This window comes from Sceloporus occidentalis, unplaced genomic scaffold (assembly GCF_023333645.1).
Source record: "Sceloporus occidentalis isolate IW3139 unplaced genomic scaffold, rSceOcc1.0.p SCAF_3, whole genome shotgun sequence".
In the NCBI taxonomy this organism is placed as follows: Eukaryota; Metazoa; Chordata; class Lepidosauria; order Squamata; family Phrynosomatidae; genus Sceloporus; species Sceloporus occidentalis.
The window spans coordinates 140,630,661-140,874,453 of record NW_028316983.1 but is presented as its reverse complement, the minus strand read 5'-3'; the positions used below and the strand labels follow the sequence as shown (position 1 = coordinate 140,874,453).

Genomic DNA, 243,793 nt, shown 5'->3' with positions numbered 1-243,793 from the left:
TGTATAGTTCTGGTCACCTTGAACATTATATTTTAGTGCTGTAGAAAGTACAGAAAAGGACAAAAGATCAAGGGGTTGGAGCAGCTGCCCTACCAGGAAAGCTTAGAACTGTTTAGCTTAAAACAAAAGTAACTAATGGGAAACATGAAAGAAGTGTATAACCTTATGTGCAGTGTGATAAAAGTAGATAGACCCTCTCAGTTCTCTATTTCTGACTGTGTTTCATTATACTAGAACCTGGGATCAGACAATCAAGCTCAAAAGTGGGTGATCAGGGGATGTGTAAAGAAGTACTTCTTCACATTGTATATAAGGTACAATGAAACTATTGAATTAACTACCACAAGATGTAGTCATGGTCACTAATTTGATTTCTTTTAAAAGGGGATTAGACAGATTAATTGTAGATAAAGTTATCAAACAGAGACTAGTAAACTTGGCCATAATTTGTCTCTTGGACCAGAGGTTGTATGCATCTGTTCATCAGTTGCTGGGGAATGAAAGGTGAAGGTTGCCAGATTTCATGGTCTAGCATGGACCCCGTTCTCCACAGGGCAAGAGGGAAGCAAAGTGTGTGTGTTTGCATATTCCTCATTTGTTAGTCTTGATTTTTTTTCTTTAGTTGAATGACATACACTTTACAACTGTGGTTCATATTTAATGTATCATGCTTGATGACATCAGCAGGGGGCTGCCCCCTTGTAATGCCACTCTTCTAATATCACTAAGGGTCACCTCCTATGCCATCAGCTTAAAACAAAGGTAACTACAGCGGACCCTTGTTATACGCTGGGGTTTGGTTCCAAGATCCCCCATGTATAACAAAATCCGTGTATGCTCAAGTCCTATTAAAAATAATGACATACCAAAATGGTGTCCCTTATGAAAAATGAATAATCAAGGTAAATTTATACTTTTTTGGAACATTTTCAAACCGTGTATGCTTGAATCCGTGTATAAAAAATCCATGTATAAGAAGGGCCGACTGTAATGGGAAATACAACAGAGGTGTAAAACACTGTATGTGGTAATCTCTAGGTTTTGGTCAAGGCCTTGGATGTCATGACTTGTCAACCCTATGGTGTATGGGGGATATAGTTGCAATAATGTCCTGCTGCTTGGTTACCCATAGACACCTGGATGATCATGGTAAGGACAAGTACAAATAGATGGGTCTGTGGTCTGATTTATCTGGGTTCTTCTTGGTTTCTTATATTTTTAAATTCTTCATTACTAATAGGTGCCAATGCAGAAATTTGTGTGAATTTTATAAACCAGAGATTGTAGGATAAACAGGAAGCAAAATAATGATAAAAATGTGGTGCAAACTAAGGACATAATATTTTTTTTTTAAAAACTTACTGCAATTTAGTATTGATCATATTCAAGATGCAATCCAACCCTTTTGTCTTTATCATATAATGAAATTTGCAGTGGAATCCATACCGTTGAACCTAAGTAGCATCTGCCTATAATTGTGGTATACAAATGGCTCCCAATGCAACCATCAGCACCAAATTGTAACTACAAGGCAAAAGCAAAACATTGTCTGCTTGGAGTCAGATATAAAACTTTGTGAAAAGGGACAAGATCTTGGGCAGACTGGAATATAAATACCACAGAAACCATTAGTAGATTCAAAATTAAAAGCCTGCTTTTGCATAATGATTAGAGCATTAGAACGAGAGCTGGGTTGAAATCTATACAGTGGTACCTCGGGATACGAATTACCCACGTTACGAAATTTTCAGGATACGAAAAAAATTAATTTAAAAAAACTGTTTCGGGTTAAGAAAGTTTTTTCGGGTTACGAAAAAACTTTTGGTGCTTTTCTGCGCGATTTTACACCAAATCGCGGCTTTTCCCCATTAGCGCCTATGGGGATTCGGCTTGCGAAAGCCTTTCGGGTTACGAAATTGACAGCGGAACGAATTAATTTCGTAACCCGAGGCACCACTGTACTCGTCCACAAAGTTCATTATGTGATCTTGGGCCAGTCAGTTGCTCCTGGTCCAGTTTTCTGCTCCTAGGTGTCACCCTTCTTGGGGAAAGAGATTTTAAAAATCTGTTTGTTACATAGGAAAGCAATTCACTCAGAAAGCTCAGACTGTATGTTGGTCAGAATCTAAGCTTCTGTTAATAGATTTTCTATAAATAAGGGAAGCTAGTTCTTTTTGTATAACTACCATCAGTTTTAAGTGGGACAATATTTCCAAATGAGGGATGTATGCATCTTATTTCTAGAGCTTGGAACAGTTACTTTTTAGGTGACAACTCCTAGAAACCCCTAGGACCAGTGGCTATGCTGGCTGAGGGAATCTGGGAGCTATGTTCCAAAACAGTAACATAGCAAAATCTTGCTTTTCTCTAGTACAGTGCTACCTCGGGTTACGAAATTAATTCGTTCCGCGGCGCCGTTCGTAACCCGATAAGGCGCTGGAAAGCCGCTAGCCGCGCTTCCGATTTGAATTTCGCGCCGAAATTAATTTCGTAACCCGAAAAATCTTTCGTTACCCGGAACAGTTTTTTAAAATCTAACTTTTTCGTACCCCGGAAATTTCGTAACGCGGTCAATTCGTATCCCGGGGTACCACTGTACTTTCCTCTGAAAAATATCCTATAGCACTTGTTATTAATTGGTATCCTCCCATCTGAGTACTAAGCAGACCTGACCCTGCTTGGTGTCCAAGATCAGATGGGATCTGGTGACTTTAGGTTATTTAAACTCCACTATAGTATAGTACCTGCTACTTGTTTATTTGCATCTATTGGCACAAACTTTTTTTTCTGACCATCTTGTTGATGCTCATGGAGATCTTTCATGTTAGCAATGAATATTAAATACATGATTTTAAAATGTCTGCAAAGAAGATTCTCCTCCTTCTTCCCTTACAAAATTGAATTTATTGGAGCACATTTTACAGTATTGGCCACTTGGGGGCACCACAGCACTACTTTTGACATATTGCATTGCAAGAAGAATTACTTCTTTTCAAGTGTCATATAGTGAGGCTTGTAGGCGGCATCCTCCGGGCTGTATGTTTTTAAAGCAAAAGCTAACTTTAATTTCTGTGAGCTGTTCATTCTGGCACAATATTATCACCCCACTGCACAGCATGAGCCAATTTAAATTTTTTTGCCTAAAACTTAAGGGCTATTGGTTCTTTCTTATCTATGTTTGCAAAGCAACCCTCTGAATACTGCAAATGCACAATTCTTAGCCAAACAAGTTTAGGATTAGTGCCCCCAGCACTGGTTGGCTGAGCTGGTGAGATGGCATAGAAAGCTTGTGAACATTTCAATCGCTGAGGGAGAACAAAACTGTAAATGTTTGCAATCCGTCTTCTGCAAGCAAGAAATTTTTCAGCTTCGTAGAGGATTTAACCTTGCACAGGCTCTAGGAACAAGAAGAGCTGTGTGAGAAAGGCTGGCGATTTAGAAGAATGTTTGGAAAATAGGAAAAGTAAGGGCCCGGGAGGCAGTTTGATAGAGACAAAGTGAATGCTATGAGGGGAAGCAACAAGGTGGATAATGGGAAGTTTTGAGAAGGGTCTTTTGAGGAAACTGGCAATGGAGACAGGGAACAATGAGGAAGGTAACAGGACAAAATTAAGAAGAATCTATAGAGAGAGCAGTTCCACAAGGTTGGCCAAGTAAGTGGGGGGAAATTGTATTGGCAAAAGAGAAACATAAGGAAACAAGGGTTGGCCTAAATACCCTAAAGGCACCAGATCCCGGATGATCTTAGAAACTAAGCAGGGTGAGTTCTGGTTAATACTTTGATGAGAGCCCTCTAATGAATACCAGGTGCTGTAGGGTATATTTCAGAAGAAGGAACCGGCAAAATCACCTCTGAGCATTCTTTGCCTAAGAAAGCCCTAGGAAATTCATTGGGTTGCCATGTCGATAGGCAACATGAAAGCACACAAACACGTACACAAGGAAATGAGGTATAATACTGCAGAGACAAGGAATTAAACAAAGCATATACTGAAAAGAAAGTATCAGAATTTTGAGCTAGCATGGCCATTAGTCATAGTGTTTGGAGGATTCTGGGAGTTTGGACCCAAAGCAACTTCTTTGAACTCCTTCCATCCTCATGGAACTGCATGTTAGATAAAAGGCTTTAATTCAACTGGTGTCAAGTTCAACACTTTTCTATAGCCCTTACACAATTTTGCTCGACACAGCAAAACAGTATTTGTTCAAGATCCAATGAACAAACAGTACTGAAGATGAAGCCTTCCTAAAAGGGTATGCTGACACATTGACGGCTAAGTCTGACATGCACATTTCTCATAGGAGTTTCATTAAGTCAACACTGCCATAACAACACCAAAGCTAGGTTGGGTTTGTTTCCATAGCTCAAACCGCTGAGTTCTGGAAGGGGAGCTGACTTCGTTTGCTGAGTTAGACTCTCTTTCAATCTATCATACTCCTGAGTTCACTAAGAAATCTAAACTGACTTCCACAGTACCTGACCTTGGCAAGAGATCCTTCTGCACCAGCATACTGACTGAGGATTCAGAATGTCCAGGTCAATACAGATCTCACTGGCTTAAAATTAAGTTTGTTCCAGATTTCAAACTTTAGCCAGTAAAATGTTCAGAACTGGAAAACGGCAACTCTGGAAACAAAGTGTTAGCAGAGTTTTAAAGGTAAGAGATAAAGTGATCAGATATGGGTGGTTGGGGAGGGTCTTAATGGAACCTACAGACTTTGTGCCCTGACTCCCTGTCCATATTAGCCAAAGAATGCCTCTTTATAGCCTTCTAAAACAAATAGCTATGTGGGCTATTATCTTAGCTACAGCACAGTTGTATTAGCTGCCTTCATATGCTAGTAGCTGTGATGATACAACAGATGGAGCAACTTCTGGTTGACTCTCAGGTGTAGCTCTGCTGCCCACAGCCATATGGCTGCCTCCATGTTTGCTCTATTCCTGGATATTTACACCAGAGGAAGGTTATCCTTCACTGGTGCTTATTTGGATTGCAGTTGTACAATTACCCATAGTTCAAAATCTGAGAATTCCCTTCAACTCCAAAAGGACACTGTGTTTGACTCACAAGCCATGACTGTGTTTATGCTGAAATAATAAAGGTAAGAATCAGCTGAACAAATAGAAAAAATGCTGGATTGTGTAAAACAACTCTCTGCGCCTTTGAAGACAAATACAGTTGGTTTTCTGTATCCACTGACTTTTTATCCATGGAGTCAACCATCCATGGCTTGAAAATATTAAAAAATAATATGAATTCCAAAAGCAAACTTTGATTTTGTCATTTTGTATAAGAGACACTATTTTAATATGCTATTGTATTTAATGGGACTTTAGCATCCATGGATGTTGGTATCCATGGAGGGACCTGGAACGAAGCCAGGGTCTACCAAGGTTCACTGTACTTGCATTTGAGTTACATTCAACTGTATACAGGACCAGACTGGTTTGTAAAATCTGGAAAATAAACCAACTATTGTTCCTCACAAACAACTTCTCTTCCCTTTTTTTATTTGGGAAAGTACTCTTCTTACTTTTTTTATTTGGGGAAGAGTGACAAATGATTATGACAGCATATTTCAATTATTCCTGAGCATACCTTCCCTCCATTATTGGCTGATGATTAATGTATTTGGAATGACAAAAATTGCCACTGCATATATAACTGCTTCTCATGTAAGATATTTAGATATAAAATGAAGGCTTACTTTTGAATATTTAATATGGATGATGAATTGAGCTGTATATATTGGAATCATTATTATATTATATATTTTGATTCATGATCTGATATCAATGTGTTATTTGTTACATGATGGATGACTCTTTGGCTCATTGCTTTCATTGGTGGGTGGCAGTCCCTGCCTGTGCATTTTTTTTACAGTTAAAATATTAGATCAATCCACTGAATGAAATCTATGGACATTTATTAGCTGCAGCAGGTAAATGAAAAAGATGTGGTGTACTTTGGAATCCAGTGGTTGGGAACAAAAGGACAAGTCCATCGCCTTCATACAAACTGCTGTGGGCTTCCTATTATTGTAGAGTTGGAGTGTGCCCTGCAGGTTCTGTAATCCTACATCATCCCAACTGAGGGCTGCCTCACTTTATATTGAAGAGCTCCTGCAAGGGACAAGCCATTACCTATCTAGGGCTGCCTCTATAATGCAGAATTAATAGTTTGACACCACTTTAACTGCCATGGCTCAATGCTATGGAATTGTGGGATATTTAGTCTTCTCTGTCAGAGAGCTCTGTTGCTACAGCAAACCGCAAATCCCAGGATTCCATAGGATGGAGCCTTGGCAATTAAAGTGCTGTCACTGCACTATTTCTGCAGTGCAGATTAGACCTAGATAATTGGATTCACTGTTTGACAGCTCTTGCTAACTACAATATACCCTCCTATAATGTAAGTCCATTTAGTCTTGGCTTACATAGCAGTTGCAGAGAAGATGTCTTTGTCCTTATCCATATGACATTCTTTGAGGTATTTGAAGAGGGAGACTGAAGGTGCCCTCGCTAAATCTCCAGACCATCAGGCAGAACACACCCTATTCCTTCTATTTTTTCCCTCTTTGAATTTGGTCTTAAATTCAAGGGGTAGTCTCAACTAGAGTAGGCCAACTGGGAATTGGGTAAGCCAATGTTTATGTACGTTCCATTGATTCAACGGTTCTACTTTAGCTGGGACTAACAATTGCATTGAGCTCTTGTTTTCAATACAACTGACTACCTTTATTGCCTCCCTACTCCCCCAACATGATTTCAGTCTTGTGTAGAGAAGTATTCAAGATTTCTACACAGCATTGAACAGTAGTGTCTGGTGAATAGCTCTGACCACCTGCTGTACTTTCAGACCACTGTCAGAGGAAGAGCTTCCCACCACTGCACACCTTCATGCCAGGTGGATGAGGCCTAATCTGTTGTGAGATGCTTAATTCTTTAATATCTGGCTGGATTGGTCTTTGGAGCTAAGGCATGATTAGAAAAGTGGTGGAAGAATGGTTTTTTTCCCTAAAGCGCACAGGACGTTTCCCAAATCACCTTCCGACAGTATTTTTGCTGCAAGTACTAGTCAAAATCAGCCTCTAAAGAACCAGGTGTCTCTCTTGGGAGGCATTAAGGAACCATAGCTGGGCTTTGCTGAGAGGCATGTGCTGAGCATCCTAGTACAATACCACCAGTACAGTCTTGACCACAGTACTGCAGATGAAATCCAACTAGTGGAGGTCAAAATGGGAAAACCTTAAAGGATGTTTGACCACTGTTAGACACAACATGCTAATTCTTAGTTTTTCTTCTCTTTCTCATTTTTTTAAATGTAAGAGGGAAGGACTCCTAATCTCCCTTGATAATTTTCTGAACATACGCTTTGGCCCCATCTGAAAATGATATCTTGAGTCCAGAAACTGGCACGCCCGTTCAGTTGTGTTTTGTTTCCAGCAGCTTGGGTAACCTGTTGCTTAGCAGCTTTGGCTGCTGCTTTTGTCAAACTGTTGAAAGGAATTTGCTGCCAGGGTGAAATGAGATCTTTCAATCTTTCGGGTTGCTTTCTCAAATCACCGGCTTTGTTTTCTAACCCCATGGTGAGAAGTCTTTGAAAAGCCAAACAATCCATCATTTGGGAATGAAGCTTTGAACCCAATTTATATGTCAGTTTGTTTGGGGATCATGAATTTTACAAGCTGTCAAGATTGAGTGTCAGAAATGTCCATACTGCTTTGTCATTCACCAAGAAAACACGGCTTGATGTTCTCCCTGGGGTGGAGAACATGTGGCCTTCTAGAAATTGTTGGACTGTAACTCCCACTGTCTCCACTGGCTATGGGAGTTGGAGTTTAACAGCCTCTGGAGAGCCATTTGTTCCTCATCCAAATCATCCCCACTGTGTACGCAGTGCAGAGTCCAAATGTTTATTCCACTTCCCCACTTTTAGATTCTCAGTTGGTATCTGCTCTGCCAAATACACAGCAATATGTCTGGCTGTTACATTGCATGGGAAGGTTTTCAAAGCCACATATGTAGTGACCGCCTGTTTTCCAGGCCTTCCCTGTGCAGGCTGCTTGTACAGTTGGCCCTCTGTCTCCATGAATTCAACCATCTACAACTTGAAAATATTCAGTCCCACCCCAATCAAACATTAGTTTTGCCATCTTATATAAGTGACACCATTTTACTACCCCATTGTATATAATGAGACTTAAGTATCCATGGATTTTTTTTCTCCACAGGGGATCTTGAAACCAAACCCCAATGGATACCAAGGGCCCACTGTATTCTTGGCAAAACCTGTTCAGATGGAGTTTGCAATTGCCTTCCTCTGAGGCTGAGAGAGTATAACTTGCACAAGGACACCCGGTGGGATTTCATGGCTGAATGAGGATTCAAACCATAGTTTCTCAGAGTTGTACTCAACACTCAAGCTACTATACCATCCTGGTTCTTGGGGGCTTGGTCCATAATGGAAAGAGTTTAAGAAATTTCCCATGAGAATCTCCTCCCATGTGCCCATGAAGGGGACAGATTCTGCCTGTAGATTCTGGTGTGGGATTCCATGATGAGAGAAGCTGCCTGGAATAATTGAACATATAATTTCAAAATTTGAGTAGAAAAATATCCCTCAATAATAGTATATTTTCCTGCCTCCGCCTTGAATGTTAGTGCCTTTTCCGGCACTGAATGTTTCTCTGGGTGTTTCCATATGGAGAAACACACTTTGTTCTGAAAATACATTCATCCTGCCATGTATGCTAGTGGCTCATAGGTTTAGCAAGACATAAGGCTAAAAGGAGGGAGGAACCTGATGCCAATCTTCTGGTGGTATATCACAATTAGACTTCGATTTTGAAAGGTTTTGAACACACATATTTTAATCATATGCTGAAAAATAATGTAGATATTTTCCCCAGAGGTTGGCAAAGTTACTTTTTTTTTTTTTACTGCACCTCCTAGGTTCCTCCAGCAAGATAGCCATTGCTGATTTTCAAAGTGATTTCCATCTGTGGAATTCCCACAACCTCCAGTCCATAAAACAAAGGCATGAGATAATGACACTTTTAACACATGTTTTAATGGAATGTACACATTCCCCTGGAAATTTTGATTCAATAAAACTACGAGAGCATCATACTGAAACTTTATTGAGGAATAGAGTTGTTCAGGGTTTCCGGAGGAGACAACAGATGGATTGTTGTTGTTGTTAACTGCCTTTAAGTTTATCTCAATTCATGGCAACCCTGTGAATGAGATGTCTCCAAGCCCTCCTCCTCTACCTTTCTGCTTTGATCCTGTAGGCTCAGGTCCATAGTCTCTCTGATTGAGTTTATCCATCTGGCATGCTATGTTCCTCTCTTTCTACTGTCCTCTACCTTCCCCAGCATCGTTGTTTTTTAAAATAGGTTTTGCCATCTTATGATGTGGCTGAAGTATGATAGCCTCAATTTAATAACCGTGGCTTCCAGGGAGAGTAGATTGATTTGTTCTAGGACCCAATTGTTTGTATTTTGGCCATCCATGGTATCCTCAGCACTCTTCTCCAGAACCACATCTCAAATGACTTAATTTTCTTATTATCTGCTCTCTTCACTGTTCAGCTCTCACATCTGTACATGGTAATGGGGAATACAGTGTGCCCTTCCCTTATGTGGGGGATCTGTTCTGGATATCCCCTCGTAAGGGAAATATTGCGTATGCTGGAACCCCATTGAAAACAATGGGGACTGTGCTTGTGGTGCGGTGCACATGCATTGCCTCTTCTGGTGCATGTTTGGTGTGCCTGCGTATGCACTGTACAATGATCTGGATGGTTCTGATTTTAGTGTTCAGCTGTATATCCTTGTACTACCAAAATTAATTACTAGGAAATATGAATGCATGGTTTGAAGCATGTGTAATACATTTCTTAAATTAAGAAAGCTTGAAAGCAATAAGTTAAGGAACTTCTAATATTATTGGATGCTATTATTATATTAAATTATTAAAATAATTTTTTTTATCTTGTTCTCTACTTCATATATTTTTTTCACAGCTTTACAGCTTTAGTCCATGCATAGTGATGTTGAGGTAAATCTTACCAAATGCTTTCAAGGGGACTAACTCCTAAATCGGTGTGTATAGGACTGCAGTCTTATTCTGTGAACATATAGATCTCTATATTGTTCCTCCTTTCTATAATATTTCATGAGGCTCAGCTCCTGATTTGATTTTAGGTCTTTGTAAGGATATGTGTCATATAGTTTTGAAGCTCCCTATAAGGTAATAATAGAGACTTTTCCTCTGCAGCAAAAGTTAAAGGAAGAGAAAGAAGCCAAACGGGCTCACCTGGATGGGAGACATGATTATATACTGTCCATTGTTGCTTCCTGTGTGGACCTAGAAAAAGCTGAAGTAGAAGATGCTATTCTTGAAGGAAATCAGGTATTTTGTGGATGCATGTCATTTCAGAAGCCAGAATTCTACTGGGTTCAAAAATGATTTATGCCACATGGATTTCTGGGATTGAAGGGTAGTCCCACCAATCAGGATTCACTCACAATGGCATCACAATACTACAAAACCAATCAGATAAAGGGATGGGATGAGATCAGTGAGGGGGAAATCACTCCAATTCAGTGTTTCTGAAACCAGTATCACTTGCATGGTGAGGGCATGAACACTTTCTGGAAATTTCCAATGCATGTTTTTCTGCCATAGAGATTGGAATGTGTGGCAAGTGAAATGCACCTCAGTTTCAGCAGACCAACTATATTGTCAGTGTATTGAGAACATGTACAGATTACTGAAGGGCCTTTTTTGGCTGCCTGCTTTGAAGTATTTAAAAATGATTCTGATTTTCTGTGCTTGACACTTGGTTGTATATACTCCAGGTAAGCTAAGCATGAGCATCAAAGTTCACTTTTAACACTTTAATGCTTCACTTTTAACAGATTGAGCGGATTGATAAATTCTTCACCATTGGAGGCTTTCGTCATGTTATGTTCTACTATCAAGACATGGAGGCATCTGAAACAGGTAGGCAAATGGCACCATTTTGGCAGGCTTGCTGGGGGGAAAAGCACTAAGTCCATTGTCTGTGGCAGGTAGTGGGAGGAGAAGATATCAGATCGAGGTACACCTTGGCACTCCTTTGTGGTGGAGGGTTGGAATCTGGAACAGTCTCCATGGGACATGGGACCAGGGGGCTTGTGAAAGAGTCTGCCCTTGAGGCTGATCTGGGGGCTTACTCTGTAAAAGAGTAAGTCACAGGGCTTGGGAGGGGTTTGTCTTCCAAAAAGACCATCTGAGGTAGAAACCAGTCTCTTTGGACTGCCCTCAGGATCTGGTGTTTAGCCCAAGGGTGGCTGGGGAGGTATCATTGCTGGATATCTATGCCTCAGTCAAACCCACATCGGGTTGCTCCCCACTTCATTTGCTCAGCCCCATACCTCAAATATGAATAGGTTCTAGGTCAATAAAATGGCCCTTGTTTAAACCCCAAACAGTATGTCTGGTCCCATTATTTCATGGTCAACAATCACCATGTTGGCAGCATCCTCACTGCAGAAATAATCTGGTTTGACACCACTTTGACTGACATGGTTCAATGCATGGAATTCTGGGATGCGTGACCAGAGGTGCCACAACAAACTACACCTCCCAGAATTCCATAGCATTGAGCCATGGCAGTTAAAGTGGTGTCAAGCCAGATTATTTCTGCAGTGCAGATACAATAGTTATGTTGTACTGTCGAGACATGGAGGCATCTGAAACAGATGGGCAAATGGCTTTAATTGGATGCATGTTATGATATACAGTTCTGGGGAACAATATCATGTGCATTATTCAGGGTCATAGTTATGGGTAGCATGAATTGCTGAAGGATTTCACACATCCATACTAGTCGCTGATGTCTGCAGAAATGTACCATTCCAAATTCTTGATATCAGAAAACTCTTTCATCTCTCTATCTCTCTGCCCATCCCAATATTACAGGACTTGGAAGCTCAGCAGGAGTTAACCTCCAGTCTACTAAGAACAAAAAACATAAATTATTTGTGACAGAAGGAAATGATGTTGCTTTAACTGGCATATGTGTGTTCTTCATTAGAACCAATTCTTCCAAAGCAATCACTGCAGAGAATATTCATCGTGTAAGTATTCTGCATGGTAAGGTATCTCCTGTCTCCTGGTCAAGTTGAACTTCAGTTGTACCTATCTGTCATCTGTTGCCTTGCTCAGCAAAATGATGAGCGGTCAACAACTTATAATTGCATACATAGTAAGTTTCTTGTCCATTTGTGTCCTTTCATCTTTCCAGTTTCTGGAGTGTATCAATTTGGGACTGCATGCTTAATCTCATGATTTGAAACTTCAATCCTAATCACACATTTATTCACAGGAAAATGTCCCAAGTGACAACCTGACTGCATTTTAATAGTTCTAAAATTAGTTGACATCAACAAAAATAACAAAGCAAAATGATATACATAAATACACTGTCAAAAATGACAAAAAGGATTGTATTAAAAATACCCAAAATATAATTTTCCTGTAGAATCTAAATATATTTTTCTCTTCCTCCTTGCCAGTAAACAAGCCTGAGCTTTCATTTTCCAAAATGTAATGTATTAAGGATTCCACAACAAATATTTCTGACATTTGTATGCTAAAATCTTGGTGGCCTTGTGATATCAACTGCTTTGTTTACGAAAGCAATGAATATCTGCCATATCTCAACAAACATGGCTGTTATACCTTTTCCCTCTGAGAACTTTACATTTAGCTGTTGGTTTTTCATTTAATGCCAGATCCCACAGCTTCCTCCTCTATGTGAGAAGATCAGCTTCCTCAGCTTATTTCCATTCCATAACTATGATCATTGTTGTCATAGACAGAATAGATACCAGATACTTACGATGCATATTTTGATTATTATTTGTTATAATAGATAATGATAATAGCCTGCCATTGTTGTTAATGTGCTGGAATGCAATGCTACATGTTGGGTTCAATATTGGTTCCCACCGACTACATGGCCAGAGTAACAACTAACAATGTTCCTTACAATTTTGTTTCAGGAAGTGGTTTTCAATATGATGGATACAACTCACGGTGGTTTACTGAACAGTGTACAGCACTTGTTGTCAGATATCTTCATTCCAGCACTGAAGACTATGAACTATGGCTGGGGAGAGTTGAGTGGCCCCCAGAAAGGGATGAATGTTAAACAGGATTTCCTTGCTTCTCTGGAGGGATTTGTTAGTGTCCTGTCAGGAGCTCAACAGAGTCTGATGGAGAAGGTAGGCCTTCATGCTCCTACATGTACAAGAATAAAATCTGTAGAGCACACTGGAACAGTACACTGGAAATAAAAAAAAAACTAATATAGGTGCGGTACATACCGCCTCAAAAAGGTGGTCTAGAGGTGTCCAGTTTTCCTCTGGAGGGACACCGCAGCAGCCAGACTGCGCGGCATCCCTCCGGACCAAAAAGAACCTGGAAAAACCAAGTTCTTCTTGGCGTGTATGGATGCCGTCATCAGTGCGCCATTGGTGCACTGTGATGCGTCCATGACAGAAGCGCAGCACCTGGAGGTGCGGACGCACTGCTGCGCTTGCGTCATGCATGCGTGCCCCATATGTTGGTATGCACCTATGGTGTGTGCGCGTCGCCGTGCCACCATGCCGTCGTGTGCACAAGCGCCATTTATTTATTTTCATCATCTATGCACATAGTTTATTAGTTGACTTTACTTTACATTTAAACATCTTACAGCATATTCCTTCAGTTGTAGAGGCATAATATATGTGTTAGGAATTGACCCTTTATGTCCCCTGCTTTCTTTCTAGCAGGCTTTTCTTAAGCTTAATTAATCAAAGAACTTAAACAATTGTTGATAAACACATAGACATTGCTATACGTATCAGCATCCAATATAAATGCATCAGACATTTGTCTATCTAGTTAAGAAGTATAGTTAATATAGCCCATATTATTAGAGAGGAGATTCTCTTATCCTTCTTACCAACATCCCATGGACATTTCCCATCGGGAAATTGCATTAACAGCATAAGAGCTACACCAGTCATTTGTTTACTTTCTCTCTCAGGCTATTTTCTTGCATCATTTTGTTTTTTAGTTGAATTGCTTCATGCCCAGAACTCGTCAGTGCACATGCACTCTTTAATACTATTCTGCTTAGCACAGACATCCTACTTTAAACTTTAAACAGTCATGCTTATTTATAGAAGTATAAAAGAAATGATTTTAGCATGTATAGTGTGCAAGAAAAACTAATGTTGCTGAAAATACCTCTTTATAACTATTGGCAATGCAGCAGCCCTAACTTCATTTGGGTCCGATCACTCCAATGGAAATAATTCTGGAAAATGTTTAAGACATTAAACCAGATTTTAATAATATGTTGTGGAACTGTATAGACAAATTGTATAGAGAATTACCTGGGAGTAATAATCAATTCATTACATTGAGTTTACTTCTTAGATATCTATAGCAATGTATGAGAAGCATATTAGTTGGTTCTGGAATTTCAATTAACATATCAAAAATTCTATTGAGATACTTGACAGTGAGTGCTATACACATTTTGCAAACCTACCAATTGCAATCATAGTAATATTAGGAAAATAGAAAAAGTATATTCATCCCATGGGTAGAAGAATAGAGAAGGAAAATATTGGCCATTGTGTAAATTTTCCCTAGATAGGTTTAGGAAGGTAAAGGTTTTAAAAAAAGAATGGTAGCCTTCTGCAGTGTTTTAGAGCCGAGCACAAGAAAAAGAGGAATCAAGTAAGCTTTCAAACACAACTGTATTGCTACAATGCATGATTGGGATAAACCATGAGCCACAGCCACAAGAAGAATTACAGGAAACCACTGGGTTCCAAAAGTACTAATTTTTGGGAGAAATCACTTTTAGTGCTCATTATCTTTGCAACACAGTTTTAAAGCTATATATTAAAATCTTAAGAAAAGCACCACAGGAATAGCCAAAAACTCTGTCCAGTCTAGCCTTCTCTCCAAAAGGGCCAACCAAATACCCATGAGAAGCTCACAGGCAAATCATGAAAGCAAGCTCTCTCCCTCAGTTATTTTCCAGGAAACTGTTATGGGTTTATTTAAGAGATGTCAGCATGAAATTCAGTGTCTTGTGCAGTCAACAGTCCTCAGCAAAGGGGTGGTTAACATGGTAACCGTCAGTGTTTGGATGATAATTCTAACAAGACATGGTGTGTTTTCTGAGATTTATGAGATTTGTAGTCTAGATAGTCTATATACAGCATGCTTTTTTAAGTGATTGGTCTAATAAAAGTATACTTGGAATAATAACTGCTTGAAACATTGCTCAGGTGAATCTGAAGGAGTGTGATACCTATGATTTGAAAACCCTGAAAGGACCGGCAGACTACTTGGTTGCAGCAAACAGTACAGAGACTCTGGAACGAATAGAAGCTTGCATGAAAGTGTGGATTAAGCAAATTGAACAGGTGATACTTAAATTAGGATTGTGATTGAAGGTGAAATTTATGGATTTGCAACTATTTGACATAATTCTCTGAAAGAAGAGAGTTCTCTCCTCCCCAGATAAAAAATACAGTGATTTTGATAAGAGGTAGTTTTTTTGTGGGTTTTTTGGGCTATGAGGCTGTGTTCTAGAAGAGTTTTTTCCTGATGTTTTTCCAGCAGCTGTGGTTGGCATCTTCAGAGAATGCTGTCATGGAAGAGAGTGGGGTATATATACTGTAGGTTGAAAGGAAGCGAAAAATCTGGAAAAACCCACAAAAAGCAAAACATACATTAATAAATCTCTCCTATTTAATCTCATTTTGATCTGTGTGACCTAGAAAGTATAAACCTTTGTTCCTGCTGTCTAGAATTATGACATATCTAGATCAATTATCATTTCAGTCAAATTTATATTAGAAATACATGTGTTCAGTTTTTCAGTTCATGCCCTTGCTAGTTATGATAATTGATGAATGGTCAAATCAGTGACCCTACTGGCTCTTGGAGGATACTCACAGTGAGACCATAGATGTTTGTAGCTCAATATTGCTCCCACAACCCACTGGAAACAGATATTTGATCCTCCTCTGAATGATTTGAGGAATGTCAGCCAATGTTAAGATTGTTCCTCTTGGCTGTTAGGGCAGCTTTTCCAGTTACAGTCTAATGATGCAGCAAACTTCTTCCTGTGGTTTGCTGCTCTGTCTGAAAATGTCATCTGGCAGTGGTTAACATAGTTAGAAGCTTGCAGAGAGGTGTGCATAATGTAAAATATTTCCAGCGTCTTTTTTTTTTTGGAAGGTGGGGGTTGTTCCGCAGCTCCATGCAACTTCTTTTTAGTGCTGCTTCAGTGTGTTCATCATCATGTTGTGATGCTTTCAAATATGGCTGTGGCTCCCTAAATTGTTTTTTCCTTAGTTTGTTAATAAGCTTTGCCTGTAATCTTGTTTTATCACTATTATTAAAGTAGAATGTAAGAGCTATACCACTGAACAACCACCTATTTTGGACAGTAGGAATATATGAGAGAAATGTGAAAAAATACAGATAATTTTAATATTAATAAGATTTAAGGTTTAATATTAGTCTAATCTTTAAGGAAGGCATTGCAGGTTGAGTATCTGAAATGCCTTGGATCAGAAGTGTTTTGGATTTAGGATAATTTTGGATTTTGGAATAGTTGCATATACACAATGAGATATCTTAGAGATGGGACCCAATCTAAATATGACATTATTTATTTTTCATATACACCTTATACTATTAACCTGAAGGTAATTTCATTCACAATATTTTAAACAATTTTGTGCATGAAACAAAGTTTGTGTACATAAAACCATTAGAAAACAAGGATGTCACTATCTCAGCCATCCATGATTAAAGTTTTGGATCTTGGAGCATTTTGGATTTTTGGATAAGAATATTTAAATTGTATCTTTAATTAAGACATTATAATGTAAATCCATCAAAAGAAACATTTATGTTAATTATTTTTCTAGGTTTTCATTCCTTTGTTTAGCATTAAAGACCTATGGTGTCCAACTAGTTAAAGGATATCAATACTGTAACCCAGCAACTCACATAGTACTATGTTTTTGTAATCCACTTAAGGCATAAGAAGAGTTTGGTCCTCTCATTGTTGGTGGGTTCTAATGTACATCAGCTCCAGATTGTGTAATTGATGATGAGGCATGATAGGAGTTGCAGTCTAAAAAGGTCTGGAGGGGCACATACTCATAATTGCTAGTCATTTAAAACATAGCAACCCTTTCTGTATTTGATGGATAGTAACCTCTGTATGAATGATAGGTCATTGCTGAAAATAACCAGTTGCGGAAAGAAGCAGATGATCTTGGACCACGAGCAGAGCTGGATCATTGGAAGAAGAGACTGTCCAAATTTAATTACTTGTTGGACCAGCTCAAGACTCCAGATGTGAAGGCTGTACTTGGAGTGCTGACAGTGGCTAAATCAAAACTTCTAAAGGTATGTCTGTTAGTATATAGGTATCAAGACAATACTTGTATATAGAAATACAGTACAGATAGCCCTATATATTTTTCATACAGGACATATAGCTTGTGTATAGGAATGCAGCACATATAACGCTGTATATTTTACATAGAGGTTTATCACACGGAGCTCCAACGCCGCACTTCCGTCACCCAAACATCATCAAAATGGGGTGGAAGCATCACCAGTGTGATCATGCTTGGCACTTCTAAAGTGAAACGGAAGAGTTATTGCCATGGAATCTTCAGCGGAGCAGCCCTTTTCTCATTATTAATGGATTAATCTGTTAATAAGAAAAGGGTTGCTTCCCTGATGATTCCCTGGTGATAATGCTTCCGTTCCACTTTAGAAGTGTCAGGCATGATCACATTGGTGATGCTTCTGCCCCATTTGATGACATTTGGGTGACAGAAGCACCATGTGTGATAAACTCCATACAATACATTTGCCACATTACCGCATTACACTTTTATAGTGCTGCTATTCAACTTTTATTGCACTGGCTGCCTCCTGTTGCATTCTGAGGTTTGTAGTTCAGTGAGGCCTAAGTGCCCTCTGGCTAAGAATTCTAAATGCCCCTCTCTAAACTTCAAATCCCAGAATGCAACAGGAGGCAGCTAGAGCAGTTAAAGTGGAATAGCAGCACTACAAGAGTATAGTACGGTAATCTATATAGTTTTTCAGCCTAATAGGGTCATAAAGCAGTTTACAATGAACTCTACAGAATTTTAGTAACTAGGACAAATGAAAAAAGGAAGTCAAGAAAATGGATAATTACTGTACATGTTATAATGATGGCTGTATTCATGCTGATGTAAAATAAATTGAGTGTGCCCGCGTTATACACAGGCGCGCTTTACGCGGTCTTGAGCATAGGTGCTCAAGCCGCGGGGCACGCACAGGGCCCAAGGGGTGGCACATCTCATTCAAATGAATGGGTGCGCCCGCCCATGGCGCCCCGTGCACCACCGCACCGCCGCACACAAGCCCCATGTTTCCAATGAGGTTCGAGCATAAGCAGAATTCACCTTACGCAGCAGGGTCCAGAACGGATCCCCCGCGTAAGGCGAGGGCTGACTGTAAATAAAAAAAATGGATTGCCATTGGGGCTTCTGGATCCACGGGGAGGATGAGATGGCACAACTGGCACCCAAATGGGCCAATAGTGCCAGCACTGTCTGCATACTCCCATCCTGACCCCAGACTTATTAAAACAAAGTATGTACAGTTGACCCTCCTTATACACAGATTTTTTATACACGAATTCAAGCATCCACGGCTTGAAAATATTCAAAAATGTATAAATTTCTAGTATCAAACGTTGATTTTTCCATTTTATATAAGGGACACCGTTTTGCTATGCCATTGTATTTAATGGGACTTGAGCATATTATTATTATTATTATTATTAACCTTTATTTATGAAGCGCTGTAAATTTACACAGCGCTGTACATGCAATCTTTTTAGTTAGACGGTTCCCTGCCCTCAGGCTTACAATCTAAAAAGACATGACACAGAAGGAGAAGGGAGTGGTGACGGGAAAGGGTAAGAGGTCCAGCAGTTCCTCTCTACCTCCGAGGCCTGGACCAAGGCAGATGGACTGGAGGGAGGGCTTGGCTCCAAAATGGAAGGTTAATCATTATCCAGGGAAAATACATACTCACAAGTAGGATAATACATATACAGTACATAGCAATACAGGAAATGGATCGATAAACAGCCAACAACAGAACATCAGATAGTAAGCGACAATTATGCGATGCCTGGGAAGGCTTCTCTGAATAGGATGGTTTTCAGCTCCGTTTTGAAGCTGGTTAAAGAAGTGATGGCTCTTGCTTGTGGAGGAAGAAGGTTCCAGGAGTGAGGGGCAGCAAGTGAAAAGGGGCGAATCCGGGATGGGGCAGAGGAAATCCTGGGCTGAGACAGGAACCCTTGACTACCAGAACGGAGGGCCCTGGTGGGAAGGTGAGGAGAAAGAAGGTCTGATAAGTAAGGAGGGGCCAGTCCATGGAGGGCTTTGAATGTCGACAGCAGGAGCTTATACTGAATGCGGAAAGGGAGAGGGAGCCAGTGAAGGGATGCCAACACAGGAGAGATGTGGTCAGAGCGGTGGGTGGAAGTGATAATGCGTGCAGCTGAATGCTGGACAGAGATTAAAGGCCGGAGGTGAGAAAAAGGAAGCCCAGCCAGGAGGACATTACAGTAATCGAGTCGTGAGACCACTAGGGCATGGACCAGGATCTTGGCAGTAGAGGCGGAGAGATATGGTCGGATTTTGGCAATATTGTACAAAAAGAATCTATATGGATTTTGTTATTCACGGTGGTTCCTGGAACCAAACCTCAGCGGATAACAAGGGTCAACTGCACCAGAAGAACTATGTAAACTTGAAAATGACAGTGCTGTGGTGAGAGCTGTAATTTCCAAATGGTAAAAGAGTAGCAGTTCACCTGGTCCACGGCAGATTCTTCTGACCTTTTCTGCTTACTTGCTGACACTGATCCCCACACCAGCAGTCCACATGCTCAGGGGATTCTCCAGAGTTTCTATCCTGATTTGCAGCAAATGGGGACTCTTTACTCAAGAGAATTGTCCTGGAGTGTGGATTGGATGCATGTTTCACTCACTTGGTCCCATGTATCATCTAAACAGATCAGTGTGGAAACAGGGTGCATGGACACGGCTGATGTCTGTCAAAAAAACTAAAAGACTAAACTAAGCAAACAACATAAAACATACCCTTTATTCTTGATATACATCTTGATATAGTATAATGTATGAGCCACTTTGGTATAGAGCTTTGAGTGTTGGACTAGTGTCAGGAGGCCAGGGTCTGAATCCCTGCTTGGTCATGGAATCCTACTGGGCAACTCTGAGTAAGTCACACTTTTCACCCTCAGAGGAAGGCAATGCCAAACCCCTCTTAATAAATTGTGCCAAGAAAACTCCATGACATCTTCACCTTAGAGTTGCCATAAGTCGGAAATGACTTGAAGGCATACAGCAAGAACAAATATGGCACATTCCTGACTGTATTAAACAATCCCTAAATACAAACAGATCTGAGTAATTGCCTGGAGAGAAGATACATTGATATTACCACTGAAAGAAGGAGTTACATACTCTGAAGTAACATTTTATTGTTTGTTTTATTACAGTAATTAGTCTAGTGTTTTTTTCACCTGAGTCAGAGAATCTTATTTATTATCTGTTACTGCTCTGGGCAAACCCTTTTCTGAAAAAGCCATTAAAAAGTTTCATAATGACATGTGATCTTAATTAAATGGTATCTATTCTGTTTTAATTTTCCCAGAGTTGGCGAGAGTTGGACACTCAGATCACTGATGCAGCAAATGAAGCCAAAGACAATGTGAAGTATCTGTATACCCTTGAGAAATGCTGTGACCCTCTGTATAACAGCGACCCTGTAAGGAAAAAAGTTTGCATGTTGTTTAGATATACTTTGTTATAGCCAAGAAGTTTCTGAGTCACACATTATTGGTAGTTAACATAGCTGAAATAATCAGATAAAAACAATACTGGCTAAATAGTTTCATGAGTTGTGATTTTAAAATTATATCTCATAATCCATGATGTGTAGTGTAAATCATCTGTCCTCAGACAGGCACCTGATATACATTTTGGACTGAAGCTCCATTGGCCTCAGCCAATAGAGCTATTGCTTGCTGGAAATAGTGGAAGATGTCGTTCAAACATCTAAAGAGTTATCAGATTGGTGGAGATGTGTGGAAATGATAGTGGGCATATCTAGACTAACAGGGTATACAGACCAGTGATAAAGGCTGGCATGGGGGTGGAGTGGGGGCATTGCATCTACACAACACATGCCTCGACTCCATCCCCATGTTGGCATGATGCCACGTGCTGCACCACATGGCAGGCAGTGTCACAGTACTCCTCTGGCGCTGTGTCCAGATGATGCAGCACCAAAGGAGCGCCAAAAGCGGCAGTGCCAGCAGTTACTGTGCTCTTTCCACGGTGCAAAAGGAGCCGCTTTTTGCGGCTTCTTTTTGCACTGTGGAAAGGCCAGCTTGGGGCCATGGCATGTAGTTGCCACAGCCCCGATCTGGCGCTAAAAGGGGTGGCTGCAGGCTGCCCTTAGAGGTGGTCTGTCAAGCCCCTAATTACAAAAACTTGAATGTCCTGTTCTGTTCCTGTTCTTTCCATTTTTATTTTGGAGATCTATACATATTTTGTTTATCTCAGAATATTTTCTGTCAGCTCCTGGTACAATTGGAGACTTTTTTTATCAACTCCCTGGGTGGATTTATTTTAACCCAGGCAAAGGAATTGGCAAAACTACCTCTGAGTATTCTTTGCCTAAGAAAATCCTATAGGTTGATAAGTAAATTGAAGGCGCATGCGCGCGCACACACACATGCTAAACCAGCAAGAACATAAACAAGACTGGGACTTTTCAATCAGTCTGGATGCATGCAGTGTTAAGTCAAAAAGCACTAGAGAATTTGTACTGATAATCATGCTGGCATTTTAGGTGACCATGGTAGATGCTATTCCAGGACTCATACATGCTATCAAAATGATCCACAATATCTCACGCTACTATAACACTTCAGAGAAGATAACTTCCCTGTTTGTGAAGGTATGTGCACTGATAACTCTTGTGAATTTCTCCTGTTTTAAAATTAAAAATTAGAGTTAGGCTATTTAAGAAATAATTATGGAACATATTATTATGAATGTCATCTGACTGGCTGAACAGGCTTTCTTTCAATATCAAACATTTCTGGAAAAAAATGATGCAGTGTATAAACCTAAGAAAGCAATTTCTTTGAGGCCATAGGATTCATTGGAAACCTCTACCCCCAAAAGCTCTTAGATGGCACCCCATCTTAGACAGAGATATATAATATTGGAAGTGACAGAGTTCTTCTCTGAGCTGTACTGAGCCACCATGGAGATATCTGCAGTCCTTCTACATGGATGGAATTGTGTCTTAATGCAGGGTGTGGGGAGAGGTGTGTTGGGGTTGAGGTAGTGGACATGGAGGTAGTTCTCATGGGAGAACACTTAAAACAAGGACTGGATTAAATGAATCCCCTCTCAGTGCTTGCACTAGGAGGAATTTTTCCCAAAACAAGGGGAATGTCAAATTGGAGGGTAAAACCACTCCTTTATTATAACAGTTCCATTGGCTACTGCTCTGTTTATGAGCACAATTCAGACTGTTTGTTATCACCTAAAAACCCATACAGTTCAGGCCCTGATAATCTGAAGAATTATATTCCCCCATATGAAACTGCTTGGGCTCTGAGATGTTTATGGGGAACTCTTATCTCTGGGGTTTATCAGACAAGGGAATTTGGATGTATAATCCAATAGCAATCCAAATGCAATCATGGGGTTTAACGTTATTGTGTGGTAGAATACCACATACAATTTCGGGTAATGGGAAGTCATTCCAAACACAATCATGGGGTTTCACGTTATTGCATGATAAACTACCACATGCAATTTTGGGCAATGGCAAGTGATTTTTGGGCAATGGCAAGTCATTTCGAATGCAATTTGAATTCATGTAAATTCGCTGAACTAGCAAATTCATGTGAATGCGTTCTGGCCCCACTTTTTTTTCATTCGAAATTAAGAGAAATTCCTCCCCTGTGATAACCTCCTTGGTCTCACCATTCACAATTTGTGGGAATAGAGGATAAGGCCTTTCCATTGCAGTCAGGCTCATTTGCTTTATACCTATTAGGTGTAATGAATAGTTATACCTATTGGGTGTAATGAATAGCCTGAAAAAATTAGAATCAATGTTTTTTAAAAAAATGTGACAACGGTTTACTAAAACAAAGCCTCTTGTTCTATTTTGCAGGTTACAAATCAAATGATAACTGCCTGCAAGGCTTATATTACCAATAACAATACTGCCACCATCTGGGACCAACCACAAGATGTAGTCGTGGAGAAAATACAAGCTGCTATAAGACTTAAGCAGGTAAACTTTATAAGATGCGATGTGATATGATAATATGCAAATGCAAATTCTAGAGTTCACAATTAAGAATCAAGAAGAGGGCTGGCCCTACCAAGAAGCAGTGCCTCAAGCACTGAATGTTGGCCCTCCTCCTATTTCTCCTAGGTACCCTTGGATATTCTTCTTTGTTATAGGACAGTGTTTTAAGTGTCACATAGTTTATCCCGAGTCTCCTAAAAGGGACCTACTGCCTCAACAATAAGGGATGTGACTGAAGATGTGACTGCCTGAGACAGCAAAATGACTTTGGTCAGCCATGTTGAAGAAATTATGAGAGCAAACTCCTGAATTATATACAAACGTGTACTGATACTTTAATGTACAGAGCATAGGGCACCACAAGTGTATTAAGTATGCATGCCATTACATCATGCCACCTTTTCCCATTTATTTATTTTATCTTGCTTCATGTTCTGAAGGAATATCAAAACTATTTTCACAAGACCAAACAAAAACTGGAACAAAGTCCAGCCGAACGACAGTTTGATTTTAGTGAGATGTATATCTTTGGAAAATTTGAAACCTTTCATCGCCGCTTGGTTAAGATTATGAAAATCTTTGATATCATCACAACCTATTCTGTTTTACAAGAGTCCAAGATGGAAGGACTAGAAGTGATGGCAACAAAATATCAGGTGAGCAGAATGTCTGCCTCAATTGATTTGATCATCAGTAGTTAAGTCATATCAATAATATACCTACAAAAATCTTGACCTAAGAGGGCATCTTGGAGGGTAGAATTTGAGAAGTGTATGTTTAAGGTAGCATCCTGTCCTGTTGGTAAGGCAGTCTGATTCTCCTTGTTAATGTTTGGGTTTTAAAATATCAAAGTCCAAGGCTCAGGTGGACAGAAAGTTGTGAGGTTATTTCTCTTTCCCACCAGTTCTCCCCTACCATCATGCTTCCATGTGCTGAAAGATGGCTAGTAGACCATATGGAAAAATATCTAAATGCCAGTGAACATACTGAGTCTTTAGTCTAAACTGCCATTGGTATCTTTAAAAAAGTCTTTAAAATAAAGGTTAGTTTTCAAGCTGTTTATTTTTGCTATGTATTAAGAAAGATGACTAGTTTACAGTCTATGTACCATTCTGATTATATAAACAAATCTGAGTATGTGAGTTAAAGTGAAAGAAAAATATATTGCAGAATGTTTTATCACTCGGGTTGCTATTCTTCCCATTTTACAGATAGTCTCACTAAGGCATGGTAGAGACCAGCAGGGAAATGCTGGCCCTTTGTACTGTGCAGCTACGCTGCAGCACCCAAACCACATGGCGCAGCTGCTCAGCAAAAAAGAAGCCACCTAGAGTGGCTTCTTTTTTGCGGTGTCATAAGGGCTGCTTCCTGTCAGAGATGTGTGGGTGCTCAGACGACCACACTTTATCCATACGGCCCCTGTGTGGGCGGTGCCACTCAGTAATGGTGCTGCCCGCATGTAGTAGGGCTCAGGAACGTGCGGTTGGTGCATGCTCCTGAGCCCTACTATCTCGACCAGGACATCACTTCCTGGTGGTGTGTACCGGGCCTGAGATTAACCTGCATATATATGTCAGACATATAACCTGCATATGTATGTCAGTAGCAGAGGTGGAAATCTTGTGGCATTCTAGCTGTTGTTGGATTGCAAGTCCCAGCAGTTCTAGATAGCATAGGCATTGGTGAAGAATGCTGGGAGTTACAGTCCAAAGCATGTGGAGGGAGTTGCATGAGTTCTATTGCTGCCCCACTGTCTTATGACTCAGCAGCTATTAGGCTGATCTCACTAGCTTAGATTGATTGCAAGAGAGTGACAAATGTATCCAGGACATAACTGAGACTGCAGTGCTATAGGGTACAGGGGGGTGGGTTTCGAACTCTGTTCATTGCTCTTGCTGCACATCTCTTGCCACAGGACCCGAGTGGGCAGGCAAACTCATCCAGATAGTGTCAACAATGGTAGCAGCATCATGCTGTGCTAAGATGCTCTAGCCCTGTGTGTTCAGACTCACTGAGACTATCATCTTAATGATGCCACTGACACATTGGGACATGTGGGCTCAGAGCCAAGTGCAGAACTGCCCCTAGGCTACCACCTTTCCCTTCCATCATCCTTACAGTCTTTTGCCATGGGCAGGTAGTAGTCTGGGAGCAGCAAGAACAAATTTATGTGGGAATAGATTTAACTTCTTTGTTTGAAGGCATATTCAGTCACATGGATTCTCCCTGAGGTCAGAAGTGGTACATGAAATCCAGTGGAAAAAAAGGATGAAATAAGTAGTCTATGTTGAGTCTTTCAGGCTTCTGTCTGTATGTTACAAACACACATTAGTCTTGGACTAGTTTAACAGGTCACCATTCCCAAAGAATAATGCGAACTGTAATTTGCTGAGGTTGCTAGACATTCCTGGCTCCTCATAGCTATTTATATTTAACACAGTAAGCTGTCTTGTACTTTCATTTGCACAGACTGCGGCGATGCAGGAACAATGGGAGGTAACTTGCGCCAGGGCTGTCAATGCTGTGCCTTGTGGTTATGAAAATGATGGCTTGCTTCTCCCTGGTTACCTTTTAATAAAGAGAAAATAATATTGTGATGTTGTGTTTATTTCTACAAACTTGTGTATATTTCTGCTTCTATATATCTTCCGCCCCACCCACTTCCCCAAAAGCCAGTGCACCAGAGTGTGTTGCACAAAGTGTTGCACATTTTTGCATGTTGGAAAACTTATTTTACTTGAATTTTTTTAAAAAAATGAAAACTCATTGAAAGACTTTTGTGTGAAAAAAGATTGTCTAGTTAATGGATGCTGTTCCAGTTTTTATGTTCAAGCTTGCCATAATGTAATATTAAGATGTGTCACTTTTCTTTTCTCTTTTTGAAGGATGCATTCAATGTCAGGGATGGGAGTAGAGGGAAAATTTTTTAGCCCTTTGTTGTGAGTTTTTCTTGAGAAGACTAGTGTCGCTATTATAACAGTACATACATTCCCAATTATATTTAGAGTATTGTTTCCACCATGAAGAAAAAGCAGTACAACTTCTTGGATCCGCGGAAAACTGATTTTGATCAAGACTATGAAGAGTTCTGCAAGCAAACCAATGATCTTCATGTAGGTTGGATCCTTGCCAATTGGATATGTTCATTTTTTATTGTTAATCATTAATCTCTAACCCCATTAGTATAGGTAACTGTCATTAGAAATGATGCTTGTTCCCCACAAAGACTGTGGTTTTAGCTGCAATGAATTTAAATGTTTTGGTAGATCAAGGATATAATTCACAGAGATCAGGATGTGCTGATTCCCAGTACAATAGAGCAGGTCCTCTCTTTTATAACTGCTGGGTAGAACTGTGTAATGGCAGAAAATACAATTCCTTTCCAAAGGCCAATCCATGTCCCTCATGTAGTCAAACCATGTGTTTCCAAGTGCAATGCTTTAGGTTTTAGATAGGATTTAAAAGCAGCCATTCATTTAAACAGAAGAAAGTAAAACAACATTAGGAATACCATTTGGGTTGAGGTTGAATACAATCTTTTCCTATTATGACTCTAACCACGGATGAAGAACCACTGGCCCATGCAGAATCAATAGCTGACCTACAGCCTCCCTTTGGCAGGATACAGACCACCCAAAAAGGGCGGTCTGTCCGCGCCTTGTTTTGGTGTGTGAGGGAACCGCAGCAGACAAACTGCACTGCTCCCTCACACAGCAAAAAGAACCCGCAAAAAGTGGGTTCTTTCTGCGGTGCCATAAGGATGTTGCAGTGCGCCAAACATCCTTATGTAGGTGTGACGTGCAGACACTAAGCGTCCATCGCGTCAAAATGTCGGCACCCATGTGTATAGGGTGCTGCCATTTTGACGCCCTCGTCACGTGCTAGGGGTGAGGCACGTATAGGCGGTGTGCCCTCGGCCAACCCCTAGCATGTGACGGGGGTGCCGCAAAGGCCCATCTGGAAAGGGCTTTTGTTACCCATCCTTTATGCAGCAGCAATTAGGCTTGGACAAAGCCTTCCAATCTAACTGCTGAGCAAGTGTGTCACAGATGGGTTTGAAAAGCTCATCCCCTCTCCCTATATACTACAGCTTCTCCCTGAGTTTTTTTCAGGAGGTAGAATTGAAAAAAGGCCTCTGGCTGACTTTAATGAGAGTTTTTTCAAGCCTCTTTTGTGAGGTGTGCCTTTTGTGTGAAAAACTCTCTGTGTGAACATGTGTGTATGTGTGTGTGTGTTCCTACCCTTCAACTGTCCAAATTTGGAGGAGACACTTTTGATTAATCCTCTGCCACTCCACTTTTTCATCTGTTTTTAAAATGCCCTAGTTTCTCTTTCCTCCTCCCACTTTCCCTGTTTGTCCCCAGTTTACTTCAGTTGCTGCAAACTGAATGCAAAGTGCAATAGTCGTTTGCACTTAGTTAACTCTGCAGTGAGAAGGGAGGGGAGGAGGGTTGGGACCTGTAAACTCAGGCAAAAGCAAAATGCTGTTGCTTCTACTAGCTTATCACTTATTCTTCATTAATAATGTTTGCAGTTTTGACCACAATGTGATGTTGCTTGTCCCAGTTTTCATCTGTGAAATGTTGGAGGGCATGGTGCTCCTATATGTATATGTATGAATACTCTCTCTCTCTCTGTGTGTGTGTGTGTGTGTGTGTGTGTGTGAGAGAGAGAGAGAGATATGCATATTTGTGTGTCTCTCTGTGTTTATGTGTGTGTTTGTGAGAAAAGGCATCCCTGCCCATTTACTTCTATCATGAGGAAGTAAGTATGATAGCCCCAAGATATCATATAACCCATTAGATGACACATGTGGCCCTCAGGTTGAAAAAGAATGCCACATCTACTCTAGTAATTTAGAATAAAGATGTCTCATCTATGGTACCTAGATCTTATTTGGCTACCTCTTCACATGAGAATATGGCCCAGTTTTTACAATATGCCTAACCTACATTGTCTTCATGGTTTCTGTCTGCAGCAACAATTACAGATGTTTATGGACATTACCTTTGAAAACATTACGAACACTGAAAGAGCTCTACATATGCTGAAGAAATTTGAAAGGTAAAAATAAAAAATAAAAGGAAATGACTCAGTTTCATTAGGTGTAATTTGGAATGTTTAAAATATGTTTTCAACTTTTAAAACAGTTTTAATCATGCTTTTAAAAATAATATTGTTATTTAGTTTTTTCTATTTTTTTGTTTTTTGTAAATTACTGTTTTAGCCTAATCTTTTTAAAAATGATTGTAAGTCACCTTGAATCCCTTCTTGGGAGATAAATTCAATAAATAAATAAGATAAAAATAAATAGTGAAATATATCTGTAACTCTTCCCTCACCTGCTTTTGAACTGAATATTGTAACTGACTTTCAACTTCCATCCTATATAGTTTCATTGTCTTGCATTATTCCAGCAACAGTAAGGTCCTGTTATCTAACTTCATACACTAAGGATGTTTAAAGTTTATCTGAGGTTATCATGAATTATGCGATTCTTTGTTCACAGATAAACATATCTGGTATCAGATTCCTTTTCATATTTTAAACTGGTATAATTTAATGTTGGCCACTGTTCATTACTGTGACTTGAGGTGGGTCAAGCAAATGACAGCCCTATATTCAGTTTCTAGTCCCAACTAGTATTCCCATTCAGTCAAATTAATATCCAGTACATCTACACTTCTGTAAATCTCATTGGTTCAATGGGTCTACTTTAGCTAGCACTAGCAATTATATTCAGATCACAATGTTTAATAGCATTATATGCAAGCTTGTTTTTGTCTTTTGGAGCATCCATCAGTTAGACTATTATTATATAGTCACATGGTAGAATCAGCATCAATGATACTTTAATGTTTCATATTTTGAGGTTGGATTAGATATCTTTTTAGGCCCCTTTAAACTGCATTATTCTATGACAAGAAACTACTGCAATGAACACCAAAATCTTCTTCTTTCTCTATATTAGGCTAGGAATCCCCAACCTTGGCATTGATGAGAAATACCAGATAATCCTTCACAACTATGGCCATGACATTGACATGGTCTCTAAACTATACTCCAAACAAAAGAATGATCCCCCTCTGGCTCGTAACCTTCCTCCCATGGCCGGTAAGATCTTGTGGGCACGGCAGCTGTTCCACAGAATCCAGGAGCCCATAGATCTTTTCCAAAAGCACTCCACAGTTCTGCAGACACCAGGAGCCAAGTCCATTATCCGCAACTACAACAGGGTGGCTAAAGTCCTTCTAGAATTTGAGGTTGTCTACTATAGGGGATGGCTTCAACAGGTAAGACAGCATACTGAATATTTTCAATGTAGAATTCATATGACATATCTTGCTCTCAATGCCAATCAGATCTAAAACCCTTGAGTTTAATTTTCTTATATTTCTTCTTGGCACAGTGGTTAGTTATACACTTTTTTCATTTTCTCAGTTGCTTGAAAAATGGTGAGCATTTCACAAGCATGTTTGTAGGTTTTAATAAATTACTGTTTTTAATGTTTGCTTGATAGATTTTCTTGCTGCTCTTATAAAATATTAAATAAGCTTATTTAAAATAACAACTGCTGCCACCCTTGGTTTGATTTTCATGTTGTAGAGTTTGCTTTCAGATGACTGGGGTATAAATCCAATTATGATTCCCATACTTTACAAGGTATATCCATTGAACCAATGAGATCTACAGAAATGTAGAGTTATCATTCGTCATTTGATTCAGTTGCTCTATGATAGTTGGGACTAATTGTTGGATTTAAGCTTCACATTGCAGATCCTCAAATATTACTACAAATACAAGCTGAGTTTCTCTAATCTGGAATGTCTGCCAATGCAGAATTCTGCATTCATCACCGCTGCCATGGGTTGCTCATTCTGAGGTCAGAATGAGGCATCCACACATATGATCATCACTGGGTGCTTCATTCTGATGTTAGAAGCGAGCAACCCAAAGTGGCCGATGCTCCTGGCAGCTTGGTGGGATGCCCTTGTAGACTGCTGCTATGGCACAGAAATGGATGGTGAGCTAATGGGGACAGGTCAGGGTAGCTGTGAGTTCAGGTTACTGGTCTGTACAGACAAGGCCTATGTTACTAGTTAAATCTGTTCCATAAAATTCTACTTAAGCAAGCTTATAGCTGCTTTGTAGTGAGGTTAATTAAAGATGAGTGCCATAGCTCAGTCTGCTGATATATAGAAGACTGATTTGGCATACAGAAGCCAGAATCCCTTGGATCCCCAATTAAAAAAAGATTTTGGATAGTCAGACAGAGGGAGAGCCCTGATTGAGGCCCTGACAAAGCCTCAGTGGTCTAGATCCTCTTTCCCTATTCTGGTGCTCTCCAAATGTTTGGGGTTATGGCTTCTTTCATCCCTGACCATGGGCAGTATTGGCTGAGATTCTTGGGAAGTGAATTCCAAAGCATATGGAGGCCATCTGGCTGTGGAAGCCTGGTAAAGATAACCTAGAGAAAGGAGAACAAACAAACAAACAACCCCCCCCCAAGGCATCAAATTTTAATAAAGGATGATTATGATGGTGGTGGTGGTGATGATAATGATGGTGAGAGGAGGCAAATCCTAGGGTTACTCCAAGAAATAGTTCATCAATCAGTGTTAAATCTATTGTCGTAGTAAGTAGGTCTCAATTTTCTGATGCCACAAGCTCTGCCAGGAGACTACGAATATCCAGGTTGAAAAGAGTTTCCATGAAAAGGCATGGGAAATTTAAAAAAAATCAGTGAAAAACAGCTTTCAGAATCATTCCAGCTAATTTGCAGAATAGGATTTTGACGCAAGTTTGTTTCATAGTTTGTCAGATGCTTACATCTGTTTGCATCTCTGTTTAGCAATGGTTTGCAAAGGGCCAATCTAAGCAAGTCTTGCATTGCTTGAGATCTCATGTGCATTCCTTGTGTACAGGTGCAGCTAACTAAAGCAGGACTTCAGGCAACATTACTAGTAAAAGCTCCAGAGACTGGAGAAATCTTTGTGAATTTTGACCCAGAGATTCTCACCCTAATAAAGGAGACACGGTGCATGGCTCGCCTGGGGCTAGAAATCCCACCATTTGCCATTGCTCTTCAGCAAAAAAGTGATTCTTACAAACAGAACTTGAATAAACTGCAGGTATTTTTTTGGCTTAAAACATATTTGTTGGATTTATGGGCAACTCCAGCACTTTGCATGCAATTTTGTTAGCAATTCCAAAAGAAATGTGCAGGATAGCTTTCCATCTTGCTAGCATAAAGGGAAACCTGTTTCCTTCAGGGGAAAAAAAGGCCTTTATACACAATCATTTTAGCTTGCTTTAGAGCACAGTTATGAAAAAGCAGTGTCATAAGAGCAATGTTGCTTAGGAATCTCTCATACTTTTGATTTGATCAAGTGGTTTCCTATCTTGTTTAAATAGCTGTATAGTATTTGCTGCTGAAAATATCCATATATTGTTGTTTGCCCCAAATCCTCTTGTTCCCTTAGGCTGGTATAATGCTTTGTTATGCCAGAGAATGCACTTTTGAGTGCACAGTGGTTGCACAGGGTTGAAATAGATGGTTGAAACAACAACATCTTAGTTGCCAGGCAAAAGTGCCCTGCCAGCTCTTGAGCAGCACAGAAGCCATCAAGTCGAGGGATCCTAGATCTCAGGGCTTGGCTCCTCTTCCCTAGTCCTCAGGGCAAGAGCAAAGAATCTCAGGGTGAGAGTACTGTCTTGAAAAATGAATGATAAAAAACTAAATGATTTTGGTTTAGTCTTAGGTTTCCAGATAACTAAAGAGAAAACCAAGATCTTGTCTATGAACCTTACAAAGGGAGGAGATGATGAACTAGCTAAAATTGCAAATTTTAAGTTAGAGAAAAAAGTTCTCTATGATGAATTGTGACATCACAATTACCACTAAGAATATCAAGCTTTTCAAAAATAATTATTCCAAACTATGGCAAGAAATCAGGTTTGATTTGAGTAAGTAGAAGAAATTGAAGCTGTCATTAATGGGGAGGATCGCGACAATAAAGATGTCAGTCCTGCCAAAGATGCTTTTCCTTTTTCAGAACATTCCAGTACTTGCAAATGAAAAACCATTTGACTTGTGGCAAAAAGATATTACTGGTTTCATTTGGGCTGGTCATAAACTTAGAATAAAATTGAAATTATTGCAAGATGAGATCTCCAGGGGCAGGCTTGAACTCCCTCATTTGAAAATACACTATGATGCATGCTGCTTGGAGTGGCTGAGAGAATGGATATTGCTGAAAAGCAAAAGGCTATTACAATTGGAGGCTACAGGCAACTGCTTCAGCTGGAATGCATATTTAATTTATAATAAAGTAAAGGCGAACTGAGAATTTAAAAACACTTTTTAAGCAAAGCACTTCTCAGAGTTTGGAATAAATACAAAAGATATATAATCCAAAAGATACCCCTCTGGACATCTGCAATAGAGGCATTTCATCATACAGAAAAAATATCATAAGGTATCTGGCTAAAATATGCAGATATTTTGACAGTTGATGAGGAGCACAGATTTAATTTGAGGACAAGAGAAGAATTAAATGAAGAAGGATGTGACATGAATTGGTTTCTTAACAGGCAAACTGAGGAAAGATACAAAATAGATTGCAATACAGAAGGATTTACAAAAAACCAAACAGAATTGGAAAATTAATGCTTGAAGAAAATGACACACTTATCTCCAAATTATACAAAGTAATACTCAAGATGGAAATGGAAAATAAGTTAGTCAAAGATTGCATGATCAAATGGGCTCAAGAAATTGGCGAAAACTTGCAGCTAAAGGATTGGGAAATGAATTGGCAAAGAAGAATAAAACATACCTTATCAGCAGATTTGAAAGAGAACTATTACAAGATCCAACTCAGATGGTACTTGACCTCTGAGAAACTCAGTAAAATTCATAACAATGTTGATAACAGACATTGGAAGTGCAGAAAAGAAAAAGGAACCATGCTTCACATGTGGTGGTTATGTGAAAAAACAAATAAGTACTGGACAATAATTCACAAAGATGTAATGGAAATCCTACAGATTATATTGAAGAAGGATCCAATTTTTTTATTAGGCATGATAGATGATAAATATGAAAATAAATTTGGGAAAATTATGTTCTATATGATTTCGGCAGCTAAGATACAAGAAGATGGAAAGAGACTGAGATTCCTGATCTTTCAGAATGGAAGTTGAAGATGTCTGACAACATTGCTACTTAGAGATGCCCTGGTAGAAAAATGTGATAAAGATTGGGTAGGATGTATAAATATTTGAATTCCTTACAATTAAGATATATAAAATGCAGAAAAATAATATTCAGATGAATAAACAATAGATAGAAAATGTTTGGAATATGATGCCTCAGATTATGTTATCATTTGTAACATGTTTTGCAAAAATAAGAATTCAGAATGAGAAATTAACTTCTGAATTCAACAGTCTTTACCGAATTGGTCCAAAAATAAGATAGAGGTACTAAGGATAACAATTAGAGTGAATGAAGAAAAAGGTACAACTTTCTCTGTAAATTAGACTATGGAAATCAGAAAGGGAGTACTATATGTTTGCAGAATAGTGATGGTTGGTTTTGTGATAATGTTTGTATGGTTTGCTTTGTGTTTCTTATTTTATATTGAGTGTTATGCTTTATAATTTGTTTGTAAATAAATTTATTTTTTAAAAAAGAAAAGAAAATGAGTGTGTATATATACAGTTGTCCCTCCAGATTTGTGAGGGATCCGTTCTGGGACTCCCCGTGAATTTGAAATTTCATGAATATTCAAATCTCTCCCCTCTTTTCTTACCTCCTTCTTTTCTGCCCCAGCACCACCCTAGCCTGACCTTAGGGGCCAGAAGGGGACCTTCCATCAGTCCTGAGGGAGTGAGGCAGGGTGTGGGGGCCGCTAGGGCCTCTAATCTATGCCGGCCGCCATGGGGACTAGCTTCCTGGTCATGCCCTGGGCCCAGCATGTGCACACTCTCCCTCCCCCTCAGCCAATGGGTGTCCCCTGCTTTCATCTCACCCCTGTTACCCTGGGATTGGCTCAGCTGAGATGGATCCAGAGCAACATGGATGAAATGGGGGGGGGGGGGGAGGGAATAGAGGATCTTCCTCCCTTTGACAGCCTCATCGTCCCCAGGACAGCCGAGGGAATGATGAGGCAGTAGGGAGGAGATGTTTAGAAGTGTACCCATTGGCTGCAGTGAAGGAGGACGTGGCGTGTACATGCTGGGCCCAGGGTGCCACCGGGAAGCTAGTCCCCATGGCGGCCAGCATGGATTAGAGGTCCTGGTGGCCCCCACACCCTGCCTCACTCCCTCCGGACTGAGGGAAGGGAAAGAAGTAGGGAAGAAATGTAGAGGAGTGTGTGGGAGGGAGGAGGGGGACATGGCAGCAACCTTGTGAATAATCAAAACTACGAGTTCCAAAGCTGCAAATCCAAAGGGATGGCTGTATTCTCTCTCTCTCTTTCTTAGAATGGCACAGTTAATACAGTTGTGGTTGATAATTTAAATATCATGCTTAATAGCATCACTAGGGGCTGTCTGTTGCTTGTAACATCATCAAGGCCTCTCTTGCCTTCCTAGGTCGTTAGGGTTTTGGCCCTAAAATTCCAAGAACTGGACTAGTCCTGACTTGGCAACGTGAATCAGGGCAGTTTTCTGTTTTAAGAGAGATGGCTTCTGATTCAAATCTTTTCACACTGTTATGACCATTATGCCTCTAAAACTACTTTCTGCACTGCAACTTAGGCTGGTATAGTTATGCCACACAACAGGATTGCAGCCTTTGATTAGGTTCTCTGTCTAGTTAAACCTGAGAAGATACAAAGAGGGATGATGTGATACAATACTGCTAATTGTTATCTTATGTACTTTGAAAAATTATGAATTATGTTACTGGTAATCTGGTGACCTTTAAAGCAGCAGTGGGAAGCATGCATACATCCACAAATGAGTCTGCTATTCCAATAACCCTCCCAATGAGTGTGCTGGCTAGGGCTGACTGACATCACTTTGGGGACTGATATACATTGCCACTTAAAATGGGCTTGAGAAACCTGGTTTTGCTGCCTGCCTGAGACTGCAGTAGCTATATGCTTGCCAAGACCAGCCAAGTTGCAATATATAGTAAATCTTACTGGATCCACTCATTATGCGGGTATGCCTTCAAGTCAATTGAGCAAAGCTCCGCACATTAAGTGAATAAGGCCTTCCACCTGTTCATACTTTGTTGGTCCTCATTTCAGATGATGCTGGCAGAATATAAGAGAGTAAAGTCCAAAATACAAACTCCCCTGGATATGCTAATGGCTCCTCATGTGGCTAAAGTAGATGAGGCAATGCAGCCTGGAATGACTTCACTGACCTGGACATCCCTGAATATTGAGAAGTACTTGCAGAATATTTTGGATAAACTTGGTAAGTTTATCAACAGGATAATGTCTGACACATTCCCTATAAAGCTATAAACACACAAATTAAGGCTCTGTGGCTCTGTGTATGATCTGTTCAGTTCACATAGTTCTGGTAATACTGACTTTAATAAGATGCATTAAGTGACAGCAGGAAGATGGTCAGCTAAGCCGTTCATAGAATCATCCAGTCCAATCCCCTGCCGTGGCGGAATACACAATCAAAGCACTTCCAACAGATGGCCATCCAGCCTGTGTTTCAAAACCTCCAAAGAAGGAGACTCCAGCACACTCCAAGGGAGCATGTTCCACTGTCAAACAGCTCTTGTTTTCAGGATGTTCTTGCTAATGTTTAGGTGGAGTCTCTTTTCCTGTAGACCTCTGGGTCCTATTCTCTGGAACTGCAGAACACAAATTTGCTCCATCTTCAGTAGGACATCTTTTCACATACTGATGGTGTCAATTACATACAGAGATATTGACAAACTAAATATGTAGACATGAGGCTCATGGCTCTAGTTGCTGACCAAACCATAGCAAAGCAAATGGAAAGGATATGCTGTATAAGGGAGATTTTGGTGGTAGTAGTGATGATGATGGTAGTGATATGTCATACCTTCCTAATGCAGCCTGCCTTCTGTATCCATGGTTTCTGCATCCATAGATTCAACCATCCACAGCTTGAAAATATTAATCTCCCCCAAGCAATCCCAAGAAAACCCAAATTTTGCGATTTTATATAATGGATGCCATTTTACTACAGCACCATATATAATGGAACTTGAGCATCCACAGATTTTGGTATCTATGGGGGATTGGTGGGTCCTGGAATCAAACCCTAGTGGATACTAAGGACCCACGTACTGTTATATTGGTGTTTAGTAGCAACCAAGATTCCAAAAGGTGTATCAGCCATCAAACTTCCTCAGCCCTTTGTGGGCTGTATCAAAACACCATGCACAGTTTTGTTTGACTTCTGAGCTTCTTATAAAGAACAGTTGTATTTGATATTTTTTCTGACGACCTCTTGTTTTGGAGCTGAAAAACAGGCTAGCTGCTATGAAAGAAGTATGTCTTTAAATGATGGTTTAAAAAGTTTCCATATTTCCCTAAAACATTAAAAAGTTCCTGCTCAAAAGTAAAAAAGGTCATTTCTAAAAGTCACAGACTTGTGAACTATATTCATTCTCCTCTTTATCTTTCAAGCTGACCTTGAACTGCTGCTAGATCGAATAAATGACTTGATAGAATTTCGTATTAATGCTGTTCTTCAAGAAATGAGCAGTGTGCCCCTCTGCAACCTTCCTGAAGATGATACGCTGACCTGTGAGCAGTTCCTTCACATGACAAAGGTACTGTTATATAGGTCTAGTTCTCATAGGGGATGAGGGGTAATCCTGTGTCTCACCTGTGCTATCGCCTTAATACAGATGGAAGCAGTATGAATGCTTCTAGGAGTGTATGTTCTTCTGTCCATCCAAAATTTCTCGCACTTAGGGACCTCATGTAAAGAGAAGGCTAGTTAGAATTCTTCTTCCTGCTGTCTAGTTTTTTGAGTGGCAGGAAATTTATATATGGAAGAACTGTACATCTCAGGCTCAACCCAGAGTGGAACAATTTAGACACAGACTTGGGAACTCACAGAGGCAGGTTTATTATTACTGGAGGTGTGTTCTGGATTCGTAAAGGCTACTCTAGTAATGAAATGAAGAAGAATGATAAACCAGCCATTGTGCCAAAATATAACCTGAAGAACATCCCCATAGAATTTAAAGCTAATGTAAAAATTAGATTTGTATTGTTAAGTCTAATTGACTAGGAGCCAGAAAAACTCTGAAGCCAGTGACATTGTCAGAGAAGAATGCAAAAAATACATTATCTGCAGCCAAAAAGAAAGTGAAGCTTCAATGGATGATAGATGGAACTCTTCACACAGTTAAGGGTAGATAAGAAGCAAAAGTAAAAGGTGACAAAAATAGAGTCAGAAGCCTGAATGCAATCAGCAACGTGTGCACAGACAAGAGGAACTACTATAATAGAGAGAAATGGAACTGAAGAGGGCTGTTGATGACAAGAAGGCTCGGAGGTCTCTTATTCATTGGGTTGCCATAGGTCAAAGTTGACTTGACAGCAGTATTTGACAAAGTGAGTTGTTTGTTTGAATTGGTTAATTGATTACAACAGGGTGGGCATCAGGAGAGAAGAGCTAAAATAAAGGACCCAAATTAGAGTGATTTCAGCAGTCTCCAACAAGGACATCTGTTTAATAACAGTCTGCCCTATTCCTGATGTAATAGACTGATGACTGGCTGGAAATGTTGCCCTAAAATCCTGATTTATGCTGATATTGGTAAGGCTTTACTAGGAACAGACATATGTTTTAATAGTACTCACTGGATGGTGGTGGTGGTGGTGGTGATGAGGCTGGATAAGAGGTTATGTTAGATGCTTTTGAAGGACAATTTTTCTTACAAGTGTTAATTATCTGTTAAGGCTCTGAATAGAGAGTCCCTTATGAAACTACAACACCATGATGGCCGTATGATATGATATGATATGATATGATAATGGAAAATGCCTAGGGAATGGGAAAGTATCAGAAAAGCAAAACTGAGAAAGGTTATGGTTATTCTCACACAGACTGATTCATAACTAAAGCTTGTATAGTCTTATTTTTATTATCTTTTGAAAGCCAGTTTGAGAAAAAATAATTTTAATATGATGATGATGATGATAATGATGATACAAAATTAAAAGAACTAAGACAAACTCAAAACAAAACTAAGGTGATGCCTTGAGTATGTCTCTACACAGATTCCACTTTTAAAATAAATTTTGAGAGTCAATACTGCACATGGGTCAAGCAAAATGACAGGTGATTACTCGCAACATAAAATTCAATCATTACTATAAATGCAGAAATCTGTTATTATCTCCATTGAAACAGGCATGGTCCCCCACTCCTATCTCTTAGACTGAGAGATTAAGTGTGCTTGCCACTTGTCAGCTAATTCTGGATTCTGTCTGGGGATCACTTCCATCACCTTCTGGACATCTGAATACCCATTGTGTGATGATGGATAAACTACATAGTCAGAATCACTTCACTTAAGCATTAAGTACTGGAATTTCAGGATGTGTATATGAGAAATGAACAGACTATGTCAGGCTATTTATCATAAGCATTCATGGATATATACACATAACATTCCCTTTCAAGTAAATACAAACATGGCAATGTCTGGGCACTCAACTACGTTATATTACATTACACAGAAGGCATTAGTGGCCAACTCTTCAGTGGCTGCTACCTATTAGAAAAATAACTGGCACACAGCAAGAAGATGTATCTTAGAGGGATCTTATCAGTGGCAATTAGCTGGAATAGGAGGGAATAACAAAGTAAATTAAGAGATGCCTGTCTGGAATGTAAAAAGCAGTTTTCTCACAAGCACTTTCTCATGAAGGTGATAGACAATATGTAGACACCTCTCTTTCTTTCAGCCAAGTATTGTTCATGTGAAATAACAATTTTTAGTTTCTCCCCTTCGGGCAGAGGACATCAACACAAGGTTACAATAGGCAATCTCTTCTCTTTAGGCAGGCTCCACCAGCATGAGAGAGCCAGCATGATGTAGTTGTGGTTTAAGTATTGGATAAATACAATAGGCTAAAATCCCCACTTGGCCATGGAAATCCACTAGGTGACCTTAGGCAAGTCACACTCTCTCTGGAGATTATCGCACTGCGTTCTGAGACCGTTCTCATCACGTGATGAGAACGGAACGCATTTGAGTATACCGCACGTATGTGTTCCAATCGGGTTCTCAGAACGCTTAAATGTGTTCCAAATGTGTTCCAGGAGGGTACAGATATGAATGTGTTCCCAGAGAGCTGAAACGTGATGAGAACGTTCCAACAGAAGTGTGTGCGATATTCTTATCTGTTCTCAAATCCGTTCTCTCATTCCTCCGTCTCCTGATTGGCTGAAAGAATGACAGGCAGGGAGGGAGGCAGGCAGGCGAGCGACTGCAGTGAGGGAAGGTGTGTGTGTGTGAGGGGGGAAAGAAGGAGGGAGGGAAGGGAGGAAAGTTGGGACAAGTGAGAGAAGAGGAAAGAAGGGAAAGAGAGAGAAAGAGAGAGGGAAACAGGGGGGCCAGAGCAGAGAGCAAGAGGGAGAGGGTCTGGCTGCTTCTGCGGGGGCCTCTAGTGTCATGTCCAGCGGGGCTCCTGTGCTGGCAGCCTGCAGGAGGCAAGGATGGCAGGGATGCCCAGGACCTTCTCCTCCTTCCCTCCAGGAAGGAACCCACAAAAGCTCCTCTGTTTGGAGCAACACACAAAAGCAAGCAAACAACTCCCAGAATTCCATAGCAAAGAGCCAGACAAGAATTAAAGCGGGGAGGGAAGCTCACAGGCCCCACCTGGAATATTGTGTCCAGTTCTGGGCACCACAATTCAAAAAGGAGCGTGTCCAAAGGAGGGCGACTAAAATGGTGAAAGGTCTGGAAACCATGCCCTACAAGGAACGACTTAAGGAGCTGGGGATGTTTAGCCTGGAGAAGAGAAGATTAAGAGGTGATATGATAGCCCTGTTTAAATATTTGAAGGGATGTCACATTGATGAGGGAGCAAGCTTGTTTTCTGCTGCTCCAGAGACTAGGACCCGGAGCAATGGATGCAAGCTCCAGGAAAAGAGATCCCACTTCAATATTAGGAGGAACTTCCTGAGAGTAAGGGCTGTTTGACAGTGGAACACACTCTTTCCTCAGAGTGTAGTGGAGTCTCCTTCCTTGGAGGTCTTTAAGCAGAGGCTGGATGGCCATCTGTTGGGGATGCTTTGATTGTGAGTTCCTGCATGGCAGAATGGGGTTGGACTGGATGGCCCTTGTGGTCTCTTCCAACTCTATGATTCTATGATTCTATGAAGGCACACATTACATGCGCACACACACAGGAGGCAAAAGGCTGACAAGCAGCCAAAATGGGGAATTGGGATGACAGCAGAGGACTCTTCTTTTCTAACCGGTTTAAAGAGCTGCTATGGCTGCCGGGGCTCTGCCATTGGCCCAGTCCCTCCCTGGCAACTTGCTTTCCTTCGGCTTGAAGAGACCTGCATGGAGCTCCTCCTTCTTCCCAGCCTTGCAAAGGAGGTTTGGGATGTAACTTGCAAGGCTCAGCTCTCCTCATTTCTCTTTCTCCCTGCCTTCCTCCCGATCCCTCCTTCTTCCCTCCCTTCCCTCCCTCCTCATTTCCCCCCTCTCTCTCTCACACACACCCCTTCCCTCACTGCAGTCGCTCGCCTGCCTGCTTCAATGCCTCCCTGCCTGTCATTCTTTCAGCCAATCAGGAGACGGAGGCGGCCTTGGTGGAATATGTTCTCGGAACAGTTTCAGGAATCGCTGTGCGGTAAAATGCAGTTCTGATCACGTTCTGATCACGTTCTAGTTTACTAATGCAGTAATATCTGTTCCAGGAACGTTCTCATCACGTGATGATAGGAACGTTCTCAGAACACAGTGTGGTAATCTCCTCTGTCTCAGAGGGAAGACAAAGGCAAACCCTTCTAAACAAATCTTGCAAAGAAACCACTGTGACAGAATTGCCTTAGGGTTGCCATGAGTCAGAAATGACTTGAAAGCACACAACAAACCAGCACAAAGCTACATGGACAGTCTTTCCTCTTCAGATAGGCAGCATCAACACAAGATCACCATGGCCAGTCTCTCTCTCTCCAGTCAGCATCTTCTGTTTACAGTAACTCCTGTGTGCCATGTTGAGGCAGTCAGGATACACAGTTCTTAAAGTGACATATACTTGTGTCAGATTATGTGAGTTGTTTGAGTTGTGCAGTAGTATTCATTGAAACGAGTATCATAGTCACAATCATCATCTCCACACCGGTTAAACAAACAGCAAAAAAGTAGCAGAACACTGACAGACTAGATAACAGGCAAGGAGAAGAGTTGGGAAATAAGCATCTTTCTCACATAACAGAGAGCTTTTAAGAACAACAAGTACTAGAGGTAAAGGTAGAAATTACAGAGACAAGGAAAGGAATGTAGGCAGCATAGGATGACAAGTGCTGAATTATTAGCAGGCAGCACAGAAGGCACTGGCCTGAGGTTTCAGGTACAATGGGGCTTCAGTTCAGCATGTGCACCATATGAGGCAGACAAGGTATGGGGAAAGAGAGTAGAGACAGGATGGGAAAGCACTGTTGGCACCTCAGATATTATGGTGAAGCTTCAGCTTTCAGCAGCTGCTTTGTGGAAGCAAATTAGGAAAGAGAGCGAGAGCACAGATCAGAACTTGGAAAAGTTACCTTTTGGATTACAATTCCCTAAATCCCAGCTGAGGGACTCTGGGACTGGCAGTCCAAAAATATTTTTTCCAGATTCTGGTCCACACTGTGAACTGTGAGTATGGGAACAGTAGAAATGTAAGGAAGGAGATAGTGGATGAGGATGAGGCTGCTAGCATTTAGGCAAGATGAGCTGGAAGAGCAGAGCAAGAGGAGTGCTTGGAGCATCGAAGGAATGAGATGTGCACTGGAATAAAAATTAGTCACGGGGCAGCTCAGAGAAATGTAGCCATGGAAGGATAACCTTCAAGAACACTAGCTGCAAAGAAAAGAGAGGCTTAAGAATGAACAAATGCTGGGCAAATCCACATAGACAAACCAACCAAAATGGTGGTGGTGGTGAGAATAGAGGAAAGATTAAAAAGAAATTCTGAAAAGAGAATTAGAAGCAAAGCATCACTTAGATAAAACTAAAAAGGAATGAATGAAACACAGTAATAAAACAGAATAAAATGTATGGGCTTGGAAGAGGGTGAAGATTTGGGAAGCAAACAGAAGAGAAAGATGGTTTGCCAAACATGCTGCACACAAGGTAAGTGGCAGACTGGTACTGAAAGCAAGAGTACCCGGCAGTGATAAATTCCATTGTGCCCATCCTCTTGAATGGGTACTACTAAGTTGTGGCACAGTTGAACACAAATCCTTTGGCACAATTTCTCTCTGTGCACATTACAGTTCTGCCTGATGGGCAACAATGGAACACAATCCATATTTCTTAAAATTGTGTGAGGTGGTCTTTTCCTCTGTATACATAGCACATGGAGATTCAGATGTATCCTGAGCTCTAGCATTGCTAAACCAGACTTAAACTAGTATTGGAATTCTATATTTTGTTTGCAGGAACTGTGTATTAAGGGAACATACACACTACACTTGAAAAGTTCTTTAGTAGAAGAAGCAACTAATGAGCTTATCAACATGTTATTAGACATGGATTTACAAAACAAAAGTGATACTGATGAGAAGCTTCTGACTGGAAGCAGAAGTGAGGAAAATAATGGAGGTAAGTAGTAAACTAGTAGTTTATCACCTGGCTGGTATGCTTCATTTAAAATATCATTGGCTTTTGCTTAGGATGGGTAAGTTTATGTGTATCAGTGTTAAAGGAATGACTGTGTATAGAGTCAATTCAAAAATGTACCAATTCTGAGATTTATATTAATCTAACATTTTAAAAAGGGAAATAAAAGTTTTTTTCCTTACACGAAAGCTTTGTCTTATTTTTCTGAGTCAATTTGTATCTAGCATAGTGTACAGTATGTATGTATGTATGTATGTATGTATTTATTATCCCACCTTTCTCCCAAAAAGGGACCCAAGGCACCTCACAATATAAAAACACATTAAAACAACATTAAAAACCCCCCAATTAAAATAGCATAATTAGATAGTAAAAAGTTTTTTTAAAATTAAACATACAAAAGTTAAAACACGCAAAAGTTAAAAATAATCTCTCCCCCCCCCCCCCCCAAATAAATAAAACAAGGCCTGCATGATTTTAAAAAACTTGCTGGAATAAAAATGTTTTTGCTTGCCTGTGAAAGGCCAGCAGGGAGGGGGCCAGGAAGCAGCTACCGAGAAGGCTCTCTCTAGTGTCCTCACTAAATGAGCCCAGGATGGTGGTGGGATCAAAAAAAGCCTTCTCCAGATGATTTTAGGGCTCTGGGTAGTTTGTATGGGGAGACTATTTGATCTCTTAAATAGTCTGAACCTAAGCCATGTAAGGCTTTATAGGTTATGACCAGCACTTTGAATTATGCTCTGAAATGAACTGGTAGACACTATGATTTCTATATGATATAATGTGCTTTTATTCCTCTGTCTGAAATTACAAAAGCAGTTCCTGTAGCTATCTTTAGCTCCGAGCTGATGGAAAGTTTGGAGTAGATAGCGGTAAGTTTCATGAGATCTTGGTCACTGAGAACCATGAAGACATATGGATGGTATAGAGCTACACACATAAGGCAAGAGATCTACAACTAACACTAAGATTTTGCTTAAAGCCTGGACAGAATTCTAACTCAATTGATTGTTTCTCCCAGCAGCAGAAGATGAAGGACCACCAAGCACCTTGGCATCCTCACACACTCCTAGCCAGATTTCAACAGGATTATCTTCCCCTTTAACTAAGAAAAAAAAGAAGGAAATGGAAATGCTAGAGGAAGAAGCCCAAGAGCTGTTGTCACACTTCAACCACCGCAATGTGGATGCTCTTCTGAAGGTGACTCGCAACACCCTGGAGTCCATAAGGAAGCGCATTCAAGCCTCTTCCATGATCAGCTTCTTAGGTACTAAAGCATTTCCTCTGCTGCTGGGCACAATGTTCTGGTTTTTTGGTGTTGTTGCAAAACTATATTTAATAGGTTAAATATTCCCTTTTCTAGCAAGCTATTATGATGGAGCTGATAGTTGTAGTGATGGTAAATGAGTTATGTAAAATTTAGCTTTTAAAATATAATAATGAAACATCCAGAATATTTGCCTCCTGCTGAAAATTATTATTCGATCTCAGCTAACTGAGAAATATATTTGTTGCCTCGAAAAATATCTGTAGCATCAGCGATGACACAGAAGACAGGACTGGCAGAGCTAATTGATTTCCCCATTGCCATCTATATTATTAGGTGATAGTGATGATAAAGCCTTGTGCAAATATAGCATGGATCAAGGAAGAAGTGGACAAGTAATATTGCTGATTATACCATTCTCTACTGTACTTCTGTGGACATGACTGTATTTCTCAGCTACATCTTATGCTCCAAGCAGGCTCTAGTGATCAAACATAGAATCATAGAATCATAGAATTGGAAGATACCACAAGGGCCATCCAGTCTAACCCCCTGCCATGCAGGAACTGAGCAGCTAAGATTTCCTAGTTTACAATTTCTTCTTGATATGGTTTTGTAATTCACACTGGTGTTACTGGATAGGGTATGTGTGCATTTTTTAACCCTTTTAATGGAAATCTAAGAATCACAATTCTGGACGTGCAAACAGATGACAATGGAAATGCAAAAACCTTGGAAATGCATTTTTAACTCTTTTTCCCTTATTAACTCATTAACATGAGTTTTATTATTATAGGCCCGAAAAAGATGGGCCAAATAAGACTGCTTCTGTCCACTTCTGGATCAGGGCGTGTAGTCAGTACATCTCCTCAAAGCGGATGGAAGCCACGCCGAGGGTACACTGAGCAGGAAAAAGCAGGCACAAAAAGGAGTGGCAATAATCAGCTCCTGCCAGCACCCACACTTTCAGAGAGGGCTGCCTAGTCACCATGGTCTCACACCAATTGGACGCTCACTGGGGTTGGAAAGGCCGGAGGCTGCTCCAAGCTGCAGGTCTGCTTCACCCCATAGATTATGATAAAATCATCCTTCATTGATGGTGCCATATCAGTTGTGTTCTTTAAACAGCTTGTGTTCTTTAAACAGAAACGATAAGGCTCAAAGTGATCTCACAGCATGACACCATACCTAAACATGTGTTTCTGGTAGGAAGAGACACTGTGTGGGGTCCAGTGCACATGCTGGAAGTCTGCTACCCCTATGTGTTCATAGTGAAGACACATTTTGTCTCTGCAGACCTTATGCCATGTCATGTCCTCAAAGCATGCTTATTCTATACTTTTAATGATTACATGGCAAACATGGGCCATAAGGTGGCTGTGACATAATAGGCTGCATCCATCCAAGTGTCTTCCTTTGCTCTATCATATCAAGCTTGAGTAGAGAGCCTTCTTTTAATTTTAACACTACAAACCAAACCAGGAGAGTGGGTACCTGTAGCTCACTTTCTTTGTGTCACAGAGGCAGGCAAATTTTATTTTTTCCAACTGTATCCTGAGCACAAGCTGTGTTCAAATCTAATAAAATGAGCTACTGGGTTTGCTTGGAAGACGTGGGTCATATTTTTCTCAGCAGTTTAACAAGTATTGCATTTCCATTTAGATAATGAGAATGCCTTCAAGCAGAAGCAGAGTGTTCAGCCCATATTTAAGGCAAATGTTATCCTTTCCATTCCAAATTTTGCTATGATGCCAGCCCTTGAGGAAGTACAACAAACACTCAGCAAAGCTGTAGATAGTATTGTAAGTGTCATGAAAGGAGTTGGCCAATGGAGTAAGGAGAGACTATCAAAGGTATGTACTTGTGCACTTTTGAGAGCTTTGCGAATCACATACATTTGGTTTTGCCATCACCAAATCTTTTTCTTTTTGTCTTCTTTTTCCCACAGAAAAGGATGCTGGAAAGAAACATGGCTGCTTTACAAAATGGTGATGACAGTGATTCTGAGAATGAAATGAGACAAACGGAAGCTGAAAACATCCATGGTAATGCTTTTACTCTTAAAAAAAATTTTTTTTGTTAGGTTTTATCAAATAAATTTATTATCAATAGAAATAACAGACCTTGGGAATGAGCAAAAAGAATTTCCACCCAATAATACATTCTTTCATAGTCATAAAAAGATCCAGAAAGGTAAATCATAGATCATTTTGTCACTGTCCAAGATGTCCTTTCAAAAACAAGCTTGGTGTGAAGGTGGAGCAAAATGAGATATATTGTTATTTACATAATCAATAAAAACAGACCAATCCTCAATTAATGTGTGTACCTTTATTTTTGTCCTGGATCTGTTCTTGAAGGAATAGAAAAGTTTTCTGACAACCATGTGTCCCAGACCTTTTCCCACCAGTTTTCAAGTAACAAATTCCCCATATTCCAGTATGTCGCAATTTAGTTTCTAGCTGCAGAAATTAGGAATATGATAATTCTCTGGTGTTTTAGATTACTATTGGCTTTGCTGGAGATCGATAAGAATATAAGGCTGGACAGAAGTTCACTGGTTGCTTTATAATGTCAGATATCTGCAAATGCATTGGACTTTCACCATTCCTAATGCAACTACATTTAGAACATGTGGAAAATAATTTCTCATGCCATCAGGGACCTGATATACAAGGTGCAGAGCCAGATTAGCTCAGATTTGTGTATTGAGCCAGAGTACAGAGTAAGAAAGGCACAAGTAAGATGAAATGCACAAGTATAATGAAAGAGATGGTGATTATGATGATTTTATTCATTTATTTCCAATCTTTCTCTCAATAATGAGACTCAGGTAGCTAATAGCACATTTAAAAACAAGACAGATTAAAACTATACTAAACCTCCAAATGTATAAATATGAAAATCTAAAAATCAAACAATCGATAGTTAAGAACATTCAAGATTAAAAACCTTAAAAATCATTAAAAGAGTACACACACACACACACACTTTAAAAACAGCAGCACACCACATTAAATGCCTGTCCCAGCCATTTTCTAAAAGCCTGACAGCATAAAAATAGTTTACCTTCTCGATGGAAAGAGAGCAAGGGAGTGGCCATCCTGACCTTCTTAAGGAGCAAGTTTCAAATCTGGACAGCCACCAAGAAAATCCTCTCCCTTTTCCCCACTAAAGAAACATGAGAAGGTAGTGGGATGGTGAGAAGAAGGACCTCTCCAGATGACTTCAGAGCAATAATGGGCTCATAAATTGCAGTGCAATTGATCTGTCAATTAAAGCTTTTGTTAGAACCTCTCAACTCTGGAAACCGAATGAACTGCCAACATGGATTATATAAAGTGATATGGAAGATGTGCCTCCCAGAGGATAGAGCCCATTCTCCCCTTAAACAGAGAATATGTTTGAGTCTTTCTTTGCTTTAGCAGCCTCCTGAAGCTAGGGATGTACTTTGTTGATAAGTTTGCTCTTGAAGGAAGCAAAGCCTAACTTAAAAAAAAAAGTCTTCCCATTCCAAAAAAGCATTTGAAAACTGCACTTTTTGAAGACTATTATCAGTTCAGGACTTACTTTGCTCAAATTTCCCATGTGGGTTGTTGTTGTTATTGTTGTTGTTTTGCACAGAAAACAGCATTTTCTGGGCAGTAAGCAGAATTTTCTGCATTCTGCAAATACTGAAATATTGGTTTCCATACAGAAAACTGCTTTTTGCACAAAAAGTGTGAAATTTGCTCAGAATAATTCTTGAGCTGCAACAGTTCTTGACAGTTTAGGCTTCTTCTTGTCAGGGTTTCCTGACATTTGGAACACATGCTTTTTTAAAAAAACTATTTTCAAACTATTTTTGAATACTCTTTTCTTTCTTACTGCAAGTTTTTGGAAGTGTATAGCAAAGGTTGAGTTTGATGTTAAAATGTGTAGTGAAGGCAGATGAGTGTAGTGAGGGCAGATGACAAATGTCTTCCTTTCTTGCTATAATATGTGAATTTAGTCAAAGCCTGCTGTGAGTCGTAGCAAACCATCACCTGCACAACCGTGAAAAAGACACTCTCAGGAAAATCCTAGCTCTAGCCCTAATGTCAATAGGTTGCACAACTGAGTTTATTCATAGTTCAGTGGTAAAACACATGCTTCAAATGTAGAAAATTACCCTTGGTATCTGTAGGTAGTGCTGGAAAAACTCCTTCTGGAAACCCTGGAGGACTGGTGCCAGTCAGAGTTGACAATACTGGGCCATACCAATGGCAGATCTAACTTGACATAAGACAATTCCCTGTGTTCTTATGTAACTGTTATCATAGAATTTTAGGATGTGCTTGAGTTTTTCATGTGGACCCATCAGAACACAATCTATAACAAAATTATTTTAGAGATGCTCTATTTCTTTATACCTCTGTAGCCTATGGCATAAATGTGAAATGCTATATCATTTAAAATTCTTTCTTTCTGTGGTTTTTAGATACTGCTTCAGATTCAGCTTCTTTGAACTTGCCTTCAACTATCCAAAACAAGAACTACTACAAAATTGTTTCAGAGAATAAAGAAATAATAAAGCTGATGTCTGTTCTGAGTACAGCTATTACTTCCACTAAAAGAGTAAGCAATATGTTAAGCGGGCACTTTCCCTTAATATGGCAAAACTGGATTTCAGGAATTACCCAAATAAAGAAGAGAGAGGAGTACAGGAAGAGGGTGCAAGGTTACACAGCAGGGGATAAAGAGGAAAGAACAAAGGAAAGGAGGAGGAGGAGGAGAAAGGCTGCAGGAACTGGCAGAGCCTGTAGCCTGTAAAGCATGGTTGCAGAAAAGGGGGACAATGCTATTGCAAGGTTAATCCTGAGTTTGGCAGCAATCTGTACTAGGTTTTTTTTTATTACAACTTCCATAGTCTCTGAATCAGCATGGCCAGGGCCAAACTCTGCATTGACTGTCTGTCAAACATGACAAACTTCCTTGGCAGAGAAAAATAAATCTTCTGGGCCACTAGAATGTTTCATTCCTTTTTGCTTTTGTTACTTTCCTTCATGTATGAAGGAGGAAAAATAAGCCAATCAACCATTCCCTCCCCACTTCAAATGAATACAATAATCTCTTCTGAAGGACTGTGACATTTAGATAATAATAATAATAATAATAATAATAATAATAATAATAATAATAATTCTGGGTCCTACTGGTTCCAGTGAACCAAATCCACACTGTAATCCAAGAAATGATGGTGTCACATTCCAGCTGCATCTAAACCGTGAAATTAATGCAGTTTGACACTGTTTTAACTGTTTCTGTGCTTTTTATTTTTATTTTCAGTTGCATGATTTGTCTATGTGGGCTTCCTCTTTTGAAATGCATAGGAGTCAGTACATAGAACTGTTGGGACAGCTTTCTTAACTGACAGTGCTGGTCTCTTGGGACATAGGCTTAACTAGCTCTCACATAACATGCTCATTTGACTTTTTATGGAAACGACTTTTGTTCAGCTTTCAAGTTATGCTAACTTACTTAAGAATCGCAACTTGGCCATCATATGTCAGTGCTTTTCAGTGAATGCTTTCTACATCACCTATGAATGCCTTCTAGGATATATTCAGGGAAGTTCACTTGGTTCATTGCTGATTTTTGCAAAGGGCAGTTGGACTTTAACTTTGCTTCTTGTGAATGACGCCATAGAACATACCAAGTGCTCCCTTGTAGCATATATTGCAGGGGAAGATCAGTAGTAGACCAGCTTTGTTTCACCATTATCTTTTGGCTGTTGTAGCTCAGTAAGCTCAGTAACTCTTAAAGTTCTTCCAGTCTGGAAATCTCTGATTTAAGTGCTCAGAATAACTGTGAATTGGTTCTCATTTTCAAAAATTGCCTTGGTTAAGAATTCATAGGTAATAGCTTAAGTTGCTCATAGGGCAATTTTTGGCTATCACAGTTAATGTGCTGCATGACTTGAGGCAGCTTTATCTTAATTATTCCTGAACATTCTTTCTTAGTTTGAGGCAAAACATTGCAATGGAACTGGCTGTCTACAGTCATTTTACTTCTCTGCTTTGTTGATGTTTCCAGGAGGTCCTTGCAGCCCTGGAGCGTTTCAAATGTTACCATCACATCTGGCAACAGGACAAAGAGGAGACTATTGAAGATTTTGTTAAAGGCAGCCCTTTGCTCTCTGAATTTGAATCCCAAATCCTTTATTACAGAGACTTGGATCTAGAAATTAATTCAGAGCCTGAATACATCTGTGTGGGAACTATCGCACTATACACTGGTACAGTCATTTAATATTCAGTTGTCAGCAAGTTCTCTAGCTATTCCCAATCTAATAATGCTGCTTCAAGCAACATGAGGGCTATAATGCTATGTTCATTTTCCTGGGAGCAAGTCCCATTGTTGTGATTTATTTCTGGGTAGATTTGTTTTATATCAAGGTTGGTTTCAGGGTGCAAAACTGAACAGAAAAGAGGCCCCAGCTGAGTTTGGTGGCACAGTGGTCACAGAGTGCACTTTTTACAATGAACAAGGATGAAAAAGCAGCATTTTTAACCACTTCCCCAGGGATAGGTACTAACACAACTATTAGGTTAGCTTGAATACTATTAAAAATTACATCCTTTGAATTCACTTCTTAAGAATGTCTCATCTTCAATTTTCTCTTTCTTGCTTAATTTCATTTGTTGTAGATATAAATTGGCAGAAAAAGGCAGTTTTCCTTTGGTAGGCTCTGCCACCCTGCACACTCTACACAACTCATGAATAATCTTTAATCACCTAGGATATTTCTTGCCCAGAATTTCTACCTTAAGGTTGTCCCAATCTTGCTTTAAAATGCTCTTCTTTTACTCTGCTTGTGGGTATATTGTATGTTATAATGTGTTATAAGGCCATTTTTTGTCTCTTGCCATTAAACTCTTGAAATGGGGAAGAAAGGGGAGAGATGAGTTTGGGAAGAAATGTGGCACTACTTCTTTAAGAAGCCATTGATAATTGAATATGTATTCCCCAGTGGATTTAAAGCTGGCCCTAACAACAGAAACCAAAGCTTGGATGGTTGCATTTGGACGTTACTGTAACAAAACCTACAGGACAGAGATGGAGAACATCTTCACATTTGTGGAGGAAATCAGCAAGAAACTAAACCGTCAGATTAAAGACTTGGATGATATAAGAATAGCTATGGCTGCCTTGAAAGAAATCCGGGAGCAGCAGATCCCTATTGACTTCCAAGTGGGACCAATTGAGGTAAGTGGAAAGGGATTCTATGTTCATGTGTTTCCCTGTACTCTGGCACTGAAGTGTATATATTTTGCCCATCCTAGTTTTCACCTGGGATACCATCACAGTTAGTTCTGCTCTTCACTTTATAATTTATTCATCCCCTTTACATCCTTCCTTTCTGTCCTAGGGGGAATTCAGGCAGATAACAGCATCAAAACAACAATAAAAATTTCATATTAAAAACAATTGGATCCTACTGGCACAGCTATCCTCCCTGTTGCCATTTTCCATTAGAAAATAGAAACAATGCCAAGGAAAGGCTGCCTCTTTTACTCAGATCCTAGAAAAGTAAAACTTTAAAGTTCTGCCTACACTTTTGCAAGCTGATCTCTTCCCTCACTTCCTTTGGCCTGTAATAAAATATCCTGCTCATTACGCACAAGAGGCTCCTAAGAAGGATTTGTGTGTGTCAGGTATTACTTCTGACTTTCTGGAGGTTTTTTTTTTTTTTTTTTGGAAGGGGGGTGAGTTTAATTCTGGGAATCAAATCTAATTGCTTGCTCTGATTAGATAAACTCATAAAATCAATGGCACTTACACAGAAGTTGAGTTATCAAGTTCCTATTGATTTAATGGCTCTAGTCAAATTAAGATTAACTACTGGATTTAATCATGGAACTCGAGCTTGTTAGAATTCTGACTTTGGTATGGGTTTTGACACATTGTCCTCATTGTTAGAGGTTAGTATTATTTTAGCTCATGAAACTATGAAATGGATCCTGCCATCTGTTTCCTGTCTTCATAAGCATTCTTCTCTCTTTTTGGGACAATACCTTTGCTAATTGGAGACTTTGTTTTCAGCAACTGGAATCACATCTTGTTGGAAGACTCTCAATGCCAGTATATTTTTACCTTACCACAATTGTAGTAGCAATGGAGAGTTTCTATTGACATTGACACCAATTCATGGACTCATTAATAGTGTGAAAAACAAATATGATTCTTATTCTTTAATTCCTTTCTTTGGACTTTTGGCAAACATTCACATATAGATGATATTTTTATTTATTGCCCAATAGTTCATCTTATATATGTGCACTGCAGTGGCATCATAGGTGTGTGTGTGTACCACACCAGCAAACACCCCAGGAGGGGGTGACACCTGGTCAGTCCCCTGCACCATCCCCCATGCTCCATCCCCCTGGCAAGTGGCACTGCCCCTCCACATGCTCCATCACCCATGTGTGCATGCTACTCCATCCCCCACACGGACAGTTCCATCACCTGCATGTGTGTGCATACTGTTTTGTCCCCCCGGTGTATGTGCTGCTCCACACCCCCCCCCCATGCACGTTCTGTTCCCCCCATGCCATCCTGTCCTTTTCCTCATCAGGAAAAAGATGGGCTGGCTCACGGAGAGGGAGCTTGTGCTGTCCCTGGAAGCCCCATCCCCAGAGACCCTGGCTCCAGAAGCCCCACCATAAGCTCTGCCCCTGGAACCTCCCCACACCAGGTGAAACCCTGTGCATGAATGCTGCTGGTGCAGTGATAAAAAAAGACTTAGAAGTATCCATTGGGTCAAAGTGAAATAGTCACAAAGTCCATTCTGCTTAGCTGTGCTGAAATCTTTAAGCTTCATATCAGGTCTTAGAAATGTCAAAAAGAAGTTGGAATCAGTTAAACATATAAATAATATAAATTATTATTATTATTATTATTATTATTATTATTATTATTATTATTATTTTCCCACCTCTCCCAGATGGATCGAGGCAGGATTACTAAACCATAGGGAATCTTTTTGCCTATGCATACAAATAGTAACTGCAGAGAGACTCCAGTTTCAATTAATATAAAGATTTAGAAGTGTAGAAAGATGCATGCAAACACACAAAACCAATGCAACCTTAAGAACCATATAAGGCTAACAGAAAGAAAGGTGTGGAAGGTTGGATAGAGAGAAATCAGGAATTTAAATTAGATTGATAATTGCCATTCTTGAAGAAAGAGGTCCATGGAAGATGTAGAGTGGTTCAGAGAGCATCTGAGGGCAAACTCAGTTAATAAGAAGGATCCTCTGTGCACACATGAGGCTAAAGCTGGAGCTGATTTTATATCCTATTTCATAGCCTCAAGGGGTACTTGCTGCTGCCAAATGGTTTAAGAAAGATTTGATGGGTTTCCCATGGAACTGACAAAAGGACTCTGCAGCAGCGGATGGCTTTAACTTCAAAGTGACAAATAACATTTGGGACAACCTCAAGATATTTGAAGTATGACTAGGATGACTAGGAACACAGCATGGGATGAGGTGGAGACATGGTTCTTAACTACTTTGCAATGGGGGGGGGGGGGGAGGTCACTTAAGAGATTATCACACAAGACTTTTAAACTGCAATTCCCAGGGGTGGAAGTGGTATTGGCAATGCTGAATGCATGATGCTGCCTTTGACCCATAACTGCCTTATCCTCCTCCTGTTCCTTTTCATTCACAGGGAAAACCAGTGAATGAAATGACAATCATGCAATGCCACAGGTGCGAAAAGCCATTCCTGGGGCACTTGCATGATTGGCAGTCACGTGGTCTTGCTGAACCCCCTTCCCCCTTTCCACTATTTTTATTTTATTTCTTTGTTTTTCATGCAGTTCCAGAGCTCTGCAGCCTCTGAAGTTTTAGATTTTTTAAAAAAGTTAAATTGGGGGTGCAGAGCTCTGGAACTGCATGAAAAAAGTTACCCCGCAACCTTAAGGCATGCTGGGTAAGGCACAAGGGAGGGAGGGTGGAGTTAAGGATAGTAAGAGAGAATGAAGGGGGCAGTAGCCCAGTTGTACAAATGAATGAAAATGCCATAATGGCTATTCTAAAAGCTGCATATTGACATTTTATTTTTGTAGCATAGGGCCCGAACAGACATGCCAAAATAAACCTGCTTCGGGTCACTTTGGAGGTGTGCTGTTTAAATGTTGCATGCATCCTAAGAGGCCGGAAGCTGCGCCAAAGCCATGCTCCAGTCCAGCAACATTTAAACAGCATACCTCCAAAGTGACCCGAAGCAGCTTTATTTTGGTCTGTCTGTTCGGGCCCATAACTGTAACAAGACAGGGGCTGATGTGATAATCTCCCCAGTCTCCATTGCAAGAGGAAGTGCAAAAAGCCTGGGGCAGGGTTTGGAGTGGATCAGCACACTCATTTAGCATTAATATTTTAGTACTATCTAGGTCTTCCACATGTCCTTAGGTCAGTGTGATCCCTTACCTAGTTACCAAATGTCATTGTGACCTCTCAAAAACATGCCTGATGTTAGATATCAAATGTGAAATCCCATATCCACCTAGAGGGGTATGCTAACATTTGCCCACTCTGATTTATAAGTATAGTAAGTTAATTTAAAAGAAGTACATATGTGCACATCCTTCACCTTGTAAAATAAAATACCATTCCTGATTGGAGCAGAAGGAGTTTAATTATGCATACTGAAATATTAGCTAGTGATGCACTAGCTTTCTGTTGCTCATTCAGTTTTACTTTATTTATTCATGAAAAGCATTTGTACTCTTTCCTTTAACCCAAAAAGCTCCCAGACTGCTTTACCATGATTAATAGCCCAGCTGTTTCTGTGTTCAGGCTTACAATCTAAATTTAAGACATGACACTCATAAAGGATGGAGAGGGAGGAGGAGAAAAAACAGTTTACAGTTCTTATAATGTTCAGCTGGAGAATTACGCCATTTACTAAGCTTACTATTGCTTTGCTGAGGGGGAAGTGGATGTTGTCAACTGTTGCTCTGTTTGTTGTTGTTAACTGCCCTCAAGTCAGCCTCAAGTAATGGTGACCCTATGAATGAGACATCTCCATTCTCAAACATGCTGCTGAGGTCCTGGAGGCTCAGGCCTGTAGCCTCCCTAATTCAGTCTACTTATCTGACATATGGTCTTCCTCTCTTTCTGCTTCCCCCTACTTTGCAAAGCATTAAAGCCTTTTCTGAGTCTTCTCATGATATGGCCAAAATACAGTAGCCTCACTTCTGTCATCCTTGCTTCTAGGGAGAGTTCAGATTTGATCTGTTCTAGGATCTATTTCTTTTTCTTTTTGGCCATCCATGGTATTCTCAGCACTTTTCTCCAGCACCATGTCTCAAATGAATTTACTGTGCGCCTGCTTTATACGTTAAATGCGGGCGCACCTTACACGGTTACCAGCATATGTTGGAAGCCTGCACTGGAAGAAGCCTCGGCACACCAGGAAGAAGTTATGGGGTGCACCCCCATGATGTTTGCCCTGTGCCGTGTGTCCTGTGCTGTGTGTGCCACACCGCACCATATGCACCACACCACACCGTGCGTCCCACACCGTGCCGTGGGCACCACACCGCGCCATGGGCACAAGCCCCATTACTTCTAATGGGTCTCAAGCATACATGTTTTTTTCCTTATGCGGGGGGTGGGTGGGTCTGGAATTGATCCCCGCATAAGGGAAGGGTGCGCTGTATTTTATTTCGGTCAGGTTTCTTCACTGTCCAGCTCTCATATCTGTACCTGGTGATGGGGAATACTATGGACTGGACAGTTCTAACTTTAGTGCTCAATTGTATATATTTTCACTTTAGGATCTGGTTTAAAGCCTTCATGGCTACCCTTTCCATTCTTAGTGAATTTATTTCTTGACTGCAGTCTCCAGTCTGATCAATGTTTGATCCTAGGTATGGAAAGTCTTCAACTATTTCAATTTCCTTATTACCTAGGGTGAATTTATGTAATCCTGTTTGTGCGCTTTCTTCCTTGACCTCCTTAGTAATTGTTCCAAATCTATTATGTTTTCCACTATTGTTCAGTAGCCCAGGCTTAATTGTGTTCCATCTTGGAGAAGAAAACATCACTTTATTTTTGCAAATTAGCCATAACTTTTGGGATGTTTGTGCATTTGGAGTAAGTAATCTACCATTATAAATATGTTTGCTTTCAAACAAAATGTCTAACTGTTGCATTGTACCCCTTGTGGTAGACAGATGAATGAAGAATGTAGGCTGGATCTGGTAGAAGAACATAAACTAATTGGTTTAAACTTCCATTTTGTTATTGATTTTTAGGTTACCTTTTGCACTAGACAAGTTACCCTGGATCTTTAGAAGGACAACCTAGTGGTGTTTTGATTCTGAGTTCCAAGTGGGATGCTTCATTTTATGCATACTTATGTGTACACTTTATAATGATCATAGATAACAACTTTTTTTCCTTTGCAGGAGTCCTATGCAATGTTAAACAAGTATGAGTTACTGGTGGCAAAAGAAGAGATGGAAAAAGTAGACACACTACGCTATACTTGGGAGAAACTGTTGGTTCGGGCAAATGAAGTGCAGAATGAATTGGTAGCATTACAACCTAAATTTAGAGGAGAGCTAATAAGTACAGTGGAGATATTTGTTGAAGACTCTGATCAGTTTTACTTGGATTATGACACGGTACAGTTATACAGTTCATTGGATATATATATATATATATATATATATATATATATATATAAATTTTCATCTTTGTATACATCATTTGGAAGCAGTGGTATGGGGAGTTTGGAAGATATCTATGTGAAATGATAAACCCCAAAAATGGATTTAAATTTTCTGAACGTGCATGTTAAATAAATACATTTATTAATTAATTAAACTATTTTAATCCTACCTGATATGTGAGGGTGCCAAGGATATGTACAATAAAATAAGTTTTAACAGTTCAAAAACAAGTGAGAAGAATAACAATTATGTAAACAGGCTAAAAATACATTATGCGATCTGACAAATGCAAAACAAAACGTTTTAATACTAGTTAGTACATAAATTTAAGTTGGATCAAATAAACTGGCTGCAAAGGCTCTCGGAAAAAGCAATTCATTCACTTGCTACCATGACACTAGCTTTGGTGCCAATCAGGCCTCTAAGGGGAGAGTATTCTATAAATAGGAAGCCCTTCTGATTCCTCCTACAGAGCATTGCCTTCACTGGTGAGATGCAGAGGAGGGCCTCTGCAGGATACCTAAATTCTTAGGCAAGTGTATATAGTTTTTTAAAAAAAGACAAGGAGATAATGGATGAAAGTTCACTGAGGGATTTGGATCGTGAAATGCCAAAAGCTTTATTGCAGGGGAAAGATGTTCAGGGATCATGGCCAGGGCCCTTGTTTCTAGAGATATTTTCCTTTTAATAGCTTTCAGAGAAAAAGGTGGCATGATAAATGAATATGTTTATTTAACATGCACAATCCTCAGAAGGTTGGGTCATAAAAGCAGAAACCTCTCAGCTTAACTTAAAAAGACAGAATATACCCAGTCTGGTAAATCTTAATAATTACTATCATATGAAGAGACCGGCATCCATGGACAAATACCTACTCATCAAAATATTTTCATCTAGATTTTAATCTATTATTGAAATGTCCCCTAAATTTCATAGTTATAGTTAAAAGTGACAACTGTACTTAAACATTTGTGAAAGATAAGTGGAGAAAAAACTGACTGGGGAAAAAGAAAAGACCGAACCCATTTGAAACATGGTGCTGGGGAAGAATTATGCCATGGACCACCCAGAAAACAAATATATGGCAAATCAAGCTTGAACACTGTCTGGAAATTAAAAGGACTTTACCTACTGAAGGCAGTAGGTAAAGAAGAAGCTTACATTACAGATGGATTGACTCAAGAAAGCCACAGCTCTGAATTTGCAAAACCTGAGCAGAGCTGTAGATGACCCAGGGTTCTTTATTCATAAAACTGCTGTACGGTAAAAATGATTTGATGGCCCATAACAAGGACAACAACGGTAGCAGCATCCACGTTTGGACCATCTAAACTGACCAAATATGACAGATACAGTTGAAATTTTAACATGTAAGAAAGTGAACATCTGGGCCTACAATAATTTGATAGACTAAAAGTGAAGCTTTCTTATGAACAAGGTGGCATTACCTTGCCCTATTGCAGAGTTTTCACTTATGTAAACCTCTCTAATCCATGGTATCACAAAGTCTATGTTTCTCGCCAATCAAAAAATGAATATCCTACAATAATACAAACAAAACAAAAGTTTCTTAAACTTACTTAACAAGAACCTGCTTTCTCTTATGAAGGCTTCTCAAGTCTCCATGTACTATGTACCATGTGTTAATATTTAAAGATACATTAAATCATATAAAAGATCCTTAGCAAAGAGAAAAAGGCAACCTGCCCAAGAACATATTTAACCAAAATAGCTTGCATTGAAAAAAGGAGAATAATTTACCTTCAACAAGGGTAAAACCATTTCTTGGTGGGGATTATAATTCACTGAGATTTCCAGAACCGTGGTGTTACATCCAGTAAGATTCTTACGAACAGTGATATCTAACCCTTGGGAAGTATCAGATATCTCTTAAAATAAGGGTTGGTTCACATATGTGTATACATTACCGAGAACCTAGTTACTGTAATTTTGATGAGCTGCATATTGGCAGCTTGTGCCAGTCAGAGCGGTGAGGGACAGGGCAAGGTAACTGTAGGTAAAAGCAGGAGGATGACTATATCTTGTATTCTACCCACTCCTTTCCTTCAAAGACTTTAAGGACACTTAATCAACGAATCTGCATTTCTCTGCACAGCAGTAGGAACTAATTGCACTGAAAAGGCAAATGATAAGGAAATGTACATTTGCAAAAGTCCTGGACCTTAATCATTCCCTAATCTGCTGCTTTAAAATATGTAAAGATGTAAAAGATGAACAACATACTTGTTCTCTGTTGCTTGGACACTCTAGCTGTTGAGGCTCTCTGTCTCTTCCATTCAGTAACTCTCTTCCCCCCCTCCATCTCTTTTCTCATTTGTTATCTTTCTCCCTCCTTCCCTGATATTGCAAGCATCAGGTGCAAAGATGCATGTGTGAATTATCTATTTGTGATTAGATGTGTCACTATGAATAAGCTCAGTTGTTGAAGTACGTAAACATTGCAAATTGCATTGTTGTATTATTGCATTATGTCATCCCCATAGCATAAACTGTATTTCTATTTTTGGATCTTTATAGTCAATGCAGCTGGGTGTCACAGGGCAAAAGACATTGACAGTTGCTGGGGTACTCAAAATGTATATTCTTGATTGTCTATTCTACTGTTAAATCTGGATGCTCCTGAAACTGAGATCTGCTTAGGGCATGGTAACCAGAGCTTGTACAATTTCTACTAATATTGTTAAAATAATATTATAATCCCCTAATGAGGCAGCCATGTTAGCGATGGCAGAATGGAAATCCTTAAAACCTAGGATTGTATATTTTTTTCCTGAAAGATTTTTCCAGCTTATGTGTGACATTTATTAAAGTGAAGTTTCAACCTTCTCTTCCAGAATGGTCCCATGGTGGCTGGTCTTGAACCCCAGGAAGCTAGTGACAGGCTGATCATGTTCCAGGTATATCAGTCATTGGATCAATAACATCCTGCATCACCATCAGTCCTGATGTAAACATACAGCATTGGTTCTGAAGGTGTCCTACTTTAAGGGCAAATCTCTTGTACTTGTGGGTGGATTTTCTCCTCATTGGGCACTGTGTAGGTAAATCTAACTGATTCAGTGGGCTTGTAGTAACAATAGAACCTAGGCCTCATTGTGACTGGTATTGCTGCCATTTCACATTACTGCAATTTAGAGATGAAGGAGAAATTAAGTAGGAAAGTTTAAGGTGAGAGTACCTAAGGTGTAGGTATTGAGCACAGGGAAGGAATACAAGCTATTGCTAGCTGAAAAAAAGCACTCCCCTGCAACCTTCCCTCATCTATTTAGTTTATATCTCCCTGTTCTCCTGCCATAGAACTCAAGGGGAGGAATATCTGTCCAGTGACTTATCAACAACTGGAGAGATGGTTTAGCTGTTCCATTGTGTTAAAAAGCCTGGAGAAAATAGCTGAATGAGAAAAAACATGTTGTTACCAACTGAGTTCAAAGTGCCAAAGGAGTTTGAACTCAGGGGTGAAACAGATGGCAGTTAAGGAGTGGCTTGCCGCTGCCCCTTTTCTTGCTGGGTTGGGGCCACGGCAATGGCACACCACGCGCCCAACCCAGCCTTTTCCCGGCACAAAAAGGAGTGACAGAAAGCTGCTCCTTTTTGCTCTAGGGAAAGGATGCAGGCACGGTGGTGTTTTTGCAGCGTTTCTTCAGTGCAGAGTGTGTAAACACTGCTCCACCGAAACACCATTGATCTGCCACATGTGTGCTTGTTTGTACGGCTTTCTGGCTTACTGGGAGTATGCTGCTGTCTAAATGTCATGTCTCCAGACTGCTGGGAAGCTGGCTTTTTTTCACCATCTGTTTCACCCCTCAGTTAATTCAGCAGATGAAAGAGTATGAAAGTGAATGAGGAGACAAAAGGGAGGAATCTTGCCTTCACATTAAGTTCAGACAAAACCCAATTACTGCAGCATCTCCTAGATTGTCTGTCCCTCCTCATTGATAACTTTTTGCCATTTTGACCATACTCTAATGTTGCTTGACCACATGTGTGCTGTTTTTCATCTATGAAACATTGGAGTGTGTGTTATTTACCTTGGCTATTGATTGATCCTGTTTTAGATGAGTGCCTCCCTGAGTGATATCCATTTTATTTATTGTGATTTTAAGTATCATGAGTATCCTTACACTTTCATTTTTAAACTCTAGAATCGGTTTGACAATCTTTATCGGAAATACATCACATATACTGGGGGTGAAGAGCTGTTTGGCTTACCTGTGACTCAGTACCCGCAGCTCCTTGAGATAAAGAAGCAGCTCAACTTGTTACAGAAGCTTTACGGTCTCTACAATAATGTCATTGAAACTGTAAATGGCTACTATGATATCCTCTGGTCCGAAGTGAACATTGAGAAGATTAATAATGAACTTCTTGAGTTTCAAAACAGGTGGGAAAACATGGAGGTATTAAATCTGTGTTTAGCACAAGTTGCTGTGACCTCTTATCTGAAGTGGGCTGGTGGGAGCATGTATTTACTCCTACAAATTTGGTGTTAATCTTTAGCTGCTTAAAGCAGATCTCTCAAAGTGCAATGGAAAGAAGATTTAGCTTTAATTAATTGTTTTTTTTTAATGTAATCCTCTTTAGAATCTGTATTGCTGGGGTGGAATGCTTCACTGATTTCATTTTCATCCTTTATGTTGTTGCTTCCAGATTAAGTTTTCACATTTCTCATAATTGGGAAAGTGTGATGATTCTTGCTTTACTGAGATGCAGATGTGTCTTGCATATCAATGGGGAAATTCTGTATGAGGCCTCCTTTTATTGAGCACAGACTGGCCTTTTCTTTCGTTAGATCAGGCTAAGGAATGCATGACTGTCTATGTACTTGAACAGCTGGGCTTATTACCTCTCACCATTGCCTTTGCTGCATAGGGCAGATGGGAGTTGCAGTCCAACAACATTTGGAGGACCACAGATTTCTCACACCTGCTATAGACAGATGGTCCCTGTAAACAACAAAGACACTTGTGTTCATTTTGTAAATCAAAATTAAACCATGATGATGGATAAGATATCCAAGTATCAAAGATAGTTTCCTTTGTAGATATACTTTTTTGCTCCTCTGTTAGTTTAGTACTATATGCTTCTTTTTCCCATCTAAAATGTTTCAATAAATACTAGTTCACTTCTAACTGGATTTTCAACACTCCATTCAGGGAAAAAAAAATAAAGAATTGAGTATAGTCTTGGATAGGTTACAAATAATGTTACATTCATCCTTTAAAATGTGTATGTATTAAGCTATTCTCTGATTTACTTTGACCAGCCAGGTCTTAGTTGAATTGCTATTATGACCTTTGTGCTCACAGGGTTGTGAGGAGAGATAAGATTATATGCTCATATATATATATATATGTGTGTGTGCGTGCGTGCGTGCGTGCGTGCTTATTAAAGTAATTACACTTGCAATCTTATGCATACTTTTTCAGAATGAAATTCTGTTGAACTTATTGGGACTTACATCTGAATAGTTATGTGGAAGATCATGATTCCCCTGTGAAATCTTTTGCATTTAATGTTAATTTAATTTCAGAGGCTGTTATTATTGGATGTGTGTTTGTGTGTACCTAGGTGCCGTAAACTGCCCCGAGCTCTGAAGGAATGGCAAGCCTTTCTGGATCTTAAGAAAACAATCGATGACTTCAATGAATGTTGCCCTTTGTTTGAGCTCATGTCCAATAAAGCCATGATGGCCCGTCACTGGAAGCGAATTACTGATCTTACTGGTCACAATTTCAATGTTGAAAATGAGACTTTCAAACTGAGAAACATCATGGAAGCACCTTTGTTGAAATATAAAGAAGAGATAGAGGTACTAATACTCACATGTTTGAGATGGATTCTACAGTGAGTGGTATGACATCCCCAGTATTGAAATGTAGATCTATCTATTCTATATTGCACTCTACCTAGTCCCAATTAATATGTTAGCATCTCTGTCAGAGTATTCTGTCTTATTACCTTGTTCATATAGAGATTAAAATTAAGGTACTTCCATAAGATACGGAAAGCTGACCTTTCGTACACTAAGGCCCGTTACAGATGGGCCTTAAAGTACGTGCTGAGCACGTACTAGGGTTAGGAAGCGGTGGCGCTTCCACACTCCCCCAACCCTAGTACGTGCTCAGCACGTACAAAATGGCGGCAGCCTTTCCACATGGCTGCCGCCATGACTACGTCATGACTGCGCCACCTCCAAACGAGGCGGCGCGGTTGTTACGTAGTGGGGCCGCGTGAGGGTGCTTAGTGCGCCCTTTCCGCGGACCCGGAAGGAGCTCCTTTTCAGAGCTCATTCCAGGTTTGCGTTGCTGGGTGCAGCCTTTAGATGACTGCACCCAGCGACGCAGAGGAGAAAGGGGCCAAGCGGCCCCTTTCTCCTCCTCCCCGCCACTGCGGGGTGTCCTTGGGGCTTGAAGCCCCAAGGACACCCCTTTCCAGGCTGCGGGGAAGCGGCCTTTTGCCCCTTCCTCGCAGCCCGGAAAGCGGCGGATCGAGGCCTCAGCGGCTGCCGCTCTGGCCTCTGAGGCCCGATCTGGCGGGGAAAGGGGCGAGTGCAGGCCGCTGCTATTCGGCAGTCTGTAACGCACCTTAGAAAATTATTGCATCACAAAAAATGTGACTTATTCCCAACAGGATACAGTCACATTTCAGTTTGCAAGCAGGTTTTATCACACTAAAAAATGCCACCACTGCCGCTAAGCAACTGCAACCTGCATGCAGCCCAGGTCCAGCCGCTCTTAGCTGGCTGATTTTTAAAGACTGGAAGCTCCTGTGGGCATGGACCAAATAAATCATCCCCTCTAGTCTGGATGATGCACATCCCACACTCCTGTTCTGGAGCAAACAGTCCAGTCAGTGTCCAGCCCATTCAGCACTAAACTGAATATGCTCTCCTTATAATGAATTAAAATAACTCATATTTTACTCTGAATCTTCTCAGAAGATCAGGAGCCCTCCATTGTTGTGCTGGGCTGCTGTTTACAGTGTGTCCCACTGTGCCACCCAATACAGCCACTGCTGCCACAAGTTACTCACTCTGAGGGCAGAATGATATGCCCAGCCATGTGGTCTTCACAATGGGAGTGCCAGGCAATGGGGGTACGTTGGGGCACCTTTAAGGCCAGAATATTTTGGGCTGCCTCTGGAGTATTCTGGACAGGGCAGACAGGGCCCAAGTTGTGTAGGGGCTGCACAGATTGCACCGATAATTAAAAATGCTAAAAACCAAGCCCAACCTTGGCAGTCATGTTTCTCATTTTGATTCTTTTTTGTTAAACAATGTGTGTATGTGGGGTGGGTATGTGACCTTTTAAAAGGTGATTTGGTGCTCTTGGAAGCAAAAGGGGCAGTCCCAGGGAATTGATGGGGAAGTAGGGACACACACACACAGAGCTTTGGTTGGCTGCATGTAACTCCCAGGAATATATTTGCCCATCCTTTCGTCATAATTCTTCATAAAAACTTACGTATTCCTTCCTAAGCAGTGTACTAATCTGCTATCATTGCATTACAGAATGTTCCACACATTAGGCAGGAAGTTGTCAAATTCTCTGCATTAATTATGTCTTTGATTTGGTAGGATATCTGCATCAGTGCAGTGAAAGAGAAGGACATTGAACAGAAGCTGAAACAAGTGATTGCTGAGTGGGACAACAAAACATTTACTTTTGCCAACTTTAAAACTCGTGGGGAGTTGCTCTTGAGGGGAGACAGCACTTCTGAAACAATTGCAAGCATGGAGGACAGCCTGATGGTTTTGGGGTCCCTGATGAGTAACAGGTAATACAGAAAACCTTCCCACACCACCTTCTAATTATATATTTACTTAAAGTTTTTAATACCTAGGCTAAATATGTTATTTATTTCAGGTACAACACACCTTTCAAGGCTCAGATCCAGAAGTGGGTACAGTACCTGTCCAACACAACTGACATCATTGAGAACTGGATGACAGTACAGAATTTGTGGATATACTTAGAGGCAGTCTTTGTAGGTGGGGACATTGCCAAACAGCTTCCAAAGGTACAAAACTTTACTTGGTCCTGTTGAATCTGGGGATGTGTTCAGGCAATGCAAGCATTACAAATGATTACCCCCCCCCCCCATGGTGTAATAAACAGCTGAAGGTGTAACAGACAGCTGAAGGTAAAGAACATGTGGTTACTAAAGAATAGTGTGAGGAATGACTTTAATATTGAGTTAACTATATACTGAGTATAGATTTTATTGATATTGAGATGCCTCTTTCATTTGTATCTTTAAACAGGAAGCCAAGCGTTTCTCTAATATTGATAAATCATGGGTGAGGATTATGACCAGGGCCCATGAAATACCAAATGTAGTCCAGTGTTGTGTTGGAGATGAAACCATGGGACAGCTTCTCCCCCATCTGTTGGATCAACTGGAAATCTGTCAAAAGTCTCTTACAGGGTGAGTCTACCAGTGGAGAAATCCTTGAGTAGTGGGGATCTGATGATGAAAGTGTTCAGAAGCAGAATTTAGCAAAGTTACTTTTTGTAGTTTACAAATCCTAGAGCCACCAGACAGCATGGGTACTAAATCCTAGGTATAATTCTGAACTAGGTGTGGAAAAATTCCGTCTATAGGCTGCATGTAGTCCCTGTTTCCCCCACCAGCTTCCTACGGTACCCCAAGGCCCATAATGCACAATCAATCACAATAAATCAATCTAGGGTTATTTACATTCCCAAATGGCAAATGCTGCTTTCCCCACATGCTCCCATTACTCCATGCAAAATAACATTGCTACCAAAAACAGAGTGGGGCGTGAAGATGAAAACTGGCCCCTGGATCTGGCTCAATTGCCCATCCTGGTGCTAACCTGTGCTCTCTGGAGATGCATGTTGATCTAGTTATAAGAATATTTATTTTAACATAATGTGAACACTGAAATATTTTAAAATTGAATGACACTGGAGGTAGTTACAGGAATAAGAGGACTTCTGGCTCATTTAGTAGTCCTCGCCATGGCTCTAGCTTTTGCTTGCTAGCTTCTCATTTAAATTATGTATGTTTGGGAAATAAGCAACCTTCATTAGTTCATGCAACAAATGGCTTGCAATGCTAGGCAGTATCATCAAAGCATTTTAAGTCCCCTGGGAATAGGATTTGGCTCAACTTCTATGACTAATGATGCATTCTCATTTGAGAATTCTCATCTTTATTTGATCAGTGACAGGATATTATGAAGCTCAACTTACACAATTTACTCCATTTCTTGAGGTTTTATTTTTTGTTGGTTCAAATCCAGGTATCTGGAGAAAAAGCGGCTTTCGTTTCCTCGTTTCTTCTTTGTGTCAGACCCTGCTCTTTTGGAAATCCTGGGCCAGGCTTCAGATTCTCATACAATCCAGGCTCACTTGCTAAATGTATTTGATAACATCAAATCTGTGAAATTCCATGAAAAGGTTTGTGTGATTCTATCATCATCCTATAAAGGGACCAAAATTTGGCAATTCCCTACGTACAAGTACCAGAAAGTTATTTCCTATATAAAATGTACAGCCTAGTGAGGAATGAAAATACTGAGCCCTGCTCAGGCATTCTAAGCCAGTAGAGGTAAATATGTGGGGAGCAGGAAGATGCTGTAGACTTGCCCCCTCAATTTTCAGTCTGCATCTGTACTGCAGAAATAATGCAGTTTGACACCACTTTAACTGCCATTGCTCCATGCTATGCAATTCTGGGAAGTGTAGTTTGTTGTGGCATCAGAGCTCTCTGACAGAGAAGATTGAATGTCTCACAAAATACAATTCTCAGAATTTCATAGTACTGAGCCATGGCAGTTAAAGTGGTGTCAGACTGGATTATTTCTGCAGTGTGGATGCAGCCTCACTCTCCTTATATTCAGAGTGACATTCTGGAGAGTCTTCATTATACATAGAGGCTCTCTCTGAGGTGTTTATCACACTATACTCCTATAGTGCTACTATTCCACTTTAACTGCTCTAGCTGCCTCCTGTTGCATTCTGGGATTTGCAGTTTTAAGGAGGTGTATTTAGAATTCTCAGGCAGATCTCTGCCTGAGAATTCTAAATACCCCTCCTTAAAACTGCAAATCCCAGAATGCAACAGGAGGCAGCTAGAGCAGTTAAAGTGGAATAGTAGCACTATAGGAGTATAGTGTGATAAACACCTGAGATTCTACATGCTGAAAAAGCAGGGTTCTGGATCATGCATCTACACATAGTCCATAGGTGAGATCAGTGGTGTCACCTGGTGTGGGGGGCTGCTGGGGGGGCAGTGGCATGCCCCACCCACCCCTCCTGCTGCCTCACTCACTTGTCTCCCCCCTACAGGCCTGTATACCATGAGCCAAAAAGGGCTGCTTGGCAGTGGCAGACTCCTCTGCTTCCCCTCTCTTCCCACTGTCTCACTCAGTCACTCGCTCAAACTTGTAACCACTAGAAATGTAACAACATTTTTTCCACTAGAAACACAACAACCTTGTGAAAAATGCAAACCTCTGAAGTCTTTGGTAAAGGATTCTCGCTGATTACAGGTTTATGATCGGATACTTTCCATTTCCTCTCGGGAAGGTGAGACAATTGAATTGGAAAAGCCTGTAATGGCAGAAGGAAATGTGGAGGTTTGGCTGAATGCTCTTTTGAAGGAATCTCAGGCCTCATTACATCTGGTGATTCGACAGGCAGCGGCAAGCATTCAGGAATCAGACTTTCAGTTAATAGAATTTCTTTCTTCTTTCCCTGCTCAGGCAAGTTTCTTTTCCATTCTTTCCTTCAAATAGGAATATTATGATAGCCCAAATTTTTCAAGGTCTGCATTGATACACAAAGCAGTGCTTATTAAGTGACATATTAATACTTTTGCCAAGACTTTCTTGTATTACTTTAGCTCTTATCCCAGGGTTGGGTTCTTGTGAAACAACATTAATTTTATGTTATATGGGCTCCATACTTGTGAGGAAAATAAATGTACTTCTCAGGTTTTGTTAACTTGCCAGTCCATTTTTCTTCACTCATGGTTTACTAACTACCACAATTAGTTGCATGTAGTTGCATGTTCATCAGGTTTATCTACATTTTCAGCCATATTAAGTTTTGTTTTTGTTTTTGTTTAAAAAATACAAACCAAGAATGAGCAAAATTGATTTGGATTAGGAAAACAGCTTATGGGTAGAGATTTTAAAAGTAACTCCTATTGCTATTCTTTTATCACTTGTTTCAATGTAAGCTGTAATTTACTGTTACTCAATGTTTCTGAGATTAGCTTTATATCTTTATTAACTACAAAATATGGTTTGTATTAAGCATGGTTAAGTTTGGTGGCAAATTAAACCTTCAACCATGGCTAAGGTTGGACAGAGGAGAGGAGAGCAGTCAGCTGAAGGACTATCAGATGAACAGACTCGATAGACCGATGATAAAGAATGGCATCAGGGCAGAGTGGGGACATGGCATCTGCATGATGCATACCCCAACTCTGCCCCTATGCCAGTGTGATGCCACGTACCCCACCACATAGTGGGCAGCATCACAGCGCTCTTCTGGCACTGTGTACAGATGATGCAGTGCCAAAGAAACTCTGAAAAGCCATGGTGCCAGCAGCTTTTTGCAGCTCCTTTTTGTGCAATGGAAAGGTCAGATCAGGGCCATGGCGTGCAGCCCTGATCTGGCAAAGACAAGGTTGGTCTGTTCAGCCTGGAAGTCTTCTATTTGAAGGTATCCTTTCCAAATAGAGGCAATACACCCCAAAAGGGGAGAAACAAGGGCCTTGAGGCTTCCTGTAGGTGGTTAGCACCTGGACAGTAGACATATCAGGCACACAAGTAATCTGGACTCAGGTTTTCTCCCTCTGGTGAGGAGCATTTGTCTTTAAATCAGAGTAATAATTTCTATATTTGCATCTGTAAAGTTTTTATTGCTGCTTCTTACCCCGAGTAAGAAAGCCTCCCCCCCCCCCCCGACCCCACTTTAGAATCATAATTCCTACTTAATACATTTTCTATAGAAGTCCCCATCCACTTCCCTTCTGGAACACTCCACTGCAGCAGGTAAGCAAGATTATCTTCCTGAGAATACCCCATTCCATCTCCTCCCTCCCCTTTTCCCTGGGAGAAAAAGTAACTTGTTGCTGTTGTGTGCCTTCATCTTGTTTCCAACCTATGGTGACCCTAAGGTGAACCTGTCACAGGGTTTTCTTGGCAAGATTTGTTCAGAGAGGTGTTGCTTTTGCATTCCTCTGAGGCTGAGAAAGAATGACTTATCCAAGGTGATACAGGTTTTTTCCATAGCCAAGTGGGGGTGTCTAACCCTGATCCCCAAAGTCATAGCCCAGTGTTCAGTCCACTACACTATGCTGGCTCAAGGGAGTATCTAATCCCAGTAAATGGAATCAGCTTAGTTTTGGAACTCTTCTCTCCCTGATAGAGAAGAATTACATTCACCTTTGTCCAAGCAAGCAAAGCACAAATAACAGTTAAAGAAGTCAATGGAAACAAAGTTTTCTCCTAAATAAAGAGGTGAACATCAGACTGAGATCAGTATTGCACAGGATGGAGCTCTTCTGCCAGATATAAAGTATCCAGTCAGATCAAGCAATAGCACCCCTTTGTGCCAACAACAAACCATTGGAAACAGGCATAAAAAGTCTTTAATATATCTAAGGCCTGATACAGACAGACCAAAATAAAGCTGCTTTGAATCACTTTGGAGGTATGCTGTTTAAATGATACATGCGTCCTAAGAGTCCAGAAGCCGCACCAAAGCCACACTCTAGTCCTAAGGACTGGAGTGCTGCTTTGGTGCAGCTTCCAGACTCTTAGGATGCATGCATCATTGAAACACCATACCTCCAAAGTGACCTGAAGCAGCTTTATTTTGGCCTGTCTGTATAGGGCCTAAGCTAAATGGTCTCCATGTTACTTACACACATACTGAGCCTCCTACTGGCACTAAGCAAGGGACATTAGGCACTTATCAAGCCTCTCCCTCCCCTATGGCAAAAGCAACTATCTGAAAATATATTTCTTATTTTGTCTTATTTTTTAGTGATGTACTTCTTTTCAGGTGGTGAAGGTTGTGGTGGTGGTGGTGGTGGTGTGCGTGTGTGTAAGAGAGTGATGCTTTGTAGTTGGGAGCCAGAGTTGGAAGAACGAAGTCCTGCAACCCACTCTCAGTCCCAATTGTGGGAACTTTAAAGGCTCTGCAAATGAGAGACATCCTTGTTTTTAAAACATAGTAAGTTGTACTGCAGGATAATCAAATTGGACTTTTGAAAGGTACTGAATAATGTGTTTTTTTAAAAAATATATTTTTCAAGGTTGGCTTGCTGGGGATTCAAATGATCTGGACACGAGATGCTGAAGAAGCTTTGACAAATGCAAAATATGATAAGAAGATAATGCAGAAAACAAACCAGTTTTTCCTGGATCTTCTTAATACTTTGATAGACATGACTACAAAGGACCTCAGCCCTGTAGAGCGCATTAAATATGAGACACTAATCACAATTCATGTGCACCAACGGGACATATTTGATGACCTGGTAAAACATTTTCCTACTTGTTGTTAATAACAAGAAGAAAGATTTATGTTTCAAGTGCTGTGTGCATTTCCATATTGTCACTAATTCTAATCACGTAGCACCTGAAGATTGGATTGGGTGACCAGTCCTGGCAATGTTTTCATCATTGTTCTGTGAAATATAATGACCAATTTAACAAATTACTTAAAAATGTTTATAGTGCTAATTATGACAAATTATTCTTTTTTGGAGACAGGCTATTGTAATGACACATATAACAAATTTTCAAATGAACTTCAGGCTCTGTGTAAACTGCCCTGAGCTTACCTGTGTGAGGTACAAAAATGTATTAAATACTTAGGGGGGAAATGGTGGTCAAATTTCAGATTCCCTGGAGTTTTTCTAAACAGTATGGTTTTGGGGATAGGTGAGAAGTGTTGGCGGCTTAAGAGAACAGTTGTGTCTGTTCTCCGTAAATGTTTTATTTAAAATATTAAAATAATTATGGAAAAATCTTTCTTCTATGTTGATTTTTTTGTCTCTTTGATATTAGGCAGAATGGCTTTAGAAACAAGGCTATCTCTGACTTAAATCTTAATATTATGTTAGCAAAACAAGCCACCTTTGTAATAAGAATGTGAACTTGTGTTTATCTCATACTTGCATGGGAGAATGGAAAACATCAAAAGTTGCTCTCCCACTTAACATGATTGTAAGAGTTTTTGCTAAATTTCTGATGAATATTTTGTAAAGGTTTATCTATGCAAGGGAATCCTTGCTTTTGTGTAAAGTACATTTTTTTTACAAAATTTGGGAATTTTCCCATATAAAATACAAATTTTAACTTTTTTTGGTCACTGTTGGTGCTGACAAAGAAAAATGGTAGTCGTCTCACTCTCATATAAAGGTGAAAATTCTTGCAGTGGTGGACTTTGTGAATATTCTGTATATCTTTCATACCAAAGAGGAGAAAAATTGTGAATATTCTGTATATCTGTAATCTATAATTTCTCCCTGCCTGTTTATCCAATTTTATCTCACTGATAAAGAAATGCTAGTTTTGCTGCTGTTCACGGACATCTGAGTTGCATTTAATTGCCATTTTTCAGAATCTTTTTTTCCAGGTTCAAGATAGCAGTCCATTTGTGTTTATAAATTTATATTTTGAAGGAACCTACTGTGATACTTGCTAATTAGCTTACTTGCTGTTCACCACTATGATCTTTGGAATAGCGGTATATAAATAAAACAAATTATTATTATTATTATTATTATTATTATCAGTTTTATTAAGATATCTCAAAAATTAACTTAAAATTTTGGTTTTGTGTTGCTCCTCCTTTCCAAAGCACCTAAACAACTAAAGTGTTTCGAATCTCCAGTAATTTCTGTATTTTTTTACAAATTGCTGCTTCCAAATATGAAATGAATGCACATCCCTTCATTTAGTGGCATAAGCCTTTTTTTTGTCCCTAGTGTCGTATGCATATCAAGAGTCCTACAGATTTTGAATGGCTGAAGCAATGCAGGTTTTATTTCAGTGAAGATGCAGACAAAATGATGATAAACATCACAGATGTCACCTTCACATATCAAAATGAATTTTTGGGCTGTACAGACAGGCTTGTCATTACACCTCTAACAGATAGGTAAGGAATAATTGATGCCATTCAGTTTGCTTGAAGGATTATATACTCTGTATGCCAATATCATTCTGCAGCTTATTATCTGAGAGTCTTGTTCAGGTTTATTAGAGCAGAAGGGTGGAAGGTGGAAATCAAGGCAGAAAGAGGTAATCTTTTGTGCTCCAGTGTGGGAGAACATCTAGGATGTTGGAAAAGAAAGAAGCCATATTTCATCCTCTGGGATTCCAAGGTACCATTGCTGTGTTCAAGATTCTTGGCAGATTTTCTATGAATTTAGAAATAGGGAAGAGAGAATTTAAGAACTGCAGGCAATAAATGTCTACTAGGTGGATCTATTCCAGATGGAAAAGTAGATTATCCTACAACTCACAATGGTGCACTATGTTTTAGTGTTCCTTTGCCCTGTGGTCCTTCTTACTTAATGCAATGTACCAGAGGTGATGGGGCACATCAGGTAAAACACTAAAACATAGACAGGCCATGGTGCACCATTGTGAATTGTAGGATAATCTACTTTTCATCTGGAATAGATCCACCTAATAGACATTTGGTACCTGCAGTCCATAAATCATCTCTTCCCTATATTGTGGGATGTAATATTGATTTATAATGCTGCGCAATAGGGTTTAAGCATTCAATCTGCTACAGACTCTGAACCAGTTTTTCAGGTGTTCAGTGAATGTCCAGCAATCTGGTAACTCTGAATTATTACCAGAATTGATCTGGGTGCATCTGCCAATCATTAGCACGTTCTTAGTGCTTGACCAGAGTAACTTAAAAATTAGCATCGGCTGTGAAAAGCTTTATTGTTAAATTTTCTTCAAGCATCTCCAACAGAAGTGGAAAATGCAAAGAACTTCATTTTCTGAAAGCTACAACTTTGTAAAACGCAAAGGCCGAGATCTGTTTGTTATTGTCTGTCAGAGCTGATCTACTGAATCAATAGAAATTAGGTGGCTATTTTCTAAATTCCCATAGGTTCAATGGGTCTGTTATAGTCATGACAAAGAATTAAATTTAGGTTAAAGACCTAAAGACCTAAATAAAGAGCATGCTCTTTATTATTACAAATCTTTATTATGGTCAACTGATGATAAATAAATTATGGTCAGGTGATGATTTATTATGGTCAGCTGACTGCAAAAAATAAAATTTCAAGTCATACTGAAGAATATTAATAACAATTATATATCAGCCTTGTTACACTCCTAGGAAGTGTATGAAACATATTTTTATTGCTATTTATAGGCCCCATACAGACAGGCCAAAATAAAGTTGCTTGGGCCACTTTGAAGGTATGCTGTTTAAATGATGCGTGCGTCCTAAGAGTCCGGAAGCCATGTCAAAGCCACAATCCAGTTCTAAGGACTGGAGCGCAGCTTTGGCACAGCTTCTGGACTCTTAGGACGCACGCATCATTTAAACAGCATACCTCCAAAGTGGCCCGAAGCAGCTTTATTTTGGCCTGTCTGTATGGGGCCATAGTGATCATTGTATTAGTTTCAGCCTTTAGAGTCTGAAGAGCATTCTGATCTAATTATGGTTAATTAACCATTTTTAGTACTTTGGTACAGATGAAACTTAAAAAGAACATGGCTGACTATTAAATAGAACGTGGCTGCTGTTTGGTGATACATTGATGTTTATATAAGTTCGTTTCATCATAGGTGCTATATTACTTTGGCTCAAGCCTTAGGGATGAGCATGGGAGGAGCACCGGCTGGACCTGCAGGAACTGGCAAAACAGAAACAACAAAAGACATGGGAAGATGTCTTGGAAAATATGTTGTGGTCTTCAATTGTTCAGATCAGATGGATTTTCGAGGACTGGGGAGAATTTTTAAAGGTCAGGCTGCCTTCTGCCATGGAATCTATGTTCTTATAAAATTGAGTATTCAGTTTCAAGTTGTACCAAAGTGTGTGTTAACCATTCCTTTGTGTGTAAAAATGAGACAATTGAAACATTTTGAAAAAAATGGAATGGTTTTGTGTCACGGTTCAGTCCTTGTTTTGTGTGCTATATGATAGTTGTGCTGTTCCATTTAAAAATTGTATTTTCCATTAAAAAAAACCAACCCAGAACAATTTTCACATATATTGCCCAAAGAATCTTGATCACAGGGTGGCATGTAAATGTACTATAAATGAATGGGAGCCGAATGTCTGAAGAAACTTATTTTCCCAAATGGACTGTGCATGGTATTCTCAGTTGCTATTGCACAATACTGTATTTCTCACAAAATTTCTTTTGCTGAGCTGTGTTTAAAAATTAAGTTTTATTCCCATGGATTTTTCCAGTTCTTGTAGCTTATTCACATGGCTCATAGAAAATTCCTGTTTTGATTTGAATCACTTCTGGGTTAATTGTTGCTAGCAATCTTATTACATAAAAGCTGCAGGCCATAACATGATTCATTAGAAACAATTAGGTTCAGTAATAGATAAAGTGACTTTAGGTGATACCATGTGACTATGGCGTTGAAAGGAGCCTCTCCTCAAATCTTCCTGCTTTCTCTGGGAGTCTAGAATGATTGTATAAGCAAACTAAGGAAGGAGGAATGCGTGGCCTTGGGGGGATCTCCATGCAGCCTTCAGGCCTACAACACCCACTATTCCCAGATAGTCTCCCATCTAAGTACTAATCAGGCTTGACCCTGTTTAGCTTCCAGGATCAGATGAGATTGGGCATGTTCAGAGTGGTATAACCATGGGCTGCAGCCTCCAGGCTGTTTTTGCAGCTTTACCTTCTTCAGAACACACTTTTTTTTTCTGGCAGAAGCAGAGTAAATTATCTGTCTTGAAAGTCTCCAGGAGTGATGATTTACCCTCTAGATAGGTTTTATACTCCAGTTAACATTAAAAATAAAGAAAAGCCCAGGTTTTCAAAACCTGAACTGGACTGATATTTGGGGGTGACATTCTGGGCAATCTGAGCAATTCCCAGAGGGTTTTTGTGGCAAGAAATTGTCCCTCACTTCCTCTGAAGATGCTCATCTCTGCGCTAAAGCTGATTTTTATCAGATGTCAATCTCTTAAGAACTTGCAGTGTTGAGCCTGCTTTCATTAGACTTACTTCAAGTGAACTTTTTGATACTTGAAAGCACAATGATTTGTGGTGTCTTTGATATCTATTCATGTAAAAGGGATACAGAATTAGCCTCATTTAACCTCAGCCTTTTCCTCCCCCTGATCAAAGGTCTTGCTCAGTCTGGATCATGGGGCTGCTTTGATGAGTTCAACCGCATAGATTTGCCAGTGCTATCTGTGGCTGCACAGCAGATTGCAATTGTACTGACATGTAAGAAGGAAAGGAAGAAGAGTTTCATTTTTACCGATGGTGATAATGTGGAAATGAATCCTGAATTTGGGCTTTTTTTGACAATGGTAAGTAGGCTGAGGATGTTGGGAAGGAATATTTCAGTTCACCAAAACTTGGTTTCATTTGGTTTAATTCATAAAATAAATGTGTAATCTGTTCTAAAACCATGAGGACCTTTTGAGCTGGTGTTGAGAGAAAAATGCTTTGTATCACCTCAATTGTACTGTCATCAGCAGCCAGACTCAGCAGATCAAATATGCAGAGATTGTACATCACATAAGATCGTAAGTGTAAGATTCAAGATGCAAGATCATTTTATGGCACATGGGTTTATGTGCTACCCCATGTATTCCCCTATTTATTTATTTCAGTGTCATGCAGTCCTGTGCGCACTGTAGTGTTGCACTGTGAGAAGAGTTCTGCTAGCTGTCTTGCAAGAGACAACACTGTTGCCTATAGTGGGAGCTCATGGGAACAGAAGACTTTCAGCAGGAGCATGTGAGGGCTGAGGGAAAAAGAAAGACAATAATTGCACCAAAGTAGTTTCAAACATATTACATTTTTATTTGCTAAAGTTTATATAAGTAGGTTCTAATAGAGCAGGAGTACATGAGCTGGCAGCTTGAGCCTACCTTAAGGGACAACTGGATGGAGTGGCTGACACTGAATTCAAAAGAGTTCATATTAAATATTGAGCCTCTGAAAGTGTACCAGCATGGAAATCACATGGGCCACTAAACTGCCAACACTTTAAAGTGATCACATGAAAGCTGGTCCATGAGTCCTGTCCATCAAGAGGTCTAATTCCTTATTCTTCATGAATAGGTCCTTTCCTGACAACAAAGCATCTATCTAGTTGTGGAAAATGTGGTTTGTTTAGGAAACAGCAAGCAAGAAAAATATATTGCATTTTATGAGGAAGGCAAAAACCATCACAACTCCGTAGCGCTATGTGTGGAATAGGTGAAATTACTTCTCAGCCCCATTAATCAACAAATGGTAACAGCTAGAAGGAAAGGGCTTGAAGGAGGAAAACAACGAAGAGAAGGTCACAACACCACTGAGGCCCCTTTATATCGCATAGGGATAGACTAGAGGGAAGAGGCCTTTATGGCCATTTCCCCAAGCAACCCTTGCTCCTACAGCCATGCTTGGATTGTTGACCAAGTGGGTAGAACAAATAATGGGATCATAATCCAAGCCCACAAAACTCAAAACCAGAAGACTGAAGCCACATTGCTACTAACTCTGAATGTTCTACCTGTAGTGGGTATACAAGTCTCTTGCCTTCATCTTCCCATGGAATTTTGGCTCTAATGGGATGTGCTGCCTCTTGCGCCCTGCATGTTCCTGCGCAGCTTTGCAAATATGTGCAAAGCCTCATATAACGCAGGTGCACTGTATTGAACTCACAACCTTATGGTTTTGAGTGAGTGGCTGCAGTACAGCCATTTAACCACTGCGCCACCAGGGCTCTTCCAAGGTAGATCTCTTATAAACTATCAACAAAGAGACATATGTAGGAAATATGTGGGAAAGGTTTAGGGTCAGTTGTAGAACTTGCAAGGGAAATTGTATGAAATTTGCCTGTTAAGCAAATGTTGAACAGCAGCCCAACTGATAATTACCTGTTCATCAGAACCCTGGGTACGCGGGTCGTCAAGAGCTGCCTGAAAACCTGAAGATCAACTTCCGCTCAGTAGCAATGATGGTTCCTGATCGGCAGATCATCATCCGTGTAAAACTGGCTAGCTGTGGCTTCATTGATAACATTGTTCTTGCAAGGAAGTTCTTTACTCTGTACAAACTCTGTGAAGAGCAATTGTCTAAACAGGTAGAAATGCTTATATTATATCAAAAGTTTTATTCTACTGATAAATGGAACAATTAGCAGCAGTGTAGATGATGTTCATTGTTGGTAGTGCTAGAAAACTTTCAGGGGATGGCATATGCACAATACAATAGGTACAGAAACTGTGGTGGCTGATGGCTTCCATATCAGGTGGTGTGCTGAATTAATTCAGGATTTTCATTCAAACATCAAAAGAGCTATCCAAGGTACTAGACTTATAAATGAGTGCTTTGGGTAGCTCATATAATGTCTGTCATACTGATATGGAAGCCACCAGCTGCTACTGGATATAGAGATAGATATAGATGTATTTTTTGTTTTGAGAGCACACAAAAGACTCCATTTCCTACCTTAGAAAACTTCCAATAAACTAATATTAAAGTCTTAGACTCATGGACACAGTCTTTTCCCCCTCAATGTTTGTAAGATAGAATCAATAAATCCAAGAAATAACGCCCCAACCCTCTATTGTTTTGGTTTTTCTATGGCAGGTTACAGACCATCGAAAAGCGGCGGTCTGGCTCCACCTCCGCTTGCAGCGTCTGGGAGCCGCAGCCTTTAAACCACGTGGCTTCCGGACGCTGCAGAGAAGGAGCGCGGAAATCACAATCCTTCTCAGGCCCCGGAAGAGACGCTGCGAAGCGCTAGTCGTGCGCTAGTGGCGTCATTTCCGGGGCACAACGTGCGGACACAGCGCATCCGCTACGTCAAGATGGCAGCAGCTGTGTGGAATGGCCACCGCCATTTTGTGCATGCAGAGCGCGTACTAGGGTTAGGGGTGTGTGGAAGCACTGCCCCTTCCTAACCCTAGTACGCACTCGTCGTGTACTATATGGTGGTTTGTAACCCGCCTAAGTTTTCTTAGATTTAAGCAATAATATGTGATATTATTATGTCCTTCAGGTTCACTCAGACTTATGGAGAACTTATCATAGATAGTTCTTGGCAAGATGTATTCAGAGGAAGTTTGCCATTGCTTTCCTCTGAGTATAGCCTACAGCTGCTGGTATTCCCTGGAATCTCCCCTCCAAGTACTAAACAGGCCTAGCTTATTATTACTTATTACTGTACATATGCTTCCAGGTGAAGGGAGAACCAGACTCAATAAAGAATATATCCACATTGCAGAATTATAGTAGTTCGATAACACTAATGGCCTTGAATCCATCTCATTGAACCCTATGGTTTATAGTTTGTTGAGATACTTTGCTAGAGATCCCTAATACCCTTTACTGAACTATAGCACAAGATATTATCTAGCACTTAAAAATCCAAGGATTCTGTTAGCTGGAGCCATTGCAGTTAAAGTGGTATCAAACTCCTTTGTTTCTATAGTTTAGCTACACTAAAAGACTGCAGGAGTGCCACCGAAAATAACAACTCCATTTCAAGTTCTCCTTTGTAGGGAAGGCACTAAATTGAATAGAACTCTAAATCAGGTATTTTCCTGAAAAGATTAGCAAGACTTTTTCCATCGTTGATGCCAGTTTATGTTAAATTGTCTAAAATCTTTTGGCTTGTTTCTAGGTACATTATGACTTTGGCTTGAGAAATATATTATCAGTATTGAGGACCTTGGGAGCAGCCAAAAGATCAAATCCTGAAGATACAGAATCTACTATTGTAATGCGTGTCCTGAGAGATATGAATCTTTCTAAGCTGGTAAGCATAAAATGGCTGTACACTGATAATATCTGTGGAAGCCAATCTCTAGGTTCCTCTGCCATCAAGGGTGAAGTAGATGGTGATTTGGTGTTAGCAACCACTGTGTTTTTGCATGGCAATGACCTGCTTTCCTAGTTCTCTGGTGCCTTCCCAGGAAAGCCCAATTCCTCCAAAGTATGTTAGGTGTGGATGCCAAGTATCAGTAGCCTCATCCAGAGCTTGGATAGGGGCATCAGGATGGCATGGGAAGGGATGGAAATGTGGCTAACCAGATAGCTAAAGACATTGGAACACTTGTGAATACTGAATCAGGAAAGGAAGAAAGAGAAAGAAGAAAGTGAGAGAAGAAAGGAGAAGAACAAAAGTATGAAAAATGTTAGGAATGAGACTAGAGCAATAGTCTGAAGGAAAGTTGGGGGTATAAGAGACTAGTAATAGAAGAGACTAGCTAGGAGGACAAGAAAAAAGAAAAATGGCAATGATGCATACAGGAAGGAAGAGAGAAAACAGGAATGGAAGAAGGGAGGAAGGGTAGAGGCTAGAGGACAGCAGAATAACAAAAGACAAAAACAAAAACACCCTATAAGAGAAGGGGAAGAAAGTACTGAAATATCTGTTGGAGCCGTGTTCATGGCTACAGATCCAGGTTACTTCAGGTCTCCCTTCCTGGAAAACAAGCATGAAACTCCGGACATGGAAGCATCGTTGCTAGTGAGAGTTAGTGGAAAGGAGGATCTTTATGGGTTCATTTGGAGGTACAGAAAAGTAAGATTTTTCCCCCTTAAAAAGAATACTAGAAAGATGATTCAGTCTGATACAGGTTGAAAGAGAGAAAATACTTTAGTAATTCTGGAAATAAAAGGACATAAAGATCATAATTGTTTTCCTGTGGTTTGCTAGTTGGATAGAGGGTGCGAGCTTTAAATACTGTGTTTTCCAATTTCATCATGGTGCTATATCTTTATGCTTGTTAAAAAACTGCTTTGCTGTATTTTTCTGTCTATCATTGGTATAACACATTTTAGTTTTTACTGTTATTTGCATGTTAACAATAATGGAATAAGTCTTAAGAAAGGATTAGTGTTTGCTTTATGTAAATTCAGTATTCTTGTATAATGGGATGCTGAATGGGAAAGGAAATTAGAATAGTACATGTAGTAAGTATATTTTAAGAAGGGTGAAGAGACATTAGTGATTAATTATTGGAAGAAGAAATGGAAGAAATCATTTATTTTAGGATTCGTAGAATAGTAGAATGTAGATAGTTGTGTCCTCTAGAAATAACTATGATTGCTTTTAGAATTTACTTAATTTTAAAATATTTTAGAGAAGGAATAGAGAGAATAGATAATTATAATCACAAACTGGCAAGTTGGAAGTCACTTGTGAACAGCGTTGCCAATTTCCGGGGAATTCCATGGGATCCGGGGAATTTAATTAATTTCTTTCTGGGGATTTTGACTGAATATTCCTGTAAATATTGGGGAATTCTGGGGATTTTGGATTTTGGTAAAACATTCTGGGAAATATCGTCAAAGCTTGTTGGCAACACTGCTTGTGAACCCTTGTCTTTATAAGTTAGTTTATTAAGTAGTTGTTTGGACATTATAAGTGTAGATGTAGCAATGTATTTGTCTTGTTTGTAACCCTATATGTGGTTTTATATTATAAAATGTTTTTGTGCTTGAATAAAAATATTATATAAAAAAGAAGCACAATTCCTTTGTTTTAAAATCTTTCAAAGTAACTTTTTCAACAGATAGTTATATTCCTTTTCACTTGCTTTAAAAAGCTGGGAATGTCAAATCCCCATTCTGTTAACCAGCTAGTAACTATTTATTTTCCTGACTTCTTTAGAGCCCCCTTTTGGCACTACTTAATGTGTTCTTACCCTGATTCTCTCTAAGCCACTTTTGCATGCCATACTTTTGTTAGTTATCCTTTTGTCTTGCTTTCAGTGACAGCTGTTAGCCAAATGGTTCCTGAAATGGAGTGTTTCACTCCCAATATATTTAGAATCAAGGCCAGCCCTATCTTTTGGCAGTGTGAAGCAATAACCTCAGGTGACAGACGCTAGAACTCCCCTGCTATTCTCTTCCTGTCTTGTATTAAAATAGATTGTAGAGCAGGAACCAAACCCATTGAATATGCTCAAGTAAATTCCAAATACCAGTCCAGTTTGCTTCTGTATGTGGGATGTGGAGATGGCAACGTACTTTTCCAAAGATAGCAAAATATCCTGGTTTTGCTCCAGCTATCAATGAAAGTTGGTGGACTTTACTATGTATTTTTTGTTCTTCAAAAAACAAAAGCATTTCCTCAAACATTAGGGATGGACCAGGATTCCTTTACCACAAGTGTTCAGTTTCATTTTAAGTTATCTGTGTCTTTTCCTTTCTTGCCTTGGATATGCTCTGTTTTTTCTTGCATTATCCTTTCTCTTGCCTACAAACATCCCATCTTTCCTCTTCAGGCTATTGAAACTGGAATTTATTCATGAATGTTGTCAGTAGTGCCATGAAAATGTGTGCATACTGACACTCTTCTATGACGTATACAACTGTAACTTCAGAAGGTATCATTATTAGGCATCTTCATGTAAACAAGCATGATAGGAAAAGAAAACAGTAACCTTTCTTTTTCTTTTTCCTTTTCTTTTGGCATTGCTAGATTGATGAAGATGAACCCTTATTTTTAAGTCTAATTGAAGATCTTTTCCCAAGTATTCAGCTTGACAAAGCAGGCTATCCTGAGCTTGAAGCTGCCATTAGCAAACAGGTAATGCTAGCAAACATGTATATGCTGTTTCTTCAGTTTGATTGAATTAGTAACTGAATTAATTCCATGAGAAGTTCTACGAAATGTGAATTCCCAGTGCAAAAATAAAAATGTGTGGGTGCTTTATCAAAAAATTAATAACCATACCAGTTAGTGGATTCTTTACATCAGTTTTATAAGTATATTTGTCAGATAGGTTATATTTGGGCATAAAAACATCACACTCTGAAACCCAGAAAACTTATGCTAAAACAGGAAAGAAAAAAGAGCACATACAAATCCATGGATGCTCAATCTCCATTATATACAATAGCCTGGTAAAATGGTGTCCCTTATATAAAATGGCAAAATTAAGGTTTGCTTTCTGGAATTTTAAAAAATATTTAAAAACCACGGTTGATTAAAGCCTTGGATGCAGAATTGGTGGATAAAAAAGACTGACTATAATTAAAACTCCATTTTAAATGTTCACCAGAGCAGAAACGCTTGTGGAAAGGCTAAAACATGTGGTGAATTGTGAACAAGAGGAGCATAGCAAAGGGGAAATGTCTTAGATTACTTCACACATGACCACATCTGCAGTGAGAATGCATCTTTATGCCACTGGTTGGTCATGCCTTCAGTGGCCCTCTGGAGTCAACTCTATTATCTCACTGTTCAAACATCTCATATGATAGAAAAGATTGGAAGAGGGCTTCCTCACGCATTCACAACATTGTGAGTTGTAGCCTCAGCACAGTTGGAATCGCCTTATAAAGCAGGTGAAGTCTTGTATTTATACCTTCTCTTGAGCTTTCTCCTCAAAATCATAGTCTGGGTAGGTAAGCTATTCAGGATGGCATCTTGTATGTATGCTGTTCATAGAGAATGCCTCAACACAATTTCTGTGTAAAGGAAATAGTTAATGGTGTGATTCTTGGTGATCATGACAGGTTGAAGAGGCTGGCTTAATTAACCACCCCCCATGGAGGCTGAAAGTTATCCAGCTCTTTGAAACACAAAGAGTGAGACATGGCATGATGGCTTTGGGTCCTAGTGGGGCAGGGAAAACTACTTGCATCCACACACTGATGAGATCCATGACAGGTATGGTACATATTTGTGATTGTTCACAGCAGAAACAGCAAAAGAATCTTTTAATTATTTATTTGGCTTATATTCTTCCTTTCCCCCAGGACTGGGATTCAAACAAGCTTACAAAGATTAAAAGAAATATAGATAAAAACAGATAAAAATAGATGTTAAAGAAAAAAAGAACAAAAATTAATGAAGCTGAGACACATTTTTGAAAATTGTGTGAAGGTACTATTGATTTAGTAGAAGGGCCCCTTCTTTCTGTCCTTCCATTGGCAGATGAAGACTTTTTTTATTGAGACAGAGGCCCAATATAGACGGGCAGAAAGGAGCGCCAAGACATTGCCCCTTTCTGCCCCACACCGAGGCCGCAGCAACCAAATGCCGCAGCCTCCGGGAGCCTGAAAAAGAACCCGCTCCTGGAGGGTTCATTTTAGGGTGCATACGCAGTGCCATTGGCGTCCTCATGCGCACTGATGATGTCTCTGTGGCGCAGCACCATTTGGGCACTGCGCCACATGTATGTCATTATGGTGGCCCCCGTGTAGATGGGGGCACACCATTATGGCACAGTAGGGCTTGGGAGCATGTGGTTGCTCCGCACTCCTAAGCCCTACTTTCAGCCCCAGAACAGCACTTGTTGCTCATTTGTATTGGGCCAGAGTCTCAGAACTGAAGGCTTTTGAGGAAAGGGCTTGTACGAGGGTGTTCTTTTGTTTTAAATCATACTGTTTAAAATGTTTTTAAAATCCTTTTCAGGTGCATGTTTTAAATTGTTGTAATATTGTTAATAGTTTGTTTCAATGATTACGATTTGTACATTTTTAAAAATGTATGTAGTGGGTGCCTATTGGTTCAAGCCTACAATACCATCAAGCCTACAGTACCATTTGCAGTCTGTACCCTGGCTTTGTATTTGTTTTCATTTTTTAAAAATAAGGTGAAGAAAAAAAAATGAAGGAAAAAAAGACTTGGAACAATGCTAAGGAAGATCAAAGAAGAAAGTGCAAAGGCAGGCTTACTGCTGAACATAAAGAAAACAAAAATAATGACCACAGAAGTTTTACACAAATTCAAACTAGACAGTGAGGAAATTGATATAGTTAAAGAGTCCCCATTCCTTGGATCAAAGACTGATCAGAATAGGGACTGCAATCAAGAGATCAGAAGAAGACTAGGAATGGGGAGAGCAAGTATGAAAGAACTACAAAAGATCCCAAAAAGAAAAGATATACTACTGAGCAATTAGAATAGTACAAGCCATTGTATTCCCCATTAACATGTATGGATACGAGAGCTGGACAGTGAGGAAAGTGGGTAAGAGGAAAATCAGTTCATTTGAAATATGGTGCTGAGGAAGGGTGGTGAAGATACTGTGATCAAGCCAAAAGATGAACAAATGAGTCCTTGAATAGATCAGTCGGGAAGTCTCCCTGGAAGCCAAGATGACAAAGCTGAGGTTGTTGTACCTTGGCTGTGTCACAAGAAGGCATGACTCACTGGACAAGGCAATAATGCTAGGAAAGCTGGAAGGATGAAGAAATAGAGGAAAACTGCATGTTAGATGGATGGACTCTATTAAGGAGGCCACGAGTATGAATTTATAAGACCTAAGCAGAGCAATGAGGGATAGGGAGTCTTGGAGATATCTCATCGACAGGGTCGCCATAAGTCGGGACCAACCTGAAAATGGTTAACAACATCAAGAAGAAAATGTAAATCTGTAAAAGCATATATATGGACAAATATTTTAAACACACACACAAACATATGGCTCACTTGAAGAATGAAAGGAAGATCAAGTCTGAGAGCTGATTCAGCATGTAACCTAGAATTTCTGTGTAAGAAGCAGGTTGTTCATATCTTATTGGTAAAGTACTACAATACGAAAACTGATGTACAAACCAGCCTTTTCTAATCTTTGGTTCCCAGGTGATGATGGATGGCAAGTAGCTTAGAATCCAAGTGGGGATAGGCTGGTATACATATATTGATTTAAGTCTTCTTTGTAATTAATTTGCCATTTTGTCTCCAACTGATGCCTATGCTGGACAGGGATAATAAGAACTGTTGTCCAACATATCTGGAAAGCATTGGGCTGGGGAGGCTGCTGCATATTTATAAGTACTCTTAATATTTCCTAGAAATTCAACCCACTGAAATTAACTTGACTGCCAAATTCAATGGCTGATGATCAACCCATTAGTATGATGCTGTGCTATTCTACCTGAAATCATAATTGATTTATATTATAAATTGACTTTTACAGACTGTGGGCAGCCACACCGTGAAATGAGAATGAACCCTAAGGCCATCACGGCACCTCAGATGTTTGGACGTCTTGATGTTGCAACTAATGACTGGACAGATGGGATTTTCTCCACTCTTTGGAGGAAAACATTGAGAGCAAAAAAAGGTATTTAAAATCTGGGTGCAATGCTTTCATATATAAAGTGTTTATAACCATGTTTCCTAATTTAACAGAAATTCCTTTTGATTTGGAATGCTGCGAAGTGGTCCCTCCAATTGATACAATATGCATTTTAACAAGCATGCAGGTTGGATCCAAAGATGTCTTTAATGCCACTTCATTTTCTGTCCTGACAGAAGTTTTAGAAGTACTACTTTTGCTTTTGAGGCTGATACTCTGTTGGGTCTAGGTTTGTCTGCATGTTACTCAACTGCATAACCTATATGTCTACAAATAAATAGTTATCACAAAATAACACAGCTTTCAGTCTTTTCCTCACAGTGCAACTGATGCTGTAACAGTTGTCCTGTGGCAACATTGCTTTGAGACTCTATTGAGCCCATTATTAGATCAGCAGAAATTACTCAATGAGGTTGCTTTATTTCCTTTATTTCTTTATTAATTATTATTTTATTTACTTATATTCTGCCTTTCTTCCAGAATAGGGACTCAAGGGGGCAAATAGCAAATTTAAAAACATACAACTTAAAAACAGTAAAAAAGCATTAAAATGTATGAATATCACATTTCAGGAACTATGTATTAAAATACATTAAAAATGCTATATAAAATTTAAACTTAGAATTACACAGTATTTTAAGCAAAATGTTTGTCAGTCTGAAAAAGCCTGATGGCACAAGAATATTTTTATCTGCAGCTGAAAAAAGAGCAGGGACGGGCCTCTATAGAAGGGAGTGATAGAGCCTGGGAGCAGCCACTGAGAAGGCCCTCTCTCTTATCCCTCCAAATGAACCTGTGGGTGACGGAGCAGAGAGAAGGGCCTCTCTGGATGATCTCAACATGCTTTATGTCCAGAGCCTTACAAACTCTAAAAAACCTGACCAATAGCTTTTCAGTAATATATTGTTTACTTATAGGAACTGTACTGCCTCCATGAAGATGGAATGCCCATTTTGAGCTTGAGGATATTGTTGGAGAAAAGCCGAAATAAGGTGTTTGTGTAACTTGTGTTCAATGAGCTTTTTGTTTGTTTGCCTGGGGTTCTCCAAATAGGTCCACAGTAACGGTGGAGTAGTTCAGGCTGAACTTCATGTTTGTATGTGTGTTTGAACCTGAGTATCACATAATCATATACAGTGTTCACCATAATAATGTGTGTCCTGAAGCTCTTAGTCATATTTTCTTCTTTGCAAGGATGGCAGAATATTTTTGTTGATGAAGCATGTTTGATGATTTATAAAATGCTTTGTGCACATATATATATATTAAAAACAACCTTTTGGTTATAGGAGAGCACATTTGGATAGTTCTTGATGGTCCCGTTGATGCAATTTGGATTGAGAACCTGAATTCAGTGCTTGATGATAACAAAACACTGACTCTAGCTAATGGAGATCGGATCCCTATGGCACCAAACTGTAAAATTGTCTTTGAGCCTCATAATATTGACAATGCTTCACCTGCCACCGTGTCAAGAAATGGTATGGTGTTCATGAGCTCATCGGTTCTGAACTGGAGTCCCATCCTTGAGGTATAAATACTTTCATAAATTCAAATTCCTTATTTTGTTAATATCAGTAGATATGAAAGAGTCAGTTGCCCTCAGATAATTTAAAACTAGTTTTTGAAGTCCACTTTAAAATAGTTTGTAACATCCCATGATCATGCATTTATTTTGTTAATGTAAATGAGAGTTTGCTATCTGAGGGAAAGGGCAATGCATGGATGATTTATCCTGAATTCCTCCTGGGCTTGCTGTGTGTTGTTTACACAATGAAGGACCAAAACCCTGAATCAGGTCCAAAATGTCTTCACAAGGCCTGCACCAATTTTCGCTTCCTCCCCCTAATCAGCATTTAAATAACTCACCTGTTGCTGCAGGTTTTTGGCTCTTTTTGCAGCAAAGATGACAGGTGCCTTCACTTGCAGTTCCTGTGAGCCATCTGGCACTGCTGCTGTGGGTGCAAATCACTCTGAGGTCAGAATGAGGTGCCCAGTATCAATAACATGGCACTTTATTCTGACTCCAGCAGTAGCGCTGCGAAACAAACAGGGACTGTGTGGGAAGGCAGCCTCTTGTTGTTTGCTGTGAGAGCCAAAACTCCACAGCAAAAGAGAGCAGACAGGGAGGGAATTTGGGGCCAGAATACTCTGGGAAAACCCTGGAGCATTCTGGCAAGTGAAGATGGGGCCCTAGGTAGTATCTTCAGTGGTTTTGGTTTTCTTGGCTTGCCAAGCATTATCCCTATCATCTTAAGAAAAGAATGTGCTGAATTAAACTTCTTTATCCCTGGTCAATGGTAGAGACAAGCCATGTACTAGTAACTGTCACATTGGAGCACTGTAACTTGATGTGCATGGGACTGTTCTTGAAAATTCTTTGAAAGATTTAAAATCACAAATAATGTTTCTGAGGTGAAGGCAACAGGATGTGTCTATTATTATTTACTTGTGTCACTAGTTTCTCATTAGTCTTGGAAGCCAATTCAAGGTACTGTACTGGCAGTTATCTTTAAAATTTTAAGATGACTGGGTTCCATGTGGCTTTGGGATTGACTTCTCTCATATATCTTCTCCCACCTCATCCCAGTTTTTAGAGATCAGATAAATAGGTGTTGCTTTCCCAGTAGGAATGTTAAGATTTGTGAGCACTCAGGGTATGGACTTCTGAAGAATTCAAGTGTCATACAGTTTCTCAGCTCATTTTAGCCCTTACCGGATGCTGCCTCTCCATGTAAAAGACTATCACATACAAGGGGAACATGAACATGCCTCCTGCACCCATGTTACAAGCACCTGTCACTTTCTCCGATCTCAGCACATGGCATAAAATTCTGAAGCAGCCAGCCATGCTATGTAGACTTTTCAATACAATTAGGGACCCTGTGCAATGAGAGATCTGAGCATATGAAAGAGATTTCAAAAGTATAATGTGATGACCATGAGTGTGTAGCTAGTGGTGCAACTTTACTTCATCTCATGTTAGTTCTTTGTATATTTTTGGGTCATTTCATAAGTAAGACTATATTATAGCCACCTTGAGTCCCTGTACCAGGAGGAAGGTTGGGAATAAATAAATAAATAAATTTGACAGCAAGTGTGGTATAGTGGTTTGAGCACTGGACTAGAATTCTGAAGACTAGGGTTTGAATCCCTGCATAAGTAAGACTATATCATATTGGGAGCCAGTAGTGGTTTGAAGACTGGATTAGCACTCTGAAGATCAGGGGTTGAATCCCTGCTCAGCCATGAAAGCTCACTGGGTGATCTTAGGCAAGTCATCCTCTATGAACCTCAGAGGAAGCCAATGGCTAACCCTCTCTGAATAAATCTTGCCAAGGAAATCCAGTGATAGGCTTGCCTTAGGATTGCCATAAATTGGAAATAACTTGAAGGCATGCAACACACAAGACTATATTATCTGCTCACAATTGATGTGAGATGAGTTGTAAGACGATTTCAGAAAGACTACCAATGATATTAATTCCTAAGCTTGGATTTAGAATCAGTTTGCCCACATTTCAGGCCAACAAGCTGCAGGATAAATGTGCATCCAAATGTGGTGAGCTAAGTTCCGTTGACAGTAGATGTAGTTTTGGAGGTTTTTTTTTAAATACCTTGTAAAAGTTTTGAATTATTCACTTACGTTGACTCCCCTAACATTCATTTGTCTCTGATGATTCATACTCTACTCCGATCTGATTAGTAACACAATCTTGTAATATCACATTGGTTGTGTGAACCTTCATTAGCTGGTATTTTCCAGTGGAAAAAAATGGCACTAAATAAGGTTGAAAACTAGCCCTTTCTCTATTATGAAAAGTCACACTATTGATTTGTCTTGCTTGTAACAGGGTTTCCTGAAGAAGCGCTCTTCACAGGAAGCTGAGATTTTACGACAGCTGTATACAGCATCTTTTCCAGAACTATATCGATTTAGCATCCAGTCTCTGGAATACAAGATAGAGATGCTGGAGGCCTTTGTGATAATGCAGAGCATTAATATGCTGCAGGGCCTTATCCCTTGTAAGGTAATTGTGTATGCTTTTAAATTTTTGTTTTGCAACATTTTTTTGTTATAAGAAATACTATCTAATGCCAGTTTCTGGATGTGCAAGAGCAAAATGTGTAAATATGTCTTTAGAATAACTATTCAGGGATTCCAGATCAGAGCTAAAACACAAGTTTGCATGCAGAAAATTCCAGAGAATCCTTAGTCTCTCCTGTTTATCATCTAGGTCTAAATCCAATTGCCTAATAATCTAGTGAGCACCTGTGATGTAGTGATTTAAATGTTGGACTCTGGAGATCACGATTCAATTCCCTGCTCAGCCATGAAAACTCATGGGGGGACCTTTGGCAAATAACACTCTCTCGGCTGCCCCCCAAAAACTCCATGATAGGGTCACCTTAGGGTTTCCATAAATTGGAGATAACTAGAAGACACACCACAACAATCTAGTATTGTTTATTATTGCTGTATTGTCTAGTATTGTAGAAATACTAGTATTCTAGCACTCTAGCAATAAACCCTATTGCTAGTTCAAACTAGAGTAGACACATTGAATCAATTCCTCAGTTATAAGCATTTATATCATTTCCCTAATTATGTACACACTGAAAGCATAATGTAGAAAAATGACATTCTGTGCACATGTTTTTGATTGAAAAAGAAGAGAAATGCCATTTTATTCCACAGTTCCACAGAATTAGAATAACAGGGGCATCACTTGCTCTGGTTCAGTGCTCTAATAGCTGGAAGAGAAAGTTGCAAACATATGAAAAAGCACAATGCAATAATTTTTGTTAGTAAAGTGCACCAAAATTCTGGTTTTCCTACAGCAGACTTGCTCTGCTTCCTTTCTTGAAATATGCACTGGTTTAACTTAGAGATAAAGAGAGGTTTCATCAACTTTTGAAATCCAATGGATTTTCAAATTATAATTTTTTAGTTTTGACATTCAAGATTTGTGCCTGCTATTGAATTCTGCAATAAAGATTCAATCATAGTCAAAATTTCTCCATTTTATGTTGGTAGAATCAATTAAGATGATACAAAAATATTAATTCTGTTGCAAGTAAGCTGTTAATACTGTCCAGTATTGAAAGTTGCTGCATTTACTCTCAAATACTTATAAATGTTCATTGCTGTATTTCTTACACTGCTGACTTCTAATGCATAAGAACATGAAGGTAGAAGGCACAAATAATGAAAGACAAACTGAGCAGGCACTAGTTATAAGTGCCTGTGATATTTAATTAAGCTAAATAGATTAGAAAACTGGTCTAAAACTAATAAAATGAATTTCAGTGGGGAGAAATGTAAGCGACTACACTTAGGGAGAAAAAAAATGTAACACACAGTAGATGTCAAAGGGATCTAGGAGTCCTAATAGATCACAAGTTGGGTCAACAGTGTGATGCTGCAACTAAAAAGGCTAATGTCATTCTAGGCTGCATAAATAGAAGTATAGTGCCTAGACTGAGGGAAGTAATAGTACTACTCTATTCTGCTTTGGTCAGGCCTCACCTGGGGTACTGTGTCCAGTTCTGGCACCACAATTCAAAGAGGATGTTGTCAAACTGGAGCATTTCCAGAGAAGGGCAGCCAAAATGTGAAGGCTCTGGAAACCATGCCCTTTGAGGAGTTACTTAGGGAGCTGGGTATGTTTAGCCTGGAAAAGAGAAGGTTAAGAGGTGATATGATAGAGCTTATTTAAATATTTGAAGGGATGTCATATTGAGGATGGAGCAAGCTTGTTTTCTGCTGCTTCAGAGACTAGGACACAGATCAATGGATGCAAACTACAGAAAAAGAGATTCATTCTCAATTAGGAAGAACTTCCTGACAGTAAGACCTGTTAGACTGCAGATCACACTCCCTTGAAGTGTGGTAGAGTGGAGGTTTTTAAACAGAGGCTGGATGGCCATCTGTCAGGGTTGCTTTGATTGTATATTCCTGCATGGCAAGGTGGATGGCCCTTGTGGTCTCTTCCAACTCTGCGATTCTATGATTTCTTTTCCAGAGGCTTTTTGAAATAAAAGTGAAAAAGAAGTAAATGTATCTAATGCATATCACCTGTCAAATCATGACTTTTGTATAGCAGATATTCTCAAATTGCAATGGTCAGAAAGCACTACTGTTAAATCTTGTCTAATATTCAGTCTCCATTTCAGACACTGTCAAATAGTGAGTTGTCCTGCATGTCAATATACTATCAAATGTTGACTATGTCCACAAATTATCCCAAGAATATTTCAGTTCTTTACTAAGAACTCTACTGTTTATATATACTCTACAAAGACCTACTTTCACCATCTGTAGACCCATTCAGAAATGAATGGCCCAAACATACAGGCCAAAATAAAGCTGCTTTGGTTTACTTTGGAGGTATGCTATTTAAATGACACACTCATCTTAAGAGGCCAGAAACTGTGCCAAAGTTATGTTCCAGTCCTTAGGACTGGAGCATGGCTTTGGCACAGCTTCTGACCTCTTAGGATGAAGGCATCATTTAAACAGAATACCTTCAAAGTGACCCGAAGCAGCTTTATTTTGGCCTGTCTGTTCAGGCCCTCTGTCTTCAAAATGTTTCTGAGCTCTTAATAGTTAAATGACTACAAGTCATGATGTGTTGCTACTCAGGAGCAGGGAGGAGAAATGACAGCAGAATTCCTGGAAAGACTGTACATCTTCTCCCTGATGTGGAGTATTGGAGCACTGTTGGAATTGGAAGACCGTCGCAAGATGGAGCACTGGCTTCGTGGCCATGAAACAATAAGACTTGACCTTCCTAATATCCCCAAAACAAGTGAAGATACTATGTTTGACTACTATGTTACAAATGATGGTCAGTGAACTAAAGAGATGTTGCTGTGTGTAATTATATACCATCCTTGGAAAGATTAGCATGTGTAGAAGATAAGTCAAGCTGATTCTTCTCAACATCCTTGTTGTTTACTGACTGGCTATCCATATAATGTGGAAGTTCTTTTAAAAAAGCAAGGAATTCCTTGATGTTATATCATGAGGACAATCAATTGTTTGCATCTGAGAATTTGATTCCCCAACTAAACAATTTAAGGGGAAAAGTAGTTGCTTTGATGGACCAGGATATATAGGATGTCCTGGCTCTGTAGTTGCCTTAATCTCTCCCTGTCACCTGGTCCTTTGTTCCTGAGCCATGGCAGCAGTCTGCACAGGCATTTTCCTGAGCCACTTAGAGTATCTGCCACCGCAGGTTGCTTGCTTTGGAGGTCAGAATGAGGTGGCTAGCATCTGTTCTGCTTCATTCTGACCTGTGACAGAGACAGAGACAGACACACCAAAAAGATCAGTGGGGTGTCCTTGCATAAAGCCACTGAAGTGCAGCAATGGAACACTGGATATTCCAGGAAGATTAAGAGCAAAAGGTTTTTTAAAAAAAATCTGTTGTAAGGTTGTTATGCCCTAGTTCTGATGTGGAGCATGCAAGATATTGTCCAAACTGCTTGCACCTGAACTGGGGTATATGCATAATCTGAAAAGGATGTCACAAGAGTAGGGGGAGGGGGGAATGAGCTTTTTAGCATGTTCAGAGAGGGCTTCAGTTATGCCTAGGCAGGAGCCAGAGGAAGCTTTGCATTGGCTCTGCTGAAATTCTAGATTCCTGTGGTGTATTTCTGGAATTAAATTACAATGGCTTGCTCTTCTGGGCAGGGAAATGGATGCATTGGAACACTTGTGTTGAAGAATATGTCTATCCTAGCAGCAGCACTCCAGAGTATGGCTCTATCTTGGTGCCAAATGTTGACAATGTGAGAACTGACTTCCTTATCCAAACTATTGCAAAGCAAGGCAAGGTAATGTTCTATTGTTTTATGTCATGATACCATTGTTGGAGGGAAGGGGTCAAGAGTTCTAGGGAGGTCCATTTTGTTTATTGAATTGTATATTAGTCTGACATTTTTTATATCCTTACATTAGGTTTGTGAATTTGGTTAAGTTGAAAGATAGTTCTCTTTTTACTGTTGCAAAGTGTGATTTGTGACTAATTAGGGATTTAAAGTTGGGTCTTCTAAATGCAAATGTAGACCTATCTTACTTCCAATATGCTAACTCGAGCATATCCAGAGGAGGGTGACCAGAATGGTGAAGGGTCTTGAAACCATGCCCTATGAGGAGAGACTTGGGGAACTTGGAGAAGAGATGGTTAAGAGGTGATATGATAGTCCTGTTTAAGTATTTGAAGGGATATCATATTGAGGATGGTGAAAGATTGTTTTCTGCAACTCCAGAGAATAGGAACTGGAACAATGATGCAAGCTGCAGGAAAAGGGATTCCACTTAAACATTAGGAGGAACTTGCTGACAGCGTGAGCTGTTTGAAAATGGAACACACTCCCTCAGAGTATGGTGGAGTCTCGTTCTTTGGAGGTTTTTAAACAGAGGCTGGATGGCTATTGGTTGAGGATGCTTTGATTGTGAATTCCTGGATGTCAGGGAGTTGGACTGGATGGCCCTTGTGGTCTCTTCCAACTCTATGATTCTATGATTGCTCTTCAGAAATGATCAGTGACCTTTCCTTCTGTCAGGTTACCTTGCCTAGAACTGATTAAACTGAAGGCAGTAGTTCAGTTATCTTTTCTACTGGTCATACTGCATGTAGAATACAATAATTTGTTACTGTGTGTAGTTCTGGGCATCCCATTTAAAGAAGGACATTGCTAGCTTTAGGACTGCAGCATCTGGTTGCTGTGGTCCCAGGACGATCAGGAGCTGAAAGAGAGAGAGAGAGAGAGAGGGAGGGAGGGAGGGAGGGAGGGAGGGAGGGAGGGAGGGAGAGAAACAAAACTTATGTTTATTACATTACTTTTCAGTTCTTGCTTGGGGAAAATAAAATCTAAAAATTTAGGAAGATGACCTTTTTTTAAAAAAAACAAAAAACAAATCCCAACGATTCACTCTGGGCTAGTATTTTAAAAACCTTTTCCCAAAAGTAACCATGATTTAATGAGTAAACATGGCTTTTAACACAGAAAGAGTTACTTTTATGTGTGCAAAAGGAATGTTATTATCTGCCCTTGTTAAAAGTAATGCATTATCAAGGTGCTACTTTCAAGCTACAGCGAGAGAAAGAATGGATCAGAATGACAAGGGCTCTAGAAATCAGTTCCCATTAGGAATGGCTGGAAGATCAGAATATACTTAACTTGTGGAAGAAAAGATTGAGGGGAGGTCTGAACTGTCTACAGTCTTACAGAAGATGAAGTTGGGGATTCTCTGATGCTCCAGTGACCAGGACTTGAAAGCAGGTGGAAGTTTCAGAAAAACAAGTTTTGGCTAAATTTTAGGAAAAGGTTCCTTAAAGTAAAGGCTGTCAAACTAGCTCCATTTTGTTTGTGGAGGAGCACACAACCAAATTAAATCAGCAGTGTTGTAAGGGCTATTGTATTTTATGTGGAAATTGTACTTTTACTTCTCCATTATTCGAAATGAATAATTTTGAGAATTGAGGCTTTGCCAATATTTTTGGTGCTCACATCCCCAAACTTATTTGAATTCTCTTCTCATCTTCAGGCAGTGCTGCTAATTGGTGAACAAGGGACTGCTAAGACTGTCATCATCAAAGGGTACATGTCAAAATATAATCCTGAAAGCCACATGGCCAAGAGTCTCAACTTTTCATCAGCAACTACCCCTTTTATGTTTCAGGTACTACTTAGAATTATCTTTCTCTAAAATGAAAGTAAAGTTAGACTTTACTGACAATGCACTGGAAAGAGATAATCTTTTTTTCCTCTCGAACAGTGAAGATTATGCTATTTTATTCCTTTTGATTTTAATGGAAAAATTGGTATCCCCCCCCGATATTCTCCCATTCCCATGTTTGGTGAAGAACAACATAATTTTCTTGGAATGCATGTCAACCTTAACAGAATGAAATCACATTCAGTTCTCCTTAAGACTTTATGGAAGAAAAAGTTACGAAGTACATTAGATATAAGCCATTAAAATAAAACTAATTGTTGTGGGGTTAAAAGCTATTTTGTGATTTTTCTTCAAAAATATTGTTTTGCTCCAAACTGCCTTCTAGAGAGTGCGGCAGCATCTCCATCACATTTTGAGATTATTCTGAACAAATGTAGGCCCTGGAGAAGCCTTTTTTTTTTTTTAAGCAGAAAGTGAACAAGTTGTGACCTCTGCTCACTTCTCATTGTTAAAAAAGATTTCTCCTTGTCCTAAAATGCCCAGAGAGGCTCAGAAACATAGTGAAAATGCTCCACGTTTGAGGACAAAACAACTATTTTTGGCATAGGATGGTATGGGTGGGTTAAGTGTAGGCCTCCAAAGTCTTCTTGAGGAGCAATGAGGTCTCCTAGCCTTCCACAGTTGCCTACTCCCGAATTAGTGGAACCCGCACTATGAAAATTGTGCCAGTGGGAACACCTTGGGTATACTGATGGAACACTGTTGTTGTTGTTCCTGTGGTGAGTATTCACCAGCCAAACAGTCAAATGGGGTTACAGTCATGGGAGAGACAAGGCCTGGCAAAGGGAGTAGCACATTTACGCTATAACATATGCCCTCTCAGACAGAACCTATGATCCTCCATCAACATTGCAACTGTACAGCAGCCCAAGACCAAATACAAAATGTTTACCATCTGTTGTTTTCAGTGGTGGAAGTATTTGGCATCTCACCCCATCAACAGCGCTTCACCCATGTTACCTCTTTCTTCGCTGACCAGCTCCCACATCTGTAGGTGGTGAGGGGGAATACAATGGATTGGACGATTTTAACATTAAGACTCAGTTGTATGCTCTTTAGGATTTTGTCTAGTTCTTTCCTCTCTGCCCTTCCCATTCCTAGTCTTCTCATTTCTTGACTGCAGTCTTCATTCTGATTATTGCTTGATCCAAGGTACAGGAAATCATTAACTATTTCAATGTCTTCATTGTCTAGGCTGAATTTATGTACATCATCCATGGTCATTATTTTTATTTTCTTTATGTCCAGCAACAAACCTGCCTTTACACTTTCTTCTTTGACTTTCCTTAGCAATTGTTCCAAGCCCATTATGTTTTCTGCTAGTAGTATGGTGTCTTCTGTATATCTTAGATCATTGATGTTCCTTCCTCCTCCTCCTTCCAAGTCTAAACCTGTTCTTTGAATGACATTTTCTGTACATAAGTTGAACAAGCAGAGTGATAATATACAGCCTTACATGACCTCATTGCCTACTGGGTGCCCTTCTGTTTCCCCATATTTTCTTCTAACAGTTGCCTCTTGTCTTATGTACAGATTTGCTATCAGGGCTATCAGATGTATTGGCATTCCCATATCTTTAAGAACATTCCATAGCTTTTTGTGATCTATGAAGTCAAAGGCTTTGCTATAGTCTATAAAGCACAGTCTGATTTTCTTTTGGAATACTGTACTTGCTATATAGTGGAATTATTTAACCCCCCCACACCCATTGTGAATACTGTCTGTGCTTGACGATAGGTTTTTAATATCCTGTTTCAACAAACCCTGTGCAAAATGTGTAGCTCTCATTCTGAAGGCATGAGGACACTACAAGTATATCTCTAAACAAAAATATTTATCTCACAGCGCACAATAGAAAGTTATGTGGACAAGCGCATGGGCACAACATATGGCCCTCCTGCAGGAAAAAAAATGACAGTCTTCATTGATGATGTGAATATGCCTGTAATCAATGAATGGGGAGACCAGGTCAGCTAACTGCTTTGTGTTTTACAATATAATATCTTGGTTATTAAATTAGGATAGTTGTGAGATGATTATTTCAGTGAGATTTTTGTTTAAATTGGAAATGTTTCAAATAAATGTTTGTTCTCCGATTAAGCTAGAAAAGAAAGTTGTCTGATTTGATTTTGATAGCAAATATCCTAGATTGGATTTAACAGTTTTACAAAGACTAAGGAGATTATCGCACCCAGGAATCCTGGTGGGAGAGATGCGGGATCTAAAAGACTAAAATGTATGTTATCATATTTACCTGTGTCCAGTTTGTAGGCAGCCTGCATCCACTCAGGCAGCCCATCTACAACCCAGACCTCTCCTGCAGCTTTTTCAAGAATAGAAAATCTCGTTCTTGAAAAAGCTGCAGGAGAAATCCAGGTTGCAGACGGATTGCACAGGTAGATATGGGCTGCCCATAGCCTGGACATGGATAAATGTGATAATATCCATTTTCATCTTTTAGATTCTGCATCTCTCCTGCCAGGATTCCTGGGTGCAATACTCTCCTAAGAGAGGAAGATGGAATAGCATGATACACTAAAATATGAAGAAATTAAGGGATCATAGATTGTCTCAAAATGCTTTATTCTTATTTGAACATGCGATGCTATATACCTACCATGTCGTTGCAGAAGTAATAAATGTATGTGATCTATGCAAATATAATTTTCTCATGAAATTTGTAAACCTAATATAAACCAGAAAAAAATAATTTCATCTATCTATATCGGTGTTTACTTTCTTTGCAAATATAACTTCACCCACAATCTCTTTCAATTTGAAATTATAAAATACATTAGTATACTGACAGTGGTTGCATGGGATTTGATTAAATCAAAACAAAAATATATCTAGAAGAACAATGGAGGTTAAATACTGGTGATGAAATTTGTGGCTATGTAAATATTGAAACTATAAAAAGGATTTCTAACATTGTTATTAAGGGCAGAAAATACACTCTTTTAACCAAGTAAGAAAAAAGAACCCTGTCAAAGTAGTATTACAGTGGGCCCTTGGTATCTGCTGGGGTTTGGTTTCAGGACCCCCCATGGATATCAAAATCCATGGATGCTGAAGTCCCATTATATACAGTGGGATAGTAAAACGGTGTCTCTTATATAAAATGGCAAAATCAAGCTTTAATTTTTTGGAAATTAAAATATATATATATTTTCAAACTGCAGATGGTTGAATCTGTGAATAAAAAATCCATGAACACCAACTGTACTATATAATAACATCCCCTCCTCCCAATTTGTTTTTGGAACCCTTTTCCAAATTCTGTGGAAGGCCTTGGTACGGGAGGCAATTTCAAAATTCAGTGAGAAGAAAGTAAAAGGTTAATCCATGAAGGATGCCAAGAAAAGAAAGTACATACCACCAATCCCATTCAGTTACTCCCAATAGATAACCTAAAGAACTTATTTTACAGGTCACCAATGAGATAGTTAGACAGCTGATGGAGCAAAGTGGGTTTTATAACCTGGAGAAGCCTGGAGAATTCACCAGCATCGTTGATATCCAGTTCTTGGCTGCCATGATCCACCCTGGTGGTGGGCGCAATGACATCCCTCAGAGACTGAAGAGGCAATTCTCTGTATTTAATTGCACCCTGCCTTCTAATGCATCCATTGACAAGATTTTTGGTAATGTGTAACCCATTTCTAACAATGTTGCTCATGTGTGCTCTTCACATCTTTTTTACTTAGATGTGGAATCCTTTTCTAATTTGAACAAAGAATTTTAGAAAGATATTATTTCTTTTAATTTTGCCTGTGGCAGGTATCCAAAACTGGTATTAGGTTTGGGAAGCATTCGGTTTCCAGAGAATATTTTTTTTACAATGCATCCACATTCTGGCTGTGCGTTATACTATTATGTGGATTGCATACATTGATGGTGGGCATGAGGTTTTGAGGTACATTGATATTTCACACTATCAAACTTGGTTTTTCCAGGTGTGATTGGCATAGGACATTATTGTAGCCAGAGGGGCTTTGTGGAAGAAGTGAGAACAACTATTGCTAAGCTGGTACCACTGACACGGAGGCTGTGGCAAATGACCAAGAACAAGATGCTGCCAACCCCAGCCAAATTCCATTATGTGTTTAACCTCAGAGACCTTTCCAGGATTTGGCAAGGGATGCTTAACACTATCTCAGAAGTAATCAATGACTCAAACGTAAGTAGCACATGTTGAAACTTTATATATTAGCTCTTGTCATCACAACCTTTTTTCCATTTTGGATATTTTTGGGAGACAACCAGTGTGCAGTTCTGTACTTGAGGTTACAGAAATTTAGGCTGACCCATAAATAATTCATTTCTTTGGGTACAGTGCATAGGCCTGATGAGTGATTAAATAAAATCATAGGCCTGTATAGATGGAAACATTAGTCCAGAATACTAGTGGGGGGAAAACCAACTTGAGAAGGGTAAAAGATCAGTGTGAAAGCATTTAGCAGAGGAAGAGTTAAGCATCACCTCTTCCTGTTAAGAGGCAAGCAACATTACACTGAAAGTGTTCATACATGAACAGCTGATGAAACTTAATACAAGCACAGAAAACAAAAGGCACTTTTAGAATTATGAAGTGATACTTATGGTAAGAGCCAGTGTGACATAGTGGTTTGAGTGTTGGATTGCAACTCTGGAGGTTAGGGTTCAACCCACTCAGCCATGAAACCCACTAGATGAACTCGGGCAACTCACATGTTCTCAGCCTCAGGGGAAGGCAATGACATACCTCTTCTGAACAAGTCTTGCCAAGAAGATCGCTTGATAGCTTCACCTTAGGGTCGCTGTAAGTTGGAAACTACTTAAGGGCACAGATTATCAACAACATATGGTAAGCACATATTGTTATGTAGGTCTTTTAAGCTGTTCATAACAATTGTCGATCAGTCCATAGACCCAGGGAACTAATCAAATATATAGGAATTTCTCAGGCAAAATCATGTCTGAAATATGAAGTGATGAAGTGACCAGTGCCTGCAGCCACCTTAGTCTTTTCAATGATGCCCTTGGGATCATATCCCGTATTTTTTCACTTGTATGGAGTTCATCGACTCCTAGGAGGAATACACTTGCCACAACACCATACTGGAGCACATCCAACAGCTTTTCAGAGATGAATTCTAAGGAGAAATGATTTTGAAGCTAAAGATGCCTCATCTGTAGTGAAAAGCTACATTCAATTTTGCTTCTGTTTGCCTCTGACCAGGTGCTCATAAAACTATGGAAGCATGAATGTAAACGTGTTATTGCTGATCGTTTCACAACTCCAGATGATGTGGCTTGGTTTGATGTGGCACTGGCAAAACTGGTTGAAGAAGAATTTGGTGGTGATAAAAAGGCACTAATAGATCCCAACATTGATGCTTATTTTGTTGACTTCTTAAGAGATGCACCTGAAGCAACAGGTAGAAAGCTAAATTGAAAGCAATTTCTCTGATATAAGTGATAAAAGAATATAAATGGATATTGGATTGGGCAGTTTGATAAAATGATCAGTAGGTAATGGCTGGCTGGACTGGAGAAGTGAAAACAATCATGCTAGCTGGGGGATTCTTGGAGTTTTAGGGGAAAGGTTATTTTTCTGAGTTCTGTTCCAACCTAGACTACAAAAAGATAAAAAAGAGAAAAAGTTCAACGTGGCTGCTGATAACTGGAAAGAATTGCCATTCAGAATAGTGGAAGGACAAAATAAATAATGGCAATTATTTAAACCAGGGGTCGGCAACCTCTGGCCGGTGGGCCGGATGCGGCCTGCGGAGGCCTTTCAACTGGCCCCTGCACACTCCTGCTGCCACCGCCGCCGATTGTGGCTTTTCGCCGCTCCAGGCGCCACCATTTTGTTTTTCAATATGGTGGAGAAGTCTCGCGCGACCTTTCCCGTGGTCATGTGAAAAACAAAATGGCGGCGCCTAGAGGCGAAGTCTCATGTGACCACAGGGAAAGGTCACGCGAGACTTCGATGCCATTGGCGGCAGCCTCTAGGAGGCCTGTTGCCGTGGCTGGGGCCCTGTTACAGGGCTCCGACGGTGGCAGCGGGCCTGTAGGAGGCCTGTTGCGGTGGTCAGGGCCCTGCTACAGGGCTCCGGCGGTGGCAGCGGGTCTCTGGGAGGCCCATTGCTGTCGCTGGGGTGCTCCAACAGGGCTCCGGCAGTGGCAGCGGGCCCTCCAACAGGGCTCCGGCGGCAGCAGGAGGCCCGTTGCCGTCATTGGGGCCCTCCAACAGGGCTCTGGGGCCCGTTGCCATCGCTGGGACCCTCCAACAGGGCTCCTGCGGTGGCGGCGGGCCTCTGGGACCCCATTAGGGACCGGCAAAGAGGGGGAGGCCTCCAGCGCTGGTGGCCCCCGCTGGCTTTTTTGCCAGCCTCTGACGGGGCCTGGGGCCCCATCAGGGGCCAGCAAAGAGGAGGAGGCCTCCAGCACTGGCGGCCCCTGCCGGCTCTTTCCCGGCCTCTGACAGGGTCTGGGGCTCCGTCAGGGGCCGACAAAGAGGAAGAGGCCTGGCCCCCGGAGGGTGGAAGCTTCGCCCCCTGGCATGCTGCTCCGCCCCCGGAGGGTGGAAGCTCCACCCCCGGCATGCAGCCCCACCCCCGGAGGGTGGAAGCTCCACCCCCCGGCTTTGGCCCCCCAGTTGTCTGAGGGACAGCAACCCGGCCCCCGGCTCAAAAAGGTTGCCTACCTCTGATTTAAACATACATTTATATGAGCTTCTTGGGGCCCTTTGGTGACAACTTTCATCTACTGTTATATGTCATTTCTTTCTGTTTCTTTTCCCATTCGCTAAAGATGAACTTCTCTCACCACTAGCATATGAAAGATTAATCCCAGGAACAATTATTCAGAATAAAGTCCCACTAGATTCAATGAGACTGTGCTTAGAAATTAATTGATGTATGCTCACATGAAATCATCTACCCTTGAATTTAGTGGTACTGACTTCCAGATGAGCATGCATGGATTTGAACTCCAGACTTTCTAGGCCAACATGGTTAGTAACCTACAAAACATACAATATATAGGGGAATGAAAACAACTGGCTTACAGACCGGCCATAAAGTCCAGCATGGGGATGGAGTGTGTGTGTGTGGGGTGGTGGTGTCTGCACGATGCACGCGCTGACTCCACCCCCATGCTGCCGTGACACTGTGTGCCCCACCACATGGCAAGCAGCATCACAGCGCTCCTCAGGTGCTGCATCCAGATGACGCAGCACCAAAAGAGCACAGAAAAGCCAAGGTACCAGTGGCTATGGTGCCCTTTCCACAGCAGAGAAAGGAGCTGTTTTTTTGCAGCTCCTTTTTGTGCTGTGGAAAGGCCAGATTGGGGTACTGGCATGCGGTTGCCATGGCCCTGATCTGGCAAAGAAAGAGGTGGCAAAGAAAGAGGTGGCTCTTAAAGGCGGTCTGTACAACTCCCAAGTGTATGTCAGATACTGTCTTACAAGTTGCTTGATTTCATTAGCTCTATAACTAATTACATGGAAAAGTCAACAAATACCTGGAATGGAGAAAGAATGTGATTTCCCCTCCTCACTTTTCCTAAAAAGGAACACATTTTATTTCCAACTAGGTCTGGAGAAGGACAAATCTCTAAAAGGTAAGCTGTAGATGCCTGAGCCAGCCAGAATTTAATGATTTTCTATTTTTTAAAAAACAACGGGCTTGAGTTCTGCACTTGGCTGTGCATGTTTAGTTCCATAGAAATCAATGCATCTAAGCATGTCTCAATGTTCACAAGATCAAGACCTTTTTATTTTATTTTGTAAAACTGCAATGCTTTAAAACAGCTGTAGATAAACAGAAATTACTTAAGCACCTAGCATGCTCAGCGCTAATATTACTTTCTTCTTGACTAGTGATACCAAAGTCCAACAAAGCTGCAAATTAAGCATCAGTACACTGTGTAGCAAATGTAAATAATTTGGAAACAAATGTTCTTCACATAGGAAAAAATAAGTTAAAATATTTCTCATAAAGATATATTTTTTTACAAAACAGAAATCCTTGCGATCTTTGACGTAATTCCTGACTGGCATTGTAAAAGAGACTTTCCTATGTGAGAGAAAGTAAATAAGAATTCAGTAGTCTGTGTAATTTTGCAGTATCAAAAATTTATCAACATTTTTAAAAAATAGCATGAAATGCTTGATTCAGCTTGAGATGAACTTAAAGTGTACAACTAACTAGTGCTAGCATTTTTGGCATGTTTATAAAGCTACTAATTGTTTTCATTAATTGTCTCTTGGAAGAAACACTAGCAGCTTTTATGTAATATATATATGCTGAAAAAAGTGTGCTTTAACATTACATAATGAGATGACTAAGGACCCCATCACATGGGGTAAAAAACTGGCTTACCTTTCCCAAACTGAATTCTAATTTGGGAGGCAGCCGGGTCCTATCATACATAAATTGCTGCTGAAATCACTGCCCAGATCCAGCCCAGGTCAAAGCCATGCCCAGATGCCTTTTTGAAAATGGAAGCTTCCAGCTTTACAAAATGACCACCAAAGCATCTCCGTGGACCCAGGCTGTATCCAGGTGGTGATTTCAGTGGCGATTTACATATGATAGGACCTGGCTGCTTCTCAAATGAATTCAGGAAAGGTAAGCTGGGATTTTTACTGCATGTGATAGGTCTTGCAGAATTGTCCTGTCTTCTACTTATAAAGTAATCAAGAAAGAGCCTTTATTTTTCCTGCAGAAGCTATGTTGTTCCATGCTGCCCCAGTGTTCATTAGCTCATTGCAGAAATTCTGGAAAAATGAGGAACAAATAAAGTAAAAATGAACATACTAATTCTTTCATTTGGAAGGGAACTACAGGCACACAATGTGAACAGCTATAGAAAAGTTTCAGGTTGTTGGAAAAGTTCATTTTATTGTCTCTTGACCATGAAGGTAAAAAATTAACGTGGTAAATTGAGCTTAGTCTGTGGTATTGATTACCATTTTCTAAAAAGGAATGTATGTGAATAGGTGATAACACATTAACAAGTGTAAGTAGAAAGCAATTTTTTGAGTCAAGATGGGCAGAAGGATAAGTTTCATCTGATACAGTCAACAGAATGCCAAATCAGAAGAAGGAATAACTTCATTCACATTCCTGTTTAGTCAGATAACTCACTAGATGGAGGTTCAGAAAACAGCTTAATCTCAAACAAATTGTAGTGGAAGCATATTTCACATCAAAATGGTAAGACACAGTTCAGCACAGGGCCTCCAAGAATCTTCCTTTTCCCTTGAAGATCACTCACATCCTCTCTTATCCCCATCTTTCTTTTGGGGCTTGCTAAAGTGTAAAACCGCATCTTTTGAAAGAACTAAGACAAAAGAATTAATTAAAAAAGTATCAAAGAAAGCAAGTCTCAACCTTTATAGTTTATGAAATTGTGAACACCTGGGGAAAGATGGAAGAAAAAATGGTTCACCTTGTTCTCCTTCTTTCTGTTTCCCTTTCCCGCCTTATCTTGGGTCTCCATCTCTCTCTTTACATAACATGTGCAAAGAAATCTTGTAGCATCTTTGAGACTGTGTGAAAGATGTTGCATAAACTTTTGTAGTCTATGAAAGCTTATGCTACAATGTCTTTTCACACAGTCTCAAAGGTGCTACAATATGCCTTTGCATACTGATATTTTAGACTAACACAGCTATGGACTATCACACGGAGGCAAATTGGAGGCACACTGGTTAAATCTTGTGCAGAAACGGGATTTTAAAATCGGCTTTTGTGGGTTATTTTTAGACGTGTTGGTGTCAATGAGAAATAACGTGATATTCATCTGAACGCCAAGTCAACAAAGCACACTGTTGCAAATAGGGGTTGTTTTTTTGTGTGCAAACTGTATAAAACTGCACTAGCTGTTGCCTTGTTGCATGAATGTCTATAAATCCATATCATTATAATTAATGGTTTACCACTTATATCACCCAATCTAAATTCTCTGTTGCTGCATATGTATGCTTTGCTACAAGAAGAGGGAAAAATATTTGTAACAGAAACTTTCTCTGCAATCTCTCTGTCTGTATATAGTTATAGATATATCTGTATCTAAATAAATAAATCTTCCTTTTGGCTTCTTCTTGTACTAGAGCCAAAAGCTTTCACAGAAACTGGTGATTTCTCAGCAGACTGCTTCAATTTGAAGAGACAGCCTGTCTTGTTGAGAATGAGAAATGTTGGAAGCACTCCTCATAGGTCCACAGTATAATCAAACTCAGCGGACCAGTTAAACAAGTACTTAAAACTTGTTAAAATATCCTATGAATGTCACTGGGACTGCAACAATGCTTAGGATGCTAAAGCTAATATCTCCAATAAACCACAACGGAGCTAAATATAAGCATTTGAATATATTTGTCTCAAAATCAAGTCAATATTATTTAGTTTCAGTCATCTCTTTTTTTTTTTTTATTGTGCTCTGGCACAATAAGGCAACTTTTATCCATAGGACTGTAAGTAGCTTCAGCCTGGTTTCAAATTCAACCATGTCAGACCTCTGTTCTGGCAATCTATTGAGGCAGGCCAAAAACAGGCGGTGATAAGCAAGTAGAGTGAACGAAAGAGAGATGGGATGATCCTTCCCACTGCCAGTATGTGATTTCTGTGGTAGGTTACCCCCCAAAGAATTATGGCCCCTGATAGAAATATGGCCCTCAACAGAGAAAAAAAGGTCCCCTTTGCCAACTCTACAATTATAGTTGCTATCACTAGGTTTTTCTAGATTGGTCTAAAGAAGTGTGAGTTCTTATAGCTCCTTGGGCTTTGCCAACTGTTGTTCACTTTGTGTTTATTTATTTCTTGAGGTGGTTTGGATCTGCACTAATGCTCCCAAAAGGCTTCCCCCGAATGGAGGCGGGAGCATGGTTTGTTGATGTGGTCCTATGGTTTGAAGGGCAAAAGTGCCCTTTCACTGATTCACTATAAGAATGTTTTATCTTTATTTAATTTTAATTTTTATTTAATTTTTATAAGGAAGGAATAATGAAATAGCCCTTTTTTGATCCAATATGTCTCAGTTTTTTTTTTAAAAGCTAGTAAATATGTTGCAGCTGGTACTTGGAATTGCTAGAAAATAGGGACAGCAGAAGCATCATTTGGATGTATAGTTGGTTTTTTTTAAAAAAGGAATGAGAACTACTACAACAACAAAGTGCAACAAATACAGCAACTCTTCTACATTTGCTCCATCTGGAAATGCTCATGGTCAATTTTTATCAACATGACTGTTCAGTAATGAGATGCTTATTATTTCGATGACAGCTAACAGTGCCTTTCTCAGTTCCTCCAAGGAGGAGAAAACCTCACAGATATAAAGTGTAAAAGAGTAGAGCCATGAGTGAAGACTAACCCTTGTCTTTAATTTGAAGCATAAATTCTTTCGCTCTCATTTTTAACCCTAGGAGAGGAGCCAGAAGAAACAGAGGCTGACATGCCTAAAATATATGAACCCATTGAATCCTTCGCTCACTTGAAAGACCGTCTGAACATGTTCTTACAGATATATAATGAGAGTGTCCGAGGAGCAGGAATGGACTTGGTGTTTTTTGAAGATGCCATGGTCCATTTAGTCAAGGTACTTGGGAGTGCAATTAATTTAGTTTAGACATTTTGAAAAATTTGAGACAACTGGTATAGGCTTCCACCACCACCACCATTTAATTTCATATATGAAAACTCTGATGATAGATTAGACCTTTCTGGATGAAATCCTGACTGGGGTGTAATATTTAACATTTCCAGAAGATGCTGCTAGTGTGCCAGTTCTTTGTGACTTTATTTCTAGACTCTGAAATGGAGAATTTTACTGTTGAGAAGTAGATGTAGAAGGGAGTGTGATGGCAACAGCAGCCTGCCTGCATGGAGGAACCCATTAGCTCTCCTTGCCAGTGGTTCTCCTCTCTTCCCTGTCCCCAATGCAGCAGCATTAAATATCATGCACAGGAGAGATCCAGGGCTTCAAAATCTGGTGCAGAGTTCCTTGTGGGAGTTACTTGAATCAACCATGGGGAGGGGAAAGTGGCCCCTTTCTCTCTTTCTTCCCACCATCCTGCCACTGCAGCCTTCACTACTGCCCTGAAATTGCGTAAAGTGCCCCCCTCCCTGACATGCACATGTAGATCTAAAGGGTGCCTAGGACAAAAGACTGAGAACCATTGGAGTAAGGAATACTTGACCTATATCTCTCCCTAAACTGCAAATTCCTGGATGCCATGTCATGTTGCTGTGGCAGTTAAAGTGGAGCCATAGTGCTATCATTATGTAATTTAAAAGGCTTTCAGTTGCCAGTGTTAAGATTCAGGTGCCAGTCCTTAATCCTTATGAACGTAGCCACACTTGTCCTTTACTCCAGGTAGCCAAAGGCATTCAGCTACCCCTAGGTTAGGCTGAGTGATCCAATGAGTAGTCAAGGCAAGTTCTGTGTAACCAGTATGATACTGGCTGTCAAAGCCATATATAAGTGCCTGTTTACTCATCAAAATGCATACTTAACAACAAGACTAAAAATGCCTGTGTTCTGCAGATCTCTCGGGTAATCCGCACTCCACGAGGGAACGCCCTGCTTGTTGGAGTTGGTGGGTCTGGAAAGCAGAGTTTAACTAAATTGGCATCATTCATAGCTGGCTATGATATGTTCCAGATCACATTAACAAGGTAAGCACTTAACCCCCCCCCCCCCTTTTAAGCATTTGGAGAAAGATGTGTGCTGTTTATGCCGAATTATTCATAGTATAAATTTTACTTAGATCTTTTATTTCAGAAATGTTGCCAGTGAAGAAATAATGCAATGTTGTATTACAGGAGTGCACAAGGGGAAGCCCTAAAAGGTCTTCTTAGACTACACGTCCCATTTGCCCTAGGCATTATTTCCAGTGAGGAGGAATATTGAGAACTGCAGTCTAACTATATGTGGAATATCAGAATATCATGTATACTTTCCATATAAAAACTAGCAAATTTTAATAGGAGAAAGAAGCTTCCACATTCTTTCAGCTCTTACCACCATGATTGTTAGGGGCAAAGGGAGGTGTAGACAGTGATTGCTTGGCCTCAAACCCATGCTGAGTTTATTGCCAAGCACTCCCAAAATGTCACATAATGTAAGAAAATCCTTACAAATGTCTCTACAAAAGTTACTAGCTTGTGTTGTTTTTTTTACTATCTTCTCTGTCCATGGTGAATGCCAACACACTTTTTTCTTATGCACATAAATGAATAAATGAATATTTTCAAAGGTTTTCTCATTACTGGGTGTGATTATGAATTTTTCCGTTTTTTCTTATTGGGGACTTTGTGCAAAAAAAGGCACATAAACTCATTTTTTAAAAATAAATATTTCCCCAGAAAAGATTATGGTGCTTAGTGTATTTGGTGGAAAATGCTGTTTCCTTAATTAACCTCCCCCCGACACACAAGTGTAAGTTTTTACATTAAAAATAGTTGTGTACATGATCTCCTCCCCCCTCCAAAAAAAAAGCACAAACTTCACGGATTTGGCTATCACATGTGTATTAGACTCTTGCCTTTCTTGACTTATTAAAAATAGCCCGGGGAGGATTGGTTGATTGTTAGAGGGAATGGCCAATGCCTCACTAAAACAAGGCAGAGTTCCATCACACTTGAAGAAGGTCATTATAAGAACACTGTTGAAAAAGTCCTCTCTGAATCCCATCATATTTAACAACTACTGGCCAGTGAGCAACATTCCATTTTTGGATAGGATACTAGAATATGCAGTGGTCATCCAGGTCCAATGGTTTATAGATGATATGGACTTTCTCGATCCATTTCACTCTGGTTATGAGACAGAGAAGTTTTGATGGCAGTGCTGAATGCTGGGGCTCTCCTGTCTGAGCCCTTGGTTGTTAGTCTGTGGCTTTTTGTCCCCCATTATTGTTCAACATCTACATGAAACTGTTGGGTGATGTTGTGCAGAGTTTTGGGGTCTGGTGCCATGCATAGGTGAGTGATGCCCACCTCTATTATTTATTTCCATCCCAATCCAAGGAAGCTATCTTGGTGCTAAACCTGTGCCTATGATCAGTAATGGACTGAGTAAGGGTGAACAAACTAATACTTAATCTGGACAAGAAAAGGGAACTCCTGGTCAATCAGAAAGCAGGCCTAGGAATAGGGATTCTGCCTGTGCTGGATGTTGTTATACCCCCTCTCCTAATATGCAGATTTGTAGTTTGGGTGTATTCTTGGATTCAACCTTGAATATGGAGGCACAGGCTTCGCTGGTGACCAGGAGTTCATTTTCACAGCAGGGCCCATTGAACATACTTTCAGAACAGGTACATTTTGGTTTACTTTACAAGGCTTCCATTCTATATGCATTTTACCTGGAAGTAAATCTGTCTGAGTTTCATGAAGTTTACTTCTGAACAGAAATGGATGTGATGGTGCTATATAACTGAAAACAGTGACCAAGGAACACAACAAGAAAATGAACAAAATGGCCTGGGCAGGTAGAACTGTTTTTATTTGAGGCATATTTTTGGTGCACATTTTTTCCCCCAACTGTCTTGGGTCTATTTTTTATTCCTTTTCCAGGTCGTATAACACATCCAACCTGATGGAAGACCTGAAGCATCTCTATAGGACAGCTGGACAGCAAGGCAAAGGAATCAGTTTCATTTTTACAGACAATGAGATAAAAGATGAAGCTTTCTTGGAGTACATGAACAATGTTCTGTCATCAGGAGAAGTAGGATTATTTTTTTTAAAAACTCTTTCTGGCTTTTAATTTGTTTTCATTTCCCCCTTGGTGTCCAGACAGCAGACAGGTGGTAGTTTAGGAGTGAATGTTCTTAGATGATAATGTGATTAAGCATATTTAAAAATAGGGTAGTAAATGTTAAGTGTAGATTGATGTATTAAAGTTACATTCTCAAGTACAATCTAATCTAATGAACAGAACAGAATTTACTTCTGAGTAAATTCAGAAGAGTATGCTCTAATGCTTTGGCTGATTAATTGGTGGGATGGAATTGTAGTAACTGAGAATCAACTTTTAATTGGTGGGGATTCTTATTAGAAGCATATCCATTTATTTAGTGAACATATGTTGGTTGTAGTATGATAAAATAATGAGAAATGAAATTAAATATGATAGAATAATCAGCACATTATCTCCAAAGAATGTTTCTATTGAGTTTTTTTGGTAATATACAAATTAATTAACTGAATGCATTAATAAGTCTGGTGAGAATTAGACAATTATTGGATAATTCAATATTCTTTTAATAACTGGCTCTCCTGGAAATATTTTAACATTTTTAAAAAAAATATAAGTCTTCTCCCCCAGGTTTCCAATTTGTTTGCTCGTGATGAAATAGATGAAATCACCAGTGATCTCCTATCAGTTATGAAGAGGGAGCATCCACGGCGGCCTCCAACCAATGAAAATTTGTATGATTATTTCATGACTAGAGTGCGTCAGAACCTCCATGTTATCCTCTGCTTTTCACCTGTGGGTGAAAAATTCCGAAACCGAGCTTTGAAGTTTCCTGCCCTCATTTCTGGTTGCACTATAGATTGGTTCAGCCGTTGGCCCAAAGTTGCCCTGGTTGCAGGTGAATCTCCATGCCCTTTGCTCTTGCAACTTATTACATTAGATTGGGATGAGGAACAATTGTTCTCCAGATGCTTTGGACGACACCATTTTTGTTGTGGTAGATAAGGCGGATAGGATTCAAAATGTTTGAAAGACCCAAGGTCCCCAGTTGTGGCATATACAATAATTGTTCCAGTGGCTTCAATATGACAAGAATTTCATGGGTAAGAAATCAAGCTTGCATTAGATTAGATTGTTCTACTGAAAACCAGTAGAAAATTCAATAGATTGGATACTTATTACATTTTTTTTGAATAGGAGTAAGAAGTTTGCTGTATCCCTCTTACACGCCCTCCAAAAAACCATAAGAATAATGTTTTTAAAAGTGGTCATTTTTAAACCTCGCTAGGTTCTGGACTATTTGAATGATCCAAGATTTACTTCGGATTCATTTACTAGGATAGTAGAGCATTCACTGCATTTTGGAGATAACCTCTCAGTTATGGGGAATGCCATTTTAAATGCTACATATTTTTTTCAGGCCTTGTATTAAACGTTAGTGAAAGAGAGAGCATCCATAAAACCTATTTCACTATTGAATATTTTCCTTAAAACAGGTGCCTTAATGTGTGAATTGCAAACCCCAGAATTAAGCAATGTCCATTTACCTGGTCTCTCAGCAAAGGAATTCTTAATCCCATCAAGACAAGAATACTAGCATAACTATCCAATAATTACAAAAGGAGGATTACCCACCAGTGAAAAGAGATAACTGCTAAGCTGATTGCACTTTTGGGATGATTAGCGGAGCATCCTGTGACACACAGATTAAACATGTCCAGAAATAATAATGTGTAAAATGGGAGAAGGCATCCCAGCAGAGAACAACTTTACAAGTCCAGAAGTTTAAAAAAAGTAGTTAAAAAATCCAGATTCATTTTGCCCTGCAGTTGAGTTATTTAGAGTGTTTCAGGGTTATTTGGTAAAATAATAATAATCTGAGGTTCAAGTAAATTGGAGTGGGAGACTGTATGGGTGCATGGTGCCAATTTTTCCCCCAAGCACAGATACCTCCATTTTTAACTGCAGGTCCTCTCCTGTCATCAGATGCATTTGCAGGGGCTTTCATGCATTGGGGGGGGGGGAGGAGGAATTCAGGGCAAAAATTGAGGCATCGTGTCAGATCTCTGCCCTCAGTGGAATTAGCAAGGTCTGGGCATTTGTGGAATTAAATGATGGATGAAACAAGATTGGGTGGAAGGTGCCAGGAATTTATCTTTTGCATTAAAGATACAAAGTATATTGCTTAGATGTAGTTTAAATCTTAATCTTCTTCTTCTTCTTCTTCTTCTTCTTCTTCTTCTTCTTCTTCTTCAGTGTCTGAACATTTCTTGTCATCCTATGAAGTTGATTGCACAGAAGAAATAAAAACAGAGATGGTGCAGTGCATGGGTTCTTTCCAGGATGGAGTTGCAGAGAAGTGTGTTGATTATTTCCAGAGATATCGTCGATCTACACATGTGACTCCCAAGTCTTACCTCTCTTTTATTCAGGGATATAAAGCTATATACAAAGAAAAACATGCTGAGGTGCTGACTCTTGCCAACAGGTGAACTGTTTTCTTTGTCCTCCAAACCCTTCAGCTATTCTTCTCCAAATATCATAACAGTTCTCAGTGTTATGCTTTTGGTATACTCAAAGCTATTACCACTCGGGACAGACTAGAAAGATGTTTGCCCTATGAAGTAGTATTGAAAGATATGATTTGGAGAGGGGGGAAAAGGCAGGTGAGGGAAAGGTACTTAATTTTTTAAACAATTATTTGTATCTCAAAGCTCTCCTCCCCTTCCCTTGCTTCATGCTCACAGTAACCCTGGGAAGTAGGTTAGGCTGAGAAACAGTGACCAAAACTGTGAAATTTGATAGAGTCCTCTCCTAATCAGCTTTAGACCTTTGGGTCAACTTTGATCCTGTTGGAACTTCAAAAATTACATGACTCTCCATGTTAAATTGCAGAATGAATACTGGATTGGAGAAGCTAAAAGAGGCCTCTGAATCTGTGGCCTCTTTGAGTAAAGAGCTGGAAGCCAAGGAGAAAGAGCTCCAGGTTGCCAATGAAAAAGCTGATATGGTAAGGGTAGCTTTTAGTTCTCTCTCTCTCTCTCTCTCTTACTTTTTAAAAAGCTAATCAGGAAAGTCTTGAAGAAAAATAGCCTAGGGATTTCACACAGCTTGATTACTGAAGTAAGAAAAACCTTGATAATTCATGAATGAAAAACTATGGTAAATATTTTATACAGAACACTGTTCCTATAGTAATTACAAACATTTCTCCATTTGATTTTCTTCTTTTCCCATTGAATTTCCATTTAATTTTCTCATTTGTGTTTGGTTTCCTCAATAGGTTCTAAAAGAAGTCACAGTAAAAGCACAGGCTGCTGAAAAAGTGAAGGCTGAAGTACAGAAAGTAAAAGACAAAGCCCAGGCTATTGTAGACAGCATCTCTGCCGACAAGGCCATTGCAGAAGAAAAACTGGAGGCTGCCAAACCTGCTTTAGAGGAGGCTGAGGCTGCTTTGCAGGTTAAAGATGGATAAAATAGAATGCCATTCCCTCACTCCATTTTGATATTTATTTTCCTCTGCAGAATTGTACCCAAGAGAGATTGAGAGCAGGTCTGACTTATCCTTCCACTGTCTTTCCCATCAAGAGAGAGGGGGGAAAATGCTACATTTGTGTATCTCTGTGAAGGAATTTCCTGAATCTGCAAAGCAAAACACTATCATGAAATCTGTCAGGGAGACGTTTAAGTAACTGTAGGATTTCCAGGTTTAATCATTCAATTTTTTTGTAATATATCAGGTGAGGGTATGAAGAGCAATCTCCCAAATACACTCTCAAAGGAAAAACAACACACCTGTAAACCATTTGCCTATTTTATGACTAAACTAATTAGAATCAGGGTGTTCCCTTTAATTGTTGAACCATGTGGCTATATTTTTTATTTTTACAAAAAAATTCATCAAGTGACTTATGGGTTTGGAAATTAGAAATTTTAGGAAATGCACATAAACCCTGAAGGAAAACAGCTGTGCCAGCCTACTAGCAGGAAAACCTACATTAATTGCATTGTGGGATAATTTCCTACCTCATTAACAAAAATCATCCTTACTGTGGGAAATCTCTCCCAAATGAAGGGCCATTCATAATGCCAGCCACTCTGTAGACAACTAGTTCTGTGATTTGGATCCTGCAGCGATTGTTGGATATAATCAGCTTTGTGGTCCACTGTTGACTGGTTTTCTTATCTGCTACTGATAGCAAATGTATGGCTTGTTTTGCAAAACAGTGCCAACATATGGGTGCAACTACACTGCTGAAATAATACAACTTGATACCACTTTACCTGCCATGACTCCATCCTTCTGAAACCTGGGATTTGTAGTTTTGTGAGGCACCAGCACTCTTGGTAGACAAGGCTAAAGACCTTGTAAAACTACAATTTCCAGGATTCCATAGGATGAAGCTACAGAACTTACAGTGTTGTCAAACTGCATTATTGCAACAGTGTAGATGCACCATATATTAGGTCTTTGGTTAGCAGACCTTCTGCCACTTCTAATCAGCTGAAATACAATTTTCTTCCATCACACTTGGTCCAATGTAGAAATATAGCTCAACTTCTTTGTCACCATTGTGTAACTACGTTGAGCTTACTGTGATAGCATAGGATCCCTGATCAGCTGTAAGTTTGTCTTTAGAGTTCATGAGTTCTTAGCATTACACCACCACCATATTTTTATGCCATATTTTCCTGGTTTACTTGGCATATACTGATGGAATGGGCAGTTACATCTGAACTGAAGCAGCTGTTCACTAGTGTTTAGATCCATGTTTTGTATTATGCTCGAAGCTGTTCAAGAAAAACAGTGTGGATGTCCTAAAAAGTAGCAAGCTCTTTTTCCTGGTTTGTCTCTTTCTTTGGTCTCAGGTCTTCCTGAATGCTATCTCTGATTGCTGTGTGGTAAATTGTCAGTGACATTTTTCACCAGGTCTTTCCATCTCTATCTCTAAATATATCAAGTATCTCTGCTTCCTCGACAGGATCAAAGGAGCCTGCCCTTGCTACCTTCTCACCTTTAGGCAAAGAGGGAGGTTGTTTCTCATCCAGTCACTCTTGCTAGTTTATCTGCATCATGCTTCAACAATGAAATGGTTGAGGACATGTTTTAATCTCAATATATTGTACTACAAAGTACCTACATGGCAAAATGCAAAAGATTTGCTGGGACATTTTTTATAATTGTTTTTGAACATGGCACAAAAAAGATATGACCTGGCCAGTGGCTGAAACTTGGGCACATTTCTCCCTTGTTTCCTTGTTTCCATTGAAGTGAAAGTATTTTAGATACCTAAAATACAGTGTATTACCTAAATAAAATATCTAAATAATAGATAAAATACTAGATCAAATACCTACATACCTAAAAGACAGTGTAGAAATAAGTCTAGGTCTGTGTGATTTCTGCACCAAAACATACCTCAGGAGTGTTGAATCATTCTGACTGGTAGGGTGAGGATTAAATACTTTTGTCCAACCGCTGTGGAAGTTTTTGCCAGTGGTTTAGATATGCATAAATATAAAGTAGAGGATGTTTGCAGTTCTTCCTGATTCTGTTCTTTTTCAAAACCCAGACCATCAAGCCTGCAGATATTGCCACTGTCCGCACATTGGGTCGACCACCGCATCTTATCATGCGTATCATGGACTGTGTGCTACTGCTGTTCCAGAGGAGGGTAAACACTGTCAAAATGGACCTGGAGAAAAACTGCACTGTTCCATCATGGCAGGAATCGCTGAAACTGATGACGGCAGGAAACTTCTTACAGAACTTGCAGGTGTGTCAAAAGTAGGCATGAAGTAAAAAACAGGATGGCAAGAACAAAACATGAATGCATAGAATTAAGTGAATTGTTGGAGAATATGTAAGAAAAGGCAATTGTGTCTACATCAAGCCACCAAAGTTTTTTTTAATCTCATCTCAACCCAGTATCCGTCCCCTTATATACAAAAAGTATCATGTATCTCATCCACTTTTCCCTAAGTTTGAACATAGGCCATGGGCTTTTTAACTCTCTTCCCTCTCTTTGTTGTATGAGTTGCAAGAAACGGATTGATTGACACTTCCCCTTTCTTAATCAGTTTAACTTCTCACTTAGAGAGAGCAGCTGAGATGTCCAAAGGAGGCCTCTGTTGCTGTTCACAGTGTGGGAGATGAGGTTAAAGCCAGGGTGGGAACACCTCCAGATAATGTTGGACTTCAACTCCCAAAGCCTTAGACAGCATAGCCAATGGTGAGGAATGCTAGGAGGCTCCATTCAACAACCTTTGAAGCACCATGGCAAACTCCCTCTGAACAAATCATGCTAAGAAAACCTTTGTTGCCTGCTTTACTTCATTGAACCCTTTCCTGTATTGTTTTGTATTATTTATATGTATTATGCTATTATCTCTTAGATTGTATGCCATCGACAGGTTTACTTTATTTATTTTATTGTTTGTATGTATAGTGCTGTGTAAATCTACAGTGTTACATAAATAAAGCATAATAATAATAATAATAATAATAATAATAATAACAACAACCTTAGAGACACCTTAGGGTTTGCCTTAAGGTCACAATAAATAAGAAATAACTTAAAGCACACCGCCACAACAAATCTATATCTACATGTCCACACATATAGTCAAATGCATGATATTTGTGCTTTGAACTGTCTCACATGAGAAATACTGCTCTAACATGACCATAATGCAGGCAATAGAGAAGGTTCATCCCAAAATGGCATTTCTGGTACAGCAATTGCTGGTGATTCCCAGATCATGGGTATTATTGGACAAGGTTTAGACCACCAGATGTGTTTGAACTGAAACTCTCATCAGCCCTAGCCACTGTACTAGTGGAGAGGGGTAATGGAAAGTGTAGTTCAATAATACAGCATCTGCTCTAGGCTTGTTTATATAACCATTTAATATGAACTGATTTGGAACTGTCACTGATATATTCAGACATAGGGACATTTGCAAGCTTCCCCTTCTTCTTTGGATGTATGTTATCTTATATATGTGAGCATTAACTTTGGCCCTGAATAATTCCTATAGAAGTAGCTGTAAACCAGGGCCTACTTAAAATGCATAAGGATAAACAATCCACAGTCTGAGGTCCAGCTGCAGGTTATTAAATTGGAATACCAATGAGGTCTGTGGCTGTAGAAATTGAATGGCCACACTTTCATTATGCAAAAAAACAATATTACAAAATTAATAGTTTGCTTTGACATGAAAGCAAGTATAAAATGTACATTATAAAGCAAGATCTAAGACCGAACAGGTTTAAAATAACTTAGATGCTATATACAGCAGCACTGATTGTAATACAAGTGTGATAAAAGGGAGCAACTGTTGGGATGATTCAGGAAACCAATTAGACACTTGGCTCAAATTGAAAACAGCATTTATACCCTTCCAGGACAGGCTAGATATGCTAGAAGAAAGAAACAAAGAATAAATCTAGCCAGGGCAATTAACTGGATGTCAGCCAAGTGCAAATGGGGTCTTGGAACAACTAGAAATGTCTAACACCTTTGTGTTTTGGTATTTATATGGACATATTCAAATTACCATCTATATCACACTAGCATTGATTAAAGTGTAGGTAATGAATGGAGGATTTTTTCCTCCATAGTAATTGGGAAAGCATGAACATGCGGAAGACAGGTTGTTAATGGCTCTTAGAATCAAAACTAAGTCCATAGGAAGACAGCCAATTTATCAACATAGTTTCACAAGATGACAGCATGAGGAACAAAACAAATCTGATTAGATTAAGCTTTTAAAATAACTTTTAGTAAGACTCCCCTAGACCTGTATTAAATCACCTAAAGGTCTACCACTGTTGTTCATGTGAGTGCATGTGAGAGTTATTATAATGGTGAAAATCTGACTTTTTTTTTTGGTCTGTCAATGAAGCTAAATTATTCTTCTTTATTATCTTTCTAGCAATTTCCAAAAGATACCATTAATGAAGAGGTAGTAGAGCTTTTGAGCCCTTACTTTGAAATGGGGGACTATAATATTGAAACAGCTAAGAGGGTCTGTGGAAATGTGGCTGGTCTTTGTTCGTGGACAAAAGCAATGGCTGCCTTCTTTGCCATCAACAAGGAAGTCCTGCCTTTAAAGGTAAACCAAAATAAATAAGCCAAGACTGAAATCAGACTAGACGCAGATCAGCTGCTGCTTATGTTGTTGGGACATCTCATGCAAGAAGTTGACAATTTGTCACAGTGGTCTGAGAGATTCTTTATTTATTTGTACAAACATACATACAGTACATATATTTTTGCTGGATGCAGTAAAATGATTCAATGGATGGTAGAATCCATTCTGAGACTTCACTGTATTATGGTGGTGGTGGAGAAATAACATATATTAAAGTATTCCTCTATGGGCAGAGGAATGCTTTTTGTGCAAGTGTAAACACCTTTTTTACAGTGTAAATAGAAGTTTAGCAGCTTCATTTATATGGTCAGGCCCCACCTGGAATATTATGTCCAGTTCTGGGCACCACAATTTAAAAAGGATGTTGAGAAACTGGAGCGTGTCCAAAGGAGGACGACTAAAATGGTGTAGGGTCTGGAAACCATGTCTTATGAGGAACGACTGAGGGAGCTGGGGATGTTCAGCCTGGAGAAGAGAAGGTTAAGAGGTGATATGATACCCCGTTAGGGCTGTTTGACAGTGGAACACACTCCCTCAGAGTGTGGTGGAGTCTCCTTCCTTGGAGATCTTTAAGCAGAGGCTGGATGGCCATTTGTCAGGGATGCTTTGATTGGGATTTCCTGCATGGCAGGGGGTTGGACTGGATGGCCCTTGTGGTCTCTTCCAACTCTACGATTCTATGATTCTATATACCGCTTCATACTGCACTGAGCAGTCTCTAAGTGGTTTACAACTGTAAGCTAATTGCCCCCAACAAGCTAGGTAATCATTTTAGTGACCTTGGAAGGATGCAAGGCTGAGTCAACCCTGAGCCTTTGGCAGGGATTGAACTCACAACCTTGTGAGTGGCTGCAATACTGATATTTAACCACTGCACCACCAGGGCTTCAGCACTGTAAAATCAGCACTGTAAAAAAAGTGTTGGGCAAGAATCTTCCTATATGTAAGGAGAGTGTATTTTTAAAATTCTTTTTATTCATTTTAAAGTCATTCAAATAAAAAAGCAAAACTATAAAGAATTCATTTTCATTCACAAATCAAGGAGTTTTAAAAAGTTACTCATTTAAAAACAACAACACAGAAGTACCTTGAAATTTGTCCTCTGCAGTCTGCTGCAAAAATGGATCTGGTCTTAGAACAGGAAGTGTGATGTCTTGAAAACATTAGTGTTTAATTCAACCTTTAAGTTAAATCAATACAATGTTTAAAGACTGAGGGTTGGAAAATAGTTTAGATTTGAATCAGATGGAAATCCAGGAAGTCAAGGAAATATGCAAAATTATGTATTTACCTATTAACTCTTTGTCCTGTCAACCTATTATTTGTTATTGTCTATGTTACTTGTTATTTCTTATTTGTTATGTGTCCTTTTAATTCTAATAAACTTTATTAAAAACATTAGTATTTAATTACATGGAATTTATAATGACTGCATTAATTCTCCATTTGTCAATAGTTAAGTTTGTGAGTTGTCAGTTAAAGTCCTGTTCTTTTTATTTTTGTTCTTTCAAAAGTGGTTTGAAGAATGTTGCCTAATTTTCCCCAAACAAACAAACACCTTTTATGAACTTGTCATGTGTGAACTGATTATTTATAGGCTAACCTGGCAGTCCAGGAGAACCGTTTGACTACTGCCATGTTAGATCTACAGAAAGCTCAGGCTGAACTGGATGCCAAGCAAGCTGAGCTAGATATTGTGCAGGCAGAGTATGAGAAGGCCATGATGGAGAAGCAGGTAGGTTATTGTGCCAGAGAGGTATTCCATAACATCCATGTATGGAGAGATCCATTTAACAATTTTTTATTTACTATAGTGTGGATATGACCTTGTAGCAATGTCAGTTACCAGCATGGTCCTGCTAAGATCTGAGAAGCACCTTCTGCAAATGTTCAGAAATCCATCGATGCAAAGGAGGAATAAAAGTTTCCTCACAATTTGGCAGGACAATGCAATAGTTCACCAAGTAGTGAATTTTATTTATTAATGAAAATATTTATATCCTGCCCTACATCCAGTGATCTCAGGACAGTGTACAGTCAAACAAATCTGGCAAATTTAAAAGTGTAAATATTAGAAATGATTTGAAAAAGCTAAAAATATTAATTTAGGAAGAAAAAAATTAAACAATCAAAATAGTTATACTTGGATTTATCCCAGGTATCCTTGTATTGAGCTACTCTTTATTACACTATATGTAAACCAAAGAAATAAGGAAGAACTCTTCCTCATTATGTCCCCACTTCCTTCTCTGATAATTTTTTTAAATTCAGGTTTTTTGGGGAAGCAAGGTGGTTGACATAGAAGGTATCACTTCATTAAGATTGTTGGGGTAGTTGATGTGTAAGTTTTCAATAACTTTTCCTTAGTTAAGTTGCTGCTTCTTAGATTTATTTCTTTTCTTAAAAGTGTGGGTATGGCTTTTCACCAAGTAATTTTAACAATATTGAATGTGACATCTTATACCTTTTTTATTTGCCCATTTAATAAGCGGATATAAAAATAACCTTGAGAAGCAGAATATTTTTTATCTTCACTGCCTTGAGCCTCATACCACCTTAAATATATTACTAGGATTCCTAAAACACATGGCTCTAGGAAAGAAGTTTTACTGCTTTTTTTCTTTTTAAAAAAATCCCCAAGTGATATAAAAATGAATACAATATAAAGCTGAATGGTTTTAAAATGTTTCAGTTGAATCTGCACTGAGCAGTGCGCTATCTGGATTTAAGGAACCATGGCAGACATTTCTGACAAGTCTTTTGCCCCAACTCTGCCAGTAGAATCTATGACCCAAGTATATGCAGGGAATCAATTCTGGTACATCTTTTAAAAAAGATAATGAATGAGGAGTTCAACATTTATAACATACCACACAGGAGTACTAATATTTCATTCATGCATTTTTTAAACCTTTGGCAGACATTGCTTGAGGATGCAGAACGCTGCAGGCATAAAATGCAGACAGCCTCCAGTCTTATTAGTGGTCTGGGTGGTGAGAAAGAAAGGTGGACTGAACAAAGTAAAGAGTTTGCTTCACAAACAAAGAGGCTTGTGGGTAAGGCAAATGCTCTATTAAATCATCAGCTACATTGAGTATGTTTTAGCAACAGGGGACTGAATGAGTGAAGTCTACATTCTTGTTTTCTTCTCTTGTTAATTTTCTGATCTTTGTATTAAAACCAGCAATGAATCCTGTGAAAATTTGAAGGCAAGAGCTTTCATAGGCTACAGATTTGCTCTAATCAAAAAAAAAAAAAAAAAAAAAAAAAAAAAAAAAAAGTCCCATCACAATTGATGTAGTAAGTACTAATTAACTGAAGCACTTGAGGAACACACTGGCAATGCTGACCCAGAGGGGTAAACCTTCTCTAGACATCATTTTTTGTGGCACCCACTGTGTAGAATACTCTTGCCCTGATATTAGACAGGATCCAACAATTCTTATTTTGGGCCACATGTTGAAATCAAACCTATTTTTGCAAGTCCTGCTGGTGTTGTTTAGTCCACTATGCATTTTACTCTTATTGATAGTGCAAATATGTATGCATTGTTTTATGCTGCATATTGTATGATTGTTGTATGCTGCTTTAAAATCTTTAAACATAAAGAGGTTTATAAATACTTGCAATAAATACTTTTTATAAACACCCACAATAAATTGTGGAAACCCATACTAGAGAAGAGCCAGAGTTTGCCTCATACCTACCTCTCAGTTATAGAACAATATTTATTTTGGGGAAAATGGGTTGTGGTCCTGGGAACAATCTGAAGTCTCATGAAAGGGTTCTAGTGCATCTAGTCCTGAAGCTGCCTGATCACCTCCCTAAATAGCAAGTTGGAGCAGATGCTAGGATCCTGTCATTGAGAAGGTCTGAGATGTCTTTACAGACCCTTCAAGAGCACAACAGGGTCTATGACTTCCCCTTTACCTTGTCACCTATCCATTAATACCTTTTCTCACTAGGGTGACAAAAATATAATTTTTCTTTCCTGTATACACTCAATACATAAGTCTAGAGTGAATTGGTGTTTTGAGCTAACACAAAATATCAGAATGGAGAATGGAATCCTGGGATTTACAAAGTGCTTCAGCAAACATCAAGTTTGATTTCTCTGTGTTAATTCAGGAGATGTATTGCTGGCTACAGCCTTTCTGTCCTATTCTGGGCCTTTCAACCAAGAATTCCGCAATCTGTTGTTGAACAGTTGGCAAAAAGAAATGAAAACCAGGAAAATCCCATTTGGAAACAATCTAAACCTCACAGAGATGCTGATTGATACTCCAACTGTCAGTGAATGGAACCTTCAAGGGCTGCCGAACGATGATCTATCCATACAGAATGGCATCATTGTCACAAAGGCCGCTCGTTACCCTTTGCTGATTGATCCACAGACTCAGGGCAAGATTTGGATTAAAAACAAAGAAACCAGGAATGAACTGCAGGTAATCTATGTTCAAGTATGAGTATATTCATGCTTGGTATAAAGCAATGATGGAAAGAAAATCCACACTTTAGAGCAGACTTTACAAAACAACACATTAATAGGAAAGTGTTGGTTGGTAAAATGTATTTAGTTTCATTTGTAAACTAGAAATATTGAGATACAAGGCTGACTCCATGTCCACATGCAACAGCTATAACCTCACTGGAGAAATAATCCAGGTTGATAGCAGTAGTGTAACTGGGAGAGTGGAATGGTGCAGACTGCACTGGGTAACAACCCAGAAGGGGTGTCACTCTGTGGTGTAGTATCCTTAAACTTGTGATGCATGATGAATCCTATACCAGAAATAGCCAAGTGGGGCAAAGAAGATTTTCATTCCAGCCCTTACTGTGTCCAGCGCTTATCCCACATTAAGCGCTGGTATGAAAATCTTCAAAATGGTGTTAGACCAGATTCATATTATGGCATGCAGTGGGGAGCTATAACCCTTCCTCTTTTTATGGTCCCAGTCCAAATTATTCTTCAAATTGAAATGAAATGCCAGATGTGTAGGACATTTTTTTTTGGTCTTGGTTGTCCTGTTAGGATAATACATGGGTAAGATGATTTCTCTTTCCAGATAACCTCTCTAAATCACAAGTATTTCAGAAACCACTTGGAGGATAGTCTTTCTCTGGGAAGGCCACTGTTAATTGAAGATGTTGGTGAAGAGTTGGATCCAGCTTTGGATAATGTACTGGAAAAAAATTTCATCAAAACAGGTTCTACATACAAGGTGAGAGAAATATTAGTCTATACATCTCTTGTCATGGTAATTTCATTGAGGTTGGTGTAAGAAAATAACCTGTACTTTTATGCTTCCCACTCTAGAAACAGAAACTTTCTGTTTTCTCCCTTTTGTCATCCATTTATAGTGCGCCAGCATCATACGCGGCTTTCAGCATATGCTGAAAGCCACACAGGGAAGAAAGGGTGGCACGTCCCATAGGAACAAATGGGGCATGCGCTCATGGTGCATGTGCACCACCACACCGCTGCACCACCGCATGCACAAGCCCCATTCATTTAAATGGGGCTCGAACATAGGCATTTTTTTGTTTTACACGGGAGAGTCCAGAACAGATGTCCTGCATAAACAAAGGGCGCACTGTATTTGTCTTTGTTTCCTGTGCAACATGCCACAATGCATTGCAACAATGTAATGCTGAAGAATTTTAACATTTAGCTGAAGAAAGTATGTAGCCTCATCACAATGTAAATTAACTGAAACAGCCAGTTCTCAGGATATTTTAAAGAACTGTTGGCTTGCAAAAATGGGGTGGTGGCAGTTGCATAAGCTTGCTACTGTCTGGGGTTGATGTACTCACTGGCTCCATAAGAGAGTTATACACTAGAAACAATAAAACCAGCCTTTTCCTATTTTGAATTTTGAATATTGAGATTTGAACACTATGTAGAAATAAATTAGCTTTTGAAACAGGTTGTATACTATGTGATGCATGAAGGAAAACAGGCCATTACTTACTTGGATATTGTGCGAATATTATATACTCTATTATGTGAGAAAAAAACCACAGAACTTAAGTGCACAATAAATGACCAGTTGAAGCAGTAAAATAGATCACGAAGGCTTCTATTTCTGTTCTATCTTTGTTAATTAGGTAAAAGTTGGGGATAAAGAAGTGGATGTAATGAATGGCTTCAGACTTTATATTACCACTAAGCTTCCAAATCCAGCATATACTCCTGAAATCAGTGCTCGCACCTCCATTATTGATTTTACTGTCACTATGAAAGGTCTGGAAGATCAGCTTCTAGGAAGAGTCATTCTAACAGAAAAACAGGTAGGTAAAATTTGTTCTAGAGCAAGAAAGAATAATTTTAGAACTGTATGTACTGAAGTCCCTCTCCCATATTAGATGAATGAACTTTCTACTTCCCTGTCATGCAGTGGAGCCAACACAAAACTCTGGTAACACGAGTAAAACGCTAAAGCAAAATCAATACAACTCAGCTCACAGTCTCCTTTACCACCTGCCATTTATGTGCTCCTATTTTAAATATTTTGTATGTTACATACAAATGTATGAAATTATCCAAATTGAGTAAGGCCCATTGAGCATGCAAAGTGACATATGTGGATTTCCTTTTGCATGAAGAGACTTCCTCCACCTGTACTCCCCTCTGCACTTCCATGCAGACTTCAGAAGGTCTCCAAACCATACAAAACACATTTGGGGATTGTGCACAGGCCTGCAGCAGGAGCTATAATCTGTTCCATTGGCAGATGGACACAGTTGAATACAAGCCAGTGCTTACATTGACTGGGAGTGCCTTTCCAAATTCTTAAGCAAAGGTCTTCCCATCTCCGAAACTCAAGATTCCTTAATTGAAGATACCAGAAGTGGAACCTGGGACCTTCAGCTTGCAAAGCATGTTCTCTTCCACTGAGTTTGAAAAATCAGGAAGATCTCCCAACAGAGTTTTCTTGGTAAATCTTCACCCTCATCTCCATCATCCTACTTTCCCTTAGGTTTCCAACTTATTACTGCCAAAGTTTGACTAGCAATGGCTACCGGAACAATTTAGCTCATGTGTATTACTCTTAAAGTCTGCCTTTAATTATCTCTTTAATGGTATTTCTGAAAATCCAAGGGAAACTGGTGAGGGTGCTCAAATTTTAGAAAGGCGTAACAGTAGGCACTTTGTAGAACAGTATTTACCAGAGGCAAGGGAGAATGACACCTGTGTGAATGTGCCCAGAATTGAAACCTGAAATTACTTAGATTCTCTACTGGGTTTGACATACATCTGATATGGTTTGGCAGCTGGATCTAAGCCTCAGATTGTCACATTTTCCTTTCCCTCTCCTTTGTGACTTTCTGGGTCAAGCAACTTCTAGTGTTTAGTTGATTCTGAATCAACAAATTATGGTCATTGCTTGCTCCTTAAACCATAGTTGGAAATTATGGTTTTAAGTAGGTTTCTTATTTTGACTTAGAAGGCAAGAGAGAATTACATTTTGCTAATTTGCATGAGAAGGCAGTATGGTTTACTCTAACCTGGGGAGGGCAATTTGTAACCTCCAGATATTGTTGGAATGCAAGTCCTGAATGGTTATAGTTCACTGTTGAACCTATGGTTGATTTGAGTTGCAGTCCATCAGAAAGTGTGAAGGGCCACAAATCACACACTCTCATCTTCTGAAAAAAGTTTCAGTTTGATTCTAATGGTATTGTTACACATGTTAGGTCCAAAGAAGAAGATGGCATTAGATGCATCTTTGATTTAACAGACACATTTTTAAAAAAATGCAAATATCAACTTGGAGGTGGTGAATATCACTTAAGCCTGTCTTTTTCTGTGGTCCCGATAGAAACTGCTCCTCCATAGCTGCTGTTTTCATAGGAAGTGCCAATAGAATTTTGTTTGAAGAAGAAATGTTCAGAATGACCACTGCTGCAGAAGAAAGGACTATTGAGATCTTAAACTGTTGTTTCCATTTAAAAATGTTAGATGGTGGAGTTTATTGAATATCACATTTAGTGATCACATCAAATTACAAATCCCAAGATTCCATATGATGGAACCATGACAGTTAAAGTGGTATCAAACTGCATTATTACTGCAGTGTGTCAGTAGTCTGTGTTTGGCCTGTAGTTAATCTGTTGCAACTCTTTTCAGAAGCCAAACCATTTCAGTTTATTAATAAGCTTTTGAGTGAGTATAAGAAAAAGGTAATATATATCCAGACCACTCTAAATACCTCCATTAATGGAAACAGACTGCTGTGCTCATAGTTGATTGTCAGCATGCTCGTCCAGCTGGAGACAGTGCTTCACTGAGGCTTTACTAAAGAGCATATCACTTTTGGAAATTTATTTAAGATTTTGGACCCATGTTTCTAATTTTAACAACTTTCTGTAAGTATTGCAACTCAAGGGATATGTAATGCTTTAATGTCTAGCACTTCCACACTAAAATGGGAGCGTCATATAAATAATGTTTGGAATGTAGCAACAAAATGGTTTCCATACTAAATGTCAAAATTCTTCTATTATTCAAAATCAAGTGATAAGCGTAAGATCACATGGTACAACTCTACAATTACACCTGCTTGTATTCTGGAGACATCTTTGCCTCCCAGTCTTTTCATCTTGAAATGGAAACTAATTAAAACAAATGAAATGAGCAAATGTTCCTTCATTTCTTTCTGGATTACCTTTTCATCCATTTTGCTTCAAAGATATTTGCATTTTTAATGTTCAGATTTCCTATCATGGTGTGTCCAAAGAAAACTCATAATTCTCATAAATTACTTTCACAATCCCCAATTACGTTTTCCTTTGTTTCTACAGATTGTACATGCCATAGGTCTTTCTTTCATGCAAGGATTTTTTTTTAAAAAAAAAGCTCGTTATGGTCAAGTCACATTCTACAGAATGAGACGACTTTTGAATTAAATGCAAATTAACTTTTTGGTAGCATTAACAATGTGAAATTAATCATTCCTGTCTGTATAGCACTTGGATGTACTGGGGCATTTTAATCAACTATAAATAGAGCATAATACAGGTTGCTTGCACAAATGTTCATTTCATGGAAAATTCTAGATTTCTTGTCAGCTGGCAAGAACTCTTCTGCCATTATTGTCACTCCATATAGTTGACAGTGTTTTCCATAGGATCCACAGTGTTCAGGATGTGATAGAACTAGGAGTGTGTTGTACTGGTTTGAGTGTAGGACTCTTTGAGACCAGTGCTGAAATCCCTACTTGGCCATGGAAAGCCACTGTGTGATTTTGAAGAAGTCACCCTCTTTAAACCGGAGGGGGGGAGCAATGACAAATCCCCTCTGAACAAATCTTGCAAGGAAAACCCCATGAAAAGATTTGTCTTAGAGTTGCCATAAGTTGAAAATGCCCAGAAGTGGAAAGAAACGGTATTACCATCAAGTAATAACTGGTTATGAAAACTTATTGACCCTGCAGAAATGGACAGATGGACTATACTAATCAAAGACAATATGACAAATAATTTCAAGTAGGACTTGTCAAAAGCAGCTGAATTTTGGAAAGAGAAATGGGGTGTAACAGGTTTGAATTTTAAGGAAGATTAATAGATAAGAAAGAATGCACACACAAACACAAAATAATTCATTGATTTAAATTTATATTAAGAACCAGAACAACTAGAGAGTTTAACTGTTAAATGTGTAAAGTAACACAGAGAGATATAAACACAGTGAGCCTGCACCATACGTGGGCTTGTTACAGGCGGCTTCCAGCTTACATGGCAATCGCCAGGAGAATAGGCAAAAGGCGCTTGCGCATGGCTGTGCGACAAGCACGAGCCCCATTATATGTAATGGGGCTTGAGCATATGTGCTTTTTACCTTATGTGTGTATGTGTGTGTGGGGTCCAGAACGGATCCCCCACATAAGACAAGGGGGAACTGTACTAAGATATAAATGAACTTATGGCAGAAAATTAATATTTTGTTATATAAATAACAAAGCCATGAATAGAACAAATACCTAAGTAAAAGGTACATAGGGAGTAACAGATGGAGGGAGGAAAGGGGTAGAGAAACAATCAGACAACAAGAGGAGGGATTACAAAGAGAGACAAACAGCTACTAGGCAGCAGCAGTAGTGGTGGGTGGCACTGATGTTAAGAGAACAATAGTGACATCATGGCGCACAGAGAGGTAATGGTGACCTTCCTTACATAATCCCCTCATCTAGAATACCTTATGATGAAACATTCCAAGTGTGACACAGGCAGGAAAAGGAACAAACACAGGGATAGAAAAACAGAGGAAATCACACTTGTTAGAAAAGCCAAAGGCACAAAATCCCCAAAGATGATGACGCAAGCAGGAGATCCACTCAAAAGTCCAAAGCTTATCCAGAGTAGCAAAACACATATAATAGGAACATAGAATGTGAGAAGCATTAGCCAAGGGAAGCTGGACATAGTAAAAATGGAAATGGAACGCATTAACATATAATGCCAAATCAGACTGGATCATCTGAATAAGGCTCCATGGGAAACTTATGAATATTACCATAATTCAAGTATATGTACCAACTACAGATGCAAAAGAGGAAGAAATAGTGAGATTTTATGAAGGAGTCCAGAAAGAAATTGACAACACATCAACATGGGACATAAAGCTAATCATATAAAGAACAGATTTGAACTACTAAACACAATAGATCAGGAACCAGAAGAACTATGGTCAGAAATCAAGGACATAATTAGAGAAGAATGCAGACAGACACTTACAGTAGCCAAAAAGAAAGAGAAGAAACCATGGATGTCATATAAAACACTACAAGCAGTAAAAGAAAGAAGAGAAGCAAAACAAAGAGAAACTGGAACAAACTCAGAACCATGTATGCTGTAGTTCAACAAATGGTGCAAACAGATAATGACAATTACTACAACGATCAATGCAGAGAGATAGAGGACAACAACAAAAAGGATAGAACAAGAGACCTATTCTGAAAGATCCAGGAAATCAAAGGGAAATTTAAACCAAGGACTAGGATACTATATGACAATAAAAACAAAATAATTCAAGATCAGGAAGGAATACAAAGACACTGGAGGCAGTACACAGAAGAGCTATATAAAAGGGATAACAAAATGAAGGACATATGGATTGAAGAGTCATATGAAGATGGACCCCAAATTCCAAAAGCAGAGGTGGAAGCTGCAATTAAAGAAATGGGAAAAAAATAAATCAGCAGGAACAGATTATATTAAAATTGAATTGCTTCAATCCACTCTAACAGAATCGACACCAGTGCTAGCCAACATATGTTAACAGATATGGAAAACAAAGTGATGACCAAGAGATTGGAAATGATCAATATACATCCTCATCCACAAAAAAGGAGATACAAAAGACTGCAGTAAGTATAGGACCATAGCTCTAATCTCTCATGCAAGCAAAATCATGCTCAAAATTCTGCAACATAAACTCCAACCATACATGGAGAGAGAATTCCCAGAGGTGCAAGCAGGATTCAGGAAAAGAAGAGGTACTAGGTACTACATTGCAAACATATGGTGGCTAATGGACTGCACCAAGGAATTCCAAAAGAAAATCATCATGTGCTTTATAGACTATAGCAAGGCATTTGTCTGCATAGATCCCAAAAACTATGGAATGCCTTAAAGCCATGGGAGTGCCAACACATCTGATAGTTCTAATGAGGAATCTTTACTCAGGACAGGAGGCCACTATTGGACAGAATATGGAGAAACAGAATGGTTCCCAATTGGCAAAGGAGTCAGACAAGGCTGCATCCTCTCACCCTATCTGTTCAACTTTCATGCAGAACATATTATATGAAAAGCAGCCTTGGACACAGAAGAAGGAGGAGTGAAAATAGGAAGAAGGAATATCAACAATCTAAGATATTCTGACAGGACTTCCTCTTTCACACCTCCATCCTTTAATCTCTGTCCAGTATTCAGCTGCCCGTATTGTCACATCCGCTCGCTGCTTTGACCATGTTTCACCTCTTTTATCCTCCCTTCATTGGCTCCCCTTCCCCTTCCGCATCTGGTACAAGCTTTTATTATTGACTTTCAAAGCCCTCCATGGATTGGCCCCTCCTTACTTATCTGACCTTCTTTCTCCTTACATTCCTACTCGCACCCTCCACTCTTGTAGTCAAGGTCTCCTGTCACAGTGTAGGACTACCACTGCCCCCTCCCGAATTCGTCCCTTCTCGCTTGCTGCCCCTTACTCCTAGAACCTTCTTCCCCCACATGCACACCTCATCACTTCTCTACCCAGTTTCAAAACTGAATTAAAGACTATATTGTTTAGAGAAGCATTCCCAGAGGTGAGCCCCTCTCTGACCCAGGAAGCCTCCTTTTAACCATCCATTAAGAAGCCAAGCCCTTCCTCCAGTCGATCTGCCTTGGTCCAGGCCTCGGAGGTGGAGAAGAACTGCTGGACCTGATCCCATTCCCCACCACCACTCCCCTCTCCTTTTGTGTCGTGTCTTCTTAGATTGTAAGCCTGAGGGCAGGGAACCATCTAACTAAAGGATTGTATGTACAGCGCTATGTAAATTTACAGCGCTTTATAAATAAAAGTTAATAATAATAATAATAATAATAATAATAATAATAATATATGCAGACGACAGGAAGAGAATTAATTCATTTGAGATGTGGTGCTGGAGAAGAGTATCATGCACAGCCAAGAAGTCAAACAAATTGGTCCTAGAGCAGATCAACCAGAAATCTCTCTGGAAGCCAAGATGATTAGAGTGAGACTGTTGTACTTTGGCCACATCATGAATAGGTGTGACTAACTGGAAAAAACAATAATGCTAGGAAAGGCAGAGGGAAGCAGAAAGAGAGGAAGGCCGCATGATAGTCCATTGGGATGATCTCACTTTCATTTTTTTGCTTTGCTACATCCCCACACTTGCATCAGGGCATTTATATGCAGCCGTGTCCTAAACCTGAATATCCCAGCTTCTTTTTGCTCTGGCTTTTAGCCCTGGAGTGCAGCTTTGGTCCATTTCCAGCCACTTTTGAGGCATTTGTCATCTAAATGCCCCACCTTCAAAGTGTCTGGAAACCACTTTTTTTTTTTAGCCTGTCTGTTTCACCTCTTTGCTATGGACTATTGTGCATGCTACCCAAAAACCTTTGGGTAGCCTTTTCACCTATTTTGAGAATGGATGATTAGAACCTCCTGTGGATACCAAAACCTGTAGGAGCTCAATTCCCATTATATACAACAGCATAGTAAAATGGTGTTCCTTGTATAAAATGGTATAATCAAGGTTTGATGTTTGGATTCTTTTTTTAATTCATGAAGGCACAGGTGGTTGAATCCATGAATGTAGAATCCATGAATATGGAGGGCTGTATTCCCTTCAGAAATGCTGTTCAAGTAACAATTTATATCTGGAATATTCCAATTAGGTGGAATATCAGTGGTGTATTGGCTTCTCTGTTATACTGTGCATGCTACACTATGTATCATATGCATTACAGAGTCAGATTCTGATTCTGAGTCTTGTTGAAGTTTTGCTTTGTTTTGTGCTCCAACAGGAGTTGGAGAAAGAGCGAACTGATCTTATGGAAGATGTGACAGCTAACAAAAGAAAGATGAAAGAACTGGAAGATAACTTACTGTATCGACTGACAAGCACACAAGGTTCTCTGGTGGAAGATGAGAGTCTCATCATTGTACTTAGTAACACAAAGAAAACAGCAGAAGAGGTGACACAGAAATTGCAAATTTCAGCTGAGACCGAAGTACAGATTAATTCAGCCCGGGAGGAATATAGACCAGGTAAATTGATTGCCATGGAAGATGGGAATCTGAACATGTTAAACCAATGATGAAAAATTTGTCTGGAACAGAGAGATCAATATTAGCATATGAAAACATTAAGAAATGGGATTATACAGCTAATTCAAATATATGGTTTTCTTTTACTCTATAACTGATCTATAAACAGTGTTCAAAAGCTTAGGTACCAGAACTGAACAGAAACAGTGGCCATGTTGTCACATCCCCTTAAACCATGATTTGTTTTAACCATTATTCATTCCTTAAACCACAGATTATACAATATATGACCAAACAAACAATATCTTGCTTTCTCTATTTCTGTTTTGTTTCTGCTTTCTTTTTCTTCTGCTTTTGTCAGCTGCTGCTTCAGGGTGAGCTTCTGGGGAAAGGAGTCAGGGACAAACAATGACTGTGGATTCAGAAGTAACAAGAGGGAAAATGTAAACAAGCCAGAGTTTATAAACTAAAACAAACAAATAAATATGAGTTCAGGTTGCAGTTTTTGGCTTATTAACAAATCATGTTTTGTTAGCAGAGGTGAATTTTCGTATCACAGCAAGCTATATTTCAGCAAATTGCACCACGGCTTGTTGTGATGTGTGAGCACAAGCAATGTGTCTTGGCTCAGTTTCGCTTTGTCCGTGTGATCGATTAGCATCATTACAGCATTCTCTTCCCACCATGAGTACACATCTTTAATCTTTCAACTGGGCTTTCTTTTAAAAACATCTTTTGTGTTTTGTGCTGTATTTCTTTTCTCCTCTGCACTTCTACCGGTTTTCTTTTTAACTAATATTCCCATCTTGGAGTCTGTTTCTGGGCAAAATTCAAAAGGCTAACAATGATCTATAAAACCCATATGCAGCTTGTGTCCACATTATCCGAAGGACTGTATTCCCCTATATGAGCCTACTTGGGTGTTGAGATGTTTTAGGGAAGCCTTTCTCCCTTAACTTGTGTTATCTTCTTATTGACTACTTTTAGTTGCTATTATGCTGTTGGATTAAAAAAAAAATGCTTTCCTGTTTTTATTCCTTTCTAGTTCTCACCTCCAGAAGAGAGAAAATTATTGAAATTATTCATTCTGACTGGCAAGAAATAAATAAATGAAGATTGATATCTTCATTATTATTATTAATGATAAACTAATAAGAAGTCAAAATCTAACCAGAAATCAATCATAAAAACCAGTTTTCTGCTGAAAGTCCATTGGCCTTTCAGAAAGTAACTTGAACTCCAGATTGGTTCTGTAATACATTAGTTCTCTATGCTTTGGCATGCAACCGTGACTTTGCTACAGGCTAAAACCTGAGCTCCTTAATTGCCTTTTCTGTAATGCTCCTTTCCCAAATTAACTAATGAGGTAAAAGTGGCTCCGGGGAAACCGAAGTTGATTTCTCAAATTTGACAGGCTTTTTAATTTGATTTGTTTTTGTTTTTAAAAAAGATAGATCTGGGGTATGACATATTCTCTGACTGATCCAGTATGGGAGAAACAATCCCAATTACTCCTTTGTCACTCCTCCAGTTCCTCTTAAAATGTCCCATTTTCTCTCTTTTCCTCCAACTTCCTCCTTTTGTCTTCAGCTTATAAACTGAATTCAAAGTGCAAAATTATTTTGCACATGGCTCACTCAGCAGAGTAGAGTGGAGAAGAGAGATTGATTCTTGTCCTTTCCAGGAAGCTCAGGGAAAAGGCTGAAAACCTCTCCTAGTTTGTGTTTTCCTTTATTAATAATGTTTACCATCTCGATCACACTGTGATGTTGCTTGGCCACGTGTTTCTAGGTTTTCATCTGTGAAATGTTGGAGGATATGATGTGAGATGAAGTTTCTGGAGACAAGAGTTTTGTATCATTGCTGTGCTCCATAAACATTTGTATGACTCCCTGCCAAGATGGCAGTCTGGGCTTGCACTACAGTGTTTGAACAGATAGATGTCTGAATTGCAGCAAAACAAGAAAGGAAAACAAGTCTGTTTGTTTTAATTAAAATTTAAAAATTAAAATTAAATATGCTGAGAGGCTTTCTGCTGAAAATCAATTTTTGTCATGAGAATTATATTACTAATATTTGATATATTAGATATAGCTATATTATTGCTTTTGTTCTGCATTGATCAAATCAAATCCTCTTCTCTTCAGTTGCAACAAGAGGGAGCATCCTTTATTTCCTGATAACCGAGATGAGTATGGTTAATGTCATGTATCAAACTTCACTTCGACAGTTTTTGGGCCTGTTTGATCTTTCACTTGCCAGGTAACTATGGTTAAATGAAGTCTTTCACATTATGAACATTGGATTAGTCAAATAGACAGGTTTGAAGTAACTGGAGTAGAGGGAGAGAGCTATCCTTATAAGAGTCTCTAAACTCTGATCTCATTTGTCTTACAGTTCTCAGCTGTCAAAGGTTTCTCTGAATGCACATTTTCTTTTACTCTTTATAATCTTTGACACTGAGATGCATAAGATAATGCTTTCATTAAAATATGTTGTTTTTGTCATTCTTAAACACTTACACTGTTTCTCCAAATTTTGTAAATACTGTACAGTTATTGAAAGATAAGACATACTCCTTAAGCATCCCTTAAGCTCATGATTTAATAAACATAATGAAAAAGAAGAAAAAGAGGGATGAAGAAAGGAAGTGCTTTCTCCAACCTTTGCCCATCCTTCTGAGTCTAAACCTGCTCTTCATATGATATTTTCTGTATATAATGGTGATAGAATGAGCCTTGCCTGATACTCTTTCCGATTGGGAACCATTGTATTTCCCTGTATTCTGTTCTAACAGTATTCTTTTTATAAGTACAGGTTCCTTATTAGGACTATCAAATGTACTGGCACTCCCATTTCTTTAAGATCATTCCATAGCTTTTTGTAATCTATGCAGTCTAAGGCCCGAAACAGATGGGTCATGCAGATGATGTACACCCTTGGAGAAGCTGGAAGCTGCTTTGAGGCCATGTAAGGCAGCCCAAAACTGCTGGCAAAAGAAGTGCTAAAAAAACCCTCTCCTACTGACGGCTTGTTTTGGACTGTGGTGGTGGCCGGCTTTGAGAGAGGGCTGTCTGTTCACCATGGTCCCAGGCCAATGGGGGCCTGATCATTCATAGCTGCCCATCTGTTTCACTCCAAAGGCTTTGCGATAGTCTATAAAGCACATGCTGATCTTCTTCTGGTATCCTTTATTGCACCCCATTAACCACCATATGTTTGCAGTGTACTCCCTAGTGCCTCTACCTTTCCTGAACCCTGCTTGCATCTCTGGGATTTCTCTCTCCCTATATTTGCTGCAGAGGAAGGCAAAGACAAACCTCCTCTGAACAAATCTCGCCAATAAAACCCCATGATAGGTTTGAATTTGGGTGGTCATAAGTCAGAAATAACTTGAATGGACATAACAACAATTTATGCTAACATGGATTTTATTGTGGTTAATGTGGTCAGACAATTGCCTTCATAGTTTTTGTGAAGGCAAAAGAGTAGCATCCTTTTCCCTCAGGTTTTTCCCCAGTCTCTGTATTGATGTTATGTTCGTTTCCCAAGTTAGAATGGGCAAATTTGGCAGACCCAAGGGCCCATTTTCTGCTCTGCAACATGACAGGGGCTCCACAAATGTCTAAATCACAAAACAGAAATGCTGGAAGTCCACTTCTGGTTTTGAAAAACCTGGTTCTTTTGTGATGTTAAAGAGCTCTGCAATCTGTTTAAAAGGCAAAACACCACTCCTGAAGAGGCAACCTCTCCCTCATTCTTTTTGTGCCAAAAAAGGGCAGCATGGGGAAGCTGGCAGAGGGACAGTGATCGGGAGCTTCAAAAGCAGCCTTCAGAGGCTGCATTGTGATATGATGAGTGCTCTTTATTCACTGCCAAGTAAATCTTTGATTATTCCCAGTAAGATATCTTACCTAGCCCAGGGACTCTTTGGGAGAATGAAGAGATTGAGGAGCAACATAATGAAAGGAAGCAAAAATCCTCTTAGGCTCTGTACAGACATAATAAGCAAGGGCTTGAGCTTTCTGTCTGCATTCAGGGGCTCAAGCTTACATTCTGTAAGTTGGCAAAAATTCTTCAAAGCAAGCTGAATGTCTAAGGATAGCATCTAGAGGGATGGGAAGACACTGGTTAGCCAGAAACAGCATGCCCCAATGGGGGAAAAGATGCTGCTCTCCTCCTTTGGAGGTCTTTAACAGATGGGCATGTCTTAGATGTGCTTTAGTTTTATATTCCTGCATGGCAGGGGGCTGGACAAGATGGTCCCCTGGGTTCCTAGTGACTCTACAATTGTATTAAAAATTATATTAAAATCATATAGGAGATTTTTTTTTTATTATGGTGTGCATTTTCTCAAGATGTTGTTGGGTGTTGCTTTGATCCCTTTCTCGACTGCCATTCTCTTCTCCTTTTGTGTCATGTATTTTTAGATTGTAAACCAGAGGGCAGGGAACTATCAAATTAGCTATCTATAAGCTGCTTTGATAGCCTTTGTGGCTGAAAAGCAGAGTATTAATACTCTAAATAGTAAACAACAACAACAATAAACACAATATGATCCTATAATTCTTGCTTTTGAATAATTATGTATGTGTAGTAGGGAGCAATAACTGATTTTATCTTTATATATATATACACACAGAGAGAGATGTGTGTGTGCATATATGTGTGCATTTGCTTAGCCTGCTTTTGATGTGCTTGGTGCCATCTCACCTTAAGGAACATGCTTTTAATTTGATAGAACCAATGGATATATGGTACAGAATGATGTACCAATCATTTATGATTGTGGGGAGGGTTGGGGTCTTGGGGTTTTTAAATCGTAATTTTTAATTGTTTGATGTTTCATTTATACTGTTGGAATCCACTTTGATTCCTTTGGGAAAAAGCGGAATACAAATTATTATTATTATTATTATTATTATTATTATTATTATTATGTTCCAACTCACCTTATGTGAGAAAGGCCCTGTTTGGCTCAGTAGTGCCAAACAACTCCATAACAAATGAAAGGGTAAGAATAATGTATGGGATAGCCAGATTTGTAAGATTTGAGATATAAGTCCCTTTTATACCAACCATTTGATATACAAGTTAAGAATCCCTTATCAGAAATGCTTAGGACCAGAAGTGTTTTAGATTTCATTTTTTCCCAAAGATTCTGGAATGGTTGCATATACATAATGACAGGTGAGAGATGGGACCCAAGTCTAAACATGAAATTCCTTTATGGTTCATATACACATAGACTGAAGGTAATGAAACAAAGTTTGTGTACATTGAACCATCAAAAACAAAGGTGTCACTATTTCAGCCATCAATATGGACAATTTTGGATTTTGGAGTATTTCAGATTTTTGGAACAGGGATACTCAACCTGTAATTCTTAACACATTATACAGTCAGTTTCTGAATTGCCTAAGGTCATGTGTATACACACTGTTTTGTATGTTCCACCAATAGTCATACACATGAAGCTGTCACACTGAGCCAAGCTGAATTAGATTATTACTGATAGTTGCTCCAGGAAAACCTATAGTAGCTCCAAGAAAACCTCCAATTCTTTAACTGGGGATCCAAAGGACTAAACACAACCACTGAATTTTTGCTGCTGGCAGGTTCCACTTACCATGGAAAAATCGCCATTCAGCATGGTTTGCTCTTTTCAAGAGCCATTTTACATTAAGCTGTACTGATCTGTAATAGCCCTAAAACAAATAACTGACATTTTGGGCTTTTGCATTGTACATCTGTATTATTAATTGGAGTTCTGCTTTCAGCAGCTTCTCACCTGTTCAAAGGTTTTACAAAAGCACTGTGAGTTCAGACAAGCCAGGTAGGAATAATATATCAAAGAAATGAAATATATGAAGCCCCAAATACTGTGCTTTTCAGTCCCTTAATGAGGTGCTTTAAATCCCAGCAGATCAGATAGATCTAGCATAGTAAGAGCTCTGTTGGGTCATATCGACTGAACACCATTTAGTGTCATGTTGATTTGGTCTCTGCACCCCTGTTTGCCTCTCTGGTAGCTTGGGATTACAAAGTACAGCTTTCAGATTCTTGCTTCTTTTAAAACAGGGAGAGATGTCTAAAACCTTCACCCCAAAGGCACTCAATTACCCTTTCATTTTCCTCTCCTTTTCCTTTCTTCTTTTGAATAGGTCTGTCAAGAGTCCAATTACAAGCAAGAGGATAGCAAATATCATTGAGCATATGACCTATGAAGTGTATAAGTATGCAGCACGAGGGCTTTATGAGGAGCACAAGTTTTTGTTCACGTTACTACTTACCTTGAAGATTGACTTACAGCGGGGCAGAGTCAAGCATGAGGAGTTCCTGACACTGATTAAAGGTCATAGCCAGTATATAAAATGCACAGTTAGTTTGCTTAGTATTTGAGTTCTATGCAGGATTGACATTCTGCAGAGCACTTGTTAGTGGCATACGTGTGCATAAATACATCTTACATGTGTGCATATGTCTTTTGGAATGAGGTTCATGGAGCTATTCCTTAGCCTTTTACATTCCATTCATAACCTCCTCCCAAGAGCTGGGCTCCCAGGGGATGGAAAAAGAGAATGCATTTCATGTGTGAGAGCACTTTCATTTCTTTCCTCATCTGAGCTGTTTCTTTATCATCAGAATTAATTCACACTCCCTCCCTATCAATAAGCAACAGTAAGGACCCCTCTTAGGTTTGAAGTCTTCCTGAGGTGTTGGGAGAGCACATCACTGCTCAGGTGGAACATTAGACTCCATTGGTCCTATGTAGGTTCTTGGCTTCTGTATGCAGTGGAAGATATGGATCACACCAGCCTGCTCCAAACCTGCCTATGGTGTGCTCCCTCCAGCATGCTCCTTCCAAGTCCATCGGTTGCTGTACATATACAGAACCCTTTCTACACATAATTCTGTGGTAAAGAACACAATGCAAACATGAAGGTCAATGGAAGAATCATAGGTAGGGACAGTGGGGAGTCAGCTACATGGCCTCAAGCCCACCTTCCACCAATATAAATAAATGTTCTAATCATTAGCTAACAATCTATTTCCTGCCATTTTTTATCACCTCCTTTCTCTTCAGGAGGTGCTTCTTTGGATCTGAAAGCTTGTCCCCCCAAACCAGCAAAATGGATCCTGGATATGACTTGGTTGAACTTGGTGGAGCTCAGTAAGCTGAGACAATTCTCAGATGTTCTTGATCATGTAGGTAACTGATATGAGTCAGGATTAAGTAGCACGGAATAATTGAACTTCTAATGTGCTTCTGTAGGTACTTTAATCCCACATGGGTTTTGCAAGGTATTTGCTAATGTCAACTTGCCTCATTATGCTATCTATGGCCTGGAAGTCTATGTTCTATTTGAAGAACATAACATTTATTCTATTTTATTTTTTACTTTATTTGTATTTCCTTTTTTCTATTTTATTTTTAATTTCATTTTTATTTTATTTCATTTAAATTTTTATTTTATTCTCTTTGTTATTTTATTTTTTATTTTTATTTACTTAGTTTTAATTTTATTTAATTCATATCTTAATTAATTTAATTTTAATTTTCTTTTTATATATTGTTTTATTATTTTTAATTTATTCTTATTCTTATTTTATTTTTATTTTATTCTATTTTTAATTTTAATTTACTTAAATTTACAATTTATCTTAATTTTTAATTTTTAATTTTATATTATTTTTAATTTATTTTAAGTTTTAAGTTTCTAGTTTCTAATTTTATATTTTTAATTTTATTTTTATATTTCATTTCCTATTTTTATTTTATTTTATTTTATGAAATAAAATGAAATTATGATAAGCAAGAATTATCAGATGATGAATAACAGTAGCAAGTTCCTTCTTTTCTTTTTCGTTTTTTGTTTTTTGTTGTTGAAAGGGACAATGAACTGGAATAGGTAGCCCAGAAGGAGGGCCAGAGACCGTTCTGGCCCCGATTGCACTGGGATCACAGTAACTGCATGGCCTGCTCCTGAAGTGGGCTGCCACCGCAATCCTAAACAGTGCAGGCCAGGACTTGATCTAAATTTTTAGGTTGCCTTTTGCTAGACTGGTACTGGTGCAGCTTTGGTGCAGCTTCCGGCCACTTTGGGGGCATGCATCATTTAAACACTATGGCCTGTTACAGACTGCCAAAATAAAGCTGCTTCGGGTCACTTTGGAGGTATGCTATTTAAATGATGCATGCATCCTAAGAATCCAGAAGCTGCACCAAAGCTGCACTCCAGTGCTTAGGAATGGAGTGTGGCTTTGGCGCGACCTCCAGACTCTTAGGACCCATGCATCATTTAAATAGCATACCTCCAAAGAGACCTGAAGCAGCTTTATTTTGGCAGTCTGTAACAGGCCTATGTCTCCAAAGTGGCCTGAAGCCACATTATTTGGCTGCTGTGTTTCAGGCCACAGTGTGCAGTTTAATTATGTGAAACTAAAAACTCTATCGACAGAAAGTATTAAACATCTTCCCAATTTATTAATAGATCTCACGAACAGAGAAACAGTGGAAAATTTGGTTTGACAAGGAGAAACCAGAAGAAGAACCTGTTCCCAGTGGTTATGACCAAGTTCTGGATTGCTTCAGACGCCTCCTTCTTATAAGGTCTTGGTGTCCAGATAGAACTATAGCTCAGGTAAGCAAATATGTTTAATAAGGTTGTGAATAAATATCACCAGATGACAGAGCTAGTCTAAACTTTACAGTTCTCATCCAAAGTCCATTTTCTATTTGAAATCTTTTAATAGTGCTTCTCTGTCTTTCATGTTCATTAGGCTAGGAAGTACATTATGGATACCATGGGGGAAAAATATGTAGAAGGAGTCATCTTGGATTTAGAGAAGACTTGGGAAGAATCTGATCCACGTACACCTCTTATCTGCTTCCTCTCCATGGGCTCTGATCCTACTGATTCTATCATTGCTTTGGGCAAAAGACTGAAGATTGAGACTCGTTATGTTTCCATGGGTCAAGGCCAAGAGGTCCATGCCCGCAAACTCCTGCAGCAAACTATGGCACATGTAAGACAAAAGTCTAAATTATTTTCTAGTACAGGCCAAGGTTTGAATGTTTCAGGACATTGGCATCAGCATAGAGGGGACATGAACATGGCATACTTAGCTGCTGACCAGTTCCTACTTATAAAAAACAAAGAGAGAATTATTTCTAACCAATATAGGGTTAGAACAGTTGTTAGAACGTTTATGGCTCCTTCCTTAAAGTAACAAATTCCTCATCTAGTAATGTATATGAAGTGAAACATTGCACGACAAAGGAAAGCCAAGACACATCAAGAGAGAAGTGGTTTTCTCCTTGCCTCTCTGTCTGGCATTGAAGCACATCCATTCTCTTCCCAAGGGAGACAGTTGTAAAAGCATGTCTTTTGTCATGCTGGAAAAATCCATTTGACAAAAGGCATACTTTTACACCATCTCCCTCTGGAAGAAGACTGGAAGTCCTATGACAGCATGTGGAGAGCAAGGAGAAAGCCGCTTCTCTCTCACTGCTTCTTGGCTTTCTTTTGTCATGCAATAAGGCTCTAAATTTGAAGTTGAATAATATATCAGGGATATTTATTCAAATGCCCATCCCATTGCATTCTATGAGGTTCATGTACATAGTACGTAGTTTTAGAATTATGGCCTAAAAGGTGTGGCATGATAGTCATGCTGTACCTGTCTAATGACAGCCATTGAAATATAGCAGGGGAAGCTACGAATGTGTGCCACAGGAAAAGAGAAAAGAAATGACATAAAGATTCTTGGTTAAACCACATTTTTTCTGCAGTTCTTAGTTTCAACCTATGGCTGGATTCACAGCTTTTATTTACTGTCACTAATAAAAATGGAATTACAACTATATGTTTGTAGAACCATCTATGTAGAACTATCTAGATGAGAAAGAGATTTTACCAATTTTAGGAATGTGTAGAGATTTGAAAATTTACTTTTTGGATTATAGCTCCCTAAAACAGTAATCCCACTGGTCAGGATGACTGGGAGATTCTGGGAGTTGAAGTCTAATTTTGTATTCTGGGCAGTACTAATGCTGAGAAATACATACTGGGACTAAGATGTGTATTATCTTTACTATTGGTTGTGGTTTCATACATTAGTGTCGTGCATAAATTAGGTTGATTTCAACCAAATTCTGTTCCTTGACTTGAAACTAAACCTATTACCCCTTTTATGAATGAAGCCAACAGAGTATTTTTTCCCAATGCTAAATTCACTTTCTGAGTGTTTGAACACCTTCCAGAAGAAGGAGGAGCTCTGTACATGAGCCCTGTTAGGCCCATTGTAAATCTTTATGGGGATGGAGAAAAACAACACTTTCCATGTTGGCACAGTTCATGCTGTGCCAGCATTATGGGGATGTAAACATTAATGTCACTGGCAGATAACGACAGTGCAATCAATGTGTAGATTCCCAAAATGAAGATCAAATCTAGCCAAGTTGGTCCTGTCTTTCTCTTTCATAGGGTGGATGGGCACTACTACAGAACTGCCATCTAGGTCTTGACTTTATGGATGAGTTGATGGACACCATTGTCGAAACAGAGACTGTTCATGAAGCTTTTCGCTTATGGATGACTACAGAAGTTCACAAGCATTTTCCTATAACTCTTCTACAAATGTCTATTAAATTTACCAATGAGCCTCCCCAAGGACTCAAAGCAGGCTTAAAGAGAACCTATGGAGGTGAGTAATTTGTTCTTCTTTCAACTATTTACCATGTAAGTCTGGTTAATTTCAGTATGAAAAAAACATGCCCAAATTCCTCTAGAATTCCACTAGAATTTATCCATAACTTCTGGCACTCTTGAGTTGTCAAATTATTTTCTGATTTGGGCTCTTTAATGATGTGGTATAGGAAACAAATCTAAATGTGTAGTTTAAGATGACATCAATCAATGACTTTGTAACAGGTGTGAGTCAAGATCTCTTAGATATCAGCAACATGGCACAGTGGAAACCAATGCTATATGCTGTAGCCTTCCTACACTCCACAGTCCAAGAAAGGAGGAAATTTGGACCTCTTGGGTGGAACATTCCTTATGAGTTCAATCAAGCTGATTTCAACGCCACAGTACAGTTTGTTCAGAACCATTTGGATGACATGGACATGAAAAAGGTACTTGTCACTACTTTGCAGAGAACACATGTCTGGCAGATTATATGGTACTTGAAATAATTAGACTGGCCAAATTGTTTCAAAAATGTGATCTTCTTGTAGCTGCATTAGAAAATTGATATTTGAAGTTAAAAGCCCATCATGCTTGATAGGTTGGGTCCTTTTTACTGACTTCTTGGTTGACACCTGTGTGATGGACATTAGGCATATGTTGACTGGTGGAGGCAAGGCCAGATTAAGTCCCTGGAGTAGTTTCTGGGGAAAGGGGGCACTTAATGGAGTCCTAACTTCATGCTGCCCATGAAGAAATACTCCTGGGGCCAGGGCCAAACATTTTCAGGCTCAGATGAAGGTGTACATCTAGTCATTCCTACTTTGTTACTAGCTGGCATGACTGAGTTTGAAGCTTGAGTCTCAGAGGCAGTGAATCACGATGTAGCACCCATCTCTTTGCTCATTGCACAGCAAGAAAAGAGCACCAAGATGGGTAGTAAATGCTCCTAACCTTTAAGAAGGGCAAGGGAAGAGAGACCTGCAGTTCCAATATGGCTCAAATTGGTTCAGAATAAGTCCTGAGGTGGGTCTTCCCCCATCACAATATAGGTCTCAGAATTATTGGCTTTTCAAAACTAGCCTTCATAAAGCATGTAATGTAGGAGGATATATTTCCCCATATCCATAAAAATATGTCACATGCTTGATTTGTTCTCTGCTTTGTTTCAGGGTGTGTCTTGGAATACTGTTCGTTACATGATAGGGGAGATTCAGTATGGTGGGAGAGTCACTGATGACTATGACAAGAGGTTGCTTAACACATTTGCTAAAGTGTGGTTCAGTGAAAATATGTTCAGCCCAAACTTCTCTTTTTACAAAGGCTATAGTATACCCAAGTGCACTGCAGTGGATCAATATCTTCAGTACATACAGGTTTGTGTCATTATGAAAGATATAAATGGAAGGCTTTTGGTTTTCTGATGACTGAGCTGGAGTTGGCTAAACAAAAGCTTCCCTTTTGCACACAGTTACTTTTGTTGTTGTTAATTGCCATAAGTCAATTTCGACTTATGGCAACTCCATGATTAAAAAAATCTCCAAGTCATCAACATCCCTGATCAGGTCTTGCAGACCCAGGGCTGTGTTTTCTTTCATTGCACCTATCCATCGGGAACGTGGTCTTCCTCTTTTCCTATTGCCTTCTGCTTTACCAAATATTATTATTATTATTAACCTTTATTTATAAAGCGCTGTAAATTTACACAGCGCTGTACATACAATCTTTTTAATTGGACGGTTTCCTGCCCTCAGGCTTACAATCTAAAAAGACACGACACAAAGGGAGTGGTGGTGGGGAAGGGGCCTCTCTAGTAGGATAATACATATAAAATACATAGCAATACAGGAAATGATTCAATAAAAGCAAGCATTATTGTCTCTTCTTGTGAATCAAGTCTTTTCATGATATGGCCAAAGTACATCAGACTAAATTTCAAGGCTTCAAAACTTTGCTATAGGACCAACTGATTTCTCTTTTTAGCAGTTCAAGTATCTGTAGAACTCTTTTCCATCACCAAATTTCAAATGAACTTATTTTCTTCCTATCATCTTGCTTCAGTCTCCAGTTTTCACAACCATACACAGAAATGGGAAATATGATGGCATGGATAATCCTCACTTTAGTATATAATAATATATGCTGACACTTCAGGATTTTGTTTAATTCTTTCTTAGCTGCTCTTTCAAGTCCTACTCTTTTTCAAACTCTTGCCTGCAGTCTCCGTTCTGAATAATGACTGAGCCAAGGTATGGAAAATTTTGAACTATTTCAATGACTTCATTATTCACTTTAAAGTAATATAAATAATCTTTAGTCAATATGTTTGCTTTCTTAATGTTCAGTTGTAAACCTGTCTTAGCACTTTCTTCCTTGATTTTTGTCAGTAATCGCTCCAAGGCTTTGCTATTTTCTGCTATTAGTATGATGCTATCTGCAAATTTTACATTGTTCATATACTTTACTCTAATTTTCATGCCTCATTTCTATAAGTACAACCCTCCTTTACATAGGCTATGTTCAGCATACAAGTTAAACAAATAGGGTGATAAAATACACCCTTGGTTGACCCCTTTGTCAATTGAAAATCATTCTGTTTCTCTATATTCTGTCCCAACAGTAGCCTCTTGTCCTGAGTACAGGTTACGCATCAGGACAATCAAATGTTGTGGCACATCCATTTTTAAAAGAGCAATCCATGTTTTTCATGATCCACACAATCAAATGCATTGCTAGAATTTATAAAGTGCAGACTGATTTTCTTCTAAAATTCTTTACTATGCCCCATTATCCAGTGTCTGGCATATGGTCCCTAGTGTCTCTTCCTTTCATGAATTCAGCTTTGATTAGCGTTCCTGCTTTGCAGAAGGTTGGACTCAATCACCCCTGTAGTGTCTTCCAACTATGACTTTGTCTGTTCAACCTCTCACAATAAAATATCTTGTGCTGCACTAGGCGTTTTTTCATTGTGACACCATGAGAGCAACAAAATAAATAAAAGAAAAGAATTAATCATGAAGGGATGAGAGACGGGTGGAGACTGTGATGCCTGTACTGTAGAAGAAGAAAAAAACCATGTGTGGAGTGTGTTAATTGTGAGATTCCTGCAGAAATGCAGCAAGATTCAGTACATATCATATCCATACTGTGAATGTTTGGAGTTGATTAATACAGTATAACAGTAAAGTGTAGTAAGACCCCTATGTTGCTTGCTCAAGCTGCCACGTTCAACATAAGCACCGAGGCCCAGTTTCAGAAACCCCTGGGCTCACCTGTGATAAATTTGCCTATGTCTGTTAGGAAGGCGTATGACTGGTAGATGGCATACTCCTGTAGCCCCTGGAAAGAAGAGGGTCACCATCATCCTTACTGCTAGAAATCTACCCAGGAAGAACCCTGGCGATCATCAACTCTCACTTGCCTCTTCTGCCCTCCCTCCCTCCCTCCCTCCCCTCCCTCCTGGTTCCTAGCCAGGTGGCAGAGCCCTGTAACGAAGCTTTCCTATTGTGCCACCAAATTATGTGATGCACTCCACACCACAATCTATTCCTAACATATAGTAGCGTGTGTTTGTATTTTGAAACTCAGGCCAAGCAGTTTTTCAAATAATAATAAAAGTTTATTTGAATAACAGAAGTATATTAAGTGTCTTTGATGTACAGTTGTTATTGTATCTTTACTTGGCAAATTAGTTACAGATATCTCACTACTCTCTCAGTAGCAAACCAAAGTCAGCCACTCAGGCTATGAAATCCCTCAGGATCCTAATAACCCCAAAACTCCCTTCCTAGAGTTGGTTTATCTCTGAGTCCCTCAATTTCAGACTCTTCCCAAAGATAGTCCCTCTCTGGACTTAACAAGATCTATCAGGTTATGAGCCCCTCACACTGGACTTAAACCTCATTTCCCCTCTGGAACTCATAAAACTATGCCCACTCACTGGACTCAACAGAATGCTATCTGACTCTTCCCTCAGGAACTCAGGGAGCCCAGTCCTCTCTTGGACTCAACTATTCCCTCAGCTGTCAAATCCGAACTATCTCCCAATGGACTCTCTCCTCTATTAGCCCAGAATTTTCAAAAGTCCCAGCCCACATTCTATTGGCTGGTCCTCAGCTGCCTTCTGATTGGTCAGCCGGGTGTTCTGTGCACCACACACCTTTCCCCTTTAACAGATTCATTGACACACATAACCACATGATTGGTCAATGAAATCCCAGTTTTAAATTATACTTACCTGTTAAACAACCTTATTTATATATTTATAACTTTATATAAACATCAGGTTATACATATAATATATTTTACATACTTGTTTTATCAATAAGCATTACCAACTTAAGTATCCTCGGGATTTTTCTATATGTTTCCCTTTTAAACATATGTCTAATCTCAATTTTATTTGTTATAACCACTTATCATACTTTTTTTATAAGGTTAGCATACTATAACCATAAACCATATCACTTGTTGGGTTTTAACACTTTAATAGCCTTTCCCCCCAACTTCCGATCCTTTGTATGTTCCATTTAAATATTTTTATCAAACATATTCAATCTTTTAACCCTTCTCTTTTACTGGATTAAAGATTGATGGAATATCATCTCCAACCACTTTGCCCCGTTCCCAGTACGATTTTGAAAATGTTTTGTTTTCCATTATACTAATGGCAGAAAATAATACATTGGTTTTCCAGTCTATCAACTCAATTATATAATTGTGCTTTTCAGGAGTTTTCTCTGGATCAGTTCTTGTAATCAACAACAGGTTTCTTTTTATCAGTTGTGGACTTAACACCTCATCTGGTAAAAAGTCTTTGTTTCTTCCTGTTTCACTGGACTAGATTCTTTGAGTGCGTTGAACAATCTTTACATCTTCTTCTGTAGACTGTAAAGCGTCCCTTATCGAAATCACCACTTTCTCTTGATAGTTCATCACGATCTCTGTTTTTTCTTTCTCTGTTGAATCTCCTTTCCCAGTTGATTGATGGCTTTTTGGGTCCCACCAACGCTTGTCTGTCATCTGCTCACCACCAGTATGCTTGACAGTGAAGTTTATAGATGCGAGCATGTTCTGTATATACACATCTTTTCTTTCAAGTTTTATTTTTTTAAAGATTCTTCCAATCTCTTTTAATTAGACCATTCCCTTGGGTTATATCACCCATTTGCCAAACTAAACATTTTTCAACACTGTCCCATTTAATATATAGCTTCCAGATATATGTCAGATGTGACTTCCCAGCAGCTAAACACCAGTCTGTCTTGGGATATACTGGCCTATACTGAGCTAAACTAGGTTATACTGGGCTATATTGGGCCCGTACCCAATTTCAGCCTGTAATAATATTTGGGCAAGGCCAACTCCTGGAGCAGTATGGGTAAAATGACCCAGCTACAGCCAAATACAATGTACACAGCAGAGTATAAAAGCAAAAAACAAAACAAAAAACAAAACAAAACAAACAAACAAACAAAACCAAAACACCCCCCCTCCAAAAAAAAAAAAAACCAGTTATTGGTATTGGCAGTGCACTGATCACTTTTCACATTTAAAAGAAACAATCACAGACAGTTAATTCATCCAAATTTCCTAAAGGCTTTTATCTTCAGTTAAATATATATATATATATATATATATATATATATATATATATATATATATATATTGATGATCCCTGTGGTCCAAGCAACCCAAACAGTGGCCCTGTCTTCGCACATAGTCCCAGCAGATCCTTTATTTCCCCCCGAATCTCCTGTTCTCGGTTCACACTCCCTGCGAAGTTGAATGAGACTCTTGGAGAACTTTGAATCATACTGCCTCCACCCAGTGAATTTATAATAACCTTTCCTTAACACACACTGGGACTTGTTAAGGATTTCTAGTCCCTTCTCTTTCTGAACTAAGCAAGCGATAACCAAACTAAGGCACATGTAAAGAAGTGTAGGAATAGTAGATACTTTTAAAGAAAATATGTGTTCTATTAACAAAAATAATATAAATCATACAAGGTCTTTTGACCTTGCAGTTGCAATACGTCTAGTTATCAGATATTCATTTCAAGCAAGCCAACAGAAACAAAATTAAAAAGGTCTAACCATTCTAACTGATGCATTCCTAAGTACTGATACAGAGGTGGAATCCTCAAGCCTAGATGGGTGTGAGATGTAGTTACTGGCCTTGGTCTAACACAAACTACCTTCCTGAAGTAGGCTTTGTTGATGCAGGCTCAACACTGCAGTTCTTCCCAACAGGCAAGACCCACATCCAGTGGGATACTCTCACTTCAGACTCCCCACTGCAGAAGCTCCTCCAACTGATCTCAGAGGCCATTTAGATCCCTCTGTTGGAAGCTCCCGGAAGAAACTCTCGCTCCTGCTCACTGATTGGCCAAGTGGGCCTTCCGTCGGTTGTGATGTAATTACTCATTTGCATGTACCTCCCTCCCAGCTTAACTCTTTATTGTCTGGCAGAAGTCTTCAAATGACTGGAGGCCCAGTAGCATCTGAAGTAAAATACAGTCAGCCCTTCTTATACACAGATTTTTTTCTACATGGGTTCAAGCATCCACAGTTTGAAAATGTTTACAAAAAGTATACATTTTAAATATCAAACCTTGATTTCCCATTTTTCTATAAGGGACACCATTTTGCTATGTCATTATATTTAATGGGACTTGAGCATATACGGATTTTGTTATCCACAGGGGATCTTGGAACCAAGCTCCAGCATTTAACAAGGCTCCACTTTATATAGTCTGTTTCACAGCTCCAAACTTAGTACACACACACACAGCAATCAAAGACACTGCTGCTTCAACTATAACTCTCAGCCAACCAAATATTCCAATTGTCAACAGTCAACTGTCATCTGTCAATCAAAATATTTTTCTGTTGTTTAAAGACATATTACACCAACAAGGGTTACCTGGCCATGCTATTTCATTCCATATGTGCAAGTGTTAATCTTAGATTTTAAAAACTGCTGAAACACTTTGAACTGCTCTTCATTTTCGTGGCGCAGGACCCTATTCCTATTCTTTCCATGCTATTTCTGTCTCTGATACCAAATTTTCTGCTAAAGAAGTAATGCCCGGGAACACATCTACTTCATTACCTGAAGTATACCTCTAGTAACATAATCTTTGTATTACCTCACTGATATGGATTATTCTTTTGTGCTTTTGTACACTATTTTCTGAACTCTTTTCTAAAATCAATAACACATGAAAATTCAGAGATTTTGTTGGTATAAATGCTTTTATATTACAGGGTGATTTTCTTGCATCTTTGAAAAAAACATGGGCAGTCTTTTTTCAGTAATATTAACCATCAGCGTTCAGAAAGATTTTATTTTAATGTGTTATGTTGTATCTTCATGTTCACTTGTATAGGGCCTCCCTGCTTATGATACTCCAGAAGTATTTGGGCTGCATCCTAATGCAGACATTACCTACCAGAGCAAGCTTGCAAAAGATGTGCTGGACACCATTCTTAGCATTCAGCCAAAAGACAGTTCCAGTGGAGGAGGCGAGACCAGAGAGGCTGTGGTTGCTAGGCTGGCTGATGACATGCTGGAGAAGCTTCCTGCAGACTATGTACCTTTTGAGGTAAGTTCCTGTGGTCTGCAACAGAAAAAATTGGTTGCATTTGATTTGTTTTATACTTGCCTAGCTGAAAGAAAGATCAAGGAATCCAGCTGTTAGTCCTAAACAGAGCAGGTACATTGATTCTATGAAAACGTGGTAAATCAACACTTCTGGATGTCCCATTGATTCTTGGATGCCACAAACAATAAAAACAAAGTGGAAGAAAGTTCAATTCCAGTTTTGGGAAACAAGTATTTTTCAAGGTCTGTGGCAGGGTGTGTATCATTTGAGGTAAGTTTCTGTGGTCTGCAACAGATGGAATTGGTTGCTTTTGATTTGTTTTAAACTTGCCCAGCTGAAACAGTCTGTTCAGGTGGTGAATCACTCACATTGGAGGTTTTCAAGGCAATTCTCTGCTCTTTACACCTTGATATACACATAATACAAATACTACAGCATGAATAGTAACAGCAAAATAGGTCAGATTAAAAATGGAGATGAAAATGTGATTCAACCAGCCAAGAATTTTAAAAATTCATATGCACTTAAATCCAAATAATGTGAGTATTTGTCAGACTATTGTTTTTTTAAAATAATTAACTCAAATGTTTAAGAAAAGGTAAATAAATAGGGTATTTAAATTATCATAGAGTAAATGCTGAGGGGGGGGGGTAGTCTCCAAATGAATTAAAAAATCAAGATTTCACACATATAGGAGTTTATTGCATGGGTTAAAAACCCAACTTACCCCTGCCGCATTGAAGTCTATTTTGGGATAAAGTTGGGTATTATCACACGCAAAATGCTGCCTATGCTGCCGCCTGGCTAAATCCCAGCTAATAGCCAGAAGTTAGCAGAGATTCAGCCAGGTGGCTGCATTGGCGGTATTTTGGGTGTGATAATACCCAAGTCTATCCCGAAAGAGACTTCAGGAGTAAGTCGGGTTTTTAAACCATATAATAAACTTCATAATCTTTGAAGCTTATAGTCCACAAACAATCCCGATATATAGATATATTAGTCCATGTTTTAGGCTGCACCCACACTTCAGAAATAATAATAATAATAATTCAAATTGACATCACTTTAACTGCCATGGCTCAATACTATGGAATTCTGGGAACTGTAGTTTTGTAAGATATTTAGCCTTCTCTTTTAGAGAGCTCTGGTGCCACAATAGACTACAAATCCCAGGATTCCATATAACATGACAGTTATAGTGGTATCAAATTGCATTAATTTTTCTGTGTGTTGACAGTGGGACACACTCCCTCGGAGTGTGGTGGAGTCTCCTTCCTTGGAGGCCTTTAAACAGAGGCTGGATGGCCATCTGTTGGGAATGCTTTGATTGAGATTTCCTGCATAGCAGGGGGTTGGACTGGATGGCCCTTGTGGTCTCTTCCAACTCTATGATTCTATGTGACAGCAGCTTTAGTTTTCTGAAACAAAAATCCATAATTCAGCTCTGCCTGTCTTTTTGTTTGAACAACAATATCCTCTCTTCTTCTTTCCACATGTAAGTAGCCTAGCATCTTACAGGGCCTGGCAATTTGCAGTTCCTTATATTCATACATTTTTCCTTTGCATGGCAGGTAAAGGAGAGGCTTCAGCAGATGGGACCATTCCAGCCTATGAACATCTTCTTGCGACAGGAAATCGATAGAATGCAGAGGATTATTGCTCTGGTTCGAAACACTTTGACAGATCTAAAACTTGCCATTGATGGAACTATCATCATGAGTGAGAATCTGAGAGATGCTTTGGATTGTATGTATGATGCAAGGATTCCTGAGCGCTGGAAGAAGGCTAGTATTGTTTATTTCATTGGATGGAGGTGGGAGAGAGAATAGTAACGCCAGTTTAATAGTAGTGCCAGTGTATCCAGCATCTGTATGTCTTAAAATAACTGATAGTTGTCACATGTTTCAAAATACCAGATATGCATACACTCCTCTGAAAGTGATCCTTTATAACTGAAAGCAAATTATTTTCCACTATCTGAATGTCACTGCTGCATTTCATGGCACTCTGATAATATTTGACATTTCTAGACCACATGGGAAGATGTAATTTGTTGCTACTTCTCCACACAATTCCTGACCAATTCAATATGTATAGAATCTACTGAGAATTAAGACAAATGGGACTTCTATAAATAGCCTGATTGACTAGTAATGTTTTCCTGTAACTTTGGCCTAATTATCACTGAAATCCAACATGTAGACAAGTGCTTCAGAAGAGTGGAGGATGCTCACAGGGGTTTATGTTCCTATATACAAGGATAAGATTTCTAGCCTAGCTCTTGTTCAGATAGCTTGTTTTCTCTGTGAAGGAGCATTCTTGATGTGAGCTCTTATCTGCAGTGAGAAGTTGAATGATCAAAACACAACTTTACTACCTTAGTAATAAATTAGGCATTGCTTCAAATGTATGGCAGGCACCTGCATCTATTTTCTGTTTTTCTGTGCTCAGTCTGGAGGTGGGTGTATCCAGCCAATCCTTGAAAGCCACAAAAAGAGTTCAGGGCTATATGTGATCCATGGAACACACTTCTCCATTCTGTTCTGGAGTAATTTCAGGGCCTTGATCCAGACCAGAACCCAAGAATAGGCCTTAACCTTCAGCCACTGTGGTCCTGACCCACACTTGTTCACCACACCTACAGTTTAGGATACAAAATAATGATTTCTTGAATGGTAGACCTAGGCCTGTTACAGACTGCCAAAATAAAGCTGCTTTGGGTCTCTTCGGAGGTATGCTGTTTAAATGATGCATGCATCCTAAGAATCCAGAAGCTGCACCAAAGCTGCACTCCAGTGCTTAGGAATGAAGTGTGGCTTTGGCGCGACCTCCGGACTCTTAGGACCCATGCATCATTTAAACAGCATACCTCCAAAGAGACCCCAAGCAGCTTTATTCTGGCAGTCTGTAACAGGTCCTAGTCTTGCTTCAGGCCAAAGGGAGGGCTTAAAATTATTACTCTAGAGCAGGTGTGGGCAAAGTACAGCCTATGGAGCACATTTGGTCCCTCTTTGGGCCAGAACAAATGGGCAGGAAGAAGAGACTTGAGACTGCTTTCCCCCCAAAGTGGGTTGAAATCCTGCTGTCCACATGGCCTGCTCCCAAGGTGGGCTAAATATGCATGGGCTGACCATATAGTGTGGCATCAAGCTGGGTAATTTTTTTTTTTGGTTGCCTCCCCACTAAATATGTGCATGATCACACAAACCCATCATCTGCAACTTCGAAGTATCTCCTACATCCTCCCAGATGCTATCCTATTGCATGGTCAGCCCATTCAGTTGTATGTCCGATGCTCCACTGGTAGAGGCCATTGGTGTATCCATGTGGGAGTGATACATTGGCAAAGCACAATCATGGAGGTCCCCCATATATGCCCCCTTCATTCATCTTCACCCTATGCCCCCCTGTTGGACTGTCTGGTTTGTGTATTTTGTAATTACATCCATTGGAGTTGTCACACATTCATTTCTTTGCTTTGCTCAACCCTGCACTTGCATTATGTGCAGCACTGAAGATACAAATTTTCCACCTTGAGTCAAACTAGTTTGGCTTGTTTTTGGTCCATTTTTTAAGCATTGGAGCATGGCTTCAGTCTGGTTTCCAGCTGCTTTCGAGGCATGTCTGACGAACTGACTTACAAACCAGCCAATCAGAAGCCAGAGACCCTAAGCCAATCAGGTGCTGGCTGAGGAGTTTGAAGATTGCGCTTGGCAGTTGGATTGAGTCAGTTAGGGTTTGGAATCCTGAGGGATAAGGCTGGAGTGGAGTTGGGGAGATAGTTAGGATTAGAGAGTGAGGGAACCATAGAGTCCGAAAGAGGACTGGGGTCCGATAGTTCCTGAGGGAATAGTCACTTAAGGAACTGCTTTGTCCAGAGAGGGACAGTATTAGTTTTGTAGAGTCTAGAGAAGAGAGACTCAGGGTAGCCAGACTCTAAAACAGGGGTTTGGGTTACATAATTTCTTGAGTGATAGTATGGCCTGTGAGGCGGAGTTATTATTAGAGAGTTAAAACCAGACCTGTATATATGTAACCATGGAAGACATAATAACAACTTAATGTCAAAGTTACCATTGCCTATTCTGTTGTAAAATAAACTTTTATTCTTGTTCAACTATCCACTTGGCCTGTGTTTGGAAATCCATCCATGCTCCTGCCCTTTAAAAACCCACAGTGGTGTTGGGTCAAAGAAGACAGGATTGTGTGGTGGTGGGAAATCGTTACAGCATGCATTGTCTAAAATACCCTGACTTCAAAGTGACTAGAAACTGCTTTATTTTGCCCATCTATTTCACCCCACAGACATTTTTCTGGCCCCCAGGGAGGGTTGCCTGCCCCCCCCCCCCCATGCATAGAGATTTGCAACCCTGGACCATCTGAAGCCATTTTTAAAATAGGAAGGGAATAGGAAGTGACACCAGGTCATTCCCTGTTGTAAAAAAAGTCTCTGAGCGAGCAAAAATTGTGGTACAGATGCCCTACCCGCACAGGGCATTTAGGGGCAAAAATTGATTTTGATGGGGTGGGGTGTATGTGGTTCTTGAAGGTTTCTTAGGGGACCCATCCCTGGTCTAGAGGAAATTGTCAGGGGGATGTAGATGCACTAGCTACGCATTTCAAATCATACCTGTTTTGGTTCTGAGAACTGGGTTTTCATGTATAACATTTTGAGGTATTGCGACATATATGCAAAGTTGAATCATTTATATTATTAAGAATGTTTTTTTATGTTTCTAGGCCTCTTGGGCTTCTAGTACCCTTGGATTCTGGTTTACTGAGCTTCTTGAAAGGAACCGACAATTTCACTTTTGGATCTTTGAAGGGCGACCAAACTGCTTTTGGATGACAGGATTTTTCAATCCTCAAGGATTTTTAACTGCAATGAGACAGGTTAAAATTTAGCTTTTAAAAAAATTGCTATGCAGATAGTAGAGGAGATAACGTCTACTGATATATAAACAATTTTGAGTTGCTCTTGCCTTCTTGACACAGTTCAAGTTGTGTGTAACTCAAGTCTTCATTTGTCTTTCACAGTAATGATACCTTTCTTTTCTTTGTAACTTAGGAAGGAATATTTCTGTCTTGATCCTTCCTTTGCTCTAGTAGTGGATTAGGAGAGAGTGGGTCTTGTTAATTTTGTTTATTTAAAACAGTTAATTTTATTCAAGGATTTCAGACTCTTGTTATCCAGAGTTTTGCAGCATGAAGCTTACTTTTTGAAGATTCCTGGAATAATTAACTATTGTCCAGGGAATTACTATAAATCTTAAAATTCAAGCTTCTTCTCCCTTTTGACCTTCACAGGGAGAAGCTTTTTAATGAGCTATTATTTGAGCAGAAGCCTTAGACTACCTACAGAAACTGTTGGCTCTACTGAGCTCTGCAGCTTTATCCACTGAAATGCTTCCACCCTTATCCCTTGATCTTGATCTGAGATGTTTATTCAATCCCCTTGTTTGCATAGTATCCTTGCTTCTTTTTTGAGGTAGACTGTATTCTTACTTGAGTCCCCAAATCTAGTGAGAAAAGGCAGATGCTAACAGGAAATCAAGAACAACACGTGACAATTGTTCTCCTCACAGAAACAATTAAATTAGGGAAGTAATGTATTGACTAGTTTTTTGCTGGTTGAAATCCAAGTTGACAAACTTTAGCTATTATATTACTTTAAACAGGAGATTACTCGGGCAAACAAGGGATGGGCACTTGACAGTGTAGTTCTGTGCAACGAGGTGACCAAGTGGATGAAGGATGACATCACAAGTCCACCTTCTGAAGGTGTCTATGTATATGGCCTCTACCTAGAAGGAGCTGGCTGGGATAAAAGAAACATGAAACTCATAGAATCAAAGCCCAAAGTGCTTTTTGAACCAATGCCTGTGATAAAAATATACGCAGAAAACAACAGTAAGTATAGAGCAGATCATGATGATAATGTAGTTGTGGATACAGAGACTTTCTCTAACTATTCTTCTGCAGTTTTTGTAATGGTGTTTGCTGAGACATTCATGACAGTTATGTTTGGGGATATGATGGTGTTACCAATCATGTGGCTGCTGTTGTCAGCCCCTGTGGTTAGATGCTGCCACTTCTGTATGCAAACCACTGAAATGCCTTTCCTGTGTTGGACATCTACTCAACAGTGGCTATAGTAAGATGTTCCTTACTGTACATGGTATCAACCAGCTGTGTATGAAGTATATCTACCAACCTATTCCTGTCAGCAGTTGTGGTAGCATGCATGCTTTATGGTCATGGCCCCAAAGCATTTATGAAAATGCTGAGAAAGGTTAGAAAAGAGTGAGCAAATTAACAATAAGCAAGTCAGGTTTGATCTGGAATGACTGGTCAAGATCACCGGACGACCAAGATCACCAGACAAGCAGTGCTTATTGTGGTTAAGCAGGATGGCTTCTTGAAAAATTCTCTGACTATGAGTAACCCTGATTTCCTTTTCGTAGAAAGCTCTTGTAAGACAATGCTCGGGATTAACCATTCTTGCCAGTATCTTACAGTGCTCCTACCTTGAACATATATTTTCTTTAGTAGGAAGGCATGTGCACAGTAACAAGAATAAAAGATGGAAAGGTGCTCAGGATTAAATCTTGGCAGATTTTGTTTTCACAAGTGAGAATGAACTCCTTGCTCTGAGAAAATTGTTGAAAACTGAACAATGTTCAAAGAGTACTTGGAGTTTAAAAATTAAATGTGTGTTTTTTTTTTTTGCACAGAAAATGGAAGTTTCTGAGAGAGGTTTCTTGTACAGAAACAATTTCAGCACAGGAACCAGCTGTCTTACAAAGAAATATTATTATATCCACCAGAATTCCTGTTCTAAATTCTAATTCTAATAAATTCTAATTAAAAAAGCAGCATTTTCTGTGCAGAATAAGTCCTGAACTGTGAAGACTCTTGCCAATCTAGAATGTTCCCCATCAGGATTTCCTAGTGCTAGAGAAACCTTTTTTTTTACTACTTTAGGGGAATAGTTTTGAGTATTCTTTTCATCCCTAGAAGGCACAAAATACAGGGGGGAATTAGAGAGGAAGCCTCCCAGGTGTAAAGAAATATTTTTTTACTGAGCCTTACAAACTTCAGGGTTCTTCAGGAGCATTTTTAGTTTGTCTGCTTGAGGTTTTTGCCTCTGATTCTGTTGCAAACGATTCCACAAGACACACATCTTTTATTCCTGATGGATAAATTCTAATAATTACTATCGTCTGGTTCTGTGCTTATAATCAGTAATATAGAATAAAAATTCCACTCTGTGTATAGAAATGGAGCACATGCATATGGCCAAACTGCCTTCTGGGTGTACTTTCTCTCATATACACAGCAGTAGTTTGGTCCTCTGTTTCATACTGCCAGGAGGGAAGGAGAATTTCAATTTATTGGGATTAGAAAAAAATAGCAAGATGGTCATTTTGGTTTGCAAAGCAGAGAAGAGGTCATTCTTATACCATCCTTTAAACCAGGGGTGGGTCATATGTGGCTTCTCACAAGTGCTACAGACATCATTGAATTACCACTATCCTTGACACTTCTATACAAGGCATGCACAGAGAATTACGCTTGCCTATCAGGTTCATAGCTGTTTGGGAGGCTGGTAGAAACTCAGTTCTGCTGGGAAACAGAGGATGTATGAGGATGGCTGTCCCCGTATGGCTTATTTCATAGCAGAACCTGATGTGCTAAGAAGGGAAGCTATTTATTATACATACATACATAGGCCGTTCTGGCTATTTTTAACTGTTTATAATTGTTTCCAGTTCTAGAAATATTTTTAAAAGAAGTGTTCTAGCTTGTTTTTAATTGTTTTAGTCAAGCATTTTATGTTTTAAATGTTTTGATTCATTGTACATCACCTTGGGAGCCTGGTGAGTTGAGAGGCAATAAACACATACGCTAAATAAATAGGACATGCAAGAAGTGGCATCTTCTTATACCTTCTTTCCCAGCATATTCCATGGAAGGAAAACAAGATAAAACCTCTTCTTCCTTCTGGGTTGCATCTACACTGCAGAATGAATGTCACTTGACACCACTTTAATAGTCATGGCTCAGTTCTATGGAACTCTGGAATTTGTAGTTTTGTGAGATATTTAGCCTTCTCTCTGAGAACTGGGTACCAAAATCTATGGATGTTCAAGTCTCATTATATACAGTGGAATAGCAAAATGGCATCTCATATATAGAACAGCAAAATCAAAGTTTGCTTTTTGGAATTTCTTTGTGTGTGAATACAGTGGATCCTTGTTATACGCTGGGGTTTGGTTCCAAGATCTCCCGTGTATAACAAAATCCGTGTATGCTCAAGTCCCATTACATATAATGACATAGCAAAATGGTGTCCCTTATAAAAAATGGAAAATCAAAGTAAATTTATACTTTTTTGTAACATTTTCAAACCGTGTATGCTTAAATTCGTGTATAAAAAATCCGTGTATAAGAAGGGCCGACTGTATTTCCAAACTGTGGTTGATTGAATCTATGGGTGATAAATCAACACCAGGTAAAAAGGAAGATCTACTTGTTTCACTTCCATAAGTATATTTCAAGGTCTCCTTTAAAAAAGAAAGAAATGTCAGGTAGCTTCAAACTAACTTTTTGCTGTTGGAAGAATGCAAAGTTTTTGGCAAGTGCTGGAGAGGCTGCAAGTTGTAACTGGGTGCGCTGGTGCTTGTGTTGACAGCTAAATGTGTAGAGTTTGGATTTGCTTGAGTAAACAAGTCAAAAGATTGAAAGAGCAACTTTAGAAGTGAAAAGAAGGACCTCTGGGGTCCGTGAGGGAGGGAAGTAGCTGTCAAATTGGATTGTGGGCTAGAGAGACAGATGCCCAAAGCCCGGCTTGTTCTGCTTTGTAGAGTTCAGCTTGTGCTGTTTCTAGAAAACAGTCAGTTTTATTTAAGAAGCAAAATCCCCCATGAAAGAAATATAAAAGCTGTGAAGGGCAAAAATCTCATGGCCCATAATCCTGCTTTCATTTTATTTTGGTTCAGTTAGGTTTATGGCTGAAGCTGCTTGCTTACTTGAGAATCCCATTGTGACAGGTAAGCAAGGGAAAGGTCTGTCATACCTATCCTGCAAGTAGGTGAGGAGTTATTGCAGGTACTTGCTCATTTTGCAGGTATTGCTGCGGTCTTATGTGGGGCCCTCTTGGTGGAGAATGGGTTGTTCATTTTCAGGTGTAACCAGAAAATAAATAAATGCATATGTGTGGGCACATGCACACACACACACACACACACACACACACACACACACACACACACAGAGACACGTGTGTTTCTGTATATGTATATGGGTGTATCTTTGGTAACTGAAGAAGCTGGAAACGGAAACAATTTGGTCTTGATATATATTTCAAAGTTCTGTTTGTTAACCGCATGTGTGTATCTCTCTGTGTGTGGTTAATGGTGAAAGATTTTGGGAATTGCACTCCTAAAACATTAGAAGGGCCTTGCTGATCCCTGCTGTAGCCAAAATTATAAGTGCAAAGCTTCCTGAAATCAGCTATGCTAAATACTGCTTAGTGCAATTTAAATGTGACTTAACTGGTCCTAGGATGTATGTTCAGGACAAGTCTGATGTTTGCTGCGGTCATAAATTCAGTGGAATATGTTTCATCAACTCTCACACAGACAACGTCCTTGGTTCATAATCTATGTGAGCAATAGTTTTCAATTTTCCTACACATTTATTAGGGGTAATTTAATGTGATATTGGAAAACATTTGGGTCAACACTACACAATTTCATTCTACTTGTTTTATCAGGAACCTGCAAAGAAACCATCTGCTTACAATGACTAGGTAAAGGGGAGCAACTGCAGTGAGAGCAGGGTTCACTTTTGCTTTCCGTTTCTGAGGTTTTTCAGGGAATATGGAGGGTGAAATTAAACAAACCATCATTCCTAGAGGTGCATGGAGAAATTCTACACATAGCAAAGACACTTCTCTTCAGACTCTTCCTCTTCACACAAGAGGAAAGTGATAGTGAAGTGAAGCAGGGCTCAGAAGAGGGGTGACTGGAGGTTCCCATATCAATGGGGGCAGTGAATCTGTTCTAGCTTGAATCACCTTTTCAAAGCTAGCCAAAAGCCTAGCATTGATTCACCATCCTACTGACACGGGAGCCACACATCACAACAGACTTAGAATGTAGTCTGTCCTTGTGCATTTAGTTAAAGTAGATACCAGATGTCTGAGTAGGGCTTTGGCTAAGCTAGGATTTGATCTTTTGCACAACCTAAGTCTAGGGTTCTTTTTACTGTATCTGAATTTCAATTGAAGCCGTAATTCTCTGCTGTAGCATCAATTTATAATTGTATTTGTGCTCTTTGAGAAGGTGTTTACCTTGTTCATAGCTTTATAACAATGGAGGATTTTCATTTTCTTCCCCCACGTTTCCAGCTTCAAAAGATACACGGCTGTACTCGTGTCCAATCTACAAAAAACCTGTTCGGACCGATCTGAATTACATTGCTGCAGTGGATCTACGGACCACACAGTCTCCTGAACACTGGATATTGCGTGGAGTTGCACTACTTTGTGATGTCAAGTAAAGTTTAGAGAACATATGCATGTTATTTTAAGTTTTACTTCCCACCAAGACTTTTAAAATAGACGCCCCCTCTCACTGTGTACTTTTTGCTTGAGTGGGCACATCACTAGGAACTAGCTAGATGACAGAACTTTTTTTGTGTGTGTTTAAATAATCTGAGGACTACACTCTGTTTTTGACTTTCTCAAAATTTAAAAAGGTAACAATATAGAAAAATCTAAATTTTCAGCAATATAAAAACATCTTGAACACATAACTTCATTCATCTCTAGGTGATTTCTCCCCCAACCCCCTTGAATAATGCTTTTGGATATCAAGTTAAATGACTCAGAATTGACAGGAAGACATTATTTGTCACTGTGACCTCGTAGTGTGACAAAAGCTTGGCAATTTCTGTAAGAAAAAAAAAAGGGGGGGGATGTAAAATGGAGTGTCACCTTCCATTTTCTCCCCACAATAATGGCCACTTTTTCATGGCTGGCTTGCAACGTTTTTGAAGAACACAGGCTTCCCCCCCTCCCCTCCTGCTGCCTTCTTGGAACACTTGAAATTCATTGACTGTACTCCAGAAAGAGCTATGTATGCTGAGGTCCTTTGAAATCAGCAGAAGCTTAGCATGTACAAATATTCTCTTGATTAGATCCACCCTGCTTAACATAATTTTGGTGAATGATGTTCAGATGAAAAGCTCTAGAACACTGTGCCAGAATTATTCAAGGTACCAAAAAGGGGAGGGGGACCCTATCATCTCACTTTGTGTTGTTTTATTTTCATCTCTTTCCATTTTATTATTCCTGTCCTGCCAACCTTCCTTTGATTTTCAAACCTTTCTGACGAATACAGTTAACATTTCTTGTTTGGAGGCAGCTGAAGAAGAATGTAGATCATGCCAGCCAATTTTGCTCTGTCACACTTCATGTCAAGTCCTATTTCTCAGTTGCTGTAAGCTGCTAGATAGATATCTAGAATTCATTTAAAAGAAACCTGGTTCAAACTCAGTAAAAAAAGAGAGTCTAAATCTTAAATATGTTTTGAATATATATTTTAAAAATATTTGCATATGTGTAAGCAGCAATTGCTTGATTTAAAACCCATTTAAATAATGTACACTGTTATTGCCTTTAAACTAATAATCAATATTATACAGTTCTTAACTCAATTCAGATTCAGGTTAGGGCAAAGCAGTTTGGGATCAGCTGTGTGTGTATAAACATTTTGGTAGCCATGACTAGTTCTATAGAAATAATAATAATAATAATAATAATAAAAGACATTTCAGAGCCTATCACATGGTCAGTGCTATTTTGCTTTTGAGATACACAGAACTCTAAACATCTACAGAGGATTACAATAGAGTAAATAATATTTACATGCCATCAGAAGATGTTACTCTGATACAATTGAATGTCATCTGTAGTCGAACCAGCAGTTTGAACAATATCTATTGGCAGTTCTGAGGGCTGCAGTTGGGAGGGCAGAGGAAGGAAATTCCACTCTGTTTGAACTGTGGCACCAGTGTCATTTGAGATTTAGGAATGCCACAAGGACACTATAAACTACCTGGTCTTGTTGGGGAAGGTATGGGTTTACAGTATCTTCTCCCAGCTGTATTTAGAAATACTGGAACACTTCTTTCCTTTGCTAGTTTTGCAGGCTTTGCATCTTCTCAAAATATTATTTAGCAGGAATATCACATGTAAACACTGAAGAAACTATTGTAACCAGCATCTGATCACAGATCACCTGTCACTATTGCTTCTTTTAATATCTTTCATGTATGCCAGTAAAATAACTCTTCCTATGTCCAGAAACAGGGAGATGGGTTTAATGAGTGTCCATCACTACTTTGAAAGCCGGCAAAGGAAGGGGCTGAGGAGTAACAGGGATAAAAGGATTCTTAGCCTTTCTTCCAGTTTTTAATCCTTTGCTGTGTCTGTTCTTGAATTCCATGGCATTAGCCACAGAATTATGGTAAGCAGTGGGTGATGTGGGAAAGAATGCATGTCTCCATGACAATATGACCTTCTTGTTGCCTAAGAGGGACGCCGCCGCGGACAAATGAGAACAACACATGTTGGAGGAAAGGCCACAACTTTATTAGCATACCAAAAGACAGCAAACACAAAACGTAGGGTTGGCTCCAATGCATAAGGTCTGGATCTGTCATTCATCAGCCCAGTGCTGAGTGAATGAACCAAGGTGCTTGGTCACGGCCAAGCTTCGGGATGGCAAGGGATTTTCGGTTAACGTTACGCTCCAATGATCGCTCAGGCGATTGATCGCATTTCTGCAAATGCGCATCATCGCCTAACTATCCCTTGTCAACGGGGGGGGGGACTTGTGCCGATGATGTCCCCACAATGGCAACACCGCATCGCTCGCAGCCCCCCCATGTCCAGATGGACTCCCGATCCAGTGCTACGCAGCCCTGGAAACCACGCCCACCAGATCCAAGACCTATGCAACCGCCCCACAAAGTTGTGACAACACACAATCCACATAGGGAGGGTGGGTGGGTGAGCAAAACTAGCAATGGTGCCGGCTCCCGCGCCTCGGGTGCCTTAAATAGGCCCATCAGCCAATGATAGGCCGGGAAAGGGGGCCAGAGCCTGCCCCCCGCCCCCCAACCAATCGCGGGAGGCGCCATGTGATGACGCCGCCCAATTCGCGGGCGCTTTCACCCACAGGGCCCGCTGGGACCCGTAGTCCCAGTGGTGCGGGCGGAAGTCCCGCCTCCCGCCCTCCCCAGAGCCAATCACGGCTCGAGCGGCCCCACGCTGGGGCTTCTGGGGCTGCTCAAGCCGGGAAGGGCTTGCTGCCCAGCGCGGGGACATCCCCAGCGGCAACCGGGCCGTCCCGCCGAGGCGGGCGGCCTCATTTATTCCTATAGGTATTGCTCTACATTTGGATGGGCATGAACCAGTGATGGCCTATCGTCCAATGGGTGTGGGGGTTCAATCTCAAATGGTGGGATTAAGCCTCCTCATCCAAATTTTGACCATGAGCTGTCAGTATCATAAAACTCTTGAGGGCCAAGGCACTGGTTACACACTGGCCTGGAATTACTATCTTTTGCTCATTTCACTATTATTGGAGAAGCCAGATTAATTTGCTGTCAAATTATTCCATTACATTATTTTCTGTGTTGTTCTCCAATGTTCCTCCAGACCTTACTAGTGAATTTTTTTTTTAAAAAGTCAAATGTATTTGCTGGGCCAGACTGTCCAAGCCTTTGCTACTCAGGCTGGCAAGCGCTGTTGTGTCTTTAACTGAAAGCTTCGTTTCTGAAAGTTCAGCTTTAAATGCTTTATTACATGCTGTTCAGCGCAGCTGGAGGATCAGTGGTGACTGAGTAGTGATAGTTGACTCGTTAAAGGCACTGGATCACAAACCTCCAACTGCATTGATTAGGAATAGGGGGAAACATTTTAAAAAAAAGATTTAAATTCATATTAGTAGTAATCTTTCTAAATAAGAAAGATCATGGGTATGCTTTAATGCTTTGGCATATTGAAGTATTGTATGGAAGCATTATGAAATATTGTGTGAACCTCTTTTTAAATACTGTTTTTGACTAACTGCAGAATATTAAAATAAAATAAAATCCCTCAGGAGTGCTAAGTGCCCAGCGTGCAAGCAACCACCTTTTACTTACTGTTCTAAATTTAAAACCATTAGGCTACAACTAGATGAAACAACAAGAGATTATGCCAGATGCAGAAATTCTTTGGAAGAGAGTAGTGCCATATGAAGTAATATCATCTTGTTCTGAGTTTTCCTACCTCCATTTAGCAACAACTAGTGAAGCTGGAAGCAGCAGGGCAACTTCAAGAGTGAGTTCATAATGAATCAATGAACCAAGGGTTGTTGTCCTTGAGAGTACCCTTATGTCTTCTACAGTGGTTTTACACTTCATGAATTAAGCACCTTTCTTAAACGTTGTCTGCCAAAACTAGATAGTCATTGCATTTTCCTCAAAAAAAGCCTGACTTAAAATATTAAAAGACATCACTGGTTGTAGAATTTTGCTCTCAAGTTGTCTTCATCTATTCTTAAAGAATGAGAGAGCGTGGTGAATTCCTTACCATTCAGTGGATGACATTCATCCCACCAGCCAGCAGTGTATGTGAATTTTGTGTAGAATAAGTCCTGAACCATAAATAGTTTTTCTCACAGTGGGAAGAAAATTGCTAAAATTACTCATTGCTTCCTTCAAGAACAAAATTAGCAAAGTATTATATACCTCAGTGAAACTGATTCCTCATCTTCAGGACCTTGCATTGTTCTTCGTTTGTCTTCTGACAAATGTTTCTTTCATCAGTGGTTACACTGGGAGAAGATGGCTATTGTGGGTAAGGATGTATGGCTACCATGTTCCATGAGCATTCAACACTGCCATCCTCTCAGACCAACAGCCTATAGCTGTGTAGCTGATATCTGTGTCCTCATCTCTTTGATATTGTGGAACCTCAGGCACACATCCACTCTTTCCAGCAGCTTTTCTTTTTGATTCCCTAACAGAAGATGTTTGAGGAAGCTTAGATAGCTATAGTGCAAGGTCCCCCCCCCCCCCCTCATTTAAGGACAACCAAAAGCAAAACCTTCCAACTGTTAAAGCAATATTGGAAATATCTCAAGTGGGAAGAATGTGCAAATGATTAGATAATCAGGAAATAGTGATGGTAGAACTCACTGCTTAAAGGAATATTAGCGGATAATATATTTCTAACATCCAGATCAGACAGGCTAGGAAGAATTTAATTTTCTGCCTACTTAAATGTAGAAAGAAATGTGTGCTTCAGAGTACTATTCTTCAAAGTGCTATTTCATTGGCCATCTAATTGACTAGTAAATAGAAATGTTAGGTTTACCCTGTCCTATGCCTTTCAAATTTCTTTACTGATTTCTGTGAAAGTACGCTCTGTGAGGTTTCATTAATGTGTTTGTAAGCACTGCAGTAGGCATGTATCGTGCATACAGAAGCCACCTAATATGTGTTACAAATACCTGGAAGAAGTAAAACATCAGTGTCAAGGCCTGTTAACTGCTCATGAAATTGTGTCTTCTCATAGGAATTGCTAAAATAAGTTGTAAATTCTTTTTGTGAACAATGTATATATTACTTTATCACAGTAATTCCAAACTGTGTGCTAGGATGAACACAAGAGGAATCAGAAATGAAGAAATAAAGGCCCCGGTACCGACACATGAGTTAGCTCTGCATGAGTTATTAGTTGGCTCCTGCCTACTTCCACTTAGCCTTAGCTGAAGGTGCACAGTTCTGCTATGTCTCCACAGAAAATGTGACCTGATCATTTATTTCATCATTCCTCATTTAGAGATGTGAAGGAATTACCCTCCTTCAGAGGAAGCCTGCCCGGAACAGCGACTCACATAAAGCTGATTCTTTTTACAGGACAATCAAGAGCTTAGAAAAGTTACATTTTTGAACTACAAATCCCCAAATGTCCCAACCAGCATCTGTGTTGGTGGGAAGATTCCAGTGACTACCCCACTTGGTCCTTTCACACTACACAATTATAGCATTATGATGTTATTTATACTGCCATTCCCGCATTCTACAGCTCTCTGGCTGAGAACTCTAAATCTCCTACTCTACACTGTAAACTCCAGAGTTGCCATAGCAGTTAAAGTGGAATCATAGTGCTATAATTGTGTGCTATGAAAAAGTTGCCCCAAAAGTTAACACTTCCAGGGTCTAAAGCCATCTCTGGTGGATGAGTTTGGAAGTGAAATAGTGGTGCTGACTTCTCTAACTTTGGGAGGACTTGTGAGGTTTGTAGACATGCATACATGTGTGTTATAAAGCAAAATTATATTTATCACCATGCGAACACCAAGTGCCTGACAGAAACCTGTAGGCTTAATCAGTGCTGCTGACAATTGTGTATACATGGGGAGAAGGAGGGCTAACATAAGGAAACCACAAGTCAAGTGAAATGACTCAATTGATTGAAAGCAGTTTGGGAAACAGTATGTTTGGGTACAGCTGAAAACTAAACCAAAGGAATGGAAATTAGTAAGCTGAGGAAGAGACAGAAATGGCCCACTTAAGTTCCTAACGGTTTCTAGTAAGTATCCTGGAAAAAGATGTGGTGGATTTTAGTTAACCCAATTCCTTTATCATCTCCAGATTTGTCTGTCTCCTGTTACATAGTTATAAACTTCTGGTTTGGGGGTGGCAACAAAAAGAGGTTGTGGAGGTGGTGGAAAAGGGGGAAAAAAGATGTCCTTTGTCCCTTTCCCATCTCTTGAAATTTATGACACCCTGTGAAAGTGAATTCTGCAGCAATATGGTGTTCTTGTTATTGCATGTTTTAGAATCACGAGAAGCAGAACTTTTGTTGTTGGGAATTTTGTTGTTGTGTGCCTTCAAGTTATTTCCGATTTATGGTGATCCTATCATGGGGTTTTCTTGGGAATACTCTACTACATTTTGTTGCAGGCCCCACTTACATTCCTTACAGGTAAACTATGTGCACATGCAAGGGTGAAATGTTCTCTTCTAGCATTCACCTTTTTATGTTTAGATTTTGCCTTTTAGCTGATCTCCAGCACCCCCCTCCCAAGGATTTAGTTTAAAACCCTCTTGACAAGACTTACCATGCTACCACAAAAGCCATTCTTTCTAGTCCTTATGAGATTTAGCCCATCTGTATCCAGCAAGCCCTCTGTCTAAGAAGTGAAGACCATGGCCCCAGAAGCCAAACCTTTCCCATTTACACCATCTATATAGCCAAACATTCACTTTTTTATTTTCCTGTCCCTAGTTGTCCTCTATGCTTCACTGGAAAAATTGGCGAGAATACCACCCGCAAAACCCCTTCAGCCTCCTGCCCAAAACTTCATAGTTTGAGGTGATGTGCTCAAAGATGTTCTTGGCAGTGTCATTGGTACCTACATGAATAAGTAGAAATGAGTACTGATCTGAATCCATGGGGGGTTACAGACCACCATTTGGGACATCCTTAGGACGTCCCAGTTTTAAAAAGGGGCGTCTCTTCTAGACGCCCCTACTCCTGTTACAGACTCGGTCCGTAACAAATGGCAGCGGCCGTTCCACACGGCCGCCGCCATTTTGATGTCTTGGACACATAGCGTCCAGACATGTCACGGCGGAAGTGACACCGCGAAAGCATGCCTTGCGCTTTGTGGCACCACTTCTGGGGCCCGGGAAGGAGCGCGATTTCCGCACTCCATCCTCGGAGCGTCCGGGAGCCCCACGGTTTGGCTGCTGTGGCTCCCGGATGCTGCAAGCGGCAGCAGACCGCCGCAATCCGGTGGTCTGTAATGCACCCTTGATGTGTTTTGGCAAGTTGTCAATGACATCTTGGATACATGCTCCAGGAAGACAGCACACTTTCCAATTTAACTTGTCAGGCTGGCATACAGAAGCCCCTAAACCTCTGAGCAATGAGTCCCCAACTACCAGCACCTTTATTTTCTTCCTGTTGCTGTTGGCAGTTACATTGACTCCTTCCTTGGTATGCGGTGTTCTTTGTTGCTTGTTTCCTGTTTAAGCATGTTCACTGCTGTTAAGCTCATGAAGATGTAGGGAACAATTGCTGAGTTGGGGCAGTTCAGAATTCCTTCTGTATGATCTGTTCAGTCCTCCATGTGGTTTCCTCACTGTTACAGGCATCTTCATTTTCCTTGGCAGTTTCGCCCTGTTAGTTTTGTAGGATCAATTCTCCCTGTGCTCTATCCATGATCTATGATTTCACTTTAATTGTCATGGCTACATCCTATAGACTCTTGTGTTTTCTAGTTTGGGGAGGCATCTGAGGAGCTCTCTGGCTGAGAATTCTAAATACCCTTCCTTAAACTGCAAATCCTAGGATTCCTTGGAATGCAGCCATGGCTGTTAAAGTGGAATCATAGTACTATAATTATATAGTCTGAAAGAGCTCCCATAATCTAATTGCAGTAGTAAACAGCCAGGCATGATTTTAGAGGCTCACAAGCAGAATATGAGGATGATGGCTTTCCCTGATCTTGTCTCCAGCACCTGGGAGTCATGAATCAACCACCTCTGAGTTGGAGCCTGACAGACCCTATTCCATATGTAGCCTGCTAAAAAGACATGTTTATAACTACTGTAATAAACAGTAGTGCTGAATCTCATGAGCATTATAAGCAGGGGTGTACAAGTGTTTTTTCATACTAAAGATCAAAGTGAGCCAGATCATGCTATGAATGTGTGTGTGTGTGCGCTAAATTCACTTGAGTATTTGATTATTGGCATACCAATAGAGCTGTTCCAAGCTACAAAGACACAGCCTACTCTAGTTCTAACTAATATATGTCAACAAATTTGGAAAACAAAACAATGGCACACAGATTGGAAACGCTTTGTATATATTCCAGTCCTCAAGAAAGGAGACACCAAGATCTTCCACAATCACAGAAAGCAAGCAAGGTGATGCTTAAAATTCTACAACAAAGACTCTTACTATATACAGAGTGAGAATTGCCAAATGTCTAAGAAGGGTTCAGGAAAGGAAGAGGCACATATGCTGGATAATGGAGTATACTAAGGATTTTCAAAAGAAGATCAGCCTGTGCTTTATAGCAAAGCATTTGATAGTATAGATCACAAGAAACTATAGATTACTCTCAAAGAAATCAGTGTGCCACAACATTTGATAGTCCTGATGTGTAACTTGTACTCAGGACCAGCTATTCTTATGGCAGAATACAGAGAAACAGAATGGTTTCTTGAACTAGAAGGGAGTCAGGACGGCTGTATTCTATCACTCTGTCTATGTAATTTGTATGCTGAGAGCATCATTTGAAAAGCAGGATTGCACTCAGAGGAGGGAGGTGTGAAAACTGGAGTGAGAAATATCAACAATCTAAGATATGCAGATGACATCATAATATTAGCAGAAAATATCAGAGATAGGGAAAGATGATTGAAGAAGGTAAAGGCAGAAAGTGCAAAGGCAAGTTTATAGCTGAATATCAAGAAAACTAAAATTATGGCCAATTTTATGTGCAGAATTCAAAGATATATCCGTGTTAGTCTGTAGAATCAATATGTAAAGAAATCTTATAGCACCTTTGAGAAATCTACACAGAGGATGAAGGCAGGGGTAAGCAACTGTGGTTGGTCTGGCTGAACATTTTCTGATCTTGAAATTCAAATGCACATGATTTTATATTGATTTAAAATATTGTTGTATTAATATGATTGCTTGTTTGTGTTTTTAAAATTATTATTGTGCCTTGTTTTAAATCATTTTCTGAGCCACCTTGGGTCGCATTGGGGAGAGAGATGGACTATACATTAAATATATAAATAAAAAAGATGGCCAAAATTGCCCAAAATAAGATGATGAACTCCAGTTTTAGTTTTGAAAAACAAGTATTTTTTATGTTGAACAGTTGAGAGGCTGTGACCTATTTAAAAGGTGAATTATCATTCCTAACAGTTTTGAGGACAGCAATTCATCCTTTTTTGCAACAAGAAAAGGGGTGTTCGGGGTGATGGTTGGAGAGGTTGAGGGCACAAAACACCTTTGAGAGCCTCTAGGACTACAGTTTGTCCTAGTTTGTGTCCCTTCCAGTCATTTCCAACCTATGGTGATCCTAAGGTGAGCCTATCACAGAGCTTTCTTGGGAAGATTTGTTCAGAGGGGGTTTGCCATTGCTTTCATCTGAGGCTGAGAGAGAGTGATGTGCCCAAGGCCAGCCAGTGCATTTTCATCACTGAGGAGGGATTTGAACCCTGTTCTCCAGACTGTTAGCCCAATGCTCAAACCATTACACCACCTTGGCTCTCAGTTTTCCCAGTACAATTGCAAGGAGTCAGGTGGTGTTTGCTTCAAAAAGGTATTTTAAAAAATAAGGTATGCTTCCATACATACTTATTGTGAGCCCGTGTGGTGGTTTGAATGTTGGACTAGGAGTTCAGGAAACCAGAGTTTAAATGTCTGGTCATCCATAGGAACCCGCTGGGTGATCTTGAATAAGTCACACTGCCTCGGCCTCAGAGGAATGACAAACAAATCTGAACAAATCTTGCCAAGGAAACCCTACGATGGGCTTACCATAAATTTGAGTTGACTTGGAGGCATATAATAACTTATTTGTATGTATACTTATTGTTGGCTGGAACTGGTTGGAAATGTAGCAAGAATATGGTGGGTTGTGCATTTCTTGCTTGCTTGGAAGCGGGTGGGCTAAAGATGATTTAACAAATACTGAAAAGATAAAGTTGCTTTCCCCCTTCTTTTTAGTTTTAAAAGTGAAACATTTCCTGGGGTTCTTTCATCTCAACTTTACAGACTGGAGCTCATTTGCGGGTCAGTTCCAATGTAGAATAGCAGTTTCCACCGTTTTCCTCAGCATGGTTCTCAATAAGCATAATAAGCATGTGTAGTATATTGCCACTTAGAGCAAATATTTGAAGCACAGACTTGTACCTTGACTTGTCAGCCAAGCCTTTATTTCTGCTGTGAACTCTCACAAACTCTTAATATTACCAAATAGGTCCTATATATCCTTGTGGCAAAATGTCAACAAGGGTGAATGAGATTTCTTGAGATGCTATTATTATTTTAATGTAAAAGCTTCCAGGAAAGAGGGCAGGGAAGGCAGGAGAGAAAACATGTTCTCTTTGAGAGTGGGGAAAAAAAGTCAAACAAGCTTGAAGCCTGATTTAGAGAGCTTCTGGTATTATAAGAATGGTCAGCTTTTCATTTGTGTATAGATCCTCTGAACTAGACATAACACAGCCATGTTATATCATATGCCTCTCAGAAGAAATGTGATTTGAAAGAGGGAATGTAATCTGGAGTTTAGTGTGCTCTGAACAACTATCCTGCTTTTACTAATCCCATTTTGTTCCACTTTTTCTTTTTATTGAACGTATGGTGCTCTCAGCAAATATGAGGAGTAATGGACTACTAGTTCTTTACTTCAGTGGTGTTTAACTGGATAATGGCTTTGATCATTGGACCTGAGAAATTTTCATCAACAGTGTCTGCCATAAATTGCTTGCATGACAAAGGAGTCCTGTAAACATTTCTTTTTGCATAAAAGATTGTGCTTGCATGAACCGGTATGACATCTGCATATCTATGCCAAATAAAGTCATGTTATAATAATCCTCATTGCTGACTTGTTTTTTGTTTGTGGTTTCATTGCCAATTCTTTGGTACAATGACTGGGCTTCTGTTCCTAATTTTTAGGTGAGGAGGCTTCCCTCAGCGCCCATCCCATCATCTCAGCACTGTGGAATGCAAGCAGACTGACAGGATTTCAGTCTCCCTGAACATTTCTTTCAGCAGCCTGTAGAAAGAGAAAGAGGTACTAATTGGATGAATTTAGAACAGAGATTTCAAAATATGAAATCCCTTTGTTCAAGGGCATCACTAGAAGAGTGCAGGGGGTGCAGGCCACACCAGGTGACATCCTAAGGATGGGACACACCACTGCTCCCAAACACCTGCCTTTAGGCAGATATGGGCTGTGGCATTCACCTGTGTCCCTTTAAAATGATGAAGAGATGGTGTGAGTGGGGTGAGGCTCAGTGGGAGGAGAAAGGAGAGCCCCCATCTTTTTTTTAAATGAATTTTTCAATTTTTAAAAATTGTTTAAATTTTGAAATATTTGTAGTCTTTACTTTTTTTAAAAAAATCACATCTTACCAATTTTTCACTTTATCCACATGAAGCTATGTACATGTAAATACAACAACAACAACAACAACAAGTTTATTGATTAGTCAGCTGACCATATCAAGAAATGCAGAATACAAATTGCACAATTCAAAACAGAAAATCTGAGTGTCAAAATACATACAAAAATGAAACTTGGTCACATCTAAAAGCTCATATAAAATTAAAACAAGAGTTAAGAGTTAAAACCATACATGTAAATACATTTAGGCTGCATGTATGACTTTGTTGTTTATTGTTGTGTGCCTTCAAGTCATTCTTGACTTTTTGTGACCCTAAGGCAAACCTCTCATGAGGTTTTATTAGCAAATTTCATCAGAGGGGGGTTGCCTTTGCCATCATCTGAGACTTGGTCACTCAGTGGGTTTTCATGGCCAAGCTGGGATTTGAACCCTGGTTTCCTAGAGTCATAGTCCAACACTCAAACCACTATTCCACAATATTGTAATTTAAAAGTATAATTTTAATTTTGCTAGTTGTTTCTTTCACAACTATTATGATTACATCAACTGATATATGGGAATTACAATTTATGAGTAACATTAGTACGAAAAACATTATTAAGGATTCTGTATGGTATGGTATGGGAGGAGGTCAGTGTGGGTAATGCCAACCCTAATAATACCACTGCCTTAGTGTGAAAAGACTTACTCTGGGGTTACTAGGTCAGATCCATCCAGCCCCTGAAATTTCAGTAGCAAAACCTGAGACCTAGGGACAACCTAAGAGCCCTGGTGGCACAGTGGTTAAATGCTGTTACCACAGCCACTTACAGTTGCAAGGTTGTGAGTTCGATACCAGCCAGGGGTTCCAGGATCATCTCAGCCTGGCATCCTTCCAAGGTTGCTAAAATGAGGAGCCAGTTTGTTGGGGGCAATTAGCTTACAAAAGGCTTAAGGAGTGCTTAAGTACATTGATAAGAGGTATAGAAATGTGCTTGCTATTGGTTGCTATTGCTATTGTGATGTCATAGGTGGTGAGCCCTAGTGAACTTGCAAGGGGTTAGGCCCTGTGTTGTCATTAAGAATCAACCACAATTACAGAGTCTACCACTCAAAAAACATAAAGTCAAACAAATGAAGAAAAATTATATTTACAATTACTCTTTCCTGGAGCTGTTTCCCTTTCACCCAGAGGACTGAACTACATCCTGAGATCTGGAAACTTTATCTCAACATGGTCTGAACCAAGGCCCTTTCAAATTTGACCTTCCTGCCTTGTATTGAGGTTTGCCCCATTCATTGCTCACTGCTAGCTTTCACACTCCTCCTTCAGAGGTAAAAGTAGCAGAAGTAGTAGAGTAGTGAAAGCAGACCATTCTAAGGTCTCTCTGGCACACAGAGTTTTGTAAATGTAATCCTCCATAATGTTCAAGACCATAAGTCTCCATACCACCTATATTTCCCAGGAGAATGAACAACTGTTATAACAGGATAGGGGTAAGAAAGGACAGACTTTTTGAGAAAACATATTCTTGCACTGTCATTGCCAAATCAACATAGGGAGAAAGACGAAATTGTGGTGGAACAATGGCCTTGTGTTTGAATCTTTCACACACAATGACATCATTTGAACTGTATTGGGAAAATAGGCTATATTCCATCTTGGGTGGGAGGAATTTTTACTGAGCCTCATTCTAAACAGGCTCTTCATAGATTGGGTCCAACCTACTTGTGGGATCACCTTCTTCCATACAATCCACCCCACACATTAAGGTCCTCAGGGAAAAATTTGCTGCAGCCAATGAAGACCAGGCTGGCTGCGGTTACCCAGAGGGCCTTCTTATTTGCCGCTCCCAAACTATGGAATGGCCTGTCAGAAGAGATCAGAAATAATACCAATCTTGATAGCTTTAAAAAAGCTGTCAAGATGGGTCTCTTCCGACAGGCCTTCCCTGAATAACCTTCTCCTGAATAACTCACCTGGTCTCCCGTTGATATGGTCCCTCACAGAATATCTAAGTATCCCACTCTTTGTTGTTGTTTGATTGGCTTGAGTATTTTAATGAATGGGCATTATTTTATTGCTATAAGGGACTTTTAATTGTGTGTTGGTGGGAGGGACAATGGGTTTTATTATGGTGCAGTACATACCACCATAAAGTGGCGTACTAGCACCAATTCTAGGGTTAGGGACTGCAAAGCAACCGCATGGTCCCTAACCCTAGAACCTACGGGTGGTGTAACAATGGCGGCGCCCTGTGTACATGGGTGCTGCCATTGTTACATAAGCACCACATGGCATCTGTACGTTGTTGTGTGGCATCCGTACGTTGCTGCGCGGTGTCCACATGTTGCTGTGCAGCGCTTACATAATGAGTGTGCCAGGGGTGCACTTGTTATGCCGCCCCTGCTTTTCTCAGGTTCTTTTTCCTCCGTGTGGAAGCTGTGCAGTTTGGCGGCTGTGGCTTCTCCCAGAAGAAAAAAGGCCACCAGCAGGCTGCCCTTTTCAGGCGGTTTGTCCCAGGCCTATATATTGTTGTATTTTTATATCCTTATTGTAAGCCGCCTCGATCCAGATGGAGAGATGGGGTAAAAATATTTAAAATTTATTATTATTATTATTATTAGACCAAAGGAAGATCACCAACCAGAAAGAGGCCTCTAAGAGGATGGTCAGTAGTTCTTATTAATAGCTCTATTTAACTTTGAGACAAATGATACATTACTCACTTTTTCATTGCCTTGCTCTGTCTTGCTCCTTCCTGAGTGTGTAGCTACCCATCTTGAAAAGCTAGGGCTCTCATGCTATATTTGCTCCTGTCAATTGAATGACACTGAAGCAAATAAAAGCAAAGTTGATATTAAAAGGATATTGTTCTATACAAATAGGACCTGCAGGAGAAAATGGAAATGCCATATTCATGTGAGACTGTGTATGGTATTCTGTACTTTGCTAGCATTGGCTCAGAAAACAGTGTCAGTCTTCTAGTTATTGTTCAGATTATGAATACTCAGTTTATGAAGAATTTAAAGTATTCCATTGGAAATGGCATCTGTGCTTTGATCACGAACTGAACCTTCTCCCCAAGAAGCTGATGTCCAGTAAAGTAGGTTGGGCAGAAGTTGCAGTTATGGCAATAGTGTCAGAATTGTGACCAAGCAGTGATTATGATTACAGAACAGTTACCTAAATTTACTCATCCATAACTGTTTCATATTCACAGTCACTGCATAGTCACAATTGTGACACTATTGCCACCATCTTAACTTACTTCCAACTTGCCTTAGTAGGTATCAGCTGCAGGGAGAGAATGAGATGAGTTCTGCTGGAGATTGGAGCATGGATAAATGACATTTCCTTCTAGGTTTTTTTTTGGGGGGGGGGAGGGGGTTGGGCCAGAAGAGGGTTCTTAGTTAAGTATATTTAATTCAGATGAAAACTGGTATGTGTGTGGCCAAACAACATCAGAGTGTCTTCAAGTTAGCAAAGTTATTAATGAAGAAGAATACAAAAGCTAGGAAATGCTGCAGCAGTTTGCTTTTGCCTGGATCTACTGAGAAGGTCAAATGTCCTCCCTTTTGAGCATCACTAAGAAGCATGAATTTATATTTATATGAGGGGTTTCAGCTTTTACTTGGTCATGTCCTCTATTTTACTTGAAAGTCCTACATTTTTCAGTGCCTTGTCATCCTTTGCGGTTAGGACAGCTGGTCACCATGGGAGTCAAAGGCAGCTAAAGTGGTGTCAAACTGCAGCCCTGGTCCTCTCACCTGGTGATTCTACTGGTTTTCTTCTCTTTTCTGCCCCTTGGGTGAAGATTTTTAGTTTTTAGGGGTCATTGATGGACCACTACTACCCCATAAATTCATGGGATGGGATCCAGATTTTTCCACATCATTAGAATGAATAATGCTTCCAGCTTGCAAAAGGAATATGTGTGCATTAGTCTCTACTCCAAATATCTCAGCAATAAAAAGTCTTTAACCTCTAAAAACCTAATTGGCTTTTTGACTAATTCTCAATACTATGACGAGAGATTGGAACCTAAGTTTTATGTCATTTTTAGCTTTAACAAATGAAACAGCGGAAATCAAGGGGTGAAAATAATTATAAGGGGCGACAGGGGTGCCAAAATATTTCTCGCCTAGGGTGGCAAAATACCTAGAGCTGGCCCTGATGAGGACAAAGGAGGAAAGGGGAGGGAGGAAGAGAAACTAAGATGTTTTAAAAGCAGTTGAAAAAGTGGGATGACAGAGGATTAATTGGGACTGTCCCTGCCAAATTGTGACAGTTGGAGGATATGGTAGCCTAGTCCTCTCCCCAATGAATTTTCTGTATAGGATGTAGGGTTTTTTTGTTTTGTTTTTTAAGAAGGACGTATAGAGAAGTATTGATTCATGTGATGCTCACTTATAATTTGAAGGCATACAGGCGAAACATATATTTACCCTTTCAATGGGAATACAAGTAGGCCTGAGAGGTGCTTTATTGAAAACAAACATATAATGGCACTAGTTATGTCTCAATGTTTCAATTTTTCTTCCTTTAAAAAAAATTAAATAAAAATCTACTAAGTAAAATGTATTCACCCTCTTCAGCTCAAGAACTATTTTTGTAAAATTTAAGATTGCCTTTAAAAGGAGCAGATATGTTGTCTACCACTGCTACTACATCAAGGGGAATGTCCCTGAAGCAAGGCTTCCTGTTTATTACATTTTTATGGCAACTCAGCATTTGGGATGGAGCCTCTTTAGTAGCAGGGAGTAAAGTACTCTCCATAAAGACAATTTTTATATCTATGGCTTTAAAAATAAAACTAGCAACATAAAGCTAGAAAAACAGCAACAACGCAGTTAATAATACTGAGTAGTTTGGATTTTGGTTATGAATGATGCAAAAGTCTGAGTAAAATGTCACTGACATCGAATGGAATGGGGAAGTCTTTCAATACAATACAGTAGAAATGAATGTAGGAAAAGAAGCTCTGATACAGGTTTCGCAAAACATTTTCATCATTTCATAATTAAAGGGCACAGAATAAATTGCACAGAAATAAATTTAGAGGGGCCCAGCTACTACATGGGAGGGAGACTGCCAATGAATACCAGGTGCCATAGGTATATTCCAGAGAAAGGAACTAGAACAATCATCTTTGAGCATTCCTCACCTAAGAAAATCCTATAAAATTCAGGGGTCCAACATAAATTGACAGGCAGCTGAAGGCACAAACACATACATAGGATGTAGGCAAGACACAAAAGTGTTGACAGTTTCAGATGTGGATTTCTAGGTCTTTTCAAGTATGATTTTCCCCTCTATATATGACAGCTGCTGTGGTGTAGTGGTTTGGGTGTTGAACTACGACTCTGGAGTTCAAATCCCTGCTCAGCCATAGAAACCACTTGAGTCACACACTCTCAGCCACAGGGGAAAGCAATGTCAACCTCCTTATGAATAAATCCTGCCAAGAAAACTCCATGATAGGTTTGCCTTAGGGTCACCATAAGTCAGAAATGACTTGAAGAAAGATATTCCCTATGGAATTCATGGGATTGCCACAAGTTGATAGGAGACTTGGAAGCAAACACACACACACACACACACACACACACACATTAGACAGAACTAGGACACTTTACCTCATGAACTAACTACTTAGTTGCAAGGGATTTTAAAAGGGGGAAAGGGGAATTTGTGGAAAGTGATTTGCTGCCTGCAGTCTTTGATGTAGTCCATTCTGTAATGTCCGGATGCTTCCTACAAGCTCATTCCTTTCACATCTTGCTGAAGGTACAGATCTGGCCTCATGTACCTATTGTTTAAATATAGTATGTAGTCAGTCCTGCATGCTGTTAAAATAGCCCCCTTTTTAATTTTCAAGTTTTCATCTGTTGGTTAATAATAATAATAATAATAATAATAATAATCAGAAGAAAAAGAAGAAGAAGAAGAAGAAGAAGAAGAAGAAGAAGAAGGGTGACCACTTGGTGGCAGCAAAATCAAGTAATGCAGATGTTCAATGTCATCTAAGACAGAAATTTCTTGCTTTGTGACAAGCTGTAGGAATCTTTCTGCAGATGCTTGCTTCAGCATGTTGTAATCTAAGGAAAGGCCGGCTGTGCAAATGAGCTTTCTGCCCTAGCACCTGTTTTGAGTTCCTACTTCACTGTTCATTCCTACATACCATAATAATAGAAGAAAAAGCTACACACTTCAGGACACTTTGAGAGGTTTCTGTATTTAAAGAAATACAAAAGCACACAAGATAACTGTTCAGAAAAAAATCACTTTGCCCTCATCTACTTTCAAAGTTGCCATTCCTCCAAAATCTCACCATTTAGGGTTGCTGGGTCAGGATCATCCTAGGCCCCGAAAGTTCTAGGCCAAAATTCATGAGGCCTAGGGATGCACTAAGCAACGAACACAGACATTGACAGATTGTTATTCAACATACCCACACCATATTTTTCTGGTTATAAATTAAGTGTCTTTGTAGAAGGATTTATGCACTCCTTTTGTTCTGTAAAATGCAGCAAACTGCACAGCCAGCTAAAATAAGCTCGACTCAGGCTTGCATCCTTCCGAGATCGCTAAAATGAGTACCCAGACTGTTGGGGGCAAATTAACTTACTTGCTAATTAGCTTACTTGCTGTTCACCGCTATGATCTTTGGAATAGCGGTATATAAATAAAACAAATTATTATTATTATTAAGGTTGTCATATTCTAGTTCTCCAAATCTGGACAGACTATTCTGCTTGATATGTAAATTAATTTGTATAATATGCAAACCATTCATTTTAATTGTAGCATTGTCTGTCTATCTGCTAGATGATTAGCCTTAGAACTATTTATGCACTTATCTAAGGGCTCATCTACATTTGCCAGAAAGCTCCAGGATGCCCCTGAAGTTTTCTGGCTCTGAATCCTCCCTTACCTGCTACAGCAAAACATGGCAACGATGGGTAGCTGCCTTTGTACACAGTATCTACTGGCTGGTTGCTGTCACCATTGCCAGCAAGAGTTGCTGTGAGTTGCCTTGCTCTGATCTCAGAATGACTTTTGACACTTGCAAGGGCCATGTGGGAAGGCAGCTGCTCATTATCACTGCATTTTGCTCCAGGATTTCTCAAAAAAAGCCCAGAGCAAAAGGTAAGTTTTCATGCAGAACAAGGGGTAGAAACTCCAAATTGGGTCCAAGCATTGAGTAAACAACCTGAACCCCATTCAGGGGTTTGGGGCTGTGTAGCACACAGCCAGCCCATGGGAACTTTGGCATATATGGATCATGTAGACAAGCCCTGAGAGAAAGACAGTACAGGGTAATGGTTAGAGTGCTAGACTTGGAACAAGGAGACCTCAGGTCAAATCCATCTGACCATGAGGCTTACTTGGTGATCTCTTGAATTAAGAAGAGATAGAGTAGTAAAGGGAGAACCCATAGTTCAGTCTCATCTTTGCCATGAAGTTAGTGAATAATACAGCCAGCCCATTTATTAGGAAAAGTGAGATAGAGCATCAGGAGCAGTGACATCTCTACTCTCTCCTGCCTTCCTCCCACCCCAGCACTTGCACCACTGCATGCTGCCATCAGCCTGCCTGCCTCCCCTCTGTAAAGCAGCACAAAGTAGCTAGTATATAATTTAATCAGATGGCAGGTAGACAGCCAGACAGGAAGTGGTATTGTTACTCCTGCCAGAACCAAAAAGTAAGGAGCAGGAGGAGAGGGAGAGGAGGTGATTTTGTAATTTAAGGACAATATAGACTTATCTTGCAGCACAACTGTAAAGAATAATTGAATGAATGTATGAACCTTTAAGAAAGCATCTTAGAATGTCTTACTGTAGTGAAGTAAATGTCAACTCACTATCATAGGCTAAAGTAGCTCTCATGATCTGACCTTCCTACTTTCTAGATAGATAGATAGATAGATATTGATGTAAACTTACGGCTATATTCTTGTCTTTGGAGTTCAGATCAGGAAGACCTTGTGAAAATATTTTGCACAGATACTGGGTAACCTTGGGCACATCACACTCTCTTAGCCTCAGAGGAAGGCAAAGGCAAAACACCTCTGCACAAATCCTGCCAAGAAAAACTTGTGATGGGATTGTCTTTGGTTGCCATAAGTTGGAAACAACTTGAAAACAAACCACCAAAAAACCAAACAACAACAAACAACAACAACAACACCTTGGCAGATTAGTACCATGCAAACGTAAATATGTTTACACAGAAGTAAACCCTTATTAGATCTTAATAATTTTCTTTGAGAATGGAGAATGGGTGGATGCACCCTAGTCTCACAATAGTATTTTTTTTAAATAATGGAGGAAAAAAGGGGGCAGACATGAAGCAAAGGCATTAAAGTCAAACATTTTATCATATAGAAATAAAGGTTTATAAATGCAGCATTATTATTTTATTTCATATTATGGTACTACTGGTAACTGGAGGAAGTGGATTTCCATATATGAATAAACATATATTTTCATACATGAATAAACACACACACACAATGTTTTCCACGCTCCAACACCAGCTTCAGCAGTCATTAATGTGCACCCTTTCTATGCTTCCATCTTAACTGAACCTCCCCTCAAGACAAAATAAGACACACACACACCCTTTCAACATGTAGCTTGGCACACTGAGACCAAAGACACCAAAGCAATTCTAGTCCAGCTTCTACTATCCAGCAGCCTGGCTACCGAGTTAAAAAACAACAGCAGAAGAATTGGACGATATGGTCGGCCTGCTCCCAGAGCATGTTGCTGCTTGCTTGCTTGCTGTGTTTGCTTTTGCAACTGCCACTTTGCATGTGTCCTCTGTCTCTTCCCATTTTCTGTCTCTCTCTCCTCCTGTCCCCCCACCCCTCATATACCACATTTACTGCTTACTGTTTTTGGTACTACTTAGAAAGGTGCTTTTATTTTTCTTTACATAGCAATTTCATGCTTGTGAAAACAGATCTGAGAACTGGAAAAGTTTGCTACATGTTCTCATGTCACCATTTATTATGTGGCAGACAGAAGGGTTTTTTTTTCAAGGGCTAGGAAAATCAATAGGTCTTTAATGGCAGGGAAATCTTTTTCTACTGCCAGTCTTTATCCCAGGAGATGAAATGGCACTGGACTTTCATGTAGAAACCTTTAGCTCAGACTCTGTTCTTAAAGGAAGGAATAATGAGGTTCCCTAAGCTTAGAAAGCAATGGTTCATTCTTCCAAGTGCAACTAAGATAAAGTGATGCACAATGGGTTATTGTATTCTTTTTCTTCCCAGCTTTAAGAAATGCAAACCCAAAGAAAGAAATGGCAGGCATTGTGTAATGTCATGGTAAACACCACAACACCACCTCACCTCAGGTTTGTGGGTTGTAGGGATTCAGTGCATGTACCAAGCTAAAGGAGTAATTGACAATTAAGGCATCAAATCCCTGGTGACTAGATCCTTTGATCAATGCAGTAATTGATCATCAATGTTTATGCCAAGTACATATTAAGTACATTTTCTGTTGTATACATGTATGTGATCAGCTGTTTATACCAACTGCCTAAATTAAGAAGATATTTTGGTCAAGATCCTCTTCACTGCTTGTAATGTTGGATTATATGGTTGAGTAATTGAATGCACAACAGGAGATATGGCCATATTTTCTCCCAGGGCACAAGAGTCATTCCAATTCCCCATTCAGCAGCACTAAGGACCATACTTCTGGGACTTCACAGGTAGCAATCCAAGGCTTATGCAATCTGAAGAGTTATTACCCTTGCATAGCCTCTGAGAAACTGAAACCTTGTATAGAATCATAAAATTGGAAGACTCTTTCTGAAAAGGTCCAAAGGAAGAGACGCCACTGCCTCTCTAGGCAATTGCTTCCATTATCAAACTGCTCTTACTTTCAAGACATTCCTTCTAATGTTCAATCAAATTCTACCCTCCTGTAACTTCAAACCATTAGACCTGGTTCTGGGGCAGCAGGGAACAGGACTTCTCCCTCATCTCTGTGACAGTCCTTCAGGTATTTAAAGAATACATGTCACCCTTCAGGGCTCTCTTCACCAGGCAGAACATGCCCAACTCTTTCTACCTCTTTTATATTTTTATTCTCCATACCTCTTATTATCCTTAAAACATCTAGGGGTAGCTGTGCTGACCATATAGCAAATCCAACAACATTCAAACAATGGGGTCAACCAAAATGCACAATTACATGTTGCAAGCTTTCGAAGTCATACTGGCTTCTTCACCAGGCAAACAGGAGAAAAAAATTGAAGATGTTAGTCACAGGCCCGCATTTTCTATTTCTGGTCTTAGTTATTATCTTATTATACTTGTTACTCTTCCCTGAACCTGCTCCAACTTGGCTATATCCTTAACGTGAGGTGCCCAGAAGTGAACACCATATTCCAGATGAGGCCTGACCAGCACAGAATATAGTGGGGCTATTATTTTCTTTGTCTTGGAAGCTATGCAGGCTAAAATATTAATGCAGGCTAAAATAGCACCCATCGTTCTTGTTGCAGCATCATATTGCTAGATTTTATTCAATTTATGATCAACAATAATCCCAAGGTCCTTTTTTAAAATGTAGTACTGTTGAGCCATGTAATCCCCATTTTAGGACCTTATCGCACACACAAATTTAAACGTTATGGGGACTGGAGGAGGACGCTCGTGTGCGCGCGCTGCCGCCCAAAAATGGATTTTATCACACACAATTCAGTCCTCCAAGAGGCCCTGTTCCGTCCCTCGGCGCGCACCCGTTCGTGTCCAGTCCTGACGGGCGTGATTTTTGCCTGACGGATTACCTTCCATTGGCAAAAAATGGCGCCTGTCAGGACTGGACGCGAATGGGTGCGCGCCGGGGGACGGAACGGGGCCTCTTGGAGGACTGAATTGTGTGCGATAAAATCCGTTTTTGGGCGGCCGCGCGCGCACATGAGTGTCCTCCTCCAGTCCCCATAACGTTTAAATTTGTGTGTGCTATAAGGTCCTTAGACTTGTACATTTGATTTTTGTGGCCTAAATGCAGAATTGTCCATATGTCTCTGTTGAATTTTATTTTATTAATTTCTGTCCTATTTTCTAGTTTATCTAGGTCCTTTTAACTTTTGCTCTTATCTTCCAGTGCGTTAGCATCCCCCCCCCCATTTCTGTGTCATCTACAAATTTATTGAAAATTCCCTCCATCCCATCATTTAAGTCACTGATAAAAATGGTAAGAGTAATGGCCCCAGGAGTGAACCCTGTGGCACTCCACTGCAGGCTTCCTTTTATTTTGAAGTCATTGATGGCACTCTTTGAGCACAGTTTTTCAACCAATTATGGATCCATCTGACAATGTTCTCATCTATTCCATATTTAATCAATTTGCTAATCAAAATATTATGGGAGATTTTATCAAATGCTTTGCTGAAATTAAGATAAATTACATCCACGCCATTCCGACCATCTACTAAACTATTAACTTGATTGAAAAAAGATATAAAATTTGTTTTTCAGGATTTGTTCTTGATAAACCTTGCTGGTTGCTACTGATCACTGTACTGTCATCAAGATATTTGTGTAACACCATTATAAAACCAGCCCAGGAGTCAAATGACTTCAAATGGAGAAAAATGCACACAAACCCCCCTCAAATTGCATATACATTTTCATTATAACTGAAATTTATACAAACGAAGCAACTGTGAGTGAAGCAATTATTTTGCAAGCTATTTCACTTGACCTGTAAACAAATAATCCTACTGTGTTTGAACTATCAACTAGCTTTTCTCAGCTCGAGTACACACTATTACTTTGCTTAGCTTCCTACACTGAAGGAACTTAATAGATAATGAAATCCATCTCTCTCAAAAAGGTAAGGATTTCTCATACTGTATGGGAAAGAAGCCAAAAGGCTGTTGATTGAGCAAGGAGTTGTCTGATCTGCTCCATCTCTAACCATGCCCAAGAAGCTACAGGGTTAAAATTCATACATGTTCGGCAAGCATTTTTGTTAACATGATGTTACAACCCTCAGAAATTAGGGAGCAATCCTTGTCTTCTCAGGCTTCAATTGGTATAAACATCTGTATTTGGAGTGATGTCCAAGTACAGCTGATAAGAGTTGGGAACATGACCTTCAAAGACATGTGTGATGGATGACCTGTCATAAGGCCTAGATAGCCAGGTGCACTGATCAGGACAGTACCAGGGGCTTTGTATGTATAAATAAGACTCCTTGAGCTATGCTCAGTGGGCTTCAATACAGACCTTGTATCACAGTGGTGTGGTGTACTTGTGGGTCAGTGAGGGGAATTGAGAACATGAGACTGTCCCATTGCTTTTCCTGTATCCTTGCCATATAGCCTTTCCTGTTGTTACTGTTGTTGTGTGCCTTCAAGCACACAATTTATCTGATTTATAATGACCAGTGATGTCACAAGGGTTTGCGTCACTTGGTGTGGTAACTCATAGTGCCACCCGCCCCCATTGACTTCCTCCCATACCACACCATATAGAATCCTTAGTAAAGTTTTTTGTACTCATGGTACTCTTAAATAGTCATTCCTGTGTATCACTTTATATAATGCCGGTACTTGTGTCATGAACAACTAGCAACATTAAAATTATAGCTTTAAATTGCAATATCATACACACAGCCTAAATGCATTTACATGCACATAGTTTCAAGTGGATAAAGTGAAGATTTGGTATGATATAAATATATGCCAGAGCCCATTTCAAATAGGCCCGTACAATCTATGAGTTGCTGGTGACATGTTCCCCCCACCCCCAGTAAGTTAGGTTGCCATAGCCATTTACTGACTGGGTGCAGATGGAGAGCAGTTAAGTGCCCAGGCAATACCTGAGAACATTACAGCAGATGTGAGAAGAATGGTGATATTACTCTTCTAGATCTCCACTGAGGTCTGGGAGGGCAACTCCATTTCTTTTATCCCAGCTACAGAACTGCTTCTCATTTCTGCCCAGACATCTCTTACTGTCCTGGCCAATAAATTGACATGGAAGGACATTCCAGGTCTTGGAAGCTGTCTGGGGTTGTGTGTAGAGATGTTGCATAAGGTGGTATTAAATACTTCCTTCACAACATCTGAAAAAGGACATACCCAAGTAACATACACATATGTTTACAGCAGGACTTTAGTCATTGATCCCCACCACCACACTAGGGTTGAACAAATGCAATAGGGGTCATATTTGGGGATGGAGGTAATGCACCCTACACGTCACATCACTCCTTGGTTGTCCCTCACATCAGTTCATCTTAGAGAAGGCATTCCATTGGCTTCAGTAGAAGTCATTTCCTGGACCTAATGCAGGACGGGAGTAATATTTTGAGGGAGATTGCAGCACATAGAGAAGGAAGGGATAGACATTTCCTCATGAGCTGTGACTTCCCTCAAAAATGCCACATACACAACTATTAGCCAATACCTCATTGACACAAATTGATTTTTGTTTTCAAAAAAAGAGAAGAAGCTGAATGCCATATGGGTGCAGAGAAGAGAGGTGGATGGAGAGATCACCTTCAATAAATACTGAAAGAGTGAAACACTTGGAAAAGTTACTTTTAAAACTACATCACCCAGATTTTCCTCAGCCAATGTACCAGTGATATGCACACTGAGTACCTGAGAGAATAATTTGAAACCTGAATATTGCAAAACAGTCTCTTAATAAATGCTAAGTGTTAATGAGAAAAATCATAGAAAATAATTTGAGTCAAATACCTGTACCAGTTATGGCTGAAAAAATAACATACGAATTGTGAATCTGACTGCAGGTAATCAAGCGTGCATATATATATATATATATATATATATATATATATATATGGAGAGAGAGAGAGAGAGAGAGAAGGAGGTGAATGTATAGTTAAACCAAGGTGCAAGAGAATTAAACATGATTTTTGTTGGAAACTAAGCTTTATTTTTAAACTCCTACTGTAGCTGAATAAAAATACAGCAGACACAGCAAACAAAACTCTCAGAGCATGACATAGCTTGAAGAGAAACAAAAAGAAGCTTTTCAGACAGAGCACAACAAACAGCCCATTAAGGATGAGGAAAAGCTAACCATATGTTCCAGTAGAAGGGGCACATTTTGGAAAAACAAAACACTAAAAAGTGAATGAGTCTTTAAACAGAACAGCTTAATTTCACAAACAGGATCTGCCACCAAAGCTAGGTGATACATGACTGAAGTGAACTATAATGAGGTGGGACATAGCTGAAAATCAGGATGTGTCAGGGTCCTTCCCCAGTCCCAAAACTGTATTACAGTGGAACCTCGCCATAGGCGGGAGCGCCATACGCGGCCTTGTGCATACGTGCTCAAGCCGCGGCGCGCGCGGGGCGGAAGGGGTGGCGCGTCCCATTCAGTTGATTGGGCGCGTGCGCCTGTTGCGCTGTGCTCACCTCCGCGCCGCCGTGCACGAGCCCCATTGTTTACAATGGGGCTCAAGCATAGGTGGAAATCGCCATACGCGGCGGGATCCGGAACAGATCCCCCGCGTATGGCGAGGTTCCACTGTATAGCTAAAGGTACTGATGTGCTCGTAATTTTAACTCTTAGAAAAGCCTGGTCTTGTTTTAAGATCTCTGGTCGAAATCTCACTGTAATTGCTTGGAATGTTCTGGGGTCACATGAAGAAGTAACATTGAGGATGACACCAAGAATATAGACTACAGTGGAAATTTTGTCTCTCCAGATGTTTTTGGTTACCCATTCCGTCATCTCCATCCAGCATGATCATGATAAAGAATTGTGGGAATTGCTGTGCAAAATATCCCAAGACCAAAAATTCCCAGTCTTGACCTAGCTTCATTTTTTTTAAAAGTTAGACTTCACATGAAAACCAATCATGCTAACTTTAGTATATACAACTGTCTTTGGGCACCACAATTCAAGAAGGAGTTTGACAAACTGGAATGTGTCCAGAGGAAGACGACCAACATGGTACAATGTCTGGAAACTGAATTTTAAGAGAACAGCTTAGAGAACTGGTATGCTTAGTTTGGACAACACTGAGAGGTGATATGCTAGTCATATTTAAATACCTGAACGAATGTCATGTAGAAGATAGAGCAAGCATGTTTTCTTCTACTCCAGAGACTAGGAAACAAATCAGTGACTCAATTTATAGGAAAACAGATTCCACCTGAACATTAGGAAGAGTTTCTTTACTTTACTATAAGAGCTGTTTGATGATGGAATGCACTGCGTAGAGAGCAAGGTAGGAGGTTCTGATGGGCTCTTTTGTATATGATTCCTAGGATTGCAGATTAAGATGGTTGCTTCATTGGTCTGCTCACCCCTGAATTTTGATTTGCAAACATAACACTCCCATCAGTGGCTACAGATAATGGCCTGACTTATGAGAAGGCAAACACAATTAATTTTTAAGTGCATGAAATCACAAAGTTAGTTTGTGCTCCCAGTACTACAGCAATCAACAAAAATGCTTCCCAAGAGAAGAGATAATATCTGTGCTGATTTAGGTTAAAATAGGACACTTCATTGCTCTCTAAATAGTTTCTGTACCTGAGCTCTGTGAGTGGCTTGTGTATTCCCCGCCCTCTCTGATACCAAGACCAGCCCTGCTACTAGGCAGAGTGAGGCAGCCACCACAGGTATTTGATGTCAGGAAAAGGCAGCAAATGGTTAGTTACTGAATAATTAAACAAATGGAAATCATAAAAACATTTATAAGTTGCTTATGGACCTGTGGTATATAATCTGATTTGGAGATCCATTTTTGTTTTATTTTTAGGATTTTCTGCCTCAAATGCTGAAATATTTTGACTGGTTTATGTACTCTGAACTTCAACTGGGGAGGAGGGCACAAGTGTCTTGGATCTTACCCCACTTGATACAGTGTGAGACAAAGTACCAGTTGGTTCTTCCATTCCTTTTCCCCTTCTCCCTTGCCTGCTACACACACAAGTGGAATGAAAGCAGACATTGTCTGGACTAGCTGATTAACAGGGAGAAGCAGCTGTCCCATTCATCAGTGAATAGGAAATTTAAAAGTATAATAAAGTTCTCTGGGTTTAGCTCAAATGAGGCAACAAACCTCTCCCCTACCAGTACGCCATCTCTTCTCCTCCTCTTCTCCTCCTTGAAACATCTGCTCAGAGAGTGTGCTTATCTCACTTCCCAAGTGTTTTGCATTTAATATATGTGGATGTACCTTTAGATGGTTAAGGTGTGGGAAAGACCTGTTTTATATTTAAACATAGTGCAGTGTCTAAATCATTATGCACAATGTAAACTGATGCGACTTTGTTCTGTTTTTGGCAATACCTCTTTTGAATGACAGTTTAATATTCATTGGAGTCTTTACTTCTGTAATGCTTAAGTCTGACTTAGGTATAGGGCTGCCATAATTGTCCACTTTTACCAGGGACAAAATGTAGGACAAATTCAAGACCAAACTGTAGGGCAACTGCAGGACAAAACTCAGCTCAAAATGTAGGACATTTAAGGTCCACCATTTTTCTTCAATGTCCTACATTTTGGGCTGAGTTTTGTCCTGCAGTTGTCCTACAGTTTGGTCTTGAATTTGTTCCACATTTTGTCCCTGGTAAAAGTGGACAATTACGTGGGGGATTAAATTATGGCATTTAATTAATACCATACTTAAATGCTTTTACAGTAATAAAGTTAGCTCTCCATATCCACAGTTTCTTTATCCATGGATTCAAGCATCTATGGCTTGAAAATATTTAAAAAATATATTTATTCCAAAAAGCAAACCTTGATTTTATCATTTTATATAAGGGACACCATTTTACAGTGCCATTGAAGAGCCCTCCCTCCAGGCCATCTGACATCATCCGGCCTGGAAGAGAGTGAAAAGGCAGGCCCAACTCCATCAGGACTACCCAGAGTAAGAAGAAGGGTCCTCTTTCCAGTCCTTCTGATATCATCTGGCTTGGGAGGGAGTGAAAAGGCAGGTCCTATTCCATCAGGCCTAGCCAGAGCAAGAAGAAGGGCCCTCCCTCCAGTCCATCTGCCATGGTCCAGGCCTCAGAGAGAGAGGTGAACCACTGGTGGTGATCCCCTTCCCCACCAAAATTCCCTTCTCTTTTTTGTGTCATGTCTTTTTAGATTGTAACCTGAAGGTAGGGAACCATCTGAATAACAATCTATAAGCTGCCCTGAGAGCCTTTACGGCTGAAGAGCTGGATATAAATACATTGTGCCCTTTTTTTACGTGGGGGATCCGCATATGCTCAAGCCGCATTGAAAGTAATGGGGCTCGTGCATGGCATGGTGGCATGGTGGCACAGCGCCGCATGTGCGCCGGGGGTGCATGCCCCATTAATTTTAGATGGGATGCGCTGCCCCTTGCGCCCTGCATGCTCCCTCACAACTTTCAGCGTGTGCTGAAAGCCACATATAGCGCACCCGTGTATGACACAGGTGCACTGTACTGTAAATAAATAAATAAACATATTTAATGGGATTTCAGCACCCATGGCTTTTGGTATCCACAGTAGAGAGATACAAGGGCCCAGTCTATTGTACTTCTGACACACTTATGCCTGTTGTTTGTTTGACTTGAATCTGTAAGGAAAGTTGTATCTCTTATATGACAGGCCTAACCAAATGCTTGCTGGATGGGCCAGAGTTCGAACTGTGTCTCTGATATCTGCTTGGTTCATGTCTCAATCCCTATGAGGTCAGGGAGAAGCTTCCACACAGTCCTGAGGCTATACATACAACTATGGTCTAATCTGCACTGCAATAATAATGAAGTTTGATATTGCTTTAACTGTCATGGCTCCATGCTATAGAATTCTGGTATTTTTTCTGGTATTTTCAGCAGTGCTGATTAGAGCCATGTCAGCCCAGTGGCAGTGGGAGACCTCTTCCCTCCCTCTGAGCTTGTGGCAAAGCAGACTACTAGTAAGTGGAGAACCAGGGTTCACACATTATATAGAAAGAAATCTAGGTTTGCCACTGCATGTAGCCAAGATGGACTTCAAGTCTGGATGCTGTTGAACTACAGCTGCCATCAATCCTAAACAGCAAAAGTAATGCTGAGGGCGGAAGGGAGCTGCAGTTCAATAATTTCTGGAGGGCTATTATTTTGCTGTCATTGATGTGGGACAGACAGTCCAAAGCAACGTGCCACCACCGATTTTAGGATTAGGGATTGCGCACCAACCGCATGGTCCCTAACCCTGGCACGGTGTGGCAGCGGCCTAACGGCGGTGTCCCATATACACGAGCACCGCCATCTTGGTGTTAGTGATGTGCAGCATATACACGTTGCTGCGCATCACTTACATCATGAGTGCGCCATTGATGCACTCATGACATCTGCCCGGCAGCGGTCTGGAGGGATGCCATGCCATTTGGCTCCTGCGGCATCCCTCCAGAGGGAAACAGGCTGCTTTGGGGCGGTCTGTCCCGGGCGATTGACATATATAATCAGTGGGTCACAACCAGCCATAACATACATATTTCATGCATATTTTTCCGCATTTCACATGTTAAACTTTTCAGATACACTTGAGTAAAATATAAATAACTTTTCATACCCATTTTTATAAATAGTTTCCCTCACTAACATGTTATAGAGCCTTGGAATCATAACCCATACACCCAAAGTTCCCCTTTATTTCATCCCAAGCGTTGTGCACTTAATTGGATTTATGATTTTTCAGAAGTGTTCAGGCTTTGCTATGCCAATTAGCTGTTGATTCCTCCTTGAGCAGAGAAATGTTGTCCCTGATGTCCATCCAAACCTACATCAGTTTTCTAAATGGGTTGTCCTCCTCCATATATGTGGAGCTTGTTTTAAAAGTGAAGATAGTTGTTGAATTGACAAGAAAATAAGTTATTCAGTGCTAAGTAACATTAATTTATGCTCTTTTAGTAGTGCATAGACCACAGGGAATGGTAAATCCAAATCCATACATGATTTAACAACTTCAATTCCTTTGAATGCTTTACATTTTTTGAAAAGTCCCCATTTTAAATTTTAAATAAACAGTTTATATGTCTGTTACCATTGCAATTTTATTTTAAAACTAAACAATGTTTTATTTTATTTTTCTTGAGGAGCTATCCATGCATGAATAAACTGTATGACTAATATGCACAGCTGTCAGGAACAGATATATGAATTTTAGTTTTTGGTTTCTATACCCTTTCATTTTCCATCACCGTAATGAATTCATGTGATGTAAAAGATTATCATTATTATTATTTTAAAAACAACCTTATAATTATAATGGTGCAAATAGATTTGCCTTATTCTGCACATCCAAATATAATAATATTAGCATTTATAGCAGGAAGGGGGGGGCAGTTTGGTCCTCCAGATGTTTTTGGCTATAGCTCCCATTAGCCGTCCTTCCTTCCTTCCTTCCTTCCTTCCTTCCTTCCTTTCCATATGGGTCCACCATTGGTGTTCTATTATTGCAAGGATGGGAATCATGTGGCCAACAGATGTTTATGAACTGTTGCTCCCAATATCCCTCACCATAGAGTTGATGAAAATTGGGGTCAAACAACACTGGGGGACTGCATGATTCCCATGAATTTTTCCTGGTTATGGATATTTTCTGAATAGCTAGTTCATCATTAGGATTTTGAATAAACAATGCCAGACAAAACTGAGGATCTGCTACCAGCTCTTGGACTGCTATTTTTGCCTTCACGTGTGTTCTGCTTATGTATGTGTAAATCAGAAGTGAGCAACTGTGGTCCTCTAGATACTTTTGAACTGTAATTCCTACACATCATCTGGTTTAAATTAAAACAAAACAAAACAAAGGGCCGAGACAGACGGGTACGAAGCGGCATGCCAGCGCAGATTCTAGGGTTCTTGAGTGCATAGCAACCACATGCTCTGGCACCCTAGTTTGTGCTGGTGGCACCATGACTGCATGGCCCCACCCACATGGGGTGTGTGCCCATGACCAAGCGCAGTGCTGTGTCCACACCTCCGGGAGCCGCACTTGCATTGCGGATGTGCCATAGTGTGCCAATGGTGAACTTGTGACGTTTGTGTCGTGGGCTGAAAAGAACCTGGTTTTTTTGGGTTCTTTTTGGTCTGGAGGGATGCTGCATGGTTTGGAGGGATGCTGCATCCCTCTGGAGGAAAAGCGGATGGCTCCAGCCCACCCTTTTTGGGTGGTCTGTCAAGCCCCAGAGATACTCTAAGTATCAGTTGCCAATGGTCAAAGGGTCAAGCAGGACTGCATTTTATCACCCTGTTTGTTTAACTTGTATATGCAGAAAACATAATATGAAGAGCAGGTTTAGAGAAGAAGGAGGAATGATAATAGTAAGAAGGAACATTAACAGTCTAAAATGTGCAGACAACACCATACTACAAGTGGAAAATATCACAGACTTGGAACAATTACTAAAGAAGGTCAAAGAAGAAAGTACAAAGGCTGAACCCAAAAAACCCCAAAATAATGACCACGGAGGATCTACATTTCAACCTAGACAATGTGAAAATCAAAACAGTTAATGAGTTCCTGTACCTTGGATCAAACATTGATCAGAATGGAGTTTGTAGTCAAGAAATAGAAGAAGATTAGGACTGGGAAGGGCAGCTATGAAAGAACTAGACAAAATCCTAACTCAGCATTAAAATAAGGATATTCTAAACCATTCTTTTCCCAGTCATGAACAGATGTGAAAGTTGCACAGTGAAGAGAGCAGATAGAAAGAAAATAAACTCATTTGAGATGTGATGCTGTAGAAGAGTGCTGAGAATACTATGGACAGCCAGAAAGTTGAACAAATGCATACTGGAGCAGATCAGGCCTCAGCTCTCTCTGGAAGCCAAGATGACTAAACTGAGGAAAATACAACTATCGCTAGGAAATGAGGGTAGGTGAAAGAGAGGAAGGCCACATATTAGATGGCAGATTAAATCAAGGAGGCGATATTTCTAAAATTCAAGGTTTGCTGTCTTGAATTTATAATTTTTTTGAATATTTTCAATCAGTGGATGCTTGAATCCGTGGATAAAAAAATCCATGAATAAGGAGGGCTGACTGTAATAGTCTCTTATCCAAACTAAATCCATAGTGTTGCCTGTGAAATTACATCAGCTAGACATGAGGAGCATGTAACAGTATTCTTATCCCCATATGGCAGATGGCAGTGGAGTTGAGGTTGAAAGACGGTGGCTTTCCTGAGTCTACTTAGTAAGTCTGTAGCAGACATAAAACTGCAAAGGCTTATATTGTTTCTAAAACTCATTATATTGGGTCATATTGATAATTTTCCTGTACATGGCTTGACTTTTTAGTGTAGTAAATAAAGCATGGTTATTCTAAAGTTGATTCCATGTTACTGTTCAAATGGCCTATGTGCATCTTTGGCAAACCTCTGTGTGACACAGCTGTGTGACTCAGCTCAGTAGCTCATATCTGCTACTGAAAATACATTGAACAGGAGGTCTGAAGCAATCCATAATTTCAGGCATTGGTACTGTTATGATAGGGTGTGTGTGTCTAACTAAATGAACTTATTACTGGACCATATGGAACTAAAACTCTTGAATTACTTATGGGAAACCATAAACTTCTTAAGGAAATTGCAATCAATTACAGGAAATTAAAGTCATTGATAATCTCTCTGAAAATACAATAATAGGTGCCATGACTGTTGAGACTTTTCCACCAACATCCTGTACAAAATCATATAAGTCAGAAGGAATATCAATCCAGATGGGGATGCCTCACATCTAACAATCAAACATTGTCCTGTTACCCACAGTAACTTCACGGTTTGAAGAGAACACATATCTTCAGATCAGTAACACTGCCCTGAATACTGTACTTTTATGGCTCTACAGTATGCCAACATTTTCATAACTGAATTAGAAAAAATGTTTCCTCAGTGTTTGTCTAAAAAGACCTCTCCTTCCAGATACACTGAACTCATCAGTGTGAGTCACTTCAGAAGTTTCATCAGATCATGAGTAAAGCTCACTCCAAAATCAGCATACATGATATCCAGTGTATGCAACAGGTTCAATTATTTGATACTACCATACATCCACATGATAGACCAATAAGCACTGGCTCGTATCATAATCATGTTCCATGACTGACTTATATTTAGCTTTATTGTGGACTGAAAGTTAATGAAGCCCCGTGACCGATATTTACAACTTTGCTGACAGGTTTATACTTTTTATAGACAATTTTATATTCCAAAAGAAGCAATTTATTAGTAATAATAGGCCTTACCATATGGAAATTATAAACATTGGACCCAAAGGTGCAGGATATCCAGGTGTTAACTTTATGCCTATATCTACTTCCTTCTAACAAGAAATTAAATTAATCTTCTGTAAGGAAAAAGTCAAACATGCAAGCTCATGCCTTCCATTTCCGCGGCACACAAAGCTGAAAATATAAAGGGAGAGTGTGGTGTTGTGCTTTGTTCTGGACTAGGACTCTGGGAGATGAGAGTTCAAAGCCCTGCTTGGCCATAGAAACCCACTGGGTGAAGTCACTCTCTCTCAGTCTCAGAGAAAAACCTCTTTGAACAAATCTTACCAAGAAAACAAAATAGATTTACTTTAGTGTCACCATAATTCAGGAACAACTTGAAGGCATGCAACAACAAGACAGCAGTCTATTTATGCTCCAGTGGCCCAATGGATGCCAATTGGAAGTCCACTGTAAGGCCAATAGCACTGTTCTCTTCATCTTTCCCAACAACTGGGTTATACACGCATACCTTCCTTAATACTAAAGGACTATATAGCCTTGGAGAAGGGGGAGTTAAAACTCCAACATAAAAAACAGGGAGAGGAGAATATTTCATTCTGCATTTAATTGGGCACCTCCTTTGTATCCAGTAATAAAAATTCAATGTTAAGTTGCCACAGTGTCAGTTTTCAAGGGTGATACTTACAAGGAGTGATACGCCTCATTTACAGGGCAACAGCACCAGCCAAGCAAACTAGCTCATGTTGTATTTGGTAATAGATTGTTAAGAAGCATACCCAGCCACCATCTCTTCTATGGTTTCCCCCGCCATACTAGTTGTGACTTTTTGGTCTTTTTTTACCATGAATGGGTGGCTGTGCAGGGATCTCTGCTAGTTTGGTCCCCACTGCCACCCCAAAAGTCTGCACCAATGATGAGTCTATCCTTACTTACAGCCTATTGAGATTGCTGGATGCACCATTCTGCTTTTGGTTCCCTTTGAGAATGCATCATGTTGCTCACAAAGGTGACTAGCTGATGTTGCCACTGGTTTCCATGGCTACCAGCTGGCATTCAGCAGCCCATTGTGACACAAGTGCAGTCCTGTTTCTTACTAATGACATAAATATTCACGACTTTGGCACTATTGATAAAAGCCCATATTTTCATCTAGAATAATTCTGTAGCTCTTGATGAATTTCTCCGCAGGGAGACCAGGTTCGTCTCCTCCAAGAAGCAATGCAATTTTAAGATTTCAACAGGTAGGCAAAAAGGTGACTTGGGTGGAGGGGATGGAAAAGGAGGCTGCTGGAATAATTTCCCCCTGATATTTTAGGATTGCCAGCTGGTTAAAAAAATAAAAAAGAAAGACCTGGCAAGGTTCTTGGAGGTTTTTGATCTCCAAGATTGCTTGTCTAACAGCCAAAAACAGGCCCGGCAGAGTTTCTTCAAGCACACAGTTTGGGAAGTGTCTTTAAAAATAATTAATTACAACAATCATTCAAGGTCTTTGAAAGTAACGATTTACCATTTTAGCCTAGTTTTTTCTTTTAAAAATGTTATTTACTTGTTTCTGTTCTGAAGCAGAACTATTTAATCTAGTTACTTTCTAATTGTTTAAAAATCTGTCTACCTCAGTGCAAGGAAGAGCACATGCCAGCATAAGTTCTTCCTCTACTGTGAGGCCATGCCCTTTAACTATAGAAGTAGTGTTCACACTCACACTGTAAGGGAACTGAGTTATCCTTCATTAAGATAGAATCATAGCATACTTTATTATAGTTCAATATTGAGGAAAATAAACTGATTATAAGTAACTCACTGTCTTTAATAAGTTACTTGCAAGCTCTGGTCCAGGAACATGTATACATGTTCCATAGATCAGAACATTATTATTATTATTATTATTATTATTATTATTATTATTATTATTATTATTTTTCAAATGAACATGATAACTTGTTGAAGGTCTCCATAACTGACCAATGGCAGGATTATGCTGTTGGAACTTGCCTAATAGCAGGACTATCCCTGCAGTGAGGGGCTGGGTAATTTCTGCATATTTCAGTTTTAGATCAAAGGGAGAACTGAAAAAGAGTGAGAAAGGAACGAATAGAAAGAAGCCAAAGAATGGTATAAAAGAAACCACAAAGTCTAGTTGCTAGGGAGATTGGGAAGTTCATGCTAAATGAAAAGCTATGCAATGACCCAAAGGAAAAAGAAATAATTAAAGTCCAACTCAAGCTTCATATGTCTGTCAGCAAATGAAAGTTAGCCTTAGGCCTGTTACAAATCAGCAGTGTGGAGTGCAGCTCAGATCCAGTAATTATTCCTTCATTGGAAAGACCCAGCTATCTTTCCTCAAGACACTTCAGGGACATTGAATTTCTATACTAAGATGGCAGCAGAGTTGCCCAGAATGTGATTATTCTTCCAGCTAATACAGGGTGGTTGGTGAGAATCTGGGAATGAAATGGGGTTGTGTGAGTTGCGTGAGCATCTGTTGGATAATGCCAATCATATAATGGCTATGAATCACATTTTACTTTCCTCCTTTTCTTTACAATGAGATAAGGATCACAAAGGACAGGAAGAAGAGACTCCCACAGAAATGAAAGACATTCAACATCAGGACAAATAATGGAAAAACATCCTTTTTTACCCTGCATAGAGAGCCTTCAGTCTTTTGCCTTGAGAACTGATCTGAATGGTCTGCTGAGATTAAAGAGAGGAATTCTCTCTCTGTGTTTCTGTATTTAAAGGTCTTCCTAACTTGTGGGCTGCCCTTTTAAAACTGAAGGGCACACCTTTTGGTGGATTCAAAACATGACCCCAATGCTGCTAAAAACAAACAAAAAATATGTTTGCAAAAAGGCAGAAGTGAACTGGCACTTCAGGTCATAATAATGGCTCTTAGGTGGTCTGGCTCATATCAAACAGTGGGATCATGTACACAGGACAAAGCCAATCCGTATATATATTTATCCTCTTTCAAATCCAGATAGGTTTGCTTGAGCTCTTTGCAAGATGCACACTATCTCACAATGGGTGTTATATCAGTCTGAGACAGTTTGGCAGGTCTACATTCTATGGAGGCAAACAAGACAGTTAAGCCCTGATTGCTTTCATCAATACGATCATTTCCTTCTCAGAAATAGGAGGAGGGGAGCTTGAAGTACAACCTCCAGTTTGCACTTCAGAATAAGGCTTGGCTTTTTCCAATATGGACAAAGGGTCCAGGTCACCATCATCCCTAGCCTGTCTAGGTCAGAAATGGGCACCCAGACTCCCTGTTGATCATTATGTCTGGGTACTTATTTCTGGCTCAGTGTGGAGATGGAAGATGGCATTGCTCTTGGCATGTGGACAACAGATCTGGCCGAATCAGACCCAGTCCAGCTGCCCACACACCAAAAGAACCCAAGATCATTCCAGTGTTTCCAAGAAACACTGGCTTTTCACCCAACTTTATTTAGTTTGGGATAAATTTGGGTTAGGGGCTAGAAATGGTGATATCTCCCTGGAAGTAACCATACATTATGCGGATTGCTAGCACCAGCTTCAGAGTGAGTTCAGCATTTTCCACTGGTGTAGACAAGCCCATAGTCACAGTGCCACCACAAAGTTAAGGCAGTTGTGAAGACAGCTTAAGTAATTTTCAGAGGTATAGCGATGTTATGTAGACAAGTTAAAATTTCTTTTGCAGTATAATCATAATTCAGAGACATGGCAGCTGTAAGGAGTTCGAATTAGAGGCAAGTCTCTTCTGTGGCAGAAAATAAGTGCCCATTTCTGAACTAGACTGGGATGATGGTGACCTGGATCCTTCTGCTAGCAGAATCCTCTTTTGTTCAGTGCCTCAGGAATGTTCCAGCAAAGCAATCAGTCAGAAGAACTGCTCTGTTGGTAAGATCTGACAACAGAAAAACAAAACAAAATCCAAAAGTGGTGTGGGGGGCAGAAAAAGAGTGGAGCGAAAGAGGAATGAAATTATACAAGACCCAAGCTACTTCTACTGCAGGGACATAGCCACAGTGTCAGCACAAAGTTAGGCTAGGGTGAGCATGGTTCTAAATAATTTCCATTATCACTAGGCTGGAGTGGTTTGGTTTAAATTTACCTTCACTGGTTCTTTCCCATCTTGGTAAATTAGTATTGTGCTGTTAAACAGCAAGCCCAACTGACAGAGAAAATATGTGCTGATGTGTGTATCGAGACTGTCCTGTGTGTTCTTCTCAAGCCAGAATAATATGGATTCTTTAAAAATGACTCTTTTAAAGTCAAGATCAATGTTCTCAAGGGCTGATGCACTACAAAATGTAATACCATTGAATTGCAGTGATGTCTCATCTCTACCCTATTTATCCTTATTTCCCTTTAGCCTATCCGAATCCTTACTACTCTATTAAGATAGAGATTGACCTATAAATTGAATTGAACATATTTCATTAATTGCTGTCCAAATCCCTTAGCACATTGGTACAGCTCTATTGGTTTCAAACTGTCAGATAGTAAATCAAACACCACATTATGATGATCAAACATTCAAATACTAAATATTTAGATTTTTGACTAAGAAATGTCATCCACACTGCTCTAGGCTGTTGTAGATACCATTTAGCATCATGATGTATATGTGTTCTGGTTCTGTTGCAGCTGCATTTTGTTAGATGCAAGAGACAAACATAATATTCAATTCTTTGCATGTTTCCTCTGAAGTTTGCATTCCAAAACTAGAAGCTCCATTCACAAGCAAGGGATGAGCAAAAGATGGGAGATGGCTTAATGCTCTCCCTGCTGTCCCCTCCCTCTCAAAATGGTCTCCTTTAAGTCATTTTTCTCTCCACAGTGGAAAGGATATAGAGACTTGAACTAGCTGATGCATTTTTAGACATTATGAGAAAGACAGTGTAGTGCAGCCATTTGGAACGCTGATGGCTGAATCTTGAATAGGAAAGGACTGTAGCTCATTGGTACAGCCCATGGTTCACACACAAAAAAGTCCAATCCCAGGTAAGGTTAAGAAATAATCCTGCCCCAAATCCTTGAGACCTGTTGCTAGTCAGTGTCAAAAATAATGAGCTAAATGGATTAATGGTGTGATTCAGTATAATGAAGTCCCAGCTTCAGATCATCTGTCAGCCATGGACTCTTTGTATAGGTTTGGCACATATCAAGCTCGACTCAGGCTTGCATCCTTCCGAGATCGCTAAAATGAGTACCCATTTGACTGTTGGGGGCAAATTAGCTTACTTGCTAATTAGCTTACTTGCTGTTCACCACTATGATCTTTGGAATAGCGGTATATAAATAAAACAAATTATTATTATTATTATTATTATTATTATTATTATTATTATATTTACACTGTAGAAATAATAAAATTTGGTGACACTTTAACTGCCATGTCTTGATTCTACAGAATCCTGAGGTTTGCATTTTTGTGAGGCACCAGCACTCTTTGGCAGAGAAGGCTAAAGACCTTGTAAAACTCCCAATCCCAAGATTCCATAGGATGGAGCTACAACACATAAAGTGCTATCAAACTGCATTATTTCTACAGTGTACATGCACCCTTAATCAAGCGACACTAATCTGTCTCTGCTCTTACTTGCTATAAGAGAACACCCTTCAACCATCCATAGCTTGAAAATTTTTTTAATCAAAAAAGCAAACCTTGATTTTGCTATTTTATATAAGGGACAGCATTTTACTATGCCATTGTATATAATGTGACTTGAGTATCCATGATTTTGTTGTCCGTGTGTGTGTGTGTCCTGGAACCAAACCCCAATGAATACCAGGGGCCTATTGTACCTTGCAAGTCTCACTGGTGTAAATGAAACTCATTCTCAGATGAATATACATAGGATTGTAGCTCCCTCATCCACCTAGTTTTCAAAAATGATTATCTTGAATACCAGGATATAATTCTTATATTTGCTTCCTGGGATTCTCTGTCAAAGAAAGTGTGTTCAGATAATACTTAGGAAACTATACATTTCCTTTGTTGTACAAAACTGTGAAGCGAACATTAAACTGACTTTCTATAAGCTTCCTTTGTGGCTGCTAAAAATGAGTAAGGGAGATGTTGACAATGATCATTGTAGGACTAAATGGAAACTCATTCAGCATCTTGAAGGAGAAGGTGGGTACAAAAGTATAGGCTACAGGGTTTTTTTTTTTTTTTTGTGCTTGATGATTGTACATTTAGGGAGAAGAATTGAATGCATGGATTGTCCTCATTGCAAAAGCTTTGCTTTCAATGGATGTGATGTGAAAGCTCTTGTCTATACTCTTTGATCTCTGATGGCCCAATCAGACATAAGTCACCAATCACTGGATGCTGCAATCAAGAAGCAATGAACATGCATAGATGAAGCCACCTTTCATGTTAGAGACTTATATAAAGCAACTTGGCTTCTACTTACTATACTTCATTCTTATAGCAACTGTGGCTTTAGCATCAATCTCTCAAAAACCCACCTCTCAAAGCAGTAAAATATGATACTTTAGCCTGTGGGGTGTATTATTATAGCAACATTTTTTGCAGTAGGATTTCCAGAATGAATACCACTACATTATCTTCTTATACAAAGATCACACAGGGAGATCTTTGCAAAGGACATCTTGTCTAGATTGTTATCTGTCATTGTTTGCATATGTAATTCAAATAGCTCAGGAGAAAAAAAACAGCTATAACAATAAACTGAATAGGACCCTAGCTGGCTTATCAGAACAATGTATATTTTATATGGATGGTTTACTGGAGGTTTTGTGGAATGAGACACGATGGGCCTATATGCTGTTTATGGAATGTGCAGTCAGTACAGTTACAGTGAAATGATTTAGAGAAGGAATGTCACAATGTTTTCATTTGCTGTGCTTTTCATCTGGGGATTTTGGGTTTGCTTGTTTCGGCCTTTGTTATTTAGTTTGGTTTAGTTTAGCTTAATTTTGTTTTCTTTGAAATGTGATGTTATTTATTGTTTGTTAGATTAGTGTAAAAGGACAATTTTAAAAGATTAATATTAACAAAAGAAACAGTGAAATGAAACTAAAGTTCTCCCTTCCCCCGTCTTCATATATAGGTGGATCTGTGCACGCATGTATTTGCCTAGAGCAACATAAAAGGCATCTCAGAAGAAATTCACATTTAGTTGAACAATTCTGATAGGAAGATCTATTAAAAAATAAGGAAAGAATTCTGAATATTGCAAGTTTTATGTAAGAGACACTAAACCGTTTGCTTTCAACCCAAGTTGTCCCAGATTTCACTGTTCATTTAGTTGTTATATTTTTCCCTGAAGTGCACAAACTTTCCTCTCATTTCTGGTGCACCATGTATGTCATGATCTCTTTTTATGTGTGTGCATTTGCCTTCGAGTTGCCTGTCGACTTATGGTGATCCCAGGAATTTCAGAGGGACTTTTTAAGGCAAGGAATACTCAGCGGTGGTTTTGTCAGTTCCTTCTTCTGAAATATAGCCTACATCACCTAGCATTTGTTGGTGCTCTCCCATCCACATACTAACCAAGGGTGAGCTTGCTTTGTTCCAAGATCAGATGAGACCTGGTGTCTCTAGGGTATGTAGGCTGCTGTGATGTAAATATAACTTTCTCAAATGTCATCTCTAATGAACTGCCATTTCAGGTTAAAATCTATCACATATTGGGGTAGAAACTAATTTCATATCACTGTAACAAAACGTTGCAGGGTAGAGTGCTCCCTGCTTAGTCTTTCAGTTGTCCAATTTGACTCTAAGGTTTTCCTCACTCAACAGTCAATATTTTGTGGCCATTGAACTTGTTCATTTGTGTGTGGGAGATTCCTTCCTCCAACTCTAGTAATGATATAATTTCTTCACTAATTTAATTCTCAAATGAATTAATAAATAATTCTAGCAATTTTCTTCTGTACAGGAGAAAGTCTTTGGAAACCACACCGTTTTTTTGGGACAATTTGTTATTTCAGACCTATCCTGTACAACATTTGTATGTGGGGTTTTGTGTGCAAAACACAATATTTTCTGTCCAGAAACAGCATTTTCTGCTTAGAAAATATTTGCCTACATTATTTTCAGATCACAAAATGTTGTGGTAGCACACTCTTTGCAAAATTCATGCTTTTTGTGAGGGGAAAAAATCCACTTTCCTTTTCATTAAACAATCCTCTTTTCTGTGCCAAAAGAAGAATTGTGCTTGAATGTTGTGTGGAGTAAGTTTAGAACTGTGAGGATTCTCATCAATCCAGGGTTTCCTGATCCTTGAGAAACATACTTTCCTCTTGTTTATGAGTTACTTCATTTTGGCTCCTTAAGGATTAATACTTAGTATCCTTTCTTATTCTGTCTGTCTGTCTGTCATATATACATGTTGTTATATGACTTATTTGAGTCTAACTTATGGTGATCCTGTCATATGGTTTTCTTGGCAAGATTCATTCAGAGGATGCTTGTCACTCCCTTCCTCTTAGGTTGAAAGAGTGTGACTTGCCAAATATCACCCAGTGGGTTTCCATGGCAGAGCAAGAATTTGAACACTGGATTCCTGGAGCCATAATCCAACATTTAAATCACTTTGCCATGTTGGTGTAGTCAAGATGCACCACAAGACATTTTTGGTCCAAAGAAAAAGGAAACAGGAAAAGGGGTGGTGGAGGAATAAACATTGGCTGGCTCTTTGAGGGCAGTGCATCTTCCTGTATAATATCTGTATATATGTTTTGGACCATTCTGCTGCCACCAGCTCCCCCTCCCTGCCTTTATTAACATTATTTTTGCCCTACTTTTATCCCAAAATAGGGACTCAAAGTGAAGACAAAATAGGGACTCAACATTAAAATACAATGCAGATACAACAAATCAGCATTAAAACAGAGTTACAATTGAAATACAACATCAAGCATTTTTGGGCTGCCTTTCTTGTTGCTCCTAATGGCTAGCTGGGTCAAACATCAGGCCCCTATTCTTATTCCTCTAAGAGTGGACTTTTTAATGCAGTGAGCATAGGGATAGAACTTATGGCTCTCCAGATGTTGAGCTGTAACTTCCATCAGTCCTAGCAACATAGCCAATGGCCACAACATGGAAGCAATGAGTTACCAGTAATCCAGTTACATGTAACTACCTAATTGGGGATAGTGAAGGGTTAGCAATACCACATTCAATGTAGTGGGTAAGTACATGTAGTGAGTAATGTAGTGAGTAAGTACAAAGTTTCTTTAGTGGCGCAATAACAGATTCTAGTAATTTGCAAATTTTACTTTCAAAAGGCATTTTCAAAGGGTCTTATAAAATTTTATGCCATTTTCTTAATGCTCCTAAGGGTTTTTCTTTCTCCAGTAAGTGTCAGCAAATATGTAATGAATACTACAACAAAGTAACATCCCCCCGTTACTACATATAATGTGGAATGCCTAAAGGTTACTTTTTAAACACTTTAACAAGTAAAGGAACAAACTGCTTTTAACATGTGATTTTTCAAGTGCTGTTCAGTAGCATGGATTCATGGGAGTTGCAGTCTAACCACATCTGAAGAGCCACAAGTTGCCCACCCCTATGATAAACACTCACTGCTTTGTTTCTGTCTCAGTGTGTTATAACTGACAAACATTCCATGCGATCACATCTTTTTGTTGGACTGAAGTGACAAAACTGACCTTGATGAGAAGATATTGTAGTTGGAAGACACATACGAAGCTGTGGATGGCAGCTGCAGTAGTATATCACCATCACCACAAAGAAAGAGAAGAAAAACAGAAACAATTACTGGTAAGAATGTGCATGTGTGTGTGTTCTGTGCCTTCATGTTGTTTCTAACTTATGATGATCATAAGGAGAACCTATCATGGGTTTTGCAGCTTTGATTATTCATGGATTTAATTAATACGCCCCCTCTAGAAATCTCTAGGTCCTCTGGAGCAAACTTATGGTCAACTTTAACCCAAAATCACGCTGAAGGACCTAGAGATTCCTAGAGAGAACTCTCCACTAGGCATTTGTAGTTCCTCCAGTGCAATTCTGTGGTCAATGTCTGGCACATGTTGACCACAGAGTTGCACTGGAGGACCTAGAGGTTCCAAGAGAGGTGTTCTCTCAGGTAAAAGAGAGTGACAATTGGACTGTGAGATAAAAGGGGCAATTTGCATGTGGGTGCTGATTGGCTGAGAGGAAAAAGGAGGGAGGGAACATCCTTCTGAGGCTCTGGAGGTCAATACAGAGTGACCATTGGATTGTGAGGTAGGAAGCGGAATTTGCATGTGGGTGCTGATTGGCTGAGGGCAAAGGGCAGGGAGGGGCCTCCTTTCTGAGGCTCTGGAGGTCTATAGACAGTGACATTTGGATTGTGAGGTAGGAGGGGGGATTTTAATGTGGGTGCTGATTGGCTGAGAGGAAAAAGGAGGGAGGGACAGAGAGTGACCATTGGATTGTTAGGTAGAAGGAGAAATTTGCATGTGGGTTCTGATTGGCTGAGGGGCAAAGAGGAGGGAGGGGCCTTCCTTGCGAGGCTCTGGAGGTCTATAGTGAGTGACTATTACATTGTGAGATAGGAGGGGGAATTTTCCACTCTGATAGCCATTAGGGCTGAAGCGCAGGGTATAAATACCATAAGTAAAACAAAACAAAAACAAAAACAAAAACATAGGGTTTTTGTTATTTGTGTTTTTTTCACATTCATGGGGGGTCCTTTGGCCCCAACCCCAGTGCATGTGGAGGGATGAGTGTATTCATTTGAGATTTGCTATTGCCTTTCCCTGCGGCTGAATGCTTGTGAATTTCCCAAGTTCATCCAGTGGGTTTCATGGCCGAGCTGGAAATCAAACTCTGGTCTCCAGAGTTGTAGTCCAACACTTAAGCTACTACATCACTCTGTCTCATATTGGTTGTCCTTCTAATGGCAGGCTAAGACCTTTTCGTTCGAAAGGCATTTGAAACAGAAAGCTTTTACAGAACATCCTGGGGATGATGTACTGTTTTAACGTGTCTGGTTTTCAAGTACTTTTCATCTTTTTAATTGTATTCTATTTTTAAACAAATGCTGTGTTTTAATATTACAATAGTGTAATTCCATTTTAATTGTAACTTTTCTACATTTTTAATTGTATCTTTGTGAGTTTTTAATCGGAAATTTTTAGACTATAAGCTGCTTTGTGTCCCAATTTTGAGAGAAAACAACAACAACAACAACAACAACAACAACAACAACAACAACGAGGCCTTAGCCTTGCTCATACCTTGGTTCTTCTCATTGATAAGATGAAATTCTGCAGTGTTTGTGTCAGCCAGGCTATTGCCAGAAGTGTCACACCAATTCCTTTTGGAGCTTTCAGTCCACAAAACTCACTGTGCATTGAATCTGAACATCCTGAAGACATCATCCACCAAGCATCCTTTGTTTCCACGGAGACCACTGTGGCCCATGACACAGGAAGCAAAGGTTTCCATAGCTACTTAGTTGGAAATAGGTTGGAGATAGCTAGTTGGAAAGTTCTGCTAAGTGACTTTCTCGATGTAGAATACTACAAGTAGTGTTGAAGAGAAGGTAAACTTGAAGACAAGAGCAGGTTCTGTCTTTTTCTAGAATACTTCAGGCTATGCATAGGAAGCATTTTCTTCAACTAAGAGGTAAAAGAACTAGTAAACAACAACAACAACAACGTCTTTTTGGACTAGGATGTTGTTGTTGTTGTTGTTGTTGTTGAACATATAGTTTTTAGTTATGTAGTATCCACTTTTGTGGGGCAATAGCAGTAACAAAGTCCTAAAGACATTACTCAGCTTCACTAGCTGATGAAGCTGGGATCAAAGTATCTTTCCAAAGAATAGCTTGATGAGTAGGAGGTCCGATAGCAAATGAGTTGGTGTTGATGTAATCAATAAACACTGACTAATCATCCAAAAAGGTGTCTGGTTTCTCTTGTCCCTTATAGAGTTGAAAAATATAAGAAAGCTTTCCCAATAACAAAGGGGCTGTAAAGATGGAGGCCACAGCAGACAAATGCTGTGGCCTCTGGGAGCCTTAAAAAGAACCCACTCCTGGCAGGTTCTTTTTATGGCATGTGTGGGGCACCATTGGCATGCTTGCGCTCAATTGTCAGGTCTGTGCGGCGTTATTTGGGCACTGCGCTGGGCTAACGTCATCATTGCATGCTCCATATGGACAGGCGTGCAGAATGATGGTGCCCACATGCTGATAGTAGGGCAGGGCACATGTGGACACCCCTACATAACCCTAATTTTGGCTCCAGTCCGGTGCAAAGTGCCAGTCTGTACCGGGCTTACGTGTTCCAAACTCTTTCCTACCAGTTGCTTATTAGTACATTCCTGTTTTCCAGCTTCTCACAGTTATATTCCTGGCTGCTGAGATGAGAAATGTGATAAGCTTAAGATGTTTCAGATGAACGCTCTCTTTACAATAAATTGACAGCAAGAGAAGGCCCTGGAAAGAAGATTACAGTTTGTTCCACAATAAGAGAGATTTGCATCAGGGTTGCATTCCAAAAATCTTTAGCTTGGGACAGTCCAACCATATGTATTCAAAGGAGTCTAAGGTGTCACAGCCTCTCCAACATTTTGGAAAGACATTTTTCATCATCTGGGACAGTTTCACAGGTGTTAGATATCATTTGTATATTAATTTTAGGGTCCCCTCTTTTGTCAATGCCGATCTTGATTTATATGGGGGGGTCCATGTGCATTCCCATGTGGCTTTGGAGATATTTATAATTAAATCTGATTGCTACATTAACCTAGTCTATTGATTTTTGCCATAGACAGATTGCACTACATTTTTGTATATAATGGCTGCCCCTCCCTTGCAGTTCTGTACCTTGTCCATGCATAATATTTCATAAAAGGTCATAGGACAAGGGTAGTTCCCTTGCAATATCACAAGTTCCCTTGCAAAAGGATAACACCTGTGATATCTGCATACAGTTGTGGTTGACTCGTCGCAGGCTATCTGTCGGATTCTCTATGCTTTTTATTTTCCCTTGTGTAAATAAACCAGTAAGTCTGTAAATGCCACCCCCCTTCCAACCTTTTAACTGAGCTAGTTGGTCCATGTCATAAAAGTTTGGATGTAGTAGAAATGGACAAATAGGGGAGGGTCTTGGTGCTAGTATATGCATCCAATGTTTCCAAATAAAAAAGGAATGATAAAGAAATGGGTTTTAGATCTCTCTTAATGTGCTCCATGGCTTAATGGAAAAGAACAATTTCAACTTAGCCTTACTATGGGACTTTACCTGCATAGATAGTCATCTGGTGGAATCTGCTTCTATAATGTTGATTTTATCTGCTTTATCACCTTAAGGTCTCCATAAGTCCAAATGAATTGAAAGCACATAACAACAACTCACCAATGAAGAATTATCTTTTATAGGAAGTGCCCATTTGCTGATATCTTTTAAACATGATCTAAAGATTTTGTTGTTCATAGTTTGTTTTCACTGATTAATCTGATCCTGTTTTTAAATTACCATTCTAAACTTTGCTTATATCTTAACAGCTGGCTTTTTTTGTGAATTTGTGCTGTAATTTGTTTTATTTTTCCCCCCAAAATATGTAAACCACCTTGATTGGGATGCTTAGCTTTTTAAAATGGTATATAAATGCAGAAGAGAAGAAAGAAAAACAGAAGAAAGGAAAGACAAACTGAAGGAAGAGTCCAATTACTTAAAAGCAGCACAATGGCTTTAACTACTATATGTGGAGGGGCATTTATCCCTCATCGTTAGCCAAAAGCATTATTATTCTGAGCATGTTTTTGCACTTTCTTGGATTATATTCTGAATAAATATTCAAAAATGTAGTACGCAACAAAAATGGAATATTGATTTTTTAAAAAGAAAAAACTGCCCAGACCCACAATCACTGTAAACCTGATTGCTAATCATAGTAAGCAATCACGATACTCCACCTACATCCTCTTCATTATGAATCCTATTTCTGCTGTACAAACACTGCCATATATAAAAAAGAAGCTGGTCTTTCCCATGAGTTAGTCAGCTGCCCATTCAAATCTCCTTTCGGTAGCAATACTCACAAAGTTATTATATGCAAGGCACTGTTTTCTCAGCTCAGCCCTACATCTGCAGCATGTGAATAATAATATGAATATCTCATATCAGTGTGTTACCCCAAGGTCAGGCCCCCAATTACATCTCTCAATTTTGATATCAATTTAATATTAAAGGGGATGCTGAGGTGGGTAGCCTGGAAAAGGCAACCCCATTGTGGAGACTTGCTCATACCATATTTAGAAATTCGGATGGCTGCAGCATGGGAAGAAGCAAGAGCACCCACCGCAATGAGATCACCCAAAGGCATCAGCGTAATCCCTTTGTCTATGGAGGGTGACAATGGAATTGTGGCCAAGGAAGGTGGTTGTGCATACACAAACAAAGGACTCTTCTCCAGTAGTAGTAGTTTTCCTTTGTCTGAAATATTCATGCCAATTGCCTGAACATTTCTCTCCCTTGGGAAAACCATTTAGCAGTGAGGTAATCCATTCATCCTGAAACGGATGCCCAGGACATTATTTTGAGTGTGTATACCACTACCTAAGCACGAGTAATTTGGTCTAGCCTAAAGAAGTACAGAATCTTGGTTCAACATCTATTAGATTCCTCAATTAGCCAGCCACCCCACTTGCCATGGTGGCTATTGAGCTATCTCCATTCTGGACACCCCTTGATTGGAACCAAGCTTCAAGATCAGTACATTAGCAAGGGCTCCACTTTCCCCTTTTTCCTACATTTATTTTATTAGTTCTTCTGTGTGGGTGTAAGTGCATGCCTATGTTGATACTTTTATTAATAAAACTACAAAACCTATTTGGAATTGACTCTTGAGTCCAGTGTGATTTGGAACCAATATATAAAGGGAAAAGATCCCAGGCTGGATGTAGCCCCAGCCAAGTTATTTTTATTTGAGCTATTAAAATTCCCCTGAAATTTATTAATTTGTGGGTGCCCTATAGGGACCCTGAATTTTTGGGGTAACAAATGGGTGGACAATTTCATTGGATTTATGGTCTCTCTGGATTGCCCCAGAGACTGCTGCTTCCTCCCTGAAGGCACATGGCAATTAAGAAAACCCTTAAAAATAAAATAAGGCACATGTTTCTGTGGACAGGGCTAATCGCCCAGGCATGGGCCGATTCCCTTGCAGCTCCATGAGACCTAACCCAAAAAAATACACGTGCTTCAAACTGGTAGCTGCTAATTATCAACTTTAATCACAATGGTGTGCGAACTCAAAAAAAAGAAAACTCCATAAAACAAAAGAAATAGTCCAGCCAAAAGGGCAGGGCTGCGTCTTCCTTCAGATGATCAGCACCCCTCTCCTCTAAGGGCTCAAACGTCACCTAGCCTCTCCAGATGTTGGTAGTTCTTCTCTGAGAGCTCCATTTCTGCTTTCTCTGGTTCTCCCGGCTTGGGTTCGTGCTCCCACTTATTCCCCGCGGGGCCCACAATCTATCCTCCAAATTCTCTGGAGTTTGGGAAGGAAGTCCTACTCCCTGGGCTCTAGGACATCTGCCTTCCCAAAGGGGACCTGGCAAACACATGGCTAGGTAGGGACCTACCCTGGGCCTTCCTTGGCCAGTATGCAGCATAATGGGGCAGCCCGTCCTCATCAAGCGGGGCTTAGCCTCTCCTCTCCCTATCCCGACTGCACCTTCACTCCCCCGTCTTCCACACTGTCAACCGCTCTCCCCAGCCACTTGTCTCTCCCTCCTTTTAAGGGATGGGCTTGCCTCCGCTTCTTCCCTGGGCATGGCCCTCCTCTCCTCAGCCTCTGCCCAGGTGGCCACCTGTCTCTCATCAACTCCTCCCAACTGCCACTCCTTCTCTGGGTCCTCCAGCCCCCTGGGTATCCATGCCGTCCTGTCAACCCTCCCCAGGCCTGCCACCTCCTTACAGTTTTCCACATGTCTTGTCTGACACAAATGCAATTTTTATTTGTAGTTTTATTTATTTTGGTCTTTAAAATATATAGATTGTGCTTTTCTCCATATTTTCAGGACAGTATGTATACACAAAACCAAATATGCAAGACAATGAAAAGGTGTGTGTGTGCGCATGCATGTGCATGTGCATGTGCATGTGTGTTTACTTACTGAAGCAAGCAGAACATAGGCAGAGGCACTGACTTCCCCTGAGGCTGAGAGCATGCGACTTGCCAAAGGTCACCCATTGAGTTTCATGGCTGAGCTGGGAATTGAACTCTGGTTTTCAAAGTCTTAGTGCAACACTGAAACCATTATGCCATGCTGGTTCTCCTCTATTGGGTTAATAATAGCTAATTTGTCATTATTGGAAATATAAAATCCATCTGTCATCGAGACTAGTCTTCTAGCCTTAAGCAAAATGGACACAGATAATGATGCAGTAGGGGAACCAGGGCTTGAAGGGATGATTGACTGGAAGATTTTAATTTAATCTATACTCTAGAGAAGAGACCATTTGCAGGACACAATATGGAGAAACAGAATGGTTTCAAGCGATGCAGACAAAGGTTAATCAAATTAATTTGTGCATGAATATATCATATGGAAAGTAGGATTAGACTCCAAGAAAGGAGGCATGCAAACTGTGGGAAGAAATATCAAAAAAGTTATGCCGATGATACCATTTTCATTTCTCTGTATTTATCATTTTTATTTATCATGATATGCAGATGACACCATAAGCCAATATGGCATAGTAGTTTGAAATTTGGACCAGAATTTATATGATAATAGCAGCAAAAACTGTTCTAGTGAAAAAAAAATTAAAAAATAGAGAAAAACCAGCCATAAATGAATAGTTAATAAAATTATATGATACAATGAAATCAGGCTAATTGACATATTTGCTGAGAGATGAAACAAGAAATAAATATGAGAAAGAATAATCACTATTAACCGATTACCTCTCACAAAGGTTGGGGGCAGATAGTATAATAACTCTAGTAGAATAAAATAAGAAGAAATTATATGAAGTTTAATTATTAGGTGACAATTGTCTACTTTATTAATGAATGAACTAAAGAATTGTCAGGGATTATCAATCGCGGTGTGGGATAAGACAAGGGAAATATAGTACATAATGGGAAACATAGGATAAAAATATAGAATTAATATTGTTTACTATGGAGATTAAATGAGAATCAGGAAGTCAGAAAATGAAATATTCAGATGAAATATTCAAACTAAAGGAGAGGAAGTCATTTTATGTCTGTTTTATTTTAGATGTGTTTATTAGAATAGAGATGGATGTTTAGAATGGTTGTGTATGTTTAGGTGTGTATTTTTAGGTATGTACAGAAGTTTTAATAACAAAAACCTTAAAAAAAAAAGAAATTTGGGCCAGAGGTCTGGGAGAACAGGGTTCAAATCCCCGCTCAGACATGAGAAATCAACTGGGTGACCTTGGGCAAGTTACACTCTCTCAGCCTCAAAAGAAGGCTATGGCAAACCCCCTCTGCACCAATTTTGCCAAGAAATCTCCATGATACATTCAGCAGTAACTTGAAGACACACAACAACAAAGTACAGCAGTAGTGACTTGACAACCCCCCTGCCAGCTCTCTCTCTGTCTCCTCACCATTATACATGGTTGATTTGGGTTGGCTCTCTTTTCTGTGCAGCCTTTTCTTTCCATTTTAACTTGGAAGCCAAATGATAAATCAGGTTCTCTTCCTTAATTTGTGTCTATTCCAAACAGTTTCACACAATGGGCTCCAGAAATTTACAGCCTTTTGGTACAATGCGTCAAGGTTAATGCAGTCGGGCTGTGACAGCCCTTCTCCAGAAAAATTATCTGCCGCCCTACGGAAGAACAGCTGTGCCACTGTGCAAGACATCAAACATTCCAGCTGTTTCAGAGGAGACCAAGCTGCTTCTGTTTGTGCTCCCTTTTCTCTTTGCATCCCAGAGACAGCACAGAATAAAATCTAGTAAATTGAGATGACACAGCACATAACTGATGCCCTTATGTTTGCACTGGAAGCCTAGAGTAGTTGTTTATACTAGAAGAAACAACCTGGTTTGTAAATATCCATAGCTGTCCCATGTATGAAAAGTGCCCTGTATGACCATATATATGTTTTGTTCATTTTGTGACAGTTGAAATGAAAACACAGTGCCTCCCAGCCATGAGAAAATGAGTCTAGATATTATCCTGTAAACTGAAGAGAAGGGCAATTTTTCTGCTTCTCCCATTACACAGCAGGGGGAAACTAGCTTGTAGACACTGGACTCTGTGTACTGCATTGTTGTTGTTGCTGTTTGCCGTCAAGCCATTTCTGACCCCTTCATGTTTTTGTCTCGGCAGAATTTGTTCAGAGGGGGTTTGCCCTTGCCTTCCTCTGAGGCTGAGAGAATGTGCCTTTCCTAAAGTCACCCAGTGGCATCCTATGGTTGGGTGGGGATTTGCCAGTGTCCTAATGTCCTAGTCCAGTGTCCTAGTCCAATACCCAAGTCATTACACTATACTGGCTCTTATAATAGCACTTAAAATTTAGTCTACATAATTATATTAACTTGATATGAGAATCAGTAGTGGCTGGCAGGTTCCATGATAGTGGGAATAATGATGTTGAAGAAGTCAAGTGGGGTCTCTTTAACTACGTTAAATGAATAATAAAATATTTTTGCAAGGAGTTGTATGGTCCATACAGTTGCCAGGTGAAGGAAGGGACAGGGCTCCTGTCCTTTAATAGTTGTGTAGAACAGACACTTTCAACAGAAGTTGCTTGTTACCTGATTGTGTTATAAGCAACACCTAATAAAATTCCCTTTTCTTCACAGCTGTTAAGGGGACAAGATTTCTGTCCCTTATTTCACCTGGCAAGCCTCATAGTATGTCAAACATGTTCTTAAAAAATAAAAATAAAATACTATTGGGGGGGGGGGGACACTCAGTTTTGGACCAGCTCTTGGTGATAGCCAGGTAGTAGAGAAAGGAAGTCTAGCTTCTCACTCTAATCATGGGAGAATAAGATGATGAAGGACACCAAATTGGCATGATGATCTCTTAACTCTTGTAACCATGGCTCTGATGAGAATAGTGAATAGCATCCAATGAGGTCATTCTGAAACTGATTGTAATGAGAGCACAAAATAGCACAATTACCTATTCATACAAATGATTTTCAAAACCGGAGAGTGAAATAAAACCCTATGGAATTAATTTCTTCCACTCGAGGGCCTGCCATCTTCATTTTAGCCAAAGCTGGAGCTGCCAAAGTCATGCTGGGTTGGCTACAAGTGCTGAGCAAAGGACTTCCTTTGAAGATTTTTTTCTTAAACATATTCTTGCAGTGTAGAAACTGCCAAACTCATTAGCTTAAAAAATGAAGGGGCAGGTTTTAGTGTCAGAAACTTTCCCAAGAAATACTAACCCATAAGACTGTAGTGTCTGGCCTTAATGGAAATTTTATTATGTCAAATTAGAAGATATAACCCTAATGTTAAACTTGAATGCTGCTAACACATTACTATGCTTTTTCACCTTGTCTGATGTTCTGTAACATCATCTAGATCATTTAATCCACTTGATGGTAGGTATTCAAATACTAGAAGCCTAAATACAAAGGTACCGGATTTTGGAAACAAGGGTATAGCCATACTGCAGCAATAAAGCCATTTCATACCATTTTAACTGCCATGACTCTATCCTGTGGAATCCTGAGATTTGTAGTTTTGTGAGGCATCAGGCTCTCTGACAAACCAGGCTGAATGCCTCACCAAACTACAAGTGCCAGGATTCCACAGGAACAGGATAGATTCATGACAGTAAAAGTAGTGCGTAGTGGCTTTATTTCTGCAGTGTGGTTAACTGCGTCATGTCTGGTTAGTACTTGGATGGGGGACTACCATGGAATACCAGGTGCTGTAGGCTGTATTTTAGAGGAAGGAACTGGCAAACTACCCTCTCAATATTCCTTGATTGAGAAAACCCTTTGAAACCAATGGGTTCATCCTAAATTGTCAGGTGCCCTGAAGGAACACATACACATGTTCAAATACTACAGTGGCCTTATGAAATGAAAAGTAGCTCACATGTCACTTCTTTAATGTCTGAACACTATAAAAATTATAATAATCCCCCATTCTTTTCTTAGTACATGTAGCTATGTCATACTGAGGCAGATCATTGGTCTTGACTACTCCAATGAACCAGTGTGGTTTGAGTGTTGACTAGAATTCTAGTGACCAGGGTTTGATTCCCATCTCAGCCCTGAAATCTACTGGGTGGCTTTGGGAATGTTACATGCACTCAGCCTCAGGGGAAGGCAATGGTAAACCTCCTCTGAACAAACCTTGCCAAGAAAATCCTATGTTAAGGTTGCCATAACTCGGAAACCACTTGAAGACACAACAACAACAATGGGCAGTGAGTCTCCAAGTTCTCAGTCTGAGGTCTTTCCCATCCTTGTTACTCCTATAGACCAATAGCTTTCATGCCAGTGGGGTGGCGAGTTGCTTTGGTTTCTTGTCTGAACATCATGATGTTGAAGCTAATCTTCAGGCCCTTTCAGCACCTTGTATGACTCCTTTAAAGTTGAAACTAAATTATGCAGTGGATTCATTGTCCAATGATATGGAATCACCAGCCACCAATGCCTGTTACATTAAAATCTTTTAACTCAGTGGCTTATTGGGCAATGTTCTAGAATTGGAACCTGGAACTCAATGAACACTATTCTACCATCCCAGTTGCTGCCGTGACAAACAGAATCCAACAGCAGTTGTGGAATTTGTCACTGATGCTTATGAAATTCAACAGAGGTTGTAAAGGTTCTTTGTGCTGCTGACAAAGCTTGAAAAGTTAGTTTTCTTTCAAATAGTACAGAAATAAAAACAAAGAAAATGTTTTCATGGCTATAATTTTTGTGGGTTTTTCGGGCTATGTGACCATGTTCTGGAAGAGTTTATTTCTGATGTTTTGCCAGCATCTGTGGCTGTCATCTTCAGAGAATGTTGGCATGGAAGTGAGTGGGGTATATATACTGTGTGACCCTTGAGAGGAAGTGATTTACATGTTAATCTCTGTGTTGATCTGTATGTACAGATTACAATATGAGCTAGAATTAGTTAAAGTTATATTTAGCAACTACCTCTCCTCTTATTTTACTGTGTGGAATTTTATTGTGGGGAATTTTGAGAACTTGTATATCTTGATCTTGAATGAACTTTTATACCTTGCCTAAATTTTGGGTCATAGAATCATAGAATCATAGAATCGTAGAGTTGGAAGAGACCACAAGGGCCATCCAGTCCAACCCCCTGCCATGCAGGAAATCACAATCAAAGCATCCCCGACAGATGGCCATCCAGCCTCTGCTTGAAGACCTCCAAGGAAGGAGACTCCACTACACTCCGAGGAAGTGTGTTCCACTGTCGAACAGCCCTTACTGTCAGGAAGTTCCTCCTAATGTTGAGGTGGAATCTTTTTTCCTGTAGTTTGCATCCATTGCTCCGGGTCCTAGTCTCTGGAGCAGCAGAAAACAAGCTTGGTCCCTCCTCAATATGACATCCCTTCAAGTATTTAAATAGGGCTATCATATCACCTCTTAACCTTCTCTTCTCCAGGCTAAACATCCCCAGCTCCCAGAGTCGTTCCTCATAGGGCACGGTTTCCAGACCTTTCACCATTTTAGTCGCCCTCCTTTGGACACGCTCCAGTTTCTCAATGTCCTTTTGAATTGTGGTGCCCAGAACTGGACACAATATTCCAGGTGGGGCCTGTAATAAATTATGACTGACTGACAGCCCATTTGAAGTAGCAGCCAGTGATGGTAATGATCAGGGACAGCAAAAATGGTTATATGCAACTTCTGAAAGCAATGGGTTGCACCAGGCTTATTCAGGCATATCTCAGTAATAGGGGTAATACATCTGTGACCGACAAGTGATAACTTGCATTTCTTTGGAAAGTGGTGCTATTTTACAAGAGATACCAAAATGTGTACAACAACAACAACAACAATAATAATCAACTCCACAACATTTCAATACTTGTGTATGCCAAGTGAAAACAATGCAAGTTGAATCCATTTCATTTCCCAGTTATAATACAACAAAAGGTAGAAAAGCCAGGGGGTGAATACCTCTATATGTAATTTATTATTTGTTTGTTTAACTAATTAAAACCTCACTTTTTGTCCCAATATGAGTCTCAAAGGTGCTCACAATTTGAGTGAAAGCAAAATATGGCTAAAACAATGGACAGTACAGAAGTTATGAAGAGCCAGTGTGTTGTAGTGTGTTGAATGTTGGACTAGGACTCAGCATTTGATTCCCTGCTCGGCCATGGAAACCCATTGGGTGACCTTGGCAAGTCACACACTTTCAACTCCAAAAACCCTGTGATAGGTTCAGCTGATGGTCATCATGAGTTAGAAATGACTGGAAGGCACACAACAATAACAATAACAACAACAATTACAGAAGTTAAAAAACCCAGTAATTCCAAAACATAAATGTAAAACAGTTTTTTTTAAAAAAGTAGTTATAGTATAATACTTATGATAAAAGTAGGAATATAGTTACAACACACTCTAATTAAAAACCTTCTGTAAATGACAGATAACATTCAGAAACTCCAGTAAACAGTATTTTTATTAGAGACACTTCCTAAACTGGCTTTGTATATTCTTTCTTTCTTTCTTTCTTTCTTTCTTTCTTTCTTTCTTTTTAAAAAATGATCCTTGTTTTGGTCATTTACAAACCAAGCATGGTAATATGATCCTTTACTGGTACATCATGAAACTGAACATTAGATTCAGACGTTTACTTGGTTTATTTGGCTTGAAAAATATTTCATTAATATAAAGCACACATCTACGGTTCAAACACCATAAATATAACAAAGACAACACAAAAAAACAACACAAAAACTGTGTCTACTTCTACATCTACAAAAACTGCACACTACTACTCATACAACTACTATATTGATGTAAAAGGACAAGGGTCAACAATGCCTTCCAATTTACCAGTTCATGCTATCATACTTAAGAGTTCATAACACAAGGCTAGTAAAATACAATTACAGCAGGATAATAGCATCTTTGGCAGGCATGGTTTTTCCCATCAATGAAAAGCTGCACTCCACCAATGATTGAAATGCAAAGCATCAACAGGAGAAACACAGCTTCATGTGATAAGTATCTGCCAAAGATGATATTAGCCTACTGTAATTACACTTTACAAGGTTTCTGTGTTAAACTCATAACTGTTAATTCTACTGCTCCAATACCTTCTAAATAAAAAATAATATATTAAAAAATTAACTAAATTTTTATCAGTAGTATTAATAAATGACACACTACTTAAAAATATGAACTGTACTATTCTGAAAATCCTAAATTAAGTATCTCTCCTCATTTGTTCTTTCCTTTACTGGGATTATTTGGCTGGGTTTCAAATTTACCAGTGAATACCAGGGGGTTTCTGTGCTTTTTTTTTTTTTTTTTTGCAGTAAATATAAACATTCATTGAGTTTATAATATATGCTATACCTCCCCCTCCCAAACCAGGCAACATTAATGTGTAGAAAACTCTCTAAATTAGCATTTTTCAATTAGTTACCACAGTACATTAACCAAGGGGTGGGAATCATGCAGCTTTCCAGGAGTCCAGCACCCCTAGCCAGCATAGTGAGCTGCAGTCTACTGACATCTTGAAGGCTACTCCCTGCATTAACCATTTAAGCCACAGCATTATGCAAATACTACATATGCCATTTCTATGGCAGAGCAAGTGATCAATTGCTGGAAGGTACAGTTTAGCTGAAAGCTTTTATTATATTAACTTTACCCAAGAAGCAGAGTTTCCTTGCTTCACTCCTGAATGTCAGTCTGGGCTGTCATATACTGTTAAAAGAATTGAGTGTATCTTCTTGCTAAAGCTGTAATTATAGTTAAGCTAGAGGATGTTCCTTCCAGAGCACCTCTATTCATGTCTGCTCCTTTATTATGGCTGGTATTTCTTTGGGAGGTCCTGAATACCCAGAGGCACCAGAGCCTGTCTGTTCTTGAAAGCTAAGCATGGTCAGCCCTGGTTAGTACTTGAATAGGAGATGGCCAATTACAAGGTACTGTAGACTATGGCGGGGTACAAACTGCCAGAAAGAGGCGCCTCCCTGGTGCTTCTCTTTGTTCCGCAGGAGCGCCGCAGAACCCAAATTGCACAGTGCTGCTGCAGAGCAAAAAAGAAGCGCCCAAAAGCAGCTCCTTTTTGTGACATCGCTGTGATGCCGCAAAGCTCCAGACACGCCACGATGATGTCGCATCTGTGCCACCCCATCTGGAAGTGGCGCAGCTGCTATGTCATCGTTATGTGCCCCTTCTGGTGGGCGCGCCGCAGCTGCAGCGACCTCGTCACATGCGAGGGTTGCCGGGCGTGTGGGTGCTCCATCCGCCAGACAACCCTCACACGTGTTGAGGGTGCCTCAAAGGCCCGTCTGTTCTAGGCCTATATTTCAGAGGAAGGAACTGGCAAAACCATCTCTGAATATTCCTTGCCTAAGAAAGCCCTGTGAAATTCATGATGTTGCCATACGTTGATAGGAGACTTAAAGGCACATATATATTTGATCTGCAGCTCAGGGAAACTCATCAAAAAGCAACTTTGCAATACATCATACCTCCAGTAGATACCTTTCTTTTTCACTTTTCCATGAACAGCTGTATTTGTATTTTTGATGCACCACTTTACAAGAGATTGTTGTTGTTTGCATTCAAGTTGTTTGGGACTTCTGGTGAACTAATGTTAATTTATCTTAGGCCCGTTACAGACGGGCCTTAAAGTGTGCGCTCCATGCGTGCTAGGGTTAGAAAGGGGCATCCTTTCTGGACGCCCCCAATCCTAGCACGTGCGGAGTGTGCACAAAATGGCGGTGGCCGTTCCACACGGCCACCGCCATTACGACATTATGACCGCGCCACCTCTATATGGGACATCGTCACACCGTGCCAGGGCAAATAGTGCACCCCTTCCCCGAAACGGAGCTCCTTTTGCATCACTGGGCGCAGCCTTCAGACGGCCCCTTTCTCCTCCTCCCCGCCGCCGCGGGGTGTCCTTGGGGCTTGAATCCTCAAGGACACCACTTTCCAGGCTGCGGGGAAGGGGCCTTTTGCTGCTTCCCCGCAGCCTGGAAAGCGGCGGATCGGGGCCTTAGCGGCTGCCGCTCTGGCCACTGAGGCCCCAATCTGGTGGGGAAAGGGGCAGGTGCATGCCGCTGCTTTTCGGCGGTCTGTAACCCGCCTTAGAGTTTTCTTGGCAAGACTTATTCAGAGCTAGTTTCCCTTTTGCTTCCTCTGAGGCTGAGAGTGCATCTACACTGTAGAAATAACACAGTTTGACATCAGTTTAACTGCCATGGCTCCATCCTACATAATCCTAGTATTTATAGTTTTGTAAGGCACCAGCACTGTTTGGCAGAGAAAGCTAAGGATCTTGCAAAACTACAAATCCCAGGATTCCACAGGAAGGAGTTACTGCACTTAAGCTGGTGTCAAACTGCACTATTCCTATAGATATACCCTGAGAGCATGTGACTTGCCCAAGATCACCCAGTGAGTTTCCATGGCTGAGCAGGGGCTCAAACTCTAGTCTCCGGAGTCCCAGTCCAATGCTCAAATCACACCATGTTTAAATAGCCATCACTTGACTCTCCCACACCCCAAATAAAAGACACAAAAATCCTAGTATGTAAAATATCAACAGGGCTTCCCTATTTTCTTTTTCAAGGTCAATATCCATCTACTAGGAAAACAATACCATCAAATTAGATTTTGTTCCCACTAACTGTTTGAAACTTCATGTCAAGATCGCTGATAAAAAATCATTGTCCTTGAAAGATCCACAGCTTTTTGCCAAAGGCCTTCCCTTTACCAGAGATGGACTTTGAATTTATATGAAGCAGGTTTGTAAGGCCAAAGTGTACAGGCTGGGGGAGAAGTTCCTTGTTGGTTTTAATACCCTCCATAATTCACAAAATCTTTCTTGGGAAACTGGACGGTTAGAAATAAATTACTAGGTGTTTTCTAGGACAAAATAGTGTTTTCTGTGCTTTCAGTATTTAAAATAAATAACCGTGAAGTGTGTGATTCAGGTGTCCAGGAAAAATAAAACTGAAATATAAATCCATGGAGTTTTCATTGCCATCCTGAGCTTGTTGCTATCGGGGTGCTCAGTAGTTGCCAGAAATGGCCTGAGGAAACTAGAGTTATACAAGTGTCAGGGTCATGCTGACTGGAGAACATGCAGAAACCCAGATAAAACTAAGACAAATGCTAAATGGGTTTGCTGATCACCTTACCCCCAACAGGCTCTTTGCATTTCTGTTGGAAGCAAAGCAATAGCAATAGCAAGTACATTTCTATAGCACTTATCAGTGCACTTAAGCACTCCCTAAGCAGTTTACAAAGTGTAAGCTAATTGCCCCCAACAATCTGAGTACTCATTTTAGTGACCTCAGAAGGATGCAAGCTTGAGTTGAGCTTGAGCCCTTTTACTGATATGGAACTTGCAACCTTATGGTTTGTGAGTGAGTGGCTGCAGTACAGGAATTTAACCACTGCACCACCAGGGAGTTGTATCATAAATCAATCAGCAACCATGCCCTTTATACCACCTCATGACAATGTTCCTATACACCCAATATCTCAATTCTAATCATTGCGTTGTCACTATGGAGCTAAAGCCATCAACCATTCTGGACCCTTTTGTCAGTCCCCTGGGAAAGCCATTAGGCCATTGGCATATTGACTATAATGGAACACACCCCTTGAGGGTATGAAATGGAGTATAAATCTGCCCCAGCCATAGCCCCTTTGTTCACAGATCAGGGTTCCCTTTGTGTAAACCTCAGACACAGTCTGAACCATTCCAAGCCTTATTATTATTATTATTATTATTATTATTATTATTAACCTTTATTTATGAAGCGCTGTAAATTTACACAGCGCTGTACATGCAATCTTTTTAGTTATGAACCCTCCTAGACCACATGGACCACTGTGTTTTCCATGGACTTCTCTTCAGAACTGGTAATTATCTTTAACCCCTGATTTCTCCCTATCCAACCTTCCACACCTCTTTTTCTGATAGCCTTGTTTGATTGTTAAGGTCAGATTGGTTCTTGTCTGTCTGTGTGCATGTTTGCACATTTCTAAATAAAACATTTTATTTACTAAAACTGGAGCATTCTCCAGTTATTGCTGGTTTACATAGGTGAAAAGATCACTACAGTTACCCTCCTCTTACAGGCCTCCTTTGAGTTATAATTTCCCCAAATTTCAAGGGCCCCCAATGCCTGCCACCTTTGTGTGGTGAAGGAGCAGTGGGATCAGCCTGAACCCATTATGAAATGAGTAAAAATCTCCTCTGAAGTTTGGTTTGTAATGGTTTCAAATGGAATATGCCCCCCTCTACAGGTGCCTTATTCTCTGGTGTGTATGTTAAACATCAGGAAATTCCAAATCAGCGAAAGGCTCAGATTTAAAGAATCTACTGGTATCAGGAAACCTATAATGGCAGCTTTCAATTTAATCTGCATCACTCCAACAGCTTCTTCTACTCTGAGTAGTTTCCAGAAAAGTGGGTTTTTATTTTCAGTTTAGAAAAAAAAGCACATTTGTGTTTCAGAGGTAAACAGCATGTTGCACCCAAGGCTGCCACATTTAGCAAAGTCCCAGTGTCAACTTCTCCTCTGCAGAGTATTGCATTGGGGAAAGGGATAGGTGAGAAAGTTTATTTTGTGTGTTTGTGTGTGAATTTATAGCAACCCTATGAATTTCATGGTGACCCCATGAATTTCATGGTGTTTTCTTAGGCAAGGAATACTGAGAGGTGGTTTGCCAGTTCATCCCACCATTACCCCCCCCCCCCCCGCTGAGAATAAAAGCAGCTGAAAGAGGTTTAAGAAAAACTGTCCTGCATTAGAATTTAGAAGCATAAAGGCTTTCTTCTTATCTGTCCTTTTCTGATGCAAAATGCCCCCCCCCCAATGCAGAAGGAGCTGTTTAGAGTCATCAAATGCCCTGCACACTTAGTTCAAAACCAAGAAGCCCAGGAAACTGTCTGGGGCCAACTGTGGCATCACTTGGGCAGAATCGTTGTGTTAAGGACTTGCTTAGTGATTTTATTTTTTCTCCTTCTCTGCTTTCCAATAGATATTAGATTAGGAATGGGAATCATGTGCTCCTGCCAAGATTGTTGGATTGCAGTTCCCACATTCCTCACCCTTGGATATGATGGTTACTGCTGCTGGGAATTGTATACCAACAAATATCTGGAGGGCCACATGATTCCCATACCTGTAGTAGATGTTTTCTGTGATGCCATTTTAGCTCAGCAAGTGAACTTATTCTAATCTGGAAAAGAGAGCATTTGCACACAGTATGTATGTGAGAGTGATGGAGAAAGGAAAAAAAAACCTGACTCGTTCCTTCAAAACTTGAAATGGCATTCACCTTTGGAACATGAGTACTTGGAACTAAACACATCAAGAAAGAAGTGTAATTAGTTCCTTACCTATTGAGCTTCAGCTGCATGTCTGGAAGGACGAATGTTTCTGAGCTACACCCAAACTGAATTTTTTAGGCCACCCTCTTTAGACTTTCCCTCTGCAGTGGATTTGATTTGACCAATTAGGGAAATTGTTCTCTCTCTGTCTTTCTTGTGAAGCTATCCTTAAATTTATCATGATAGTTGGCTTCTTGCTCTGAAGTGAATATTTTATTTCACCATTTTCTGGCAATGCTATGTCTATAATTCCTCTGTTTCATAACTTGAGCGCACGTCGGTGAAGACACTGAGACAAGCTGGAATTTGACATTATTGTGTGGCTCTTTTCACTGGGACTCACTGGGAGGTGAAAGAGATGAAACTATCCCACATAATTATAATCCTAGTTATATGCTTGTCAAATACCAGAAACATGTGCAACATTTACAAGTGTAGAATTCCTTATCTTAAAAAAGAGTTGAGTGGGATAACAGAATTGGTGGGAAATGGACAAGGGATTATGCCTACTGGTGAATTAAGTTTTGGTTGTGCCTTTGGGAAATAAGGTGGCTACCAAGATACCGTGGAGCCTCAGGCTATGTCTGAAACTATTTTAATGATGTTAATTTTGGTGCCCTTGATTTGATCAGATATTAAATTTATGTAAGCATTTTTTTCTACCACGAATATCACACTGGGCTGCATAGCACTCTTCTTTTAGTGATGGTAATAATTTCTGCTATAAAACACCTTGGGGTGTTTACATGATTTGGTACCATACAAATTTGTTTGTTAATGTGGCACAGCATGAAAGTGACATGGAAAATGAATTCATATGGAAGAGGAATCCAGATGGTTTGGTAATGATGTCTGAAGAACAAATCCACTTAATTCTGTCAAAAAGGCATCTTGGCAAAATGGAGTTGTGGGGAATGTGTGTGTTTCTGTTGGCAAAGATAACCTACAGTGTGGTTTGGATTTTATTTTTTTTTAAAGTTTCTCAGGAAGATAATTATAATCTCTATAAATATTAAAAGTATGCATAGGAAATATTAATGCCAGACATAGTTCTTTTCTTTATGAATGTCGAGGTATAGATGTATGTATGAGGAACAGATCATGATAGAACAAGTTCTGTGCCAAAGACTGGGAATATTTTTTTGTCCACACACCCTGTTTTTTCCCAGGGTCTATGCATGCCTAAAGTCTCAGTCTTCAAGCTCCAGTATCTCATGTTCAAAGGGCCTCAGGCAGTGGACAGGGAAAGGGGTCTATTTTAATCCTTGGGAAGCAGCTACGGGGAAGAGTAGACAATATTTGAAGAGCTGGATTCATGTTCTCAATCCCATCAGTGAGTTTCCCATGTTCCTCTTAAGGAGACAGTTTGACAGATGGGCTGTACAGTTGATAAGCAAAACTGACATCCAGCTGAGGGGAACAAAATAAAAAAATACTGTATCTAGAAGTGCATTTTCTGCTGGGATTCGATTTCTTGTTGATGCGGCTGGTAGCTAGTTGTGTGTCAATCTGCATCACAGATGGAGGGAGAAGGCAAGAACAATGCAAATTAGTGATTATTTTGAAGGATTATTTCTATATTCATCATCAGGATTATATTGATGAGTTTTCCCTAAAGTCTTATTGATATGATTCAGTCAGACTTTGCCCTATATCCTTTCACTGTTTTTTCTGCAACTCTCCTCTCTATTAATGCCACCTCATTTCTTCTTAATTTTTCATTTCTTTAGTAAACACTGTGTAATTAACTTACTCAAAATGTACCATTCCAGTCGACCTTCACTTGCTCATGCCAAGTATTGCAATGTTTATATGTTCTATTTCCTGTTTTACTATGTCTTCCTTCCCCTGATTCATGCTTCTCACTTTCTATGTCCCTATAATATGTGTCATACAGCTTCAGGCTTTTATTTCACCTCTGGGCATGTAAGCAAATGCATGTCTTTTCGGCTTGAATCCAGTTGTATTGTTAGCCATAGTGCTACTCATAGTTGCATTCTGCTCTATCTCGGTATCATGTTGAATACCAACTGACCTGGGAGTCTAATCTCCTGGCATTATCTCTTGTTTCATTTTGGATTGTCTAGGATTTTCATGGGAAAAGCCATTCAAATGAGGTTTATGATGCCTCTTTCTGTGCAGTGCTAACAAGTGTTAGCTATGGTGCTGCTGCCATTGTCTCTGAAAGATCCTCCACCAGTGTCACAGGCCACTACTGCTGCTGTCCTATAGGTGTTTGGCACATTTAGTCTGGCTCCTCAGCAAAACCCTGCCTGACATGTGAGACCTTACCAGCAGCATTGCTGCTATCAGCATAGCCTCTTGCCTCATAGGAGAACAGAATCCCACTGCCGCAGAAAGGTGGTGCCATGGTGAGATAAGTCTGTTTGTCTGTCTGTCCATTTTCTATCCCACATTTTCCCCAGCAGGCGATTCAAGGTGGCTTACAGCAAATTCAGCTACCAATCTGTTTTTATTTCATTTCACCTTAGACAACAGAGAATGCTAGACTACAGAACAAGTAGGAGGCTAAGTCCATTCTGGAAAACCACTGCCAATCATGCCTGAAGGGAGTTCTCAGACTTGCCATTAAATCCTTTGATTCTTTCTGTTTTAGATTTAGTATCATCATGACACTGCAAATGGGATACAAATTGCAGCATGCACGCACATACGCACACACCACAGATAATGTTTTTCCGGATAGCATTTTTTTGAAGCTGAGTGTGTTCCTCATATACAGCAGGGAGGCTGCACATAAATTGAACTCACTTATCTTTCTTTACAACTGTTTCCCCAGATTTCATATGTGCTTGTTGTCCTGCCGTTTGATGAGCGAAAAGCTTCTGCTACCTGCAGAATGCAGAACAAAAATAATAAAGCCAAATTTTAACCTGTGCTGACCCTTGAAGTAATTGTGCTGTGCACCATTTCCTGCTGTGATTAATAGCTGTGACAGCTACCATTTGGCTGAATACTTAATACTGGTAATAAAGAAGCAAACAATTGTTATTTCTACCATCTGTGATCTGGTATCAATGTTTCATAGAAGTGAAGCTGTTTATGAAGGAGCAGCTTTCTTTAACAAAAAATGGCTGGAGTGAGGGGTGTGTGTGATAAGACTAATTATTTCTGTAAACTGTTTCTAGAAATGAAAAACTAGGTCTAGCCTATTTAGAGAAGGTGCATGGCTCTTGTGGGGCAATGGTTTTTTTTTAACCATTACATCTGCTGTGTAGCTAAAGGATGGCAACCAATACCCTAGGAATCAACAAATGTGTCATGCTAGTAAAGCTCTAAGACATGGAAGGGTGGAATCAGGAAGGGAGGGAGAAAGAAAGACAGAGACAGAAGGCCCATTAACATTAGACTAGAAAGCTGGGCCAAAGCTAAAAAAAATGAAATTCAACACAGAGAAATGTAAGGTACTGCACTTAGGGCAGAAAAATGAAATGCACAGATATAGGATGTGGGACACCTGGCTGAATGAAACTACATGTGAAAGGGATCTGGGAGTCCAAGTAGACCATAAGTTGAACATGAGTCAACAGTGCAATGCAGCAGCTAAAAATGCAATTTTAGGCTGCATCAATAAAAGTATAGTGTCTAGATCAAGAGAAGTAATAGTGCCACTGTATTCTGCTCTGGTCAGGCCCCACCTGGAATATTGTGTCCAGTTCTGGGCACCACAATTCAAAAAGGACATTGAGAAATTGGAGCGTGTCCAGAGGAGGGCGACTAAAATGGTGAAAGGTCTGGAAACCTTGCCCTATGAGGAACGACTCAGGGAGCTGGGGATGTTTAGTCTGGAGAAGAGAAGGTTAAGAGGTGATATGATAGCCCTGTTTAAATATTTGAAAGGATTGAGGAGGGAGCAAGCTTGTTTTCTGCTGCTCCAGAGACTAGGACCTGGAACAATGGATGCAAGCTCCAGGAAAAGAGATTCCACCTCAACATTAGGAAGAACTTCCTGACAGTAAGGGCTGTTCGACAGTGGAACACACTTCCTCGGAGTGTAGTGGAGTCTCCTTCCTTGGAGGTCTTTAAACAGAGGCTAGATGGCCATCTGCTGGGGATGCTTTGATTTGGATTTCCTGCATGGCAGGGGGTTGGACTGGATGGCCCGTGCGGTCTCTTCCAACTCTATGATTCTATGATTCTATGATTATGCAATTATAGCTATTAAACTGCTATGGTTCCATCCTATGGAGTCCTGAGGTTTGTAGTCTGACGAGGCACTAAAAGAACCCTGTGGCTGAGAATTCTAAAAGCCATTCTCTACACTGTGACCCTGGTCAAGTCACACTCTTTCAGCCCTAGAGGATGGCAATGGCAAGCCCCCTCTGAAGAACCTTGCTAAGAAAACCCTTGAACCATGGCCTTAAGGTCACCATAAGTTGAAAGCACACAACAACAAACACTGTAAACCTCAGGATTCCATGAGATGGAACCATGGCAGTTAAAGTGGAATCATCGTGCTATAATTCTAGAGCGCGAACAGGCCCAGAGACAGAAAGACAGCTCACCAGTGTGGCTTGTTGTAGTTCCCGCATTTGATCCTAACGCTATAGTTCAAGATCAAACTCCTTTTATAATGGAGACATGGATGAAATGAGGCAAAAGCATAAATGGAGCAAAAGAAAAGCTGTCAATAGCCTATGAGAAACAGCAAATGAAGTCTTGTTGTTTCTCAGATCTGCGAGTAAGCCCTTGTGGGGAAGCCACTTTCTAACCTATTGGTGTGGCATGGTTTTATGGGCTTTCTTTGGCTAGAGCTTGCTGGTAATCAGGTCTGATATACATCTTGCTTGAGGATGGTGGGGAACTGGCTGCCCTTGTGGATGTAAGATCCTTGGGGATCCAGGATGCTGCCAGGCAGCATAGCTATACAGTGAAACAAAGAATTTGGATCCCTTCTATTATGTGGGTGGGCTGAAGGTGTGGGTTCCACTTGAGATCAGCACGAAGAACGTTTAAATTGATAGAAAATCTTCCCAAGAATAGAAGGGTTCTCAGGAGTAAGAGATTTCAACTGAAGTGCTTTAATGCTGGAGTGTATACACTTGAACTCTGAGATGTACTCAAGCAATAGACATCAAAACCCCAGATCTATTCCAATCAACCTGCTGAGAAAAATGTCTGTGACAATCTTTCCACCCATTCCCAGGAAACTGTGCAGCTTATAGTTGCTCGTCTGGCCCCTGACCTTGGGTCTTGGTTTTCTGGAGCTTTTTCCTTTTTGGAAAATTTTATTAAACATATAAAACATATAAAACACATACATGTAATATACTTAGATACATATGTGCATGCTGGTACTAACAATACTAACATTCAAATAATCTCCATAAATCTTATATAACCTCTTTCTTAAGCCTTCTATTCATTTTCTCCATCTCCTTTTCCTTGTTTCCTACCATTCTCACTCATACAATCTTCCCTCTTCCACATCCTGCTCTTCCTTTTCTTTCTGTATCACTTACACAGACCTTCACACTCACTTACTTAAAACATTCATCCAAATTTCCTTTTCTATTCTGTCAGTACCAGTCCTATTTAATTACCACGATGACTTTCTTATAGTAGTAAAGCCAGATGTTGCTCAATTTACTTTTCTTTCATAACATAACCCAACCAATCTTTAAGCATTTTACCACCTATGCTTATGGTTTTTACAAGTGTAATTTTTCTATTTGTGCTATATATTATAATTGTTCAGTTCATACATATTACAGTCAATCTGTTTAGAGACCCAATACAACTATTTCATCCCATTTTTCTTTTAAAAATTTAACTATTCTAGACCATTCCATATTACATTTTTCCAATGAATTAAATTTTAATACTTGTGGTAATTTGTTTTTTTTGCATCATACAGTTTAAACAACCAGTCTTCTAATACAGAAATATATTGTGTCTTCCATTTTGTTAGCAGAAATAACTCTTGCAACTGTAATCAGGTAGAACGGGATTTTACTGCAATTTATCCCTCAGCATGCCTAATAAATAGACTTCTGGTTTCAGTTGTAACTTGATATTCAAAATGTGACCAACTGTGTCATTTATTATTTTCCAATATTTGTTTGCATATTTGCAAGACCACCAGCAGTGGTGGAAAGTTCCAGGTTCTTCCCTACATTTTCAACATTTGTTGTCTTTAGGGCTCGACAGACCACCCCAAAAGGGTGGGATGGAGGCGCCTATTTTTGCTCCTGAGGGACGCTGCAGCAGCCAAACTGCACCAGAAAGCCTCTCTCTGCACTAAAAAGAACCAGCTAAAAGCAGGTTCTTTTGGGTGTGCATGATGGATGGCATGAGTGTGCCATAGACGCACTGTTGTGCATTGATGATACAAGCACGGCGTCATGACATGCGGATGCTGTGCCGTGCTTGCATCATGGTGGCTGCCCCCGTGTGGATGGGAGGCCGCCATGATGGTGGCACCGTTACATACTAGGGTTTGGGAGCATGCAGAGGCTCCGCAGTCCCAAGCCCTAAAATCAGCCCCAGGGCTCCACAAAGCACCCATTTGTACCGGGCCTTTGATTATATAAATACTTGCTATATTGTCTGAACAAAATCATGCTCAAAATTCTGCAAAATAGACTCCAACCATACATAAGGAGAGAAATCCCAGATGTATAAATAGGATTCAGGAGAGGAAGAGGTACTAAGGACCACATTGCAAAAATACGGTGGCTAATGGAGCACACTAAGGAATTCCAAAAGAAAATCAGCATGTGCTTTATAGACTATAGCACGGCCTTTGTCTGCATTTTTGCATCCATCTTATATCTTTCATAAACTTGCCTGTATGGAAATCAATTAATTTTATAACCTTCATTATTTAGTTCATACCATGTTTTCATTCTGAGCTTTTCATCCTGTTTTGTTCGAAAGACTTCATACATGGGCCAATTCCCTTCTGTACAGGTTTCTTTTCTAGGGAGTACTTCCTACAGGGAAATCCAAAGAGGGATTTTTAATGCTAATCTGGGTTTATATTTTTTTGCATATCCAAAATAATGCCTTTCTTATACAATGTTTATTAATGTCTTTATTTATCTTATCTTTTTTGTATCCTAGAGACGCATGCCATCCATACATCAGATATTCACATTCCAATTCTAATAATATTTCTAATATATGTTTTATTTTCTAGGTTTACCCATTCCTTCAACCATATAAAGAAGCATGCCTCAAAATATTATTTTAAGGTAGGAACTCCTAGTTCACCTGCATGTTGTAATATTTTCAGCCTTATTCTTGGCTCCCCCTCTTCTGTATAGGTTTTCTTTTCTCTTTCCTTGTTTTCTGCTTTAGCTTTGCTGATGACTTGGCTTTAGACTGCCTGACTTTACTTTAGTATCTACTAGTGTTTGGACTTACTCAAATGCCAGAAAAATGCACCTATTTGACCTTGCTCTGACTACTAACTCTTCTGTGAGTTTGGACTATCTGTTGGGGTGTTGAATGTCTCAGTTTTCAGTTGCTTCTCTGGTACTGACCTTTGAACTGGAGTCTTAGATTCTTGTACTAGAATTTGTTTGACCCAGAAATAAGAACACTTATTTGGGCTTGGACTCTGACTTGGCCATGCTCTCTGCTTGAAATAGGAAAGTGGCAGAGCCAGGGTGGAATCTTATAGGACTGGGATGGAGTTGTTTTTAATGCCTCACCTCTAGTTTTCTGATAGCATGATAGGACCTATCAGAATCAGAACAGTAAAATACTTTCTCTTGGAAAGTCTACACTTGACCCAAGCTTGCCAGATTATTTGTATAACAACAGACATATAAAGGAATAGAAAGTTTGCTAGACATTCTAGTTTTCTCTAATTCAACAAATCCCAATGAAGGTCTTGATCTGTGATACTGAAAAACTGCTGCTAAACTATCTTGTATGCTTTCTGCCTTTTCTTCCAAAATGTAATGAAATGAAGAAAAGTGTGGCAGTGGATTCCCACATCCCCTGGGAAGAATGTGGCTTTGTATTTACAAGAGGATGAAAATGGTTCTTCACTTGAACTCCCTTGGGTGTGTACTCATTCTCCCTCTCTCATATAAAAAAACAAAAACCAGTAACAAACAACAAATTGAATAGCTCACTTATTGAAAAGAAAGATGAGTGCAATCAGAAGGGATTCACAACAGATGTTAGTTTGCAGTTGCCAAACTTTTTTTGTTTTTTGTTTTGATGAGTTACAAAAAGATGATCATTGATTATATCCCTTCTGTTCTGTCTTCCAGAGGAAAAGGTCTGTGGGATTTCTGACTAGCCACTGTTTTGTAAGGACAGGTGGGGAATCTACATCTAACAGAAATATGTAAGCAGGGGAACTTGCATTGTAGATTACAGGTTTCTCATTACTTGAAATTCCCCAACTGCTAAACACATTCCTATTCAACTGTGGAAGACAGGATAACATAAGGTGTAAGCAACACCCTAAGGTTGCTGGTTAACAAATAAAGCAGTAGTGCCACTGCCAAAATAATTTTGGCAGCATGTTTCACAGTGTAGATTTAAGTGGAAACAAAAGTGCAGACATCTATCTTACCCAACCTGATGTTCAGTGGGAAGGGTCAAGCTTGTAGATAATGGCAGAAAGAAGACAGTTTCTGAAAGCCCAAAGGAAAGCAGATAATACAGAAGAGAACTTTATCCAGATTGATGTTATGCAAAGACCTACAATAAATGAATTTTTAACACATAGCAGTGAGAAAAACCAGGATTCATAACTGGAAACATCATATAGGAGATGATCATTTTAGTAACACAGATTATATTTTTAGTTGTTAACAAGAAAGTACTTTTTAACTAATCTTTGCAGTAAAGGATTTGCAATAAAAATGTCAACTATAAAGACGTTCAAAAATAATATTTAAATAATATTTAATAAATCATAAAGATTATATAACATTAATGGCCTGATTTGGTACTGGGTTTTTATAAGTAGTAATAAATAGCACTCCATTGGCCCAGAAGGTACCATTTCTTTCTGTCAGGTATTAAGGTCAGTTGATGGCTTTTCTTAGGTTATGTGGGACCTCTCTTCCTTCCAGACAAACAGTGCCACTGTACTGGAGGCCTTTGGAGACCTCTCCTCATGCATCATGCATACAAGCAAGACTCATCAGTCTGTCACCAAGTCACCCAGTAATGATATTCTGACAGACTTCTTGGACTGGAATGCATCTTTTTCTTGTTCCTGAGATGGCACTCTGCTTTGTTCAGTGTTTCAAAATCTTCCAGTGCAGGTCCAAACCTCTTTTGCTGGTCAGATTTCTCTTCCAGCATCTCAGCAGTGGACCACTGTAGTCAGGTAACCATGTCTCTCTGTCTTTGCTTCTTCCAGCGCCACAACTGATTGTCTGACTGCTACTTCATTCTTATCCACTACCACTGCTTTAGAACTCAAAGAGTTACATGGTATATACGTACGGCACTATGATTCTGCTTTAACTGTCATGGCCACATCCTGTTGAATACTGGTGTTTGTAATTTAATGAGGCACTGGAGGCTGAAAATTCTAAGTACCTCTCTTTAAACTGAAAATCCCAGGATTCCATACAATGGATCTACAGCAGTTAAAATGGAATCATACTGCTATCTTTGCATAATGTAAAAAGACCCAGGGTCTTTTCACTCTCTATTCTGAAACCTCTGTTAGGAGTCCAGAACATGGAGGCATGCTCATCATTCCAAGGATGTGTAGGGTAATTTAAGTCTTCTAGGCCTTCAAAAATATATTAAAAAATATCAAATCCAAGCCTGTTAGGGTCTACCTTTAAATCAGCAGAGTATCAGAAATGTGCCTTTGTCTAACTATGCTTCCTAAAGAACTGAGACTTGCAGCTTATAGCCTGTAGTTCAAAACAGAAGTTTACTAATGGCTTTAATCTATACATAAAGGCTATATATTAATCTAGCTAGTGAATAGTTCAGGTAAAGGAAATCTTTGGAGCTTATTGCTTGGCATTTTAAATCAGCTCCAGCCTCCCAGGTTGCAGCTGGAATGCGGGATGGCGGTGGGGATTACTGCACACTAAATTGCTACAGAATCACTGGCCACCATCAGCCCAGGTCCCAGCCAGGTCCAAGTTGCACTCTGCCAGCACTTTTTTAGAAATCAGAAAGCTTTCCCACTTCTAAAACGTGCCGGTGAAGCACAGCTTGTACCCAGCTGGGACCCAGGGCTAATGGTGGCCAGTGATTCCATGGTGATTTAGTGTTCAGTAATCCCCATCTCTATTCCACATCCTGGCTGCAACCTGGGAGGCTGGAGCTGATTTAAAATGCCAAGCAATAAGCTCCTATGTTGCACCATCTTTCCAAAGAAAGTTGAGAGGAGGAAGATGGAAAACCAAACAGTGCAGGAAAATATCCTTTATACAGAATGTCTGTTAGTCCTAAAGGGAGAATGACCTAAATTACATGGTTAGTTTGAGAGAGAGAGAGAGAGAGAGAGAGAGGGTGAGAGAGAGAGAGAGAGAGAGTGAGTGTGGGAGAGAGAGAGAGAGAGAGAGAGAGAGAGAGGAGTTTGCATGCAGGAAATCCCTATCTATCTAAGGAGGGGAAAAGTGAATGCAAAAATCTTCCAAAAGGATATAGCTATGGGGTGGGTAGTGGGGAATCAGGTCATTGCATTCCCAATAAGGATTCTGTCCAGCAATATAATTGTCATTTAATTTCCAAATTTCTAGCATTTAGAGAGTGAGAAATTGAAAACTGTTTACATCTAGAACATTTGCAGTGTCCACATTTCCTTGGTAACTTCATCAGCCCTTTTCTTTGGATATCTAAATTGTATGTCTGCACACTTGACTGAAGTTTTAAATTACTGAAATGCTAGAAATTTGGGGAGTAAAGAAAAATTTTGTGGAGTGGCAGAATTCTTATTTTGCCCCCCTCCATAGTTACATCCCTGGAAAAGGCCAGACAGTCCCTTCTGTCGCTGAGCAGAGCAGCTAGTGCAGAACAAGAGAAAGAAAGAGAATTAAAGGCAGAATGGGGATAAAGATGAGTGGGCCACATTTGAGATAACTGGATGTTAGTGGCTAGTGACTCCTGGGCTGCAGTGGAAGACACTGAGGTAACTCCAGTGCCCAAGACGGATACAGTCTGTATGATGATTCCATACATTTGGCTCCAAGAAAAAAGACTGTGTGAAAATCGCTGAATGTTGCATGGTAGAACAAATAGAAGGTCCGACCCACATTTCTGCTCTGGTGTCGACAGGTGGGCCTGGAGACATCCTCTTCTCAAATCTGAAGAGATATTGGCAGTCAGCATTTCTGGTATTGAGCAGTGGCATCTTCAAGAAGGTGTGGGGATACAGACCTCACCAGGTGACACCCTAGAAGTGGAGTGACACCTGGTCAGGTACCCCTGGCTTGCCACAGTGGCAGAGGCATTCTCATGAGGAGACCTCCATTGCTATAGCAAATGAGAGGACTGAGTGCCCCTCTGCCAGCTTTGTTGTGGCAGTGTAGGCCTCCTCATAATGAGACCTATGCTGCTGCAGCAAAGGAGATGACTGAGCATGCCCTTCTAGCCACTGCCACCCCTGGCAGCCCCCTGCACTGGATGAAAGGGGACACCACTCATTCTGAACTCCAGTAATCAATTATCTGACTCAGTAGAGGGTGATGTCTGAGTCTCAGGATGATTAAGCTCAGTGATGGCGAACCTATGGCACACATGCCAGAGGTGGCACTCAGAGCCCTCTCTGTAGGGATGCACACTATTGCTAGAAAGCCAGAGGGATGTGGCACTTTGCAATAAATAAGTGGGTTTTGGATTGTAGTTTGGGCAGTTGTCTCCAAAAGGTTCACCATCACTGATCAAGCTGTTGGACATAAGCAGCAAAACATCAAAGATAAAAAAGGACAAACAGCTACGCTAATGATAGAATGGAACAGAAATGATGAGGGTTCTTATTTGCTTACAAAAAAAAACCCACTTCATAGTCCCTGAGACTGGCAATGGGACAAAACACATCTTACCTTGGCATTCCATGTCTTGCTAAGGCTTGATGCAATTCCTCCAAGAGATACACAACCAAGAGGTGGAAAATTATTTATAATTCCACTTTATTAAGTTGGGAAAATTAATAAAATGTGTATATTAGGGAAATGCATACACAAACACATACTGTAAGAAAAACATATTCCAAAATGTTAAGAATGTTTGTGCAGGAAGGAAAAAGAAGTCCTCAGAACTCAGAAAAAGTTGCAAAGATCAGAGGAGAATGCTGCTGGGATTCTGAGAGATATAGCAAAAATGAAAGTGACATTTTCATGTCTCTAGTTAACTCACAATGACACACACACACAAGTATATTTCCCCCTGTTCTTTGGAGAGTTTGGATCAAAGGCTCATGTAGAGACTTTTTTTTGAATTATACATATATTTGAACAATCCTTAGTTGCATGCTTCCAAAAAGAAATAAAAGAAATAAAAGAAAAAGAAAAATCTGATCATACCTGGTAATAAAGGGAATGGCTTTCTGTTTTGAAAGATAGTTATTGTTTTTTTTAATAAGGAAAATTAATTGTACATTTGAATCCAATTATTAAAAGTTTAATTTTATAAAGCTAAATTTAGTCCTATCAGTTACACCCATCAAGGAAAAAAAAATCCAGAGCATCTTCTTTCCCATAATTCATGACCCTGTGTTGACAGTTTCAAGAGAAGCTTTTTTTAAAAAAAAGCTAACATACTATTATAATGCTATTTTGTTGTAGACTATAGTATAGCAGTTGTATTTTGTTTTAATTGGTGTTATCAGCTACCTTGGGTCCTGAGAGAAAAGTAGGATATAATACATAAATAAATATTCAACTCTGATTACAAATATACTTTCATCAGATCAATCCATGATATGGCTTGGATGTCACAAAATCCCAATATATGTCAGGGCACTTAGCTGGAATGTTTCAAACTATCATGGTGAAAAACAATTGCAGTACTATTCTTATGACATACTGAGATTTTGTACCTTAATAAATGTACTGTTTTCTGCTGCCCCAGGGACTAGAACATGGAACAATGGATGCAAGCTACAGGAAAAGAGATTTCAGCTCAACATTAGGAGAAACTTCCTGACAGTAAAGGCTGTTTGACAGTGGAACACACTCCCTTGGAGAGTGGTGGAGTCTCCTTCTTTGAAGGTCTTTAAGCAGAGGCCGGATGGCCATCTGTCAGGGATGCTTTGATTGAGAGTTCCTGCATGGCAGAATGGGGTTGGACTGGATGGCCCTTGCAGTCTCTTCCAACTCTATGATTCTATGATTCTATTGGCTACAATCTATTATAGAGTTAAACTCTATATTTGTGAAATTACTTCACCTAATGTTTCCTCACATACAACACTCTTCAGTGAATTGACTTCCATCAAGTACTGCATGGTGATGTGTGAAATATCATGTTGGGTCCAACTAGATATGTTGTGATATCCATATTTTTAAAAAGGTAAATAGCACTGGGAAGAGTGCACAACAACTACAGGACTGCATGGGATGAGATGAGAGAGTTTTAAACTTTCAAGTGCTGCTGCGGTCCTGATAAAACTAATCCATTCCAGAATATACTGTAGTCATTAGAAGGGGACTTCCATTGCCATTCCCTCACTTATCCTCTTGTCCTGCTGTATTCACATTTTTTTTAAATATGCACATTATTTTTTAAAAATGTACATATTAATTGTATTCAGGTGGCTGATATATAATTTAGCTCTGAATGAGTGCAAATTACAAACCTACACTTAATCTCATAAGATCTACATCAACATTAATTATAAAATAGTTGCTTAGATTTGAAGTAAAATCATTTGAATTTTGGGGCTTGCCATATCCTTGATCCAGCAGTCTACTTTCCTGCCCCATCCTTTTTTCAGATATGGAATTATTTGAGCTTGTTGTTGTTAAGCAGCTTCTTTCCTCAAGCTGGTTTTGGTCATTGCTGCATCTTCTTCTATTGCTAATCATCATACTAGGAAATGTTTGCCTTCAGGAGTTTAAACTGAGGTTGTACAATTAAGGCAGACAGATCTTGGAATGAATAAGTCTGGTTTGAACTGTTTCAGATGAAGTCCAGAGCAGGTCAGATAATCCTAATTTGGATCCTGAATGAATTGGTCTGCTGGTCTGAAGCAATTTTAACTGATTTCTAGCAGTCCTGAAGGGGAGGGAAGCCAGATACTATAGGTTAGACTATGCTATATGAAAAAAAAAATGCCTTGAGAGGATGGTTGAATGGGGAAGAAGAACAACTGGACTTTATATATTGACATCACTAGCTCTCAATGTGGGGCAAGAAATGCTCTTAATCTTTTATGAGTGTTTCAGCTTTAGTCCTTGTAGAAATTATTAGCTTCCCTTCTTTTCTCTGACAGAGAAAGAGACTTCCTAAAAGAAATAACATTTCTCTCTTACTGCTAATAAGTCACTCTTGTATAGTTGTAGAAACACTCTTGATATCAGAATCATTGTCAGAGACAGAGTTTGTGAAATGTTACTTTTGGAAAGAAATCAGTGGAATGTCATGCTGAAACCATCTATAATGGAGAAGTGCTACAATGAGGCTCTAGGGCCACTGTGCAATTATGAATGGCTTCAGCATATCAATTATTCATTCATCTAGAAAATAATTTTTTAAGCAATGTTGGAACATGCCCTTCCTTTTTATTACAGTTGCTGAGAAGAAACTTACTGTATTTCCTTTCACAGGCTGTTGTAGCAAGACTTCTGGGACAGTATATGTTAGCCAACTGACTGTTCTGCTGTTCTTAAACTACTGATCTCCATTTAAGACTACATATTAGAACCACATAAAACTATGTCTGTTTACTTAGAAGGCAGTCCTACAGTCATTAGTGATGTTTATTCTCATGCAGCTGTATCTAGTAGGGCCAACATATAATAAATAGGCTGGTGAAGTGCAAATCTCTGCCACTATGCATATCCTGTGATGGGACATGGGAGGCTGCTTCTTCTTCCACATGCCTCCTGGGTGAAGATCAGTGTTACTACAAACACCAGCCTTCCATCACCCCAGTAGACCTTTGATATAAACTCAGTATTAAAAGGGATGTTTGGTCATGGACACCCCAGGGCTAGATGGTAGTTACCCAAACATGGAGATCTAGTAGATTAGGCTTGGGAGTGCTAGTGCACATAGAGAGGATAGATCTTTTGAGGTTGGAATGCACAAAATTCCTTTACATAGGAATGTGATGGCGGGAAGGTGCCAAGTATATGCCAGGAAAGTTGGAAAGGAAAGGGCACTGCCATCTGGAGATGACACCTCTTTGTTTAGATGCTTGCATTTATTGTCCAGTCATTTCCGCATTTCTGGCCATTCTTCCTCCTGGAAAAAAACACCCCAAATTGCTGAAAAACTGCCCCCAACACCAGTTTACCCTATATAAACAGCTGTTTGGGGCATTCCAATTCAATCAGTTGAAACCAGGCAGACATGGTGTCGGATTTCAGCTAGACTCTTCAGCATTGCTAGCCAACTCATTTCCAGCCTTCTATTCTACAGCCTTCTGCCAACTGGAGAGCCATCTCTGGAACTGGTAATGTCTTGTCCTGCCTTCTGAATTGCTATCAACCACCCACCTTTTACATCCTTAGTTCTTGTGTGCATGTGTTAACGGGTATATCTGAGTGAAAGTTGATTTCCCCTTTTGGTTACAAATAAAGCCAGTTGATCTTGAACCAAAGGTAGGTTCCATGGCCTTTGGATTGGCTCTATTGTAAAACTGTTTGCCTAGTTTTTCAGTTGTTTTTTATAGAGACATTTAGGTTGTTTTTAAAATTAGGGTTTAGTTATTTATTTAATATTTCAAAGCATTTTTATTGATTTATACATCAGGGGTCTGAGTGGTGAATAAATGCCTTGAATGAATGAATAAATGATAAATAGTAGCAGGCATCCTGTTCAGTAGTTACAAGGCTAAACATGGAGCCCATGAACTTGCAATTGCTTGGGATTTATGTTTATTGTTGTTAATGATTGAACATGAACTCACCAACTTACCTTTTCAGTCCGACAGTGCCCCAATTGATGCATTTCTGAAACACTGCAGATGGAAGCACAGGGCTCTTCCAGTCAGGGGGGAGGGCTTTGGAACAAGCAGTTGGAACAAGAAACTGAGGTTTATCTCAAGTTGCCTATTCTCAGCATGGCCTGCCGGTGGAAGAGCAATGCAATCTACAGCCTCTTAGAAACCCTTCAGCTGGAGCATTGCCACACTTCAAAGGAAGATTTTGGGGTGGTGTCATCTTCAGGTGTAACTACAACTGTGGAATTACATAGTTATTGTTGTGTCTGATGATGAAGGATATCAATCAATAGCACTCAAAGCCCAGCCAAGTTATTTAAGAGCAGGATGTCAAAGATCCTTCAAATACCTTGCCTTATGTCTAGCATTAAAAACACAACAATGACAAATTAATTAAGTCGAGAGTTTGATGCCCTTTCCTAATACCCAATATCTGCTATCTACTATATGGTAGAGGTCTCGCTCTGCCAAGTGAACCTGCAGTGAATATTTATGTGAACATGTTCCCTCATCCTAGGTCTTCTAGTATAAGAGGGGGCCTTCACTTTTGGGGTGCCCCAAACTCCTGTTTGATATATGCATAAACATCTCTGGAGAGATTGCCACTACCTTTAAAGCAGGAAGGACAGGGTGCACATGGATAGTTCGATTCCCTCCATGACACCTTTTGGGAGATAGTAGTAACTACTACACATACAAAGAAGCAAACCCACTCCTCCCCCCAGCTAGAGGTCTCCTCTCCCTCTAGTTGGGATATTCACTAGTGGATGGAGCAGCTAAGACTCTCCTGAAAGTGAGAAGGTAAAAGCTGTAAGGAGAAAGCTTTTATTACAAATCAAAATGTTACATTATGCATAGAATGTCCTCCTTCAGCTACAACTTTCAAAGTTGTAGAATTCTACAAAATCATCTTAATGTCAACTTTCAACCAGGTCCCAAAGAAACAGAATTTGCCCTGATGTGGCAGTCTACCACAATCCCTATTCTGCTCACGCTGAAGTTGGCATTCTCTTTTCAGGCTGTTCATTGCAGGTAAGCCAGGAGTCTGGACCTTTTCTCCAGCCTCCATTTAACACTTCCTTAGAGTCAGGGAAAGGCAATAAAAATCATGGACTCCCACAGTTTGCTCATCAGTCTCTCTGTTTGTGTGCTTGTCCTTTTAAAATGTTAGTTTTGAAAGCTCCAGACCTTTCCAAACCTTTCTGTATATAAAGTCCCAAGGGTCTCTCTCATGATCCCTAACGGGTTGCATTAGTATTTCTTTGTTAAAAAATAAAAACAACCACTTGGCACCGAGCCAGTGATACAGGTTGGTTTCACTGTCACTTCATGAGGATGTTGTACACAATAAAGAACAGACTAAGATAAAGGCGTAATGGCAGGATGATATTATCACAGTCTCACCTCATTGCTGGAATGCACGTATATTTACGTGTTGTCTGGAGCAGAGATACAGCCACCCCACGGCACTCAGGAATTTAACTGAAGAGATTGGCAAGATGGCTGAAACAGTAAGAATGGAATTTGTACTGTAAATATGTGTATATTTTATATATTTTTAACTCCTTCCCCCCCCCCCCCCAAAAAAAAAAAAGTTTCTCTAAGGTACAATGCAGATCTACTCGGGACATGCACTAGAATACATGCATTCTTCCTAATAACTAAGAAAAGCTGGTGCATATGTCATCTTTGTTAGTAATAAGATAACACTATATTATCTATATGGCAAAGGCTGCTGTTTTAGTATAGCCTGAATATAAGGGACTCAGTCCCATTCAATTTAATTGTGTGTGTGTGTGTGCATGCGTGGCCAATCGCTATAAACATCTGAATGTTCATTGTCATCACAGCATGCAGGAAATTAACAATGTAATGTCTGCTATTTTCTAATTTCTTGCTTCTCACTCTACAAATGTATTCCCAGGTGCCTCATTCACTTTACAAGCAGATGTGAAGGCTCATAAACTCAATTACAACCCGAAGGAATGAGACATTCTGAGAACTTTCTGTTGCTAAGGTAACCCATCCCATGTTCATCAACATTTGGTAAGAGTCTCTGGGTCTCTTGCTTTGGCAGTGGTAAAATTACATACATAAAGAACAGAAACAGATATTGCTACTGGACAATCTTTAGGGACAGTAACCACAAGACCCAATTTCCACTCTGCTTTGCTATAACTGAGGCTTGGTTTTACTCTGTGAACTTCAAAGCTGTTTGACCTTCATAACTACTCAGTAAATTTCAAAACTGTTTGACCATTTAGATTTGCATCATGCTGTTGATCACTATGCCTGTAGTTCTGTGCCACACAGTGGAGGGCTTCCATGGCCTTCCTGTAAGGTCAGACAGTAGCACTGGACTGAAGAAAGAGGCATTGGTTAGAGATGAGTAGCTGAACATTTTCCTGAAGAGGTGTGTTGCAGAGAGGGGAGGTAGTAGTGGGTGGCAGCTTGGGAGCTATCATGGCTGCATAGGAATTTATTTCAGTTTTTTTTTTAAAATAAGGATTTACCTAAATGTGCAACTGCCTTTGTATTCAGGATGGAACCTGAGATTTTGAAACATCAAATGTTAGAGAAATGGAAACTGACAAGTACATCCATTTAAGCTGAGGGCTTTAAGCACTTAATATTTGAGAGTCTGCCTTTGAATTCCTGCTGTTCTCTCTTGTTGGTACTGAATATGGATGGAAAAAAAAATGAAAGTCTGGGGAGGGGGGAGGCAGAAAGGGGACACTTAGATGTCCAGAAACTCCAAGGAGTAGAATCTTCTTCAAGTCCCACTGTCATTTTTTTCATTATTGAATAGATTTGAGGACTATATTCCCACTCTCCCCATTCCAGATTCACCCTTTTCCTGCCCACCTGCATGGTCATGCAGTGGTCAATAGGAGTGTGAGGGCAAACAAGTGAGTAGATTGCTGCCACTGTAGTCCATGCACTAAAATGGCATCATCCTGCAGGACCTGTAGGAGTGAAGGCCATCTTTCATTGGTGTGCACATTGGTGTGCATTCCTCCTTGCTCAGCAGCCTCCCATTCCCTCCTGCCTGCATGGCCACTTACATGGCCATGTGGGGTAGAAGGGAGTGGCCAAATTGCCAACCAAAGCTCTTCCATCACTGGTTATCCAGGGGTAATTCCCCTTCCCCTAGACAGACATGTGCCTGTATGGGTGGGAGGGTTCAGGGAGAGCTCAAGGAGCACCACCTGTCACTGGTGATGGTAGCCAGCAATGAGTCAGCTTTCAAACATGACTGTCCCCCCTTCCTTCCTTCCTACACAGGAGCCCTGGTGGAGCAGTGGTTAAATGTGGATACTGCAGCCACAAATCCTGAGTTCCCAGGGCTCCAAGGTTGACTCAGCCTTCAATTGGCAAAATGAGTGCCCAGCTTGTTGGGGGGTGATTGGTGTACAGATTGTAAACCACTTAGAGAATGCTGAGTTCACTGATAAGGGGTATAGAGATACAAGTGCTTTGCTATTTCTATTGCTGCAAGACCAGTAGATTGCCACGCAGGTGAGAAGGGGGAAGGTAGCTTGACAGAGGATTGTATGGCACCAACTATGATACCCAGTCTTGGCTCTCCACCCACCCCTACCTTCAGCTAGCCATGTGGCCAAGTAAGCAGGAGGGGCTGGGAGGAACCAAGCGAGAGGGTCACTCATCACTGGCTATGACAGCTAATAATGGAGGAATCTCCAAACTTCATTGCTCCCTTCACACTCCTTCTACATGTCAGGGGCAGGAAAGGCATGTGGATTTCTCTCTCTCTCTCTCTCTCTCTCTCTCTCTCTGTGTGTGTGTGTAGACTTTTCCCCCTCCCTGAGTTATTTTTGCAAACTGTACAGTTTTTGAAGATGTTCACAGAGCAGGGAGAAACTTGTTTATATTACTTGTTCTCCCTTATGGGAATGAATAATTTAAACAAACACATCTCTAGTGCTGGAATAGGGTCATCACCTCTTTTTTCTGACAGGTTCTTCATGATGAATGGTAGGTAGGCCCAATGTTGTTGTTTCCTTGCTAGGAATAATTGTGCCTAATAAATTTAGCCAGTCAAGAGGGGTAATTATATTTGTTCCACTTCCATATTATTATAACTCTGCCCATAGGTTGGTATGAAGTGCTGGTCTGTACAGGCCCTTTGTTCTTGATTTGAGTCTCTATTTTATTCACCCATGGTTGTGGTTCTGAATTAGAGTTGTCACTCTTTTCTCAGAGGCTCCTCATCTTTAACAACTACATGGCAGGCATATAAAACAAGGTCCTCTCTGTACTGCTATCAGGGGATGACTGGAGCCTAGATCCAATTGCTATTACCAATTAGAGAAGAAATCTGTGGAACTTCTCCCATGGAGGGGGAAGGGGGATGGACTAAAAAACCTGATGCTTCCATGAGAGTCATGCTGGATTTAAGCAAGGATTAATACTCACCTGTAGGAGCCAGCCTAGTGTAAAGGTTTGAATGTTAGACTAGGGGTCTAG

General features: G+C 39.8%; 1 protein-coding gene across 1 annotated transcript; it reads left to right on the top strand.

Moving 5' to 3' along the window:
• The first annotated feature begins 4,581 nt into the window (after nucleotides 1-4,581).
• On the top strand, nucleotides 4,582-163,335 carry DNAH5 (dynein axonemal heavy chain 5). Its single transcript, XM_089516460.1, has 79 exons — nucleotides 4,582-4,658; nucleotides 10,286-10,420; nucleotides 10,930-11,014; nucleotides 11,975-12,132; nucleotides 13,060-13,281; nucleotides 15,352-15,489; nucleotides 17,318-17,494; nucleotides 20,836-20,949; nucleotides 22,039-22,146; nucleotides 23,383-23,505; nucleotides 23,964-24,179; nucleotides 26,529-26,636; nucleotides 28,502-28,587; nucleotides 29,495-29,816; nucleotides 31,449-31,655; nucleotides 35,787-35,958; nucleotides 37,158-37,303; nucleotides 43,153-43,315; nucleotides 44,355-44,600; nucleotides 46,263-46,453; nucleotides 46,549-46,645; nucleotides 49,060-49,196; nucleotides 50,655-50,856; nucleotides 51,592-51,827; nucleotides 57,045-57,263; nucleotides 60,167-60,229; nucleotides 61,475-61,713; nucleotides 62,901-63,141; nucleotides 64,909-65,108; nucleotides 65,198-65,351; nucleotides 65,596-65,759; nucleotides 66,601-66,757; nucleotides 67,852-68,064; nucleotides 70,632-70,856; nucleotides 72,312-72,484; nucleotides 74,149-74,327; nucleotides 75,678-75,865; nucleotides 77,440-77,634; nucleotides 79,180-79,314; nucleotides 81,988-82,095; nucleotides 83,028-83,181; nucleotides 85,439-85,585; nucleotides 86,890-87,131; nucleotides 89,455-89,631; nucleotides 92,247-92,451; nucleotides 93,300-93,442; nucleotides 95,160-95,294; nucleotides 97,197-97,319; nucleotides 98,782-98,995; nucleotides 99,308-99,531; nucleotides 100,573-100,771; nucleotides 106,768-106,940; nucleotides 107,889-108,019; nucleotides 109,922-110,075; nucleotides 110,676-110,943; nucleotides 112,302-112,533; nucleotides 112,941-113,055; nucleotides 113,329-113,505; nucleotides 115,619-115,822; nucleotides 117,984-118,163; nucleotides 119,800-119,937; nucleotides 121,123-121,258; nucleotides 122,331-122,647; nucleotides 123,269-123,424; nucleotides 124,311-124,493; nucleotides 131,742-131,985; nucleotides 134,133-134,247; nucleotides 138,150-138,340; nucleotides 139,073-139,194; nucleotides 140,481-140,630; nucleotides 140,770-141,015; nucleotides 142,476-142,695; nucleotides 142,923-143,128; nucleotides 143,852-144,055; nucleotides 150,073-150,288; nucleotides 151,860-152,072; nucleotides 155,029-155,181; nucleotides 155,967-156,198; nucleotides 160,703-163,335. Exons 1-79 carry the CDS (start codon nucleotides 4,602-4,604, stop codon nucleotides 160,852-160,854), a joined length of 13,890 nt encoding a protein of 4,629 aa, XP_089372586.1. The 5' UTR covers nucleotides 4,582-4,601; the 3' UTR covers nucleotides 160,855-163,335.
• The last annotated feature ends 80,458 nt before the right edge of the window (nucleotides 163,336-243,793 follow it).

What these genes read in the sequence shown, in the direction of transcription:
- DNAH5 (XM_089516460.1), top strand. Translation starts at nt 4,602, where the DNA reads ATGTTCAGAACTGGAAAACGGCAACTCTGGAAACAAAGTGTTAGCAGA. An exon ending in AAGCTGCCATTAGCAAACAG is followed by an intron (nt 82,096 to 83,027) that starts GTAATGCTAGCA and finishes TGATCATGACAG; the next exon opens with GTTGAAGAGGCTGGCTTAAT. An exon ending in AGGAAGTCCTGCCTTTAAAG is followed by an intron (nt 118,164 to 119,799) that starts GTAAACCAAAAT and finishes GATTATTTATAG; the next exon opens with GCTAACCTGGCAGTCCAGGA.